The sequence below is a fragment of the Castor canadensis genome, chromosome 2, assembly GCF_047511655.1.
Source record: "Castor canadensis chromosome 2, mCasCan1.hap1v2, whole genome shotgun sequence".
NCBI classification, from domain to species: domain Eukaryota; kingdom Metazoa; phylum Chordata; class Mammalia; order Rodentia; family Castoridae; genus Castor; species Castor canadensis.
Genome location: NC_133387.1, coordinates 85915151 through 86203508, shown reverse-complemented (window position 1 = coordinate 86203508; position 288358 = coordinate 85915151). Strand labels below are relative to the sequence as shown.

General features: G+C 36.9%; 1 protein-coding gene, 1 non-coding gene and 1 pseudogene across 5 annotated transcripts; 2 read left to right on the top strand and 1 right to left on the bottom strand.

The window, feature by feature from the left end:
- Window positions 1–99715: 99715 nt before the first annotated feature.
- Skap2 (src kinase associated phosphoprotein 2) lies at window positions 99716–273274 on the top strand. Of its 4 annotated transcripts, XM_074065174.1 has the most exons (13): window positions 99716–100039; window positions 108906–109011; window positions 109638–109663; window positions 118442–118549; window positions 197351–197428; window positions 198395–198478; window positions 209372–209496; window positions 210380–210443; window positions 210753–210890; window positions 242181–242258; window positions 247635–247747; window positions 270468–270569; window positions 270993–273274. In XM_074065174.1, the coding sequence occupies exons 1-12, from the start codon at window positions 99973–99975 to the stop codon at window positions 270558–270560; spliced, it is 1080 nt and encodes a 359-aa protein (XP_073921275.1). In that variant the 5' UTR covers window positions 99716–99972; the 3' UTR covers window positions 270561–270569; window positions 270993–273274. The 4 variants fall into 4 exon arrangements, with proteins under 4 accessions (XP_073921275.1, XP_073921276.1, XP_073921278.1 ...); XM_074065175.1 differs by lacking the exons at window positions 99716–100039; window positions 108906–109011; window positions 109638–109663; window positions 118442–118549 and adding exons at window positions 145062–145151; window positions 145361–145409; XM_074065177.1 differs by lacking the exons at window positions 99716–100039; window positions 108906–109011; window positions 109638–109663; window positions 118442–118549 and adding an exon at window positions 145097–145151.
- On the bottom strand, window positions 130940–131047 carry LOC141421008 (U6 spliceosomal RNA). The gene has a single exon (XR_012445716.1). It is a non-coding gene; the product is annotated as a U6 spliceosomal RNA (small nuclear RNA).
- On the top strand, window positions 206370–206529 carry LOC141421064 (small nucleolar RNA SNORA73 family; annotated as a pseudogene).
- Window positions 273275–288358: the final 15084 nt, after the last annotated feature.

Here is a 288358-nt window from a genome sequence, read left to right as displayed (position 1 = left end):
GTGGGGGGGGTGGGAGATGGGGGTGAGTGAGGGGATGGTGGGGGTGGAGGATGGTAGGACTGGTGAAAGAGAGTGCTATGGGCAGTTCTATTCATTCCCCAACTTTGTGAACAAAGATTGAGCTCCTTCTTTCTATGGAGGAAAAGTGCACAGAGTCACCAAAAAAGTGATCCTCCCCCCTCCCTCCCTCACTCTCTGTCCTACACCCTCTCAATCTTTCTTTTAGCCAAAGGAACATATTCTAATCTCATTCCGGCCATGGTCTGATTCGTAGGGCAGACTTCAGGGGCCTGAACAGCTCTCCAGGAAAGGGCCACACTTCCTAGAGGGTGTTGGGCTTTTTTCTTTGTGTGGAAAACAAATTCTCCTGACATCTATTAGTGTTTATTGAGTATTTGGTGAACAGCTGGGGACATCAAAAGAAGAAAGAACTGATGCTGGTCTTTCAGGAGCTCACAGTCTCAGACTTACTTGCCCAGGGAGATAAAGATACAAACCAGGACTTGCAATGTATCCTAAAGTGCCCCACTATAGGTAAGGACAAAGGATTCCCCACATAGATATAAACAGTAATAATAATAATGATGATAATGACTGTTGTTATTTTGCAATACTTGTGATTGAACCCAGGGCCTTATACTTACTAGGCAGCAGGCTACCACTTGAGCTACGCTCCCGGCCCTTTTGTTTCTATTTTGTTTTTGAGATACAGTCTTGCTAACTCTGCCTGGGCTGGCTCAAACTTGTGGTCCTCCTGTTCCTGCCTCCCAAGTAGCTGGGATTTACAGGCATGTGCCACCACGCCCAACTAGATAGACATAATTAGTTTGTCAGCAAAGGAAACCTTTACAGAGGAGAGACAGCTGAGTTTATCTAAAAGAGTGTGGAGGAGCCCACGAGGGAGGAGAAAGCATTTCATGCAGAGTGAACAGAACAAACAGGTCACGTTGTGTTTGGGAAGTGCAAACAGCTTGGTGGGATTGCACTGTAGGGTTGGAAATAAAGTTTGTGGGATGCAGAGGAGGAATTGTAAGAGACAGGGGAAGACTGAACAAGGTTATGAGAAACCTTGTTTGGATTTGGATGTTTGTTTTGGGAAGCAGAGGGGGATCTATCAGAGGTTCTTAAAGTTGTTGAAAGAGAAAAATTTCTATTTATGTTTTAGAAAGATCACTTTGATAGAAGGATTGGCCAGAAAAGCGATCAGAAACAGAGAAGTTAGGAAGTTAGAGATAATGAAGGGCTGGCAGAGTGGCTCAAGTGGTAGAGCACTTGCCTAGCAGGCATGAAGCCCTGAGTTCAAACCCCAGTACCACACACACACACACACACACACACACACACACAATATGCCAGCTTTGTGTAAAACAGTGGTAGTAGGATTGATTAGAAGAAGGGCACATATTGGAGAGAGATTCGGAAAGTAGAATTAACTGTACTTGATGATAGATTGGATTTGGGATTTGAAGTAGGAAGTAGAGGAAATAATGAAGAATGACTTCAGAGCTACTCTTATTTTGGGAACTGATAGATGAGATAGAGATGGTGGTAGGAGGATTAGGAGGAGTGGAGAGAACCTGGCTTTTAGACAGGATCACCAGTGAGCAGGTGATGGCCAAATTGACTTGTGGGTCCTAGAACAGAGATTAAAGATGTATATTTGGCCACAATCATTATTTAAGGATAGAGGTCCCTAGAAATAAGAGAGCATCATTCAGACACAGCTTCTAGAGTGTGAAGAGAAAGCTCCAAGGAGGGAACCCTTGGGAATGCACAGGCAAGGTACAGGAAAGGAGGGCTAGAGTAGAGGTATATCCAGAAAGCCAGAGGTAGGTAGTTCCCAAGAGGGAGCAGCTGGCTGTGTGGCTTGGGGTAGACCAGTGGCCCCAAGTGCCTCTCTCCAATCTGCTCAGTGAAGGGGTAAAGGGGTGAGGGTGCTCTCTTGGAGGCTTGAGAAAGAGAACGACTTTTCTTCTGAGAAGATGCTTCCATTTCTCTCTCTCTTTCTCTCTCTCTTACTCTCTTCCACCACTTTACTCGTTTTTAGGGTTCCTTCTATTCCCTCAGAAATCCACAGTACTTGCATTGCTGATTCAAAACTAACAAGCACTGAAATGTGAGCTATGATCATTTCACTTTGAACACAGATTGTACTTTTTTCTACGTGGGCTGTTCAGACTCTTCCGCTCTTGAAACTTACTTTTAATAGCCATCCTCCCAAGCCCAGGTCTCACTGGGTGGGGTGTGTGTGCGTGTGTGTGTGTGTGTGTGTGTGTGTTACAGAGCCTGGAGCTGGGCTCAGGCTGGATGGAAGTCTGCTCTGCACCTTGGAGTCTCTGCCTCACTTCTGTATTGTTGTTTGGGAGGGAATCGAAGTGGAACAGTCTGATTTGGAGGAACCTGGCAGTTTTCTTTTTTAATTCCCTAAAACTTCCTGTTATGAAAATAGTTCTTTATCAGATCAATAAGAAACTCAATCATTTGAATTTAGGCAACCATGAAGGCCATCAGCCCTTGTGACCGAGCAACCACCTACTCTAGTATTGGGAAAATTTTCTAAGATCTCTGACCCATAGAAAATGAGTAATGAGGAAAAGGGACCAAACTATCAGATGAGGAAGAAAGTTAAAAAAAAGATACATAGGACAAAAGAATAAAGGAAGGAGAAGAAAGATACAGACATATTTTTCAAGATACTACCATGAGCCAGACACGTCCTATGTGTTTTACATGGTCTCACTCAATTCTTACAACTTTGAGTTTTCATTCTACTCATTTTACAGATGAGGAAGCTGAAGTTCAGAGATGTTAGATAAATTACCAAAATCACACAAGTATATGATGGCCTGAGATTCAAACCCTGATAGTTGCTCCAAGGCCTATGATTTCATAAACAAGAAAAGAAAATAGCAAAAAGAGAGAAAGAGCCAGGCATGGTAGTGCATGCCTGTAATCCTAGTACGAAGGAGGCTGGGGCACAAGGATTGTGAGTTTGACGCCAGTCTGGGCTGGGCTACTTAGCATGAGTCTGTCTCAAAAAATAAAACAAAACAAAATGGAGGGGGAGAGAGAGAGAGAGAGAGAGAGAGAGAGAGAGACTGAGAGAGAAAAGAGCAATATTTTTCACATTGTCAGCTTTGTTTCCTGCAGGTCCGGCTGCAAGACTTTCCATCTTTTTCTTTGTGTTTGTCAGCTACTAGAATGTTCTGTAAGAATCTCCACCAATCTGCCTTGTGACTTCTCCCACAATTCAGGCCAGCATTTACCTCTACCCGTGGTCTCCTTGTTCGTTTCTGAGCCTCTGACTTGGAGGACTATGCACACGGCTGAGAGAATTCCTCCAGGAAGAGAGCAGGGCACGCACGCCTTGGACACAAGGACACTCGGTCCTGCTGTTTGCACAGCTGTATTTGTTGCTCTTAAAGGCAGAGAAGAGAGGCCCCAAACACTTGGTTTTAGAAAACTTTTCATGGTCTAGCTAGAAGAAATTAAACTAAGGGCCAGAGGTTTCCCACTGCTTTTTCTAGAGGCCAAGATTCCTTTATTTTTGAATTCTGTCTCTTGTCAGTGAAGGAGCACTATCGCAGTGACTATGTAAATGTTGCCATTTAGTTTTGAGATTTGCCTGAGGGAGATTTCTTCCTAAAGAAATTATTTTTCTCTCTTTCTAAAAAATATGTAAGTTCTCTTTCTAAATGGAGTACTTGTGACTGTTCTTTGACCAGAACTGGTTCATTGTGTTCACTGACCACATCGGTCATCAAGGCTGAATCATCCTCTTCCTTCCGCCTCCCCCAACAACCCTGTGTCTGTTTTTCAACTTAAAGCAGCTGTTCATGGAAATCCCACCATGAAGGAAAATACTGTGAGTCAGTGCACTTTGGGCCAAGTCCAACTTTCAGATAACGAAGTCAGTAGTGCTTGCATGAGAAGGAATTTGCCCTGTGATAGAAATTAGTCTGTTATTTGTATGTCAAAACACAAATGACTAAATGGATTCCAAGGTCTTTTGTGAAATTAATTCAATGGGTTTCTCCAGGCATACATAAATAACTCAGTGACTGTTCATAGAACCACTTTTACTTAGAAGTAATTACTAGTGAATAGGGCTTTATTTAGATATTTAAATATATAAATACAGGGCCTCAGCAGTATTTCCTTGCGTTACTTGGGCATTTATACTGTTAGAGGCAAAAGCCGTTATATCACCTTATCTTAGGTAACTTAAGGGACAAGCTGAGTGATTAATAGTGAAAACATTGGACCATGTAATAAAGGGATGTTAATACAGCAGTGTGTAGAAAATTCTTGGTATCTTCATGAAATGTAACTGAAAAGGCTCTTTCAAGGCAGGTGCCCTGTTCATGTGCTGACTGTCTCCAAACTAAATGGATCCCAAATCAGATTCTAAGAAGTATAAACCACATTAAAAAATTATACTTGGACCAAAAGTCTCTTGTCCTTTCCACGGGAATTACAATTTTGATCAAATCAACGCTGAACAGTATTACTTTTCTTCCCTTGCTATGGTGTGTCTAGAAATGGTTTCTGACAGAAAGTCTTTTTATAGCTTTGCCTTCAACATACATTTATGTTTTAATGATACATTCTTCGCCTGTAAAAATGTAATTACCCCACACAGAAAATCAACACATTTTAAGCTTTCTGAGTATATGTAAGCTGTCAACAGTTGCCGCCTGACATACAGCATGAGTCTGCTTTTGCCTTTAATGGCCAGCTTGTTTTCTAAAGACAGTCTAATGATACAAGTCTCCTAAATCCTGTTGGACCATTTGAACTAAGAATGACCTGAGTGGACAGGGATGCTTTGGCCATCTGTCATTGATAGCTGTATTGATCTGGAGACAGTGGCTGAGGGCAGTGTGGACTGAGCGTTCTGCCGTTTGCTGAGTGTTGATAACCATCACCGATGCCTTTGAGATGGGCTTAGTTCTCATTGTAACTTAGCCAGTTCTGGAACCCTTGGGCAGTAAGTAACCTGGTTAAAAAAGTCCACTTCTAGGTCAAAAGGGTACATCAGTCCTCAGACATTATTCTCCTAGGTCACCCTGTAGCACGTCTAGGTAAAGGACAGAAAAAAGAGTCTTAAAAAAGATTTTATTTTGATAAATCTTGAGCATTAGGAAGTTGTACTCACCACCTAGATTCACCAGTTGTTGGTATTTTGCCTTAGTGTTTCTACTATCTGAATCATTTCAAAGTTGTAGATAGGACTGATACCTAAATACTTCAGCAGACACTTTCTAAAAATCAGGACATTTTCCACCAAAACATAATACCATTAGGACACCTAATTGGTAATGATAATTCCCAAATGTCATCTAATAACCTCCTCCTATTCAAATTTCTCTGTCTGCCCCCCCCCACATACTTACAATGTTTATTTATTTTCTTTACTCATTTTTTCAGTGGGACTAGGGTTTGAACTCAGGGCTTTGCACTTGCAAAACAGGCTTTCTACGGCTTGAGCCACACCTCCAGTCCTGTAGTGTTTCTTCTCAGATAAGGGTTCATTCATGGGTAATGTTTTATATCTGATTGCTACATCTCTTAAGTCAAAAGAGCCTCTTTTAAATGTTCAAAAGGCATGTGAAAACAAAGCAAGAAATATGGAGCTCAGATTCTATCTTAGGTACCAATAAATAAAGTGCTTTGTTCACACACACTCTCTACCCCCAAGACCTTAATCAGTTTAGATTGCAGTCAGTGACATTTTCACTAAAGTTTAGGTGTTGGAGTGGGGCCTTTATGACTACCCTTAGGGGAGAATGATTTTTCTTTTTTGGATAAACCTCTTTCCAATCTCTGCATGTTAATAAAAGTCAAACTCTTGGACTGGAGGTGTGGCTCAGGCAGTAGAGTACCTGCTTTGCAAGCATGAATCTCTGAGTTCAAACCCAAGTACCACAAAAAACAAAAGTCAAACTTTTAAAAGGCTGACTTAGGTGCTTACATATTATGAAGTAGGGAACACAGTCCAATGGGATAGCTCATGCATATAATCTCAGCTACTTGGCAAGCAGAGATCAGGAGGATTGCAGTTTGAGGCCAGCCTGGCCATAAACGCAAGAACCTATCTCAAAACTAAAGATTAAAAAAAGGACTTGGAGGAGTGGCTCAACTGGTAGAGTTCCTGCCTACTAAGTGCAAGGCTCTGAGTTCAAACCCCAGTTCCCCTGCCCCCAATCCCCAAAGAAGGAATATTTTGCCAGAGATATATGAAGAAGAGTATTCCAGGGAGGAGAAACAGAACGTACAGAGGCATGGGGACATGTTTTTTTCTGAAAAGGGAATCCTTAGTTGGTTCCAGTCACTTCTGGAGTTTGGGTCTATGCCATACAGAGGAGGTATGACTGTCACCAAACTCCTCTTCCCCACCGCGCTTGCAGTCCTTCCTCTCCACTTGTTTCTCTCAGGAGCAGACAGGGATCTTGTCATTTAGCCTCATGACATCCCTTCAGTTCAATCAATGTCAGTGGGATACTATTCAGATCCATCTTACTGTCTAGTGTCTTTGTACTCAAAACCACCACAGTCATTTTCTTGTATTATGAATGGGACAAAGAAGTAATCTAAACAACCTTCTCAACAATTTCCTATCTAGAACTCTCAAAAAGCAGACCCAGTAATATCACAGTTTTGGGGCTCTTACAAGTTACCACGTGTTATAGAGTTAAGAGCATTGATGGAACAGATTTTAGTTTGAAACTAGCTGTGTTACTTAGTGGATGTGTGATCTTGACTGGGAAACTTATTAAAACTCCCTGAGTCTCTATTTCAAGTTGAGCATTCAGTTTAGTGACTGGCACACTGTAAATATTCTCTTTCTCTCTTTAATGACTTTTTGTGGACTGATGTGTGTATGTGTGTATGTGTGTGTGTGTGTGTGGTACTAGGGTTTGAACTCAGGGCCTCAAGCCTGTTAGGCAGGTAAGGCACTCTGTCACTTGAGCCACTCTGCCAGCTCCTTGTGGACTATTTTTGATGGGGCCTGAGTGAGAGACTGAAGAAAGAGAAAAGCTGTGCAACAATGAGTTCATTTGCACTTGAGCTGCTGTGGAAGTGCTCTCTGAACATGTTTTCTGTGTCTTTTTTGAACTGGACTGTGAGCAGTTCAAAGTTAGGCGCCATTTTTCTTATTTCTCTTTCTCTACGAGAGTTAGGACTAACTGCACAAAGGGGCAACACACATAAAATCTCTTCCCTCCCTTCCTTCCTCCCTCCCCTTACCTTCCTTCCTTCCTTCTATCTGGGAATTGAATCCAGGCTTTGATATACATATATTTTTTATTGTTGTTTTATTATTCATATGTGCATACAAGGCTTGGGTCATTTCTCCCCCCTGCCCCCACACCCTCCCTTACTCCCCACTCTCCCCCCTCCCTCTCCCCTCCACCCCCTCAATACCCAGCAGAAACTATTTTGCCCTTATTTCTAATTTTGTTGAACAGAGAGTATAAGCAATAATAGGAAGGAACAAGGGTTTTTGCTAGTTGAGATAAGGATAGCTATACAGGGAGTTGACTCACATTGATTTCCTGTGTGTGTGTGTTACCTTCTAGGTTAATTCTTTTTGATCTAACCTTTTCTCTAGCTCCTGGTCCCCTTTTCCTATTGGCCTCAGTTGCTTTTAAGGTATCTGCTTTAGTTTCTCTGCGTTAAGGGCAACAAATGCTAACTAGTTTTTTAGGTGTCTTACCTATCCTCACCCCTCCCTTGTGTGCTCTCGCTTTTATCATGTGCTCAGAGTCCAGTCCCCTTGTTGTGTTTGCCCTTGATCTAATGTCCACATATGAGGGAGAACATACGATTTTTGGTCTTTTGGGCCAGGCCAACCTCACTCAGAATGATGTTCTCCAATTCCATCCATTTACCAGCGATTGATAACATTTCGTTCTTCCTCATGGCTGCATAAAATTCCATTGTGTATAGATACCATATTTTCTTAATCCATTCGTCAGTGCTGGGGCATTTTGGCTGTTTCCATAACTTGGCTATTGTGAATAGTGCCGCAATAAACATGGGTGTGCAAGTGCCTCTGGAGTAACCTGTGTCACAGTCTTTTGGGTATATCCCCAAGAGTGGTATTGCTGGATCAAATGGTAGATCGATGTCTAGCTTTTTAAGTAGCCTCCAAATATTTTTCCAGAGTGGTTGTACTAGTTTACAGTCCCACCAGCAGTGTAAGAGGGTTCCTTTTTCCCCACATCCTCGCCAACACCTGTTGTTGGTGGTGTTGCTGATGATGGCTATTCTAACAGGGGTGAGGTGGAATCTTAGCGTGGTTTTAATTTGCATTTCCTTTATTGCTAGAGATGGTGAGCATTTTTTCATGTGTTTTTTGGCCATTTGAATTTCTTCTTTTGAGAAAGTTCTGTTTAGTTCACTTGCCCATTTCTTTATTGGTTCACTAGTTTTGGGAGAATTTAGTTTTTTAAGTTCCCTATATATTCTGGTTATCAGTCCTTTTTCTGATATATAGTTGGCAAATATTTTCTCCCACTCTGTGGGTGTTCTCTTCAGTTTAGAGACCATTTCTTTTGATGAACAGAAGCTTTTTAGCTTTATGAGGTCCCATTTATCTATGCTATCTCTTAGTTGCTGTGCTGCTGGGGTTTCATTGAGAAAGTTCTTACCTATACCTACTAACTCCAGAGTATTTCCTACTCTTTCCTGTATCAACTTTAGAGTTTGGGGTCTGATATTTAGATCCTTGATCCATTTTGAGTCAATATTGGTATAGGGTGATATATGATATACATGTTTTTGATTAGCTGATTCAGTCCTGAATCTCCCAGAGCATTCTGGATGTGACTCTGACCTTTGCTTACCTGCTGGACAACCCTAGTCCAACCAAATTCTATGGCTGTAGCTGCCTTAGAATTCAAATGTGTGTTAAGTCCTGGGCCCTGGAGTGTGACAGCAGAATATGTGTGTATGTACATACACATATAGTTAGAATTTCCTATACGTGTATGGTGAGTTCAACAGTGGGTGTGGGTTAGGGAGAAAATGCTGAAATGCAGGTCTTTTACCTAAGCTACAGGGACAAAGAATTCTATCAGTTGAAATGGTGGGTTTTTTTTTTTTTTTCCTGTTTAACAAGATATCAAAGAAGTTCCACATTTATGTTTCTTACTCCACTATTAACTATTCCACTTACACTATTTTCTCAAAGTAAATGATTCCTTTATTGTTATAGGGTGTTGAAATTTAAAAATATCTTTTATCCCTCATCTGGCACAGGAGCAAATAGGCAGTAAATACACGCCCACGAGTCACTAGAACCATTGCTCCTCAAAGCAAACCTATAAGAGAGCAGAGCAGCTGCTAATTCTGAGTATCATAGTTCTATGTATGTCAAAACCGAGAGCTGAGAAATTCAACTGCCTTGCTTGCACTCACTCAACTAGTCGAGGCAGCCAGGAGTCAGCTTACTCCTTCAGTTCTCAGTCGGCACCCTGTCACTAGGATTCCTCCTTACAGACATTTGAAAACCTGCTGTTCCCAGTAAGAGAAGAACGTATCACTGCAATTCATTCTCCTGTCTTCATACCAGATAAGGGTGTTTGGTGCTTTTAGTTATGGTTTATTTAACTAAACTTAATCTTTTTTTTACAGTACTGGGGTTTGAACTCAGGGCCTTGTGCTTACTAGGCAAGTGCTCTACAACTTGACCCATGCTTCCGGCCCTTTTTGCTTTTTGTTTTGATGGAAGTGGCGTTTGAACTCAGGGCTTTACATTGCAAAGTAAGTGCTCTATCAGTTGAGCCACACTTCCAGCCTATTTTGCTCTGGTTATTTTGGGGATGGGATCTCACAAACTATTTTTCCCCGGCTGGCCTCAAACTGCAATCCTCCTGATCTCAGCCTCCCAAGTAGCTAGGATTGTAGGCATGAGCCACTGGAACTTGGCTCCAGTCCTTGTTTCGATTTAGTTATTTTTTGGATATTGTCTGAGTGTTGGCCCAGGGCAGGTCTCCTACTGAAGCCCTCCACTTAGCTGGGATTACAGGCGTATGCAACCACACCTGGTTTGTTTGCTAAAGTGGGATCTTGCTAACTTTTTGCCCAGGTTGACCTCATATTGCCGTTCAATCTCTACCTTCTAAGTAGCTGGAATTACAGATGTGAGCTACCATGCCGAACTTAAACTTAGTCCTAATTGTGAACTACTCATGCCCCAAGAAATATTGTAAGGATAGAACACAGATATTGATTAACTCCAATGCCTGCAAATCAATACATTCAGTCTGTATTAAATCTGTTATCTTAATGTGCATGCTGTGCTATCTTCTTAACTAACATCAGTCTCTCATGCTTCACTGAAATTAGCAGAGAAACTATGACTAATAAAATTGGTTTAGAACCAAAATTCAATAAAAGCAAAGTTAATTATGTGTTTGTAAGAGAATAAGCATACAATTGAATCAATATGCAAATTGTGACCTTCAATGGTCTTCTCTGTCTCCTTTTAAGCCCTTAGTCTTGCAAAGATTAACTAAATTACCTAGAACTTCATTTTACAAAGCCACTAGGACATAGATTACTGGATTTTTTGGGGTGTATGTATGTACGTGCACCTGTGGTGCTGGGATCCAACCCAGAGCCTTGTCCATAGTAGGCAAGCACCCTAACACTGAACTATCTCCCCAGGGTTTTGTTTATTCTTGAGCAATGCACCACTCAGTGGTGTGTTGTCATTAGTTCACAAGTATAGGTGCAGTCTAGACTACTAGATTTTTAACTGTTTACCTATCAATGATTCATGTGCGTACAGGCTTGTGTTGAAGTGGTTGAGACAAATAAGTGTATCTAGTCTCATGTAAGAAAAGAGCAGACCAATTTAGAAAGTTAAGTTCACATTAACATCTGGGCACCATACTTTGACATCATGTTTGATGCTGTGGAAAATAGAAATAAAGTAAGACATTTTTGGACCCTGAAAGAGTTTATGATCTAGTGGAAGAGATAATCGGCTTATACACTTAGAGTTTGTTCATTTGTTTTTAAACAGTGACCCAAACGAAAAGCAATAGAATGGTAAACAGATGACAGACTTAGTGCATCCTTGGAAAGGCATCCTGGGGAGATGGCCTTTGATCCAATTTCAGAGAACGTACAGATTTTTCATTGGAGGAAATAAGAGGGCAAGGCTACATGGAAGAAATAAAAAAAACAAAGGCACAGGACATGCTGCAGGTGTAACTGAGGAATGGGAGTGGCACCATCCATCATGCTATCTGACCTTCATATTATGACTTTGGACTGGCTGGCACAATGGCTAGAAGACATTTTTGAAAGTTGTTTTCACTTTGGGAATAGTTGGCAATAGCTGCTACATAGAAGTGGCTGCAAGCACAAAAGTACCCTGCTACAGCAGACCAAGTGCAGCACCAACAGTTAGTTCCCCTGTGGATCCCAAAGTATTTGTAGCCTCTCCAGCACTTGTCCACTTGAGAAGCAGCGTGGTGGAAGGAAAGTTAGAGTGGGAAAATCGGTGGTTGACTGAGTGACTTGATGGAGGGGAAGGACCTACTTCTACAAATTACAAAAATACAGAAGCACATAAACACCTCGCTGGAAGCTTAAGCCTTGTTCGTTTTCTGCTAAATCAGCTTGTGGTTGGCTGCCGATAGCCTCCTTTCAATAAATTCACGAGTGCGTTTTCCAGAGGTGCTCCTGAAACACGTGTTAGGAAATTCCAGCAGAATTCTCAAATGTCACTGAAGGCCTTAGAGCACACTTGATGTGGAGATGCCAAGGAGAGTCAGGTCTGACACAGGTGGTGAACTTTTAGCTCCCTGTTTGCACTGAGCTGTTGAAAGGTTCAATTGCAGCCATCGTAGATTAATTCTTATTGGACTACATAAAAAAAAAAAAAAGAACTGTTTCTGCTATTTCTATTGCTTTTTTTGTTCTCAGGCAATCACAAAAGTTAAAAAACAGCTTGTTTAATTCTCAGATAACTTGAGATTCTTTTTCTTGGCTCCCTTCTTTCGTTTGTTTTTCTCCATTATTTTCATTTTAAATAAAAGAAAACTTACATTTGTGAGATTAATATTCTGAGGTCATATTCTTTCCATGCCAATTAAGTAATCTTGAATAAAGAACTTCCGTCTTTAAGGGTATGGACTCACTGAGGCCCTTTGTGTATGGAGAAATGTTACATTTTCAAAGAGACAAATTGTTTTTGTGAACTTCCTGTTCACTGGCCAACACTGATTTCCCAAAAGCCTCCATTTAGGCCCCGTTGGCATGCAGAGTCTTTCTACCCTCTCTGTCTGTAGCCATCAAATGGCTTATGTTTCCTGTGCAGACATAAGTGATCTGGAGCAGTTACAGAGGGTCCTGTTTGGGGTGGAAAAAAGGAACCATAAAAAATTTCATTAATTTTGCCAGGTACCGGTGGCTAATGCCTGTAATTCTAGCTTCTTGAGAGGCTGAGATCGGGAGGATCACAATTCAAGGCCAGCCCAGGCAAATTGTTCTTGAGACCCTCCATCTCCAAAATAACCAGAGCAAAATGGGCTGGAGGTGTGGCTCAAGCAGGAGGGTGCCTGCTTTGCAAACATGAAGCCCTGAGTTCAAACCCCAGTCTCACACACACACAAAAATTCATTAATTTCATAAACATTTCAATGATCTTATTTGAGGCAGGTATTATAATTAGTTTCTGGAAACATGAATATGAAAACACATTCCCAGCCATCAAGAAGCTCAGAATCAGGCTTAGAGGGTAGCTCAATGGAAGTACGCATGCTTGGTGTATGTGATGCCCTGAATTCAATCCCAGGCACAAAGAAGGCAGGAGGGGAAGGGGTGGAGGGGGAGGAGAGGGAGGAGGAAAACTTCAACTCTAATAAAGAGATGCACACAGTATGGTAAAATCATTCCTATTGAGGAGAAAAGTGCAAAGCAAGTGGTTACTTGCTTGGCTTGGTGGAGATAGGGAAGGCTTCACTGTGGAGGTGTCATCAAAGATGGGTCTCAGGAATCCAGGGCATTTGTAACAAAAACGATAAGGAAGCCATTCTGAGCAGAAAGATTAATGTGCTGAGACCCTTTCTTGGGGAAGGGCTGGGGGGAGATCCCAGAATCTGAACCGTATGGTCTGATAAGAGCACGTGGTAGGTTTGGGGAAATGGCTGGAGATACAATTGGGAAGTTAGATTGAGGCCACATTACAGCTAAGAAGGTTTGACTTTATTCTGTCTGAAATAATGCCATATGAAAGGCAGAGCAAATGTAAATGTGAAGATTGTTTTTTAAAGATTCCTTTGTAGCTGGTCCAACTAAAATTTGGTTGCAAACATTATAGCCTGAATGGTCCTTTTGGACCACTCTAGTTCATGTTTTCAGATTAGCTACAATTATTACAGCACAAAGTTTATTGACCGGAGGCTTTTTAGATGTTAGATACAGAACACAACACCCTCTTGTATGGATCGTTGCAGTAACAAGGAGTAAGCTGGACAGTTTTTAAAAAGCAGGATGATATTTTTTAAAGAAAAAAATCCTCACCTCATGAGAATTTAAGTTCTGCATTAAATTAGGTAAACTTTGATGGATACAGTGAAATGATGTATTAGTTTAGACAAAATAAATGGTATGCTTTCTTTTAAGTCATAGACATATATTTTTAAGGAGGTACAAATTACCAATCTGGATTTTGAAACCCAGGCCTCTCAGCTGGGTGCTGGTGGCTCATGCCTGAAATCCTAGCTACGCAGAAGGCAGAGATCAGGAGGATCGTGGTTCAAAGCCACCCCAGGCAAATGTTCTCAAGACCCTATCTCAAAAAAAAACTGTCACAGAACATGGCTGGAGGAGTGACTCAAGTGGCAGAGCACCTGCCTAGCAAGCACCAGGCCCTGAGGTCAATCCCCCAGTGCTGCCAAAAACAAATAAAAAACAAAACAAAACAAAACACCCCCAATACCCAGGTCTTTTCTCCCAGTCTGCTAGTGAACATGCAACATTGAGAATAAACTAAGTAAAAGACACCAGAGAGTTCTTACAAAGTACTTGAAAAGGTAGGAGGGAAAGAGACTAGCAGCCTTTCTAAGCTCATGAAACTCTGTAGGATGTAAAACAAAAATGTCATTGCTTTTCTCTTATTTAAACAAGGTTAATAAACGTTTCTACTGAAGTTCACATTACTCTAAGCCTTTTGAAATAAACTTGCAAGATTTATAGTAGTCATTTCTTACCACAAGTCTTATTAGAGGTAAAGTATTTGTCTAAATAGTGTTCGCTGAGTGCTTACTTTCTGGGCACACTTGATGTGATGGAGGATTTTGCACGAATACTCAGATGAAAGATTAAATAGTATAAAACTCTGGAAAGCATATCTAAAGGTGATCTATGGTTATGTGCCAAAGGTGGGGTCACACGTAGGTGCTAGGATTCAGAAAATGTCTAACACATTTTACATACATGATACCATAGGGCATATGTCATCCTCTTATTTGTTTTTGATTCAGCAATATGTCTTAGAAGTCTTCCCATATTGGTGTCTAAAAGACAGATGTCATTCTAAAGTTGCATATTACTTCCCGGTATACAAAACCATCCTTCTATGTTGATTGACATTTCAAGGTCATTTATAAGTAAGTACATTGAGAGGTTTAGAATATCCAAAAAGTTGAAGTGAACTTTAGTTTTATCTGTTATGCTTAACTTATTTTTTTAATAAAGAGGATGCATTGATGTACTATTTGTATAATAAAGCATATACATTTAAAAATGCTTCCAACATTTTATTAATAACTTTATTGATAAAAAGTCATTTGAAATGATATAAAAATCACTGATGCTTCATTATGTTTTTTATCTTGGGGAACCTCTTAAATGAAATGCAGCCTCCTTTGGAAAATTCACCCAAAGCCCACAGTTTACACTGGGGCTCACTCTTGATGTGTGCATTCTATGGGTTTTGACAACTGTATCATGACGAGTGTTTACTATTACAGTATCAGACAGTGTTTCCACTGCCCTAAAAACCCTCTGTGCTGTGTCTGTCCCTCCCCCTCCTTCCCGACTCCTGGAGAGCTCTGATCTTTTCACTGTTTGCATTGTTTTGCTTTTCCAACATTTAGTAAAGTTTGAGGCCAGCTCAGGCTTCATAATGAAACCCTGTCTCAAAAAAATTTAAACGAGCCAGGCACCAGTGACTCACATTTGTAATCCTAGCTACTCAGGAGGCAGAGATCAGGAGGATCACAGTTCAAAGCAGCCCAGACAAATAGTTCTGCGATCTCAAAAAAACCCATCACAAAAAAAAGGCTGGTGGAGTGGCTCAAGGTGTAGGCCCTGAGTTCAAACCCCAGTACCTTGAAAAAAAAATTTATTTTTAAATTTTTTAAACTTTAAAGAATAACCTCTGTTCTTTGCTGTCTTGGATCATTCTGGAAATGGTTCAGTTAGCCAACAGTAGTGGTTGTTTGGGGGCAACCATTTAATGTGTGTCCTACTCCCATCACCTTTAGGTATGCTAACCTGCCCTACCTTGGAAGTGTATAGCCAACCACCCAGCTTTCCCCTGGCCACTGGTGTCACTTGGGATTGGAACATCCTTAAACCCCAGCTCATTTTGCAGAGGCTGTGTTTTCTTTGCCTCCTTGCTGTTGGCCTCTGTTGCTTCCAGTAAACAGAAGGTAACACATTTTTAAAATTCTCAATGTGCTTGATTTTCTAGTCAATCTTGATTTAATGCTGTCATGTGTTTAGATTGGGCTTTTTATCTCATAATTTTTTAATTAAAGAACAATTAAAGTAACTCTTGTTTGATAAATTTCAGTTCTCAACATACATTTCATCTTTGATGTGTTTCATTTAGAAAAATTTGGTCTTGCATTGTGTGTTGTGGTTCATGTCTATAATTGCAGCAATGAGGCAGAAGCAGGAGGCTTACAAGTGCAAGGCCATCCTGGTCTACATAGTGACACCCTGTCTCAAAAAAACCAAGGACTGGGGATGTAGCTCAATGGTAGAATGCTTGCCTAGTATCACAGGATCCTGACTGTTATCCAGCACTGAAAGAGAAAGAGAGAGAGAGAGAGAAGAAAAGAAAGGAAGAAGAAGAAAAAAGAAAATTTGGCTTTTGAAATATAATGTGAATTTTACTTGTTATGAGTCTAAATTTCTAGCACAATTAGGAAGGAACACAATCAACACTATCAACTCTAAATATCTTCATCCCTTGGTATCCAGGATTCTAGCACCCCTCAGGGTACCAAAATCTGAGGACCTGTAAGTCCCTTATATAAAATGATGTAGTGTTTGCAGACACTCTCCTGTATACTTTAAACCATCTCTAGGTTACTTAGTATATGTAATATAATGAAAATGCTATCAAATAGTTGTTATACTGTGTTGTTAAGGAGATGATGGCAAGGAAAAAGAACCTCTACATTTTCAGGATTTGTTTCCTGAATATTTTTAGTGTGTAGTTGGTCGAATCCAGGGACACAGAACCTGTGACATGGAGGCCTACTGTACACAGAGTTGCAGCTTAATCTTTTGGGCAAGTCTCTTTTTACATTGTGTGTTCAGTCATCCATTTTCCCATTAGGTAAAGATATGAAGAAACAAAAAGTAGCCATTTCAAGCAAATTAAGCAAAGATGTTTAAGATGCTTCAGAAAGCCAGGTCAGCCTACTGACATCCTGGTTAAAAAGAAACAGGTGCTAGTTCCTTTCATCTCAACTTCACCTTGGTAGACTACTCTTTTGTGAATTTTGAGATTCAGAAAAGTTGCTATTTTTTCCACAGAAAGATCAAATTATTGACCCCAATAAGTAGAAATTTTAGAACAAAACCACTTGAAATTGCTTTCATAGTATTTCTGAAAACTGAAACGTGGTAAAGATTTGTATATTTGAGGCAGGAGTCTAGCAGAAAAAATTTAAATAAAGTATTTTAGAGAGTTACCTCATCTTTTTTACTGTCTTGAGTTGTTCTGGAAAATGGTTATGTTAGTACAGTGACAGAGGTCAGTCTAAACTAATCCTGACTATTTACTCCACAGTTTTGCTTTCCAAAATGCTCTTTAAAACCTGTTTGATAGGCTGACGAAGTGACCCAAGTGGTAGAGCACCTGCCTAGCAAGTGTGAGGACCTGTGTTCAAACCCTAGTGACACCAAAAAACAAAACAAAACAAAAAATCTGTTTTTTTTTTTTTCCCCCAAACTAAGAGCATGTTGTGAAAGACTTTGAGACTTGAAAAATACCCCTTTCGGGGTTGGTGGAGTGACTCAAGTGATAGAGCACCTACCTAGCAAGTGTGAGGCCCTAAGTTCAAACCCCAGTACTGCCAAAAAAGAAAAAAAAAAAAATCCCTTCCAGTTCATGGCTGTGGAACTTGCAGAGAGTGTGTTTTTAACTTCATATTATTAGCAGAATAAATTTTATTCCTTACCTTCTCATTGCTGTGTTCATAGACAAAATGATAAGTAGGTGGAAAGGAGGGTACCCGTGATCACTAACCTAAACGAGGAATAACATGATCAGTAAATCCAAAGGCGGGGAGGATTCGATCTTTGGGCTCACCTATAATTTGTGCACCGTAAATGTAGAAGGAAGTCAGCAGGGACTTTCTAATGACAGTGCTGTCTATAACAGTATCATCAAGCAAGACATTGGCATAAATCATTGGCACTTTGCAAAGTGTCACTTCTGTCAACCTTCCAGTGATGTGATCTTTAGTCTTTCAAATCCATAGGCTGGCATTTGGGGCAGCTGAGCGTCTTACAGCCCGCCTTGCATATTAAGACTCTTTCAGCCGATATTGGGATGCTGAAGTGATGCATGTTCAAAACCCTTTTTAAGGGACCAACCTAACACTAAGCTTTACGCTCAGTGCCCTTTGCAGAATTTTCTGTTTGCAAATGCAAAGGAAACTGTTATTTATTTTAAGACATTTCCTTGGGGTGGGGGGAGGCGGAGGAGATAACGAAGCAGCAGTGAGTTTTGTGTCATTTCAAAGGACTTTATTAATAAAACTCTTATTTGGAGTTCGAGGGCAGCTTTACTTTGGGTTTAAGTTTAATTCAGGAAACAAACTATGATTGATTTTCACTGGCATGAATTTTATAAAACAAATAATGACATTGACAGACATAACCAATTGCTCTCGGCCGGATGAAATAAAATTAATCCACATATGTACATAATAAGATGGAAAGTCTGTGTGCTGGGCTCTAATTTAATTTGAATAATGCTTTCACTCAACAGGATTGCTGCTTCCATTCAGGAGCGAGAGTCCCTAGAACTTGCTGTGCCGTTCAGTGGTTCTGAGGCTAAACTTAAAGGTATCTTGAGAGTCAGAAAGCTGGTTTCATTCCTTCTTGTCAAGTTTCTATACTCTACTCCCTAAATTTTATGTTCTGAGTACAGTTTTTTAAATTTTTTCTTTATCCTTTCAGTGCTAAGGATCAAACCCAGGGCCTTGTACTTGCCGGACTTTGCCACTTGAGCCATGCCCCAGCCCTTTTTGCTTCAGGTTATTTTGTAGCTAGGGTCTCACATTTGACTGTGCACTTGGAATTACAGTGTGAGCCACTGCACCTGGCCTGGGTATGGTATTTGAGAAGACTAAATTTGGAATAACAGAGCTTTAGTTAAGGTAGGTCAGCATTATAGTTTGGAGTTGCAACACTGTTGCTAATTTCAGTGTTTTAAAATAAATACCTTTGTTTTAAAATTTTGGAGCAATTTTAGGTTCACAGCATAATTGAGAGGAAGGGATGGAGCGTTCCTGTGTGGCTCTTGCCTCCCCTGTGGCATCCCCCAGCAGAGTGGTGCATTTGTGACAGTTGATGACCCACCCTGACGCACTACTCACCTTTGTACTATGTCCCTTGTTGTGCTTTTTCAGAGCGTCACGTAGTGGGAGTTGCACAGTGTGGAGCCTTTTCAGATCGGCTTTTGTCATTTAGTAATAAGCACTTAAGTTTCCTCCCTGTCTTATCATGGCTTGCTAGGTCATTTCTTTTTAGTACTGACTAATATTCTATTGTCTAGCTGTGCCACAGTCTAACCATTCACCTCCTGAAGGATGTGGTGGATAAGTTTTGGTTATTAGGCACAGACCTACTACAAATCATCCATGTGCAGGTTTTTGGGTAGATCGTAAGTAGGTTTTTGTTCTTGTTTTTTGTGTGTGTGAGACTAGGATTTGAACTCAGGGCTTCACACTTGCTAAACAGGCACTCTACTGTTTGAGCTGCACCTCTAGTCCATTTTGTTCTGGTTACTTTGGAGATGGGGGGGGTGTCTCTCAAACTATTAGCTAGGACTGGCCTCAAACTGCAGCAGTCCTCCTAATCTCAGCCTCCCAAGTAGGTGGGAGCCATTGGCTCCCAGCTGATCATAAGTTTTTAACGCCTTTGGGAAAATACCAAGAAGCATGATTTCTGAATCATAATTTAAGATTATGTAAGAAGCTTTTATACGAAACTGCCCAACTGTGTTTAAACGGCCATACCATTTTATATTCTCACCAGTAACGAGTGAGAGTTCCTGATGTGCCATATCTTCATGAACTTTTGACTTTGGCATCTAAGATGTGTGTGGTATATTTCACTATCATTTCAATTGCAATATTCTGTGAAACTCTTTTTATTTGCTTGTGACATCTGTATGTCTTCATTAGTGAGGTACCTGTTAAGGTTTTCAGCCCATTTCAATTGGTTTTCTTAAAGTTGAATTTTTTGTTGTTATTGCTTTGTTTTGTTTTGAGATAGGGTCTCATTCCAGGCCCAGGCTGGTCTGCAACTTGCTGTGTAGCCTAAACTGGCCTCTAACTCATGATCCTCCTGCCTCAGCCTCCTGAATGCTGTGATTATGGGTGTACACCACCATGCCCAGCTCTTAAAGTTGAATCTTATCAGTTGAGTTAGTGGTATGTTTTAGAAAACAGTCCTTGATCATATGTCTTTTGGAATTTTTGTCTTATTTTCTTGACCGTGTCTTTCATGAAGAAGATTTTGTGGTTTGGTGTGTGTGTGTGTGTGATGGTGTCTCACTTTGTTGCCCAGTTCTAGGCTGGCCTCAAACTTTTGGCTTGAGTGAATCCTCTTGCCTCAGCCTTCCTAGTAGCTTGGACTATAGTCGCTCAGCACCATGCTCAGGTGGTATTGTGTCTTTAACGTCAAATTTTACTAGCTCAGTTCCGGTATATAGGAAAGTAATAGACTTTTGTATCATGGTGTCGTATCCTACCACATTCCTAGATTATTCACTGTTAATTTCAATTAAAACCCTTTCAGACACAGATACACGCAGAGGCAGCCAGAATCTGCGCACCCCCTCCCACACCCCTACACACCAGTACCCTTTGCACTTACTTATTGGCTTTGTCACTTACTCATATGTGTTTAAGTTACCCACTAGCACAAGTGTGCAGGGTTATGGTATTCCCTAGGCTCTACCCAATTTAGAGGGGACTTTTGATAATAGAAGTACCCATAAGCCAGGCATGGTGGAGTGCACCTATAATCCCAGCTACTTGTCAGGCTGAGGTAGGAGGATCACTTGAGGCTAGGAGTTCAAGGCCAGCCTGGAAAACACAGGGAAACCTTGTCTTAAAAAAACAAAATCCCAAAACAACAGAGCAAACAAAAACCAAACCAAGACAGTACCCTTGGAAATGCTACAAGAGTCCCCAAAAGATAAGACACATTCCCAAAAGATGCTAAATGTTTGTTTCTTTTTTCTCTCTGCTCACTTGTGGTGGTTTCCCATTTGAATCTTGGCCGTCTGCCTCCAATGAGACTGAATATTAACAGAAATGATAAAATGTTGGCTCCTCTGTATTTTTTTAAATTTTGCTTTCTTTGTTGGGATATGTGGATCTATAGCTTTGTCCAGAGCTGAGTTTGGCAGAGGAACAGTTTCATCAGAAAAGGGACAATGTTTCCAGTTTTAGTTTGCACTGTCAGTGACCCTAGGCAGAATTAAAATGGAGAAAAGGCAAAAGAACAGAAAAGAGTGCTGCAAATAAAACAGACTCGGTCTTTTCCTCAGCTCTGTGACTGACCCTTGAGAGAGCATGCAAATAGCTCTTTCTATTTCAAACCTCCAGTTATAAAAATAAGAATGAGCAACCACGTTTACTACAGAAGATGCTTATAAAAAAAGGTTTTGAAAATCTCAAATAAAAAGACCTCACCAGGCTGGGCTTGGTGGCTCACCTAGCTACTTGGGAGGCAGAGATTGGGAGGACCCCAGTTTGAAGCCAGCCCAGGCAAAAAGTTTGCAAGACCCCATCTTAACAGATAAACAAGCCGGGTGTGGTGGTGCATATTTGTCATCCCAGCTACCTGGGAATCATAAATAGGAGGATCAAGATCCAGGCTAGCCTGAGCATAAAATTCAAAAAATAACCAAAGTTAAAAGGGCTGGAAGAGTGGCTCAAATGGTAGAGTTCCTGCCTAGCAGGTATGAGGCCTTGAGTTCAAACCCCTGTACTACCTCCCCTGCCAAAAGAAAAGAACTCATCAATGTACTGGTTGTGCCCAGACCTAATATTTGTACAGCAGGCTGGAAATAATGCTCAAGTGGCAGCTTTGGATAGCCCCGATTGCCCTGCATCCATTCTCCACTGTTTCCCTGCTTGACCTGTGTTAAAGGAGGGCAGGCTTTCCTGGCTGCTGACTAAAGGACAGGAGGAAGAAAGAGGTCACTCATCTCTCACTCCCTAAGCCAGTGGCTCCTCTGAGCTCAGCTGTGGTTTTGGTGTCTCTGAAGAGACCCTGCTCCCTGTGCTCCAGTCATATAGTCTCCTCTCTAGGCCTTCCCACCTGGGGGAGGTACGGAGGCCGCACCCCCCCCCCTTTGCCTCTCCCAGGCTGCCTCAGTTTGCATTTGTTTTCTTCACTCAGTTATGTAACCCATTTCCTCTCTTTCAAATGTTAGTAGTGGCTTGTTTATGGAATTGAACACTTACTAATTCACATATTTGTAAATATTAACAAGTATTTTACCTTATTTCTTTCTAAGAGAGGATACAGAAGGAGAGAAGACATGGGAAGAAAGGAAGGAAAGAAGGAAGGGAGGAGGGAGGGAAAGAGAGAGAGAAGAAGGGGGGGAGGAAGGAAAGAGGGGAAGAGGGAAGATCCAGACCTAAAACCAGTCATTTCACCAAGGAGCCCTGGTTCCTTTTTATTAGAGAATGGAATTAGAACTCAAGATCTGGGCTCTAGGTTGTGTTTATTGCTACTTGACTGTCCCTACTTCCATACCATTTGTTATCAGAGTTAACCAACAATTCCTCAGCATGAGGCCCCAAGTTCCTTTTGCTTTGCAAATTCTTAATGCTAATTTGCATGGCACTAATGCTCAGAATGAAAGAGCAGAAAAAATAAGTGTGCAAATCTAGGTTAGAGCACTTTGGGGACTTTCATAAATTAAGAGATTGGATTAAATGATGTCAAAAGTGTCATGCAGTGCCAGTGTTCTATGATATGTTATTCTGATGACTTGATGTAGGATGGCGTCCACTCACTTTCCAGGTGACTTGAGCTAGATGGAAACAAGCATGGGTGTGGGTAGTATACCCACACGGCTGGAGGGGGAGTTTTTATAAGCAAGTGTTGAGAGACACAATTGGGAAAGAAGATTGGTACTGGGTATGAGACTGCCCGGCCTTGAATGCCAGGCTGCACTCTACAGGCTGTGAGGGCCATTTTATTTAAGAAACCAGGCCTACGTGTGTGCGTTTGGTAATACGTATAGAAGACAGGTTATTCAATGGGACGTTGGCTATACAGAGGCAGAGAAATAGAACTGATTTGCCAGGTTGGTAAGTTGTTGACTCCACTAGAGGTCAGGGCTGGGGGCACCAGCTCCCTTTCTGTTCCTTCACTGATACACATTACTCATTCTCTTTATTACCTAGCAGACATAGAGATTCAAGTAAATTATAGGAGTATTTTAAATACATTGTATAAAATTAAGTCTGAAGTGGATTGTACAGACTCATTTTCCTTCACAACATTCTGCTACTATTAGATTTCAAGCCATGCTGGGAAGCCCTAGAGGAAGCAGAAAAATGGTGGACATAACCTAATTGCCTCACTGGATGATTGTATATGTACACATAATCTCATTGTCTGTGGCTGGAAGATTGTAGGAGAGTGAGAACAATTTTAAAGCCCCAGGCAGGAAATATTAATAGAGCTTAGTCTTTAAACTGGCGTAATAAACATTATCCGTCTCACTTTTTCCTTCAGTGTTCATAATTTATTAATTCTCCCCTTGTACTCTGAACTTTGACATATTCTGTCCCCCTCCTCACCCCACTTCTGAGGTATCCTTCTGTGTCTGAGTTTGGGTAAGATAGCTAACCTACTTAATAAGTAATCACACTGCAAAAGGATAATAATTTATACAAAGGTAGTTACCTTGCCCCAAACGCTGAGTAGGGAACGCTAATCCTCACCTTTAAAGTTCTGTAGGATTTTTGTGACCTAATCTCTTGTTTTAGCTCTGTAGTTATCTTCATCAAAACTTTAATCAGAATAGTTGTAATTTTTCATCTGCAAGTGATAATTGTTCAGATAAGAAGAATCCATTATTTTCACTAAGAAGACCATGTCTTAGTTCCACTCTATAAATCTCTGGTTTGTTAAGATGTGGGTAGCAGGATTGGTGCCGCGGCTCAAGTGGTAGAGTGGCTGCTTAGCAAGCGTGAGTCTCTGAGTTCAAACCCAGGGTCTCACACACACACACAAGCACACACACCTATACATCCATACATATATATGTTTCTATACATATGTATTTAAGACTTAGATAGTTAGATGTTTCCCTCAATGTCATATAAAGGAAAAAATATTTGAACAAGAGTAGTTGCGAATATTTTAGGAGCATTTCACAGCGGGATTTAAAAAAACAACCCAAAACATCTCATTCCGACTCTGTTGTAGCCCCTGTAACAATCAGGTAGGCAGGGGAAAGAAGTTGAGCTCGGAACCCAAGCAGAGTACTGAGGAGCCTGGCACCAGAGCAACAGGAAGTTAGAGATGACTTTGGAGGGAGGAGAAAGGGATTTTAGAAGGGAAGCAATAAATGATTCTGACCCTCAGGAGGGTCAGACTCCTTCCTGCCTTTGCTGGAAAATATCACATGATTTTAACAAGTGAATGTGGATAGTTAAGGACAAAAGACTTTTGGAGGGGGGTCCCAAATGGTGGTGTTGGGGGAGAAAGTCCAGTCCATCAAGTCCAGTGATGAACTTAAACTGTGTCAGGTGAGGGAGAAGGAAGACACTCAAAGGTAATCAGTCACTCATTATTTCAAATTTCTTGACATAGATGCATATTTTATGCAAGTTTTATTTAATAACTATGACTACTTGGTTTTTTACACATGGAGAAAATGTGTCATTTAAGTTTTTACAGGTCACCTACTAGGAGAATAGCAAACAGGCTGATCCTTACATTACCTACTATGTCTAGTGTCTAGCCTGCCCTTGGTTTGATGGTCCCTCTGTCATTTTCACTATTGGTTCTAATCAACCCACAAACCATTGGGAAGATGGTGGGTTAAGTGGGTGGCTGATATGGCAGGAAAGAACTCTGTATTTCCATCACTTCCCACTGCCTAAGGATTACCATGTCTCCGCCAAATGCAAGAGGAAAGGAAGGGGCGCTGGGAACATTCTCCGGCTGGCCTCGGACAATGCTGACAGCCACCATCAGTCACTCATTACTTTTCCAAGTAGCGGCTAGTGCCCGGCTACTCAACTTTAACCCGGGAAGAGGAGGTCAGCTCAGGAAAGAGAGGCACGTCAGAGATTGTACTGGTGGCCTGCTGGAGAAGGCTGTCTTCTGAGATTTCCTTTAGCTCCATGTCAGCACCCTCTTTGGGGACAGAGATGCAAGTGCTTTTCTGTGGAGGAATAATCTGTAGGTGGATTCATCGGTGCAAGCTGAGAGAAAGAAGGTGGTTTTTATCTCAGACTATCAGAGGAAATCATAATAATAATGATTAACATTCTTGGGTCTTTGGTAGGTGTTAGGCAGGGAACTGAATGTCTTACATTAATTCTTTTTGTTGTTGGTGGTGGTGGTGGTACTGGGGTTTGAACTCAGGGCCTCAAGCTTGCTAGGCAGCCACTCTATCACTTGAGCCACTCCACCAGCCCTTGTTTAATTCTTAACCAGAACCCTTCATTTTTCTCTTAAGATTAGTTTCTTTTTTTAGTAGGCTTTGTGATTAAAATATCACTTAATTAAAATTATATCCTGGCTGTGACTTGCACTTTACAATAATTATGACATGTTATAAAACATTCTGTCTGGCCTTAGTTTTATTTAGGTTGAAATATGTTTTGTTTTTCTGCACATCGTCTTACGCTATCACTTATTGCCATGGACTAGGAAGACAGGAAGTGCTCGTTCCACGCTTTTCCCCTTGCACACCGAGAGCTGTGGTCTGTTCACATCACAGTTCTTCAGAGGCGCTCAGGAGCGAGAGGGAAATAGAGGGAGAAGGCCACATGATGACGACAGAAGCAGAGTTGGAGCAATGCACAGTGAAGTAAAGAAAGAGCTACAGCCAAGGAATACAGGCAGCTGCAAGATGCTGACAGAAAAGTGACAGATTCGCAGATTCCCCAGAAGGAACCAGTCCTGCTGATACCTTGCCTTTTGACCTATGATCTCTGGAACTATAAGAAAATAAATTTGGGTTGTTATCTTAGTTTGGGCTGCTATACTAAGAATATCATAGGCTGGATAAATGTTTATTTCTCATAGTTCTGGAGCTCAGAAAGTTCAAGATCAAGATGCCAGCAGATCCAGTGTCCTGTGAGGCCCCACTTCCTGGTGTGCAGATGGCTGTTTTCTTCTTGTGTCCTCATGTGGCAAAGAGCAAAGAGCCAGAAAGCTCTCTCTGTCTCTTACCTAATTACCTCCCAAAGACCCTGTCTCCTAATAGCTTTACATTGAAGATTGGGGTTTCAACATATGCATTGTAGGGGACACATTCAGTACATAGCAATTGTTTTAAGCCACTGAGAGTGGTAATTTGTTACAGCAGTGGTAGAAAACTTATACACACCTACAGCTAGTATAAAACTTAAGTCTTAAGAGGTGATAATGCAGAGACCTCAAACTGATGTACACACAGCATAAAACACAGCACATCACAATGTTAGGACATCCCGCTCTGCACTTTGAAGATTATTTGTTGCTCCCCAGTGTTGGACTGGCACTCTTCTACCTTCACAAATGCACACACAGGAACAAACCAGCATTTTCTGGGTGATTAGTTAGTAATGGGATGGAGTTACCAAAGGGAAATGGAAACGTAGATCACTTGGTTTGGCCTTCGTTACCTTAGCGTAGTAGAAGTTTTGTTTGTCCATCTCCTAGAGCGTTTCTATGAGCCAAACTTTGGTGTGCTTGATGTTCAATACTGTTCATAATCAGAGCTGCATAAAAGCTCTGATAAATCCTATCAGAGAAGAATCCAGGCATTGTGGTATAAGAAGAGTGATCATCTCAATGAGAACAGCATCTCAAAAAATACACTAAACTGAGAGTGGCAAAAGAGGATTTTTTTTTTTTTTTGCAGGAGGACAGTATGAGGTTTGAACTCAGAGCTTCACGCTTGTTAAGCAGGTACTTTACCACTTGAACCACTCTACCAGCCCTTTTTGTGTTGGTTATTTTTTGAGATAGGGTCTTGCTTTAGGCCCAGGCTGGCCTGGACCTCTTGCCTCTTATTTGTGCTTCCCCACACACTTGGGATAACAGGTACACACAACTGCACCCAGGTTTTGGTTGAGATGGGGTCTCTTGAACTTTTTGCCCTCACTGACCTTGAGTAGTTAGGATTGTAGACAGGAGCCACTGCACCTGGTTGAAAACAGGAATTTTAATGGAGTATCAGTTGTCAACCTTTTAGTACCAACATCAATTCTAACAGGCAGTTAGGAAATAGTGTTCTGTTAATTGAAGTATTTTGTGATTGAGAGTAACTCTGTATCAACAATCGACATTTCAAGAATATTATACATAAAAATTCACGTAATGCTGAAATTAAATTGCACATAATTTACGTGAACTCTGGTGATTTAGATTTTATACAGGATTATGCTATGTACTTAAAATATCACTGTTCTGTGGAGGTACAAAAGAAGAGAGTCTTTTTTACTTTCCTGCCCGTCAACACTAGTGGTAGCAAATTTAGTGCCTGATTAGTTTTGAACTTATAAATTTAAGTCAGTATGGTTACTTTTCTCTGAGAAGAGTGTATTGGACTTTTCAGTCTGTGTCTGACTTCTCACCCCTCCATCCTGCAAAGGATTAAAATAGAAAGGCTGAGCTAAGGAACAGGTTTGTAAGTTTTCAATAGCATCTTAATTTGAAATTGCATCTTGAGAGGAGGCATCCTCACACTGCTCTTAAGGAATGTTGTGCAGCCCTGTGCAGGCCAGATGACTTCACTGTGGCTATGCTCCTGGAAGTGCCATTGACTGTCATTGATTTCAAGAACAGTGTTGTAGCTCAGGTTAATCAGAGAAAGCCAAAAGAAATGGTAAAAGTACTCCTACTAATTGCAATAACCATTTCAGCGAAGCATGAAGACAGCAAATGGTGCATGTTCCCAAAGAAGGCAAGCTGTTCATTTTGTACAGCTATTCCTCCTGAAAGCATCATTTACAACCAGTCAGTCACCAGTGGCTGAGTCACTGAGTGTTAGAAACTGAAAATGAGTAGGTTTGAAATTGCAGTCTCTTCAGAAACTGTGAAACAGGAAGCATTAGAATATGCAGTGCATATTACAGACAGGAAATACTAGAAAGCAAACGAGATAAAATTCTCTGACACTTTTTATTTACCCTTCAATGGAAGTAAATATTTCTGGTACGCTATTCTATTGAAATTTTTTTTGATCTTCTTTACTTTTTGGTGCTTGGGGACAGATCTCACACTTGCTAGGCAGGCGCTCTACCACTCTTACTGTATCTCCAGCCCTTTCATTTTGTATTTTTGTTTTTGAGATAGGGTCTCCCTATCTTTGCCTGGGCTAGCTTCAAATTTGTAATCCTCCTGCCACCTGAGTAGCTGGGATTACAGCATGTACATCCGTGCCTAGCTTTGGTACTCCTAATTTTTTGAATAGCTTGATCTAGACATAAAAAAAAGACAGTGTCACTCATTATCATTGAATATTTTAAAGTGGCGATATAGTCAGTTACCTTGAAAATCCTGTCGATTCTGAAGCCTGTGTGTACAAAGAATGTCATCCATAGCAAGGTGACTAGTGGGGGTGTAGACCATTTGTAAACTCTAATACTGTACTTATTAAAAATATCTAAAGTCCAGCATGGTGGTCGGTAGTCCCAGTTCTTGGGAGGATGAAGCTCACCAAACCCAGAAGTTCCAGGCCAATCTGGGCAGCACAGCAAGATCTCCATGTCAGGAAAAAAAAAAGCCTGTTTTTGAGAGGTATTCATATAATAATGCTCATTTTTTGTCATACAAATGATGTTTCTAACGTTATAGAGGGGAAGTTATTTAGAGAACATCAACCAGTTAGGGTCAATTTTGATTCTTTTCATAAATGACTAATTCAAGTTTACTTTATGTGAGCACAATAATAATGTATAAAATAGCATGCATAAGCATAGACGCTTTATAATTTACTTGAACTTGTGATTTCAAATGCTGAAGTGCTAGGTCTCTTTATTGAATTGATTTAGCATTGTCTTTTGAGATGGTTTCATTGTGAATTGAGTCACCCTGTAGGAAGACAGGCACATTAAAAAATGTGATTTATGTCTCTATCTTTCAACTCATTGCTAATTTTTAGGATATACAGTAGTCTAATTTTACATATTATTTTTCAGCAGTATTAAGATGATCAAAGTAACAGCTGTTACTAAAAGTTTCTTTGGGGACTTGAGTGATTTAAAATAATGTGCCTAAAATACCAGTTTCCCCACTTAGTTTGCCTTCCTTACGATCCTCCAGGCAGACTCCACATCCATCTTTCAGAGAGAGAAAACGAGTCGATGTTTTTATGAATGCCTCTTTAGTTTTGACTGGCAATTACACTTCTATCTTAAGTAAGCTGATGAGAAAAATATTGTTCATGTTCACTATTGAGTTTTTAAGAAAACTTAAAATTAACGTCATGTTTTTCTCCCTGTTAAAACAAACCCCTGAGATTTCACCCTCCGGCTTTGACATTTAACAGTTAACAAGGGCTTGAAGAATGCTCTTACTACCATTTCCCCTTGAGAACTTTGTAAACTTTGCATGTAAATGCAAACAAAAATTTTAAGGCTTTTGATCTGGGGGATTTGATGAAATCTCCAAATCTCTAGCGCAAACTGAAGGATTACGGGCTACAAGTACACACATGAAAGCATACAAATTTAACAGTAAACACATGGTATTGATTCCAAACAGAAATATGATGGATTTGTGTTTTATGATGAGTTCTAGTCTGAGTTAGAAAAATAAAGAAAGAAAAGCCACTGTGGTGGGTAGGAGTGGAAAGTGGCAGAAGTCTATTGACTGCATTCATATTCATTTATATGCAAATGAAGGACACAGTTCACGCAAAGGTTTCATTTACTATAATCTTTTTTCTTTCTTTCTTTTTTTTTTTTTTTGAGCAGAGTGAAATTCAATTCCAGTCAGACCTGGGTCACCAGGGAGTTGATATCCCAAAAGCCTTTTTGTTTCCCTTGTGTCAAGATCTGAGTGAGCTGGTATTTAGCCGTGGAGCAGAGGAAGGCCTCTTGCTAAGCAGGACAATGACCAGGGTTTGTGGAATTACCATAACTCCACGTAGCAATTGTCATTCTGAGAGGTGATCTATGCATTCCTTCTCCCACTCGGTAGCAGTGGTAGCAAGTTGACCTGGTCATCCCAGGTTCAAGTGTCATTGATTGGCTGATGATGGACAAGGCAAGGCATGAATCTACTTGACATTTCACTCAACAAGCATCTTGGCTGTATTGTCTAAATCAGTCTTTTTTCCCCTTTACTTGGCTCACAGTTTCGCAACCATAGCGTGCAGGGGCAGATCACCTTGTTTGCATCTGGTAGGGACTAGGAAGAAAAAAAGGTTTCTCACAATCTTTTGTAGGCAGTTCACATTCCACAACTGTTAGAGAAGCTGACTGAACTATAGCAGGTGCTAAAATGATCAGAAATGATGCAGTTGGTTCTAAGGAAGTCCAGCAGAAAATGAACCTGATCCTGTTTCTCTTATACCAAGGACTAAACTGTTGCTTTCTTTGGTATGTTTTAAATGCTGACAAAAGTGGCATTTAATGATAGACAGTTTCTCTTTGGCACTCCCCATGAAAGTTATACAAATCTGCATATGTGGAAATTGAGAAATTAATTTCAACAAAAACCTTGGTAACAAGAAACATGTTTCTGTTTGTATCTTGGATATATACTTTTGTTGCCATCTATAAGCCTTGATAGTCTCTTTGAAATGAGGACTCAGACTCAATGACAGGTATAAAAATGATTAAAAGTTAGGCATGAGGGCTCTGTAATCACAGTGCTTGGGAGGCTGAGGCAGAAGGATCTTGAGTTCAAGACCAGCCTCGACTGCATACCATGGCCCTGTCTTAACAACAACAGATTAATGCCCTCACACAGCAAAACAGAGGCATACATAGATTCTCAATTTTCTAAAATGTGCACATGAAGTCTTATGGTGTTGATTTCCATTGTAGATAGTTTCTAAAAGAAAATTTCTTGTAAAAAATCCCATCCATAGTGTTCTACAGAGTATAATTTCACATATTAGATAAGAAAAAGGTTACTAAACAAAACTTTCCACGAAGAAGTTCTTGTTGTGAGTTGTTTTTTATTTAATTTTCTTTTTTCTTTTTTCTCTCTTTTTTTTTTAACCTTAGCGACCTAGTGCCAATAATTCTATCAATGTCATACTGAAAAGTTTTAGAGGACTCTATTATAAATATTGAAATTAGAGAATGAAGGTAGACAGATACTTAAGTTAGCAGTCAAAATTGAACACATGCATAGTTTATGGCTGGCTATTGAACCTCTTGTTCAGGCACTGTTTACAGGATGAGGTTTATTACTGAGATGTCATCCTAAGGGTTTAGGTCAAATTTAACCTCCCTTTATACATTCCAGTTATTGTGCAGGAACTTTTTCTGGGAAAGGAATTTCTCATGTCATTTTTCTTTGATACTGGCAGAATTAAAGTCACTCAGAAATCTGAAGCCCTTGGCTTTCTCTTCTACTGATGAAGACTCATGAATACTTACAAAATACTCAGACCACAGCCTAGGAATTGCAAAGGCATGATCAACCAATCAAACCAGGGAACAAGGTAAGGTACTACTTACCTTTATTATAAGTCTTAATTTTTAGCATATAGAAGCTCTCTGATAATGGCTCTTTCTAATTTAAGAAACTCAGTGAATTAAGGATGAATGAATGCCTTATAAACAAAGTTAGGCTACCAATTATTAGTAAAGAGTATCTGAACAATATCCTATCATAGCGGTAAACACACAGGGCAGACTGAAGTGTAGCTTACCTTCCCTCTGATCAATATCCCACAGTAGCTTCCCTGCTACCATTTCCTAGGTAGTTAGAAATTTCTTATTGTTCCAGGAGTATTTTGGAACAGACCTCACAGAGTTCAATATCTTATCAATGACAAAATACTAAGGAGTGTCAACTGTATCCAAAAGTCCTATGCTAGTATAGACCTGCATTTTCAGGGTTGCCTCCAAACTGGTTTGGGAGGAGTGGGCTACTCTTGCACAGGTGTTCTGTTAGGTGTAAGTCATTTAATGTCACCCAAATGCTTCCAGTGAAATTGTGTGCATCCTGCATTTGAGTCGAATAACCCGGATGCTGGATTTGATTTCCACATTCTATGTTCCTCTTACATTCCCAGTGTCATGGATCTGGGAGTCCCAGAGCCACCTGTGCCAGGGGAGAGCTACAAGGAAAGCAAGTTCATTTCAATCCAGACAATTTCCCCCAAAGCACCATGCCCTCACCTTTTTCTCTCCTCCAAGGCAAAGGTGCAGGGAAACAATTCTTGACTTGGTGTCTTTAACCTATAAATTCTGCGTTTCTGTGATTTCTAACTCGACAAGTACATTTAGACATCCAAACTCAAAGCTGGACTGGGAAGACAGCCAACTCTTTGCCCAGTGCACCTGGTCCCTTAAAAGACAATTTATATGCAAGGCAAAGAAAGCATTGGGAGTGTTCTTTCTAAAAGGTGAAAAATGCTTTTATCTTTTACAGATATAATCTAAAACAGCCAGCAGACAATTGGTATGTAGAATTCTCCAATTTGATGTGGCAGTTGAACTATTTTATCTGGCCTTTGCAACAACACAAAACACAGTCCTCTACAGCTCCGATCTAACTACATAAAGCTGAAATAGACTAATAGAGACAGATAAAATTGCATACTGCTCTCATAATGGTGATTTCAGAAGCCATTGCTACATCCATTAAGAACAGGGAGAGTGTGCAGCCTTCTTAGAAGAGACCATTATAGTCTAATTAGGGATGCAGGTAAATACACCTAGTCTTCTGATTTTTCAAATTTATTTTGTAAATGAATTCAAGGCACAATTTTAAAATACAGTTAGTGTTTAACTAAATAAATAGCATATTTCCCCACTCTTTAGCAAAATGGATGTAAGAGAGAATAGTTTATAACCATTTCCCTGGCTACAAAGCTATTTGCCACAAACTGATCATCATTTAGATGAAGAGTGTTAAAAATGAAAAATAGGAATACCGAGACAAGTCTGTTAGAGAATAAATTGCTAATTAATCCAGCTTTAAGTTGGTTTTCAAATATCAATATTTCAAATATCAATATAAATCCTTAAACAAAAGCCCTACGTAACATTCATATAAAATCTAGAATATTTAAAAACAGTGTGTCATGTTTGAATGACTTCGAAAGACAATACTTACTAAAAAAATTTGGGGATACTCAATTAAAACAATAGTTTCATTGTTATATTTATTTATAATTATATTTATAACTATGGTTGTAAAGTTTATAACTATAACTATAACATTGAAGTGTTCATTTTCCATTTGTTTATATTTTTTAGCTAGAACTCAGAAGTGTTTGCCTGTCTTGGATAACCTACTTAATAAGATAGCCTATTCTCACATTAGCGATCTTACTATATTATCTTCCGCAATATAAACACTCCTCCATTAGATATTTTAAGCAGTTTTAGGTGATCAAGTGAAGTGGTTAGTATTTAGATAAGTACTCAGTAATCATCTCAACAGAGCAGAATAAAGTAAAGGAATTCTGAGTACTTTAAAAATAATCAGCTTTAAAATATCCCTTCACTTTTACTTTCCCACTTAATGTTGGTAAGTGACACAAGATCTTTGTTTCTTAAACAGTTTAAAATTTTCAGAGCAGGTGTATTTATAATCATTATTTGAGAAACTTACCTAGCAAGGCATGCCAAACAATCAGAGGTCTAGGTGAGAATTTTTCTTTTGAGGCGTTAATATCAATCAATTTCAGCTTTTGCTTGTATCAAGGTTATACAGATACACAATTTAGAAAATTAAGTAGTTCACAAGCCTTCCTTGGATCCTGTCCTGTCTCTCCTCTTCCTCCGCCATAACCCCATTTCCCAGCCACTGCCTGGGGTTTGAACTCAGGGCCTCATACTGGCTGGACAGGCGCTCTACCACTTGAGCTACTCCTCCAGTCCCAGGAAACCACTTTTAACTCACTGTTTCTCTTGGCATTTGGTTCTACATCACTAAATCTTCTGATGCTGCTACTTCTTGACTTTTTATTTGTAGACACCATCTATTGGCTGTGGAATGTAAGAATTCAACTTTCTTGTACTCTTGTTACTACCAGTTTCTCATTACTGCTTTGAACATTTCTAGTTGTCTAATTTTCCTCACATAATTATAATTTTGTTTTGCTTAATATGCAATGCTTACATTACTTTGATTTCATAAATGCTACTCACAGCTGAACCGTGTAATAAACTATAATAAATTTTCTTCCTGTACCATTAAAAAAATAGTTCATTTGAGTAATACTCTTGTTTTTCATTTATCTAATTTTCTATGTGCTTCTAACAGATTTATTCTTAAGTACTTCCCAAGTTAAGCAGATCTCTGTTATTACATCCAAACACTTCAGGGATTCCATTAGTTATAATTCTCCTTGAGTTCTCTCTCCTGTGGCCTTTTGACTCCTAGTTTGGGTTCTAGGCTCTTTAGGCTCACTGCATAGCTGTGATTTCTGGGAGCTTTCTTCCCCATCCTCTAGGGTAAGTCAAACTACTCTGGGCCTCATAATCATATTTTAGTCTTTTCTAAAGGCTAAATGGTCTCAGTATACAAGCAGCCAGGGACAATATGTAAATGATGAATCTGTATTCTAGTAGAACTTGATTTATAGATACTGAAATTTGAATTTCACATAATTTATATATATTATAAGATATATGTCATAACATATGGCATATAAAAGTGCTGATGATTTTCAAAAACCACTTAAAATTGTGAAGACCACTCTTACTTCTTGGACCATACAGAAGCAAGTGTCAGGCTGAATTTTACCCTGGGGGCTTCAGTTTGTTGCCCTCTGCTTCTCTTCTCTTTTGTGTTGGTTCTGGCTTCCTGGCTATCATTGTCTTTCTTTTTTCTGCTTCACACTTGTCTTTTAATAGATCATATCGTCTAACATCTTCCTGAGATGTTTTTGATGTGTGAAATGACTTAAGTCCAGTATGTTACTTTCACATTTAATTTGTAAGATTTATAACTTTGAAGGCATTGCTCCAGTGTTTCCTGGCTTCCATTATTGTTACTCAGAAGTTTGATACCATTCTGATTCTCAAACTTGTGTGTGTATGTGTGTGTGTGTGTGTGTTTAATCCAAGATCTTTTAAAATCATTTCTTTGCTAATGTTCTGAAAGTTCATAATTTTTTTCTTTTTAAATGGAGGTATAGATCTATGTTTTAGCTATTGTATTGGGTACTCCATTGAGCTTGTCATTCTGGAAATCTATCTTCAAACGCTAAGATTTTAAATGCCCTGAATTGCTTTTCTTCCTTTTTCATCTTTTTCACTACTTTTTTTTTTTTGTTTCGATTTTTTGGTGCTAGGCAAACTCTTTACCTAAATTCTTAATTTTTGATTTCTAAGATCTATTTCTGAATTTTTTCCTTAAGGATCTTGTCCTTCTTCCATGAATGGAATAAGCTTTCATACTTTTAAAAGTATGGTAAGAGACAGATGTTTGTGTTTTGAAATTCTTCTTCTTTATGCAGAGTCTCTACTTCCTCCAAGTTGTTTTTTTTTTTTCTCTTCATTGTTTTGTCAGTTGACTTTCATGTTGGAGATTGTTTTCCTATGTCTTGGCTTTCTGTTTGTGATTAAGAATGATGAGGTTATAGATTTGGAGGTGAGGCTCAAGGTGAGCCCTGCTGCCTAGCAAGCACAAGGCCTTGAGTTCAAACCCCAGTACTACCAGAAAAAAAAAATTATAAGAATAACCAGATTAAACGGTGATGGAAACTCTGAGTTTGTGACTCAAGATAGTTGACTTTGAGCATTGCTATAGGTTGATCTCCGTGGGCTGTTGGCAGGGAACACATCAGTATCAGAATCTTTAGGTATGTTACCTTAGCCAGGTCATAGTTCCCAAAGAACCACACAACTCCTGCTTAGCACCTAGAAATCTTGCTTCAGTCCCATTATTTCTATTCTAGAGTGAATAGGGAAAGAGTGCTGGGGTTTTTTAAGTGCAGCATGCAAACTTGCACTTAATCTTCATATTGTTTAGTATGATACTTCTATCTAAATTGTGTCTGGGTTCCACAAGTCCCAAGTTCCTGAATTTTATCTTCTTTAGGAAATAAACTTCCTGTCTTCTACTGAGATTGGGAAGGGGCAGTCTAGCTGCATGGAATTGAGGGAAGAACAGCTCAATATTCACCTCTTCACTTTCAGAATGATTTGTAATGTCACTTCCTGGGCTATTTGGAAGTGTTTTGAAGCAAGTTGCTTGCTTCTCAGCCAACACCCCCCCAACACACACTCACTGCCAGTTTAGGAATTAACATTTTGGATTCTGATTGCTTCTTCATCTGTTTCCCAACTTCCAAAATTTCATGACTTCATTCCTTCAGTCATTTTGTCCTCTGTGGGTTTATGTTTTTAAAAGTCTCTGTCATTAATGGAGTTGGGGGAGAGAATGGAGATAAGTCAATGTCTTTAGTTTGCCATTTTAAACTGGATTAATTGTATGTGAGAATGTCTCCTCTTATGAAAACATGTTAATGTCTGTATCTATTTTAGTCAGAAACCATTTGGTTTAGAGACTAGGTCTCCATGTGAATCATGGGGAGTAATAGTAAGCTTGGTTTCATATATTTTTGATAGGTGTCTACAATTACATATCCTAAGGTCTTATTTATTTTAAATGTATAGTAGTGAGAATCCATAAGAGTTGCTCTCTCTTTATTTTTAGGAATCATTAATAATACAAGAGAATTTCATTGTGAAAACTTCATAGATGTACAGAGTATACTCTGAACAATTTTATCCCCTCCATTATATTCCCTTAATCTCCTTTTCCTCATTTTTCAAACAGTATTGGTGGCTTTCACTATGCTATGGTCATACATATCTATGTACTATACTTAGAACCTCTTTCCCTCCCTCTCCTGCTGATTCCCTCCCACAGTCCCCCTTTTACACTCATGTCACAGCCTCACCATCATCGCTTCAGACCTAGAGTCTGCATTTGAGTGAAAATGTATTATAGTTGGTTTTTTGAGCTTAACTTATTTTCATCAGTATGGTGATCTCCAGTTCAGTCCATTTTCCTGAAAATGACATAATTTCATTCTTTGTGGATGAATAATACTCCATTGTGTACATAACACATTTCCTTTATTGTAGGAATTGTTCTAAAGTACATTATGTGTTGTTTCATTATTATGATTGTCTGTATTTATTAGTGCTAAGTTTAGCCATCATGTTTTCATTTCAGCCAATCAGTAGAAGGAAGGGGGTGGAGGGGCCCCGCTCTTCTCTTTAAGAATACTTCGGAAATTGCATGCACTATTTTTAGTTACATTCCATCGGCCAGAAATTAGTCATATGACTGACTGTATCTAACTGCAAAGAGGACTGGAAAATGTAACCTTTTTTGCTTATAGCCCAACAAAAGGTTGTGTGTTCTTTTATAAGGAAGAGGGAGGAATGAATTTGGGGTACAAATATCAGCTTCTACCACAATATCTAAGATCTAGTATGTAGGGACTGGGTCTGATAAAGACAGAAGGTGCCTGGGAATAGAACGTGCTGAAGAACAAAGGGAGGATAAAGAAGGAGAAGAAAGTAGCTTTGAGGAGGGGCTGAAGAGAGGTCCTGGATAAGGGGAGGAGGGAAGCTGGGATGTGATGAAGAGTCCTGGACAGAAGGTCTATAAGACAGGTACCACTCCTGGTTCTGCAGTTATGTGCTGTTAGACAAAATCCCTTATCTCTTTGTTTTTATTTTTAATCAATACATTGAAGACCATTCAGTAGTGAATACAAGGACAGGAATTTCCTAGAAGGTGGGTTTACCCTATTCTATACATTTAAGATCTATGGGATCTAGTTAAATTTAAGAATGTGGGATAAACTCTCAATATTTCTTCTTATTTTGACTTAGCTTATAAGAAGTGAATAGTCTTGGCAACATTTCTTTATTGTTTAGTCTTACTTTACTTACCCACGAAATAAAACATTAGACGAAGCTCACTCACAATTATGGAGCTGTTCATCAATGCACCCCACAGGACTGCGATGACCTCACAGGGATGTTACGGAATATTGTGGATTTTCACGGAAAACAGAGTAATGCTTAAGTCTTTCTGACACCAGACAGAATGACCGCTTGAGATAGTTCACAAAATTAGCTCCTGATACAGTACTTGATGCCATCTCTTTGTAAAGCTGGTTTTTGACTGTAGCTATGATAAAAATCAAGTACTACATGAAAATCAGCATAGAACGAGAAAGGAAGATGGAAGTACTCAATTTGATTCCAAGGTTTGAGACATACAGTGTCAAACACGTGTATGTAATCTCATTAAGAGGTGTTTGTGGTTAAGAATTAAGAAAAAATATTATTTTCTTTTAATTTTTGTGTGTGAGTGTGTGTGTGTATGTAAAGTCAGCTCCTAAGTTGTTAGAACATACATATTTTTAAAGTATTAGGAGCCAACTACTTATTGCTTTTGGTCTAGGACTTCTGTGGAAAAAAAATGACTAAGACATTCACAGTGTTATTACTCAGGAAAGTGTGGGTGCCTCTGGGCTAGATAGTCTTAAAGATGTTCCCAAATTGCCTGATTCTTTGACAACTTCCAGCCCCAGAGCCATTCCTAAAATATGGCTAACAGACTGATGTCCTGAGACCTGAATGCTGTAGCAAAGAGAAAGCCAGGGTGACAGGGTGTGACCTAGAGGAACAGACAGGGCTGCTGTATACTCCTAAAAGTTCTAACGACTCTTACACAGAGCAGGAACAGTGTCCCTGGACCATCCTTGATCACAGTCTGGATCATTGTAGGGGAGCATGTGCTCCAAACATTTTCCTTTCTATCTTCAAATTTAGAGTTAGGTTTTGGCTGTTAAGAACAGCTGTCCCTTGCTGAGGGAACCATTGTGTTGGGTCATGAGATCGTCTCAGCCAAGGGGTTGAGCAGAGATTTGTTCCTGGTGAGCTAAACTGCAGCTTGGAACACATTTTCATATAGAACGATGAAATGAATATTTTATATAGCCCCAATAGTCCAATTTTTAGCACTTATCAAATGTGCAAGAGTATGTTTGTGATATTCAGATTTTTGGCTTCCTGTGGATAAAATAAATACCCAAGTGACTGAGCAAATTCTTTTTCTAGAAATGTTTGGCAAACAAACTCATTGCACTGTCACAAGCTTTCTTATAGCACCTTCCCCAAACTTTTTTAACTTCTTAAAACAGGCCAAATTCCTTAGAGCAAACAACCAATGAAAACTCTGGGAAAATCAAACAAGCTTTAATGTTCAGATATGCTGACTGATTAGAAAAGAAAGTTGTGTTTATATCCAGAAAGTTTAGAATGCTTTAATGAAAAGACGAACAAGAATGACTTGCTAAGTTGCTGCAAGTTTAAGAAGCATTTCCTTTGACTTGATTTCTCAGCCGTGCAGGAACTCATCCTCACTGCAAAAACTGCTCTTTTGTATACAGAACTTTAATCAAAGAGAAAACAAGACAATGTGGAGAAGTGCCATTTCTCCAGATAATTCAAATAATGCCCAACAGATTTGATGTGCAACCTCAAGTATACAAACGCAGGGCAAATACTTTCAAAGTACCATTTTGTTATTTTTCATTCTGAGTTTGGATTTTTCTTTTCTTTTTTTTGGTGGGACTGGGGTTTGAACTCAAGGCTTCAAGCTTGCAAAGCGGGCATTCCACCACTTGAGTCACGTCTCCAGTCCATTTTGCTCTGGTTATTTTGGAGGTGGGGGTCTCATGAACTATTTGCCTTGGCTGGCCTTGAACTGCAGTCCTCCTCATCTCAGCCTCCTAAGCAGCTAGGATTACAGGCCTGAGTCACTGGTGCCTGGGGAATTTGACAGGAGTCTTGATATGGTGTTCAGGCTGAGCTTGAACTTATGATCCTCTGACTGAGGCCTCTTCCAAGTAGCTGGGACTACCAGCTTGTGCCAGAGTGCTGGTAATAACTTTTATACATAAATAGGATTCAGATGACGAATGTTAGGTTTCTCAATTACAATTTTTTATGTCTATGTTTTTTCTGTGACTTCTAGTAAACCTGGTATTTTCTTCTACTGAGAGAATGGTATGAAAGTTTAATTGATACATCTACCAGCATCTTGTTTCCTGTGTAGCTATGATGTACCCAATGTTAAATCAACAACTTTTTAAAGGAGAAACATTGTATTGCAGTGGAAATATAAAAGCACTGGATTTAGAAGATATCTCTCTGTGTTCTACTCTGTTACAGAGTAGCTATGAACTTTGTCAAGTCATTGAACTTTCCTGTCTCTGTTTCCTCATCCATAAAACATTAAAAATGATACTGGCTGCCTATAGTCCATGCCCCATAACCAGGTCTCAGACTTCCATCTCCTTACTACTTAGAGGTTCATCTATTTTACCCTTTGGGTGCATGCCTCCTCAGCCCTTCTAAGTTTGTTTTTCTAGAAATTTCTTGTTAGATTTAGAATGAGATCTAGTTGTAGAGAGGCCATACACAGCCATGGCAGAGTTGGAGGAGATGAAATGCTTGACCAGGGTTAGCAGTCCTACGCACATTCTACACACTGCCTTGCATGTCACTGGTGTGCCTTTAATTAGAAGACGGAGTTTTCAGAATGGCAGAAGAAATTACTTCGTCAGCAATTTGCTTGAGTAAATGTTCTTCTGTCCCCCGACCCTTATGTTTCTCACTGCCTGTCACTACTGACCTTAATAATAACTTCATATCCTTGACAGTTTGGCAGCACAGAAGAATTACTGTTTCTGGAGGAAATCAGTAGATTCCAAAAGCAAAAAAATTTCCCAGGCACATTAAAAGCTGGAACCAGTTGTATGGAGATAGTGTTGCAGTATGAGCTGTAAAATCTACCCTAATCCTAGGTGTTGTCTAACCCAGAAAAAAATAGAGGCCCTGGCTTCCAGTAAACCAAAGAACACCCAAGCATGCATTACACTAAATGAAAGCACAGAGATAGATACCTGCTAAAGCTGAAAGTGATGTATAGAAACCAGTTTATTTGCTACAAATACTATTTATCGATTCTGCTAGTATCGGTGAAAACTCAGGTTACACATCCCAGGAGACCCAAACATGAGAGCTTCAGCTATCTTGGGATTAATCAGGATCACACTTTCAAATGTGCAGTCTTTTTGCTGTGTGTGTTTTTTCAGTGATTGGCCTTCTTGGCTCACTCACTGGGGCTTGCCTGTTTTTTCTCATTCTCTGCTGGGCCTTCAGACAGAGCTGTCTCTGACAGCAGGCTGGATAAGTCATCAATTGCATGCTGATGAGCTGGTTTGCCTTCTTTTGCCAGATTAAATCAGGACAGCCTTGGAAAATGACAGGGTGGTCTGTGCCATTACCTCCCACCTTCCTTCCCTTCCTTTTCTTTTGTTGGGGACTTTTTCCCAAACAAAATTCTCCTCTGGTTGTGTCCCCAGTTTAGGATGCTTCCTTTCCTTCATTTTATCTTCCAGGAACATAACTGCTTTATTGTCCCACTAATTTGTTTTCTTGCTTGCTTTTAGTCATCTTACTCTGTACCTTTTCACAAGTAAGTAAATACCTTGAAGGGTGTTCAAGTCAAGTAGAAAGTTAGTTACTCATTCACATTCTGAGATGAGAACCAATATTTACAAATTCAATTTTTCATTTAAGATGGCAGTAAGAAAAAAAAAGAGACCCATTTCCTAAATTTATCTCAAAAAATACATTCCAGAGCTTTCATGTTAGTAAATCTCCAAGAAGAGGATTGTAGCTGCATTTGCTAAACTTCAATGATGAACCCCTGTTTCCAAAAGATTTTCAGTAGTGTTCTCAGAAACACACTTTGGACATGTTATCATTTTCCATCTTCCTACAACTTATGTTTTAAATTGACTTTATATATAATTTGGTAATTAGTTATAATTTCAATGAACCATAGACTTCACATCTTTTTTTTGGGAGGGCAGTACTGAAGTTTGATTTCAGGACCTTGCACTTGCTAGGCAGGCACTCTACCTCTTGAGTCATGCCACCCCCAGCCCTATTTTGCTTTAGTTATTTTTCCGATAGGGTCTTGAGTTTTTATCTGGGGCTGGCCTCAGTCTTCAGTCCTCCTACTATGCCTCCTGCATAGCTGGGATCACAGGTGTGCACTACCGAGCCTGCCGTATCTTTTTGATAGTGACCTTTGTAGGGAATGTTGGCCTGAGAGTTAATAAGGATTTATTGCAATTTGAATAAGTTTAAAAAAATTCAATATCCTAGAGACTTTCAAATCTGTTTTGACAGGAAGCCATGTCACTTTAATTTTATCTTATCAGTTTTATCACATTTACCTTAAGAAAAAGTGTGGAAAGAAAAAGTTCAGGTTTTCCACCTAATCTGATTTATTTACTGTTTTATGTACAATGGGGAAAAGGAGCTGGAGCCATAGATACAAACACTGAATTTTATCTGCCAATATGAGTCTTGTGATTTGTCAATATTTCAGAGCATGGATCTTGGGCTGAGTATGTCACATTAGTATTCAATAAAGCCTCCTGTCTCTCCCAAAATATGTTCTGCATCATGCCTATGCCCCACTCAAGGCCCCAGTCATCAACTTTCAACCCACAAGGTCACCTGGTCATCTTGTGATTACAGCCACAGCTTTACTGCTGCTTGTAATTGTCCTACAGCTGTGGCAGGTCAATGGAAAAATGTTCTTTAAACACCATAAGCATCTGATTGTGCAATACCTAAATGAGTGTCATTGATTATTCAGACTGCTGGCTGGCCAAAGCTGGGGAAGTAATTAGGGCTTTTTGTGTGGATTATCCACTGAGAAAAGGTCAACTAACTACAAACAGTGCCAGCAGAGAGGAGTCACCAAGGACCCCAGCCTCCGTGATCAGTTAAGAAATGCTACAGCAAGGCTTAATAATGATGTGCTTATGCCAGGTCCTGCAGAATGTGGTCATTCTGTCATAGAAATCCAATGAAGCATAAGTGATGGCTACTTTTTCCCTGGAAGCTCAGCTTCTGCTCCCTGAAGCCCATCAAACAGGTTTGTCAGGAAAGCCAGAACTGAGAAGAATTTAAAGAGCAGGCCTTCCTCCAATCCCTTCTTTAAATCAAGAATAAAGGATTTGCCCTAGCAACCATTCTTTTAATCTCCTCTTTGGAAATATCGCAGCAATATTGTTTTCATATTTTTGATAAAATATCCAATCAAATGGCCTGTTGAAACCATTCATTTGGTTGGGAGATTGGAAAAAAAAAAAGCCTCTTTGAACCACAGTTCTATTTTTAGTAATGTAATGCTGAAAACATGTTTTCTTTTGTTGAAGGTCTTTCATATTTTCCATGTTTAAGGTGTTTTAAATCCACTTAGTAATACTTAGGACAAACCTCTACCTTCAATAGTGTCTGAAATTCTAAGGTTAAATCTTCTTTGTTTCCACTGGAATTAACTAGGCCTAGAGTTGTACTAGCATAGTAGGAAAAAGATACTGAATACTGACTGAGTGCAGCCTGTGAGGGCTCCAATCCTGCTTCTTTATTGTGATACCCAGGAAATCACTTGGATGCTCTCAGCTTTGGTACATGGTGGACAGAGTCTTTAAAAGGATCTTTTTAATCAGCAGCCAGTGAAATAGCAGCTAGTGTAAGAGGTACATAAACAGCTTTTTCTGGAAAGCACTGACTTCTTACTTGGGCCCACAACTTAACTAAAAAGAGGAGAAGCTTGGCATCCGGCCTCCATTTTGTATCTGTCTTTGCTCTAAGCCATTCTCTTTGCAGTCACTTTGTGATCACCTTGGATTCCAGAAACGACAAAACTGATAACATCTTTATTAAAAGGAACTGAAACTTCCCATAAGGAACAGTGAAGACTTGCAGGACAGACCACCCCTCCAAATTACCTATAATGATGAGGCTGCACCCTGCAGCAGGAGCAATCATCTCATGGGAACCAGATTGCTCCCCTCAAGTGATGACAGTGATAACATCTTCTCTGGAACCCCTCTTGGAACCCTCAGACTAAGATAATGGTCAAGCAGAACATACCTGGGACTGGGACTGTTCAACTATGCATACCCTTTGTCCCTTGCCCCTAGTTCTTTTGTCTACTTAAACCTGTAGCTCATGTCTGTACCCTGAAGACAGTTGAAGATGAGCTGAGTGCTCACTCTGCCTCTTCCTATAGCATGTTGCAAGTCATATAATAAACCTCCTTTCTCTGCCTTCACCATGCCTCTTTACTTGGCATTTGGGGGCAGATGGCTGGACCTGGCATATGGAATCTCAGGAGTTTGAGCCTTAGGTCCGAAGCTCCAGTTTCAGTAGGAGAGCCTGGCACCAGTGGCTCATGTCTGTAATCATAGCCATTCTGGAGACAGAGATCAAGAAGTTTGAGGCCAGCCAGGGCCAAAAAAGCAAGATCCTATCTCAAAAATACCCAATCCCAGAAAAGGCTGGTGGAGCTGCTCAAGTGATAGAGCACTTCCTCAGCAAGTATGAGGCCTTGAGTCCAAACCCCAGTGCCACAAAAAAAAAAGAAAAGAAAGGAAAGGATAGCAGGTAGGAAATGAACCCATAAAGAAAACAGGGACTCCAAACACCACCTCGTCCTCATGGAATGCACACTTGCCTGGGACTCCTAGGAAGCAGGAAATATGATCAATGAGCTTCGCATGGGGACAGCCTCATAGCCACACTGCTGGATGGGGCCTCTGACCTTGCTGTATATTCAGAATCTATGAGACTCAGTCATGTTCAAATGTGGCTAATGGAGAATCCACTTTCTAATGCCAGACAGAGGAGACTTCAAACCTAACAGTGGGATTTAATGGTGGAATTTCAGGCACATTAACAAACTAAAACAGGTGTTTAGAGGCAGCACCCAACTCAATTCCCCAATTGAGCATTGCTCCTTTCCTCCATCCTTGGTCCTTGTGGAGATTGGAAGTCTTCTGGCTGACAGAGAGAAATGTGCTGAAAATAAGATAACACACGTGCTGTTCAGCACAGGGCCTGCCCGTGGCAAGGCCCCTCAGCACACACGGGCATGCCAGAAGCCTAGGACAGGCAGGCAAGTTTGATTTGATTTGATTGATTTATTTATTTTTTAAATTGTTTTATTATTCATATGTGCATACAAGGCTTGGGTCATTTCTCCCCCCTGCCCCCACCCCTTCCCTTACCACCCACTCCACCCCTCCCTCTCCCCCCTACCCCCTCAATACCCAGCAGAAACTATTTTGCCGTTATTTCTAATTTTGTTGAACAGAGAGTATAAGCAATAATAGGAAGGAACAAGGGTTTTTGCTGGTTGAGATAAGGATAGCTATACAGGAAGTTGACTCACATTGATTTCCTGTGTGTGGGTGTTAACTTCTAGGTTAATTCTTTTTGATCTCATCTTTTCTCTAGTTCCTGTTCCCCTTTTCCTATTGGCCTCAGTTGCTTTAAGGTATCTGCTTTAGTTTCTCTGCATTAAGGGCAACATTTGTTGCCCTAACATTAGTTGCTAGCTAATTTTTTAGGTGTCTTACTTATCCTCACCCCCCCTTGTGTCCTCTCACTTTTATCATGTGCTCAAAGTCCAATCCCCTTGTTGTGTTTGCCTTGATCTAATGTCCACATATGAGGGAGAACATGATTTTTGGTCTTTTGGGCCAGGCTAACCTCACTCAGAATGATGTTCTCCAATTCCATCCATTTACCAGCGAATGATAACATTTCGTTCTTCTTCATGGCTGCATAAAATTCCATTGTGTATAGATACCACATTTTCTTAATCCACTCGTCAGTGGTGGGGCATCTTGGCTGTTTCCATAACCTGGCTATTGTGAATAGTGCCGCAATAAACATGGGTGTGCAGGAGCCTCTGGAGTAACCTGTGTCACAGTCTTTTGGGTATATCCCCAAGAGTGGTATTGCTGGATCAAATGGTAGATCGATGCCTAGCTTTTTAAGTAGCCTCCAAACTTTTTTCCAGAGTGGTTGTACTAGTTTACATTCCCACCAACAGTGTAAGAGGGTTCCTTTTTCCCTGCATCCTCGCCAACACCTGTTGTTGGTGGTGTTGCTGATGATGGCTATTCTAACAGGGGTGAGGTGGAATCTTAGTGTGGTTTTAATTTGCATTTCCTTTATTGCTAGAGATGGTGAGCATTTTTTCATGTGTGTTTTGGCCTTTTGAATTTCTTCTTTTGAGAAAGTTCTGTTTAGTTCACTTGCCCATTTCTTTATCGGTTCATTAGTTTTGGGAGAATTTAGTTTTTTAAGTTCCTTATATATTCTGGTTATCAGTCCTTTGTCTGATGTGTAGCTGGCAAATATTTTCTCCCACTCTGTAGGTGTTCTCTTTCGTTTAGAGACCATTTCTTTTGATGAACAGAAGCTTTTTAGTTTTATGAAGTCCCATTTATCTATGCTGTCTCTTAGTTGCTCTGCTGCTGGGGTTCCATTGAGAAAGTTCTTACCTATTCCTACTAATTCCAGAGTATTTCCTACTCTTTCCAGTATCAACTTTAGAGTTTGTGGTCTGATATTAAGATCCTTGATCCATTTTGAGTTAATATTGGTATAGGGTGATATACATGGATCTAGTTTCAGTTTTTTGCAGACTGCTAACCAGTTTTCCCAGCAGTTTTTGTTTGAAGAGGCTGCTATTTCTTCATCATATATTTTTAGCTTCTTTGTCAAAGACAAGTTGGTTATAGTTGTGTGGCTTCATATATGGGTCCTCTATTCTGTTCCACTGGTCTTCATGTCTGTTTTTGTGCCAGTACCATGCTGTTTTTATTGTTATTGCTTTGTAATATAGTTTGAAGTCAGGTATCGTGATATCTCCAGCGTTGTTCTTTTGACTGAGTATTGCCTTGGCTATTCGTGGCCTCTTGTGTTTCCATATAAATTTAACGGTAGATTTTTCAGTCTCTTTAATGAATGTCATTGGAATTTTGATGGGAATTGCATTAAACATGTAGATTACTTTTGGGAGTATAGACATTTTTACTATGTTGATTCTACCAATCCATGAGCATGGGAGATCGCTCCACTTTCTGTAGTCTTCCTCAATCTCTTTCTTCAGAAGTTTATAGTTTTCCTTGTAGAGGTCATTCACATCTTTTGTTAGGTTTACACCTAGGTATTTGATTTTTTTTTGAGACTATTGTAAATGGAATTGTTTTCATACATTCTTTTTCAGTTTGCTCATTGTTAGTGTATAGAAATGGTAATGATTTTTCTATGTTGATTTTATATCCTGCTACCTTGCTGTAGCTATTGATGATGTCTAGAAGCTTTGAGTAGAGTTTTTTGGGTCTTTAAGGTATAGGATCATGTTGTCTGCAAATAGGAATATTTTGACAGTTTCTTTACCTATTTGTATTCCTTTTATTCCTTCTTCTTGCCTAATTGCTCTGGCTAGGAATTCCAGTACTATGTTGAATAGGAGTAGAGATAGTGGGCATCCTTGTCTGGTTCCTGATTTTAGAGGGAATGGTTTCAGTTTTTCTCCGTTAAGTATAATGCTGGCTGTAGGTTTGTCACATATAGCTTTTATAATGTTGAGGAACTTTCCTTCTATTCCTAGTTTTCTTAGAGCTTTTATCATGAAATAGTGTTGGATCTTATCAAAGGCTTTTTCTGCATCTATTGAGATGATCAAGTGGTTTTTGTCTTTTCTTCTGTTAATGTGGTTTATTATGTTTATTGATTTTCGTATGTTGAACCACCCCTGCATCCCTGGGATGAAGCCTACTTGGTTGTGGTGAATAATCTTTTTGATGTGTTGTTGAATTCGGTTTGCCATTATTTTGTTGAGGATTTTTACATCAATGTTCATTAAGGAGATTGGCCTATAGTTCTCCTTTTTGGAGGTGTCTTTGCCTGGTTTTGGGATAAGTGTAATACTGGCTTCATAAAATGTGTTAGGCAGTTTTCCTTCCCTTTCTATTTCGTGGAACAGTTTAAGGAGGGTTGGTATCAGTTCTTCTTTAAAGGTCTGATTGAATTCAGCAGAGAACCCATCAGGTCCTGGACTTTTCTTTTTGGGGAGACTCTTGATTGCTGCTTCAATTTCATTTTGTTTATAGATCTATTCAGGTGATTAATTTCCTCTTGGTTCAGTTTTGGATGATCATATGTATCTAGAAATCTGTCCATTTCTTTAAGATTTTCAAATTTATTTGAATATAGGTTCTCAAAGTAGTCTCTGATGATTTCCTGGACTTCCATGGTGTTTGTTGTTATCTCCCCTTTTGCATTCCTTGTTCTACTATTTTGGGTTTTTTTTCTCCTCATTTTAGTCAGGTTTGCCAGAGGTCTATTGATCTTGTTTATTTTTTCAAAGAACCAACTTTTTGTTTCATTAATTCTTTGTATGGTTTTTTTGGTTTCTATTTCGTTGATTTCAGCTCTTATTTTTATTATTTCTCTCCTTCTATTTGTTTTGGGATTTGCTTGTTCTTGTTTTTCTAGGAGTTTGAGATGTATCATTAGGTCATTGATTTGGGATCTTTCAGTCTTTTTAATATATGAACTCATGGCTATAAACTTTCCTCTCAGGACTGCCTTAGCTGTGTCCCATAGGTTCCGGTAGGTTGTGTTTTCATTTTCATTGACTTCCAGGAACTTTTTAATTTCCTCTTTTATTTCATCCATGATCCATTGTTCATTAAGTAATGAGTTATTCATTTTCCAGCTGTTTGCATGTTTTTTGTCTTTACTTTTGTTGTTGAGTTCTACTTTTACTGCATTGTGATCAGATAGTATGCACGGTATTATTTCTATTTTCTTATATTTGCTGAGGCTTGCTTTGTGCCCTAGGATATGATCTATTTTGGAGAAGGTTCCATGGGATGCTGAGAAGAATGTATATTGTGTAGAAGTTGGATGAAATGTTCTGTAGACATCAAGTAGGTCCATTTGATGTATTATACATTTTAGATCTAGGATTTCTTTATTGATTTTTTGTTTGGATGACCTATCTATTGATGATAATGGGGTGGTAAAGTCTCCCACAACCACTGTGTTGGAGTTAATAGATGCTTTTAGGTCTTTCAGGGTATGTTTGATGAAACTGGGTGCGTTGACATTGGGTGCATACAGGTTGATGATTATTATTTCCTTTTGGTCTATTTCCCCTTTTATTAGCATGGAATGTCTTTCTTTATCTTGTTTGATCAATGTAGGTTTGAAGTCTACTTTGTCAGAGATAAGTATTGCTACTCCTGCCTGTTTTCGGGGGCCATTGGCTTGGTAAATCTTCTTCCAGCCTTTCATCCTAAGCCTGCGCTTATTTCTGTTGGTGAGATGGGTCTCCTGTAAGTAACAAATTGTTGGATCTTCCCTTTTAATCCATTTCGTCAAGCGGTGCCTTTTGATGGGTGAATTAAGTCCTTTAACATTAAGCGTTAGTACTGATCGGTATGTGGTGATTCCTGTCATTTAGTTGTCTTAGTTGTTTGAAGGTTTGATTGTGTGTACCTAAGTTGAGGTTACTCTCTACTTTCTTGCTTTTTCTTTTCCTGTAGTTTGGTACTGCCTGCCCTTTCATGGTTAAGTTGGGTTTCACTTTCTGTGTGCAGAATCCCTTGCAGAATCTTTTGTAGTGGTGGCTTTGTGGTCACATATTGTTTTAGTTTCTGCTTATCATGGAAGACTTTTATTGCTCCATTTTGAATGATTTGCTGGGTAGAGTATACTGGGGTTGAAGTTATTTTCATTCAGTGCCCGGAAGATCTCACCCCACGCTCTTCTTGCTTTTAATGTTTCTGTTGAGAAGTCTGCTGTGATTTTGATGGGTTTACCTTTGCATGTTATTTGTTTTTTCTCTCTTACAGCTTTCAATATTCTTTCCCTAGTTTCTGAACTTGTTGTTTTAATGATGATATGTCGTGGGGTAGTTCTATTTTGATCTGGTCTATTTGGTGTCCTGGAGGCCTCTTGCATCTGTATGGGAATATCTTTCTCTAGATTTGGGAAATTTTCTGTAATTATTTTGTTGAATATATTATGCATTCCCTTCGCTTGCACCTCTTCTCCTTCTTCGATGCCCATGATTCTCAAGTTTGGTCTTTTGATGGAGTCAGTGAGTTCTTGCATTTTCTTTTCACAGGTCTTGAGTTGTTTAATTAATAGTTCTTCGGTTTTTCCTTTAATTACCATTTCATCTTCAAGTTCTGAGATTCTGTCTTCTGTTTGTTCTATTCTGCTGGATTGGCCTTCCATTTTGTTTTGCAGTTCTGTTTCATTCTTTTTTCTGAGGTTTCCCATATCCTGGGTGGTTTCCTCTTTAATGTTGTCTATTTTTGTCCTGAGTTCTTGAAGTTTGATTTTAGAATATTGACCTATTTCTTGCCAGCTGCACACCTGGGATTACAGGCATCAATCACTTAGGAGGCTGAGATAGGAGGTTTTGAGGCCAGCCTGTGCTACACAGTGATACCCCATCTAGAATAAAAACAAAACAAAAAATTAGAAAAAAATTGATGAATCTCTGTTTCTGAAGGGTTATTATTATTCTACAAGTCGAAAGGATAGAGTTGTGAGAATTGTCTGCTATTCTGTGTGATTCCTTTTCACTTATTTAAATGAGGGGTGATCGTTTTCCCCCTTTAGACTGAGGATTAACGTTTGTAAGCAAAGTCAGAGTACACTGCAGTGCTGAAAGTCAGAATATGCAAGGAACACTGCAATAACATTTTCTATATTTTGTAAACAGGAACTTCTCATGCCCAGCAAAAACAGGAAAAGAAATGATAAATGATGTGACTTAAATGGCCAGAGAGTAAAAAACTGGTCATTGACATGGCTATTATTTTTCTTAACACTATATGGAACGTCAAATGAAATGATTTTTCTTTATTTTCATCATAAATGAGAGGAAAAGCTTTTGTATTTCCCGTTGCATTACTGTTATTTGTGAGGAGAATGCTGGCCTAGACAAAGCAGGGTGGCTTTTGCCTGACTTTCTGGGCCATGGTTGTGGGAGCTTGCTAAAGTGATTTTCTGCTTCTTCTCCACCTGTTGCAGTTTGGTGGGGGGAAGGGGAGGCTGATGGAGCAGGGAGAGTGCTTGGGGGCAGCAGAGACAGGGAAATGGAAAGGAGTTGTGGAGACTATTGAGTGAGGAAGTGAAAGATCCAAGTTTTATATCAGCCTCATTTCATATTCTAGTCCCAAAAGCATTATAGAGGAAGGTTTGAGGTTTTTCTATAACAACTTTTTTGGGATACAATTCATATACCATAAAATTCATGCTTTTAAAGTATACAACTAGTGGATTTTAGTATATTCATAGGGGTGTATAACTGTCACAACTTCTAGTTTCAGCACAGTTTTTGATATCCCCCAAATAATTTTGTGCCCATTAGCTATCCTCATTTTTCTTTCCCCTAGCCCTGACAAGAGCCCTAACTTACTTACTGTCTCTTATGGATTTGTCCATTTCTGGAAATTTCATATGAATGGAATGAATAGGACCATATAAGTTGTGGTCTTTTGTGTCTGACTTCCTTCCTTCATTCTTTTCCTCTCTTTCTTTCTTTCTTTTCTTTCTTTCTTTCTTTCTTTCTTTCTTTCTTTCTTTCTTTCTTTCTTTCTTTCTTTCTTTCTTTCTTTCTTCTTTCTTTCTTTCTTCTTTCTTTCTTTCTTTCTTTCTTTCTTTCTTTCTTTCTTTCTTTCTTTCTTTCTTTTTCTTTCTTTCTTTCTTTTCTTTCTCTGTGCTGGGGATTGAACCCAGGTATTTGAAGATACTAGGAAGTGCTCTACTTCTGAGTAACATCCTCAAGCCTTGATTTTTTGAGACAGGGTCTTGCTACATAGCTGCAATGGAGTCTAGGCTAATCTCAGATTTACTATCCCCCCTGCCTCTTTCTCCTAAGTGTGGGACTACAGGTACATGCCACCATGCTAGGTACCTGTGCATAATTTTTTTCAAGATTCTTCCATGTGGTACTATTTCAGTACTTCACATCCCTTTTTATTGCCAATAATATTCCATTTACAGATACATGACATCTTGTTTATGTATTAATCAGATGAGGGACATTTGCATTGTTTACACTTTTTGACAAGTATGAATAATGCTGTGATGAGTAATTGGGAATAAATTTTACATGGGTTGAAGAGTTGCTCTGGTTAGCATGCTGAGGGACTGCCAAGCCTTTGTTCAGAATGGCTGCACCATTTTACATTCCCACCAACAATGTATGAGAGTTCCAGTATCTTCTCTTCCTCATCCGCTCTTGTTGTGGGTCTTTTTAGGTTGTACCCATCCTAATGGGTATGAAGTATTTTCTCATTTTGGTCTTGATTTGCATTTCCCTGATAGCTAGTGAAGTTGACTGTCTTTTCATGTGTATATTGGCCATTCGGAGAAATGAAAGAGAAGGTTTATTTTCAGTATTCTATTTTTTTTTTAAAATCTCTTCTGCCCTTTTTAATGGTGTTTTAGTCTCTCTGAAGTCTCATTTTACCAAGGTGTATTTTAGGCACACTCAGCTGACATCTCAGCTTCAGTCTCCTGAGACTCACCTGCCTGAACCAGTAGGGAAAATGAAAAAAACAGAAGGTGAAAATAGATGGTGAGTGATAGAGCGATGTTCATTTCTTCCATTATGTCATTGGAAGAGGTAAGACAAGTAAACACAGTCTTAGGTAGATGTTAGTATCTAAGGTATTTGGTACAAGTAAACACAGTCTTAGGTAGATGTTAGTATCTAAGGTATTTGGTCTGGTGATTAGAATACAGTAGCAGAAATCTGTAGTTAGGGACAGTTCTCAAAGTCATTCATTCACTCATCCGCTCATTCAACAAATACTTACCAGGTAGTTGGTGTGAACAAACATAATCTGTTTAATTTGCTAGGGACACTCAGTGAAGGAGCAGCAAGTTCTCTGAGTTCCTAATGCTTAGGTTCTGGTGGAAGGTCAGCCTAATTTAGGATGAAAATTCAGTCTATGAGCTTAAAGAGATTAGAAAATGCTGGACAGTGAAAGAGGCCCACAATATGAATAGAATTCTTCTCCCAACAAGAGAGTTCAATATCATGTAAGAAAAGCACAGCAGAGGCTGATGGGTATCTGCTGGGATGAAGGCCAGGGAAGCACATGCAGGCAGGTGTGTGATTCTTACTTTGCTATAGGCAGCAAGATGAATTCCTCAATCTTCTTGCTGAGGAATTGTGGAATTATAATTGGATCAAGAGTGGTGCTAGGTAGACAGGAGGGGTCATTGGTGACTGCAGCAAATTGAGACCTAGGGAGAAGTAAAATGAGATTCCCTCCTCAGTCAGTGTAGTAATTTCTCTGGTGGTGCTATGACTAGTGAATGGTAGGGTTTTTGAGACTTCGGGAAGAGTATTCGGAAAGATTTTCAAACAGCATCCAGGGGAAAGGCATCAGAATAATGACAATTACCTCTTGTGACAACTGACATGGGAATAGGTATCAACTGCTAGGGTGGCAAGTAACACAGAAGAGACCTTGTATTTACAATTGGCTCATTCTCCCTTGCATAAAGAGCCCAAATAGTTATAAAACTTCAGCATGCATTTTGCATGGTAAATGTGACCATCAAAAATGATGGAGTGGTGGTCCCTTTATGTGTCTTTGAACTAAGTGCAGTAGGAGAGATGAGAGGCAAACAGGTATTCTATTTCACGTGTACCTTTCTGCCTCACTTGTGTTTCAGTTCATAAACCAGTTGAGTGTAAAATGCTTATTACAGGATGCAACTGCTTCTTTTTACATCAGAGTGCTGATCAATAGATTGGTTTTTGTGGTTCATTACTAGAACCTTTGTTCAAGTACAGTCAACTTTCTGATGGTTCAGGTAGAGGTGAGAAGTAGGCAGACAAAGCAATGTATCAGTCATTTGACTGCAAGAAACTGAAAATTCATCTGCACAGCTCTAAACATTCAGGGCTTCATATTTTTTATATAACATTAGTCTGGAGGAAAGAAGTCACCTGTGCTAGTTTAGTGATCTAACAACTTCAGGACTAAATCTTTTGTCTTTTTCCTAGACAGAATTTAGCTGCTGTGGCTCCAACCACATCATGCTCAGGATAGAAAGAGACTGGTGGAGACTTTTTCCTTGTACAGTCTGATCTTTTTTTGGAACTCAGGGCCTATACCTTGAGCCACTCCACCAGCCCTTTTTTTGTGATGGGATTTTTTGAGATAAGTCTCATGAACTATTTGCCTGGGCGGACTTCAATCCTCCTGAGCTCTGACTCCTGAGTAGGTAGGACTACAGGTGTGAGCCACTGGCACCTGGCCTTATCTCTTTATTAAGGAGAGCTTTCCTATTGAGTCACACGTTCATTCTTGAGACAATCCCTGAAGAAGGGGAAAGAGATTACTATGACTGATTTAGACCGGTGTCAACTCATTTCTTGTTGCTGAGGCAGGCACCTATGCTTCCTAAAATCAAAGGATCTCCACCAACAACCTGAACACAAGTTGGAGTTTTGTTAGTGGGACATTTTCTGGCTTTCTATTACTTAGGTTCTACTGGGAGATCAACCAATTTAGTGTTGCTTAGACAAGACACACTGTGCCAGTGGACCCAAAGATGGCTGCACACCCAGATTAGGGGCTAGGGAAATCCTGGAAACTCAGTACAACAGGATCCATAGAACCTCGCCACATTAAACGAGAAGGGTCTCTGGCCAATCCCATACTCTAGTGCCTACAGTGGAGACTATTATGTGGTTCTTTCCCTTTCTCACTGCAAACTAAAGATAAAGAATCCTTCAGGCAGGAAGGTAAAATAGATCCTGTCCCAGGGTGGGTGCCAGTGGGAGGGAGAAGGCAAAAGGTGAAGGAAGGCTGATATGGTGGGTGTATTTTGAATTTGTGTATGAAAATAGAACAATGAAACCTGTTGAAATTGTTCTAAGAAGTGGGGAAGGAGGATGAGAGAGGATGAGAGAGGGATGGGTTCAATTAAGATGTATCATAAGCACGTGTACAACGATTATATGCTAATTAAAATTTCCCTTCTCCTTCAGTCAGTGTACATCCGTTATCCTACTTCCCTGGGTGGTCTCCACGCTTTTTTTGTTCTTTCTGTCAGCTACCAGTAAGGCACCAGCTGCCCTTACTTTTCTGTAAGGGAAAATTAGCTAATATCTCTCAGGCTCTCTGTGAGGGGCACAGAGCACTTGGACACTATTAACGTCATCTTTATTTTACAGTTTAGAAACTGCAAGTTGACCTTTCCAGTCTTTGGTCACACACAAACTGTAAACTATTCCAATTCCCTGGCTGTGAGCTACCAACCCACCATGGTTTTTATTTCTAATAAGCTGTTTCTACATCCCTACCGGTCAACTGTGTAAGGTGACCAGAGTTACACAACTAGTAAGTGACAAGGCCAAGTCTTAGATTCAGAGTCTGGGATCTAAAGAAATGGATTTAGCCATCTAATCTCTCCAAATAGAAAGAGAGTAAAATGGAGATTGAGAGGTTGGACTGAACACCCAGCACACAGCATTAATCCTTACAGTCAGCACATGTATATTTAAAAGGGCTTTCTGAAGAATAATGCCCCGATTTAATGCTTATGGGAGGGTTTATATATTCTGAGGAATGCTTGTGGGGCAACTGTCTGGGGGACAAGCAGGTTCTTGTGACTTCCTCCAATAGAAGTCACAAGGAAAAAGCTCTCAAGGAAATGTTGGTGCTTACTGTGAATCATTTATTTCCCAAATATCTCCTTTGTTTGAGGCTCTTGAATTTATCAGATCAGAGTCTTTATACAGGAAGGAATGAAAATCCTCCTCACACAGGTGGTAGAAAGTGAAAACACGTTCATTTGAACATCTTCTTTTTTTGGTCCTCCTTTTGTTTCTTGGATTTTTTTTTGGTTGAAGTTGAAAAGGTTTTTCTGAACAGCAAGTGACCCTAACAAAAATGGGCTCTCCTGTGCAGAAGTTTCAAAGTTCTAGTGGCTGATGGATGCACCTGATTAATAGTTTTTCACACCCAATTCTCTGCTGCTTTTTTTAACTTGTGTAACTTGCTTGCTTTAGCTTGAGCTGACTTTCACTGCCAGTGGAGCATTCTGTAGTTTTTACGGCACCTTCATACAAAAGCGATTCATGGTATGGGGGAAGCCTAACGCTAGTGCACTGAAAAGTGAAAGGACTGCTGCTTATTCAAGACTGGACTGGAGGAAGATTCCAGGGCACCACTCCTCCGATGCCAAGCAATGAACAAGTCTCAACACTGCCATGATTATACCTAAACATATTTAATGAGTGCTCATATGGAGAGCTCCATAAAGAACATGGAAAAATTCAGGTTTCCTTTTTTCATGGAATATAACAGTATAAGTGGTTTTACCAGCTCAAATATGGTCTTGTTTTTGCTGGCTTATTGACTTAGAATAACCTGTTTGGGGAACTTTTTGATCTTTTAGTTGAAATGCAATCCTTATCCCATCCTGTTCCAGTACTGTAACAACTTCTTGCCGAGAGTGGGTTGGGAAGGGGCAGGGTGGGAAAAGGACAAAGCAGCAGGGCATGTATTTACCATTTCTATACAATCTCAAATCAAGTCTTTGTTCTCAAATTTTCTTGAGAGGAAGTAAATTTGAATTACCCACGTATATTTAAACAACTTTTACTCTATATGCAAAGTATAGCACATAACTTAGAATAAAAATTTTCATTTTGCATGCTTCTGCACCCAAGTATGCAAAGACTGGATTCAATAGCTAACAGAACAAACAATAAATGCCTTTTCAAAGAGCTCCCATTCAAGCTTCACTATTAAAAGAACTGTGTTTTACTGCCAAGAACCTACACTGGCCTAGATGTGCTACTAGCTACACTACAATACAACCAGTATTGGTTGAGAGGGGACATATATATTTTTTCATTGGAAGTAACCCACTTGAATAGTGAAATACACTCAGGGTTTGTTTGTTTGTTTGTTTTGTTTTGTTTTTGCAGTACTGGGGTTTGAACTCAGGGCCTTCACCTTGACCTACTCTGCCAGCCCTTTTTGTGATGGGTATTTTTGAGATTGGATCTTCCAAACTATTTGCCTGGGGCTGTCTTTGAATCTTATCCTCCTGATCTCTGCCTCCTGAGTAGCTAGGATTACAGATGTGAGCCACAGGGCCCAGCACACTCAGGTTTTAATCAGCCCCTTGGTGGACTGGTGGCTGGAGCCTTGCTTCTGGAAAGAAGCTTCAGATCATGTCTGGTCCAAGATCAGAGGTCTACTGAACTGGCAGTGTTTAGACCAGATGTTAAAAGCCTTTCATTGATGCCCTGAGAATCTTCTGCCATTGGTTTGTGGTGATAGTGACACAACTCCTATTATGCACAGGGGAGCATGTAAATCACCCATAGTATGGACTAATATCTGCTTCAGTTTCATGTCCAACAATTTCTTTGTGAGAGTTTGAATGAGAGAAGAGAGCATGTTTTCTCCCAAATATCTTCCAAGGTAGTTATAGACTATTTTTGAAGCTCTTACTTTGTCAAAATCTATTATAATGTTTTAGAATTATTTAACAAAAACGTGGTTAGCACAATATGGATTAGACATATTGAGAAGATCATCCCTCACATAGCACTTAAAAAAGTCCAAGACGTGTGTGGTATTTCACTCCCCTCATCCAGAAGTCATGTCCCTCTGTCTTGTTTCATCCAACCATTGTCCAAGACTCGTTACCCTACCCCCACCATCATCCATGCTCTCCCTCCCTTTTTGGCTCTCTCTCTTCAGCCAGCTTTTCCCCTAATGCTCAAGATGTCAAATATCCTTTGCTGCCTTCTCCTGCCTTTAACTCTTTGCTTGAGGGCTCTCTTCCTGTTGGTAAAATTTAAGGACATGTTACTCTTCAGGGCCACAGTATATGCATTTCATGAAAGGTCAGATAAAATGTTTGACCAAACTTTTCAGACCTCTTTTCAGTTTTGGTCTCAGTTTTTGAGCACGTATGACAAATTCATCCTCAAAACAACCACTCCTGATAAGTGGTTACAATGGTCATTCTCATCTTAGCCCTGGGGAAACTGAGATCTGGATTGATCATGTAACTTTCCCAAGGCCACACAAACTAAGAAGTAGCTAGGATCCAAGCCAATACACCAAGGCTGTATGCTACCTCTTCAGTAGTAACATGTATGGAATCCTTACCATAGGCCAGTGTTATGGTAAGTAATTTAATACAGTTCCTCATTTAATTGTCAAAACCGGCCAATAATATCACTACCAATACTTTTAATCAGTTTCTTTTTCTGTAAAATGAGGCTATGATACCAGTAGCCTGTATTGCCTGGTATTCCATTGTCTCTATGATACTCTAATGGTTGACATCTTCTTCCTCAACTAGAAAATAAACTCACTGAGGACTTGTTACTTACTCTTGTGTCTCTAGTATGACGTGTGATAGCACCTAGTAGGCATTCATAAAGTACTTAGGGAAGGAAGGAATGCAAGTTTTGTTCATATTGTCAATGAGACAGCATATGTGACAGTGCCATGAAAATTTAATTGTTCTACAAATGCAAGGTATGATTAATAACAGTCACCTATTGGACTCTGCTTTGTAGGAAGATATTTTCCTTTTCTGGGTGTGATGAGCACTTTCACAGTAGTTTCTTCAAGTGTTGTCCTTGCTGGTATTACCTAACCAGAGGCAGACTCCTTTATCAATACTTCCAGGGAAGTATTGATAGATCTTGAAGATCTGTACCTTATTTAAGAGATGAATCTAATCTAATTTTTAAAAATCTTATGCCTCCCAATTGCAAGTGCCAGTAATGTCTTTAACTATAGAATAAGTGTGATGAATAAGGCAACAGTACCTGTGCAGAGCCAGGAGAGCCTCAGATGACAGGCAAGTGGATCAGAACAAAGTGTTGTTAATGAGTGCTCTGGCTACTTTCAGGAGTGCAGAAGATCGATAGATCTACAGAACATTAATCCTTCTTCAAAGTGCAAGCATCCTAGATTTTATTAATTTAAGATGGATACAATTGAGTTATATTTTTGAGAATCTAATGGAAAATAATCCTATCATATTTCAGGAAAACAATTCTCTGAGCTGAACTGGCCAAGCTTCATCTGTTAATTCTTCCAACCAGCAAAACGGTATATTCTTGTGAAATTTCTAGAGGCAATTTGTCCCTTGTTAGGCCTGAACTTTTAACAGTTGAGAAAGAAAGGACAGTTCAACAACTCTTGCATAAAAATACTACAAACAAGTCTCATTTTAATAAAGCCCTAGGGCACAGTGTCACCTAGCAAGTAACAGGTACTCAATAAGTGCTCTTCAAATAAATGGATGAAAATCTAAATTTGTGAGCTAGATCAATAAAAAGGTGATCATTTACACTCCCTAAAGATTTAGCTGCTCATTTGCTTCAGTGCTGACTTTAAATATGGATCATTTACACCAGTATCAAGGAATAAGAATGTGAGATTTTTCTTTTGAAGTTACTTAGTCCTTTTCTCCTCTACTGGATTGTACCTACCACCTCAGCAGTTTGTCACCTTACCGCTCACATGTGTGATGAAAGAGAGGGCTTCTAGTTTCTGCATTTTCCTAAGTACCAATATCTAATTTTTTTAAAAAATAAAAACCTGCTGGACCACCGTGATTTATAGATTTAAAATGTGCTGTAATGCATTATGACTTCGCATACGTAGCTTTCTCTCCAACATCTGTATCCTGATTTGTAGTCTAATAAACCTTTCTGCTGCAGATGGCGTGTGCAGAGTTGTTCTGAGGTATAATACATCAACACAGCATTTCTAAACACAGAGCAATAATGTATTCAATTAAGGGAGGAAATAAAACATCGAGCCATTTCTTATAATAAATCTTTTACTAAGCTTCCCACATCACGTTTGCTGAGGAAATAATATGTGTCATTCAGACGAAAGGTTATTGTAGACTGCTGAGGGAAACATGAAATTCTGGAGGTTTCAGCAGTACTGTGAAACCCTGAAACATGGAAAGTGTACAAATTAGAAAAGGATGTAATGTGTGACTAATGATCCCTCCTGGGATACCTTTGGAAGCCATATTTACTGTTATGATCACTAGATTCATTTAAACTACAGGAGTTGAAAAGCAATACCCTTGTAAGTGAAAAACACCTCTGAGTTCATTAGATGTGGTTGTAATTTAAGCTCTAAAGGCTTTTTTCCTTGCTGTCATTCTTCATACTTCTGGAACTGTGGTACTTGAGCTCCTAATAAAAGTGGTCTACATCATGGCCATATAATCTACAGTTCCTGGAAAGCACATTTACACCTCCACATCTGTAGTGAACGCTGGGACCGAATCGAAACTTAATTCACCCCAGATGTCACCCAAAAGAAAGTTCTGGAGAAAGGCTGCCGTTCTTAGAATCTTCTAGCCACTGATTTTGGGCCAGGCAGTGGTACAAATATTCAAACCACTACCCTTCAAGCTCAAATGTTGGAAACTCTTTTGTGTACTATGCCAAGTACAAAATTAACTGAACCCCACAAAGTAAACTCCTATGCTCATCCCCCTACTTGTGGAGGGAAACAATGGCTATTTTGACATTGTTTAGCTAGATGATTCTGGGTCTTTCTGTCTTAAATATCTTAACAAAAAACAATGTTCTTCTGGCATGGTATGACATCACTCCATAATGCTTTAAAAAAGCTAACATGACAAATTCTTTGAAAAAATGTCTGCTAATCGCCAGAATATAGCTTTTGGTGGATTCACATAATCAGACAGTCTATTTGTTTCTAATGATACTCTTACATACATATATGTGTACGTATACACACACACACACACACACAAGCACATACTGGCAGTACTGGGGTTTGAACTCAGGGTTTTGCCCTTACTAGACAGGTACTCTACTATTTGAGCCACATTTCCAGACCTCTAGTGATACTGTTATCTGCAGCAATCCCCTTCCTTCCTTCCCTCTGCATTTCACTGGCTAGTTTTCTGTTTCTCAATGATGGACTACTTGCTATGGAATCAGTGTCCACATCCGCAGGTGACATGTCTGATTGGAAGGCCTTCATGAATGGAAAAAAAAATCAATGCATAAACCATAGGATTCTCCAGTGTGCAGAAATCAAGTAGGAGAAAACTTTGTTTGGTCTGACTCTAGCCTATTTACAGTTCCTAAATCTCAGTTGAGATTAGGACTGAGTTGTCTCAACCTCGTGCATTTCTTGGGGCCTTGCTAGAGTTATCTTCTTGACATTTGAGGCCCACCAGGTGGTGAGTTGATCAGTCTGCACAGTGTCACAGAAGGCCAAGCTGACACTGCAGCTTCTTAGTTACAGTTTAGGGAAGGCCTCTGCAGGCACATTATACTTTATCACTACTGGAGCATTCTCTAGAAGGAACCATTTCTTGTTATGTCAGGTCAGATACAGAAGCCAGATTACATGGGCTCAGTTAGTGTACCTACTCATAAAAATTACTGTTTAATAAGGATAGCTTCAAGATTTTTTAAGGGAACAATGAGAAAATGGTCAGATGCAAAATAGTTTTGCTTTTTTTTTTCAAAACTACTGTTAAAGACATTATTTATGGAATATTTAATAATCAGTCAGAGATCTATCTACCTGACAAATTCTTCCCCAAAACCTGATGTGTGTTTCTCTGTTGGGATATACACAATCCACTCAATATGTCTTCCAGTGCTTTGACTGCAAAGACTAGAGTTACGTTTCAGGCTTACTGATTTTACTCTAGTTTCTTAATGTACATTTCTTCCTTCCTTTGTGGTAGTCTGTAGAATACTGTTGGTGGTCTCTGACTTTGCAAAAGTGCATGTGCATGTAATGCATTTCTGAGGAAAGAGTTTTAAGTTTTCTTCAGATTTTCAAGGGCGTGTATTATTCAGAAAAAGTTAAGGATTCTAGTACTATGTAGTGCTTTAGATCTCTGACTCTAACTTTAACGGTTCTGTCTGTTTGACCATTTCGTTTAGTTTGTAAGTAATCCAAATCCTTTCTTGTAGAGGGAGAGGGAAGGAAAAGCTGGATGGCAGTAGGGACTGTATAAAGGTAAATTAAAAACAACAACAGCAAAAAGCAACAGCAAATATATCCCTTTAGGTTTGGGGTGTAGCTTAGTGGTAGCACACTTGCCTAGTATGCATAAGAGCCTGGGTTCCATCCTCAGCACTTCAAAAAAAAAAAAAAAATAGCACCATGAAGATAAATCCAATGGCACATTTTATTGTCAAGTATTCAGCCCGTTATTAGGACTGATTTTGGAAGACTTTTTATTTTTTTCCAGAACTAATGGGCTGAAAAGAATGACTAGCAATGGCATACACGTGTAAGAAAATGTAATGTGGTATCTTTTCTCTTTTTATTTTTCTCTTATGTTAAGAAAAAACAAACTATCTTGACAGGTCTATCTTGAGGTTCCTTATGTGAAGGGTTCTCCTGAATATTGTAGGGAGTTAATTGCCATAGAAAATTCTTTCACCATGTAACATTGATGTATACATTGACCTAGGGACTGAAAAACTACACTGTGATCTACATATTAATGTGAGATTTTTAAGACAACTCTACAGGACTTGCCTTGCTAATTTGGAAACTAGATAAGAAGTTTTCATTTCATTTTATTTCAATAAAATGAAAACTTCTTCGAGAAAAAACCTTGATGGGAAAAGATCTCAGGAGGTCAAATAGTAACACCAAGCCATTGGAGGACCAGATATATTTCTCCCCAGAACAAAGAACAAAGTATCTTCCATTTTGATTTTCCCAAAATAATTTTTATGAGCATATTGTGAATTATACAAGACACCAACCCTGCTGTTTTGGGAGCAAAAAGATAAAGCTGACAGATGTAGTTATTTGCCAGGAACAACCATGTGAATTTATAAATATTTTACAAGTGCAGCTTTCAGAAAAGTGACTTTTACTGCCATATTAATGCAACTTGCAAATTTATAGTCTGGGCATTTGTGGGTTATGAATGTCCAGTTTTTGAGGCTAGTGCCAAGAACATGGTTTATGTTTTGAAATTCTTTTTTTCTCTGATCACAGACTTCTTGGCTGTTAAGCTCTCCATTATAATTCAGCTGCACATGAAGTACAATGCTACATAATACATCAGTCCCACTCCCAATGGCTAGACTCATAAATATACTCATTACAACATACTCCATGTGACAGAATGACACATCAAGCATAAAAATATCCCTAAATAGAGAATCAGTAGTAGCAGAGGCAACAGTGGCGTGATTCCATGCCTCTGGCCAGACCCGTAACGTGACCTAAAATGATAATTACATGCTACAACATAAAGAAAACTGAAATCATGTTTAGGAAAATAGCATCTCAGAATATGCTACGTGGACACGCTCATATTGCTCATGTTGCTATGTGCATCGAGGCTGTACTACTGCAAAGATTTTAGTTACTGCACTTCTCTTTCAGCAGGGAGACTGTGGAGAAAGAAGCATGCTGCAACTCTTTTCTCATAAATTTGTAAATTGCTTTTCCCACTAGCCATATCCAAAGTAAAACAGTCTTTCTAGTGTTCCAAACTTTGAGGAAAGGGGAGCAGATTTCTCTGGGCTTGAGCAGCAAAGCCCAAGATTAGACTTTAGCAAGACCAGTCTTTGGCCATAGGTCAGAGGTGTTATGATCACCTTTCGAGGTGTTATGATCTAGGTAGGGCTGTTAATGAAAATCAGCACTGTTCAGTCTTTCTCCTTCCACTGAGTAGCTCTGTTATCTTGAACACATCGCTTTTTTTAGGTTTTTATCTCTTCTTTTGTAACATGTTCAAATTGTACTGTAGGACTGCAAAATCCTTTCGAGCTATGATGATTTTTTTTCTAATGCATGTGTGCCAACAGATGTAGATATTATAATTTATACACTAATTATATAATTAGTTTATATGTTAATTATAAATAATTACATAGTATATTATAATGCTGATATTATTTTATTTGTTAGTATGCACACTTTTCATTCCTTAAAAATCTCAGGGGTAGACTGGCAGTGTAGCTCAAGTGGTAGAGTGCTTGCCTAGCAAATGTGAGGTCCTGAGTTGAAACCCCAGGACTACCAAAAAAAAAAAAGTCTCAGGGTGCTGGAGGCATGGCTCAAGTGGTAGAGCACTTGCCTACTAAGGGTGAAGACCTGAGTTCAAACTGCAGAACCACCATCATCAAAAAAAAAAAAAAGAAAAAGAAAAAAGAAAAATCTCAGGGGGGAAAAATGGGTCTTTGCTTTACTCTCCGATGCCCAACATTTCAGACTCTGTATTTAGATTGCATGTTATTTCTGGAAGAAATCACTGGGAGTAGAATCTTAAATATTGGAGAATCTTGCGTGCTTACACAAAACTTATAAGTAATCCAGTGAGTAAAGAGCTCCTGAATTACTAAAGCTAAATAAATAAATAACTCAATAATCCCTGTTTATTCCAAGATCTAATCCTGCAGAGGCCCCCTACCTGATTCCTCATGCAGCAGCAACAAACCACCCTTATTAACTGACCTCACACACTTCAATGAGATGGACTATGCCCTGTGAAAAATGACACACCCGCCCCAAATTCCATGCGGTAATTACGTGAGAAAATGCTTTGTTAATGGTTCTAAAGACAACCTTTGCCTTAAGAATAAGATTCTGTCAAGAGTAAATCCTGCTTCGTTCATTTGCTTCTAACCTGAGGGATAGAAGTAGTCAAAGGCTTGTTATGGTTAGCCAGGAAAACCTCAGCCTTAACACTAATTGAATCAATTCCCTTTTTCTTATATCTTAGATCATAGCATTTTTAAAGAACCCAAGTAGAAAAACAACCATCCACAAGCCATATGGTCCTGTACATCCCTTGTTAGTTTGTTTTCATCTTTTCCCTTTTATCTCTATGGTGAAATTTCTTTTCTATTTTCCCATGAAGGTACAAATCTAAAGGGAAAATAATTAGCTATTCATACTGCTCTAACACACCACATATTCACACAATAGATGGAACTTTACCATACAAGATTGCTAAAATGGCAATCTTATTGCAGGCTCAATTTACTTAATTTTGTGTCTTTCAACTATTAAGTCAAGGGTCACTCATTCTGCAAAATTAATGGCTGATATAAATTTAGAATGAAAAAAAAAAGCCATAAGGAAAATGGTTCTTCACCCAATGTATGGCCAACCTGTGGAATTCACCACTGGGAAGTCATAGATTTAGTCAATGGGTAAATTAGAAAGGGCTAGATAATTTTGTGACCAGTCACCATCCTGTAGTTCTGAACAGTAAGAAAGGTAATAGAATCTCATGCTTCGGGGCACAAGCTGATCATCATTGGAGATTTGAAGGAGTTCCTCACTGAGCAAGTGGCTGGACTCACACTGAGGTTTTACCTGTTTTTGAAAGTATTGACTACTCGTGGGAACAGGATGCCACCATTTAGGTCGCATTGTTTTTTTTTGTTCTGTGGTTTTGGCAATGAAAACCACAATTGCTAATACAATACAATACAAAAAAAAAATCAATCCAATGAAAAAAGGCTCTGTTCTTTACTTCGAAGAATATTTAAAGAATATTTATTGAGGGCCTATCATCAGCCCATCGTGCTCTTGGTGTTTGGGATACAACCATGAGCAAAACAGAAAAATTTCCTTTCATGGAGCTCCTCTCCTGATTTTATCCTAACATCTCAGGGTCTCACCAGGATGTTATGATACAGAATTAGTCCAGATGTGGATGAAGCTCCCCAAAGCAGCTTCTCTTGAAGCTGCTGGACCTCAGGATCCGGGTAAAATAGTGGGACAAGGACAACTGCAACCCACAACGCCCTTCAAGAGCATGGGAGGCGTGTAGAAGTTCAATTCTCAAGTTTAAGTCCCTAAGAATTCTCCAGTCTAGCCACACCATGCTGCTAGTTCCTCTATTCAACAAGGAGGGAGTGTGTCTTGATTAGGCCCCGGCTCTTACAAGGATTCATCCCATCCATGGCTTATCCTCAAAGGAAAGAGGTTTCTTGCTCTCTGGGTAGTTTCCTCTGCCCTTTGAGACACTTCCTTTTTAATAAAAAAAAATAGCTCATGTTTGTAACTAGGTGGGTTTCTTAGCCTGCTTACTGCATGTAGAAAATTGCGGACTCAAAGAAATCTTTTCATTTTGAATTCATCGTGGTTTAGTTTAGGCTGGCAGGAATTTATCAGTACAACTTTTAGAAAGCATTGTAGACTTCTCTGAATCTGACTTGGGTCTACCTCATGACCTACAGACCACATCACTCTCTCACCTTTGGGCCGGATGTCACAATGCTGCGAACAGGGGTTCGGTGGCTTAAAAAAGGGTCTTTTAGCCATCCCTGACATGGATCTCTACTATGAAGTCATTTCTGAATTTGAGAATCTTTTGGCTAAAGAGGCCAGAAAAAAATGATTTGTTTTGTTTTTCCAGTTCTCAAGTCCTGGCTTCATGTTATGTTATGTAATTAATTAATTACCAGAGTTTGAATTTAGTGTCTCATTCCTGCTAGGCAGGCACTCTACCACTTGAACCACTGTCAGCCCTTTTTCGTGTTGGGTATATATATATTTTTAAACAGAATTGCTCACTTCTGATTGTGTGTGTGTGTTACGTATTTTGAGATAGGGTCTCAAGAACTATTTGCCTGAGGTGGCTTTGGACCTACATCCTCCTGATCCTCCCAAGTAGCTAGGATTACAGGCATGTGCCACTGGCGCCCAGCTTTCCAGCTCCTTTCTATTGCCTATGAATTCTGCAGGAAAATCATAGTTTTCTCTCTAGCTCAATTCTTTCTCTCTCTTTTTTTTGTTCCTTATCTTATGCAATAGTCTACTTCAAACAAATGGCCAATAAATACATGAAGAAATGCTCAACATTCCTAGCCATAAAGCAAATGCAAATGACACTGAAATTTCCCCTCATTCCAGTCAGCATGGCCATCATCAAAAAACACAAACAACAACAAATTCTTCCTAATATGAGGATGGAGAAAGGAACCCTTATCCACTGTTAGTGGGAATGTAAAATACCACTATGGAAATCAGTATGGAGGTTCCCCTAAAACTAAAAATAGACCTACCATGTGATCCAGTGGTACCACTCCTGGGCATATACCCATAAGAATGTGAGGATACAGTAGAGGCACCTGCACACCCATGTTTATTGCAGCACTATTCACAATAGTGAAGTTTTGGAAGCAGCCCAGATGTCCTGCCACTGATGAATGGATTAAAAAATGGGGTGTACACGCACCATGGAGTTTTATTTAGCTGTAAAGAAGAATGAAATTACTTGTTTGCAGGTAAATGGATGGAAATGGAGAACATCATGTTAAGTGAAGTAAGCCAGTTTCAGAAGGACAAAGGTCACATTTTACCTCATGTGTGGAAGCTAGACCTCAGAGATCTAAAATACATATATGATCTTATATATATGGGATGATTGTAATAGTGGGACTATCTGAGGGGACTGTGAGGAAGCAGGAGAGGAAGAGAGAATGACAGAGGGTGGATAATATCTGTATAGGAAGGTGGCATAACAAAATGCACCGATGGCTGTTGTGGAGCAGGGAGCAGGGGGAGAGAGAAAGAGTAAGTAATAGAGAGGTGAATGTGATTAAAGTACAATGTATGCACGTGTGAAATACCATCGTGACACCCCTTGAACTCCAGTTAACATGCACTTAAAAAATGAGGGACAAGGAGATGGAAGAGGTCCTGTCCAGGGGGCGGTTCAAGTGGGCAGAGGGAGGGTCAACAGCCAGCAGGTGAAGGAGGGCAAATATGGTTGATGGACTTTGATGAAAAGAGAACAAGGAAGGCTGTTGGAATTATCTTAAGAAGGGCAGGGGGGAGATGGAGAGTGAGGTGGCGAATCTGATGCAGGTGCACTGTAAATGATCCCCCCTTACAACTAACATATACTAATAAAAATGTAAAAAAAAGTCTACCTTTTCAAAATGTAGTCAGAAAATTTGCATAGCTGATTCTCTAAATTCACTAGGTAAGTTTTCCGCCTTCCAAATTATCGTAGCCAACAGTTTCGGCTTTGTTTTATTACCCCATAACCCAGTTGGCATTTTCGCAGGTACTAAAGTAGCTTCTCTAATTCACTGTTTCCCACTAGCAGTTCATTCACCATTTCCTCAATTTTGGCTAATAATTTTCCCGTCACATTTTTTTTTTTTTGAGGTACTGGGGTTTGAACTCAGAGCCTCACACTTGTTAGGCAGGTGCTCTACCCCTTGAGCCACTCCACCAGCCCTGTTTTGTGTTGGGTATTTTTCAGATAGGGGCTCTCCAACTATTTTGTCTGGGCTGGCCTTGAACTATGATCCTCCTGATCTGTGCCTCCTGAGGAGCTAGGAGTAACAGGTGTGAGCCAGCAGGCTGCTGTCAACTGCAGTGCTCCAGTCTGGGTGCCACTTTCCATAGCTGTTAGCTTTTGCTGCATAATAAACTGTCCAGAACGTTGTGACTTATGACAATAATTATTAATTCTCACAGCTTTGGGTTGACTGAGGATTTTTTCCTCATAAAAATTGGCTCAGCTGGGGCTAGATTTTCTAGGAAGTCTCCACGTGTGTCTGGTGTTGCTCTCTGTCTGGTGGACTGACAGCTGTCTGTCATAATTTGAGGGCTAACCCAGGCTCGTACATGCTGCAAAGTCTCAGTGTATAGGGCCCACATACAAGCATGTACCAGAATCCTTTTGGCTTCAGTTAATCTTTCCTTTTTCATTTTTATTGTACTGCTGAGGGCAATTGACTTTGCTAGCAGCTTGCTTGGTTGCCTTGCCTCTTAACAATTACTGGCTTTCTTTTTTTGGTAGGACTAGAATTTGAACTCAGGGCTTCGTGCTTATAAAGTAGGCTCTCTAGTACTTGAAACTCACTTCCAGCTCACTTTACTCTCGGTGTTTTGGAGCTGGGGGGTCTCCTGAACTGTTTGCCTGAACTGGCCTTGAACTGTGATTCTCCTGATCTCAGCATCCCAAGTAGCTAAGATTACAGGCATGAGCCACTGTGCCCAACTTATTGACTTTCTTATCATGCTACCTGATCAAGACTGTAAAAACTTACAAATACTATGCATTTGGCATAATAATTATACAATACCTCATTGAATCATGTTACCTTGGCTTTTCTGGGTGAGTTTAATTCTTCCTCTTTGCATGTGAGAATTCCACACTTGAAAACAGTGAGCTGTTACCACTCATTGTTAGAGTCTGATAGAGTGAGACCTCCACACTTTGGGGGGCATGGTTTACCACTCATCAGCTTTTACTTATCATTAGAGAACTGCCTTTTCCCAGAACTCTTTTTTATTGCTTATTCATTTACTTATATGTGTATGCATTGTTCGGGTTCCCATAACTCTTACTTTGCTCTTAAGATGAATGCTGCATACAATTATGAGTTTCTAAAACAACTGAATAGAGTTGTAGTAGGTCATACGAAACTTTCAAAAAGATTCTGTTTTCTCTGCACTGGGATTAGTGGCTGAGAAGGAGGGGTTTGAAGACAGGTCGGTTTGGGAGGGGAAATGGAATCAGGTTTTGAGGTACACATCTCCTTAAGGCTTCTGCATCTTAAATCCATCGAAGGAGTCATTGATTTCTCTCAGAAATCCGTAATGATGGCCCAGTCACACATAACGGTTTGTGATGTCCTTTGGTCAGCAAAGAGAAAAATGAAAGAAGTAAACAAGCACGCAAACCCCGCAATGTCCACCCAATATTTCTTAATAGCCCCAGAGATGGCAAGCCTCAATGATCTCTCACTGGAGACCGTGGTGATCCGTGAGAGGATGAGTTTCTAGTCTTATGTGGAGCTGAAATAATGAGACGATTTCCTCCGGCCTGCAGAGCCAGAATGCCAGCCTTCTGCACCCAAGCAACCTGTGAGAGAACAGCCAGTTAGAATCGTACCGCGCTCACATTAAAATGACTCAACGTGTTCATCCCCTAAAAACTCAAGCCAAAATCTGGATTTGTCTCACTGGACTTTCAAATTCCTATCTCGATCCAAGACAATTTTTCAGTTCCCCTCCCAAAACTAAAGAGTTTGTGCTAGAATAAATGAGTAAAACTTACTTAAAAGTTTCTGCTTTAAACCAAGATGTCTTTATATCCATGTTATCAAGAATGATATATATCGTGATATATTATATATATATATATATATATATATATATATAAAATCTACTTAACCGCCTGAAGGAAATCCTTGGCAAGGCTGTTACTGGAACTAATTTTCGTAAACACGCTACCATCGAGGGGACACTGCTCATTTTCCAGGAGCAGTTCATACGAGGCTTGTTTTTCTGACTTCATATTAGATACCTCAATACCACCACCATTACCTGAAGGCTTGATGCCTTTAGTCTACAATATTTAGTTCTTCCTAGCTTATCTTTCTTACTTCACTCTGACCCACCACCAAATCATTTTATGCATTGCAAACAAAATGATTCTCCTTAAGCTGTCATCCCTAGTTTAAAGTAGTGACTATTTCCTCCCAGCAGACAGAGTAAAACCCAAATTCCCTACCTGGCATCCAGGCTGTCTATGAATAAATATCACATCTATTTTTTACCTTATCTTAATATAATAATCCGAGAAGTGGCTGGGTGTGGTGGCTTACACCTGTAATTCCCAGGCAGAGATCTAGCCCAGTCCAGGTAAAAAGTTAGCAAACCTGGACAACTGTAATCCCAGCTATGTAGGAGGCATAAATAAGTAGGTGGTCTGAGACTGGCCCCAGGCAAAAATGCAATGTCCCCTCTGAAACATACCTAAAGCAAAAAAGGTCTGGGGTATAGCTCAAGTGGTAGGGTCTGCTCAGTAAGAGGCCCCGAGTTCAAATCCCAGTGTGGCTTTAAAAAAAACCAAAAAACAAAACTGAGACACGATGTTAACTCTAGCTCAGCCCTTTAGCTCAGCCTCAAGCATCTTGTCTTGTCTAGAGCTGACATTTTCATTGAAAAGCTGTCTTAATGAAAATTAAGAAATACATTTTAATTGAAGTACTGAGCATTTTACATATCATTAGGGAAAAATTGTCCCTTATTTTAAGTAGACAGAGGCCCCAAGGATTCTGTATAATTTTAATCTGGAAAGCCTAACACTGTTCCAGGCCTCTGTTGCAATTTGGACTCAACAAATATTTATTTGTCAGAAATTTTGTGTAGATGTTATTTTGTGATTCTCAGGATAGTATTGTTGGAGATTATCATAGCCAGTTTTCAGACAAGAAAAGTAGAGAAAAATATGGCCAATGCTTTATGACTGGTCGGAGTGAAGCCAGAATTTTAATAAAACTTTCCTGGGTTTGCAGCCTGTGTTCTTTCCCCTTTATCACACTTCTAGTATAAATTCCTTGTAGTGCTGTTTGGTCCAACCCAGAACTTCTTAGAGTTTGATGGTATTGGGGTTTGAACTCAGGGCCTCACGCTTGCTAGGCAGGCACTGAACCACTCTGTCAGCCCTCTTTTGTGTTGAGTATTTTTGAGATAGTGTCTTACAAACTATTTGTCTGGGCTGGCTTCAAACCATGATCCTCTCGATCTCTGCCTTCCAAGTAGCTAGGATTACAGGTGTGAGCCATGGTGCCAGGCTCTTATAGTTTTCTGAGGTGGCCTCTGCACCAGGGTGACTTTGGGAGGTGACCACCCAAAGCCAATTTCTTACAAGTACAGTGTCCAGAGATTGACTCTCCTAGAAGCTGGCTCTGAGCTGTGTCTTTCCCTTTGAGTCAGAACTACATGTCATGTGATGGTGGATCGGTGTTTTTTTCTTGACACTGTGCTCCATCTGTGTATTTAGAGCCTGACAGGGAACATGAAGATCAGTTTGCAATAAAACTAAGCATAACCAGTTTTCCAGGGTCAAGGTTCACAGTCTTTAATGCATCCAATGCTATTGTGAATGGTACAGAAAACAGGAATGAATAACAGGCCATTCCTGGTATTACGGTTTCAGGTAAGGATTTGTAAGGCAGATAAGAGATTCTATTGGTTTTTAGTTCTACAAGAATAATTGAAATATCCCTTGAAGACTTTCATTAATTATAAAGTGTCTATCTGGGTTGGTGGAGTGGCTCAAGTGGTAGAGTGCCTGCCTGGCAAGCATGAAGCCGTGAGTTCAGACTCCAGCACCACCAAAAGAAATTAAATAAAAATAAAGTGTCTCTTTTTCTGTTGTTTCCCAAGTGGTCAGACAGAGGATAAAATTCTTTTGAAGAGACCTGTAGAAGTGGAGAATATTCAACCATAAAAATGTTGAGCACTAATAAGGAACATGCAAGTACTCTATGTGCATTGCAAACATATTGAACACATTGAGGTCAAATTTTAAAATATTTTAATTCCACATTCCTAGACTGTGCCTGGCTTTGAATTCTGGATTCCCAAGCCGAAAAACAACAACAACAAAATGAGATGGAGGCATGGCTCAAACAGTAGAGTGCCTGCTTAGCAAGTGCAAGGCCCTGCGTTGAAATTCTAGTATTGCCAATAAATAAATAAATAAATGAACAGATAAATAAACCATTTTTAAAAATAGGAGACTCTTTTTAATCTAAATCCCCAAACGTTCTTTTACATACATATTTTGGGCAGGATAGTATGGGGTTTGAACTCACAGCCCTAAATTTGCTAGATAGGCACTCTACCACTTGAGCCATGCCCCAAGCCCTTTTTGCTGGTTATTTTTTGGATGGGTCTCACATTTATGCTCAAGTGGACTGGACTGCAATCCACTTATTTATGTCTCCCATGTAGCTGAGGAGACTGGTTGAGGTGCAGTCTTCCTAACTTTTTGCCCTGGATGGCCTTGAACTGAGATTCTCCTGATAATCACCTCCCAAGTAGCTAGGATTACAAGTGTGAGCCACCGCACCTAGCTCATATATATATATATATATATATATATATATATATATGATCAGGAGGATCTTGGTTCAAAGCCAGACTGGGCAAATAGTTTGTGAGACCCCCATCTTAAAAAAATCCATCACACACACACACACACAAAAGGGGCTGGTGTAGTGGCTCAAGGTGTAGGCCCTGAGTTCCAGTACTGAAAAAAAAAAGAATCAAGGACAGTATGAAATGCTATCTTATTTGTAGTTTAACAAGCTAGCTTGCCAGTCTTAAGGGTGTTTGCAGAAGACGTGATACTACTGGGTCAGAGATGAAGGACAGTTTATTACTCACAGTATTAACAGTAGTCAAAGAGAGCATCGCCATTGGTACTGGTTCCCGACCCTCACACCCAGGCAATGTGACTAGGAAAGGCAGTATTTGCACATGTAATGGAGAATATTACAAATGAGGAGCTCTGAATTTAGAGAACCCAATGAGACACCATAGTGTGTCTGCCTTTTGCTCCAGGAGACAATATCACTATATTCCAGGGCTGAGAGCTGGCATGTCATCTACAGCACAACACTATCTGTCTCTCTCATGGCTGTTTGCTATGTATACATTCTTCAGAAGATTGTCTGGAACAAAGACAATATTTGCTTTGCTCGTAGTATGTACAGAAATGTGAGTGATCCATATAATTGTGTTCCAACATCCAATTTCTGGAGTCCCAAGAAACTTTAGGGCACGCTAAAGTTTGATACATTGAGTACATTGAGGATTGAGATCCTTTCTCCCCACTCCCAATTTCACTACATATCTTGATTATTGTGCCAGTATAATTTACTTCTTTAATTAGTTCCTTGCCAAATTGCAAATACTGCTGGAATTAGTTCTACTTTATCCTTGCATCTGTTAAAGCCTGATATTATAAGAAAATATTCTGGACTTGTGGCCTGGTTCTGCCACTGTTTACACTGGCCCTCAATTTTTCTGTCTGTGAAATACTAAAAACTATAAAACTACAGAGAAATGCTATAAAAATTCTAAGAGAAAATGCTTACCAAAATAAAATTCTGACTATCTAAATGTAGGGGCAAAGTCTCAATAGAGTTACTGCCACTTCCATCGGTATAGGAGGATGTGATCCACTAAAAGGAAGAAGTATGTGCAGGGTGAGCCAGTACAGGCTCACGCTTATCATCTCAGTTATTTGGGGAGGATCACGATTTGAAGCCAACTAGGGCAAAAAGTTAGAGATATTTCATCTCTATCAGCATGTGGTTTGGTTGTGAACCCAGCTACTACAGAAGCACAGGTGGGCTGACTCCAGGCAAAAACATGAGACTACATCTGAAAAATAACTTTAAAAAATGCAAAAAGTGCTGGAGGCATGACTCAAGTGGTAGAGTGCTTGCTTAGCAAGTATAAGGCTTTGAGTTCAAACCCCAATACTGCCAAAAAAGAAGAAGAGACTGGAGATGTAACTCAGTGGTAGAGTGCTTGCCTAGCATGCATGAGGCCCTGGGTTTGATTCCCAGCATCACAAAAGAAGTATCATAAGAAGAGAAAGGCAAAGCACATAGAATGAAAAGATTAACGATCTAAACAAGAGAGGCAAAGGGAATTTCCAGGATGATGACACAGGGACGCCTCACAATGGTAGGTATGCAGCAACCTAGAAAATAATTTGTCCAAATTGTGCTAGGACAGAGGAGTCCACAGGGAAGTGTCCAAGAAACAAATTAAATTATATGAGGTGTTTTACTGCATTGGGAGAAGTTCCAATGAAGAGAATGAAGTGATGACAGGTATATTAGAAAGTCAAGCACAGTAAGGAGGAGGAGGAAGAGGAAGAAGAAGAAGAAGAAGAAGAAGAAGAAGAAGAAGAAGAAGAAGAAGAAGAAGAAGAAACTTATTTTATTTTTATTTTTTTACTTGTTTTTTGTTCATGTATTCACATGTGCATACATCGTTTGGGTCATTTCTCCACCCTCCCCCCATCCCCCACAGAAATAAACTCTTAAGTAATAAAATTGTATAAGAAATGTGACTATAAATACTCCATGATTGAGCTATAAACAATATTATTAATAATCGCATAAACTTTGTGACCTTAACTTAAACACACACTCTAATTATGTTGGAAAGATAGAGAAGAGGAAATAGGTGTGTGTTTTGGGGAGCATATGAAGGCCTATGTTAAGAGAGCTAATTCAGACTGACAGAGTGGCTCAAGTGGTAGAGCACCTGCCTAGTAAGTGTGCGGTCCTAAGTTCAAATTCCAGAACCACACACAAACAAGGGCTAATTTATTTTCAATAGAATGAAGTAAATAAATCATGTTTATAATTCAAAACTCAAGAAACAACAGCCTCAGTCCACTATTTAGAAAATGGATGTAAACACAAAAGAAATAGCTCAAAGAATTAAAAGCGGTTACCATAAGGAATCAGGAATGGTACTGGGAAGGCCTGGGCTAGGGAATTGCTTTTTGTCATGTTTTATTTCTGAAATTGTATCCATGTATTACTTTGATTGAAATAAAGAGCCACTTTAAAGCATACTGCATTCATTGGTCTATTGCCAGTTAAGTGCTTAGCAGAGATAAGGTGAAATCAGAAGGGGATGGAGCTTAGTGGGATAAAGGGAGCACACACCGGACAGCAGGGTGATGCTATTGGGAAAGGTGTGATTTATATTTCCAGCTCTTTTCCAGTTTTCCTAGCACTAACCTTGGCTACATTATAAACTATGTTAGGGCGTTAATCACATTTAGAAACTGTACTAACTTGTTTGGGGTTCACATGGCAAGTCACAAGTCCAGCACGCTAAATGCCGTCATCTCAGTCTGATATGAGTTAACACATCTTTGCTGAGTGCCTAACTCACTGTCCGGGGGTGCTTTGACTTGCTGGAGGAGTACTGCATTGCTTATTGAATACACGCAGAGGTGAGAGGGAGAGGAGAAGGCCATTGCCTTCTTTCCTCCTTATGTTTCTGGAGGCCTGTAGAATTTAAATTACAAGTCTCCTGGGTACAGATGATGTCCCATTCAACATTCTGAATTGCATCTAGCAATTGTTATTGCTCAATAAATATTATGGTAGTGATGCTTGGAGGGCTGGGATACTTACAGTTTAGACAAAACTGTCACCAGTTGTGAGAAAATGAGCTCAAACTGCTGTCATATTTCTAGTTGGCTCTCAAGTGTTAACGCCTGTGTTAGCCTGCTAACCACGTGGTGTTTCCACAGCTCCTCTGCTCAGGTCAGATCAGCTAACTTGGCCCTCTGAGCTGAGAGCCACAGCTGCTTCTGTGTGGATTATATAGCATTCGTAATCTGTATCAATAACCTGGGAAAGTGACTGTTAGGAGAGAAAGGAGTAATGTAAGAAAAGGAATCAGGGTTATCAGATTTCCACATCCTGTTTTCTATTTATTCATTAAAGAATCTGAGCAGCTCTTATGCACAAAACATAATACTAGACCCTCTGGGGCTACAGAGCTACAAAAATGTGTCTCCACATCCAGAAGAGTTTACAGTGTAGGCAGAGCTATGGATGTTACTAGGGCAGGCAGAATGCTCTACAAGAATGTGCTCTCTGGAGCCTCACTTCCTAGTTGCATGGTTGTAAATGAATTTGCTTAATATTGTAGAGGAGTCCACAAGATGGAATAATAGCGGGGATGATTGAATGAATTCATGTTTGCTCGGCAGGGTCTGGCACATAGTAAGATCTTAATATAGTTCAAGAATAATAAAAGCCAGACACCAGTGGCTCACACCTGTAATCCTAGCTACTCAGGAGGCAGAGATCAGGAGGATCACAGTTTGGAGCCAGCCTAGGCAAATAGTCTGTGAGACCCTATCTTGAAAAAAAAAAAAGCCATCACAAAAAAGGGCTAGTGGAATCGCTCAAGGTGTGGCCCTGAGTTCAAGCCCCAGTACTGCAAAAATAAAGAATAATAACATATTATTATTATTGGTAGAGAAAGTAGTGAAGAGTTCCAAACAAGGAGATCTTCCCAATAGGAATGCATGAGGTCAGCTATGGAAGTGACAACTGATGAAGGTGAACAGAATTTTCATCTTACTGAAGAAGGAAGAGTTTTTCACCGTTTTAGACTGGGAATGGTAAGAACAACAAGAAGGCAGGCATGTTTTTGAGTTATTTAGGGATTAGAATGTTTGGGAGGTTGTAGTGAGCTACAACACTGGAAAGTGAGATGAATTCAGGTGAGAATATGCATCAAATGCCACAGGAATTCAAATGTTACGCTGTTGTAAAGAGAAGAGCAAGGGACTTACTAGTTGTTACTGAGTTGAGAGCTGATGAGGGGAGCTCTCAGGAGCTCCAGCCCGAACACTGGGGATGTGGACAGTTGATACCATGAAGCAACTGGGGATATTGTGTTGTCCTTAACTAGTGTGGAACCTGAGAAGGTCTGATTACAAGGAAAACAATGACTTTTGTTTTAGTCTTCAAAATCATGAAATATTTTCTTTCAAGAAAAGAGTTCTTGAATCAATGGTTAGATGGAAGCTAGGTTTTGTGTCATTCAATTAGAAATAATATGACTTTTAAGTGGCTTCCTATGTGCCATGCAGGAAGTCATATAACACTTAATGACTTGGGTTATCAGGGTAATTAGGAATATTATCACGCCAGATGCTGTCTCCAGTGCTTTTACATTCACTTGTACCTTGGCAGGAATTGTGGCAGTGAAGGTCATGATTATTAATAATTTAGCAGGAGGAGTATCTCTTCACATTTGTGTTGATTTCTCTTTGCCTCTGCTTAAATGTCCTCCAGTGAGCATAAATGATTTGTACTGGCTTATTAATAAGGCATGATCAAGAGCCAATGTAGAATATTCACCTAAGGTTAAGTTTGGTTGACAAATCAGCAAATTCAATTTAAATAAGAGCTCCCTTTTGGGTGCCAGCATTTTTATTTTCCTCTCCTATAGAGACACCCAATATCCGTGAATATTGTACATGCCTCACACTAGAAGCAAGGGGAATGCCAAGTCACCTTATGACGCTTTGGACGTTCATACAGTTAAGATGATTTTTCTTAACATCATCAGCTATGACTTTGAACTTTAAAGGTCCTAGAAACAGGAGTTAGTCAAGAGTTTAGATGAAGGGGTTTAGTAGAGCTGAGTGGCAGGCATGAGTCTGCACCTTGAGTTAGTCCTTCAAGATTGGGTTGGTGGAGTGGCACCTGCCTGGCAAGCATAAGGCTCTGAGTTCAAGTCCCAGTACCACAAAATAGAAGATTGAATGATTATAGATAACAGTCAGATATTTTTCCCCTAGCTTGCAAAATATCTTACTCATCTTTCCACCACTTGGATATTTATTTCTAAAGTCAACAGAAAGCATCATAGACTTTTATCTGGTAATTGTCAAATAATTTTTATTATGTGATTTTCCTGTTAGGCACTTTCAAGTGGAGAGTTATCTCAAGTGTGGTTGTTCACTCATTCATTTCATCTTGTCTTCTTCCTGTGGGTCGGGCACTGGGGTGATAAGGGGCAGAATATGCCTATCTCTTGCCCTTTCCCTCGTCCCACTATCTGGAATACAGACATGGCAGAGAGTCATTTGAGACCGTTAGAAGAAGAGAAGTAGAATAAGAAGATAGGAGCTGGGGTTCCAATGCAGTAGAATCATGGTATCAGCTCTGCATGGCTTATCTCTGGACTGTAACACTAGACAGAACTAAGCTGCCATCTTGCTCAATTCACCAATATGTTGGTCTTACTAGGAGAGGAACCTATATGAAGACCAATGTAGGCTAAAATAGTACATGGGGTAGCAAAAAGATAGAAAGAAATTTTGAGAGAAGGAAAAAATAACCACCTGTGACCCTACCTTCTAACAATTCTCTTAAAACTTACGAATTATCTTCTGGGCCTCATCTATATGCACATTTTTACATAATTGTAATAAGTTTACATACCATTTGACATTTTCTTCTTTTAGATTTAACCTTATAAACTACATATTCTTCTGTTTTAACAAAGTTCATAGTATCTTCTTTCCAGAGTTTCCTGATGCATATATAAGCAAATACAAATGTAGATTTTTTTTTTTTCAGTACTGGGGTTTGAACTCAGGGCCTTTATGTTTGCTAGGCAGGTGCTCTACCACTTGAGCCACTCCACCAGCCCTAGAGTCTTTTTTTCTTTTTTCACATTCTTCTGTATGCTAAGAAGCATCCCTTTTGTTTGTTTGTTTGCTTGTTTGAGAAGGAGTCTAGGTTACCCAGATTGGTCTCAAACTCCCAGACTTAAGCAATCTTCCTGACTCAGTCTCCCAAGTAGCTGGAACTAAATCACATGGCACCATGGCCAGCTCAAGAAGTATCTTGAAGAAATAGATTTTTGATACATATAATTTAATAGATGATAGTAGTTTCTGGCAATATTATAGCTGTGATTAAATTTGAAGGGCATATTCAAAACCCAGAGCTTGGAATTATTTTCTTCTTTGAAAAGTCATTGAAATAACACCATAAAGGAAATTTCATGCAATAAACTTTGTACTGCTAAAAGCAAGACAAAATAACGAAAGAAGAGAGCTTGATGGCTGGAATACAGTTTAAAAATGTGTCATATTTCAAAGTCTAGAATTTCACAGTGTAGAATTTACATTCCAAGTGTCTAGTTGCTAGGACAAGAATATTGTGGCTGGAAGCCCTGTAAAAGATGTCACATTTCAGGTTTGCATTTTGTCATTTCTGAAGTCCGATAGCAATAGGTAAGATCTGAAGCCATTTATTTCAAGAGCATAGAGGACCAATGATATAATACAGTATGCTTTTGACTCGAACAGAAACCCCAACTTGAAGTGGCTTGAAAGAGAAGGAAATTTCTTGACTTGTATAATCTGAAGTTCTGTGGTAAACAAGTCTCTGGGTTGACTGACAGTTCATTTAGCTAAGGACCAGTGTTCTTTCTGTCTTTGCTACCAGTGGTGTCTACTTTATGTCCAAGTTGATTTTTCTCATGTCAGTAGGAAGACTTTAGGAGGAGTCTGGACTCTTCACTTTTCCAAGATGGAATGGTGTGGACCGGAAAAGACCATGATGGAATGCTGCCTGTCGAGAGATCCACCACAAGTGTGTCTGGTGAGTTTTACAGTAAATACAAAGAGCACTGTGCAAGTGTGTTTATTTAGAGACAAATGTATATTTGTTCAGGTCAGTAATTCTCAAATGAAACTGAGAACTGGAATCAGTGTTCTGATACCCAAGTCTAAATCCCAGAGATTCCCATTCATTTATTTATGCATTTGGACTTTTAACATACTTGTGGCTCAAGTGTTAGAGCAACTGCCTAGCAAGTATAAAGCCCTGATTTCAAAATCCAGTCCTAACAAAAAACATGGCTGCCATAGTGGTGCACACTTACAATCTCAGCTATGACGGAGGTATAGGTAGGAGGACTGAGGTCAGAGGCCAGTTCTGGGCAAAAGCACAAGAAGTTATCAGAAAAATAACTTTAAAAAGCAAAAAAAGAAAAACAAATAAACAAAAAACAAAACAAAGCTCCCAAGGGGATTCTGATGGGCAGCCAAGATTAAGAACCATCTTCTAGGAATTATATCAGTTCAGTATTTTCATTTTATTTATTTATTTTTTGTGGTACTGGGGATTGAACCTAGGACTTGCACATGCTAGCAAGTGTTCTACCATTGAGTTAAATTCCCAGCCCTATCCAATACTTTCAGGGAGACAACAGAGAAGTTAAGCTAACTTTAATTCCTAATGAAATAATATTGGCAGATGATAAAACCGTTCATCAAACATCTCACATTTATTAAACACTTAAGTTGACAGAAATCTAAAAACAACAGTGCATTATTCTAAAGAAAATAAAGGCAGAATCAGACAGAACACACATTTTTATGCTGACAACAAACCTAAGAAGCTAGAAATACCCACGATTTTATCCTCCCTTCATTATGAATTGGTGACATATTTGCAAACCTTCATTCATTCAGGTTCCTCACCTCTTGCATCCACACCTTCCCTTTTAACTCTGTTGCTCTTAGATTGGCATATCACAGTCTTTGACCGGTGCTGTGGTTTGGATATGAAGTTCTCTCCAAAGGGCTCATGTGTGGAAGACTTGGTCCCCAAGGTAATGTTCAGAGTGGGGCACTTGGGAAATGATTGGATCATGAAGACTCTACCTTCATCAATGGGTTACTCCACTGACGGATCAGTTAGCTGAATGGTTATTAGAAGATAGAGCTTGGTTGAAGGAAGTAGTGGTATATCTAAATGGTATATCTTGCTTGTCCCCTTCTTGTCTCTCTCTCTCTCTCTTTCCTGACCACTATGAGGTGAGCAGCTTTGCTTTGCCACACCCTTCCACCATGATGTTCTGTCTCACACAGGCCCAGAACAGATGGAACCAGCCTACTGTGGACTGCCTCCTCTGAAACCATGAGCCAAAAATAAAACCTTCCTCCCTTGAGTTGTTTATGTGAGGTATGTCACCAAGACAAAAGCCTGCTATCACTGTGCAGCCTCCTAACTGGATTTGGTATCTCTTCCCTGCAGTCTTTCTTTCATGAAGAAAAATTTCCAGAAAATTATAAAAATATTATCATATCATTCCAGTGCTCAAAAATCTCAAATTCTTTAGCCTGGCCTTTGAATGTCTCCACAGCCTGATTCAAATCTTCCTTTCTCTTTTATCTCAGTTTAGGCCTTCATTCACTTCATGCTTTGGGCAAACTGAACTACTAAATCATACATGTACTTTGTCCACTTACCCATCAATACCCTTCTTAAACTTACTCTTTCCTTAAAAGATTTTCTGGTAATTCAGTTGAAAGAGATTACTATTATTTTTTTTTGCCAAAGTGCCATAGACTTTAACTGGATTTTTCTTGGAGTATATATTCTACCTGGTGCAAATTACAAGGTAAAATAGAGTAGAATATATAGTATAGTGTTGTGTGTACATGACTCACCTCATAGTCTGACATCTTTGCACTCTTCTCTAGGCTCATGTTTGTTGAATGAATGAACGAACTTTCCTTCAGTTTCTTCTCTGTATGAACCCTGGACTGGTTCTGTATGTTTGTATCGTTCCAGTTGGCAGTTTAATAAGATTGGCCCATAATAAAAATATCTTATGTCAACCTGGAAGCTAGCGAATGCTTACTATAATATGACTAGTTCTAAATAACTACTGGCAAGTGCCAGACATAGAAACTTAATAAAAATTCCCACAATATCATCTCCACCTTTCTGATGAGGAAACTGATACTCATTGAGACAGAGTAAGTAACTTGCCCAACTCCCTTCATAAATTACTGCAACTGGAATTCCAAACCTGCTTTGTCAGGCACCAGAGCCATAGAGGATGGAGTTAAAATTGAAAATAGAAATGAGTGCTAGCTATAAGACCACTGATTTTTTTTTTCCAGTTCATCTAGACAAGGTCAGGTTCCCATTTGCTCATTTACACCTTCGTCTATTCTGACTTGATTTCCGGTTCTGCCAGCAAAGCTGCTTTTTGTCCAAAAGTACAATGAAACGAAGAAAAGCCAAATCTGGATGAGATACTTTGACTCTAGCTTAATGCAATCCTGCAGAAACCACTAGAATTAAATAACAGGTATTGTGAGGCATGAGAAAGAGAAAATACAAAGCTCTGAAAGAGAGATGAAATTTCATGGGGTAAACAAAATTGTTATGAAAACTCAACCTCTATACTCAGTTTCTTTCTTGACTTTTACATATTCATAGGACATGGAGAATATGCCTACCTGGTCTCAACTTTCAGTTTCAAAGTAAAATTTTCATTTTTTAAATTTACTTTTCATTTTATTTTTTTATTAGGATACATTCATTGTACAGAGGGATTCATTGTGATGATTCCAAATAGGCTTACACTGTACATTGGTTAGATCACCCCCACTATCTCTTCCCCTTGACCCTCCCCACCTTCAAAGTAAAATTTGTAGATTGTTATCTGGATATTCTCTAAATAACCAAATTTGTTTTTAGCCATGTATTTACCTAACATTTTTACTTTCATCCATTGACAACCTTACAGAAAACTATGAACATCAGCTGTATAAATACAATTCTGGTCCTGCAGGTTTAGACTCAGAGAATTAAATGTAATGAGAATTTGACAACTTGGTTCTATAGCTGTTACAAGAGCAGGGCTATTATTTATTTCAACAGAAATGAGAGCATCCATTTTTCTTACTCAGGGTGTTCCTGTACTACAAATTTCCACCCTGAGCCAGTCTCCTGAAGGCCAAGTGTGAACGTAAGAGGTAATAGCAGAAGGGAAGGAGCCTCTAGCCACGTAAGTGAGAATGACCCACACAATTTGACAAACTTTGGGACATTAGGAGAGACAGTTCAGGCCATCAGACTTTCATGGGAGAGCAGAGCTGTAACTTCAATCCTCACACAAGCTTTAGCAAGTATCTGGACACTCTGGAGAGTGGCTGTCACCAGCTGAGGTCAGGACTGAGCCTTTCAGAGTCATAACTATCTACCGTCTCTCCTAAGTAGTCACGCACAAGGGAGCTGAATGGCTAGCCACGTACCAAGAGAGTTTGTGACGAGATGTGAACGAAAAGATAACACAGTTCCCAGAATCTCAAAAATACAAGAATTGCATTAGTTCCCGTGTGCTGTGCCTTTTATTAGTGAATTATTTTATTAGTTTCATAGCTGTTGGCTCTTAAATCCTAATTGAGAAAGGATACCAAAGTGGTCATAAATTTTTTTTTATTCTATGTCGAGAACAAATTAGGTGACTAGAGAAGTAGCTGATATTTGATGCTCACAATTTCTCAATATTCAAATCTGACCTAATAACTTCCTGTGGGCTCCACTTTTTAAAAAAAAATTAATTAGCCTGAGTGTTCACTCAACATGTATACTAAGAATTGGAAATAATTGGCCTAAAAGTATAGGTCAGTAGTTAGCTAATGTTACCACAAGAGAGCAAGTTCAAGTTCAATTCCTAGCATTTAAAAGTCTCTCTTTTTGTTTTTAGGCTGAAAAAATTGGGAGATTAATGTCTTGAACTCATAGGAAAGTTGTAAAACTAAAAGATTAATTACCAATAAATATGGAAATGCGCTGAGCAAATGAATAACAATTTATTAAGAACATTTATTTATAACTATATGTAAGAACACAGGAATGTAGATTAGCAAAACCTTTTGGCGGGTCTTTTGGAAATACCTATTAAAATTTTCCAATATTAATATTGGGAAAGAGAAGGAGTATTTTACTTTTCACTTTATGTCATTTTAATTTTTTTTATTTTAGAATGTTTTATATTAGCATTTTAAATTAAATAATTAAAAATAAAGAACACTGTGAGTTGGGTGCTGGTGGTGCATGCCTGTAATTCTAGCTATTTCAGAGGCTAAGATTGGGAGGACTGAAGTTCAAGGCCAGCCTGGGCAACTAGTTTGCAAGACCCCATCTCCAAAATAACTAGAGCAAAATGGGCTGGAGGTGTGGCTCAAGTGGTAGAGCACCTGCTTTGTGAATTTGTGGGTTTTTTTATAAGTAGAAATGCTCTGCTGGGCTCCAGTGGCGTTCATGCCCATAATCCTAGCAACTTGGGAGGCAGAGATCAGGAGGATCATGAAACTGGGCCAGCCCAGGCACATAGTTCTGGAGACCGTCTCTCAAAAATACCCAACACAAGGGGGTGGGGGCAGGGGGGAGAAATAAACCAAGCCTTGTATGCACATATGAATAATAAAAGAAAAATGAAAAAAAAAAAAATACCCAACACAAAAAAGGGCTGCTGGAGTGGCTCCAGTTGTAGAGCACTTGCCTAGCAAGCCTGAGGCCCTGAGTTCACACTCCAGGACTGCTAAGAAAGTAAATGCTCCAAAGGGAAATAAGTCATTAATATTGGTCTTTATTCCACACAGCAATTGTAGACCACTCAGTTATACAGATCAGGTTTGATTTTTATTTTAGAATGGTAACTTTGGGCTGGGGGGCAGGTGTAGCTCAATGGTAGGGGGCTTGCCTAGCATATTGAAGCCCTGGATTCCATAGCCAGCACCGAAAAAAAAAAGACTATAATTGTAACATATTAATGGTTCAGTGAATCGTGCTGATAGTTTCAACATAGGCACGCATAGTCCGTATTTTGCATATAGGACATAATAGCTCAAATTAAAACTGGCCTGGCTAATTTAGAAGCTCTTTTAAGAAAATTCAAATGCTGTCTCTCCATCTCAGATTTCTTCATCAAGTTGCACTCCAACTGGTAATGCAGGGAGAGGAACATGAAGAACTAGAGCAAATCTCCCTTAAGTAGGTGGTAAGTAACTTTCCTAAAGCTTCTATTACACAGAATGCCAGAAAATCTTGAGAGAAGAGGAAAAATTGAAAAGCAGCCTAAGAAAGAACCAGCCTTAGAAATATGGCACCAATAAAATGTCTTAACTCTGTCCTCTAAAAATACTTTGCACTGGAAGATTCTGCTTTAATTTTGAGTTTACTGAGAGCCTAAGTCATCCTTCAGGAGTGGGCACTCGTTTACCTTTTCATATGAAAAACTTTATTGCTTTTCTATTTTAAAATAAGGTATTTTTGACAAACACTCTCATCCAATTATTTTCACAATAAATTCAAATGCAAAGAGATTCTATTAAGAATATGTGGATAACAACAGGTGTTGGCGAGGATGCAGGGAAAAAGGAACCCTCTTACACTGCTGGTAGGACTGTAAACTAGTACAACCACTCTGGAAAAAAATTTGGAGGCTACTTAAAATACTAAACATTGATCTACCATTTGATCCAGCAATACCACTCTTGGGGATATACCCAAAAGACTGTGACACAGGTTACTCCAGAGGCACCTGCACACCCATGTTTATTGCAGCGCTATTCATAATAGCCAAGTTATGGAAACAGCCAAGATGCCCCACCACTGACGAATGGATTAAGAAAATGTGGTATCTGTACCCAATGGAATTTTATGCAGCCATGAAGAAGAACAAAATGTTATCATTCGCTGGTAAATGGATGGAATTGGAGAACATCATTCTGAGTGAGGTTAGCCTGGCCCAAAAGACCAAAAATCGTATGTTCTCCCTCATATGTGGACATTAGATCAAGGGTAAACACAACAAGGGGATTGGACTTTGAGCACATGATAAAGCGAGAGCACACAAGGGAGGGGTGAGGATAGGTAAAACACCCAAAACACTAGATAGCAAATGTTGCCCTCAACACAGAGAAACTAATACAGATACTTTAAAGCAACTGAGGCCAATAGGAAAAGGGGACCAGGAACTAGAGAAAAGGTTAGATCAAAAAGAATTAACCTAGAAGGTAACACCCACGCACAGGAAATCAATGTGAGTCAATGCCCTGTATAGCTATCCTTATCTCAACCAGCAAAAACCCTTGTTCCTTCCTATTATTGCTTATACTCTCTCTACAACAAAATTAGAGATAAGGGCAAAATAGTTTCTGCTGGGTATCGAGGGGGTGGGGGGAAGAGGGAGGGGGAGGGGGGAGTAAGGAAGGGGGTGGGGGAAGGGGGAGAAATGACCCAAACATTGTATGAATAAAAAAAAAAAGAAAATGGTGTGTTGCATGATTCCATTTTTGTAAAGGAAAGGAAATTTAGAATAGAGTAAATTGTATGCCTTATTGTACAGTGTGGGCCTTGGGAAAAAAACAAAAGAATATGTGGAGGCTCAACTTAATCTCAGTTAAATTTAGACTACCACACTCTCTTTGGCAATTCAGTTGATCCTATAATCTGTGTTTTGGCTAGCAGAGTGGATTTTACACTTAAAGCCTTCTAAGACATTGCCACAGCAACAACAGGGTTCAGGAACTCCACCTCAAAATATAGCACCTTGGCATTTGAGAAAACTGCAAAGGTCTTTCTGTCTCTTGCCTTTCTCCCCCAAAACAGGCCATAAAAGAATTCTCTGAGATTCCTCTAAAGTGAGCCATGGACCCTCATTCCAGAGAGGTCTTTCTGATACCTACAGAAAAAGTATGAAGACACAGAGACACAGAGAAGAATCGGAACAAACAGGCCTCTCTTAATTGCCCTCGATGTCTGACCCTCAGACCATATGTTTGTCCTTTGATTAAACAGCTGTCCATAAAAATACACAGATTTCTCTATGTTTTTCGATCTTCTTTCCTGGAGGTGTCTTGTGTAACACAAAACTTACATTACTAATTTTGTGTGTTCTTCTCCTGCTGATCTGTCTTTTGTTGCAGGAGTCTTAGCCATCAGCCTTATGATGGATGAGGAAAAGATTATGTTTTCTCTCCTACAGTTACTATTTGCTTTCTTTCAAATATTGCAAATCCATTTCCGAGACTCTTGGCATGCAAGAACAAATAGATGTAAGTTAATTCTCCTGTTATATGGAGCTTGAAACAGATTGCTAATCTTCTAAATTGCTAAATGCCACAATTAAATTTGTGAAGAAAGGTTTTCATCAAATCCAAATACAGAAACAAGAAACAGACTTTGTAACACAAAAAACCAATCAACCAGTCACGGGGCGAGTGCTCTATGGTAAGCAGTAGATATTCCCTACAAGTTTGCTTTTATACAAATTCTCTCGGATTTGAGAGTTTAGTGCTGGCATAGCTCTATTTGTAGTTTTCTGTTACTCAGCAAGAAGAGGTCTGACATCTGTGGCAGACTGTGAGTCATTCCCCTTTTACCACACTAATGGAATTTTTAGCTGGGCATGAAACTTCCCGGACCCCTGTTCATAGGGGTGCCATGTGACTTACTTCTGGCTTATGAGATGTGAGTCTCATAGAAGGCTAGCACATGTCCCTTGTCCCTCTTCCTTGACATTCAGCCATCTTCCTGCCCATAGCACAGATGCTATCATCTTGGACTATGAAGCTGACAGCTCCCATTATGAAGGATCCAGAGAAAAGAGCCAGGATCTCTGCATGGGGCTGCACACCAGTCCTGGACTGCAAACTTGACCTCAAATGAGAGACGAATGAACAATTATCCTGCTTAAGCCACTTGTACTTGGCACTTCCTGTCATTCAGAGTCAAACCTAACTCTAATGCATATACTAGCTTTAAGATTCAGGGAGTCTGTGTTGGGAGAAATTCACTGTCTACTTAAAACTACACAGACTTTTTGTTATTGTTATTGTCGGCATACACACAGACAACAGACAAAAACACACATACATACAACGCCCCCCAGCAAAACAAATAAAAACAGACATTATAGTGAAAAACATTTTCTATAACAGTTAAAATACAAAGTGAAGCCTGAGTTCTTATCCTAGTGTGTTAATAGCCTCTATAATTCTATAATAAAAATAAATAAACTCTAACAGATTCAAATAAGCACATTTTTTCAGTGTGTAAAAAGTCATTTTGTTGTGTGACATCACAACAGCACAATTGCCTATTTACCATTCCAGATTTATTTAAACAATTTAATTGAGCCTAGCGCAAGGGTAGCTGAACAAGAAGGTGTTACTGCTATTAGACTAATTCTTATTGAAAAAAATTTTTTTGGTGGGACTGGAATTTGAACTCAGCGCTTCAGACTCACAAAGCAGGCACTCTACTGCTTGAGCTACACCTCCAGTCCATTTTGCTCTGGTTATTTGAGAGATGGGGGGTCTCATGAAGTATTCACTTGAGTGGGCCTTGAACTGTGACCCTCCCGATCTCAGCCTCCCAAGTAGCTAGGATTACAGATATGAGGCACTGGCACCCAGCTTTTATTAAAGATTTTTCAAAAGCAAATTTGGATTTTTTTCCTCTTTCCTACCTTCTTCCCCCCCCTTACACACTCAGTAAATTATCTCAACTCTACTTGTCAGAAAAGAAGAAACCTTCAGAAGGGAAAGCCTCTTACTTTTCTAATACCAAATCTCCAAACCCACCTCACCTCTACACACTGGCCTCCTTCCCCGTGCTATGAGAGAGGGGATGTCTCTCACAGTCACATTCTCCTCTTATGCTCTGATTCCTGCACTTCTCATGTTCTCAGGAAGCTATAGATTCTTCTTCTCTTTCCTATATCTTAAACATTTACATGTTCAGCTTCTAACCAAGCTTGGTTCACCTATTATAGAAGTTTACTGGACAATTATCTCTCCTTCTACACTGCCATTACTTGCCTGTATGAGATTTGAACTCAGGACCCTGTGCTTGCTAGACAGCTGCTCTACCACTTGAACCACACCCCTAGTCCTTTTTTCCCTTAGTTTACTTTTCAGTTCGGGTCTTGATACTACCTGGAGCCAGCCTCAGACTGGGATCTTTCTGTCTGTGCCTCCCCATAACTGGGATATGCCACCACACCAGGCTTGTTTTGTTGTGATAGGGTCCTACTAAGGTTTTGCCTAGACTGTCCTCAAATCTCTGTCCTTCCTATCTCTGATTCCCAAGTAGCTGTGATTACAGGTGTAAGGCACTGGTGCCTGGCAACCCCAGCATAATTTTTAAAAGCTTCCCAAACAAACACTGTAAAGTTCAGCTTTAAAAGTTACATACGTTTTTAGTGTGAAGTGCTTAGGAATTCCATCTAGAGAATTTTATTCTAACCATAAATAAGGGAAAGGTGAAAGTATTTTGGCATTTAGGAAGAACTGTAGAGATTTCTAGGGAAATTCATCAAAGCCAGACTGTCTGCCATGGTCGTTACTTGGTAAGTATGAGGTTGTTGGACTATATTCGTTAATTAGGCTAAAGTTTAGGGATGGTGGTACCTAGTTTTGTTGATGGAGTATATGTTTGATGTATGAACAAATCACTTACCAACTATATATAAATAAGTAAACTAATGTCATAGGCATTAATATATTTTCTGCAAATAGTCCTATTAACTAAGATGGCATTTAGTTGGTAGCATGATTACATCTGCTTGTTGTACTGATTGTTTGGAAATCTCGTTCAGTTTACAGATTTTGTAGGTGTATTACTTTCTTACTGCCGCTGTAACAAATTACCACAAACCTGTGGCTTAAAACAACATAGATTTATTTTCTGACAGTTTTGGAAGTCAGAAGGCCAAAATGGCTTTCACTGGGCTAAAAATTAATGTATATCAGGGCTCTAATTCCTTCTGGAAGTTCCAAGGAAGTATTCTTTCTTTTGCCATTTTTGTAATCTTTGGAGGTTATCCACATTCCTTGCCTTTGGGCCTCTTCATCAACCTTCAAAGCTATCAGCTCAGCCCCTTAAAGTCTCTGTGTCTCTGTTGTTACATCTCTTTCTCTTGCTCTGACCTTCTTGCCTCCTTTTCTTACAAGGACCCCCTAAGATTACATTCGGCCCCTGGATAGTGCAGGATAATCTTCCTTTCTCAAGATCTTCAACTTGATCACTTCTACAAGGCCCCTTTGCCCTTTACGATAAGATATGGGAATCCTTAGGGTCATTGTTCTGCCTACTGTGGTGTGGTAGACCAGAGGATTGTTCCAACTCCTCAGTCCCTACCCAAAATAGGGCTATTCATCCATATACTTGGCTGGAATTTTGCAGTGAGTACTCAGTGTAGTCAAAGAGTATTTTCCACCCTTTGCTCCGGGACTGACCACGTGATTTGCTGTGGCCTGGGAGATTTTAGGAGTTGTGATGCACTCAGAATCTTGGAAAGTATTTGCATGGCCAGTCCTGCTATCCGCACTTGCACTTGCACAAGAACATGCTCAAACAAGAGTCACGAGCAGAGCTGAGCCTGGCTTGCATCTCTTTGCTGACCTTTGATCAATCCACAGACCTCTGCAAGTTAATGATTGTTGTTTTGGGATCAGTGAATTTTGAGATAGTTGTTACGCATCATTTTGTAGCAATAGCTAAATGATACAGCAGAGTTCTTAGATTGTTTTCTTTCACGATCTTAACCTCCATTTATGGTCGCTGTACTGCTGGCTAGCATTTATTCATCACACACTCAACATTTATTTACTACTACCATGTAGTAGGCATGCACAAAGTTGTAGGCCCAAAGTCAGAAGCTAAACCTCCGGGATCCATTCACGTGGAGCTCATAGAAATTACCAAGGAGGGAGGGGAAGGGAATGTGGAATAGACAGAACCTGAGGTCATTCTGAGATTGATTTGATGGCAAAACTTTGATGGGCTTCATAACCAACCTACACTGATATGGCATCAATTGCACAAAGTTTTGAGTACCTCATTTGAGTGTGCTTATCACTAGCTATACCCAGAAGGAAATGCAGTGTTTGTTTTAGTATCTAGTATCCGAGTAGATATATTTAGCATATTATAGTTGCTTTATATAGTATATATAGTTTATTATATATAACGTATTCAGTATATTATAGTATAGAATATTTAGTATATTTTTGATCATAATGTAAAAAATGATAGTAGGCCAATGAAATCTTTCTGTTCTGTTCAGTTTGATTGTGTATTTGTAAAAGGCATTATAGCGCTGGTTAAAAAGACACAATTTAGTAGGAAAAAATTTAAAATATTGGCTTAAGTTTTGGTAGTGTATTGATTTTAGTTAATTATACTAGTGCTTCTCAAGCTATCCTTGATGAAGGACAATTTGTTAAACTCCTAATTTATGCCAACTGATACACTTATAAAGTGCAAGATACTGAGGCAGTGTCAAATTGCTACAAGTGTTTCTAAGTACCCTTGCTTTCACACTCATCTTTTTCACGGACTGGTAACAGTTTGTGGACTGGCACCTAGCCATAGTCTATTCTTTGAGTAGTACTGACACAGTCTCTTACTACAAATCAAGAATGTGAATACACAAAATTTTAAGTTTTTTTCAAATCAGTAATTCATGTGTTAGGTTTGTGGTTTTACATTAGCATTTTATTTTTAAAATTGAGAAACAACATATGAGACTAAAAATGGGAAATGCTTTCTGTTAACTCCTTTAGGCCTGTGTTCTTACCTTTACATGATTTCCTTCCTTCCTTCCTTCCTTCCTTCCTTCCTTCCTTCCTTCCTCCCTCCCTCCCTCCCTCCCTCCCACTGAGGTTTGAACTCAGGTCCCTGAGCATGCCAGGCAAGCACTCTAACACTGAGCCATTCTGTTAGCCCAACATCTTATATTTTGGACTGACAGACTACAAAACTAAAAATTTCAGTGACTGAAACTTTAAATAGTGAAAAATTATTTTCAATATATTTTCCTTTTCCTTTTTGACACAGTTTTGTTACGTAGTTCGGGATGTCCTCAAACTTGTAATCCTCTTGCCTCGGCCTCCTGGGTGCTGGGATTACAGCAGTGCACCACCACACTTGGCCTGGTTTTCATATATTTTCATTTAAGAAAACAAAAACAAAAACACTATTAGTTCAAAAGACTGAACCACAAAAAATATTTTGAAAAGCAGAGGATACTGCTCTGTTATCTGTCAGAGGAAATTATCAGCTAAGTTTGCTCCTTTTGTAGGTAATATTTTGAATAAGGAATAGTCTCTTCTAGCCCACAGCAGTGAAGAACAATAGGAAAAGCATGTTATTTGGGAGTGATTCTGAAAGTACTTTTTTGAGTTTCAACAAGTTTAAAATTTAAAAATTATAGATTTGACAGCACTGCATAAAAATATAAGACATTTTTTCTTTACCTTTTTGAAAAAAGTTAAGATGTTACTAAAAAAAAAGTAAAATCAAAAGCTCACAGAAATGTTTTTAAAAAGCTGTCAGGAGAGGAATCAGGTTTGTCAACCTTTTTCTCTTATCTATGGCTCTGGGCTCCAGAGGAACCACGTGAAGCCTTGGGGTCAAGGCAAGAAGTGAAACTAGAAGAAGCTATGTCCCAGAACAGCCACGAACTGTGTTTCTGCAGAATGATGAACAAATGGATTCGAGAGTAGAGAACTACACTGGCAAGGCAAAGTGCATAATAATTCTTAATGCTCCCTCTTTTTCTTTCTACTAGAGTTTGAACTGAGGGCCCCACACTTGCTAGATGAGTACTCTACCACTTTAATCATGCCTCTAGCCCATTTTGCTTTCAGTGTTTTTCAGATAGGGTCTCAAGTTTTTTGCCCCAATTGTCCTTGGACCTAGATCCTCCTAACTTTGCCTTCTTCATAACTACGATTACAGATGTAAATCATCATGCCTGGCTTACTTGTTGAGATGGGGTCTCACTAACTTTTGCCCAGGCTATCCTTGAACCACTATCCTTCTGTGTCTGCCTCCCAAGTAGCTGGAGTTACAGCATGAACCACCATGCCCAGACTTCTTAATGTTCTTTAAGGCACCACACACATGCCTGGGGCAGTTCACAAGTTGTACAGGTTGGGTGGGTGTCAACAGTACTGACTTTCATTGTTCACCAAAATTCAGACCATAAAACCACATTAACATAGTCATCCAACAAGAAAAAAAAATAAAATATTGATATTTAAGTAAAAGTGTCTTAAAATTCCCTCACACTGCTGGGAATGAGGGTGAAAAATTGTTTTATATCATGAAATGGGTTTGAAAACAGATTTGGTGGACAAAGAATAGGGAAATAATTTTAAAACTTGAATGGGGGCTGCCAGGTGTGTTCCTGCACACCTGTAATCCCAGCACTCAGGAGGCTGAGGTGGGAGGATTGTGAGTTTGAGGACAGCCTAGGCTACAAAGCAACATCCTGTCATAAGAAAAAAAAATTACATGGGGAGGAGTAGGGTGTGGAGGGGATGGAGAATGTCTGAGTATGGTACTGCACAATGCAAATCGCAGGCAAATATATCAGGCAGTGCTTAACATACTGTGAGAGTGTGTGTGTGTGGTTCTGCTTTCTCAGGAATGGGGTACTGTAGAAAAAAGAGGGAATTTGGATGAGCCTTTTGAATATTATTTAATTTTACCTTGTTGGTCTTAGAGCAATCATTTGTAAAACACTACTGTTTAATATTGACAACTTTGAAAGTCACTGAAAAAAATTAAATGGCAATTTAATGTTAACGGCTGCTTATGGTTATCAAATCCATCAAAGCCCTTCATGAATATATTAAGCACAAACCCACTAAATTACTGTTGCTGAGACAGCTTGGTATTTTAAAACTGCCTGGTGAGAAGAGGTGTACTGTAATGATAGGAAGGCCTCTGGCCACAATGTACTGTTTGTTTTTACATAGGGAAAGAAACTCAGGCCTGTTTTGAATTATTTAATGTCCTAGAACCTCTGCCAACCCAGCTATAAAGTGATTTTTAGCAATGAGTTAGAAAGTCTTGTTTTTATCTAAATTCGTGTTCTAACTGCTATAATAATAAAAGAAAAATAAAATGTGTGTATTCAGAGAATTCATGTGGGTGAAGAAAGTTTAGTAAGTAGTTCATATTGAGCCGATTATGACTGGAAGTTCAAATGTGAGTCTTCCAAAGTTTAACTAATAAATGTGTTTTCAGCTCTGTTCTTCCAGAGAACTATCTTTTCATAACACATCCATCGGGATGTTCTGGGACCAGTCATCCCAATGAGCAGGGCGCACCGCATTACATGTGCCCACAAACACCTCGCTTGCTTTACATGGCTCCTCCTGAAAGCATGTGTCGGAAGGCCCCTGCAGCTGGCTTCCCTCGGAATGTTTAAATGCTAAAATGTTGTCTCTCATCCAAAGCTGCAGTGTGTTTAATGCGGGAATTAGAAGATGTGGTCTTCAAAAGCAATCTAAAACCAAGCTCAAGGGCAAGTGACCTATTTTCTTTTGTCTCTACTTGGTAGAATTTCAGGGATGCAGGTCATGGTCACCTTTGGCAGTAGGGTGAACTGGAGAAGTTTAAGTTATCCAAGTGGCCTTGCATTTTGCCCTTTAGGTAAGCTGAAGAATAACTGTCCCTAACTCTGTTATGAGCCAAGAATAAAATGGAATTTTTAAGGTCCCTCATTGTGACTCTTTATCATATGAAAAGAATTAAAGGAAAAGCATTCAAAGTTCCTTTCTTTTTACATACTTGCTTGCAGTTCAAGGCAACCTCACCAAACCATAGAGGAGTAAAGCAGCTCACATGGGAAGGAGGGGCTGTGCATTAAAGTTTAGATAGTGGTGAGGCTCCATTACTCATTTCAGCACATTCTTAGTGAATGTACACCTTGGACACTAAGCCTAGTGAGTGATGGAAGGCAAGACAGGGATTTTGGTTCCTCTCTTCCTTGGAGATCTAGGTAGAATATAACACCAGCCTATAAACCAAGACTAAGAGTGAGGCAGAGCCATTGTTCAAGAAGGCTAGAAGTAAGCAAAATAAATATGTCCCTTTATTGAAAGTAGGCAAGGTAATGACTTGATCTCAGAGACCATGCAGGAGAAATTCAGTTACTAAAGTTACAAAAAAAGGTTAGTTATTCTTCTAACTGTCCTTTGGGACTGGGTTGGTCAGGGGAGATGTAGCTTGGTGGTAGAGCGCTTAGCATGCATGAGGCTGTAGGCTTTGTCAATAGTGAAGCTTCTAAGCATTGCTGAGAGTCTTGAAAGGGAAGTGCTAAGAGGACCACTACTGGGCAGGAACCAATCCTTTGACAGGTCTACAATGGGACAGACAGTACCTTTACCTTACTCTTAATTTACAGAATCCTAAAGACATATCACATCACCAGTAACTCAAACTCAGCTAGGTGCAGTGGCTCACATCTATAATCCAAGTGACTTGGGAGGCAGAGATCTGGAGGACATGGTTTGAAGCCAATCTGCGTGAAAAACCTAAGACCCTATCTGAAAAATAACTAAAAGCAAAAAAGGACAGAGGGTGTGACAGAAGTGATAAGAGTGCCTGCCTTGAACTCCAGGACAGCCAGGACAGCTAAGGGCCTGAGTGTGTCTACGTGTATGTAAATGAGATGGAGAACAAGAGAGCATAATTGTGTTTCTTATTTTGCTAGCTTAATAAGTTATACTAATAAGATTAGCTATGGCGTAGGCTGGGGATGTAGCACAGTGGCAGAGTTCTTCCCTACCATGTGTGGGGCCCTGGCACAATCTTCACCCCTCAAAATTTTTGACCTAAAAACTCAATCATGAGCTGCATCTATCAGAACCTTTTAGTTCTGGTTGGGTTCGATGTCACATCTTCTAAGGGTAAGCAGCTTCATATGAATTCCCATGAGAATACAATTTTTTTCTTATTGACTCCCATACAATATGAGATAAACTCATATCTAATAGTCCTACAAGACCCAAACAAAAAGAGGGATGCAAAGTTAGAAAATAAAAACATCTTCATTCCTAAAAACTCTTTAAGAGCTATTACTAGATGACTTGAAGGATAATAGGTTTTACATTTTTTTAATTGGATTATATTGCAAAATAAATGCAGTCTCATTTGCTTCTTTTCTGTAATCTACTTTTTACTTACAAGAAGACAAGTCTGTCTTGGTTGCCCTATCTGATGGGTCACTTGCTGTGGAAGAAGCCAGTTGCTGTATCATGAGGATGCTGAAGCATCCTGCCGAGAGGTCCACATTCTGAGGAGCTGATGTCTTTTTCCAACAACCAAATAGGAGTGGAAGACTCCAGCCAACAGTGCTGGGGGTGAGCTGTCGTCAACCAGATCCATGGTCCATGGTCAAGACCGCAGATGACTGCACTGAGCCTACCTCTTGACAGTGGCCTCGTGAGAGACTGAGCCAGAACCACTCAGCTAAGCTGCTCATGGATTCTTGACAATCAGGAACTGTGTGAGATACTAAGTGTTTAAGCTGCTAAATTTGTTATGCAGCAATACATAAGTAGTACAATGCCTATATAAATATAATCTTTCTTTTGTATGCCTATGAAAGCTAAACAAAAATGAAGATAAGAGAAGCAGAGAAAAGTAAATTATGTTTTCGCCCACTGTTTGCTTTTCTTAGTCTAGATTCTTTTAAACTGAGGCCTGTAGGCAAATTCTTATTCAGCACTCTAAGCTAATTTTGATGGTTATAAGGAAGGAGTTTAGCTCTAGTTATAAGGATATATATCTTCTTTGCACTGGAGGATCAACTTCTGAGAAGACAAATCATATTTTTCCAGTCTAGTTTCTTTTTTTAAAGAGAATGATAGGGAGGCCCCACCTCTCTCTGGTTGAGATTTAAAGTTTCATTTATCATTATTATTATTATTTTAACCTAATATTACTAGTTTAAATAATGTAAAGTATGATTTGATTTCCTTCTTAGTTTTTGTTTTGGAAGTAAGAGAAATAAGAAAATATTTCTTTTAGCCTCTCTTTATTTCTCTTTCCATCTTACAATCATTTTCAGTAACTTCAACAATAAACAGTAAAAATGATTGCATATACAAGGAGTTGCTTAAGTGAATCCATCATGTACCTGTGCCCAAGAATGGTTTCCTAAATAGAGGAAGTGTGTTTCATACAAAAAGTCCATTTTCTGATATTGCCTTTTTTATTTGGACTACTGGATGCTCTATATTTTAGGGCAATGTTAATAGTTTCCTGTCTCTCACTAACAAGAATGACTTGTCATAATGAGCAGTATAGACACTGCCTTGATCCACTCCAGAAAGCTGTCTACTTGGTACAAGAGTAAGTCACCTCAGATTCTTGGTCGAATGAATGGAGTATAAATAAACAAATGAGGCAAGAACTTAAAAAAAAGGTGGTCAGTTCTATCAGAAGACAGCAGAGGATTGGGACATTTAGAGGCCTGATTTAATAAAAGAAAATGTGACAAGACAAAGAATTATATGTGATAACTGTAAAGGGAGGAAGAATTCACTATAATAAAATGTTCATAAAATAGTTTCTTCTTTAGGAAAGTAGATAATTTTATAGATTAAGAATAATAGGGGTTGGGGACATTGCTCAAGTAGTAGTGTTTGCCTAGCAAGCATGAGGCCCTGGGTTCAAACTCCAGTACCACCAAAAAGAAAAACCAACCCCCCCCCCAAAAAAAAAACAGCAGTTAGCTTGGCACTGGTGGCTCATGTTTGTAACCCTAGGTTCTTGGGAGGCTGAGGTTGGGAGGATTGCAGATCAAGGACAGTCCAGTCAAATAGCTTTAGAGACCCCCATCTCCAAAATAACCAGAGCAAAATGGACTGGAGGTGTGGCTTCAGGAGGCTTGCAAGGTGAAGCCCTGAGTTCAAACCCCAACCTTCCCCAAAACTGTATTCTTTGAATTCATAACACCTACTTTGTAAAATAACCCTTTATTCACCTTTAACTCCACCAAAAAGAATTCTAATTTTCAGCTTTCTTTTCATAATTCATCACATTTTTACGTCTAGGTAGGAATTTCAGATTCCATTTTGGGATATGGGTTTGTTTTTGGGGAGGGGTGTGTCTTTCGTTATCATTTTGCATGTTTTACTTCAATTACAAAGTCTGTTTTGCAAGGTAAGACATGGACACCTTAATGTTCTAATTTTTCCTTTTTCAGTTAGTGTTTGGTATTATCTCTTAGGGAGTAACATAAAAATAGCATACTGCATTTGACCACTGTTTACTAGTACTGTTTAAAAAAATTTCTTTGTTTGGTGCTGGGGTTGAACCCAGAGCCTTGCACATGCTAAACGCATGCTCTGAGCTACATCCCGAGCCCCTGAACTTTTTTGTGAAATAATAGTCATTATTCTTTATTAGGCTTGGGGTTCCAGCTGGAGATACAAGATAACTTATTACAAAATTTGTGTTCTATAGGAGCTGGAAAGTAGCAGTAAAGTGAGTCTCAAAATGAAATCTCAGGACGGTTTGCATTCACTTACAGGGCTTGTTAAGAAGACCGAATTAGCGTCTCTGGGAGTAGAGCTTGAGAAGTCACAAGTAATAGGTTCTCTCTGTAATTCTAATGCTAAAGTGTAATAATTCTAATTCTAAAACTAAAATGTAAGGCCCATTGGTCTAGAGAAGGTTGGAGGGTATAGGAATAAACTGTATTTCCATCGGAGCCACCAAACAATGTTCAAAGCCCAGCAGCAATATCTAGGAAAGATAATAGATGATAGTCACTGTCCCTCCCAAGGGAATGTAGGCAAAATGACATTCCTGTGAGGTTTTGAACATGATGTGCCTTGCCAAGCAGAGATAGAGGCTACGGCTTGGGGCATTCCAGAGGCTACTGTTTCCAAGCATTTTTTAAAAATTGTACAAAATAATGGGTATCATCATGATATTTTCCAAGCATATTTTTATCAAGAGAAATACACAATGGACATTCACGAAATGCTTTGACCTAGCAGCTCCTAACTGAGTGCTTCTTCTGTTAGCCTCTATCCTGTGTTTTTCAGTGGTTCGGGTCTTCATTTTCCTTGCTGACAAATACGGTTACACACTAGGTTTTGAGTGATTTTAACGGTTAAGAGGCACTTGAAAATACGTATCTTCACTACACACACTTCCAAATTTTTAAAGGAGCCAGTACGACTCTTTTGGGGTTTTAGAAAACAATATGTAAGAAGGTTTACAGGTAGAAGACATTTAGTATTTGTTAACTAAACGATCAAATTGGAGGAAACAAATTTTATAATTTTATTCTATAATTTCAATCACCGCACTTTTTTAGGTGTAAAGGTGAAGGGTGGTACCTAATATCTTACTTAGCATTCCGTTTTTCACTCCGCTCTTTCTCCAAATTATAGCGCCTAGGACTCCCCATTCTTCTTCGTACTGGGGACGTAGGAGCCAATCAGAACGCTGGACTGCGGGGCGGGGCAGATGAGGGAGGACTGGCGGAAGATGTGACTTTTTTACCTTCATTCAATCGGACAAAGAAGGCCATAATAGTTCAGGGCGGTCGAAAATTCCCCGTGGGTTCCCAGGCGAAGTGTTAAACCTCGGTGAGGCTGACCATTAGTCAGAAGGGCACTTAATTACAAACCTTGTAGGCCCGGTGGAGACGTTATTTCCCAGGATCCTGGAGAAATGGCTAGAGGTTGTTATGCTGCCAGTACCTAAAATGGCAGCGCGGCGCTTCAGCCTCTAGATGAGGTGACGTAGCGCCAGTGCGCTCCCTTCTCACTAACGCCCTGCCTCTCGCTTTTCTACGTAGAGGTGGGCGTGGCTTGCCCGGAGGTCCTTTCTTCAGAAGCTGAACAAACCCAGGGATACCCGCGCCGCGGGGCCCCTCAGACCCTTCGCCCCGCCCATCGCCCCGCCCCATTTTCCCGGGCGGGGCTGGGCCAAGAGTCCAGCTGCTGCTGGCTGGAGATCCAGTGACTTCCTTGTTGTGAGTCCCGGCCTGGCAGTGTCCGCGCTCGTAGCCCTGCTGTCCTTATCCGGACCGCTAGCCCGAGTCTAGGTCACAGCCACAACCCCACTCGGTCGGTCACCCTTTTCCCCGCACGCCCTTCGCTCTCTGACATGCCCAACCCCAGCAGCACCTCCTCTCCCTGTCCCCTCCCTGAGGAAATTAGGAACCTGTTGGCAGGTAATGAGCGGGAAGGGGGCGGCTGAGGCTGCTGGGGCGGGGGCGGGGGGACAGCGAGCCGACGGGGACAGAAGCATTCAGAGTCCGTAGCCTTTCTTCCCGCGCCCCCTTCCCCCTGGTCTTCTGACGGGTTGGGGTCGGACGGAGAAGAGGGAAGAGGGTTTGGGCCGAGGACGGGAGGGGGCGAGGGTGCTGAAATTTGGTGCGGGGATGCTGGCAGAGCCCTTGAGGTTCTTTTCTAACGGGATTAGCACAATTCGGAGTGCATCGTGTGGAAGGAGGGGAGAGGAAGGAGGAGGGAGATGCTAATGAGTGCCTGTGTGAGCGCTGGGAAGGTAGCACAAGTCCAGAAGCAGTTCTTGGGTGGCCAGGTCAGTGAGATGTCAGAGCCACAGGTGTTATGGGTATGGGGTGGGAAGTGTGTGCCATTTCTAAAACCCCCATTTTCCTTGAACATTCAGTCTACTCATATTTAAGACCCTGAAAAGGGCCTGATTCTCAAATGGCGATTTGTCTTCAGCCTGGGTAGAAGAGCAAAAAAAGGAAGGATATGTTAAAAGTTGTATTTCCTGTGCCCCATGATGAAAGCACTTCATGTTTGCACTCTCATTTTCTCCCTTTCAGTTTTACATTCCCATTTAGAGGAACTGGTTTCAGGAAGTAAAAATGTGGTTCTTCAGTGCTGTTAGTTCAGTAACATGCTGGATATGGATGGAGGTGTGTCTTTTTACTAAGGACCAATGAAAAATTTAAAGTTCTGCAAAAGGTAGAAAAAACATCTTTTTAGGGTAGCACTTATCTTCCCTATCCTGATATTCTGGAATTCTTACCATCATTTACTTTGTCTTGTGGATGTCAGAATTCTGGAAATGGAATTTATTATTTTACTTTGGATCTCAAAGATATTTCAGTTGTCATCATGAATAACAGGATTAAAAGGATCTCTCTTAGATGCCTGTGTTGCAAGTTGCTTATGTTAACCTTTAAAAAAAAAAAGCCATCTAGAATGTGACATGGGAAATAGTAAATTACTGCAGTAGCAGTGTGGGAGCAAATGTCTCAGTGTATCCTTCTACTATTTTGGCTGTTAGCATCATGAATAGGATTGAAAAAAATAAAACCAAGTTTATGAATGCAGACTTAGGTTTGTATGAATGTGACACCGTGTGATGGATGCATTTGCAGTGGGATGGTACTCCCCCCTAAGAAGATGCTCCCTGTCAGTGATGGATACCGTGGAAGGAAACAGTGAAAGAACTGTAGAGCAACTGATTTAAGGCAGCTTTATTCCGTTACAGGAGAGGTTTACATTAGAACTAATTTTGTTTTACTACAGTTACCGTTTTTTGTTGTTACAATGCTGGAATTGCTTGTTTAGAATCGTATTTGAGTAACTTCATCAGAGGAGTGTTTATCTTTGTTCTAGAAATAGATGTCACCATTTTCGGGTTAGCTGGGTTGGTGTTTTTGAATGGAAGTAATAAAATACAGAGCTGTTTGCATGTTTTTAAAGTTGATAGTCCCCACCCCCCCATTAGGCAGCTGGCTGTTTGATCCATGGTCATACATTCCCAGTGTGCTATATGGGTTATGAGATCCTTTATTCTCTGATCCTCATAGATTATAAATATCTCATGTGTCCCTTATTTGTGTCATTTAACAGCATATTTATCTGCCAATCCTAACTTCCTATATATTTCTGCCATCTCTTTTAAATCAGGTAATATACTAACATAATGTCTAAAATTAGCTTTTTGTAAGTTATTTTGTTGACATATTCAGCATTTCATATTTTATTAAGTAAATCACATAAGGAATTAAAAATAAATATTAAAACTTGGGCAATCACAACTTGGATTGTAGAGTTATGGAGATGATTTGGGGATAGATACATACTTAAAGAAATAAAACAAGAAGTGCATAGGTGTTTTTTTATTGCTCCAAACATTTAAAAAAATGTATTCCAGAAAAGTTGTTAACATTTTATGTTTCACTGTAATTAAAATCTATGTTTGAGGTAGAGAAAACTTGAAGACTAGATGCTCTGAGCAGTTCTTTCATCCAAAAATGTTGTTGGGATGCATGATAATTTGCATAGTTCAAGTTTATTGGGTCTAATACATGGTTAGATTTAATTCTAAAATTATAGAGGAAGCATTTGTATTGATTTGAATTTTAGAACTTTGCTGGCTTATTTAGTATATATTTTCGACCCTAAAAAAGAGATATTGGTACTGCTGGTTGTAAGCAGTTGAGTGTTCTTAGAATGCATGACTTGATGCTGGTTAGATAAGAAACTAACCCTTTCACAAGTTGAAATCCTTTGCTTTAAGAAAAAAGAATATAATGCCAAAAAGATAATAGTTTTCAAAATAGTATTATTTAGACCTTTTCTTTTGTGTTTCATGTGCCTATTATCCAAATCATTGTATGTCATATATGTTAAGTATTTGACATTTAACTTAAATGCTTGATGTGGATAGGTGCTCAGATGTATTTTTGTAATCAATCATATTGATTCTTTTTCTTTGTCATTTTTTTCTAATTATGGTAGTTTTAGGCTACCCTTTCAATATTTGTCCCCCTCAGTCCTTTTCCTTTTAAAAAGATTGTATAGAAAACGAAAAAAATTTTAGAGATTATCATTCTAATTCACATTTAATGATATCTTTGAAAAGTGGCAATATAGTTTGACAGCTATATTTTCTGTAGAATTAGTATAGTACATTTTGAAGGCCTTTATTTCTTATAAGAATTCTTGAATTATTCTTTCAGCTGCATAAATAGAAAAGAGCTTATCAAATTTTGTTGTTAAAAAACAAATTTTGAACCACTGTGTACCCTACAGTCAACTTTTGATTCCCCCCTCCACAACAATGGAAGAACAGGTTGAACCTAGATAATTAAAATCAAAGGACAGCCCAAATCTCATCCATTTAATCTTCTCCCATATCCAAATATTTTGACTAGGACTACTCCAAGAATAATCTTGATTTATGTAAGTTTCTCCCTTCTGGCAGGCAAGAAAGTGAGAGGAACTAGCAGTACTATCTGCTACCCCCCCTCCCTTCATTTGTTTAATCACCCTTTAAATAGTCTTCTTAGTAGTTTGCAGTCAGATATTCTGATTCATTCTCATTCACGCTTTTTATTACAACAAACTTTAAAGGAGGCTGTTATCTACTTTTTAGTAAATTAGGAACTGAAGCCAATATTAAAAGAAGAAAATAGTTGTGAGTGCACTGAAAAATCAAAACCAGATGAAACAAACAATAAGCAAAGTGGTTGTATGGTTTCTGCAAAGTGACCTTGAGATTTTGTTCATGTGGCAGTTTTGATTAGAAATGTTGTGTTTTCCCCTATTGGGGATTTCCAGAACATTTTTTTTAACCTTCACACATTGTAATCAATAATCCCTTTAGGGATACTTGATAAGAATGCAGTTCTGTTGAAATAGAGGCAAAATTTTTTCAAAGACGAATATAGTATGGTTTGATTTCCACCTTTCCAAAGTGTTATTTAATTTGGTCAATATTTTGGCTTTATTCTTCGATAGGAATTATTGATGCTGTATATACTTCCTTCTGGGGCATTGGCTGAGTACTTAAAGGGAAGAGTGCCACCTACTGAGTCACCAATACTCACCTACAGCCTCCCACCTGCATTTTCCAACAGAGCAAGAATAAGCCTGCCTCATTTTGGCAGCAATAACTAATGAGCATAAGTTGCTATGAGAACATTTAATCTCAAAATGAAATCAGCCTATGACAAACAACTCTAAGATACTTTCTGGTCTAGTGACCAGAAGTGTATAGTGGTTTTTTTTAAAAATTATCTTAAGAATATAATATTCTACTTTTTTTGGAGGATGGGGTATTTTGGCATGCCTTTCCATTAAAAATATTTTTATCTCTGATTACTAAGTAAGGCCCTTGATGTTATGTATGATTTTTATAGTTACTTAATCCAAGTTATGACTGGTTTTCTTTAAAAAGAGAATTCTAAATATACTAAAAAATGAGCTGTATATGAAAAATTTCCAAGTGGGTTTATTTTTGCTGATATTAGTATTAAAGTATTGCTAGAAAGAAGGTAGAAACAACAGAGTAGGAAAAGCCTCTGGTGATTTGAAATACAGTTCAGTTGTCTCTCATAAATTTAAGATTAAGTGTCATATATGGGTGATAAAAGTGGCATAGGCTAGGTTTTATATACTCATTATTCACTTAGTTTGTCTTTTTCAATTAAAGCCAAGTCTATCTTTTTCATTCCACTGAGTTTACATTTCTTTTTCAATCACATTCTGAACATATTACAATAGATGCCGTCTAACATGAATATAGTATAAATCTCAGACTAATGTGTTATTCACTGTGGATTCTTGGAAAATGTGTGGTAAAAAGATTTTGATGATTGTAAAGTGCTATTTATCAAGAGTCATCTTTTAGAGGTTGAAAGATGGTCAACACTATTTTCAACAGCCTAGCTTTCTTTTTTTTTTTTGAGGCAAGGTCTTGCTTTATAGCCCAAGCAGGTCTCAGAGTTGTAATCCTCCTGCCTCAGCTTCCTGAATGCTAGGATTATAGGTGTGAACCACCATGCCCTGCAACAGCCTAGCTTTTTGTCAAAATAAATTATTTAGCCTGCAGAGCCAATTTTGAAAAAATCTGTAGGATGACTGGATTATAAGATTCAGATATGTTTTACCAATTGGACTAGGAGAACTGTACTTGTTCACATTCCTTTTTCCATGTTTGAAAAGTCCACAGTTCAACCATACCCTATTAAAGTACTAATAATCAAGGGAAGTCATTGATTAGAACAATCAATAACTTTTCAATTAGCCATTTTCCAACTTTGGGCATGGGCTGATTTTTATATTTTCACCAGTAGCTGTTTGGTTAGACCATTCTCTAACAGAGAAGTGGTTTTTGTTTGTTTGTTTTTTGTTCTGAAGGCAGCTTAGGCTCTGATCCTTAACACATTAAGTTTGGTGACAGCACATCTCAGAGAATAGAGTGACATCTGGCCTCAGTTCATAAAGAAGAAAGAGATGTGGAATTCAGTAGTAAAGTCATTTGGGGTGCCCTGCGATTGGTTTTTATACTTACTGTATTAATCTGGGGCTGAGCAAATGGTGGTAGATTCAGCCTAGTTCTTGCTCCCTCCTCTATACAACTCAGTCCATCATGGAGGCTGTGTGTGTGTGTGTGTGTTACACTTACACTTACACATTTGCTCCTCTGCTGGGAGGTATTGGGTAGTTGAGGGACCTGCCTTCAGATCCCATTTCAGGTTGTTTTGTGGTGGGGGATGTCTTGAGGTCAAGTCCCCTCTGTTGTCAAGTGTGGAAGCCTGTGCTGGGTACTTAACTTGGAGGAGCCCAGTTTCTTCTTGTCAAGAATACTGAAGCTGTTCTGACCTTGTGTGTTCTACCTTTTCTCTGTGTGATCTATATGGAAATTGGTAGAAAGCAATGTGAGTGTATGTGTTAGATACCTGTCCCCAATTACATGGGACACTACAGGAAGACAGGGTGGCAGTTTTTCTAAGGAGTGTGTATGTACCAAAAAAAAAAAAAAGACAGTAGGAATAACATTTAGTGAGTCGTGTGTTAAGTGTTTTGCCTGAAGAGGGGTCGAGATGGCTATTGAGAGGTTTCTAGCTGGCTAAGGACTGCTGAGCCTGAACAGTCATCTTTTAATTTTCTTTTCAGACCTTAACACTTATCTAACAGAGTAGCTGTAAATCTGATCTTTTCAGCGGCCTTCTCCCCCAGATCCTTACAGCTGTGTCTGGAGATAGGGTTTACTTTTGATAACACTAAGGCGTCACCGGAGCGAAAATCACCACCACGTTTACTTTGGCCAGGATAACTTTTTCCTAGTGATGCCTTGGTGAGGGGTAGGGGTCGGAGGGTGGGGAGGCATGCAGATGGGGCGACGCCAGTGCGGCTGGGGGCTGTCAGGCTTGGTGCTCTGCGGCACCCCCTTTCCTGTGCGCCGACTGGGGGTCTTCCAACTCCTCTCCCAGGATGGGCGCCCCTGGTAGTGACTGGAACCCCTCCCTCCCTCCTTCTTCCCTCCCTCCGAGTGCGAGGCAGGCTGATCTTTTCTTGGACTCGCATTACAGTCCGGTGTTAGTCAGTGAAATCTGCATGTGAGCCAGGGCACGACCCCTAAGAAAGGTAAAAGAGGCCGGGCAGGCTCCCTGCTTTGCGGGCCCGCTGGCTCATGGCTTACAGGGCTGTCAGCACAATGACCAGCCTCTCGTCTTCCTACCAGCCGGAGGAGCGCTGCATTTACCCAGGACTTTTATGGCTCCCCTTTGAAATATTACCCCGCCTTTGAGGTACAAAGCCACCGCTCCAGCCCCATTTGTGTGTGGCCAGGGCTCTGCCCCAACCTGGCTGTCCCAGCTCTCAGCTCAGTGGTCATGGCTGGTGGTGGGGAGCCCAGGGCAGGGCACCCCGGAAAACCGAACCCGGTGCGTCCTCCTCCCTGCGCGCCCGTCGGTGCCCTGGGCGATTTTAAGAAATGGCCTAGATTGCAAAAGCTTAAAAGCCAACCAAGTCCGGACAACCCACAAACTAAGAGTATTGCAGGAACTGCTTCTAGTTAAAGTTCCTATTTTTTACAAAAAGAAACAAAAAGCCCCTGCAAAACAGTTTCTATTCTATATCGCCTTTGAGAAATAATTACCCAAAAGGTCATTGTTTAATAAATCTTCTTAGTTGCCTTAAACCCGTTTTCTGGGAAGAGCTTGGCAATAAGTACATTCAATAAGACTACTCTAAAAGTGGAGATCTTTTCCCTTACCCCTTGAGACATAGCGATTCTCTCTGCAGCCCCACACTCTTTTCAACAAATATTAACTTATAAATACAAGCCCGGCTCAGCATTTTCAAAACATTTGGAAAGTTTTTTAGGAATGACCACATTGAACATTGCAGCCTTTTTGTTTTCTGAGTTTTTGTAGAGCTAATATGACTTTTTAAAGAAATTACTTTCGGACTGTAATTCATTCTGTTACTGCTTCCGAGATAGAAAATAGATCCTGTTTGTTTAAGCTTGGATTGTATAATGAAAATGTAAAATAGGCAATTAAATACCCGTGGAAGAGGGAATTAAAGACAAACATCGAGTGAAAGTAGCATTAAGCAGACTATTCACCATCATCGTGCCAGTGGTTCTCCTAAGCACAGAGTCGGGAGTCCGGGTGCAAAAAAACCCTCAGCAGTAGAGATCTGCCACTCTTCTCTACTTCCTCCATGGATCTCAGGGAAGACAATGGGCTTTTCTCTTACACCTAATGTCTGAAGGTCCAAAGTGGCTTGCTCCTCTGGTGCAAGCTCCTTCATGAGTTTTATTATTTTAAGCTCACTGAGAAGTGTGGGTTTGATTTTCAGTGGTTCTGGACTCTTTCCCCCTTCAAAATATAGGCAACTCAAGGAAAGAGAAGCTGGGACATTTTGCTTTCATTTCATTTTCATGCTTACTTTTAACATAATAGTTAATGGACTTCAAACTAGGAGCTATTTTAAAAAATTATTTCAAGATTTGATTTTAATTCTTTCCTTTGTCATGTTGACTCAGTGAAAAATTACCTTTATACATTTATTATGAAGGTTTAATCAATTAAACAATTATAACTTTCCTTATGTCATCACAATGCTTTTGTGATCAGGAATTTAAAATCAATTGTAAATATTCTATCCTATAGGTTAGGTTTTAAATATTTAATTGCAAATAATTGAGAGAATATTATTATACTACTTTTCATTAGTTACATGTAATATTACGTTTTGATAAATTTTTATCTGTATAACTCAAGAGATAAAGTAAAACATATATACCTAGTTTCAAGATGAAATATGATTTGTAGCGATGCCCACTTAAAATTTTTAATGGCATCCTGTATATTAGGTATTTCATAATGAACTTTGAAATTCTGAAAATAAAATTAAGTTGTACCATATTTCATGGGCAATAAGAATGCAACTATTACAAAAGTCAAACAGGCAAGGACTTCATGAAATTTCACATGAGAGAGAATCAGACAATATAATAACTTAGGAGTTTACTAAAATTTAAAAGAAGAGACTATGGGGGGATGTTATATGAGGACACAGAAATCTCATGTCTTAGATACTATGTTTTTGAATAGAGGAAGAATATTTTTCTACTACTTTGTTTAAAAAACTGTTTCAGGTGGTTAATAGCAAGGCAGATCTTGCAGAACCACAGGATAGTTACCTTTCTGGTTTGAGAGTGGCCAGAGTGGTTGGGACAGGTAGCACCCCAGAGTGGGGGAGGAGGGTGTGATTTGGGAGTCTTGGCTAGAAAAAAGGGATTTGTTTTTTGTTTTAAAACATTAAACATTATGTAAACCTGAAAATGGATTACACTAGGCGAAACAGACCCTTGCCAGAGACATTAGCTTATCTCGGTAAAATATTGTGAATGACTTGTTCATATAGAAACTTATAAAATACTATAAAATGTTAGTAACACATGCATGAAAGCTTGCTGCTTGCTTTTATATAGAGAATTTGTTTTATGGGGCACCACAGTTTATTAAAACTTGTGTGCTTCTTCCTAGTTTAATGATGCCAAACATCCAAACAGCATTTGCTGTGCTAAGCATAAGTAGAGCATACAAATTTTATTAGCTAAGTGGTGAACAGATTTGTCCAACTTAGTATTTGAAATATACTTTAGCTGTTATGCTTTGGATTGATAAATAACTATAACAGATTGTGCAGATATTAACACTTATGTGTAGAAACAATCATTGTCCTATTTGTCTTCACAAAAATGATTCTTTCCCATAATTTGTATTCTTTTTCTTATATTTCATGGTTTAGATGTTGAAACATTTGTAGCAGACATACTGAAGGGGGAAAATTTATCCAAGAAAGCAAAGGAAAAGAGAGAATACCTTATTAAGAAGATAAAAGATGTAAAGTCTATGTAAGTCACCTGCCTTTTATTACTAATTTCTTACTTAGAAGCAACTTTGTAATTAATATTGTATAAGGAATTGATTATCATGGAGTTAAATTTTTTATGTTCTAATTCGTTGGTGTTAAGTATTTTTAAGGGATAAAAATATATTTACACTACAATAGTTTTAAAATATAGACATGTTTATATTACCCTTTTTGTGTGCAGGTTTTTGATTATGCATTTTTCTAAGTGTTCTAACAAAATCTAAAAACTGTTTATTTTGATTATTGGAGGGCGTGTTTGGTCTAAATGATAACATATAGGTAGATTGAGGATTTGATATAAATATGGAAAATATCTCAGATACTGGAGAAGAAATATTTTTGTTATTGCATTAAGTGAATAACTGTAATAGTCATTATAGGGGTTAAAGACATAGTCTCATTTTACTACTGTAGTTAGATCTGTAAAAATAATCTTACTATAAAATTCCTGAGCCTTTCAGAATCCTCATTTCAGGACAGGAAATGTTTTTTTCTCTAGATGTATATTTGTAATACAGATTTTGGTTTTAAATTATGTCCACTAATTTGACCTCATTTTGGTTTTTTTCATCCTCATTTTAAAATGTAATATTCTTTATTTTGCAGCTATCTTCAGGAATTTCAAGACAAAGGTAAATTTCAAACTTGAAATTTTTTCTTCTTTGGAGATTTTGAATAGGATAAACTAACACATTCTAAAATTTAATAGCTGGAATCAAAATTTAAATTTCTATACTATATATTTAGACCTTCAAGATGAGAGTGCTAGCTCCCCCTGCTGAGAAAAAAATTAAAAAACATATCCAGAATGCACTTCTCAGTCTTCCGATGCAGAAATCTTTTGCATTCAGCATCCTCAGGTTTTGTGTTTCTTAGAGGTCATTACGGCAGAGATTTGGGAGGACAGGTATATAGCTGCAGCTATCCGTGGGATGATTGTGTAAAGCAGAGGTGAAGTATCACCCATGCTGTTTAACACGGCAGAGGCTTGCTCTGGTGAGTGGTGGGAGCAGGAGGGCCTGTGACTGTGTGCCCACACATCTTTTTTTTGTAGGATACTATAAAAGCAGTATCAAATTTTGTTTGTGAACAAGAGTAAAATCTTTTCCAAATCTTTTTACTTTCCTTATGGTTCTTCTGATTTGAATAAACATATACCTTAGAAATTTTTAGAGATGGGAGTTCAGTTTCACTGTTTTGAAATATGTGATTGTGCTGGTAAACTGATCGCCTTACTTTAGATTTGAGAGACTGCTCCTTAGCATTCTGAAAACCAGACCAGGAACAGCATAGGTACTGCTTCATGTCTTTAGTTCTGTGAGGAAAACTGCATTTGACCCTTATTTCCACAATGCTAATTTGTAGTTTGTGACCTCATACCTTGATGCTGGTATGAGGATTCCAGTAGGAGGGCAGTTAACCTACAGGGCTAGGTTGTGAGTTTGGGAAAGAAACAGTGTGGGCATCTTGTATCTGGGATTAGCAAGTCCCACATGGGAATTCATATTTGTGCCAGTGATCAGAGAGAGGATAATGACAGTTGCAGTAAACCCAGTATGTAACCAGACAAACCTAAAATCTGTTAAGAGAAAGTCACAGTTTCTTTTCATATTATCAAGAGTGAAGGAGATGAGATATTTTTTTTTCCATTTTAAGATTTTTTAAACACTATTAAAGATAAGAGCAGGAAAATGCCTCCTCCTCCCTCCAAGTACTCACTATTTTGTGCTCTACAATGAATTTTAAATTATGGGCCATTCCTGTTTTATTTTGCTTGGTTGAATATGGAAAGAAATTTATGCATTTTAATTATGATAGGTTTCATGTTTATGGATGAATGTTAGATATCAGATTCTCCCTCTTCTTAAAAGGCATATTTTGGTGCAGATATTATTTATTGAACTCTCATTGTGGCTTAGTTATTTGTACGTTAAAAATTTTAAGATAAGAAGGCATGGTAGTCATTGTATAATTGCATATGGTTTGGCAATAGTGTAGGAACTTTCCCTTTGGAATTCTGTTTTAGAACTTGTTCAGGTGTGTGGATATTAAAATTACATTACTGAGATACATTCTTTGTCTCCAAAGAGAATGGAAGTTTATATAGTATTTGATAGAAATTGAAAAATGAGCCTAGAATAAGAGTTCGAATAATGTGGAATTCAGAGATTCCCCATAATCATTTTCCTCTGAATAAGTCATTTGAAGTTCAGTACTGCTGTATTGAGTTAACTAATCACCAAGAGTGCCTGCTCGAAAGTAAGCCTGTGGATAAATTAGATATATACCTTGGAGAAATATGAGAAGCTAACTAATTTTATGCCTTTGTACACTCACAGTATATTGAGCTTTGTTCTAAAATGCCTTTTTATAGCTTGTTAGCAATAGTATGGAATAAAGACTTAAGAGTAATTATTCAGGATGTATTTTTTTTTTAAAAATGGGAATTTATTTTCAGATCTCTACTTGAGTGAATTCAGTCTAAGTATGAATTGATGGTGCTTTCCCCCTCTTACATTTTGCTGGAGGGGTTTTGAATTGTCCAGAGGGCTTGGAAGAATTCCTTTTGGCTGTTTTCCTGCCTCCCCTTCCAATATAGGGTCACAATGTAGAGCTATTTTTCTCCGTTTTTACTTTTATATCCCTGTTTGTTTTATGTACTTTATTTTGAAAATGACACTTAAATGCCATTTTAACACATTATTGGGAGAAAAAAGGATCACATGGAGAGTTCTTATATAAAATGAGTTAGTTTAGACTTCCTCATTTCTCATGTATGCAGAAGTCTGTCAGCCTCACAAACTTCACTCCTAACTTCTTCCCCTTAGGCCCTAGGAAATCTCCCATCCTGATTTAACAATACAGAATTTAGTTTGAGATATATCAGTTCTTAAAATTAGTTGAATTGATAATTGTTGAAACACTGAACTGTATGGATACTAGAAGACTTTATTTGTAGTTCTACTTTTTTTGGTGAGAGCAATTTATATTGATAGAAATTTGTTTTATTGTAATGGCTCCTAAGTATTTGAGCTTACTCACTAAGTTAATTTTCTACTTATTATTTATATTCATTTCCAAAGGAAGCTGTTATTTTAAAACTTCCCTGTTCATTTCTTTTTTTTCCCCACCCCTACCCTCAGTGGTACTGGGGTTTGAACTTAGGGACTTGCTAGGCAGGCGCACTGCCCCTTGTGCCATGCCCTAGCCCTTTTTGCTTTAGTTATTTTTCAGATACAGCCTCTCACTTTTTGCCTGGACTGGTGTGGGACCACAATCTTCCTATCTAAGCCTCCTGAGTAGTGAGTAACTGGGATTACAAATGGGAACTGCCATGCTCAGCTTATTTGTTGAGATGGGATCTTGGAACTCTTTGCCTGAGTTGGCCTCCAACCATGATACTCTTGATCTCCAAGTAACTGAGATTACAGGCATGCACCAATATGTCTGGCAGTCATTTCTTTTTCTTTTCTTTCTTTCTTTCTTTTTTTTGATAATACTGGTGTTTCAACTGAGGGCTTTGTACTTGCCAGGTAAATGCTATAATTGAGGTATGACCCCAGTCCTGAACCTCATCTCTTTAATTTATTAAGGGTCTCCTTTTATCTTCTTACATAATTTTGTCCAGATTCCCCACTGAAGATGTCTGACAAATTGGAATTTTAGAGTAATTATCAGTTGGTTTTCTGAATTCCTTAGTTTTACTTGTATTTTGGAAAGAATTATATCCAAACAAGCGGAACACATTTGTAGTCCCTATCACTCATTTGAAATGTTGCCTATTTTATCTAGAATAGAGAGTTCCTCCTTACATCCTTCAAAGTATTGTGCAAGACAGAATAGCTATCCAACTCCAGTTGTATATGGACCAGTACTATAAAGCGGCTGCCTGAAACAGGTTCCATGCTCTGGAGTCACGCTATGATATTAGGTTTAAAGTCGTTGTTGTCTGTTACAACAAGCCAGAGATCTCTTACATGTCACTTGAAATAATTATTTTGGCAACAAGCGTATATTACTACTTCAAGACCATTACAAAAAGAGCATTCACTAGAATTTTCTAATATATACTAGATACATGCTGAAAAAGTTTTACTTATACCATAGTTAAATCTTGACTTCATATTAGTGTTGTTTGACTCCAGTGATGACTTAGGTGTGATTACTTTCCTTCTGGACTAATTTATTAAAATAAGATAATATGAAACTACCTACTTATGACACATAGTAGAAGTTCAATAAACACTATCTTACTGCCTACTTCCCAATTCAGCTTCATTTGTTAAGACAGTTTAAGTTAATCTTCATTTGGAAATTCAACTTTCAAATAATTTTTAGGAAATTATAAATTATTAAAAGAAGGGCATGTATAATAAATGAGACGTTTCAATAAATGAGAGTGTTTTTCAAATTGAAATTTATAAGTATGTTGTTTTTTTTAATTAGCATACAGTAGTAGTACAGGGAGAGTTTGTTGTGATAATTCTATAGATGAGTGCAGTGTACTTTGAACTAGTTCAACTTTCTATTATATTATCTTAGCCTCCCTCCTTCCTCCTTCTTTTTCACAGAATATTTGTTGGGTTTCATTATGATATCTTCATACATTTTTCATAGATACACACGTATGTACATATTTATACACATTATATAATGATTCTTTTCATCTTTGCTTTTTTTTTTTGAGCAGCGTCTTAACATATAGTCCAGGCTAGTCTTGAATTCTCTCTGTAGCCCAAGCTGGCCTTAAACTCATGATCCTCCTACCTCAGCCTCCCGAGGGCTGAAATTACAGTGTGCACCACCACGCTGGGTTACATTTTTTTTTTAAAATGTGAATATATGATGTTTTATAGGCTACATCTACATTTTCTCCCTTAAAATCTCTTTTCCATTTCATTGTAAAAAAATTTAATAGATTTTTCCCTCAGGACTCCATTGATATTGTTAAATATATGTAGGTTTACTTTGAAAGCAATACTTTTGACCTCGTTCATATTCTTTCTTAAGTTTATAATGAACTAAATTACTTCTTTAAATAGCAGTACTCTTAGGTAAGAAGGGATACATTTCAGTTTGTCCTTATAGAATCTTAAGAAGAGAAGCCAGAGGTTTAGTTGATGTTTAACTTCCTTTCTTTTTTCTGTCCTTACATAGTATATTTCCAGCTGGAATTAGCTTCACAATGAAATCTGGGCAAATTAAATTCACAGATTTTTTCTTCTACCACCCAGTCCCACCTCTACCTTTGTATAAGTGTGCTAAGCACACTTGAGATTATGGGGCCTGTAGTGGTGGAAGTCTGTTTCCACTGCAGTGCTTGAGAGATGGTGTCCTTATTTTAAAGCTCTGCCTCGGTTTACTATTTGCCTGCTATAAATTAACATTAAATAAGTTAGAGTTATGAGGAGATTCTTCTTATTTATCAGTGACCTGTATCCTGAAGAATTAAACTTCCCTTAAGAAATTACAAGTTAAATGCTTAATTCTATATACTTAGCTGAATATTATTACTTGAGAAATTAGATTGGACAAGTGAACAGAGCAAAGAATTAGAAACTAATTTGTTTTCACTTGGAGTAATTTCCCCCAAGTTTGTCTTTGACGCTGTTTGAGGGAATGTTTTGCTTATTTTTTTCTATTCAATTAACAATAGTTGTATACATTTATGTGGGGGGCTGTGTAATATTTCAATGTGTATATAAAATGTGTTGTAAATTTTAGGGATGGTATTTAGTTGAGTGTTTATCTGATTGTGCCTAAATAGGATCAGACCCATTAGTTTTTTTTTTTTTTTGGTGGCACTGGGGTTTGAACTCAGGGCCTCACACTCTTACTGCTTGAGCCACTCCACCAGCCCAATCTGATTGTGCTTAAAATAGGATTGTATTTGAAAAAAGGAGCAGTGTATTGGATAATCACTTTCAGTCTGGGGAGAGATCATGGCTGCTCAATTGCTGTTGGGCTGCATCTCTAGGCATTGAGGAAAATGTTAATTGATGATGAACCATATCTAAAAAAAATGGCTAGAAGTGCTTTGAACTATTATAAATTGAAAATTAAAAAAGTTGCTGTGAGAGAAATTATGCTGCTGTGATACGAAAGCCTTGATTTTGCTGTGATATTTAAGTTGCCACTGAAATTACAGGAAGGGAGGACTTGGATCATTGTCGTTTAGACTGTTAACTTTGTATCGTTAATTAAACTTTTGAAAGTTGTGGGATAAATCAAATGCTTTTCTAGGGAAACAAGAAACAGTATTAATGAGTAACAACCCCATAATTATCCTTCTGAGTACATAACAGGGACACATTCATGTCTTTTCTTTGCGCAATAACTTTTACAAAGAAGTATTTTTAAACTGATCATTAATTTTATGGCCACCGAAATGAGATGCAAAATTTATGCTGTTGCCATTGGCACAGGCTCAAGGCCCACTGACATTATGTGTGATTGTAATGGAATGGCTGCCAACTAATGATTCTGTAGACATTTCATTTGAGCATGCTTTTCTTTTAGATGTCTGATTAGTCTGTAATGCTTTCAATTATGTCTGTAAATTGTATTGGATACGTTTACCTGATGCCCATTGTTGATTTGGAATTCGGTTTTTTATTACATTAACACAAGTTGAACATTTTCTTTTTAATTTATAGAAGTCTTTGCAGGTATAGCTACAAATACTTAGCCTCTGGGGAGGAAAATGCTTTGCACTACTCAACAGCGACCCCTGTGTTCAATTAAAGCTCCCTATAAGGCAACAGACTTTTTGCTTTATTGGGTTGAAAAACAAAATTAGGGAGGGGAAAAAGGGATGAATCATTACTGGAACAACAGTGTCATGAAGAAGATCATGCTGAAAAATGATATGTCCTTTCACCTTAATGCAGTTGGTAAAAAGGGACTATCCCTATGTAGATACCATATAGATTCTTTACTTTCTGAGTGAATTCCAAGGAAGCTGACAGGGTACAGGAGGTGAGGAGGGTCAGGAGAGAGGGGGGTGGGAGGAAGAAACCAGGCCAGTAACAGTACTTAATTTGTTTTGTCTTAGATAAATACAAATATCACATTGATTTCTTTAAAAAAGACAGTATTTTCACTTAGCTTTAGTTCTTATAATGGGAAAAATTGAAGACAATTTCACTGTAATATATAATTTGAAAAACATTTAAAAAAACCCTGAAAACCAGAGGTCTTCAACCTGTCAGTGACCAATTTGTGTAGAATAAGTATTATTGTATTAAGTATTATTGACTTTATAGCTTTAATAATGATCTTTCTTTTTGCTATGTATGTGTCTATCTATATATGATATATATCAAATGTTAGACTGGTGTGTGCTTTGTGTATATATATACATATGTACATATATACATGCATGCATACATAGACATAAAATTGTATAATGGATATTATCAAAGGATAATGAATTACTTCTGACTTTCCATACTTTTAAGTTTTAATTATTTGTTCATTTCCACAGAGTGTAAGACATTTGAGCCTGAGCATCTGAAGTTTTTTCAAACACTTTTCTGTATATTCTTTAGTTTTATTGTTTTTTTATAGTTATAATAGCATAATATGCTAAGTGCTAAATTCTGGCAATGTATTTGAAGTAACCATTTTTTATTCAACAAGATTTATTTTTTTAAATGTGTGATATGAAATATCTTTAGCAAATTTGTAACATACAAATTATTATTTCATTAAGAATATAAGGATTCTTTAGCTACTCAGAGTAACTGAGAATTTTGTGATCTTTACTACTACATAGTCCAGGTACCATCATAACATGGTCAATGATTTTTTTGGCAGCATTTGATCGATTCCTTCTTTATCTTTGAAACCAGAGCGTACTTCTTTTCATAAGAGAAATGTTGTAAGGAATCACTGAAGGTTCAGAAAAGTACTTTGAACATCTCCAAAGAAAGATAAGATCTGAAGAATTTGTAGTATTTATGTGCATTCCTTGGAATTTTAATTCTAGTAAAGAATTAATTGATGGAAAGAAAAATCACCATGTTTAGTGCATCTAGGGTGCAATGGCTAAGGATGACAAGATAGACATCTGTGTTCTGCTCTTCTCTTCATAAGAGAGGTTTTGACCTTTATTTTTTCAGGATAAGCATGACAATTTCTCATAAAATAACAAAATTATAAGGAAATAGAGATGGATATTTAATTTTTAAATTATTTTGACAGTGTTGTCTTGAAAGAGGCTATTTCCTCTACGAAAAATGTGCTGAAATATAGGATGGCAGCCAGCAAAAGGTGTCAGAGGATATAGATATCCCTTTGGAATGACTAGTGGCTTTAATCTGGATCTGCCCAGGAACTGTGGTGCAAAAGTAATATGGTAGGCACTGTAGGGTTCCTGTGGGGATTTTCACGTGCCTTTTGAGCAATCCCTGAGGGGCTGGTTTTTCTCTCAAATTGATAACAGGTAACTTGAATTATTTACAGTTAGACTTGATATAGTATTATGCATACATTTTTCTTTGTTGTTGAATCAGGGTAAAAAATGAAGTCTTGTATGTAACTGGTCTAGCAAGTAGCTGGTAAAGTGTTGTTTTAAAAAATATTTCTAATCAAAGTACATTGTATGCATGCATGAAAATATAAAAATGAAACCCATTAAATTGTTTTTAAAATGGGGAGGGAGGATAAAAATGATTTTAAAAATTTAATTGGGCTAGATGGAAAAAGCCCAAGCTACAAGATCTTATGGGGATTAAATGGCCTAAAACAAACAAACAAGCAAACAAACCCTAAACAAACCAGCCTGGGATTTGGAAATCGAATAGGAAACCGGCCAGTATATGAAAATAATAGTTACAAACCATTGAATCAGTGTTTGTGAATCACCTTGTTTGAATATAAAAGGATTATGTGAATTTTAAAGTAGTTTTTTCCCATAAAGGATTCCTTCTCTAGCAAATGCAACTGTTTTTAATAAATTCTAAAGTGATACTGTGACTTTTAATGAAAATAAAGTACTCATATGAGTTCAAATGGTCAATTTCTTATCATAATTTTTCAGATTATTAGAGTAGGTAAGTGGAGTTACTTGAAATATTTTTGTTGTACTTTGCATTTTTTGTTATTGATATTTTGATTCATTTGTTTTATCATCTTTTTATCTTTTGAGTTTCATGTAGAGACCATCATGATTTTACAGCTTTATCCTTTCCTACAATATGTAAGCAATTTTCTACTGGTCTTCAAAAACTTACTATATTTACATTATGATGGAAATAAACCAAAATAGGGCCTGCTTTTACCTAGTTCAAAAAACTTCTTTGTTTATCCATGACAGTGACTGCATTTCATGGTAAAACTTCTTTTGACAAAGTAACATTATTTTAAATGGCTAAACCATAAAAGACATTTCTCCAATTCTTTTGTAGGTGATGCAGAAGAAGGGGAAGAATATGATGACCCTTTTGCTGGACCTCCAGATACTATTTCATTAGCCTCAGAACGATATGATAAGGATGATGACGCTCCCTCTGATGGTATGCGATGTTTTCCTAGACATTATATGTCTTAGCACTTCTGTGTGGAAAGGGAGTGGTCTTACCAGAAAGCAGAAGGCAGGGGCCTTGGTTAACTCACCTTTACCGGACCCTTTTAAGGAACAGAACAGCTCTCTCTAGTGGTCCTAGTTGAGGTTTTCCTAAGGATATAGTTAACTTTTTTTTCTAGGAAATATTCTTTACTACTAGAATTTTTAGGAGCATGCTTACATGATTATGTGACTATTATTAGTAAGTTTGTTGGTTAATTTAATATTATCAGATTCTTGCTTAATTTTATTGTGCTTCTTAATGGCTTGTTGTATTATTTATTTTATGAATAATGAAAAAGATTTTTGATCTATTTTTTTCTGAAAACTTCATACAGAATGAGTTCATAAAATATTAAATTAATTATTCCTACATTGCTTTCTCATATCGAGACACGTTTTTATCAAATGTTTCTTTTAGTACGCATTTTCATTTTTTTGATTTTCACGTAAAATGCCCTATATTATGCAGTAATATTAGAGCGTTTTGTATTAATTGAATTAGTTATGAAGTTGGTTGTTTGTCTCTTAGTAATTTCTAAAAACTACTGAATGTTACCAAAGTTATGAAACTTGCTTTTAGTGTACAGATGTGCTTTCTCTGTTATAGCCAGTTTAGTGCACCTGCATCATAGAAACCTTGTAAGGGTGAGATATAGTTATAAATTAAGAATGTGTATAGATAAATTAGCCATGCATATTAATTTGTGGCACTCAGAGTTTCACACAGACATAGAAATGAATGATGCCTTCTGCCACTATATGATGATCAAACTGTGCAGTTCCATCTCTAAATACAATTGCTGAATGAAAATATGCTTCCTGCAACAGAGCACTCCACACTTTATGTGATCCAGATTATTCCCTTTGGAAACATAAATTGCTTTTATGAGGTATAAAATTACGTCTATTGCAGAACAGGGATAAGTCAAGTACATGCATAAGTGATAAGCATTCTAACCACTGATTCAGAACAAAACAATCTTTTCTTATACCCAGAACTTTGTACAATTTGTAGCAATAATAATCATATCCATTTTCTGTTGAGTTTTACATTTAATTTCTATTGTTAAAGGACGGAATTTTTTCTCTTCCATTTCCCCTCTATCTTTTATAAAGATGATGCACATTTCTCTTTGCTTACAGTTTGTTATCCTAAGCAGACATTGCCCTTTCTAATCTCAACTTCAGAAACATTTCTGTGAGAAAATGCCTTATAATTGATGAAATAATATTTTAGGCAAGATAATTATTATTTAAATTAACCCGTTTTTCAGAAACTTGTTTTGCTTTTCTGTAAAATGTTGGTAGATGTGAATGAGTATATATGTGTAACTATATATACATACAGACACTATTTATACTAAAAAAAAAAACATACACAGAATGTATTCATAGAATGGATATACTGAGTTTCTCAAAATAGTGTAATATTTTGATGTACAGGTGGTATTAGTTCAGGCTTAAAAAATTGCGGCCTAAAAAATCCAATTAAATCAGAGGCAGAAATCCTCTAGTGATATTTTAGAAAAAATGAATTGTTTTTAAATTATAGTATATTTATTTATTATAAGCCTTATCATTTATTGTGCACTAATAGTTGCATTTCTAAGCAGATGTTATTTTTTAAATCTATTTTTTATTGTTTATTCATTTTAAATTATAATATATTTATATGATTATTGTGTGTTCTTTTTTTTTTGTGGTACTGGGACTTGAACTCAGAGCCTTCGTTTTGAGCCACTCCACCAGCCCTATTTTTGTGAAGGGTTTTTTCAAGATAGGGTCTCACAAACTTTTTGCCTGGGCTGCCTTCAAAACACAGTCCTCCTGATCTCTGCCTTCTGAGTAACTAGGAGTACAGGTGTGAGCCACTGGCTATGTGTTCCTTTCTGAAGAGTAAATAGTTTTTTTCAGAATAAAATATGTAGGAAATACATTAATATCATGAAAAAGTTGTTAAAAGATTGCCTTATCAATACTTAAGTAATAATTAATGACACTCTTATGTATAATTTTTGTTAAATATCGTGTTAAATATCAGTGTACATATATTAGTGTTTAAGCAACTCTTAAGCAGATTGGAAATCTAACTTTTAGTATTATTCATTTTTGATATATAAGTAACACAGGTTTTATTAGTTTTATATTTTCTCCTAAGAATGTTATTGTGTGCTAATTTTCAAAATACCATTTAGACTTTTAATTTCTATTCTAGACTATCATCTTATCATATCAGTTTTTCACCCTGGAACTTTGGTTTTTGGCTGTGTTCTCTTTCTTTTGCTGAATAAAATTTCCTTTATTATGTGACCTCAGTCTAATGATGTATTAATTAGAAAAAAGATAACGCATTTAACAATAAGTATAACCAGTTTAGCACAGGTCACCAAAAGGCCTTTTGTCAAATCAGATTGTTGTTTTGTCCTTTTGACTTTTACCTTATGGTAGGCACTAACAAAGTAGCTGAACTTTGATGGATTATAAACTCTAAACATGATATGTATTTTTCATAATGCTAATGTAATTTTCAAGGTACTGAAAAGGTCAAACCTGTACATCTCTATGTGCATTCTAAGTCTGTCTTTCCCTTTAAATTTCTTTTTCTCTGTTCCTCTGGTTCAAAAGTTCACTCAGTTCCCAAATGGCCACCTAATTTTCCAGTTATTCCCTCAAGCCATATGTGTTTTGGTTTCTTTATGGTTTATTAGGTACTGTAGGAAAGTAGCATAAGTTATATCTTCTAATGAAATTCAAGCACACTTCAGTGATGCTTCGACTTGATTGCTGGTAGCAATTAAATCACAGCCAAGGAGAATAATGCATAATCTCACAAGGTCCAGACACCCTATAGAAATTGAATAGGGATGAAAACAGAAAACAAAAACAAAATCTCCAAACCCTGCCAGGCGTGCTGTTTCCAGCCTGCCTGCTTTTTTTTTTTTTTTTTTATTGGCCAACTGCCTGATTGATAGCAAAATCATAACTTGCTGCATGCTAACAGGCAGAGTTCACTTGTAGGTTATTGTGAGCTGATAAAGGGTTAGATGGAGTTTTGATTTTCGCATTGGACCTTGGTACACCAGATTAATGGAATTTCAATGAGAGACTAGAGTAGCCACAGCTTTGTCAGAGAAACAGATGGGGATTCTATAGTCATGTCTACTCATTAATACTAGTTCCCTGAAAGGTGTACTGCTTCTCTATACAAAAGAGTTGATATAATTGATTTTTGAGTGGTACATTGAAAAAAAAAGCACCTTATTGATGACTAGAATTGTAACATAAATAGTGACAGATTTTTGTGTAGCTGGTAACATAAAAATGTACTTTGTAATTTTTTTTTTTCTTTCTCTTTGGAAACAGTTTTTTTTTTTTTAAAGAGAAATATAGTTTGAGACCAATAGCAGAAAAAGGAGAAAATGTCATGCTAAATAATCTTTTAAGAAAAAACATTAGGAATCTGTATTTTATTTATAAATGATTGCATGATTGCTGTCAGAGTTTCATTTTGATATGATAATGTTTAGAAGAATGCATACTTAATAGAAGTTTCATTTTATTAGCTTTATGTTCTATATTTTTGGAAAATTAAAAACAAATTATGGTGGTTTCCAGAGTATCACTATTAGAAGTTTTATGTTTTTTGTGGCTGGAAATATATATACCAATAATCAGATAAAATTAGAGATAATGAAACTTAACACCTCATAGAAGAATAGCTCTTATTGTGCATGTGTTGCAATGCTTGGGCACTAAGGTGGTAGATGTAGGGTAGCTGTTTGACACTGTATAATGACTTGGGTTTCCATTTTTCTATTCCAAAATCATTTTTCATTTTTTCGTCATTTGTGAAAGAAAGCTCTAACCATATAGCATTGCAGAAAGTCCCTGAGGTAAGGTGAAAGGATTCCGTGAGCTAGAAGACATATATTGGTTCTGCTCGTCAATGATAGGTCGAAGGATCCCAGTGGACATTTGTTACAAATCGGATTCAGTCCTAGACCATAATCACTTTGTGGATAAGAATCTGGAACCTCTAGGGTATGAATATAGGAAGGCTAAAATGAAACTGAAGATATAGAAGAGTCATTTATTGTACTTGAATCTTCCTAGCTAAAAATTCCCAAATAAAATAGGTTACTGAGAGCTGTGGGCATTGGTAAAGATGTAGGTTTATATGAAATCATATTTATTTAGGAATGGAACAGTTTTTTTAAGGTTTGGGGATTAAGAAAAAGGTTAATCTATTCTGAAAAGAATTTTTAATATTAAATATATTTTTCTTTTTTGGTGTATCTTCATTTAAGAAACTCCAGTTATAAAAATTTGGATGTATAAAACATGTGAATCACTTATCCGAAAGATTGCATAAAAAAGGATTAGTTCTCAGATGCCTATAATGCGTCTAAAGCAGGTTTACACATATCCACACACATGAATTTAATGTATGAAACTTTTGAGGAAGATTTTCTTTTTGTGTGGAAAATTAGGTATAGTACTAATGAGTTCTGTAAAAGCCAAGCAATAGACATTTTTACTTTTCTGTGTCACTAGAATATGAAACCATATTTACAATTAGAAAAAAAAATTCTTTCAATAACTTGCAATTTAGGGTACATGTTTTTCTAGGACACTATCATGTGGCTTTTGATATTTAAAATTATAATTTTGTATTTTATTCTGAAAGTTTATTGAATTATTATTTACTATTATTTTTGTGGTGCTGGGGATTGAACTCAGGACTTTGAGCATGCTAGGTAGGTAGTCTACCATTGAGCTATAACACCATCCCCCTGAGAATTTAAATTAGTTTCTAACTTGAACATATTTTGTATATATAACTTATATTAATATTACACTTATGTTTTAAATTTTTTTGGTTATTGCACTATATAAATTTTTTTTGACGGGACTGGGGTTTGAACTCAGGACTTAGAAAAGGATTATTTTAGTCATTTCTTTCTCCTTTTTTTCTTTTTTCCTGAGATAGGGTCTCAATATCAATATGTAACCTAAGCTGGCCTTAAACTCAAGATCTTTCATTTTTTTTTTTTTTGGTACTTGTGGCGTTTGAACTCAGGGCTTTACACTTGCTGGGCAGGTGATCTACCACTTGAACCACTCTGCCAGCCCCTCAAGATCTTTCTGTCTCGGCCTCCCTTTTGCTAGGATTATAGGTGTGTATCACCATGCCTGATTTATTTTAGTCATTTCTGATATGTGTGTGTCACAATTTGAAGTACTGTGACAGAAGAGAGAGGAATTATAATTTTGGGAAAAGATAAAAAGTAGAGGACATATTTTTAACCTAATGATATATATGGTGTGATTGGAGATAGAAAGATGTGAAATATTTTATGGCATAAAGATACAAATGAGTATATAAAAACTCATAGCCATTAAGAATCATCTTTCTAAGTTTTTATGCTACCAAATTGGAAAATACATGAGAATAAAACAAAGCATGCAAATAAGACTAGAACAAAATAGGTTGGGTAAGAAAGATTACAAAGGTAATAAAACTCAACATTGTGAAAAATAGTGTATCTTTACTAAGTAAGCAGTTATTAACATAGTATGTAAGGAAGGAGCAAGATACCTGGATAGGGCAATGAGGGACTCAAAGGTGCATATGATAAAGTTATTATTTTCAAAAATATATAATTGAAATAGAAGAGAAGATAATCACCTAAAGTAATTATTAGATTCCAAAAATAATAAGCACTATGTTAATAATATTCATTGATTTGATCTCTACCAAGGCAAATAATTGGTTTCATTGATTTTACTCTCTTAACTTGTTAGCTGAATTAGTCCTGTATTTTTAGTATCATGGTAAATAATCCAAAGCATAAACTTTATTCCTAAATGATGAGCAGTGTAAATTATAGAGGGAGACCTTTTATTTAAATGAATTTTGTGTGGGTCTTAAAGCTTGTTGGAAAGAATGGGAAAAGATGCTGAAAAGAACATTTGGAATAGAAGTCCAGAAACCAGGTTTTCATATTCTGGTATTAATTTCATGGTCAAGGACAAGTCACTTAGCATTTCTAGATTTTTATTTTCTAGTTCGTGCAATGAAATGTTTGTGTCTAATCAACACATAGAAGTTCCTTAGAGCACTAAATGCTTTTGTTCATATTTCAAAATTTAATGGTAGCAGTAAGGTGATTTTCCTGGAGAAAACAGGCACATAGAATACCATGGATTGTAGATTTAATTATAGAGGGGGACCTTTAACTTGTCGAATGCCTTCACTGTCCATAATCCCATCGCTCAGGAGCAGAAGCAGGAGGATAATGAGAGTGAGGCCAGCCTGGGCTACATAGTGATTCTAGGCTATCCTGGGTTATATTGTGAGATATTGTCCCCCAAAGCAAAGAAAATAAGCTTTATTAGTAATAACCAGAAGTTAGGATCAATAAGAAGGAGTGGAGGGGCTCTCAGAGGTGAGTGATGGTTTACTTGTAGGAGCTTCATGCCAAGTTAAAGAGTTTACCTTTGATCTGGTCATCATTAAGAGATCTCCGAAGCAGTGTAATGAGTGCAAATTTGAGGACTATTGTCCTGGCAGTCAACTGTTGGTTGAATTAGCACAAAGAGACCATCTAGTGGAGTCAGCAAACTTAACTTTGCTACCTTATTTTTAATCTTGACACCATCTCTGTGAGGTAGATACTACTATTTGACAGTTGAGGAAATTTAGGTATGGAGAGATTATGTGATTTGCCCAAAGTTGTGTAGCTACTAAGTGCAGAACTAGAATTTGAATCCATGTCTGTCAGACTCCAAGGATCTTGTACTGCTCTTAGATCCATTCTATTTTTCCTCTTCCTCAGCTGGATTACTGTCACAGGGCACAGTAATAGAGAATGTACTGAAAGGGAAGGGATTTTCCCAGTTTCTTCTCACAGCACTCTCACAGCATCTGCTTGGCCTAGGAACTTGTTAGAAATGCTGAATTTCTGTTCCCATCTAGTACTTACTGATCCTGGATCAGTACTTTACAAAAGCCCTAGGAATCATTGAAGTTTAAAAACTCTGTTCTAGAGGAAATGATCATACTGGCCCTTATCACCGAAAAGAAGGGTGAGCTGGACCATGCAGTTGCATGTGTGCATGTGACCAGGTAAAAAGATACCCTCTTTTGGTCACCTTGGACCTTTATAAAGAAGTTCCAGCCTCCCTACCTATGCCTAGCCTCTTTCCTGAGGCGCTGTCTGTGGGTAGTTGTTCCATTTTTGAACCTCCTTCCAGAGTTTCTTCCTTCTCAAATCAGACTCTGAACTCTGCTAAGTATTTTGGAAAGGCTCTGATAATAATTCCTAGGAAATTATGTATGTTCATAGGAGCAGTAGTTTAGCCCAAGGGAATACAAGCCCACACATAGATCTTTAGGTATCAGTAGCAGCCCCATGGGAAATAGATTTTGTTTATTGTTGAGCACCAGCTCACAAAAGATGAAGGCTTGTCTTCTCTCTTTTTTTTCTTTTTAACTATGTCTATATGGCCCCATCCTTTGACTTTGGAGAAGTTATAATCAAGGCTTCCTGTCTTCAGTGTGCCTCCTTCTTCCAACTGAGCCACAGAATGAATATGGAGTATGAAAGTCAAATAGCAAAGGTTCTTCAAGATAGTGGAATGGCCAGTTTGGTCTTAGATGGAGGCGTGCTGTCCTGGTACACATAGGATCCAGAGAGAACTCCCTTTCTCTGAGAAAGGTAAGATGGAGGTGTGCTCACAGTGGTGTAGCATCTTCAAGGAAGGAGAATGGATTACACAATTTTAAATTAATGTTTATTGAGAAATAAGTCTGGCACTGTCTGCCAGATTCTTTCATTGACATTATTTCCTTTAATCTGCTCAAAACTGTCTCCCAAGAGAGACATTTCCCTTTTTTAAACTGCCAAAACAGACTGAGGAAGGTTTATTGACCAGGACTCTAATTCATGAGCAGCAAGCTTCAACTCTTTGATCTTTCTGCATCATGCTACTTATAAAATTAAGCTGGCTTTTGTTTTTTAAATTATAGCCAGACCTGTGGTTAAAAATAAAAACAAACAGAAGACTGTACAACCTTCTCTTTCTGCCTTACCCTCTCCCCAGGGCTGTCCCAGAGGCAGCCACTCCTGCTAGCCCTTCTGTAGTTGCCACAATAACTTCAGACATTATACATCTAGTTCTCATATGACCAGCTGTGCAACAGCTTCTTTTTTTTATTTTGGTGGTTCCGGGGTTTAAATTCAGGGCCTCACTCTTGCTAAGCAGGCACTCTTCTACTTAGTGCTTTAGTTACTTTTGGGATAGGGTCTCACATTTTTGCTACGGCTGGCCTGGATTGCCATCCTCTTATTTATGCTTCCCAGATGGCTGAGATGACAAGTTGCGTGCCACCATGCCCAGCTGTTGGTTGAACTGGATCTTGCTAACTTTTTGCCTGGGAAGTCCTTAAACCTCGGTCTTCCTGATCTCTCTCCTGAGTAGCTTTAGCCATTACAGCATCCTTTGAATCCCACTATGAGGGATGGTTCCTCAAACCTCCTTTCCCACTTCTGCCTTCCAACTTTTTGTTATTTTATTCTCTGTCCTTTTTGTGTTTGCTTTGCATTTAAATAACGTGTCATCCTCAAACAGTGCCTATTAACTGCTTGTTTTAAAATATGAAGAAAGTAGTGCACCTAGCTTTCTCCAAAGCTTGCCTAGAGACAACCTGCCAACGAAGTATTTTAGTGAAGACCAATTGCCAAAATAAGTAAGACATTCCCTGGGGAAGTAAAATACCTTTATTTCAGTTCTGGTTACAGGTTTTTGACTGTCCTTCGTTTTTTGGTGTTGGGATGGGAACATTCTAGAACTACCTAACACCCCGCTTACCTGTTCTTTGTGTTGGATGCCCTAGGGGAAATCTCCTAAGGGAGCTACTATACTTTGTTGAGAGAGTTAGCCCAAACACACTAAAGCCTTTACTGCCAAACTACTTTTGAGGATGGAGAGGTTTGGAGATGATTGACTAGAGTGTTATGTAAAAAATATGCCTTGGCTCTGGCTTCAGGTCTTGATTTAGACACCGAGTTATTCTGGTTAAGGCACTACCAAGAGAATTGCTTTCTACTGTTTTGAAAAGAATACCATTATTTTAGGAAAGGTAGAATTCAAGTTTAGGACTTTAAATGGTCAAGTAAGGAGTTGACTCTGTAAACTAACTGAGTATCCAATGACTTTCGACAAAGATAACATGATGAAAAATGGTATTGTAGATAGATGTATCTAGTTGTGGGATATAGATGGGTTGAGATAAGAGGCTATTCCACTAAACTGTAGGTATGGTGATCAGAGACTTGGCTAGGATAGGGACAATGAAACTGGAAAGGAAAGGATATATGTGAGGAAGAATGGACAGGACTAGGTAAGTGGATATGTGTAGAATTTAGAAAAGAATGGGAGTGGCCAAAGAGAATTACAAAATTCTAAATTTTAATGACTAGGAAAATTGACTGAATGTGAAAACTGGCAGAAGAACAGGTTTGGGGGAATATGAAAATGATGAGTTTAGGTTGGAAGAGTTGAATTGAGCTAACAGTGAATATCCAAACTGCCTAGTAACTAGCTAGAGCTATGAGAATGGAGCTTGATTGAACCTTAGCTTGCTTTTCTCTTTCTAGTTTCAGCCCTATTTGGGCAGATATGGAATGAGACCTACCTCAGTCACCCTAAAAGTAGAGCAGTGGTTGAGAACAGGTTCTAGAATCCTACTTCATTACTTATCTTGGTGACCTCCAGCAATTTGCCTATTTCTAAGTTTCCTCATTTATCATATAAGGATGATGGTACCCATATCTATGACTGTCATTAGGATTTAATAGGATAAAACATATAAAGAGCTTAAAATACCTCACAGTAAGGATATATTAGATGCAAGTCATTATTATTATTCAGTATATTTTAGAGATTGCCTTAGGGTTTTTTTTTTTTCCCTGCGTTTACACAGCTATGTACCTGAGGTAGTGTCCGTCTCCTGTAAATAAGTAGGTCATCTGCTTCACTGGCTAAGATGAATTTTGTATGATTTGTAGTTGGAAGTTTGAAGGATTTAAAATACATGATCATTTTTTAAATTGGGCATCTTTGTTGAAAACTGTTAGTGCTTAAATTTTCTGCAGCAAATGTGTTAGGCCTTTCCCCAGAAGCATTTACCTCTTTCTGTCTCGGCTTCTTCCTACTGAGTAAATAATCAGTATGTGAGAATGAATAAATTTAATAATTGGGAAAATATTGTGGGGAAGCTTCAAGAGTCCTATTTTATTTGTGACCTTGATAGCTGGTGACCAGAATTATGCACAATTTTGAGAGTGTTTGAATGAGTTTGGCCTATATTAATGATTGTCTCATAAGGCCATATATGAAAGAGTGGGAAGAAAGTAGCCTATAACTGTAGGAAACAAGGACACTAGTCAGTACTTCATTATTCTCCTTCAGGAGCTAAGTGGAATAAGTTAAAGACAATAACAAATCCAAACCTAATTTTCAGAGTGTACCCTCAACTAAAATGCAGGGGTAAAAGGAAAGTCAGTAGTAACAAACAAATGCTCTTAATAAATAAGCCCAGAAAGGATTAAGGCAAAATTTGTTTCATAGTTTTATAAAGGTTAAACATGTAATTCAGATTTTAATATCTGCTTACTAAAGTAATTTTCTCAAAACTCAATTGTTATCAGGGCTTTGCATCAATATTTGAGAAAAATGTGAGGATGCAATAGATTTTAAAATACTATGGATACTATAGTATAAAGAAGTATCACTACAAGGCATAAGAGTTTTTATACGTTTGTAGCACTTGCGTTACAGAATTGGGAATAAGACTAAAGCAACTTTAAAATTAAATCTAAAATTATGTTTTTTGAGAACATACTACTTACTGAGTTAAAAAAAGATAACTGCGTTTACAGAGTGTATCAGTAGTTTGGGCTAAGGTCTAGAATTCTAAGTCTTTTTTTTCGAAATATATTTAACATAACCAGAAAATTTACCTATTTAAAGTATGCAATTCATTTTTTTCATACAGTCACAGAGTTGTGCAAACATCATGCATTTTTGTCACCACAAAAAAGAAACTCCATACCATAGTGTCATTCATTCCCCATCTTTGCTGTCCCCTCCTCATGAGCCTAGTCAACCAAGAATCTACTTTCTGCCCTCTACATTTGCCTAACCTGAATAATTTCAAATAAATGGAAACATAGAATATGTGTGTGGCCTTTGTGTCTGAGTTTTCTTATTTAGCATAATATTTTCAAGGTTCAACTATGTTGGTTGTAGCATGTACCTGTTCTTCATTCCCTTATATATCATTTGTATATGCCACATTTTGCTTATTTATGTTGGTAGACATTTGAGTTGTTTCCTCTTTTTCACTATTGTGAATAATGTTTTTATGAACATTCATGTATAAGAATACATGTTTTTCATTTCTCGAGTGTATACCAAAGAGTGGAATTACTGGATCATGTGATATGTGGAGGTTTAACTTTTTGAGGAATTGCCAACCTTTTCCCAAATGACTGCACCATTTTATATTCCCATCACCAGTGTGTGAAGGTTCTGATTTCTCTATATACTCTTTAGCACTTTTCAAAAATTAAAAAAAATTCTTTTAGGCATCCTGTTAGATGTGAAGTGGTGTCTCATTGTGGTTTTGATTTGCCCTTCTCTAATGACTACTGATAATGATTATCTTTTTATTTACTTATTGGCCATTTCTATGCCCCCCCCCACCCCCGTACTGGGGCTTGAACTCAGGGCCTTGAGCTTAGTGAGCTACTCTACCAGCTATTTTTTTTGTGAAGGGTTTTTTTGAGATAGTGTCTCCTGAACTATTTGCTCTGGCTGACTTCAAACCACGATCCTCCTGATCTCTGCCTCCTGAGTAGCTAGGATTAAGCCACCAGCGCCTGGCTCATTTGTATGTCTTTGGAGAATGCCTGTTTTAAATCCTTTTTCCACTTTTAAATTGGGCTGGTTTTTTTATTGGAAAGTTGTAGGTTATTTATATAGTCTAGATACAGGTTCCTTATTAGATGTATGATGTGTAAATATTTTCTTCAAATTTTGTGTTGACTTTACACTTTCTTGACAGTATTCTTAAAACACAAAGTTTTAAATTTTGATGAAATTTATCTCTGTTTTCTGTTGTTATTTGTGCTTTTGGTGTCATGCCTAACCCTAACTGAAGATTCTTTTCTTTTTCCCCCTTGGGTGCTGGGGATCAAATCCAGGGCTTTGCATATGCAAACGCTCTTCAAATGAGCTTCACCCCAGACTTGAAGATTTCTTTTTTTTTTTAAATATGGAGCACTTCACAAGTTTGTGTGTCACCCTTATGTAGGGGCCATGCTAATCTTCTCTGTATTATTGCTGTTTTTTGTATATGTGCTGCCAAAGAGAGCACTAATTTTTTTTTTTTTTTGATAGTACTGGGGTTTGAACTCAGGGCCTCATGCTTGCTGCTAGTTAGGCACTCTACCACTTGAGCCACTCCACCAGCCCCTTTAAGGTTTTCTTAAGGCTAAGTGATTTCTCAAAATATTGAGCTCTTTGAAAAATTGGGAGATTAATATAATTAAAACAGGGACATATGTTGTATACCTTTAATATTATTATTGCTTAGTGCATGTTGTAAAATTGTGCACTAAGTGCACAATTCTAAAAAGCGTTTTTGTCGCTGTGCCTTTTTAGCTCAGGAAAATTCTGTGGCCTTTAACATCATTTAAAAGAAGAATTCTTTTTTTTTTAATTTTTTTATTTTATTATTCATATGTGCATACAAGGCTTGGGTCATTTCTCCCCCCTGCCCTCACCCCCTCCCTTACCACCTACTCCGCCCCCTCCCTCCCCCTCCACCCCCTCAATACCCAGCAGAAACTATTTTGCCTTTATTTCTAATTTTGTTGTAGAGAGAGTATAAGCCATGAAAGGAAGGAACAAGGGTTTTTGCTGGTTGAGATAAGGATAGCTATACAGGGAGTTGAGTCACGTTAATTCCTGTGCATGTGTGTTACCTTCTAGGTTAATTCTTTTTGATCTAACCTTTTCTCTAGTTCCTGGTCCCCTTTTCCTATTGGCCTCAGTTGCTTTTAATGTATCTGCTTTAGTTTCTCTGCGTTAAGGGCAACGAATGCTAGCTAATTTTTTAGGTGTCTTAACTATCCTCACCCCTCCCTTGTGTGCTCTCGCTTTTATCATGTGATCAAAGTCCAGTCCCCTTGTTGTGTTTGCCCTTGATCTAATGTCCACATATGAGGGAGAACATACGATTTTTGGTCTTTTGGGCCAGGCTAACCTCACTCAGAATAATGTTCTCCAATTCCATCTATTTACCAGTGAATGATAACATTTCGTTCTTCTTCATGGCTGCATAAAATTCCATTGTGTATAGATATTACATTTTCTTGATCCATTCGTCAGTGGTAGGGCATCTTGGCTGTTTCCATAACTTGGTTATTGTGAATATCGCTGCAATAAACGTGAGTGTGCAGGTGCCTCTGGAGTAACTTGTGTCACAGTCTAAAGGGAGAATTCTTGCTTTCTCATGTGCATATGGTATCACTACTCTCATTTCCTGCAATACCATTCCTGCCTTTGACATGTAAATGCAGTAATGTTTGCTATAGTACTGACATCAACGTGATCATGTGGCTCTTTCACATTTAGTTTACTTTAACAAAGTTTTTCTTGGAACAATAGTCCAAGTAGATTATTTTGTTATCTTTTTGGTTTTTCTGGGTTAGGCTTTGTGAGTGCATAGTTATAGTAGTCATATCTAAGGGGTACTGGAACCTTGGTTTTCAAAAAATGGTTATTGTCTTTAGTGTTCAAAAAGAAAGTAGTTTGTCTCTTTGCATTGGTCTCTTCTCCTTTGTATTCAAAGGACCTTTCCCCTACTGTGTGTCAGTCATTGAACTTAGCAAGCTTGCCAGATAAGGCAACCGAGACATAAAAAAGTCCTGTGAATTATCTAAGCAGCACTATTCAAGCAGTGGTCTGAAGACTGGGCCTGATCTATGATCTATTTGTTACTGGTCTGCATGAGACAACCTAAGTACAAAAGCTGAGAGGAAGTAGTGAGAAATATTTATAGCAGTTGGCATTTCTGCTTTGCCAACTATGTATTCATTTCTTCCTAGTAATTCATGTTTATTGCTTTTTAAAAGTGGGTTTCATTATGATTTTTTCATATCATACAATGTATTTCGAGCCCATGTTGTTTGTTTTGTTTTATGTTTGTTTTCCAAAAGCATTTCTTTGTGATGTCTTGAGATGGGTGGGGTGGATGAAATTGGCCCTTCTACCATACATAGAGGCATTGATCTCAGGCCAGAGAGAATTACTATGATAGTCCCACAACTATTATCTTATGATTTCTGTTTTTTTTTTTTTTTTGAGTCCTATAGCTTTCTCTGAGTCTTCCTCTGTAGTCATAATCATGTTGTAAATTAAATATTAGGTTTACCTTCACTATGGAGAAATCTTAGGGATTCTAATCCCACATTTCTTATCAAATATATTTTCAGGTTCCAATGTCATGATCAGATATTTACATTTTCATATGAAAGTCAAGTATGGGGCATCCTCAATGTTTTCATTTGGAATATCTAGAGAAAAGGGTGGTAGAATTTGTATGTCATCTAATTCTTTTTCATGTCTAAAAAGAAGCAGCAAATAATGCCATACTTAGACTGTCAGAAAAGTAATTTCATCTCAGAGGTGTGCTTCTGCATCATTTTGTGTAAATGGCTCCAAAAGCATCCCTCATGCTTCAGTACCACCTGTGAGCTGTGCTCATCACTTTCTTTAACACTAAAGGAGGTTAATAAAAATAAGATTTTCTTATCAAGAAATAGTAAAATGTCTTACTGTGGGGAAAAGAAATACACATATATTTCTTCCATTGACTAGGACTTGTGTTGGTATTGGTATCCTGGGATCTATGTCCTGGAATATATGTACACTATAAGCCTCTAATATGCTTAGAATAGGATTTCTTTGCTAAAAGAAAGCATTTCTTAGAGGAGGCGAGGAATTTTTTTTTTTTTAAATATAAGTAGTAAGAAGGGGTAACAGTGTTATATGTTTTAGACAGAGTGCTAGATGGAATAAAAGTTTAATTCAATAGATTTTACTATTATGTTAGATTGGGGAATAAAATAATAAGATAATAAAATAATAAGCTACAGTACTGCCTTTAGAGACTTTATTGATTGATAGATTAGGAGAGAGAGGTGTAAATATCAACTCTAATTTAAGGCAGATGAGTACAGTCACTGCAACAAGAAATATAGAAGGAGAAAGAAGACAATAATTGTGATTGGAATGAAGATAGACTGGATAGGAGAGGGAATTTGAGCCAGGTCTGGGGGAATAAGGTTTCTGATGTGTGGAATGTGAGGTGATTGTCTTTCAGATTTGGGAAACAGCCTGGTCACAGGATGTTTTGGTCAGGACTCTGAGTGCATGGGGTAAAACAACAACAAAAACAACCCAGCTCAAACTGGTTTGGGCAAAAAGCAGAAAGGGGAGAGGGGAGAGAAGGAAGGAGTTGGCATCTTGCTTCCTGCTTACCTACATGCAGGTAGGTGCTCAAACTGCAGTGAGTATTGACCTGCATCCTGAGGTTCAGCTTTCCCATAAGAGATTGTACACATAGGATTGCTGAGGCAAAGGTGGCCACCAGCAGCCACCCACAGCTTCTGGATTATTTTCTACCAGTTTAACAACCCCATGGAAAGACAGACCTCTTAATAGTTGCAGCAGCAGTTCTTGGCTTGGCTTATGTGCTTATTTCAAGTCAATCCCTAATGCATGTGGGGGGTATGCTTCTGTGTGTGTTGTCAAGTTGGTCAAGACTGGGTCAGTGCCTAAAAAGAGTGTGGGAGAGGGAGCAGTCAGCCCACCTGAACCATAGGGAGGTAGAGGGAAGTGCCATTTTTCTGAAAGAAAATTGAGATGCTCTTAAAGAAAGAAGCAGTGCGTTAGAACAGGCAGCAGCAGATCTATTGCAAGGTAGGGTATTTGAAGTATGATAAACTTATATGTACTGAGGTAGAGAGACTCTTAGATACACAGTCAGCAGTGGGCTTTTCAAATTCATCAGAGGAGAGTAAAACAAATGGGCTAAAACAATTATTAAACATGCTAAATTTTGAATTAATTTCTAGATAGGAGAGCTGGAAGCAAAAAAAAAAGTTGAGCCTAATTGTCTAGACTGATTAATTTTGCTTATTTATTTATTTACTTATTATTTTGGTGGTGCCAGGGATGGAAGCCAGGGCTTCCACACATAAGACAAATACTCAACCACTGAGTGACACTCCCAGCGTTTTATTAAGGGCTTCTTTTCAAGTTAGTGAAACTTGTTTTCTTTTTCCTTATTTAAATTGCTATTTGGTTGTCTTTTTAGCAGAGTAAATAGGTAAAACAAACCAATTATTTTTACTTTTTGGCACTGATATGAAAAGGTAAAATTGTATAGATTAGAGATAAATAAAAGTTAGATTTTAGATTGTTTGAATTTACTGTCTTGAATAAGTCAGCTTTTTCTTTTTATTATTTTTCTAATTTCTATTTTTTATAAAAATCAACTGAAGCAGCTTATAAAGATACATACATTATACCACAGCTAAAAAATGAATTTAGGAGTTGGGCACTTGCAATCCTAACTACTTGCAAGATTGAGATTGGGAGGATTGTGGTTTGAGGCCAGCCTGGGCAAAAAGTTTTAGAGACCCCCCCCATCTCAATCAATAGCTGGGTGTGGTGGTGTGTGCCTTTAGTCCTAAACTACATGAGATCAGAAGGATCACAGTTCCAGGCTAGCCTGGGCAAAAGAAAAGTTAGTGAGACCTCATCTCAACCCCCAAAAAGCTGGGTGTGGCAGCATGTGCCTGTCATCCCAGGTATAGGGGGAACATAAAATAGGAACATCTGGATCCAGGCCAAGTGAAGTCTTATCTCTAAAATAACCAGGTGTGGTTCAAGTGGTAGAGTGCCTGCAGATGTGAAACCTGAATTCAAACCCTAGTACCTGGGGGAAAAGTAATAAAGAAATCTAGGACAGGGAGAAGGAGAATAGCTAGGAAAGCTAAACTAAAGCTGAGATTAATATTTATATCTCATATGCATACCATGAACACTCTTGCATTTTGTTACAGATCAACTCCTTATTTGACTCTGAGCTTTCTATCAGCCTGTGCAAAGAGGGAGAAACCGATCAGGTGTAAGATTTATCGTGTTCTAAATATAAAAGTAAATCAGGTACTCAAGAGAAATAAAGCCCTTTAGTTCTTAGTAGTACTAGTGTTGGGTCTGGAGACCTAAGGCAGATGAGTGAGTATCCCATCCCCCATGGAGAGCAATATCATTCCTGCATCCTGAGGAGATGGAGGCCTGCATTCCTGCATCCTAAAGGAGAGATACAGATCTGCCACAGGGCTGATGAGCAAAATGCTCTCAAGATTGTTTCCCCTCCCCCAATAAAGGTGCAAACCAAATCAGTTCACCTGAGAAAGCCCACGAATCCATGGCCAATGAGAAAAATCCACCTAACCCAGAGTTAGGACGTCCATAAAACCCCAGCCTTCACCTGTGCAGCGAGCCACCAGCTTCCGGGCTCTGCTGCAGTACCTTAGCTGTAGCCTTTCCTTTCTCTCTAATAAATCCTACTTTATATACCAGCTTTGGCTCATCATTCAGCTGCCTCATGAGCCAGTTCTCTGGCCTGTGAAGGCAAGGACCCTCGACACCAGCACGTAACACTAATATCTAGTGAAAGTTCTTTAAAGGAGGCTCAAAAATATGTCTTGAGGGCTTTGTAGTAAATAAAACTCTTAAAGGTATATTTAACAATGTTTTTGAGTTCTTTCTTAAAAGAGACATTAACATAGATGTAGCATAAGGCTAAGACAGAGTTTAGGATGAGTCATTTTCTATGGGACAAAGTAACAGTCTAGATCAGGTGGTTGGTAATCTATGGACCATGGGGTAATCTGGCCTGCTGCTTTTTTTTTTTTTTTTTTTTTTTTGTGATACCTAGCAAAGCATGCCAAGTAATCAGAGGTCTATGTGAGAATTTTCCTTTTAAGGACTTAATACCAACTTTCACTTTTATTTATATCAAGAACTCAAGGCTTCACACTTGCTAGGCAAGTGTCCTACCACTTCAGCCCTGCTGCTATTTTTTTAAGATAATTTTTTTTTTATTGGTAACACAGCTATGCCCACTTGCTTATGAATTGTCTGGCTGCTTTTATGTTATAACAGCAGTAGTAAGTATAGTCATGCACTCACATAGTGATGTTTTGGTAAATGATGGGCCATATATGATGGCAGTCCTATAGGATTATATTGCCTCGTGATATTGTAGGTATATTTTATATGCATGATAAGTACATGCATGCATGTAAAGCGTAAGTACACCTTATGCTTGCAGAATAATTAAATTGCATAACTGTGCATTTTTCAAAATGTATCTATATCATTAAGTGATGCATAGCTGTAGTTGTGACAGACTATATGTCTCATAATGTCTAGAATATTCCCTATATGACCCTTTATTTTACTCCAGCACAGCCCCGAGAAGGACCCAGCTGGAGGTTCATTGATGAGTAGGGATAAGGGAGAGTAAGTTACCTAGAGGAACTCAGAGAAGGATCAATGATGGACTTATGACTGTGCTTAGGATGAACCCTGATTCTGCGGTTATTTTCTTGAGGAAGTGATACCATCTGTGAAGAAAGTGGGAAAGTAGAAAAGAGAGATCAAGTCTTGTTGAACTTGAAAGAATTTTAAGAAAACTAGTCAAAGCTATTTGAGAAGGAGTCTAAGATATGGGACACAGAGATAGAGAAGCACAGATTTATTTGCCTAAACATGTTGAATGTCATCAGAAAGATAAGACTTGCCAGAGATTGTAGAAGGAGATGGACTAAGATGTTCAGAATAGAGACCTCTGCCCCAACTTTTCTCACAGGTGAACCAGGAGAATTGCTGCTTTTGTTTCTAAACATATGATCCTAATTTACAGAATTTTAGAAGCCACTAATTACTTTCGCTTAGTATGATTATGTAGTCATAGGGATACATTTCATCCTGTAGCTTTTGGCATCCATTTGAATGCTGGTCTGATCTTAGGCTTTTCTCTTTGCTTTTATTGTCTAATTATTTTCTTCTTTGTAATTCAGGCATCATGGTACATTACTGTGCTTTGTCCTAGCAGTTTAAATAATATTAAGCAGTATTTAAGGTAGACTAGATATATGTCTAGGAATTGTATACTATATTTTCAAGGGTTTTTAAGAGTGTAAACTTTGTATGTCATGAGTTCCAGGAAAAATTGTACTGTTACAGTTAAGTACATATATTATTGTATCATAAATACCTTGGTTTAATCCTGGTTTGACTTTGGAAAATTAATTTCTCTATAAGCCTTAGTATCTTAATTTATAAAACTAGTGATAATTATAGTGTCTGCTAAGATTATAGTAAGGATAAGTGCCTGGCACATAGGACATGTCCAGTGTTAGTTGTTGGCTGTTATGATGTCACAGGATGACCAAAGGATTGAATATTTAACTTGACTTTAGTGTATATTTTCTCTGGAATTTTTGCCCATATTTGAACATGGGCAGTTAAAGTTACATTGGACAGTATTACGTTTAGTCACATCATAAGGTAAGTAACTAAAAGATGAGCTGATAATGCTACAGTTGTTTTTATAATTTAATATTGAACATTTTTTATTTTAAATATGGTAGACACTTCCATGTGGTAGTTCATACATGTCACATTAGTGTTAAATTTCAGAGATCTTTTTTATTTGGATGAATTATATTTAGCTTCCTGTGAGACTTAAGCCTGAGAGTCATTAACTGCTTTATTTTGTTAGAAAGATACCAATGGGATAATATTGTGGCAGATCTTGAAATTCATAATGGTTCCATTCTTTGGTGGCTGTTTCTATTCTTTGTTTCTATTCTTTATGACCAAAAACCAAGGCACATGGTGACTACGCAGTTATGTTGAGACAAGGTTTTATAAATCATGTTACATTTTAAATGTGCCAGGAGGTAACTTTTAAGAGAACTTGTTAGTTGATCCTTTTTTTTTTGTATTTTTTGTATTGGGGATTGTACTGCTTTCTAGGCAAATGTTCTATCTCTTGAGTTATGCCCCCAATCTTAATGAGTCCTGTTTTATTTTTTAAGTAAAAATAATAATAAAGTTTATTAGGAAAGAAATTTAGTATAACAAGATAAAAATAGGGAGAAGTGGGAAAAAAGAGAAACATTTCCTGCCCCCATGCAGGGAATGGGAGTAGAGACTCCTGGATCCTGTTTTATAAGAGTTATTTTTTGTGACAGTCAGTCCTTATTTTAAAAATCAAGTTCTTAAATATTTATTAATAGAAAGACACCTATCTTATGACTATACAATAATTGAATAAAATTAAAGTCTTCATGTTGTTGCCTTAATTTTATCAACTGGATTTCTAATACTGATATCTGAAAAGTTTTCCTTTGGGTGATAAACATGTATGAGAGATAAACATTTTTCTGTATATGCACAGTATTTGGGTTTTGTATAATAGTAACTCCTCTAGTTTATAATTTTTCTCCAATATATTTTTTCTTGCTATGTTTTGCTACTCATTGAGCTTTAATAAGATGGCTGTTGTCATGAATATTTCTTCCCTGTTGATACTACTTTTTTTTTGTGGTGCCAGGTATTGAACAAATGTTACTTTAAATCCTCTACACTTTCTCTTGTATCTGATTTTCATCCATGTTTTAATGTATTTTTATGAGTCTTTATGGATATAGAAACCTACTGAAGTACATGAATACACATATTTCTGTGAATAGCCTATATTCTTCTGAGACTATACAAACATTGCTAGTTTGTTATTTAGTCCAGAATATAAAGGTTGAACAGCTATTTATTCCAAAATTATGGAGGAATATATTTTAAGAAGTTGAAGGGCTGATGTCCTTTAAAATTTGTATTGTTTTTATGCAAACTAATTGAAGTGTACATATACAGTTTTGTCAGATAAGGAAAAGTTAGTTGGGGATGGGTTAGGTAATGCCTTCCTCTCTCAGATCAATTTTTCCATCAGTGTGGCTATCAGTACCGACAACAGGGATTCAGATAGAGCATTGAATAACTCATGTTAGAAATGCATGTCCTTTCCTTCTGTGTGTAACATGCTAAAAAATGTATTAAAGGTTTCAGTGTATATTGATCAAAATAGTGTATACCTGTGATTTGACTGATATTTTTCTAGAAGCCTTATAAATTCGGGTCTTGCTTTTGTACTTAAAAACTAATTAACCATAAAAAGTTTTTGCCTTATAAAATTTGTTTATTGATAAAACCTATTTTGATCTGTCACTGATTGGTCTTTGAAACAAAATCCAAAGGTCATCTGTCAATGTAATTACTAATATATTAAGTGCATCACCACACATTTATGTTGTAAAATTATATATTTTTAGGATTTAAAAAATGAGCAGTGTGAATTTTCTATCTTTAATATCTTAAAGTCTTAATTTTCTTATCTTAATATCTGACTACTAAAACTAGAGTAATGTAAAACAGCAGTATATATTTATAAGTGATAGTAGGCCAGGGAAGGTGGTAATAAAAGAAACAAAAAAATTTCCTCAGTCACTGCTGAAAATACAGCCATTTTACATTTCAAATGTGTGACTAAACCAGATACGAAATTTCTCATAATTGCATAAATTAACAATGTGTGCAATCTTTACCATAGATTTGACTTTGAACATGTCTTGAGATGCTTTCTTTAGTATTCTTTAGATATTTACAAAATTGGAAATGCTTTGTGAACAAAAACATGAATGAAGTACTTTTTTAAAAAAAGCATACAAGTCAATTATTTAGTCATGAGACTATCTTGTGTAACCTTTATCTAGCCATAATTCTCCTTTTGAAAAATATACAGCATTTAAACAAATGCTGTCATTGAATACAAAGCAAAAGGAAAATAAATAGACCCCCCCCCCACACACACCATAGCTTCCCCCACCCCCAACAGAGCTCTGCAAAAAATGCTTTAGTATTTGTTGCATGTGGATCTTATGTGGTTGGGTTAAGTTATCAATGTACTTTGCTAGGGACCATGATGAAAAACTGAGATTATGTTCTACTTTTTACTAAATATTATTTTGCCATTCCCAACTAATGTTGGGACTATTTAAAACTTGAAAAATTCACTGGCATGATATTTAGAATGTGTTATTAGGGTTTCATAGGAAGGATGTAGTGAGTTGGTGGTAATTGATTTATCCCCATCATACTGAACCTCCCGCTCTTCTTCCACTTTGTCCTCCCTTGGGCAATAATCACAGGGTCGAGCTGCCAATCTGTGGACTTAATTTTTTCCAGCAGTACCATCTGGCTCCTTGGCACCAGAAGTTATATTGGTTCTTTGTGGTTGCAACTGAATTTGTCATATTGTTAGATAGCTTATAGGATGTTCCTTGCTATTTGATCCTAATTCTCTTTCAACTAATTATCGATTATTTTTTAGAGAATCTTCTTTTGCCATTTCTGAGAGCATGACAGTATTTTATTGTGAAAAGAATAGAATGTACCTAAACAAATTTTGGTGTTAGCCATGAGATTCTGTTCCCTATATTGTATTCAGTCTAGTTCTTCATACAGCTCTCCTTTCAAGAGAGATTAATTTAAAGTTAATTGTGGAGGTTTTCTTTCATTGAAAGCCTGTATATTTGTTTTAAAGTTATTTGAATGTGTATTTAAAATCATATTAATGACTGCCATAGTGTCCTAATCATGAATATTTAGAAATCTCTATGAGTGGAACAGATAAACCTTCTAACATCCAGCTTTACTTTTAAAATGATCGTTTGTGTATTGTGTTTTATTTTGTAGATGAGGTGGTTTTACTGTCATGTCTAATAACATCCATAAATAATGTAAAAGAATAATTGTGAAAAGTTTGTCTAAGTTTCAGTAATTAAAAAGAACTGCTAAACATATATCTGCATGAACTTAAGCAATTTTTTCATATTATATAGGCATTTTTATGGAGGCAAAAGTTATTTGATCCATTTAATTAAACTCTTAAAAAAATCTGCATATAAAGCAGATAATTTTGACAAGTATTTATCATGTTTGATTGTGTTTATTTTTAGTAGAACAAGATACCCAGACATGTCTTTCAAAAAGTTTTTAGAGGTATTCATTCATATGAAAGTGTTTCTTCTGAGTTTAAAAATTTAATTAGATGCTATGTAATCTGTGTTGTCTTACAGTGACAGGAGACTGATGAGTTAGAAGCATTTACTTTGAATCCTTTTTGTTACTGTTATATGGATATTTGAAGTTCATAAACAGTGATTTAACTAGGATTATTTTAATGCCACTGTATTAGAAAATTACCAACTGCACACTGGAGCTTTCAGAGCATTTCAGAATGCTAGATAAAATATACAGCTAAAATGCTGTCGTTTGGTTGTGATGTGATGTTAAAATCCAATTGTTTATATATATTTTGGTTTTATGTATATAAAGAAAAGGAGCAATAAATGTCACTCTATAAGAAGAGCTAAATCAGGTGTCAGTGAAATGATTCATGTGCTAACTGGAATAGGATAGTTAACATGCATTTTATTCTATTTTCTAGCAGGAGGAGGTGGGCTATAGAAAAATGAATTCTTCACTAAATAATTCACAACAATTATATCAGATTTTAATAACTTGAGCTGAGAAGGCATAGTATAATTCATGTTCTCACAATCACCTACATTAGAGATTAATTGCACTTTCTTTAAGCAAAAATGCAGTCTTCTAAATGTTTTTAATTGGTAAACCATGGTTACTTTTGTATTTATAGAGTAGCATCATTTGATCAGTTTTTAGCTATAACTTATTGTGAAGTTTAAATATTACAGCTACTCTGTTGTCTCAAATGCCAGCTCATTAGAATTTGCCCCTAATATAAAAAAAATACCCTGAATTGTTTGTTGGCTTTATCTTAACTCAAATATGTAAAAGGGACAGTAGAGCATTTTTCTTTGGAATCACAGAGAGTTCAGTGACCTTTCTGTGGCAAATTATGTAGAAAGAAAATATTTATATTCATTTAAAATAACCTCGGTGAAGAAATAGTCTCATTACCCTGTTTGATCAATTTCTTGTAGCCTGAGCTGTAGCATGCTGCTGTTGCCATTGGTTGATGGAATACACTGAGTAGTGGCTAATGGTGATGGTGCTCATCAGGAAGGGTTCAGCCAGCGGTCAGCAACAAATAATTCAAGACTGTTTCTAAGTTTGTGGCTGGTGGAATTTGCTTCTTGCCCCAAGCCAGCGGCATTGCTGAGCTGGGCTATTTGATTAGAAGAGAGGCATATTTGCTTCTTAGCAACTGCACATTTGCACAACCCATAGTCCTCTACTGCCTCCAAAGGTTTTCCTTTTGTGATGGTAGAATAATACTTTATTGTTGATTGACAGACAAAAGACATTCTAATACAAGGCAAGCTTAAAACCATTTATGTAGTTGTTGGCTTAAAAAAAATTTAACTACATATACCATTTTCTGAAAAAATATCGATTAAATGTATGTATATATAATGTAAGCATGTTAACCTCAATGTATTTGAATTGAAATAAGCAAATTAGCAAGCAGTATTGCACAGCATGAATACAATTGAGTACAGTTACTTTTTTTTTTTTTTTTTTTGCCTTGCAGGTTCAATGATAGAAAATAAACTCTGACTCTAGTGTATGTACCTTCCAACTAGAATTAATGCTAGGGAAAATTTCATTAATCCCACTGAAAGAAAAAATCAATGTTGGTAGAGTTTCTGTTTGGCTTTTTCACGTTTAAGAACTAGTTTTTATGTAAGATCAGAAGTCACAGTTTGAATTCTGAATACATGTGGGTATAGACATTCGGAACATAGTTCTCAGGAATGAATATGCAGAGCAAAATATGTGCCTTAGTAGAAGACAAAGGTGGTATAACCCAACGGTTAAGAAACAACCAAGTAAAGGTAAATTTGGGAAGGACATTCTAAGGAGTTTTATGATCCTAGGAAACCGGGACTGGAAAGAAACAAAAAACAAACGAACAAAAAAAGAAACCAGTTTTGTTTTTTTAAACATGGTTTTATGGCTTTTCTCACTCAAGTTATGTAGTTAGGACTTGAGTTTGAAGATTTTTAAGGAAGGCGGTGGTATACAAAGTAATAGGACCAGAGATGATGTTAATTTTATCTTGCATTATTTTTTGATCATTGGTTTTTAGAAAAAATATACCTACTGTACTTTCAGGGAATAGTACAAAAACTAGTTGAGCCAGTATATTTTAATATACATAATTTAAATTCATTATTTTGTATAAATTATTGACATAATTAATGGTAAATAAACATGCATATGTAAGATGAGTATAAGTTAATATTTGATATTGTTCTATGATGTTATATGTAGAGCAGATGGTGCTTTTTTCATACTTAAGGGATGTTTGTTCTATTTTTGTCTCCTAAGATTTATGACAGATATGAGAGTTTTCATAGTTTGAAATAATCAACAGAAAAGTGCATTGGTGTGAGTTTTCTAGTTAGCAAATCTTGCAATGTGTTTTGGGACTTAGGGAAAGTTAAAGCAAGTGCAGACATTAATATAGACATGAAGTGTATATGGCAAATACTCTCATTTCCCAATAAAAGGACCTTAGGGTATATCAGGATGCATAATATGACCATCACTGTATTTACTCACTAATAAATAGCCACTTTAGTAGCAACCTAGTGTCCAAAAAAGGGAAGAGGAGTGAGGCTGAATGATTCAATATTGCAAGGCTGTAATAATGCTCATCGTATCAAGCAGCTGTCCCTTTGCAATTTCAGTTAACATATTTGAAATAGTTCCTTTAAAAATAAATTGGAGCTCTAGGAGCAAATGGAAATTACTTTTAAGAATGGTTTTAAATTGTTTAAAAATTAACATGCCTGCAAGTAAATTGCCAAAGTTAGGATGTGAGTTTGATATTATATAAATTAGGATTATAGCTTTTGCTAACATTTTATTTATAAGGTAGATTATAGTAACTTGATGTAATAAGGAAAATGTTCTTTAAATTACTAAACTCTTTTGCAAATAGTTGCAAAAATGGCATTTAAAAATCCTAATCTACTGCATTAAAATTACTTGTATTTGTTTATATCATTACTTGGCATTTATTGTTAAGTGCCCTTTCCTCCTTTTTAAATAGCCTCACAAATTCTTATTTTGGGGTACATAGCAAAAGGCAGTGTTTTTTTGTTTGTTTTTTTAAAGTGGGACATTATAACAGTTGTCACTGGTAGGTAGAACAATCCACTTTATTATTAACTAGGTTTCTTCCCTCCAGCAGAAGAAATGTACAAAGTGATGTCCTTTTGGACTTAAGTTTTTACATCTAGGTCCATTTGGTGGGGAGAAAAGAGGAACAGGAACAAATAGAGGTTTGTCATGCTTTCTTTCTAGGTAAGGAGAATATAAGAATAGGGAGGGAGCAAGGTGGTGGAGTTGCAGGGGTGGGATTTTGTTACCTGCTCACCTGAAATTTCAGTGCACAGGTGGTTTCCTTAGGCTTGTAAGGTAAAACCAATAGATAAATAAATCAGAATACATTTCAGTGGCATGCATAGTGAATTATTGTTTTATTTTTCAGAAGCCAAAGCCACACAGTGAATAAGTGAGGCGGTGAGGTAGACATTTAGGTATGTTTTTTTTCTCCAAGGTCTATTATTTTTCTCTTATAGAATAATAATACCTTATCTTGCAGACTTGTAGTATTTGGGATCATGTGTTTGGGAAACTAACAAACAGGAGATGAAATCTTTGATACTAGCTTTGTGACATAGCCAATTTCCTGGCTGCTGCTGCTCTTATTTTTTAGTTAAAAATTTTAACTGAGGAGTGAAGAGTGTATATATTTATGGTATACAACATGGTGTTTCCATATATGTTTACATTGGAGAATGGCTAAATCAAGCTATTTAACATATGTATTAACTTCCATACTTTTTTTTTTGTGGTGAAAACACTAAAAATCTATTCTTTTAGCAATTTTCTTTTTTTTCTCTCTTGGCAGTTTTCAAGCATACAATGTAGTAACTAGCCACCATGATGTATAATAGGTCTCAAACTTATTCTTCCTGTCTAACTGAAATTTTGTGTCCTTTTATCAACATCTCCTTGGTCTCCTTTATCCCTCAGCTTCTGGTAACCACCATTTTACTGTTTCTATAAGTTCAACTTTTTAGCACTGCATATATAAGTGAGATCATACAGTATTTCTCTTTCTGTGCCTGACTTATTTAATTTAATAATATCCTCTAGGTTCATTGTATTGTTGCAAATGACAGGATTTCTTCTTTTTTAAGGTTGAGTAGTATTCAATTGTGTATATATACCACATTTTATTTATCCATTCATCTGTTGATGGACACTTAAGTGATTCCATATCTTAGCTACTGTGAATAGTGCTGCAATAAACACAGGAGTGCAGATTTCTTTTTAGCATGCTGATTTTATAACTTTGGATAAATACCCAGTAGTGGTATTCTTGGGCATATGGTAGTTTTATTTTTAATTTTTTTTGAGACAGGGTCTTGCCATGTTGCCTCAGGTTGGCCTTGAACTTGCTTTGTAACCCAGACTGGCCTCAAACTCTTGATACTCTTGATACTTAGGAAGCTAAGGCCTCCTGAGTGCTGTATTTACAAGTGTGTGCCACCACACCTGGCTCAGTTTTCCATGCTACCTGTACAAACTTAACATTCCCACCAACAGTGTGCCAGGATTCTGTCTTCTCCACATCCTTGCCAATACTTGTTATCTTTCATCTTTTTGATAATAGCCATCCTAAGAGGTTTGAGGGATGTTTCCTTGTGATTTTAATTTGCATTTCTCTGATGATTAGCGATGTTGAACATTTTTTCATATGCTTGTTGGCCATTTAAATGTCTTCTTTTGGGAAATGTCAATTTAGGTCTTTTACCTAGATTTTAGTCTGGTTATTGTGTTCTTATTGATTTGTCTGAGTTCCTTATATAGTTTGAATATTAACCCCTTATCAGCTCTATGGTTTGCACATATTTTCTCCCATTTTATAGGCTTCTCTTTTTTTTTCTTTTTGCCAGTGCTGGGGTTTGAACTCAGGGTCTCATGTTTGCTAGGCAGGCACTCTATCACATGAGCCACTCTACCAGCCCCTATAGGATTCTCTTTACTGTTATTTTTTCCTTTGCTGCACAAAAGCCTTTTAATTTGATGAAGCCCCATTTGTGTATTTTTGATTTTGTTGCCTATACTTTTGAAGTCCTATTGAAAAAATCTTTCCCTAGACCAATGTCTTGAAGCATTTTCCTATGTCTTCTTTTAGTAGTTTTACAGTTACAGGTCTTATGTTTAATTCTTTAATCCATTTCAGTTGATTTTTGTGTATGGTGTGAGATGAGGGTTTCATTTCATTCTTTTGCATGTAGATACTCAGTTTTCCCAGCATCATTTATTGAAGAGATTGTCCTTTACCCATGTGTCTTCTTGGCAACTTTGTCAAAAATCAATTGACTATAAATGTATGGCTGAGATCTCTGTGCTATTGCATTGATCTCTGTTTTCATGTCAAAACCTTGCTGTTTTGATTACTGTAGCTTTATAGTAGATTTTCATATCAGGTAGTGTGATGTTTCTGGGTGTTCTTTTTTCACAGGATTGCTTTGGGTATTTAGGGTCTTTTGTGGTTCCATATGAATTTTAAGAGGTTTTTTTGTTTCTATGAAAAAAATTTCATAGAATTTTGATAAGAATATCATTGAATCTGTAGAAAACTTCAGATAGTATGGACATTTTGAAATATTAATTCTTTTATCACATGTGACCAGGATATTTTTCCATTTATTTGTGTCTTCCTTCTTCTGTGAATGTTTTAAATGGTTAAACTTATTCCTGTTTTTTTTTTTTTTTTAATATCTATTGTAAATGGGATTGTTTTCCTGATTGTGTGTGTGTGTGGGGATAGTTCATTGTTAGTGTATAGAAATGCTACTGATTTTTCTCTTTCAACTTTACTGATTTTTTTTTGTTAGTCTTAACAGTTTTTTAGTGTTGTCCTTTAGGGTTGTCATATATAACATCAGTCATCTGGAAATAGTTTAACTTCTTCCTTTCCAATTTGGATGTCTTTAATTTCTTTCTCTTGCCTAATTGTTCTGGCTAGGACTTCCACTACTATGTTGACTGGAAGTGGTGAGAATGGGTATCCTTGTCTTATTCTTCATCCTACAGGAAATGCTTTAGACTTTTTCGAGATTGAATATCTTGTTACTACAAGCTTGTTGTTCATAAATGGCTTTTACTGTGTTGAGGTACACAGTACTTCTTCTATACCTAGTTTGTTGAACTACTTGGCTTCTTTAAAGTTCATTTCCTTGTTAGATTGATATAAGGACAATCATACCTATAACATGAGTTATTTGAAATCCAAATGAGATGATCTATCCAATTTTTCTTGGTGAATCTGGAAAATACTTTACAATAAGGAATTGGTTTTTTTTTTTTTTTAATTTAATAGGTGGTAGACTAAGGTCTAGATAGTTTGAAGAAGTCGAATTCATGTTTCTTGATATCTAACCATGGGTATGATAATTGTCTTTTTTAGTTCCATAAAGGACTTAGTCATTTAGTAGGACACTTCGTCATCTTATAGGTGAACACTTCAGCCATAGAATAGTTAAGTGGCTTCTCAAGGTCATGTATCTAATTAATGTTATTACCATTTCTAGTACCATTTTTGGACTTTAATCTACCAGGTACCAAGCTAGGTATTTCTTGTGTATTATCACTAATCCATAACATCCTGATATAGAAAGTATTCTATAATTTTGTTGATTAAGAATCTGCGATTTAGGGTTTTCACACAGCTAGGAAATGTGAAGGCTAGAATTCAAACCAGAGTCTTGACTCTTATTTCTATGACAGAGTAGTGTGCTTCCCTAACACTACATCCTAAACTTCAGCTTTCTGATTCCAGTTAGTAAAGGGTGATTGCCTCATACCACATCTTTATTTTCTTTAAAGACTATGAGAAAGTCCTAAGATGATTGGACTCTCATGTTGTTGTTTTTTTTTTGTAAGCATAGCTATGAGGATGTATAACTTGGTGTAGATATTAGTGAAATGAACTTATTATAAAGCTATAATCACTCAGTTATTGTTGTACTTAAAGGAGGGAAATCATGGTAACCTGTATGATGGAGCATTCCAAAACTAGTAGTGTCTGCTTTTGAAGTAGACGATTTTTATTTTTCTCATGGAAGATTTCTTAATATAATTTTGCTTGGATTAGTAGAGAAATCAGTTTGTACTCCAAAAGTACAAGATGCCTGGGGAACAGGTGGTGGCAACCTCATGACATTCTGTGTAGTATAACTTACAACAAATGAGTAAGATAATAAGCACTTATTGTTGTGTTGTTTACTTTTCTAACATGGCACTTTATTTTTGCCTCAAAAATACTAAAGTGAAAGGTTGTGCTATTGTGTGTTCAGGGGCCTGCGGCAGATATCTTGTAAGGATGTTCTTTTGTCATTGCAGTAACTAATTCTTTTTCTAATGTCTAGCATTGTTCACATTCCAATTAATTATAATTTATAGCTAGTAGTGTTTAATAAGGGTAGAATACTATATGATTGATATATAAAATAGTGCTTTTGTAATAGACATTTTGTTTTAGTACAATTTTTTTTTTAGCAGTTGGAGTTTGAACTCAGGGCTTCACACTTACTAGGCAGGCGCTGCACTGCTTGAAACACGCCTCTAGCCCTTTTTGCTCTGGTTATTTTGGAGTTGGGGTCTCGCTTTTTGCCCAGGCTGGCCTGGACTGCGATTCTCCTATTTTATTCTTCCCACTGTTGCTGAGACTAATTGTTTTCCATTGAGATGAGTCTTATAAATGTTTTTGTGGGGCTGGCCTTGAACTGTGGAACTGTTATCCTTCTGTTCTCAGTGTTCCAAGTAGATAGGAATATAGGCGTGAGTCACTGGCACCTGTTTAATATAATTTTTTGTGTGTGTGTGGTGCTAGGGTTTGAACTCAGGGTTTCATACTTGTTAGGCAGGTGCTCTACCGCTTGAGCCATTCTGCTAGTCCTTTTGGTGCTGGATATTTTTGAGGTAGGGTCTCATGAACTATTTACCCAGGCTGGCTTTGAACTACAAACCTGATTTCTGCCTGCTGAGTAGCTAGGATTACAGGCATGAGCCACCAGTGCCTGGCAATATAATTTTTTTTTAAAGTAACAGAAATTTCAGGTAAATTAAGAGAAATATTAAGGAAAGCTAGAATGGACATCTTGAGGAAAATGCTCCCAAGAAGGTAAGGATACTGAGAAGAATTAATGATTATCCTGTTAAGGAAACATAAAATAAGCATGGTTCCTTTCTGTGGCTTTGTATATTAAAAATGGCAGAATGAAAGCTAATGGGGGCCACACAGGAGGCATAGATAGGAGGACTGGGATCTGAGGCAGACCCCAAAAAAAGTGAGAGACCCTATCCGAAGCAAAAATAAGAGTTGGGGACTTGGCTCAAGTGGTAGAGCACCTGCCTCACAATTGCAAGGCCATGAGTTCAAATCCAAGAACCAGAAAAATAATAGCTAATGAATATGTAATATAAACTATAATACATAGAGAGATAGTGCCTAACAACTCAATTATCTAGTTTCTGTTTTCAATGCCATTTTAAATGAAAAATACAGATAAACTCATATAAATTCATCTTAGAAACTCCTTCTTGAGTCTCATTGGGAATCTATAAATTTGGCATAGTAGTTTTCATGTTGAGAGTATAATTTTGGCATTTATTAATTCAACAAATATTTAGTGCATACTTGCTGTGTTCAGGTATTCTCACTATAAGTGCTGGAGACACAACTTTGAAAGGATAAATAAAACTACTGAAATTATAAGGATATTAGGAAGAATTATTAGGTCATGGGAAAGGTAGTTAAAATGTTAGCAAGGTATCCATATAATGATGTCTGTGTTAATGTTGCAACTGTGGTATGAAGAAAGAGGATGAGAAGGCATATGTAGAGATATAAATGTGGCAACATGTGTATAGAATGTGAGGTTATCCTGTGAACTCACTGAGGAAATGGGAAGAAAAGAAGGGATCTTTGTTAAGTGAGAGAAGAAAAGAAAAAGCTTCAAAAGAGGTAAGGGTGATTACAGGGAGAATTAGGGTGGCGTCATGTCATAGAGAAGAAAGAAAGTAATAGAAACAACAGAGGTATTGTTGAATATTCAAACTAGAATGATAGATTTGACAAGGAAGACATTATTGCTGATCCTAAAGTGATATAAATTATTTTTAAACCATAATAATAATAATGGTTAATAGTAATTATTGGTTAACTGTTTATTGGATAATTAAAATTATAATGCCTAATAAACTGAGTCCATACTTAATTCAGATTTCCTTAGTTTATAACCTGATGTCCTTCTTCTGCTATGGGACGCCACAGTACGTTTACTTATCATGTCTCCTTAGGCCCCTCTTTGCTGCAACATGTCCTCAGATTTTCTTGGTTCTTGATGACTTTGACAGTTTTGAGGAGTAATAGTCAATCTCTCAATTGGGATTTGTCTGATGTTTTTCTTATGATTTGACTAGGGTTATAGGTTTTTGGGAAGATGATAGAAGTTAGTTTCATCATTCAAATGACGGAAGTCATTTTCATCATTCATATGACAGTGTACACTGTCAGAATACTTAACCACTTTGTTTTTTTCTTGAGATAGGGTTTTTGCTCTGTAGTCCAGGCTGGCCTCACACTTGTGATCCTTCTGGCTCTGCCTCCTGAGTGCTGGGATTACAGGTGCACACTACCATGCCTAACTATGATTTATCTCTTTCAATGTTAACCTTAAGGTCAAAGGATTTTTTTTTTTTGGTGGCATTGGGGTCTGAACTCAAGGCCTCACACTTGCTAGGCAGGTGTTCTACCACTTGAGCCACTCTGCCAGCCCTCGATGTTAACCAGGATCACCTATCTGAGATAGTGCGTGTCTAGTCCACTGTAAAATTATTCTTTTTTATTTTATTTTCTTTTTACTTTGACATGATTTGCATGCAAGAATAGTTCAAGGATTTTCATATGGCCTTTACTCCAATTCCCCAAGTGTTTATCTTTCTAATCATATACATATTTATGTGTACATACATATGCATATTTCTTTTTTTCTGAACTATTTGAGAACAAGTTGGAGATGCTGTGTCCCTTTAAAAGCAAATGGGAGGCTGGGCATGGTGGCATCTGCAATCCCAGCTATTCAGGAGGCAAATATCAGGGAGGATCAAGGTTTGAGGCCAGCCCTGGCAAAAAGTTAACAAGACCCTATGTTCACAAATAAGCCAATATTGGTGGTGTATTTCTGTAATCCCAGCTATGTGGAAGACATAGGTAGGAGGATTGCAGTCCTTGGCTGATCCTGGGCCAAAACATGAGAACCTATCTGAAAAATAACTAAAGCAAAAAGGACTTGGGGGATAGATCAAGTGATAGAGTGCCTGCCTAGCAACCATGAGGACCTGAGTTCAAGAGGTTCCAGTGTCACCTTGTTAGCATGTAGTTTGATGAGTTCTGAAAAAATGCATGTTTTCATGTAACCTACTTCCATTACCCTGGAGTATTTGCTCATACCTTTTTCCAGTGCCCAGCCTGCTCAGATGGCTCCAAGATGGTGTTGAATATTGTTAGGAGGCTTCCATCTTTCTTCAAAGGGGCCTTTATACTGTCTACATGAGTGTTTTACTGATATAGTGACTGGTTCCTTCTATGAGTGATCCAAGAAGAAGCCATGTGGAAGCTATTTCCATTTTATGACCTAGACTTAGATGTCATGTAACATCACTTCAGCCATTTTCTGCTGCAAAAGAACAAGTCCTAAAGTTGACCCACATTCAAGGAAAAAGGGATTAGTCTCCATTTTTTGAGGGGAGGGGTACCAAGGAATTTGAAAAATTTTTAAAATTACAACAACTGAGCAGCATAGTCAAAATAAGCCTGTGGTAACAGGATAACAACTCCTAAAATTATTGTACATTTCTGTCTAGAGTTATTTACTGTATATACATGACCTCATAGTCTATATGCTGCTTTATAGTCTGATTTTTGAAATAACCTTTGTTAGAACTGTGTTATTTATCTGCCTAGAGATATTTTGTATGCATACCTAACCTCATATTCTATGTATGCCATTTCATAATCTAATGTTTTGTTGGAAACATCTTTCCAAGATACTAAATGTTCTTCTCTATATAACAGTTGTAATTTTTTCAAGTATTTGCCCAAAATGGTATTTCATTGTTGTTTTAATTTGCATTTTAAATATTAATGATGGTGATTTTTTCATATTTTATTCTGTTATTTTATTTTTAATTCATTGTCTTTATTTTTTAAATTGCCTTTTAATGTATTTTCTCATGTAAGAAATTGATGTTCTTTTTCTTTATTAAACATTTATATGTGTTAAGAATTGTAAGACATTATTACATAGGTTATAAATTCTTGTTTCTCATTTGTGTTATTGATTTAAAAAGAAGTTGCAGAATTTTAGTGTTAGAAAGGTTAATGAAGGGAATCCAATCCAACACTTTTGATTGCCTCCTTCAGACTTCTCTACTTTTCTCCCAAGTCTTAACATGTCTTACTCATTTGCCCAGATATTTTGTGCTCTGCTAATGGCAAAGAAGTAAAGGATATGATTGATATGTTACCATTTGCATTTAACAAAGAGCCATTCCTTAATAGCCTTGATCAATTAAGCACTCATGACACATTAGATGTGAGCCACCAGATAGTAGGAGAGGTTTTGATTTTTGTTTTTTAAAGAGTTAAGCAACATTGCTAGGTTTCTCAAATGGTACTCTAGTAGGTGACTGCTTCTCCATTCTGTTTATAAGACTGTATCTTAGTCATGAGGTTCTTGCCCAGTTCTAAACGTAGGGATTTAACTGATGTACTGTTGTTTATACTGCATTTCTTTCAAAATGGATTCGAGGTGGCTAAAATTCTGTTATTTCACTTACAGTGCTGAGAATTGCACCTTTCTAATAAATGTTGACTAAATTAAATTCACTTCTAAGGCTATCATAATGAAATATTTATTAAGAAGAAAAATTTAAAAATTCACTTATGAGTTTATCCATCTTTTGATATAAGGTTAAAATGCATAATACTTAGATAATTTAATCTTATTAAAAAACTTGGAGTTTTCTTGTGGGAAAAAGTTATATGATTTCATATTAGCATATTTATTAAAAGGAATAAATTATTTACTAGTAAGGACTAACATCTGAATCTTTCACATTCTTCCTCCTTGGTTGTATATCATTACTGAAGTGTATCTATCATAAGTGATAAGGAACTTGGTCTGAGTTTCAAAGGTGGAAGAATTTGATTGTATGAACTAAAGCAAATACCGGGTAGCAAGATTATTATTGAATTTCCATGGCTCTTATCTTAAGGACCTTTAGGACTTTCTCTGTTTATGTAGTAAAACCTCTTGAATCGCCACACAAACATTTATGCACTTGTGGTCAACCTTATTTTGCCTTCTTCTTTACTCACTTTTCCCTACTTTTAATATTATTGAAGCAAGTTATTACAGCTGAAATATATTAGCTCAGTAACTTCTAGCAGTGAAGTTAATTTTACTAATATCCCACATTAAAAATATAAAAGAACATGAATTATGCCATTTAAAAAAAATGAACAAACAAATGAGAAAATCCAAACTGTTCAACTTTTAAAGAAGTGGGCCCCTGCTTGGGATGATGTATTAATTGATTATAGAACTAGAACTTTGAAGGTTTTTCATCTTTGCTTTTAATTTGTTCTGACTATTTCCAAATAGAAGGCCTAGATGAAGTGACTTCAGTTAATATATTAAAAATTTTCAGAGATTTTACCAATCTCTTACCTGGGTATGGGTTTCTTTTGATCTATAATTTTGTAAGACAATCATGTTTCTTGACAGCCAGGCTAATGAATTGTTTTTAAAGCCTGAATCTTGTTGCTTTAAAGGCTGTGTCATAGTAGCAAGTATAAAACTTGACTCGTTTGGTAGTAGCTTTCTATTTTGTTTGTTTTAAAAAATGAATTTTTTTCTTTGATCTATGGGAGTTGGTCTCAGAGATTATTTTTCAGATGAGGAAAAGTAAAGTATTGATGTGTTAAGTGACTTGTACAAGGTCGCAAGACCTGTTGGTGGCAGAAATGCTTCTGTAACTTAGATTATATGCATATTATATAGGGCTAAGACTTTCTATCTCTTCCCTTTACTGGTCTAGTTTCTATTCCAAAGGTGACACAAAATAGCAGTTAGTGTGTATGTTGTTTAATAGGAAACCCTAACTCAGAATTAGGAAGAAACTTTTCCTGAAGAATTTGGTTTAATCTTCTGTTTGATTTGAGTCCTCAGTCTTCCTCCAAACTATGGTGGCATGGTAATTTCTCTCGTTTGTATACTGAGATGTGAGGAATTTTTATGTATGGATGGTCCAGTTAAGACTTCAGGTTTGGATTCTAGGCATACAGTTAAAACAAGAGGCCTATGAAGGATTGATTCCCGAAATTTTTCTCATCCTGGAGAATTAACAGTTTAATTTCTGGTCAGCCTAGTTTAGTTGAGGATAGTTGGCAATTATACTTTTACTTATTTCACACGCAGAAGTTCAAAGTCAGATAAAAGTAGGCCTATTGGACATGAGAGGGGTTATCCTAGAAATAGCAGATAGGGAAAGAAGTTTAGCATTTCAGAAATAAGGCCCTAATTTCTAGCAAAGTGTGTGTCACTGCTAGTCTGGAGTAGTCTTAATGGACATTAGGAAAGAATTGGTTTCTTAAAAAGTCATGGAGAAAACTTAAGAACTCTATTACATTCTTTTAATGAAATTATTTCTGCAACGTATTGATTAATATCTAACCTTAAGAATTTTATGTAGGCATTTCACCATTATACTTTTGAAATATGGAAAGTCTTTGCAAACATTCTTGGATTGCCTTCTGTCTGTCTGCCCTGTAAACGATCCTTTTAGTTAAATGGACCATCCTCCTTAAATGATGTCATTAGCTCCGATTGAAAAGACATTGCCTGCAGGGAAATCATTTAATTGAACATAAGTGCCTTATTTCTGTAGATCTTGGAGCAGTTCAGCCACTCTTATCTTCAGGTTTGATAATTTATATCAGATAATTTTTTTCAACCCTACAAATGATAAAATGTTAAGAAAAGTAATCTTGCTTTTAAGGTATTTTGGTGTTTCGTCATTTTCCATTTGTATTAGAGTTAGAATTGATGGGTCTTAAAATGTAGGCTAAAGTCTTATTTTTCAGATGAAGAGTTTTAATTTGTGAGACTAATTATTAACGTATTTGGGTATATAGATTAGTGGCTCCAAAATAAATATTTGTGACTTATGTAGAAATGAGCCAGTTATTTTTGCTCTTGAGATATTTTTCTCTTGCCTTTTTTCTTTTAAGTAAGGTTTATTGAAGTGTCCTTTACAGGCAGTAAAATTCATCCTCTCAAATTTGACATGTTTTGATAGATGTATGCATCTGGGTAACAACTACCACAATAATAAGATGAAGAATATTTCCATCACTCCAGAAAGTTCCTTCAGGCTCCTTTGCAGTCAGTCCCCTGTGGTCATTTCCATCCGCTGCCAACCAGTGACCTAATTTCTGCTTCTATAGTTTTGCCTTTTTTGAAGATCATACAAATGGAATAAAGTATGTAGCCAGAGCACCTGGCTTCTTACACATATCATGGCACTTTTAAGATTTATTCAAGTTGTTAGATGCATCAGTAGTTTGTTCCTTTTTATTGTTGAGTAGTTTTCCATTGCATGGATGTACCACAACTTGTTATTCCACTCACTAATGATGGATATTTGTATTATTTACAGTTTTCACTACTATGAATAAAACTATTGTAAATATTTGTGTACAGTTTTTTGAGGGCTTATTCTGGGATTTCTGTTTCATATAGTATGTATATGTTTAACTTTATAAGAAACTCACAAACTGTTGTCCACAGTAGTTGTATCATTTTACTTTCACACCAGATGCTTTGCATCCTCACCAGCATTTGGTACTCTCCATCTTTTCATTATAGTCCTTCTTCGTAGGTGTTTTAATGATTGTGTTGCCTTTTCATTCTACTATTTATTTTAATCCTTGAATCCTAGAAATTTTAAAATAAAAAACCCAAAATATAGCATCTATGTGCTTATTAAGTGAGTCTCTTTTAAGTATATTGGCTTGTTTTGGTTCGTGGTTCTAGACCGATTATAATCATACTAGTTAACATTTTTTTTTTTTGTATTGAACTTAGTGCATTCCAGTTACTTTGGGGATTATAGTAATAATGACCACTATTAAATATTTTGGTCATGTTCCTAAAACATGCTACATGATAATGTTAGTTGAAGCAACACATGACTCCTCACCTGTTGGAGTTTGTTCTGTAAAATTATTGGGCTGGAAATGTGGTTCAAGTGGTAGAGTGTCTGCTTACCAAGCATGAGCCCTGAGTTCAAGCTCCAGTACTGCCAAAAAAAAGATGATATTAATTTTTAAAGTCTCAGGGTAATGTTTAAGAGTTATACCATTATACGACTTCTATAGGTATTTCTGAAAGGAAGACATTTTACCATATTTGATTATTAAAATCATGGTAGTTCTTTACTTTGAAGTCCTCTGGCATCTTAGCACAGTAGAAAGTGTTACTATGTGAGACTATATGATGTGACCATTTAGTAATACTTTTAAGACGCTGCGATAATGTGGTTTCTGCTTTTCTGCTTAGATTAGCACTGTTTTGAAAGGAGGAAAGTTATTTTACATAAAAATTAAGGGTGAGTGAATGCTGTTCAGAGATTTCTTTATGTTCTCTGAAGCCTTAATTAACTTTTATCCAGGATACTTAAAAAATCTTAGACATGCTAGGATATTAATTTTAAAAGTAGATATGAAATATAAAATGTTTTATCAAAATAACCAATATATGAATGCTTTTATTAGGTAGAAAGTAGTACCAAATAGAGCAGTGTATTAAATCACATCAATAATTGAATTATAACTGGAGAAACCTTGTCATGGTATTTCTTCTGAAAGCTGGTTGGGTAACAGTATCTCATAGTTCCCTGTATTCTTATGTTTCTTAACTCAGATTGTAAAATTCACATGAAGGTTTCTAAAATCTCATGTTATTAAATATAGATGATTTCATGGTATATAGCTCTTCTATCATTTATTTGATGTGAACCTCACCAAAATCACACTCAACAATGTCCAATTTTCTCCTAGGCTCTAGTTCATTGCTAGGTCAGCAAACTTTTATGGAGAAGAGGATGAAAGGGCAGACTGGTCTGATACAGGTAATAGGCAGCTTTTTGTATCCAGGTGAGAAGGTTCCTTGCTTCCAGACCTAAGTAATTCAGGGTGGGGTAAGAATCCTCTGATAATTCAGCCAATAAAGGTGTTTAATGATAGAATGAACAGTTAGAGGTGATGATTAATTAGCCTGGGCACTTTGGGCTGGACAGTGTGCATGCAGTAGTACATACTGGCCATCAGCTGGTAGGCATGCAGTCTTGTAAAGGGCTTTCTGCTCTGACACTGGTCATATATCATTGCAGCTGTGCCCTTTGATTACTGGGAGGGCTTGCAGAGTGATTAATAGCCAGGATCAATGTTTCTGCCCAGCACATGACATTTGGTCACAGAGCAACCATATACTTATTCCCCTTTGGCACAGCGCTTAGGAGGAATGAAGGATGAGACCTGCCAATTTATAGCTGAGGAGCTTCCAGTTTATAAAATGAGTCAACTTTGACTGTACAAAATTATTCCCCATTGAAATAATTAGTGCAGCATTAAACACAATTAGAACTAAAACTACAGGCGCATGCTTGCTGAATTCAAGCCAGTTGACAGATGGTTAAGGCCTGATATTTGGCTGCCTATGATGACCAAGAGTTATTTTTTTGCTAAGAAAATAAAAAAGCTTGGAAGTAAACAGTGGCTACTTTAAAAAATTAGGTAATCTGATATATTTAAAATGCATTGGAATGTTAGAATATTCAGTGTGGCAATGCTGTGCATTCTCCATGTGAATAATGCTTAATATTGATACAGCATCCACCCACTTAAAGCAAGTATTATTTAAAACAAAATTAGTTATATGAGGGCCACTTTAATATGATAAGGTCTTCTTTAATGACATATGTTGGTCCTCAACTCAGTTTTAGTGGTACTTAACCATGTTAGAATAAAAGGTTTGTGGAACTCAGATACTAAGAACTTAACTGCATAATAAAAATGTTTGGATAAAAAATGTTTTAAAACCTACAATCTTTACCTTGACATCATTAGGAATATAAATTAAGTATCCGTTTGTTAATTATTTTGGCATATATTGCTGTAATGGGAAAAAAAAGACTTTTTTTAACTTTCCAAATTAAAGTTTTCACAAATTGAAAGTCTGTATTCTAGTAGGGTAGAACATATCCATTGTGGTCTTTGGTTTCCATAGTAATTTTTAATAGCAGTCACATGGCATTTGAAATGCTGTTTGTTTGTTTTTTTATGGCATTTAGTTCACAGAGATTTCACTGTTTGTCTTTACAGGTGCTAGATGTGCTTCTTAGTGCTGAATTGTCTTACTTTCTGTTAGTAGTTACTCCAAAGATGCTATAGAGAAAAAATTGTCAAGGTGTTGAGTATACCATTTGACTTTAAAATTATTTCCAAAATGTGTGTGAATATGTATGTATATATGATATTGAATATATAGTTTAAGGGAATGAGAATTTTGGATTAGATGGAAGTACAAAAAATTTACGAATAGAATTTCAGTTTTCAAACTTACATATATGATTAGATTTGTGTTTTATGCTCTGGTTTGAGAAGTCAATTTTCTTCCCCAATTTTTCTTCCAAATTATTAAAAAGAGCTCTAAGATTAATATACTGTTGGATATTTGTATGGTCCTGTATTTGGAGTTAGAAATAGGGTCAATTTAAATTCTGGCAGTTTTGGGTTAATCACTTAATTTATGACATAGTTACATTCTTAATTTGTAATGTAAGAAAATATGCTCTAATTACTAGATTATATTATCTGGATTTATATACTAGCTTTTTTCTCCCTTAAGAATTCTAGGTACTTTCTGATTTCTTCTGTGACTTCTTTTTCTTTTTTCTCTTAGCCACTGAGAAGATAAGGCATAGAAAAATTCTTTGCTTATTCAAGATCACAGCCAGTGACATAGTTGCTATAAGAAGCCAGGACTTATTCCTAATTATCTATTAACTGTTCTGGTAGTGCAACTTTGTAACATGATCATAGTTATCTTTCATGAGCTATGATAAGACATCTTTAATAATATTTTATAAATATTCAGACCTATTTTCTCTTCGATTCCTAGAAGCTATGGTAATTCTGTTCTTATGTATCCACACATTTCTTAATACCTTCCTTTGTAAATTTGTAAGTTGATGGGAATCTGAGAAGTTGTCGAAAGTCATTTATAATTGTGAATTAGAACAAATTCTGAGAACCATTTAGGAAAGGATCTTGGCTTCATCCTTACTTACCTGTGTTCTATCTGACATGGATAGCTGGGCACAGTATACATGAAAACTAAAAATGAGCTTAACTGATTACTTCCAGGCCTTGGATTTCTACTCTTACTTCATTTCCAGTCCCATGTGGATATGTAAGTGTTCAAATGATTAAAAATTTATTAGTTATGGGGAAGAGATGCAATGCATTGAGTTGATCACAAATTAGATAATTATTCTCTAAAGTAGAATGAAAGAAGAAAGAGAAGCTTTTCCTAACCTTAAAGAAAAAACAACTGGACAACTCTTTAATAGAACAATGTCAAAGAATGATGCTGAGTATAAAGAAGTTTTAGAACTGTCATTTTGTGGGGAAAGTATTTGTTTAGATATAGACTGAGATAACTTACTACAAGGGCTGTGACTCTGCTCTAGCAAGGGCATATATGTATTGTAATTAAGAACCTTTTTGCCTGTTACTATGCCTGGAGTTTTCTTCCCCACTCCCTCTCACCATCTTATATCTTGACTTGACCCACTGTTTTATGTCCTTCAGTTCAGTTCTCTGGTCATCTCTTCAGAGAGATCTTCCAAAACCACCATTTCTAAAGTACTCTCCCAACCTCTGTCATCATTTTCCACCCAAGTAGCCTATTTTATACTCTTCATTATTGGAAATTATCCTGTATGGCTTTTAAAGTTTGTTTTTTCTCCCTCAAATGTAATTTCTGCTAGGTTGGAAATCTTATTTGTCTTGTTCAGTGCTATCCCTAGTTCTAGAATGGTGGGTCTTTAGTAAGTATTAATTGAATAAATGGATTTAACTTTTTTACATTAAATTTTAATCTTAGTTAAAAAAAAATCCCCCCCGCCCCTCCCCTCCCCCCGTCCGGGCCTTGATGGTTTTCTGTCATGATTGTCAAACAGTTTGTATAGCATATGGTCAGTATAGCCCTTAAGCCCAGGTGAGAGGGCCCTATGCCTTGGGCCCTGATTGGGCTCTTCTACAGTTATATCCTGACCCATAGAGTCCTTGGGGTCAAGGGGCAGTGCCCAGCTCACATCTGCATCTTAATTCACCTTATCTCACTTCATCTTTTAGAGCATGTTCTGGGATCCCAGTGTTCCAAGATGGTCCTAAGCTTGCTCCTACAGTGTATGTGAGCATCTTCCAGGGGTCTGTTGTCTAGAGGTGAGCCATATTACTGGTGTGTACATTCATAGATATAGGAGGTAGCTATGGATTCTGTACAGGGGAGTGTGGACAGAACATGAGTAGGTGAGCATGTGTATAAAGCTCCTTGGAGTTTGGGATGGAGCCAAAGGTTGGGAGAAAAGAGATGTGGAGTCTACTCTAAGGTTGAACTTCATCTTCCACATTATTATAATGGTGTGTATTTGTCAAATTTGGAGATTAGACCATGTTTTAGTTGACTTCATTTGTATTATTGTTCCAGAGCTACAGATGCCTGGGGAAGGTTTGAGTGTTATATTTAAAACTTAGCTTCCTCAGAATTCTAAAAGCATGGTCCTTTTTCTGTAACTTGGACATATTGAAAGATTGTAGCAGGTTGTTATTGAAAGTGGAAACTATTGACATATTTCATGAGCCAAATAACGACATTTCAGTTTTGCTCCAACATTTTATTATGAAATATATCAGACATACTATAAGGAAATGGAAGAATTTTATAATGAGTAGCTACATATTCAACATTTCCATATTTTTACTATTCATATTTTCCTGTCTTTGCTTTATTGCATATCAGGTTCCTATCCTTTCATTCATTGGCTCTTCTTATTTTTTTGATGCATTCAAAGTAAACCATTTATATTAGTATACTTTCCCCTAAATACTTAGATGTAGGAATTCACTTTTAATAGGAGAGGAAGAACCTTACTTTATTTATTTTATTTTTATTTTTTGTGGAACTGGGATTTGAATTCAGAAAGACCTTACTTTAAATGCTTAATGTTTTAAAAGTAATTTCACAAACTTTAGGATGTTCATTCTTTAGCACTGACTTTGAACTTCCACCAGAAGTTAGTTTTCTTCAGAAGATGCCTATGTTGATATTTCTTGTTACTTGATGTAGCACATGGTGATTCATATCTAATTTTGTTCAGGTAAATAGGAGTTTGCAAATATAAAGATATACAAATGGTTAGTTTCCTTCATAAACAAGTTATAGCTGCGGGGAGTGGGGTCACTGACAGCAACATAGAGAATTACAATGCAGAGTTATAAGCAGTGGTATGCTGATAAATGTTTCATCACTGTGTCTTATGGTGGAAGAAGTACTGACTAGTAGAATTTGCTGATTTCTCTTGTTAAACATTGTCACTATGGAAGAAAAACTTTCCCTCTACTAGTTAGATCTGAATGATTGGGCCCTGCATATTAATTGATGATAAACAGGAGAAATGACATGGTTTCTTTACACATGTGTGGGATCGCTCAGTAAAGGGTATGTTTCTGAAGATCCAGGGGTAACGGTTTACATACTATCTTAAAAGAAGGGTGTTTAGGGCTTCAAAGGTTAAAATGAGGCTTGTTTATGCAATTTTTTTTTTGTGTGTGTGTGTGTTAGGTATTTTCTTTTATTCATATGTGCATACAATGTTTGGGTCATTTCTGTCCCCCCCCCCCCACCGTCCGCTCCCTTACCTACCCCACCTCCTTCCTCCCCCCACCACCGACTCGTGCAATTGGTTTTGGACTGTCCCAGTGTTCAAGGTTAGTGCCTCCCTGATTGGAAACCTAGCTAGCTGACTCTTGTAAAGCTCTGCTTTCATCAGGTAGGAGAAGTTCAGATAAGATTTCTTTCTGCTGTTAGGGTATTGGTTCATTCAGCAACCAGTACTAAATGTGATATCATTGCAGAATTGGGAAGAGGTGCTAACAATTGGCTTGTGGTCAACCCAGGTGGCCTCTGGAAGTGTTTAATAAAGGTCAGCTCATGGAAGGGAGGAGTCCTAGGAGAGATGGTGCTTAAACTGACTCTTGAAAGAGGGGTCTGAGTTAAATAATACAGGGTAAGAGAGTGAGGTAGTTAACCCTGTATTGTAACAGGTGTGTTTAGATCCTGGTGTCTTACATATATTGTTAAGAAGTTTAGAGGTAATCAGAGAAATATTGGTGGGGAAATATCTAGTGAAGTCACGTTTTCGTCCCCAAATCAACCTAATAACAGTGTGGATGGGAGGAAGACCAGAAGAAAGGAAGGCAGGAGGGAAGGCGGAAAGGACATACAAAGTTTTTTTAGGAACATAAGTAGATAGCCCTTGGTGGAGAGGAGAGAATTAGTCATAACTCCTAGGTGTCTGTCTTAGGCAAACGACTGGGGAAAGCTTATTTAGCAAGGGTAATATAAGAAAGAGGAATGATTTGGGGAGATTTAAAAATGTTAAGTTGGAACTGGTTTGGGGATCTACAGGTGGCAGTGTTGGCAGTTAGATACTCAGGTCTGGAACTCAGGAGAATGGGCTAGGATAGTCATGTGTTTCAAGAAAGGCAGAAAGAATTTGGCACATTCTGGTGTTCTCTTTGTGCATCTGTCTTAGTCTGCTAGGGGTTGTTATAATAAAATGCCTTAGGTTGGGTAATTTGTAAACAACAGAAATTCCTTGCTTATAATTCTAGAAGCTGAAAAGTGTAAGATCAAGGCACCAACAGATTTGGTATTTCTGGTGAGGGCCTGTTCCTCATAGATGGAACCTTCTATGATATGTCCTGACATGGCAGAAGGATAAGACAGCTCTCTGGGACCTGTTTTATAGGTCCTCTAATCCTATTCATGAGGACTCCACATTCAAGATCTAGTTATCTCCCCAGAAGATCCCACTTAATTCTATTACCTTGGGGATTAGATTTCAACGTCTGAATTTTGGGGGGACACATTCATACTATAGTATCATGTATCTAAAATTTATTATTTCTTAAAAAATTTTTGTTAACTTTTTTGCAAAAAAGACAATTGTAGTCAATCTTTTTAGAAGGTGCTTAATTTGAAGTAACATATGGTGGTTTATGTCTGATTTTGTTCCAGTAAATCAGACTTTATGATTTATAATAATTATCATTAAATAACTACCAGATAATTCTTCATTGCCAAGAAAAAAATTGTAGAATCTTATAGTATATTTAGGAGCCAATAAAATGATCGAATTCTACAAAGTATCTAGACGTCGTCAACCCTGCTGCCTCAAAGCTTAAAGTCTATTGGAGAAAATTAGACATCAATCATATAAGCACAGAGACAAATAAAACCAATATTATCTATAAGTTCTGGTTAGCACATCCTACAAAGAAGAAAAGTATCATACCAACAGGGGGATGTGGCCTGGTCAGGGAAGGCTTCCCTGAGGAAGACACAGTTGGGCTGAGGAAGGAATGACTAGAGCAGGAAGAGCATTGATTGTATGTTGCTGAGGGATAATCTTCAGTCCTAGCCTTAGTCTTCCTTGATTTCAAGTACTCTTTGCAGAGATTTAGTGAAGCTGGATAAATGTCTTCTTTTGTTGTGCTAACGACAAGAAGAGAGGTCAGAGTAGATATGCTACTGAGAGACTGTTTCAGAAGTTTGGGGAAGAGATGACAGTAGTTTGGTTTGGAGGTGCTGACCAAGGCAGAAGGAATGCACATCCTTGGGAGGTCAGATCCTAGATGAGAGAGAGAGAGAGGAAGAGAAACAGAGAGAGGGAAGGAGTGAGAGAGAGAGAGAGAGAGAGATGTCAGAAGTTCATTCTTAGCTTTTAATTTAATGTCGTCTGTTTTACTAAGTTGTCACTGATTCAATATTTGAGTGAAATTAAAATGGCAGCTTCACCTAGCCTAGGGATAATACCTAGTTTCCTTTTAACAGTTCCCCATCAATAAGTCTGCATTGAAGCTAAGAATTTGTTGCAAAATTCATTCATTGACTATTGTAGTAGCAGGTAAATGTGCAAATACCTTGCCATGGAGCAGCACCCAGGTTGCCATTTGTCCTTCATCTTCTTTTGGCAAGTATATGGAATTTTACCAATATAAATTGAAGTTATATGCAAAGTGAGCAACTATGCACCCTCCTCCCGCTTCCTAGAAGACTTTGTCTTTTTTGAGTAGGGGGGTAAACCCCCACAAAACTTCATTTTCCCATTGGATCTTAGGTACTTAGCTTTGCTCAAAGGCTAAAGTTACGTATTACACACGGTTTTATACAGTGTAAGAGCATTACATTTCTATTGATTGTGCATTATTCAGCAATCAGCTTCCATCTTAGTCTCCTTTTATTACAAATACTCTTTTGGCAGGGATTTAATGACTGTGTTAGTGACAAATGGGCCAAAGCTCTAGTTATCTTATAAAATAAGCATTAGTAAATAAAGTTAATGGCATAATAGTAATTTTTGTTATAGTCATCTCTGTAAGCTTTCAATTGTATAAGCACACCCTTAATGCACTAAGACCCAAATGACAGTATAATAGTCTTTTGTACTATTTTAGCTATTTTTTTTTTTAAAGTTGGACTACAGAATGTTGGGAGAAAATTGAGCTCACAAGTTAACTGTTATTTCTTATATGAAAATAAATTTCACCATTTGGACATTTAGAAGTTTGGGAAGCTGCTTAAATTCTTTTTGGTTTGATAGGTGGAGAAATTATGACTGAAAGAATTTTGTGTTTGTAAGTGTCTAGATTGGCAGACTGTGGTCAGCCATCTGATTTTGTACAATAAACAGTGGTTTTTACATTTTTAAAATGATTGATAAAAAATAAAAAAAAATTTTCATAGCACATGAATATAAAAACGAAATTCAAATTTTTGTGCTCATAAACTTTTATTGAAATACAGCTGTACTCATTCATTGATATATTGTCTTATGACTGCTTCTGCTTCAGAGGCAATACTGAATAGTGACAGAATCTGTTTGGCCAGTAAAACTGACCATATTTACTCCCCATGCCTGGTCTAGATAGCCCCTATGCAAGAATGGATATTACTTAGGTATTCAAAACCAGTGGAATGATACGGACAGAGGGATTACAGAATATGAATTGAACTAAGCAGAAAAAAAAATCTCTACTGTAATAACAATAACAGAGGCTAATAGTTATTGAGCACTTTCTGTGTGCCAAATCCTATTCAAGATACTTTAAACGTTGACTCTTTTAATCCGGAGGACTCTATAGTTTATCCAGTTTTACAGGAACCAGCACAGAGAGGTTAAACAACTTATCTAAAGTCAGTCAGAGCTGAAAACAGGGTACTTGAGCTAACTTTGAAGCTTTCTCAATGATTTTCTCCCAAGTACATATCTTGTAAGTACCTTCCAGGGAATGTATTATGTTTCTTGAGTAAGAGATAAGGGTACAGGTTGACATCTTAATTTGAAAATCTCACATCCAAAACACTACATACTCTGAAACTTTTAAAGTGGTGACATGACACAACAAGTGGAAAATTCCATGTCATGAAACTTGCACGAAATTAGTAAAAATACTGTACAAAATTACCCTCAGGCTATGTGGGTAAGGTATATATGAAACATAAATGAATTTCATGTTTAGACCTGGGTCCCATCCCTAAGATATTCCATTATGTCTGTGCAGATGTTCTAGAATCTAAATCACTTCTGGTCCCAAGCGTTTTGGATAATGGATATTCAACCTGTATTTTTCTTTGGTTGAAGGGTCAACCAAACTGAGAACTCAGTTAGGGCATTCCTAGGTTGTATTATGTTTGTACTTGTAACAGCATAACCAGTACAAGTTATCCATCTTCAAATTAAAATTATTTTAACCTGCTTCTTTTAAAATTCAAATCATTTTATTTTTTTTCACAAAATCAAGAATGTTTTTTTCCAAAGGTACATTTAATTTGTTTTAGTCAACATTCACAGTGTTTTCCTAAATATTTAATGTCTCAAAGAAATATTATTGAAGCTTTCTGAGAAATTTGGCAAATAAAGTAACTTTTCCATTTTAATATCATTATTGTTTTAATATTGAAATAAACAGAGGGAAAGTTGTAATTTTTGCTTTTTCTGCACATAGCTTTCAAATGAATGTGATTTATAAGATTTAGGGAAATATCTCCAAATTTCTTTTTTTTAATTTAAAAAATATTGTACATTTATTTTAAAAGTTTTTATTAGCATGTTGTTGTATTGGAGGTACATTTTGACATTTACAAAAGTGCTTATAACATAGTGAGATTCACCCCTTCCATCATTCTCCTTTATCCCTTTTCTCCTCCTTCTTAGAAAAGTTTCAACAGGTCTCATTTTTCCATTTTCATACACGAGTACATGGTGTTTGCACCATATTTGCTCTCCTTCACCATTTCCTTTTTTCCTCCCCCCTCCCACTGGTATCAACCCCCAGATAGGACCTGTTTTACCTTCCTAGCCTTAATTTTTGAAAAAAAAGATGTTTTTGTTTGTTTAAGATAGCAATACAGGGATCAACCTGCTTTTAATGATGACTTTAGTCTATTGGATATTGTATAATAGGTTTTCCAGTCTTAAAACACAAATTACTTGTTTTTTAAAAAGTAGACTTCCAGTGTATTTTCTGTTATTTGTATCTAATTTATGACCCATCCACTATTTTTTCCCTCTAATTTTGCAAACTTCCCTGATCAAAATCTTCCAATAGTTTCCCATTGCCCTAAAGTCAGGTTCCAGGTTCTTTTAAGGCTGACAATCTTGCACATTCCAGGTGTGCCATGCTCTCCAGTCTCATCCAGTGCCATGCTTCCATTCCCTTGCTGTGATCTTACTACATTGGTCTCATTTAAGTTTCTTTTTAAAAACATGAATGTATGCATGTATGTATATATGTATGTATGTATTGCTTAAGTTTCTTGAATAAACTGAACCTTTTCCTGCTTTTACACTAGCTGTTCTTTGTGCTACAAAAAAATTCTTCCTCTTACCATTTGTTCTGTCTCATGGTGTAGCTCTCAGCCTCAGTACCTGTCATCTATCCAGAGGCTTCCTGGAGCCTCCTTCCTAAAATGATGTCCCGCACATCATTCCCTGTCCTGTTTATTTTCTTCATTGTATTTATCACGATTTGTAATGATTTAGTTTTGTTTGTCCATCTTTCTCACTATCTTGTAAGCTCCACAAGCGAAGGGACCGTGAGTCTTGTTTACCTTTGTGATCCCTGTGCTTAGCACAGTGACCAGTGTGTAACGGGCTTTCAGTAAATGCCTGTGTAATGAGTGAATGAAAGCCATATACATTCAGTGCTACTGTTTAGTCTGAGACCTCATCACAGTGAAATACTGTGCTGCTTCCTAAACTAAAAGCCCTCTCAAATTCCTTTTATGATCTTAATTCTATCCTGCCAGATTGATTTTCATGAAATATTACATTGATAGAATCATTTGCTTCCTCAGGATCTTATAGCAGTGGCAGATTGCCTACTGAATCAAGTCCAAATTTCTTGGCTTGTGTTTTAAAGCTCTCCTAATCATAATCTTCTACTTCTTTTCAACATAACTCTTTATTTTTATAGGCTGGCCTCTTTCACAAGCAATCAGTATTTATTCTAAATGCTTGCTATCTTCTGACACTAGTAAGAAGGCCTATAGCTTTTCATGCCTTCTCAAATAAATCCAACCTCTCATTCCTTGATTTCCCATTGCAACTGTTGCCTGACCCACACTCAGAACTTAGATTTCATGATAGGCTTAACAGATTTGCCAATATAAGTCTTGTTTGAACAACCATGTGGAATACCCATTGTGAAAGTTTTGCCTCAGAATCTCTCAATGAGAAGTGAATCTCAAATTAAATAGCATATTTTATAGAATGATGTGAGTAGAAGTGTTTTATCATATGGTTATCAGTTTGGGGGTTAGAGAATATTAGCTGGGATATTTGAGAACAGTGAACAAAGCTGCATTTTTGTTAAATTTCATTGGGTATAGATAGGCTTCAGGTTTTTCTAATCTATGACCTAGAGAAGTATTTACAAAATTAGTGTTACTCATTCCGTTAACTCAATGTTTGTGGTAAATGGCAGGAGGTTGTATTCTTTCTGCAAGAAAAAACAAGATTTATTCACTGGGTAAAAAAGGTTGTAAAGGAAACATCTTATTGGAATCATTCTTGTACTTTATAAAAAGGCATTTAACGGTCAATTGTAATTAGTTACTAAGTTTTTAAAAGATAACCCCACACCCACCAGACCTTTATTTGGATTTGTTTTGTTTTTTTCAGTACTAGAGATAGAACCCAGGGCCTCATTAGGCAAACACTCTACCACTGATCTGTACCCCCAGACCTTGGATATTTGAATTCATGTTTCTATTTATAAACAAATTAAGAATACTTATCACTGTGATTTATATATATTTTAAAAAATCAAATCTTGTCACCGTTCAAATTTACTGTTGCCTAGTTCATTTCACTCACTTCCTAAGTCCTTTGAAACTCTAGACTTCAGTTTAGAATGCATTGGTTACTAAGGCAGACATTACACAGTCTGGAAAAATGATCTTTTTAAGCTGCTCTTGATGTTAACAATGCAGATCACTGCAGTTCATTTATTTACTTTGGTATTTTTGTTGTATCAAATACTTGAAGGAAAGCAGGTAAATTTATTTTTGCTCTACATTTATTTTATATGTGTGTATATACTATATGCGTAGAATTTATATATACAGTACTTAAATTATATTAACATTACTTAACCACAAAATATATTCCTTTTAGAAACATATTGCTTATAAAAACCCTTGTTCCTTCCGATTATTGCTTATACTCTCTGTACAACAAAATTAGAAATAAGGGCAAAATAGTTTCTGCTGGTTATTGAGGGGGTGGGGGGGAGGGGGAGGGGGAGGGGGCGGAGTGGGTGGTAAGGGAAGGGGTTGGGGCAGGGGGGAGAAATGACCCAAGCCTTGTATGCACATATGAATAATAAAAGAAAAAAAAAAAAGAGTCATCCAAAAAGAAACATTGCTTGGCATAAGGTGTTATCTGCTTCCTCAGGTAGGAGACTTGCCTGAGGCTGTTTACTAGTGAGTAGTAGTACACTGTTACTTTTCTCAGCCTGTCAGGGAAAGCCAGGCCTGTCTGACACTGAGACCGTGATTGTGGTCAGTATGCATTTCTCTTCACAATTACAGTGCTGAAATGAATGAATGAATGAATGCAGCAGTAGAAATATATCCATTGATTCAAAGGTCTTTGTTGTTCTTAATACCCTTTTAAAAATAAATTTAAAAGTATGAGTATGTGTGTTGCTCTGAATATTAGCAGAATCATAGAACATGGAACTAGAAGTGGCTGGGAAATGGTCAAATATTGTTGTAAGTGCTTTAATAAATTATTTAATTTAATTTTCAAAACAATCTATAAAGTTGGTGTTCTTAATTATCCACTTCTGCAGCCTAGGAAACTGAGGCTCAATGGGAGTTAGATAGCTTATTTTCTCAAGGGAACCTCTGTTAAGCCTTATTCCTTCAAGAACTATGAATTGTCTTCCTGAAACGTGTTCTTCCCCAGTTCTTAAAAGTAAGGACTTTTTAATTTAACACCAATGATTTTCCTGTAACAAATAACTTTAGACTTGTCATTACAGTTCACATAGTATGGTATGGCAATGTTCTGACTTAAGTCTATACAGTGAGAAATCAACTCAGAATCATCAAAAGGAGTCTGTATGTATATAAAATATAATTAATGGATTACTGTGTCAAAACTTTTATAAAGTTACATATTCCCAGTATTTTATTAAATACAGATCAATTCATTTATTGATGGTGAGTTGAAAACAGTGGGTACATAGCACTTTACCAAGAACTTAGGGTGTTTTCCATTTTTACCTCAAAATACTATTCATACCTCTCTTTGACATGTTTTTTATTACTCTTCTCTACAAGTGTCTTGTTGGTTATTTGGCAGGACACTCTGAAATTTCATGATATCCCATTACCTTCAGTGTTTATTATTCCTAGGTTTAAGTGTGTACAAAAAGGAGCAGCTACTTTCCTTAGGCATTTTGAGTACTTAGTTATATTCCCAAAGTGTGACCTTATTTTGAAACACACTACTACCTTATGGACCAGCAGAATATACTCCTTGGGGGTGTGGACTGATTAGACTATTATCAGTGCTTAAAGGAATAATAGGAATAATGAAGATTAAAACCCATCATTGAGAATCTTGCCCATCTGAGAAAATAATGTCATGCATTCAAAGAATATTAATATATCTACTATTTAATATTTAGCAAGTTGTATTTCCTTTTTCCTGTCATCATTTAGTTTTTTAGGGAGAAAATGATCTCAGTATCTATGAGAATCTATAATTTAGACTTCATTTTGAGTTATATTCACATGCCTAGAAGATTATATTAACCACTTCATTTCTTTTTCTGGTCTGTTGAGGAGTGTATTGGAATTTCATACTCCACAGTTGAAGGAACCACATGATTACTATCTCCAGATAAGATAAATTTTATGTCAAATGTTTAAGTTATTTCTTTATGTTAAATTTAGAATATTTTCAAACATTTAGCATTTCTTTGATTTAGTATTCAGACACTAAATCAGATAGTGATTCCAATTCTTTTGATCCCTTAGAATTCTCACCTACCATTTTGGTTCTTTCATTTGGAGACCTGAATCCCTGGTTTCTGATACAGAACATTTGGGAACTATAAGTACTTTGGGATAATGACAACATAGGATGCAGATGTACAAAAAGTGAGAGAAGATGGAGAGGTAGACAAGGGATAGATTTTGAAGGGTCCTATATGTCATGTTAAAAAATTAGGCTCTATTCATGCAGTCAACAGGGAACCATTGTAAGATCTTAATGCAGAAATGACATCAGATTTATGTGTAGGTAAGAGAATGTTGGCAGATATTACAGAAAGAACAGAAGTAGGGACAAACTATGGTGCCGATCCAAGGGTAATGAGAAATGACGAGAGCTTAAACTAAATAAATAGTGATCAGGAGTAAGGAGCGGAGAAACTCAAGAAGTAATGTAGTAATAGTTAATGGGACTTAGTGATTGATTAGATGTGGAAGGTAAAGGTAAAGGAGCAGAGATGAATCTCACATTTTGAGATACTACACAAATAACAGAATCACTCATAGAGAGAGAGATTGTAGGAAGGAAAGGAGATGGTTGGAATTCGTTCAAAGTAAGGAGAAAGGGAGTAATTAGTTCAATTTTGGACACATTAAATTTAGAAAGTAAAACATTTTGTCATATGGATTTGAAGTTTAGGAGAAATATCTTGGCTGGCATTTTCAGCATATAAAAGGGAGTGGAAGGTAGAAGCATGAAATTACACTGGAGGGTGTGAACAGTTTTTGAGAAGTGAAAACACTAAAGATAGGATGCTGGCAGGTTATCACTATTAAGTACTGGGATAAAGAAGGTAAGAGTCTACAAAAGTAGACTTGACAACAAACTATGTAAGAGGACCAGGAAAGAATAGTTTGACTAGAAGCCCAAGGAGAAGAAAATTTTAGGGAAGGGATGAGTAATGTCAGTTGCTTCAGAAAAAACTGAGAAAGATAAATATGAAGAATTGTTTCATTAGGAAATTGTGCATGGAATATGAAAATTATGTTTTAAAATTTGATTTTATGAGGTATCTGTGGAGCAATATGAATAGAACCAAATTGCAGTGGATTGAGGAATGAGAGGTAGAGAAGCAAACTACTCTTAAAGAATTAGGTCGTAACAAACTGTGATACACATGCTTGGACTAACACTTAGCAATAAACAGAAATGAACTATTGACACATGTGATGGCTGAGTTAAAAAAAGCCAACCCTTAAAAGTCACATACTGACTGCGCACTGGTGTCTTACACTTACAGTGCTAGCTACTTGGGAGGAAGAGATCAGGAGGATAGTGGTTGGAGACCAGCCTGGGCAAAATAGTTCAGGAAACCCTATTTCAAAAGGATCCAACACAAAAAAGGGCTGGTGAAATGGCTCAAATGGTAGAGTACAAGCATGAGGCCCTGAGTTCAAATCCCAGTACTACTAAAAAATGTTATATACTGTATGGTTCCATATATATGACATTCTTTTTTTTTTTAATTTTTATTTTATTCATATGTGCATACAATGTTTGGGTCATTTCTCCTCCCTTCCCCCCGCCCCCTCCTTTACCCCCTCTTACCCCTCGCTACCCGGCAGAAACCATTCTGCCCTTATCTCTAATTTTGTTGAAGAGAGAGTATAAGCAATAATAGGAAGGACCAAGGGTTTTTGCTAGTTGAGATAAGGATAGCTATACAGAGAGTTGAGTCACATTGATTTCCTGTACATGAGTGTTACCTTCTAAATTAATTCTTCTTGAACTAACCTTTTCTCTAGTTCCTGGTCCCCTTCTCCTATTGGCCTCAGTTGCTTTTAAGGTATCTGCTTTAGTTTCTCTGTGTGAGGGCAACAAATGCTATCTAGTTTTTTAGGTGTCTTACCTATCCTCATATCTCCCTTGTGTACTCTCGCTTTATCATGTGATCAAAATCCAATCCCCTTCTTGTGTTTGCCCTTGATCTAATGTCCGCATATGAGGGAGAACATATGATTTTTGGTCTTTTGGGCCAGGCTAACCTCACTCAGAATGATGTTCTCCAATTCCATCCATATACCAGCGAATGATAACATTTCATTCTTCTTCATGGCTGCATAAAATTCCATTGTGTATAAATACCACATTTTCTTAATCCATTCGTCAGTGGTGGGGCATCTTGGCTGTTTCCATAACCTGGCTATTGTGAATAATGCTGCAATAAACATGGTTGTGCAGGTTCCTCTGGAGTAACCTGTGTCACAGTCTTTTGGGTATATCCCCAAGAGTGGTATTGCTGGATCATATGGTAGATCAATGTTTAGTTTTTTAAGTAGCCTTCAAATTCTTTTCCAGAGTGGTTGTACTAGTTTACATTCCCACCAGCAGTGTAAGAGGGTTCCTTTTTCCCTACATCCTCGCCAACACCTGTTGTTGGTGGTGGTGTTAATGATGGCTATTCTAACCGGTGAGGTGGAATCTTAATGTTGTTTTAATTTGCATTTCCTTTATTGCTAGGGATGGTGAGCATTTTCTCATGTGTTTTTTGGCCATCTGAATTTCCTCTTTTGAGAAAGTTCTGTTTAGTTCACGTGCCTGTTTCTTTATTGGTTCATTAATTTTGGGAGAATTTAGTTTTTAAAGTTCCCTATATATTCTGGTTATCAGTCCTGTGTCTGATGTGTAGCTGGCAAATATTTTCTCCCACTCTGAGGGTGTTCTCTTCAGTTTAGAGACCATTTCTTTTTTTGAGCAGAAGCTTTTTAGTTTTATGAAGTCCCATTTATCTATGCTATTTCTTAGTTGCTGTGCTGCTGGGGTTCCATTGAGAAAGTTGTTGCCTATACCTATTAGTTCTAAAGTATTTCCTACTCTTTCCTGTACAAACTTTAGAGTTTGGGGTCTGATATTAAGATCCTTGATCCCTTTTGAGTTGATATTGGTATAGGGTGATATACATGGGTCTAGTTTCAGTTTTTTGCAGAGTGCTAACCAGTTTTTCCCAGCAGTTTTTGTTGAAGAGGCTGCTTTTTCTCCATCGTATATTTTTAGTGCCTTTGTCAAAGACAAGTTGGTTATAGTTGTGTGGCTTCATACCTGGGTCCTCTATTCTTTTCCACTGGTCTTCATGTCTGTTTTTGTGCCAGTACCATGCTGTTTTTATTGTTATTGCTTTGAAATAAAGTTTGAAGTCAGGTATCGTGATACCTCCAGCGTTGTTCTTTTGACTGAGTATTGCCTTGGCTATTCGTGGCCTCCTGTGTTTCCATATAAATTTAATGGTAGATTTTTCAATCTCTTTAATAAATGTCATCAGAATTTAGATGGGAATTGCATTAAACATGTAGATTACTTTTGGGAGTATAGACATTTTTACTATGTTGATTCTACCAATCCATGAGCATGGGAGATCTCTCCACTTTCTATAGTCTTCCTCAATCTCTTTCTTCAGAAGTTTATAGTTTTCCTTATAGAGGTCATTCACATACTTTGTTAGGTTTACACCTAGGTATTTGATTTTTTTTGAGGCTATTGTAAATGGAATTGTTTTCATATATTCTTTCTCAGTTTGTTCATTATTAGTGTATAGAAATGCTAATGATTTTTCTATGTTGATTTTATATCCTGCTACCTTGCTTTAGCTGTTGATGGTGTCTAGGAGCTTTTGAGTAGAGTTTTTTGGGTTTTTAAGGTATAGGATCATATCGTCTGCCAATAGGGATATTTTGACAGTTTCTTTACCTGTTTGTATTCCTTTTATTCCTTCTTCTTGCCTAATTGCTCTGGCTAGGAATTCCAGTAGTATGTTGAATAGGAGTGGAGATAGTGAGCATCCTTGTCTAGTTCCTGATTTTAGAGGGAATGGTTTCAGTTTTTCTCCGTTAAGTATAATGCTGGCTGTAGGCTTGTCATATATAGCTTTTATAATGTTGAGGTACTTTCCTTCTATTCCTAGTTTTCTTAGTGCTTTTATCATGAAATGGTGTTGGATCTTATCAAAGGCTTTTTCTGCATGTATTGAGATGATCAGGTGTTTTATGTCTTTGCTTCTGTTAATGTGGTTTATTACATTTATTGATATTTGTATGTTGAACCACCCCTGCATTCTTGGGATGAAGCCTACTTGGTCGTGGTGAATGATCTTTTTGATGTATTGTTGAATTTGGTTTGCCATTATTTTATTGATGATTTTTGCATCAATGCTCATTAGGAGATTGGCCTTTAGTTCTCGTTTTTGGAGGTATCTTTGCCTGGTTTTGGGATAAGTGTAATACTGGCTTCATAAAATGTGTTAGGCAGTTTTCCTTCCCTTTCTATTTCGTGGAACAGTTTAAGGAGGGTTGGTATCAGTTCTTCTTTAAAGGTCTGATTGAATTCAGCAGACAATCCATCAGGTCCTGGACTTTTCTTTTTGGGGAGACTCTTGATTGCTGTTTCAATTTCATTTTGTGTTATAGATCTATTCAGGTGATTAATATCCTCTTGGTTCAGTTTTGGATGATCATCTGTATCTAGAAATCTGTCCATTTCTTTAAGATTTTCAAATTTATTTGAATATAGGTTCTCTAAGTAGTCTCTGATGATTTCCTGGACTTCCATGGTGTTTGTTGTTATCTCCCCTTTTGCATTCCTTGTTCTACTAATTTGGGTTTTTTTTCTCCTCATTTTAGTCAGGTTTGCCAGGGGTCTGTCGATCTTGTTTATTTTTTCAAAGAACCAACTTTTTGTTTCATTCATTCTTTGTATGGTTTTTTTGGTTTCTATTTCATTGATTTCAGCTCTTATTTTTATTATTTCTCTCCTATTTATTTTTGGATTTGCTTGTTCTTGTTTGAGATGTATCATTAGATTGTTGATTTGGGATCTTTCAGTCTTTTTAATATATGCACTCATAGCTATAAACTTTCCTCTCAGGACTGCCTTTGCTGTGTTCCATAGGTTCCGGTAGGTTGTGTTTTCATTTTCATTGACTTCCAGGAACTTTTTAATTTCCTCTTTTATTTCATCAATGACCCATTGTTCATTAAGCAATGAGTTATTCATTTTCCAGCTGTTTGCATGTTTTTTGTCTTTATTTTTGTTGTTGAGTTCTAGTTTTATTGCATTGTGATCAGATAGAATGCATGGTATAATTTTATTTTCTTGTATTTGCTGAGGCTTGCTTATGACATTCTTGAAATGACAAAATTATAGAAATGGAAGTGGCTGTCAGAATTTAGGGAAGGGAGGGGAGGGGTAGAAGGGAGGTAAGTTGTAAAAGGGGATCATTGTGGTGTTAGAGCTGTCCAGTGTCTTGACTGTGGTATATACATTAACCTACACAGGTGATAAAATTGTATAGAACTCATACATGTGTAGAAAAATGAGAACAAGCAAAACTAGGAAAACTGAATAACATTGATGGATTGTATCAATCTTAGGATCCTGATATGCTATTATACTACTGTTATGAAATGTTACTATGATAGTTAATCTTTGATTGTCAACTTGATCGAATTGAGAAGCACCTGGGCAGTTGGTAAAACACACCTCTGGTGTGTCTGGAGTGCATATCCAGAGAGGATTAACTAAGGGGAAAAGACCCGTCCTGAATGAGGCCAGCATTGTCCTGTAGGCAGGGGAGCTAGATGGAATCAAATGCCTATTAGTACAGGCATTTTCTGTTTCTCTGCTTCCTGGCTGCCATTAGGAGAGCTGCTCCACCATGCCCTCCCTGCCATGATGAACTGAAAGCTCAAACTGTGAGCCCAAATAAATGTTTTCTCCCTTAATTTTTTTTGCCTCAGGTATTTTGTCATGGGGATGAAAAACTGGCTAACATAGTTACCACTGGGCAAAATGGGACAAAGTTTACAAGGGACTACATGTGAATTGATAATTATCTCAGTAGCAATTTCAGAGTCTAGCATGGTTCTTGATATAGGCTAAGTTCATAGTGTTTATTGTTTATTAAATGACAGTCATGCTTTGTTGATGTAGGATAAAGACTGTGTGAAAAATATTGTATTTTATTTTGAAATAATGTTCTCAGGAATTGAAGTTATTAGGTTTAGATTCCAGTTGCAGACTCACTTTATTAAAGTTGTATTTGTTGATGCTTCTTTGGAAACATATTGGCTAGAAGCTGCAGAACATGTAACTGAGAATAGCCTGCAGTATGCCAAGAAATACTGAAGGAGAAGGCTAACTTATTACAAATTATCTTGCATCCTCATGAGGGTAATAAATCTTAATTCCAATTACCCAAGTGGAAAAAGAAGAGTTTGCACCTTTCTTTCCTTGGTATCGAGGCAGGAAGGGAGAAAATGTAAAAGGGCATCTCATTCTATTCTTCTGGTGTCCTCAGCCAGTCTGTAACTTCCATTGTAAGTGGGCAAAGGTAATGATTGTGAACCCACATAGTGACATACTAAGATTGGCCCACTTGCTTGAGGAATTTAATGTCTATTTAAACTCCAAATTGTGCAGAATGCTGTTTCTGGAGAAAGTTACCTTTTTCCCACATAAGCATGTGTCTTCTAGATGACAGAATAGATCATGAAGACCATCAGTGGATTTAATCTAATAAAACCATATAGGTTGGATAGACATGCTATGCAACATCACTGATATTAACAATAAAAAATTTCCCAGTAGTGTGAAAATTTTATTGATTAAATATTCTAGACTGTATGTACAACTGAATGAACATGTAGTATAACTATAAAGTGATATTTTATGTCTGTCACCAATTAAAGTTATATGCCATTAAAAATACGTGGCTCCCACAAAACAAACACCCACATGGATTGAGTTTCACTTGGAATTTCCTCTGACTGGCTGTTTGAATGTTTGCCAAGTGCTTTGTAAAGTGCTCTATACAAAAAATTCAATAGTGTTTGGTTTTTCTGATATTTACCTAGTGCTTATTGACTTAAGTGAGAATTTTATTTACTTCTGAGGACATAACTTGAATTTATGGCCCACCAATGCTATTATAATTTAACATAAGAAGTAAAATTAAGCTTTTGGTATAAAGAAAGATCCCTATACATCTTTATCTAACAAACTTTATTTATGCGACATGCATTTATTGAATAATTATGTTCTAGGTAATGGGAATGGTGAATAAGATTTGAGCATTTCTGCCCTCAAGTAGCTTATGCCTGAATCTGCATCTTTCTAAACTTGCTTGTTACCAGATACAGCTTTCTCTTCGCTAGTTTTCTGGTGTTATCTTGTAGCTACATATTCAAAGAATGACTTGCCTAAAAATACTTCATGTTTTTCTTTGATAATTTAAATTACATTATATAAAAATACTGATTTGTTTGCTTTATATACAGTTCTTATCATTATTTTCAGAATCTACTAAATGTGTGATACTCATGTCAGTTTGTATACTTACTGAAAAACAGCTAGTAAATTCCCATTTTCTTGGTGAAGAAAGTAAATATTAAGTATCAAACATAAAGATGGTCCTGTATTTATTCTATTTGAATAAATATGTAAATATTCCATAGGTATTCGTACAGTTTTCTACTCACTACACACACAGCTTGCCTATTCCTCTGTATTCTAAACAAAATGTGATATGCACAACTGGCTCCAACCTAGATTTTATACCTGTCCACTGGTATTACATGTTCACTATGATTTAGTAACTATCAGTTACAGTACCTACTTATCACTAGATGTCCAGTAGGTATATTTTTTATCTTGAATTGTTCTTGTTAATTTCCTTCCCTTCTTAGTAACTATCAAGACTAACTTTGACAAGAGGTCAGATTTGCTTTCTCTGTCAAGTCTGGGAGAAGAGCTTCAGAAATCAGGCTTTGCTTAGAATAGGCTATTTACCTTTTACTATTTACCTTTTACTCCTTGGGGCCCAGACTGATTATCATCTGAAAACACTGTTGTCACTAACTGTACCAAGGAGTAAGTTGGTATATTAATAAGTTATAACATATGTTTTACAGAAACCATACTTTCTTTGCTTTTGTTACATGAAATTTATATAATCTAGTATAAACAACAGAATAAAATGACTGTTGTGTTATAAATCATTACCAAGAGGTTTTTGAGAGGACTTAGGAGTTTTATTTCCTATGAAATATTATTAGTAGGCCTTGCCTAAACAATTATTTCACTGTTTTAGGTATAATTATTAGTTTTAGTGTATTCTCCCCCACCCTAGACATATATAAAACATATGTGATAAAGATAAGATTTTTAAAAACATCTTTGCAGAACCAACATATTTTAGAATGTAGAACAGGAGAGATGGAAAGAAGTTTTACAAATTGTCCAGTCTATGCCTCTCTCATCTTATTTTTTGTGTTACTGGGGGATTGAACTCAGAGAATGCTAGACAAGCGCTCTACCACTTGAGCCATACCCCCAGCCCTATGCTTCTCATTTTATAAGTGAAGTCTAGAAATACTGAATCATCTAGGAACCTGTAATGACTTTTAGAGGTTAATAGGCGTAACCTTCTGATTCTTGATTTTTCTTCTATTGAGAATGACTATGCAGTTGCTATTTTTATTGCACAATTATTCTTTTTTCAGAGATGTTTTAATTTTTAAATTTTAATTATTTATTTTTGGCAGTACTGGAGTTTGAACTCAGGGCCTTCTGCTTGCTAGGCAAGCATTCTCTATTACTCGAACCATGCTCCCAGCCTTTGCACAATTATTCTTGATGTATACATTGTAAGGTACTATACCTGGTTGCTAAATGGTTACAAACACATTAACACACTGGTAGTGTGTGTGATTAGCATGTGTGAGGCCTTGGGTTCACTTCCTACACCAAGAGAAAAAAAGAAAAAGGAAAAAAAGGCTGCAAACATAACCATTTATGATCATGATGGAAATAATTAATTCAAGCAAGAATCAATGAATTCTAAACCTATGAATGTCAAAGCTTTTGGGAGAAAGTTTGAGGGAGAATAGGATATTCATGTAATCTTGAAGGATCTCCCTATAAGATACTTATTTTCTATAAAGTGAAAAATAGTAATGTGACAATGGAGAAATGTGGCCAGTACTGCCTTATACAGATCATGAAAATTATCCTCAGTGATGGGACAGATCAACATCACGTGCCTCGTGATATGGTGGTCTGAGCCATAATAATGGAATGAGTTTCATAAAAAGATTTTTTGGCCTTTGTATTTTTGGAATTTCTTAGAATAAAGAAATTCCAGATTGTGTCTTTTATGTCTGAGTCTACAAAGAAATTTATGGTGTTGATCATTTTCAATGTGACCATTTACTTTCTTTTTTTTGAGAGTTTTCTTATATGGAAAATCTTGATGATTTTGATTTTATTAATGAACAGAAAACACAAAAAAATCTTTATTGACATGCTTTGGTATTATTAAAATATAAATGAAAATATTTTTAAAAATCAAGGTTTCAGAATTAAAGCTAACATTTTCTTCAGAACAATTGGCTAATGACACTGTTTCTGTATTATATCCTAAAGAAGCTAATGCCTAACTAGCAAGTTAGTTCAGTTAAAATATATTGTTAGTGGGAGAACTTCTGTGTTATTTTGTTTTCTAACTGTGCATCCAACACTGGCAAATTGGTTGCAAGTTTATGATTTTTGTTACTTTGGTGTCTTATGTAAGAGTACGAAAGAGGTTATAAATTGTTTTCCTCTGCAATATTTAATATATCTTTACTTAAAAATAATGTACTGAAGTGATGGAGTGCCTGCCTAGCAAGTGTGAGACCCTGAGTTTAAACCCCAGTACCAAAAAAAAAGAAAAAAAAGAAGTACTGTTTCCAAGTAAGTTACATATAAAAACATAAGCTGTTTATGGGATGTCACTGTGATTTAAAAAATAGACTTATTTTAGACATCTTATTCTAGACATTAGCTTCTCTAGAATATATTGGACAGGATTATGTGTGTGCATGCATTATACACACATACACACATTTTACATATGTATGTATTTGAGAGAAAACATTAATCATATGTCTAGAGTTTTAAGGAATTTCATTAGGAGGTTCAAAGACAACTCACAGTATACGTAAAAGATTTTGCTATGAGTAATAATATAGTTTGTACAGCGATCTGTTTTTTTAAAAAGTTATGTATAAATTGAACTTTGCAATATCCTAATTTTTTTTGAGACAAGGTCTTACTATATTGTCCCGGCTGACCTTGAACTCTCCTCTCTCAGCATTTCAGTAGCTAGAATTATAGGCTTGTGCCCAACTCACAAAAATCATAATTTAAATGTACCAGGGATGCTACTATTTCAAGATGGTATGAAATAGCATTGATAACTGTAGCCTCTAAGTGATTTTTATGATTCAAAGGGTTTTGAAATGTATTTTTTTTAGCTGCTTGCAGACTTCACTTCTTACTTAATGTTCTACATATTTTCGACATGGACAGATCACCTATAATATTGAACTAGTATTGCTGTCTTTTCATTCACTTTGTGCATTAGCTTCCTTCAGTGAGGTTAATTAGAGCCAGTTGTCTTGTAGGATTTGGTGTTATATATAATTCTTTTTTTACAGAAAATTCAACTGACTAGCAAATTATTTTGCTTAATATCTGAAAAAGCTATTAGAATTTAAGACTGCATTCTTAAAACATGCAACATACCATCTAAGACACTTTTGCATTACATTGGAGCTATCACCCTAAATTTTCAAATGCTAGTGATCATTCTAACTTACTATCATTCATTTTAGCATTACATATGAATTTATTATTACTAAATAAGATTAAAGTCATTAGATTTAAAAATTGCATTATTGGCTTTTAGTTATTTTGAAAACCCAAGTGTTATATTAGAGTGCAATTTGTTATGAAATAGGGAATATTGCTACAAATATTAAATTAGAGAGTAAACTAGAAATGCTTTCCTTTCTGGCTATTGTTCCCTCCTCTCCCCTTTACTACTGACTTTTTTTTTTTAAGGCCACTTATCTTTTTCCACTTTTCCAAAGTGGTTCCACTTTGTCCGATTTCATTCCTTAATTGCTATAGGGTGACTTCTGTCCACAGCACCTCTTCCCTGATATTTTAGCAAGATTACTATAACCTCCTAATTACATATTCAGTAAACCATTTCTAGAGCATCTCTTTGTTGGCCTTTTGAAGCAAAGGATACTACTGATTATTGACTCATTTCTCTTCTAAAATTCTATATGCACTTGACTTTTGATTGCATGTTTTTTCTTGATCCTCTTATATAAGCCTTCTCAGCCTTTCTGGGGTATCCTTATCCTCTCAGGAGGAATGAAAAAACACAAGACTTTATAACTTGGTTGATATTCCACCTAAATTAGACACGACTAATTAGAAGTTTATATATATATATATATAAAGTTTTTATATATACATACATAAATATACACACACGTATATATTTATATACACATATATATATACGTGTGTGTATATATGTATATACATATAAAGGAGTTGTTTATGTTTTCTTTTTAAAAAATTAATTTCATTCAACATCTGGGACTAGAAAATAATTTTTATCTAGGTATCTTCTTTACTCTTAATTTTACATGGGTTTGAGTTTTCTTTTTCTTTAAGTGCCTTAAGTGAGGATGCATGGAATGTCTGAATCACAGTAATTCTGTTAAGGAAGTTTATGTTGGGCCTTTAAGTAAAATTTAATATTTTCCTAAAGAAGGAGGTCTGTTGAATCATCTAATTGCTAGGGTTAACTAAACTTTTTAATGTTATAACTATAATATTGTTTCTGTCAGCACAGAGTACTTTATTTATAATATTGTTAGGTTTTTTTTGTGTGAAAATAGTCCTTTTTTTTTTTTTCCATTCAAAACTTTGTTGTAAACATTAAGATGCTCTTTTTTGAGATTTTTCTTCCAGTGTGGAAATTTGCATTGGCTAAGATTGTTACTTTTACTTCATACCCAAGAATTCTCCAAATGGTTCTCTGCATATGAGTCTCAGCTTGGCTAGCAAGCTTCTATTTGGCTTTGTTTTAAAGTTAAGAAACAATGCTTTATAAATAAGCATTCTAGAATCAGCCAGAAGACTTGTTCAAAAGTAGGGATCCATTTCCCAAGGAGAGTGAGCTCAATAAATCAGGTGACTGGAGTTGGGAAGGGATAGAGTGGTGAGCCTGTTTGTAAACTTTGGGCTTCAGAATGTTAATTTCAAGTTTCCTTTTTAAAAGGCCAATGTTTATAGAGCTTATCCTGTCAGCAGTGTCCTGTGTCAATTGTCAGGTCATGTTTGGCATGTGGAGATGTATTAATCTGCTATGGCTGGCACTGTAAGGAGCTGGGATAAATAGAGGGCTCAAATAGATGAAGAGGGATTAATTGTGTGGATTGAGCAAACTCTTCAATCACTGAATGAGTGATTTTACAAAGGATTAGTTACTGCTTTTACCAATATTGATTACTGATTTCCTACTCAGAATGGAGATGACATAACTTGTGCGGTTGCTCTGTAGTACACTGTGTGAAGTGTACATCATTCATATTAATGGATTTGTCATAGGCATTATAGAGACTGACAGATTTATTAGTAGCAGTTGCTAGAACTGTTATGGTTAAGGTTGTGTCAGCATATCTATTAAAACTTCAGGATTTTAGAAGTTTATGGCATAGATATAAAATTCATTTCCCAGGTGGAATTTGGAATACCAGTCATACCCTGGCACAATTTTATGCATATTTTTACATCAGTTTGAAGGCATTTAAGTTGAAATAGAGAAAAAAAAAACCCACATCATTTTGCTATTTCCATGATACAGGTTGAGTACCTTAAAAGGTAAATGCTTGGGACCTGAAATGTTTCTGATTTTGATTTTCTTTTTAGATTTTGAAATATTTGCTTATACATAATGAGGTACCTTGGGGATGGGACCCAGAGCTAAACATGAAATTTATTTATGCTTTATAAACGCCTTCTATACACAGCCTAAAAGTAATTTTCTACAATATTTTTACTGCACCTGTGTTTTGAGGTCAGGTATGGGATGTTATACTTGTGGTATCTTAGCATTCAAGAAGTTTTGGATTATGGAGCATTTCAAATGTCAGACTTTGAGGTTAGGAGCACTTAACTTAGGTCAATAAATTTAAATCCATTTCACTTGGAAAAAAATTTAAAATAACACTAAAATCAGTAGTAACCTTTTTAAGAAATCAGGTTTTTTGCAGCTATTTTCATTGTCACAATCTAAGGGCTTTTCAGAGAGTTGAGTTGTAAGTGAGCTGGAGGCTTTCTAGCAATTCTAGTGCTGAGAGGTGGACACCTGGAGAAAAGTGAAGTAGCACATTCCAGGTGGAGTGAGAACTTGCAAAGATGTATGAAGGTTGGCCTACCTGAGGAATAGTTGGGTATGTGAGCATTCCAGTGTAGTGCCTTTATACGAGCTGGGCAGATGGCTTTCAAGTTGTCTTATTGCACTGTAAAATTATGCTCACAAGAATTCTCCTATGAACCTAACAGTCACAGTGAGGATTAAGCTCATGGTATGCTTTTATTGTCAGCTTCTAGAAAAACACTGTTAGATATTGACTGTTCTAGTACTGAAGGTTTAGTGTGTATTTTTTCTTAAATCTTTATTTTTTTAATGATTGTAAAGCTTAGTAGGAAAGGAATACACTTTCAATAGACTTAAAGAGGGTCATCTCTAGGGAGAGAATAAGAATGATTAAGTAGTATACATTCTTTAATAAGTTTCTGTTTTATAGATAACAGTGCTTTGTAATTCAGCTACTTCATCATGCTGAAGAGTAGACTTGAGCATTTTATAATTCTCAGTAACATGTTCTGTGCATTTGTTCATATAAAGGACAAATATGCCTTAAGTTTTTATTGGCTAGAATTGCACTGGCTCTGAATTAAAGGTTTATAGGTCAATTGCTGATTTGTTTTGTATTAAGGGAATCTTCCAGGCATTTGTCCCCACAAAGATATTAAACTTCATAAATTTAAATGTGAATTTACTAGTGAGAGTGTATTAACTTTACCTCTGCCGTGGCTGCTATTTAAAGTAAGTGGCTTTTGACATAGCAGCAAGATAAAAGAGCTGTACTAGTTTGCAGGGAACATAGCTTCTGCTTGGGATTTATTATTTACCAAAAGTTTGATCAAGGCAAACAGTATTTGAAAAGCATTGTTTGAAAATGTGTGGCATTCTGTAACCTTGTCCTTGAGTTTAAGAAAGTTGTATGGAAGTTACATACTTGGGCTGCCTTGTTTTGTTCTCTATGGAATTTGTTCCTGAGTTTTGTTTTGGCAATAGGCTGGTAGCTGAGTAGGAGTGATGTTAGACAAAATAACCTATAAAACTTTTGTTTCATATACTGTAAAATGTTATTGAGGACTGTGAAAACACGTGGGAGAAAATCCTGTCTCATTTCAGTACCAGGAATAGTTATGTATTCTTCCGTAAGCAATGACCTGTATTCATGTTATGGACAATGGTTCACATACTTGAGTACATTTTGGCTTATGTTGGTGGTTATAAAGCTTATAAATGAATTTTGGCCTGCTCCTAGTAAGTATAAATGACTTTGTAGTTCCAGTTTGTTTTGTGTTCTACCCTAATTCCTAGTTTTGCCTTGATTTTTAAAAAATAAAATAGTGTAATTTACAGAAAAGTTACAAGAATAGTACAAAGAATTCACATATAGGGCTGGGGGTGTAGTTTAAGTGGTAGAGTGCTTGCTGCAACTATAAGACCCTGAGTTCAAGCCCCAGTACTACAAAAATAAACAAATAAATAGATAAACAAATAGAATTCCCATATACTATTTCCCCAGACTTCTATAACCTTAACACTTTTCTTTGCAGGTATTTGCTTTGTCATTCTTCTCTCTCCCTCTGTCCACTGATATCTCCTATTTGCTTTTTGTTTTTTTTTAATTTTTATTTTATTCACATGTACATACAATGTTTGGGTCCTATTTGCTTTTAATTTTCCTTACCAAATATATCTGTACAAATGCCTTGTTGGGGGATGAGATGATATGTTAACTGAGTTAATAATAATAGGTAAGATTGTATGAATTTCATATTTATATTAAAGAGAATTATAATTATGTAAAGACCTCTTGTTCTAGGGAAAGAAGATGTATTGTGTGTATATGAAAGAGAGAGTAGAAAAAGCATTCAGCTTGCTAGCTTGTTTTTAAGATACTTACAATGCTTCAAACTAGAATAGTTACTTTGAATGACCAGAGAAGGGAAATGCCAATGACTTTTTTTTGATTTGAATAAAAATTAAAGAGTTATCTTCCTAAACAGAAGTTGGTAATGAACAGACCATGAAGATGATTGGGAATGTATTTGCTTTAATAATTTAAAGGCCAGTTAAGTAATCAAAGAATCAGGTAGGACTGTGAATTGAGAGAGCCTTAATTCAGCTATTCACATTTTATTATTAGTTAGTTATAAAATGATTTCACGTCACTACACATTTTTCACTTATTTTTAATCACTCCTGAGGAGTAAGGTTCCTTGGGATATAAGAATAGGATAACAATTGTTGGTGTGCCTATTTCCTTTCTTCAAGACAAAAACAAAAACACAAGCTTTGTTATACCATATAGTGTAGAAGGTGTTATAACTCCATAGATTCCTGTTTCAGAAATGTTATTAGTGACTCAAAACTTTATGTGTACAGAATAGGAAAAATAAATGAATAAAAATGAATTGGAAGAATATTACAAATTATAAAAGTTGTTCATATTCTTAAATAATTTTTAAAATTTATGGCTTAAAGCACAACATAAAACAGCTGCAAAAATAAATGTATTGCCCTATAGCCTATATGAAAATAAAGCATAACTGAGTGGAAAGATGCTAAAAATTCAGCCTAAATTATATCAATTTCTTTTCTTTTTATTTTGGTGGACTGGGGTTTGAACTCAGGGCTTCATACTTGCTAGGCAGGTGCTCTACCACTTGAGCCACTCTGTCACCCCTCCATTTCTTATTTCTAAGTGTTAGCTAGAGCAATCTGCATACAAAAGGGCCTCCTTTTCTATCTACAAGTATCAGTTTTCCCAGTACTAATTTGTTCCATGTTTGTGTATGTTTTAAAAACAAAATGGAGCAAAATTGACCTAAAGTCTTATAGAAGATGAAACATATTCTTGAATTATAAATGCTTGGTATTTTAAAACATATTCTTCTGTAAAGGAATTAATTTTAAAATCTTTATTACTTTAATTCCACAAAATAATAATTCAGTAATGTTGTCTTATATGACTTCTTTATGTAGCAGTCATTTATTGCATCAGTGTAAGACATAGTGTTTTAGAAATTGGACTTTCCAGGCAGACAGACTTGAGTCCTGGATGCACTTACTGAGTGTGACCTTGATTTTCCATTGATAGGGTAGAGCTGAAACAGTGGGTTGTGTGGAAAGAAATGAGATGACACCACTGTCAGGCTTAGTGTCTGGTAAGTGTCACCTGTTGCAGTTACTACTTCATTGTACCGTGCTGGTATCTGCAATCATGTTATTGGTAGTACTTTAAGAAAAGATATTTAAAGCTTGTAGTGTGGGACAATGATAAAGGTTGTGTTTGATATAGAGATAGAATGGGGAAGGAAGAAAGTAGTAGAACCAATTAATGTTAGTCTTTAAATTTTATAATTATTAGACTTTTATTTTAAAATACCTTCAGCAGAATTTCAATTAAGTTGAATTTCCTAGTTGCCTGCTTTAGATTATATTTAGAAAAGGACCAGGCATGTAATAGATACTAGTAAATAATTTACTTAGTAAATGAATTGAGTGTTCCTTTTCATTTATACTAACCGTTACTACATACAGCATCATCAAGTATTTTACATGCATTAGATTTTTGGGGGCTAAATATATGTAGGTGGAAAGGAAAAAAATTGTATTGTCAGAAAGTATTTAACTTAAAAGCTGGTTGTCATGGGACATGCCTATAATTCTAGCATTCAGGAGGCTGAAGTAAGAGGACTAAGAGTTTGAGGGCATTTTGGGCTACATATTGAAACCCTGTTTCAAAATAAATAAGTGTTTAACTTTCATGTTTTTATTTTAAGTGGTTTAACTTTTCACCTTTCTTATTGTTTTCTTATGTGTAGAATGATGGATTTGTAGCAAATTTACCATTTAAAAATAGTAGTAATAGTAAGAACTAGCATTTCTTAAAGGATTATACTAAATGCCATCTTTCTAAATCCTCATAATAATTCTCCATAGTATGCCCTCATATTATCTATATTCAAAGATTTTAAATCTAAAACTTGATAAAATCAAGTAACTTGCTAAGTCACAGAACTAGTGGCTAAGTTGCAATTTGAATAGAAGAGCCAGTATTTTAACCACAGTTCTAAGATGCAATCTCAGATTTGGGGCACCTTGATTATGGTAAAGATAAACCCTAAATTAAAGTCAGCTAATAATTGTACATATTGAATTTTATAATATTTAGAGTCTGTGCAAATTTTGATATATTTTTAATTATATTTAACTTGAGAAATGTGTATTCCATTTCAAGCTAATATCTCATTTTCTCAAAGTGTTTTTTGCAAACAGGCTTTTAAAAAAGGCTGTCTTCTTCTGAATTCAATTTGTTTTTCTTGGACAGAGCAGATATGATTAAGGTGTAGGAAAATAAAAAGTAGCTGAGAAGTTCTGTAGAAGAGAAAATTTGATTGAGATTTTTTCTCTGAAATTTAAAGATCTATTATTAAAAAGTAGCTTTTATTAAAATCAGAAAAAATGGATTCCTGTTTTATTAATATGCTAACGGTAGTCTTACCTCTAAAGTGAAATTTCTCATATTGAGTCTTATTTTCATATGATTGATTCAGTATATTGATGTACTATCATCCCTGGAAATATTTGAGTGATTTTTGCTGAATTCCCCACCAATTAATAACTCTGGAATTTTTAGATAAAAATATATTTTTAAATTCTATAAGGAACAAGTTTAATACATTATAAAAGATGATACCCAATGGTCTGTCATTAGACTAAAGAACCAGAAATCTTAAATCTAATTATGAGAGAGAGAGAGGCATGTCTCATGTAAAGATTTGTCTGAAAAGCAATCTTTAAATATGTAATGTAGTAAGATAGTTGAAGTTGTGGTCACACACGTTAGCACACTCTAAAGTAAACACAGCAGTTTTAAGTGAATGGAGAAGGACAGTGGAATTCTATGGTTAACACAATTCATACAGTTTTGGTCCATGACTTTTTTTTTTCCTTTTTTTGTGAGATTGGGGTTTGAGCAATCCATTACTTTTGACTACTATTTTATTGCATATTGATGAACGCATTTTATTTCAGATTTTTTCCTAATCATTCTGGACTCCTGCCATTTAAATTATATGTTTTTTGGTATATTTCCATGAAAATTAGTACCAGTCACAAATGAATAAGCAACCAACTATTTGATATATAATAGAAGTTTTTATCTGGACTCTGAACAAATGCTGACTCTTTTAGGACATAGTTATGAACATTTTTACATGCTTATAGCTATAGTATTGATAGCTATTGGTGTCTTTTTTGGTTCCAGATAGACTGATTGCAGACATATTGGAATTCTCATGAGGCTATTGGAATTTCCCTTTCATGAAGTAGAGTAATCAAGGCAAACTTGAATCATCCTAATGATTCAAGTTTTTGTTCTGTAGCTTTCAAAGTGACTGCCATTTCACAGAGAAGGGAGGAGACTAACAGATGGTAAACCTGTGATTTCAACCTCTGCTTTTGCCCAGGGTCATCACATAGGCTGCTATCTCAGTCTTTACAGCCTTGTCTGGAGGCTTAACCCTCCTGAGGATACTGTGGTTCTGCTAATTGGAAGTTGCCCCTCTTTGTGTCTAAGCATGGCGTTAACCTTTTTTTAAAGGAGATATCATGGTAGCCTTAATGATGACCAGTACTACTATTCTAACTGGTTAATCGCTCCTGAAGAAAGAAATAGTGGTGAGAAAACAAGCTCTACAAAGGGACTGTGCAAAAGCAACACCATTAATTATCTCTCAGAGTTACTACAGTTACTGTTTTCTTAAAGGTTATTGTTTGATATGCCTATTAAATATGGAATAGCTCTCTTTTGCCACTAAAAATTGATAGAAGTATTTGAAATTCTAAATTTCCCCTGTAGAGGACAGAATTATTAGAGTATGAAAAATATTTAATTTATACATTTCTTTTCTTTTTTTTTTTTTTTTTTAGTACTGGGGCTTGAACTCAGGGCCTTTATCTTGAGCCACCCCACCAGACCTATTTTTTTGTGAAGGGGTTTTTTTGAGATAGGGTCTTGTGAACTATTTCCCCAGGCTGGCTTCAAACTGCGGTTCTCCTGATCTCTGCCTCCTGAGTATCTAGGATTATAGGCATGAGCCCCCGGCACCTGACTTTACATTTATTGTCTTTAATAGACATGCCCGGCAAGATTCCAGGTAGAAATTAAACCTTTGAAATGACACAAAACAGTTCTATGCTAGATAAAAGAAGTTACCAATTACTCTACAGAAAATGTTTCCGCATTGATATTGAAAGCTGAATCCATTTTGGACTGAGGCATTTGTTAAAGCATAAGAATAATATTGGTGTCAATAAATTACATGGAGTCCTAGAACTGAGAGAATCTTAGAGTTGAATTAACCTAAGTTTTTCATGTTTTAGATGTGGAAAATGAGTCCTAGAGAGACCAACTGACCTGTTTAAGGTTACATATTTGTAGAACTGGGATTACATCATAGGCTTTAAACTCATACTGTGGATTTTAAAGTCAGTATCAGTATAAAGCTAAACTTCTGGGTATCTGCTATACTGTTAAACATCTTAAGTGAAGAGGGATTTTTAGTGGTGAGAAAGTTATATTATTTGAAAGTATTCATGTTGAAGTCTTTATAAATGCCAATTAATAAAGGGGAAAAAAATTGAAGCCAGTAAAAACCTAAAAGGGAATTTTATACAGTCTAGATTAAACAATCATAAAAGTGTGCACATCTCAATGCAGTGAAGTCCATAATGTAATAAAAACCTATAATGATAAAGTAGTAGCAATAAGGTTTTAAATTCCTCAGAAGTCTGTCTTTTAAGTTGGTTACCAGAGCTGCTTATCAAAAAATTAAAACAGTAAAAATAATGAAAAACAGATGTCTGTTTTGAAAATCTGAGTCACTCACATCCTTTGATACCTATTTACACATGAATAACAAAGCAGGTAGAAAAAAAACTGAGTAAAAGGTTAGTTCTACAACTATCTTTCATTTAAAAATTGCAATGATCCAGGATGGGTTTAAAAAAATTTTTTTTTTGTGCTGGGCAGGGGTACATGTGATGTTTACAAATGCTCTTATAATATATGAAATATATCATACTTGAATTTATCCCCTCCACCATTCTCCTTTATTTCCTTATCCCCCCATTCCTGAAATAGATTCAACAGGTAGATCATGTTGAAGGTACCACGGACGTAGTACTGAAAAGCAGTGATCTGCTCCTCCAGCAAGTTTGTTCCATTATCAGTTACTCACTGGATTTGAAGGTTTTTTCACTCCTTATCCCAAAGTCGGAAGGAGACACATCCCTTGCTTAATTACTTTTGCAGGGTGTTAGTTCTAACATCTGATATTTTGAACTACTTTAGAAAAGTGAGACTGTCATGTAAATACATGCTCATTGTATGAAACAAAACTAGTCTTCCTTCTTTCCTCAGGGTACTGAAAATTTATGGCTACTTAGCAAACCCATGCAGTAATTTTCTGCAGTATAGATTGGCCTAGAATACAAGTTAATTTTTTCTTTGCCCTTCATCAGTATATAATTTCTTCATTAACTGCTTTCACTTTATCAAAAGGAAATCTATTAGCTGATTTGAAAATAAATAAAATGGTTAACTTTTTAAAAAAATTTTTTATTTTATTCATATGTGCATACAATGTTTGGGTCATTTCTACCCCCTTCCCCCCTCCCCCTCCTTAACCCCCCTTTACCCCTCACTATCAGGCAGAAAAAAACCTATTCTGCCCTTATCTCTAATTTTGTTGAAGAGAGAGTATAAGCAATAATAGGAAGGACCAAGGGTTTTTGCTAGTTGAGATAAGGATAGCTATACAGGGAGTTGACTCGCATTGGTTTCCTGTACATGTGTGTTATCTTCTAAGTTAATTCTTCTCGAACTAACCTTTTCTCTAGTTTCTGGTCCCCTTCTCCTATTGGTCTCAGTTGCTTTAAAGTATCTGCTTTAGTTTCTCTGTGTGAGGGCAACAAATGCTATCTATTTTTTTGGGTGTCTTACCTATCCTTATAACTGCCTTGTGTGCTCTTGCTTTATCATGTGATCAAAGTCCAATTACCCTGTTGTGTTTGCCCTTGGTCTAATGTCCACATATGAGGGAGAACATACGATTTTTGGTCTTTTGGGCCAGGCTAACCTCACTCAGAATAATGTTCTCCAATTCCATCCATTTACCTGCGAATGATAACATTTCATTCTTCTTCATGGCTGCATAAAATTCCATTGTGTATAAATACCACAGTTTCTTAATCCATTCATCAGTGGTGGGGCATCTTGGCTGTTTCCATAAGTTGGCTATTGTGAATAGTGCCGCAATAAACATGGGTGTGCAAGTGCCTCTGGAGTAACCTGTGTCACATTCTTTTGGGTATATCCCCAAGAGTGGTATTGCTGGATCATATGGTAGATCAATGTTTAGCTTTTTAAGTAGCCTCCAAATTTTTTTCCAGAGTGGTTGTACTAGTTTACATTCCCACCAACAGTGTAAGAGGGTTCCTTCCCTCCCCCCAATCCTCCCCAACACCTGTTGTTAGTAGTGTTGCTAATGATGGTTATTTTAACAGGGGTGAGGTGGAATCTTAGTGTGATTTTAATTTTATTTCCTTTATTGCTAGGGATGGTGAGCATTTTTTCATGTGTTTTTTTGGCCATCTGAATTTCTTCTTTTGAGAAAGTTCTGTTTAGTTCACGTGCCTGTTTCTTTATTGGTTCATTAATTTTGGGAGAATTTAGTTTTTAAAGTTCCCTATATATTCTGGTTATCAGTCCTGTGTCTGATGTGTAGCTGGCAAATATTTTCTCTCATTCTGTGGGTGGTCTCTTCAGTTTAGAGACCATTTCTTTTGATGAACAGAAGCTTTTTAGTTTTATGAAGTACCATTTATCTATGCTATCTCTTAGTTGCTGTGCTGCTGGGGTTCCATTGAGAAAGTTCTTGCCTATACCTATTAATTCCAGAGTTAAAATGGTTAACTTTTGCAGTTATCAAATTGTGCTTTTTTTTTTTTTTTTGATGAACATTCTGTAGGTAGCATACTCTTACATTTGCATTAGCAGTCATTCAACTAATAGTTACAGTTATGCTAATACATAATAGTTAAGATAATTAAAAATTAACATGTATTGAATGCCTACTATATGCTAAAGGGTAAGGGTTGGATCAGAACTTTTAAGACAAAGGTGTGAATTTTGATAGTGCAACAGATCTAATCATATAATTGTGAATTCACTGGAATGTTGAGTGTTTTTGCATAGTTTCTTATAGTTAGAAAATATAACTGAGGTGTTTGGTAAATGTTTGTCAGCTCTTTGTTGGTGCCTGCTAGGTAGATTTGTGCTAGCCTTAATTTCTTTTTCATGATGCATTATTATATCCACATTTGTAGAATCTTAATTCTTTGGTAACATACTATTGATCATTGTAGGTATGGTGTATAGGGACTAAATGATGTGAGAATCATGTTTTTAAAAAGGAACTTATTATTTTTTATATCTTACAACAAATTTTATATCTTATAACCACTTTCTATTCTTAAAAAGTATGTTATTTATTATATTTATGGTGCTTTATAAACCAAATGACTCTTCTGAGGACTTAAAAAATAAAGTATTTTAAGAGATTATATTGATGCACTTTCATTTAAAAAAATTCACATAGCTATGAAACAGCACACAGGGGTACTAGACATACAGTAATAATGGTTTAGAAAATTGAAATTTCAGTTTAAAACTTGCTTATTCTCACTCTAGAAGTGAAATAAAATATTTTACATTAGAAACATGAATTTAGAATTGAGAATAATTTACTTATACATAAAATTTTATTGTGATCCATCAGGTGGAAATTTAATCACTATTTTTCTTAAAGCAAGAAGCTCAGGTTATATATATATTTTCACCCTATAAGTTCTGATTTCCTTCTTTCTTTTCCCCTTCTCCCCTGCTTCCCCTTCCTTTCTTTTCCCTCTCTTCCTTTTTTGATCAGTAACTTTTTTAAGTTTGAAAGCTATGCTAAAGTTATTAATTTCTCTTCATAACAATTTATTTTCTTCTCAAGATTTAGAGAGCATATGCTCTGTATGTTAAGATAAATTATTTTACCTAATGGAACTACAAAGATTGTGAGACTACTCCTCAATGACTGAATCATACCACAATTACCCTTGCTAGTTTAATGGTTGACTAGGACTTGTTCACATAGATAAGATTTCTGTATGTGATTATTATTTCATGGACAAAAATATTATAGTAAATATTTATATCTTTATATGATCAAGTTTTTTTCTGAAAAAATGAGTACATTTATTGAATAGCTATTCAAATATATTAGCCTTCCCTAAAATTTTATATAAAATTTAAAAATCAATGCTATATTTTAAATATATTTTAATTATATTGATTAGTCCTTACTGAGTGAAATTGATCAACCAGCAAACTGAAGTTAGTTCTGCAACTTTAATTTTTAAAATTAAGTCATAGAAGTAACTATGATTTTATAACTACAGTACTGTAATCGCCATGATATTAAAAAAACTGGTAAAATTCTGTGATGAATTTGTATGTCATAAACTTATAATCAAACATGTTTTCTATCATATGCTAAATTGAAACTATTTCTGTTAGATTGTTCCACAGAAACTTTTATTAGATAGGATGTTTTCACTTGTTAGGATTCTGGTAAAATGCTGGGGGTAACTACTGTATTTATAATGAAGTTTATACAAATAGTGAACACTTGTAAAATTATTGAGTAACCTGTCACTCATGACCATGAATATATAGTTCTGATTCACTTAACTTTAATTTAATCTTGAGATTTTTTTGTAGGGATCCAATATTTGCTTCTGAGAGTTCTAGCAGATCAATCTAGTTTTAGACTCTTAAATGCTCTAGCAAAACTTAAAGCATGCTCACTCGTTGGTTGTAAGATTTGTCTGTGAATATAACCAGGAAGAGAGGATGTTTGATAGGGACTTAGAGAAACAAACTTTATTTATTTATTTATTTTGAATTTTAACCATTTTATTTATTTATTTATTATTATTCATATGTGCATACAAGGCTTGGGTCATTTCTCCCCCCTGCTCCCACCCCCTTCCTTACGACCCACTCCGCCCCCTCCCTCTCCCCCCTACCCCTTTAATACCCAGCAGAAACTATTTTGCCCTTATTTCTAATTTTGTTGTAGAGAGAGTATAAGCCATAATAGGAAGGAACAAGGGTTTTTGCTGGTTGAGATAAGGATAGCTATACAGGGAGTTGACTCACATTAATTTCCTGTGCATGTGTGTTTCCTTCTAGGTTAATTCTTTTTGATCTAACCTTTTCTCTAGTACCTGTTCCCCTTTTCCTATTGGCCTCAGTTGCTTTTAAGGTATCCGCTTTAGTTTCTCTGCGTTAAGGGCAACAAATGCTAACTAATTTCTTAGGTGTCTTACCTATCCTCATATCTCCTTTGTGTGCTCTCGCTTTATCATGTGCTCAAAGTCCAATCCCCTTGTTGTGTTTACCCTTGATCTAATGTACACATATGAGGGAGAACATATGATTTTTGGTCTTTTGGGCCAGGCTAACCTCACTCAGAATGATGTTCTCCAATTCCATCCATTTACCAGCGAATGATAACATTTCGTTCTTCTTCATGGCTGCATAAAATTCCATTGTGTATAGATACCACATTTTCTTAATCCATTCATCAGTGGTGGGGCATCTTGGCTGAGAGAAACAAACTTTAGCATTTGATTTTGGGGAAAATCATTTTACGTTTTACTTGGTAGGAATAAGGATTTGCACGTAAGTGTCAATAGGCATTGACATTCTCGAAGAGTCAATCCAATAGAAATGTAAAGAAGTTTATATGGTTTGCTTAAAATTCCTAATCTATCAGAAATTTATTGTGCTTATTCATGATAGTTTCTAAATTCTGTCCATATATAGATTGGGAAATATTTCCCTTTTGAGATCATTCAGTTGCAGAATATTATTATATTTTGGGACAGTAATATATTAAGATATAGGAGCACAGAATAGTTTTTGCTCTTGAGATTTACAAGAGGAGGAGAGAGACTAGTCTATGGAATTAATCTGAAAAAGAGCTAATAGGTCTGGATTTAAGCAATTTTAGTAATTAAAAGTACACTGAATCTAATGAGATCTGGCACTTGATTTTTCTGAAATGAATTACCTACTCTTTTCTGCACTTTCCACAGGAAATCAGTTTCCTCCCATTGCAGCACAGGACCTTCCTTTTGTTCTAAAGGCTGGCTATCTTGAAAAACGCAGAAAAGGTAAGCTATAGATTTTAATGAAAAAGCTAACAGTGGTTTTGTCCTTTGCTAAAACATGTTTGCAGGATATATGTGGCACCAATGTAACTTTAAATAATTTTAATAACACAATATTAGGTCAGGTTTTTAGTTGCCAGACTGGTCTATTTTTAAATAATTCAGGAACAGTGTCCTACATCTTCTACAAAAGTGATGGGCCATGACTGTGTTCTCAAGGATGGGATTGCTCACCATTATCCCACCCTGCTGAGCAGCAAGCTATCTTGCACCCAACCTGGTGTATACCAGGTCTGCTATGGTTCAAATCAAGCCTGGGACCTTGTCTGCCATTGTCTATTATTTATTCGAGTGTTCCTCTCCATTGGTCATGATAATTAAGAGTTGACCAGATGGTCTCCCTCTTTTAACACCAAAATTTAATGGAAATGAAATATGGAGGTGGTGTTATGATACGAGAAATGAAAGCACAAAATCCTTCACTACTGTTCTACTTATCTCTCAGGTCACCCATCTGGGCTCTTCTATTTATATTCTGTTTGCTTTTCTTAGCTTTCTTAGCTGAATTTTAAAGCTGAAGGAGATAATAGAAATAATCTAGGTCAGTTCCTTTCCCCTCCCTTTAATAACAGCTAGTACATGGCAGATCAATTACCTCAGGACTGTGTAGTCAGATGCCTCTTTTGAAGCTATCTCTGTCAGGAAAGTTTGGTGTTCAGGAAAGTTGGTCCCATAAGTGTGGCAGCCATCTCTGCTGTACTTTATGCCTTTGACTTTGTTGGTTTTTTTATTTTGTTTTATTTTTCTCTTGGAGTAGAAGATATGGAAGATACAAATTAGTCACAGAATTAGAGCTAAAAGGAAACAGACTTTGCATTAACTAACTTTTCCTTTTACAATAAGTAAATGGGCTTATATTTATATGTCATGTAAATTATCTAAACTGTTCTTCCCCCTGCTTTATTGCAGATCACAGCTTTCTCGGATTTGAATGGCAGAAACGATGGTGTGCCCTCAGTAAAACAGTGTTCTATTATTATGGAAGTGACAAAGGTAGTGTTGATATTCAATTATATAAACTTCTGTTGCATGAGAGTTTGATGATCATTTTTCTGCCTCCTTCCCTAATTTTTGGGTACAGAATAAACTGAAGACAAATTGAGAAATTTAAGAATATTTATTTTTAATTAATTTTGAATTAGTAGTATACATTAATAATATGGGAATTTCATTGTGGTAATCTCTTATACGTGCACAGTGTACTTTGAGTAAGTTCACCCCTCCATTATATTCCCATTCCTCCCTCCATCCTCCCCCTTTTTTTTGAATACTGCGTTTGGTTGGTTTTGTGCGCCGTCTTTGAATTGAACATACGCATGTAGTGTATTTTAGGTACTCTTTCCCCCTCTTAGTGTCCTTTCCTTCTTCCCTCTCCAGCTAAGAATTTTTAACAATTATGGTCTAAGACGCTTTTATAATTCTATTACATTGCTTGACAAATGCTTTGAATTCAAGAATGCCCTAAAAGTTAATGCAATTATATTTTATTGAATTAGAAAAGAGAGTATAAGTTAACTTTTTATCCATGTAACCTTTCATCTTAGGAAATATGTATCATCCAGACTACAGTTGTAGAATTTTGTGAAATGCAAAGACTATAGAGATGTTAGAATATTGGAGACAGGAAAAGAAAGTATTTTTTTTTTAAATTTCACATAAAATGTGTACGAAAACCTTTCTGGACCCCTTTTACAGATGTCAATAATAATGGCAAACATCTATGTAGAGTTTTTTATATTCTAGCCCTGAATGTTTGGTATCTATCTGTCTGAGTGTTTGGTATCTATCTATGCAAGTCAGCCATATTAATGTAACTCACAACAGCCCTGTGAAGTTAGTACTATTATCAGCCCACTTATTTTACTGTTAGGAAAACTGAGGGCTCAGAGGCTATTTTGTTCAAAGTCACCAAGCTAGTACATGGCAGATCTGGAATTTATCTACCACCTAAGCAGTATGTTTATTGTTCAGGTTCCTAATTACTTTTGTCACTGTATTAATTTATAAACAATAAGATACACTTTACAGCTTCATTTATTAATTAATAAACATTTTAGTCATCGTTCACATGATTTTACATTTCTTATCTAAATAAAGTCACAAAATAATGAAATTTAAAGAATTTAAACTCTTAGTTTTGCTTTCTTCTAGAGAAAGCAGACCAGAAGCTGAATATTATGAAATAAGGGTCATAAAGAAGTAGGTAACATTCACTTCCAGAAAGGGCACTTTAAGGAGAATAAGAAGACAAAAAAGCCCAGTACCACAGAATGTAAAATTTCCCATGGAATTATGAGTGTTGTTTGGAAATTTATGTTTTATTTGATATTATTTGCAATTTTTCCTTACTCTAAAAGCATGCAGATGAGATTATTGTATTTCAGAAAAATTTGAGATACTTACATTATGCTAGAAGTTGGTCTCACCCTTTGGCTAATAGGATTTAAAAATTAAGAATTCACTGGCTAGTTTGTGTTCCATCATTAGTTGGTGCAGCCTTCTTTCTTCTGCTCTATGCAAGTAGGTAACTGTGTCAGAAAATTTAGAGTCCAAGTTCAGTTATGGTTATCATAAATCATAAACTTGTATTTCTGTCACAGAAATACAATTTTTGGTAATATTATGAATTGCAAGATTATACTTTTCTGCAAAAAAAAATTCTCTTTTTTCACTAGAGTAGGTGAAGGAGGTTTCAAATCCTTATGACTTTGGTTCAATTAGGCTTCTCCTAATTTCTCTAAGAATCAGTGAATTTCTGCCATTCCTGAGTAGTGTACACCAACAAAGGTCAAAGGTCAGCAAATCTTCCTAAAACCCAAGGAGTGTTTATATTTATTTCAGAAGCTAGTATTCTAAAAGAAATTCTACTTAGAATTTTTTGTATATCAGTTAAGTTCCCATTCCTATTCTTATGTTTTGAGACCTCATGGGATAACATTCTTAATGATTTTCATTTTGACTGCTTTGTGATCCATTGGCTCCCTGAAGACTTCTGCTTTTTATAAATTCGCATTCTAATATTCCCTTTTCTTGTTGGTATTTGGAGATCTGTCTTGTAGTTCCTTAAATTCTTCCTATTTACTACTATGAAGCCTTCTGTTTCTAGCGTGATTTCAGGTTGTCTTTAGAGGTTCTTTCTCCTCAGGCTGCTTCCTTTGGAATTCTCAGTATCTCTCCTTTTAGAGACTCTGAAAAAAATTCTACCTTTACACATTTTTTACTTAGTTTTTTGGTGTGATATTGATTTCCTTTCTCTAGACCTTTTCTTTCCAGAAGAATGTGTCAAGTAGTATTTTATTTCCTTTTGTGAAATCAGGTAGCTGAGTTGTATAGCCTTACTTTTATGTGTGAACTATTACCTAAACTTTGGAAAGAACTGTTTAGATATATGAGAACTATAATCCTCCAACTAATAGGATTTAGATAAATGAATTATAGAGGTACAAGAAGGAGTTGATACCACTTACTGGGTTAAACTATATTTTGTTACTGTTTGACAGATGCTTAGCTCACATTTCTTTCTTACTGTGTGTGCCAAAAAACATATTGACCTATCAAGTCAGTAATGGCTTAGAAAAAGTAGGTCTATTCTCTAGAGTATATAATACACTTACCTTTGTATCCATAAATATTGTCTGTATTTATTATTCATAGCCATTTGGGGCCCTTAAGTATCACTTTATGAAATCCCATCCGTCCCCTTTCTCTCCTTCCTTTTCTTGTGATGGTCATGAATCTCATTCATAGATTTCCACCATCCTAGATGTTCAGATTTCCATCAACACATTCATTCATTCATTCATTACTCATTTATTTACATTTTTACTTGGTAAACATTTGTTGACACTTGGTAGATAAACACTGGAGATCCAAAGATTCTTAGAGGTGCTTACAGTTTGGGTTGTGCGGTGTCTGAGAGGAAGAGGGGATACCATGGGATCAGAGATAGGGGTTAGTCAGCTAGACATAATTTCAATGCAATGAAGAAAGTAAACAAAATATCTTTGGAACATGAAAGAAGGAATGCTAATGCCTAGAGGAATTAGGGAAGACTTCCTGGGGAAAAGGATATTTTATCTTGCCTTGAAGAATGAGTAGGAGTTTGCTGGTGATATAGTTTGAATATCTCTGTCTCAAAATTTATATGTTGGAATTTAATTTCTAAGGAGATGGTGTTAAGGGGTGGGGCTTTTAGGAGGTGATTAGGCCATAAAGGCTTGACCCTCATGAATGATATGTCATGAGGACTTATGAATATAAGTCTTTGCTATGGATTAAGGAAGAATAAGGCTTTACTAAGGCTTTCATTTTAAGTATAGCATTTAGCAGAGGGCTATATGGTCAGAGTCGGTTTTTAAGAAGTAATCGTTATAGTATTGTGGAGGTTGGACTGGAATGGATAGAACCTGGTTCAGTAGGACCATTTAAGAGGACACTGAACACAGTTCAGTGAACTAGTGAAGCAAGAGAGTTTAACACAGGACTGCTGAGAGGCAGAGCAGAGATTAAATACAGATCTCTGGCTCCAAAGTTGTACTTTCCCCGTAACCTTGTGATTAATTATCACTATTCCAGGGTGCCCATAAAAGATGGTTCAGTTAGGAACCTGTTTCAAGCTCATGGGTTTTGTTTTTGTTTTTCCTTTTTCTGCTTCCTTTACATATGATCTTGAATTGGCATTGTGATATGAACTTATCCTTCCCCTCTTTTGAGGAGGAGTCGGATTGGCAGCTTATACTACCTACTTTTTCAGGGCTTACCCTGCTCTCCCCCACCCTCATCTCCCAATTAAACAGTATCTCAGTACCATCTGGTAAGTGGCAGCTGCAAGTATCCTTGGTCCTACCAAGTCATCCTAAATGTATGTCAAAGGTTATTTATTACATCATGTGGTTGTAATTTTTTTCATTATATTTTCAACATATAATAAAAGCTAGTCAAAAATTAGGCTTAATACAGACAATGCAGTATAACAAAATTTTCAGGACTTGGCAGAAAAATAAAATTTTTCATTGAAATTGACCTCCCTGCTCTTATTTCTCCTGCAACTTCATCATTGATAGGAAAAAAGAGAACATGTCTGTTCAGTTTGAAAGTTATTCCTGGGTTAGGACATCAGTATTTTATAATTATGTCATCATGACATGTGAAATATACAAGTGAATTCTAGTATGTTTAAGAATTGTATTGCAAGTTTGTTTTCATTTAGTATGTGAAGGATAATACTATCCTTAAGATGTAGGAACCATTAATTCTCCCTTTTATCAGAAATGATTACAGTTTTATAGACGTTGGGTCTTCAATCTGCAAATGTTAACCTTTAAGCTTATCACAGTAAGCCTTAAGTAAAAATAAGTCTTTATTTTCTGCCTTTATTTAGTTAAGAGATCTTGTAACAGTATAGGGAAATTAAGATGTACGTGTGTTTGTTAATGGGATTTCTTCAACAGGGAGAAATAGATACAAAATTAGTCTTGCTAAGGGTCTGATGACCATGAATGTTATTGTTTTGTAATAAAGCAGGACAGTGTTTGATTTAATATATATCTACACAGATTGAATGAATATATGGATTGAAGTTACATATATTTTAAATCACACCACACTGCCATATTACATATCTACTTATGTAGATATATAGCTGTTGCTATAGCTATATGTGTTTATAGATAAATACACGTATATATTTAGATATATAATTGTAGTGACATCTATACCTATAGATATTCTTTAAGCATCTATGTGTCATGTGCCATTATTGCAAAGCATTATAATACACTGACTCAGAGCTAAGAGCACAGAGAGCCTATAAAACAGTATGGTGTATACAGCCAGCTCATTGGGGCAGTGGGTAAGTGAGGGCTGCTGAGCCAGAAGAGATTGGGTTAAATCATGAAGGTTGACCTGCCCTAGGCAGGAGTTTGGACTTTCCTGTCAAAGGGACAGATAATGTTTTCCAAGCACTGAAGGTAAGCAAATAGCATGACAAGCTCTGATTGGATGTTGAAAAGACCTCATTGTCAGTGAAAAGAAGAGTTGAAGGAGGAAAGACTGGAGATGTGGTGCATTCTGAAGTTGAGAATGATTGAGACTGAGCAAAGGCAGAGATTGTTTCCTGCTGCAGTACATAGAAGAACTGCCAGTTATTGTAGGCCTGTTTAACTATTCTCATGTTACACAAGTAGCTGCAGCATCTTTTATTCTCTAATTATTAATGGAGGCTATACAGAGCCATATATTCATATACAAACATATACGGAAACACATACATACATGATCTTAAAATATTTCTTGTGTAATGATTATCTTAATAGTTGTTTGTATTGCTGGTCTAACAAACCTTAATTATTATCTGAATTTCAATTTTAGAGGAAGACCCTAGAAATAGCCAAAAAAGTAGAAACAAAGGCTTTAATTTCCCTTGTGAAAAATTACTATTTATTCTTCCTTCACAAGTACTTCATACTACGTTGTTTTAAAATCAAGTTCATACCTGTGATTGAAAATGTGTGGCTATATTCAGACATCACATAGTAAATACGTACATTTTTTATGTATCTGTTGAAAATTAATTTAATTAAAAAATAAGTGTTTGCGTATTTATAAAAGAAAATGTGTGGCTGTGCTAGCTAGCTTTCCATTACTAAAATAAAATACCTGAGATAACCAGCATTAAAGATAAAAGGTTTATTTTGGCTCAGTTTTGGAAGTTTCAGCCCATGGTCAGTTGTCCCATTGCTTTGGGGCCTATGGTGAGGCAGTACGTTATGGTGGGAGCTTGTGGCAGAGGAAGCTGCTCATCTCACGCTGGCAGGGAAACAAAGAGGAATTGGCTGGGTGGGGTATTACCCTCTTCAAAGACACACCTCCAATGAGTAACTTCCTTCTATCAGGCCCGGCCTCCTAAAGGTTCTGCCACAGGCTGGTGACATGGGTGGGCCTTTAAGACATGGGCCTTTGGGGACTGTTGCAGATCTAAACTATAGCAATGGCTGTATACAAAAGCCACTTGATTGTTATGCTTACAATGCACTGTTATTCTAAAGAGAGGAAGGAAAAAAAGGTTTTTGAATTTGCCTAGAATTTCCTATCAGACCATATTAGCCAAACTTCTAATTTTAACTAAAATGCCTCCCTTTGGACCCGTAAATGTTTTATTATTCATAACCATTTGGGACCTCATAGTTAACAAATATGTATAGCTTATATTATTTTTCACTTAAAATAGTAATTACTTGATATCTCTTTATAGTAGAACTCACAACACCATAAAGTGTATTTCAAGCACGGCCACCTGTATTTCTGTAAGTTAAGTAGACAAGAGGGAGATGCAGAGGTTCTAGAACTGAGGTCCTAGTACAACTTACTAATCAGTTTTGATAAAGTTTAGTATCGAGAGGCATATTTTCCTCTTCCCTCCAAGTGATTATTAGAACTTACCAAAATATCATGAATTGTTCACTGAGGGGAAAAGGCCTTCTTAAATATAAATAGCAACATTATCAAACATTGCTGAATACATTACGTATCTTTCCATTTGCTAGCTGTTTGTACCAAGTTAGCATTCTTGGTGCAAACAACACAAACCAACTTTAACTGTGCTGAAGAAGATGTTATTGGGAGAATGTTAGCTGTCAGACAGAACCGATAGGAAGACTGAACAACCCAGCTCAGAGTGTGGGTAAGCTCTTACCCCAGGGGCAAGAACTTCCCTCCCATTCATAGAGAGTTTGATTGGGGCGCACTGCTGGATTTGGCCTTACTGTGCCAGAACATGTGATGTTGTCACTGTGCACTCCCACCAGTTTTGTGAATGCCACTGAGTGAGTTCCAGACCCTTTTCCTGGTTCTTTTGTTAGTCTTTTCAGAGGGAAGCTAGGTCATCCACTTGCCTGAACTGAATGAAAATCTTCCTCCAGCCCCTATGGTGAGAAGCCCCATCCCTAACAATCTAAGGCCAAAAAACAGAGCAAATGCTTGGTTGCTAGGGATCCCCAATTGATTGACAGTTTATAAAGGTGCAAAAAGATGTGGAATTATTTAATTGCTATATTAAAATGAGAGTGGTTGATGTTTTAAGCATATTTTCTGAGAACCAATGAATAAGAAAAAAAGCAAGTATATTTTCTTTGTAAGAAAAATTGAAGAACTGATGGATTTTGGTAGGTGGCTATGGGAGAAAAGAAGAATGGCACTCAGTTTTCTGGTGGGGGTTAATAGATAAGCTGTTTTTTGAAATGGGGCCACATTAAGAAGTACCACAGGTGTGTGATCATAAGTTTGGGCATAAGGAAATGATCTCCATTCTGAAAATGTTCTATTCCATGTGTCTGTGAGACATGCAAGAGATGAAACATGTATAATGAGCAGGTGAAGATTTGGATATACGGTTTTTAAGCTAGACTAAAAATAGAGAATTATGAGCCCAACATTATCAATAGGAATTCAATCCCCAGCATCAAATTTGATTGTGCAGGGAGATCTGCACAAAAGAGCAGGATTTAACACATCATGACTGTTCAAGAGATAGGCAAAGGTAGAGGAGTACATAAAGTTTGCTGAGAAAGTTTGACCCAAGTTATGAGAGGAAATGCAAGGTAATGTTTATCTTCTCTGTCTGACTTCATAAATTACATGTTCTTTCTAGGACAGTAGTTTTTCAAAGATAAGTATGTATCAGAATCATGTAGGAGGCCTGGCATGGTGATTTAAGCCTGTAATTCTAGCTACTTCAGAGGTAGAGATTAGGAGGATCACAGTTTGAGGCCAGCCCTGACAAAATGTCCAAAAGACCCCATTTTAGCCAATGACTGAGCACAGTGATTCATGCAGGTCATCCTAGGTTTGCACAAATAGGAGGTTTGCAGTTCAGGCTGGTCCAGACATAAAGTGAGACCCTATCTCAAAAATAACACAGCTCTGCCCCAAGATGTACAATCCCTTTCCAGACTTAAGCTGGGCCTTGAGTCTGCACCTGCATATTCCTATGACTTCTCAGAGTCCTATGGACAATACTGAGGAGACAAACCATGCAGGAAACATTCCTGTAAAGAAAAAAAAAACCAAAACAAAAAATAATAACACAAAGAGGGCTGGTGGAGTGGCTCAAGTGGTAGAGCACCTGCCTACCAAGTGCATGGCCCCAAGTTCAACTCCCAGCACTGCCAAAGAGTGGGTAAAAGTCACCTGCTAAAAATTTGATTTCCTGGATCTTCCCCCAAAAGATTACTGTATAGCAAGTGCACAATTATTTCTGCATTTTTAGCAGATATCCAGAATAGATGACTCTTGAAATACACTTTGAGAAATACCCTTCAAAGAAACAGTATGAAATTGTTGAAAAAGCAAGGCTTTCCAATCATACTTACTCAAGGGTCCTGTCTTTTTACTCCTTGCTGTTTGTGTGACTGTGAGTAAGTTGGTTAATTTAAGGTTTGTTTTTCCATCATTTTTGGGGATATAATATAATCTTTCACTTAGAATTATTACAAATATATATAAGCTATACTGTATTAAGTTCCTGACATATAGAAGGAGCTCAGTAAATATGCGTTGTCTTTTGGCAGTTTAAAAAAATAAAAAACCCCTAGAATACAGCAGTAAATGTAAAAGCCAGTGAAAAAGTAGATGGAACGAGCTGTCATTAGCCTAATGTATTGTGTTTTGTAGGAGCTCAGAGCCAACTGCTTTTTACCTTGAACACACTGAATTAGAATTGTGTGAAATTAAGTTACTGACTTAATGGATTTCATTATCTAGTTCTCCTGGCAGCCCTCAGTTCTGTAGACATTAAACTAGAGCAGCAGGATGGAGACAAGGTTAAAGTGTGAAATAGAAACTGAGGGAAATTTAATAGAAAGACAAACACCTCAAAAATCCTGAGGGCATCAGTGTGTTATAACATAATACAAAGACTAATACTCAAAACTGCTAGATTGTCAAGAAAATGTTAAATTATGTTTAAAAGACATTGTGAAGTTAGGAATATGTCTTAGAAAAATTTCCATCACAGTGACTGATATATTTTTTTAAAGTTTTGGTACTTAAAGGAACAAGCTATCGTTATATATGAAGTTCTCATAGATAATAATATTTTATTAGTTTTTCACAGTTCTGGGTTGCATGACCTCTTTCCTTGATTGGCATTTTACTGTTTTTAACAATCTGTGTCAAGTCAATGGGTGTTCTTGAAACTATCCCAAAAAGCACTATGGAACTAACTTTCATATAAATTATAATGAATAACTAAATAATGCTGATGTTTTCTCTGTCCAAATGAGAAGCTGATGTAAGTGGAGAAAGTTTTATTGTAGTCATGTCTGCCCATTTCACATCTTGAACTTTCTGTCTCATATAAGCTACTTTGATGGTTATGGTTTTGCAAAAGCTGAGAAAGTTAAGAATTTCCTTCTATTCTTTTCAACCTTTCTGGTCCCACACTCTTACCCCACTTGATGTTCATATGATTCTTAATCCTTATATGTAAACAGCCAACTGAATAGGTCTTGGGTCATTGGCAGAATGAAGTTTTCTTTTGTTATGTCTTGATTATTGGCACTGTTTTGTTACTTATCTTTTAGAACACTCATTAAAAATTTTTTTTTTTAAGTTTTAGCAAGGATTTATTTTTAATTTAACCAGATAAAGTAGGGAGAAATGGGGGAAAGAAAGGGAGAAACATTTTCTATTTCCCAGGAAGTGGGAGTAAAAACTCCTAAAAAATTTAAATTAAGACTTTCTTTCCCTCCCTCGCTCCCTCCCTCTTTCCTTTCCCTCTTCCTCTCCCCTCCCCTCCTTTCTCTCTTTCTTTCTTTTTCTTTCCCCTCCTCCCCCTCCCTCTCTCAAATATAATTAGACAAAATATAATTAGATTGTCAAGATTTAAGTCAAGAATTTCTAATTCATTTTTTTCTTATTTGACACTTTGAACAAGATATGTTCTTCATGATCTTTTAAAAATGTATGCTACTTTAAGTGTTAAATTAGTGTATCTTAAAAAAAGGAGGTATATATTTTATTGATGCACTAAACCGAGAGAGCACTTCACCCCACATTGTGGAAGTATGTAGCTTTTCTATTAAAATAGAACAACTGAGTGAAGTAGGAAAGCTGACTGGTTTTATTCTCAGTTTTAGAGTATTAAATCCTTTATTACATTTCTACTTTATTAGTCTTCAAAATAATATCTGACCAAAGCTCAAACTGTCTTTTCTTTTGATTGTGTGCCATGAGATTCAATTGTACTTCACTAGCTTAACTGTTCACTCACTGGTTAAGAAACCTACTTATTGTTTGCTTGCTTGTTTGTAATTCATTCTCTTCTATTTGCTTTTCTAGGCTCTTCCAAGCATGTCCTTTGTTTTCCCTTCACATCATTTCTGTAATACTAGTTTTGCTTTGTTGCCTTTTTTTTTTTTTTTCAAGCAAAGTTTTGTTTTAGAGGCGTTTTTCACCCTGGTTGTTTGTGGAGTGGCTGGGGAAAGGAGATAATTGTGAATAAAGCCCAGAAAGTTTCAACTACATAAGTTTTACTACAGACTTCCTAAATTTGAAATAACCATAGGTTTGTAGTAAATTTGTCTAGCAAGTTCTAAGTTCTACTTTGTCAGTTTTTTTTTTTTTCTTACATACAGGGTCTTATTTCCATACTTCCTTCTGAATAAGACCAGCATCATTAGACTAATTCTTCTGGTTGCCTAAGATATCCCAAATACTTTCATATTTTAGAATTAAAAATGGCACTTGAAAAAATTTAAAGCATTATATGACTAAAAAAAAATAGTCTTTCTAGGAGCTGACAAAGAAAATCTAAATAAAAGATAATTGACCAAGCATTTCTATTCACTACAGTAGATGAAATTCTGACTCTGATTTTATCTTCAACAGACAAACAACAGAAAGGTGGATTTGCAATAGATGGCTACGATGTCAGAATGAATAACACCCTTAGGAAGGATGCAAAGAAAGATTGCTGTTTTGAAATCTGTGCTCCTGATAAACGTGTCTATCAGGTTGGAGTTTTTATGCTACCTTGAAATTAAGTTGATAAGATGTTCTGATTTTGTTTATAGAGATATTAACATTTTGTTTAAACAGCTTTCCCTGACATGTTAATAATAATAAAAATACTGGTTTTTGTACATTGAACATTCATATAAAGAGGAAATACATTTTTAAAAATTTCAGATTAGTTCAAGCAATATGTTCTTGAAAAAGATAAGTAACTGTAATATATCAATTACTTCATATGTAGCTTTTTATATCTATTTTAATAGAACTGTGTGATTTCCTAAAAGAATTACATAGCAGAAAGAGTAAAATTATCAAAGGAAAAATATTAGAGTGTTAATGCATATTGTATTGCTTAAGGGGTGCGGGAGAAAATGAAGATAAAGACGTGTATCAGCTCTGCAATTCAAGAGCTATCAGCTAGGCATCAATATGGAATGTATGTTTAATAAGTTTTAAATATCTGAGATTGCAGTTGAAAGCCAGTTAATTAAGTTGTCAGGTAGTGTGTTGGAATCTGACAAGAACATTTTTAAGAAAACTGTACCCAGCAGTCTAAAGAAATTCATGGATGTCTTCTAATTGTCAAGGGCAAATTTTGTTCATCAGTTCTGTCTTTGACATTGATGAAGAGAAGCAGCTTTTTTTCCTGCACAGCTGCCAGCTGCTGATCAGAGTTTCAAATCCATCATCCTCTGCTTCAATTACGTAAATTTGTCAAAATTAACTGTACATTATAAGAAGCATCCTTGCAAGAAAAGTACCACTAGACATGAAAAGAATTACTAATGGTCTTAAAGAAATGATAAGAATGCGACATACCTTTTTCATTTCTACTGTGGTGATTTTGGTTCTTATTGTTTCTTTATTGTTATTGTTTATTAGTTTACAGCAGCTTCTCCCAAAGATGCGGAGGAATGGGTACAGCAGCTGAAATTTGTATTGCAAGGTAAGAGCATCAATTACCACAGTTTTTAAATACTAAATAACTGAGCAATTTTGGTTTTTGTATACAAAGGGAACATGGCTGGTATTAATACAGATCATTCAGATTTATAAAAGCTTCTTTCTCGTGAGTACTAGTCGGCAACTTTAAAATTCACATATTTATAAAACAATTTTTAAAATGTTCTAAATTAAGAGTTTAGTGCATAACAATGTTATTGTTACTTTGTAAGACTGTATTTGTTTAGGAAATGTAGTTTAAAAAGTGTCTTTTCATTCTTTTAAAATTTACTTCATAAAATGTGTTTTGTAGATATGGGATCTGATATTATTCCTGAGGATGACGATGAAAGAGGAGGATTATATGATGACGTTGATCATCCTCTACCAGTCATCAATCTACCAGCAAGTAGTCAGCCAATAGATGATGAGATTTATGAGGAACTTCCAGGTATTTATTTAAAGATATTAGGGCTCTTTTTGTGCATGTGTGTGTGTGTACCTGTGGGACTTGTTATCAAGTTGACAACCTGAGAGAAAATGGTAAGCTATTTAGAACAAGAACAAAGAACATCTTCAAATCTCTCTTAAAAAAGAGTTCTGCTTCAGGTAATTCAAGTGAGTGGATATACATACACATTATGAAAAGTGAATGGAACATTAAAATGAAGCAGATACAGTCCTAATCTCTTGGGACTTTTGGCTCATTAGCATTGTTTATGCTACATAATTTTTTAATTAAAAAATTGACTTGCCTTACAGTTTTTTCCACCAACTCACACATCATTTTTTATTTATATATCTTGGAAGTTCTATTAACCAGAAGCTCCACGCATACCCCATATGTCATCTACTTCTGCCTCAAACATCCCTCCTTGATGTAGGGTTTCCACCGTCTTGGAGGAATGTTGTTGAACAAAGGCCTTTTGAGGGTTGAAGTTTTTTTTAATGATATTTCAGCATCAATTTGAAATAAAAAGGCTTCTTTATTGTAAATTTTGAGGCCCTTTTAGTGTTTATTTGCCTCACTATATCTATTAACTATCTATTGGTTACTTGACTTGTAGTTTTGAGAATCGACCTGAAACAGGAAGATAGACATATGAAATTTAGGATTGTTAGGAAATAACAACATTCATGGAATTGCATTATTGACAGTCCAAGTTGAAATGAGCCTTCTCATGAATATTGAAAAAATTAACAGAGAAGAAAAAGGATTATAAACAATATAAGTGAGATTTAACCAACATATCATGTAGAGAGGCTACTTTTCTCTGGCTACAGCAATTTAATAATGTAATATAAACCCTTAAAATTTATTTCAGCAATACTTAAGATGTTCTAAATTGAAGTACAAAATGTCATTTTTAACATAGTAAAACATAATAACTACACTTATGTGTAGTTATATAATAATAATAATAGTCCATAATAACTGGACTTTCAAGTAAAAAAATCTAAATTCCGGGCTGTATTTTTTATTAGTGCTATAACCTTATAAACTAATTTCTTTGTCTATAAAATGGTGATAATGTCATTGGGAGGGGCAAATGAGGTAATGCTTGAATCATCCAAGCCCACAATAAATTGTAATATCATTATTATTTTCATTATCACAGCTGGTGAATTCTTTCAAATGCTTGTATGATGGTACAATAATGTTTTTTTTCTGACCAAGTGATAACTAATAATTATAACTATATAAATTCAAGATATAAAAACTACCTTTGTATCTATGAATTATCTCTTACTACCCTAGAAAGATAATGAATACCAAATATGTGTGTGTGTGTGTGTGTGTGTGTGTGTGTGTGTGTAATAGCAATCTGTATATTTCTGTTATTTAGTGAGCTGTGTGTTTATAGGAGCTAATTTTCCGGTTTATCCTAAAAGCTCTGCCACAGTATCAGTTACTCTCACATAGAGAAGAATATTATTTGGCTGCTTTTTAGTCACACCATATCATTAATGCAGCTATTCTAGTTTTTAAAATATTTGGCAGAACTCGTAAGAACATACACTGATATAAAATGGAAGAGTATGTACCTTTAAACATGATATTATTGTCATATCTGTTTAGGACCCTACAGTGAATATATTATGTTACAATTGTAGAATTCACTGTTAAGGTCTGTGTTTCTTCAACCTGACTATTCTCTCCCCCAACCCAAAGAAAAAGTTGAGTAAGGATAAAGATCAAATATTTATAGTTACTTCCATAACAAAGTCCAAGGAAGATCTCTTATAAGTAGCTTGAAATCTTAAAAATATGAAACATCTTTTATTTTCTCTCACTACAGATATTGTTCTTCATTCTTTTTTTTTTGGCTTGAGGCCACATAATTGTTGGAAATAACTGGTAACTCTTTAAGTAGTGTTACTTCTTGCTGTGGTATTGGGAGAAATTTAAGCTGCTCTGGGATTTCTCTGCCTCTGTTTGGGATCCCCAGTTGCTGTATGAAGTGATTGAGCTTGATAGAGCCTGCAACTGTGCCCCTGGGAAGGGAGCTGTTGTAGGCAGCTGTGGAATGTCTACTGCTTCTTTCTTCCCCAGTGTAACTGAGAGCTGCTTCAACATCTGCATAGTTCGGCAAGTTTGTCAAGTTTGAGCCCGCAGCTACTGAGGGGATTTTTCTTAGTGAAGGCCCTAAAGTTATCTCAGAATTAGAAGTTTTGTTTATTTAAATACCTAAAGCTAGGGAGGTAACTTTTTAATTTAAATAACGATAAGAATGAAGCTTATTTCTTTCATTTTTGTGAAGTTGGAATGTAATTTTGAGATGGAGGGGATGAGAACAGTGGAAAAGCTGGAGCACATTTACAAACTGTTGGTATTTTTCCAGTTCTGTACAAAGAACTATGTATCTCTGAAATCTGACTGGTTAAGTTCCCAGTATTAAATAATGGTACCATTTCAACACCATTTTCTGTCAGTTTTATATTATTGAAAATTAATCTGCTTAGTTGAAAGATGAGGCATACAGATGTATTTGAAGACAAATCTAAGTATTCAACATGCTGCTTTAAATGACAAAGCTTTTTTTCTGAGAAAGTCAAACTCTTTCTCATTTTAAAGAACCTTACGTGTTTAAGTCTCAAGAGTAAGAAGAAGAAAACATTTTTTAAAAAAGTGTATTGAAAAATATCCCTTGAAAAATGTTTATAATTCTATGGGAATATAGCTTCATTGTAATTGTTTCTTCAGTTACAATATTCTAACTTTATTACAGTACCTTCTCTTTAATTTCTTGCTCATTAATTTTTAACTAACTTCATAAGAGAACAAATTTCTATATTTCATTGTGTTTAGGAGATTTATACATATGGGCAGAAGAATTGAGGGAATGATATTCTGAGGTATGATAGGTATTTGGCTTTTCTTCAAATACCCTAATGCTTTGACATCTTTTATGTTTTACTACTTATTAGCAGAGACCAGTTAGGTTTGCATATATTGTGATATACCATGGCATATTTTTGTTTGCACAGTTAATATTTTGGTAGAAGTGTGCTAAACTGTTTTGTAACAGTAATGAGTCCATTTGGCTTAGCACAGATTTCAGAATTTATTGCTCATTTTTTTCATTACAAGTCGGAGGAGAATTTTCATCTAATTTTGAATCCTGAAGGTGAGAAACAATACTTGGGGAATGGCTGCAGAAATCAACCTCATTTACACTTCTCTTCTAGTTACTGTGTCACTTGGTTTTTTCCCCTTTTAATGGCAGCAATTTTGCAGAAACAATAACAACAAAAAGATTTTTCTAGATACAGACTGAGTAAAATCAGCTGGGTAACAAGAGTGGTAACTGCCCATTAGTCTATTAAATCTGCTGCTTTCGGGGGAATTGCACTTGAAATGTCTTCTGGCAGTGGACTGGAGGAGAGAGGGCAATGTAAAGCAGGAAGACAAATTTCTATTCCATTAACCTATTTTTGTGTGTGTGTGAATTCATTTTTTATTGCAATGACAGATTGAGCTATTCTGAGCCAGGAAAGGATGTTTTTATCCTTTGGTCATTCAATTACACCTTAAATTTATTCAGTCCAACTATCTGCATCAAAAATGGAATATAAAGTAAAATGCAGCTATAAATTTTTTCAATGAAACTATTATGTATACATAAAAAAGAACAGTGTTTGGATACTTAAATTTGAAGTAGTTTCCAGTAAGTGGACACAAATAAAAATTTAATCAATAAGTAGTTACAATCCCCCAAAATATATTTTAGCTTTGTTTTCTTTCTGCATAGTTATTATTAATAATACCAAGTTGATATCAAGGTCATGGGGACCCTGTAGTCTCTGTTAACATTGCTATAAGTGATGATATGTACTGACTTCCCCAACCAATTTTTTTATTCTTTCTGTGGAGTGCGATGGAAAGACGTAAGTTAACTTTCACAGCAGTACATATATCCACATTCTAATGTTGTTAGTTCAGGCATCCTGCTAGTATTCTTTTTTCTTCAACTATGGCATTGCATTTTAAAATTATTTAAGTGTGGTGATATGTTGTAATATATAGTTTGATAGATATTTTTCCCTGATTGATAACTAATTAGATAGAGTCAAAATTTTAGATGCCTTCAAGCTCCAAACCCTACTGTGAAGATCTTCTGAAATTATAAAAAAATAAGAAAAGCAATCACAAATTAAGGTCACTGTACACATGTAATGTTTGTTTGCATACACGCATACTCACACACATGCATTCCTACATATAAGCACATAGAAATGTATATATATATGTGTATATATATATATGTGTGTGTGTGTGTGTACATATGTATATACAGCCACTCCAGGGCCTTGTGCATGTTAGCGAGAGATTGACCACTGAGCCCTGTTTGTTTATATTGTTGTTTTTGTTAAATGTAGATGTGCTTTTAGTGTCCTTTATGTAACCTGTTTCATAATATAGTGTAAAGTTTTGGCATGCAGTTCTGCCTGTTGTAGCTTTTTCTACTTTGCTATTGACATTAGAAGCAAATTTTTTTCGTTATAAGAGATGGTTTAATACATATTAAGGCCCAAATACCTGTGCATATGCAAAACATTTATTTTCATTGGTAGAGAAATAAATGACCCATTTTTGCAAACTGAAACTACATCAGTGATTCTCAGTTAGGGGAGATTTTGTTTCCCAGGATACATTTTGCAATGCTTGGAGACACTTTTGGAGACAACTGGGGTGTGTGTGTGTGTGTGTGTGTGTGTGTGTGTGTGTGTATGCTACAGACATATAATAGATAGAAGTCAAGGGTGGTGCTAAACATCCTACAGTGCATAGGACTGTCCCCATAACAAAGAATTACCTGGCCCAAAATGTCAATAATGCTGAGGTTGTGGAAACCCTGGCCACCAGGGTGTAACAGCTTTTGGGTTATCACCATTAATCTGTATCTCTTGCTTTATAAAGATTCATAACCTAAGCTCCATATAAGAGTTTGTTCATTTTTAGGGACACATGAAATTTTCTTATATACATAAAATGAAGCTTACATAGGATGTTCCAAAGTCATCAGATATCAGCTGGACTTATCATCACTATTTTCTTCAAGAGACAGTATCTATCTGTCTTAGGGAGAAGTGAAACAGACCCAGGTGACCACAAATTTCTCTGTTCTCACAAGATACTTTTGAAGAAAGAGGCTTTTTTTTTTTTTTTGACATGGTAGATGTGTGGATACTTGGTGTATCTGCTTCTAATAGGGTTGCTCTTTTGAGTCCAAAGGGGAAAAAGTCCTGCAGATGAGGGAGGACCTGGCCTTCTCTAAAGGAGGTTGTATCCTGGAGATGCAGGCTGAGCAGCTCCATGGCCACCTGGAGTTTGATAAGTAGCTTTAGGAGGTGTGGAGCTCCTTACAGGACTTCTCTAAATGACTAGCAGGCTTGATATGGTCTCTGCCCATGGAGGTGGATGGAGAGTCATGGTGGCAGCCTCTAAGCAGATCATCAAAGAGGGACTCACCTGAAGGTACTTCACACTCCCTACTGGGCACTCACTATTCTTTGTTCATTTCATGTTAAGTCTTAATTTTTTAAAATATTTATAGCCAGTACCTCCTAAATTATTTCTGGGTAGACATTAAAGAAAAAAGTGGAAGTCACACCCACTCTAAGTAAAAGACAAAGATTCATACTGTTAACAATGTTTAAGTAAACAATGTTTTCTTTTGCCTATTAAAAATATTTAAATAGAAATTTTAAAACAAAAATGAGATCCTCCTTCTGTTCTTTTATTTCCTTTGTTCCTTTGGTTTCCTTCTTACTTTCTTAATACTTTGCTTTTTATGTTTCTTTTATTTTCCTCTTTGCCTTTCTCTCATTCCATGCCCATCCTTCTTTTCTTGCTCACTTTCATTTCCTTTGGTCTATATTGGGTACCTACTATGTCCCAGGCATTGGATCTACCTCACCGCCATCCTTCTATAGGCTTCAAAGGGATGCAGCTGCCCTGCGCTTCTGGTCCAAGTCTTGATTTACTGCTACACCTTGTGACTAGTGAATTGCTGTGGTCCAGAGTAAGGGCTTTGGAGGGAAGCATCCATCTCTTTGAATTCCAGCTGTGTGTTTTAGCCAGAAGGATGAACACAGAGGAAAGGAGGAGAACACAAGAGCAGTAGTAAACATAGAAATAGGTAAAATGTGTCAGTAACTTTACCTACTGATTATTTTAAAGTAAGTCTTATTTTTTTTTTAATTTTAAAAAGAGGTAAAACTAAGTTTAGTCAACTATTGAAAAGTTATCTGGGGCAAGATGGAAGTGTAGACTAGGGAAAGCAATGCTAAGTGCAATTCTGTTCACGAGGAAGAAGAGTAGTAGGAAATGCATGCCAAAATTTCAGAATAAGTAAAAAACTAAAACTAGAAATTCAAATCTTAAGTTTCCCAAAGTGGTAAAAGGGAAATAAAAGGTGGCCACATTAAAAAACAAAACAAAACAAAACAAAAAACCCAAAAGAAGACAGGAAATGAGAAAAAGGAGCAAAAAGAAAATATGGTAAAAATAAGACTGCCAACAAAAGTAATTATAGTAAATGTAATGATTAAATTAATATTTTAAAAATGATCACATTGTATATTTTTAGAAATCCAGCAGGATTCTTAGAAGCAAAACCACATAGAAAGTTCCAAAATATGGAAATGGAAATACATATTCCAGTAATCCTATCCAAGAAGCTAGCTACTATAGCAATGTTGATATGAAACAACACAGATTTAAGACATAAAGCAGTGACAGGATTGCAGTGACACAACATAATAATAAAAGAAGGTAGAGCTTAAATATATCTAACTAAGTAACCTTTAAATTAGTATTAGAAAAACTTAAAGAACAAATTTGACAAGTCCTTAGTCATTGTGGGAGATTTTTAACACTACTTTTAGAAACTGGTAGACCAAAAAGGCAAAAAATTAATAAGGATTTGGAAGATTTGAACACAAAATTAGTAAAAAGATATAAACCAGCATTGCAAATAGTTAAGAATGTGTTCTCTCAGTACACATAGAAAAATCATGGAAATTAACTGTATAAATTCACAGTTAAACTCTCAATAAATTTCAATGGTCTGTATTATGTTCTTTCCAATGAAATTCATTAGGAGTCAGCACTTGTATTAGGATAATTAAAAGTACCCCAGCAATTCTATGATTGGACGCTGATAAATAAAACTTCTAAATATCTCACGAGTTAAAAGAAAAAAAATCACAATGGAAATGTTGAAGTGTATATTTCTGAAAGAGAATGAAAATAGTACAGATAAAAACTTTTGGCATAGTGCTTTAAATCATATTTAGAGGGATAAAGTGATGAATAAGACATATGGGAGAATTTATCACCCAAGAACTGGAGATGAGAGAACAATCTGAAAAAAGACTGTAAAATAAAATGTAGTTAGACTAAGTGAGGAGACAAAAGAAAGAATAGAAACTTTAAGAAAAAAGGGCCCTATAAACAACAGATTTTTTAAAAAAATCACCTAATAAGAAGTACCAGTGGTTATTGATGATTTGGATATTTAGCCACTGAATTCTTAATTTCCAGACTCACATATTTATGTTTGCATCACTGAAAGAGCCAATAGAATACATATTAAAAATTCTGAACTGGAAGGTAAGCAATTGTCAACTTCTCCAATCAGACAAAAATGTTGATGTTTATAAAACAAGAAGAAAATTACGCTAATGGTGCTGGGCTATTAAGATTTTTCTGGCCGGACAAGGTGGACATGCCTGTAATTCTCTGCAGAGGCAGGAGGATCTAAGTTTCAGGTCAGCCCTGGCAAAGATAATGAGATCCTGTCTCAAAAACAAAACACCAAATAAAGGGCTGGGGGCATGGCTCAAGTAGTAGAGCATCAGCACAAAGACCTAGGATCGATCCTCAGTACTAGGAAGAAAAAAGAAAAGATGAAGAATCCTAGCAGTGTGCCAGAAGGTCAAATATTTACACAGGCTTTGTGTCTGTACACAACTGAGCACTTTTTCACTTATCACCAAGATATATTAACAATTAACTTAAAGGCATAGCTACTAACTACCTTCATATCAGACTTTTTAACTGGATCTTCATTCAGATATGATTTACCTCCCGTAAATCATAAGTAGAATATAAACATATCATACTTAGCTTTTGTTTTTAATTCCTTCATGTTTCCAGAAGACAGAATATGATAAAGTTTATAGTAGCTCCACAGAAATTTGCCTTTTTAGGTCCCAGAAACACAAACACATGCACACACACACACCTACCTGCATGAACACATACATCTGTAGAGACATTCTGCAGCAGAAGAGTATCAGGCTTCACTATTTTTGCAGATAGGTCAGTTGGGAATATCAGCTTCCTAAGAGTACTCATTGCTTACTTTAAAGCAATGATTAATAAGAATGGACAAGTTCAACAAAATGTCAGTGATAGAAGCACTCTTCATATCTGGCCTCAGCAAGTACTGCAGTTAAGTAGTGCAATGCTTTCAACACATTGGGAAAAAATCCAATTAATTTAATTAAGCTTAGGTGAAATTTTACCTTGATTTTGTTTCAAAGGAAATGTTCATTTGTAGATTGTTCTTCTTTATTAGAATTCTTACTAAAAAATAACAGTTCCTTATAAGTACTTATCTATTGGCCCCTTTGTTCCTTATTACAGAAGTTGACATGGAACAGAAAATGTTTCTGATAGAAGCACAAGGAAATTCAGTATCAGAGGCCTGGTGGCAATTTTGAGCTGTTTTTGGAACCATATCCCAAGTCTGCTGCCCTCTTGTCTAGCGTCTTTCCACATTCCTAGTCCAGGTTCACAGAACTGCAGCTTCACTCTGCTTTCTTTAGAATACGCATTCTTGGGAGAGCTCCCTCTGTTCCCTGTGTCCATGACTCTTCTTTTACTTCCTCAGTCCTAAACCTGAGGTTTGGTTTTCTGTCCTTTCCCTTAAGTAAAATGACTTCTTCAGAGTTACCAGTGCTTTCCTACTCATCAGTCTTAGTGTTCACATTATAGGTCTGGAAATTTGATTCACTGGCTACCCCTTTTGTCTTGAAACTGTCGTCTCTTTTGCCCTTCTCCATTTTTTGTTCTTAGTACCTACAATATTTATAGATAAGCATCTCAGCACTCCTTTAGATTTCCTTATGCTTTCTGGTTCCCATTATTTCAAATTGTTTTCTACTTTATCCTTTATTTATTTAATAATGAAGCATTGTGTTTCTGTTTTGTCTTACCTTTTCATCATACATTCTTCTTATTATGCATCTCATTCACTCAACAAACCTTTATTAAAAGGTCACTGCATGCGACATTCTGTTCTAGGTGCTAGGAATTTAGGCATGAAAAAGGAGGACTTGTTCTCTCTTCAGATAGCTACAGATCTTAGTAAGTGCCAGGAAAGAAGATGTGAGGAATAGCTATATTCTACAGTCAAAGAAGAGGTGACATTTAAACTGAAACCTCTCAGATAAACCTGGCAAATGCAAAAGTATTAGCAAAGTTCCACTCAGGTCCAGAGAATGCCAACACAAAGACTATGAGTCTGGACAATGCCGGGCATTCAGGAACCAGAGAGGTGGGAACCAAGTAGAGAGGTTATAAAGAGTGGGAGAGAAGCAAGAACCACCAGGTCAAGCAGGGTCTTTGTAGAATAGAATCACACCCCTATGAATAAATGACAGCATCTAAAAATGTTCAATTTCTAAAGTGAAGCTCAAATGTATAATTGTATGAGATTGCTCATTTATATCAAATGCTGTTTATTGTGATGTGTAATGTGATCAGATATTTCAAATTGGGAAGCTTTTCCTCTCTAAACACTCTGCACTTTTCTCCAGTTCCATTGAAGAGTAGAAATAAGCAATAATAAGAAAGATATAGCATTTTTGCTAGTTGAGATAAGGATAGCTATACAGAGAGATTCCTAGCATTGCTTTCATGTACAAATGTGTTACAACCCAGGTTGATTCATCTCTAACTGATCTTTACACTGGTTCCTGATCCCCTTCTCATGTTGACCTCTGTGGCTTTAAGGTTTCTGTATTAATTCCTCTGGAGTAGGGACATCAAATGCTTTCATGTTTTGGGTTTTCTATCTAACCTCGTACCTCCCGTATATGTTCTCCCCTTGTCATGTAACCCAAGTCCTACAACATTGCTGTATTTGCTCTAGATCTAAAGACAGCATATGAAGGAGAACATACGATTTTTGGTCTTCTGAGTCTGGCTAACCACGTTCAGAATATGGTATTTATACACAATGGAATTTTACTCAACCATGAAGAAAAAAAAATGAAATCTTATCATTTGCAAGTAAATGGATAGAACTGAAGAACTCATATACCCTTGACGGAAGAGCAGTTCTCCTCTGTTGGGGATGGTTGTCATCTTCATCTGAGTATGCAGCTTCAGGAGGGACACACATGGAGCAGTGAGGGAGGAAGGGGACACCTGCCTAGCAGCCAGATCAGCTGAATCAATCCTGGCAATCAATGGGGTGACAGATATCGCAGCTAGATCACCCTCACATCCTATTTCAGCATTTTGTTTTTTTTTTTTGGAGGTTCAAATTCCACCTTTATTTTTTTTTTTCATTTTTCTTTTATTATTCATATGTGCATACAAGGCTTGGTTCATTTCTCCCCCCTGCCCCCACCCCCTCCCTTACCACCCACTCCGCCCCCTCCCTCTCCCCCGCTCAATACCCAGCAGAAACTATTTTGCCCTTATTTCTAATTTTGTTGTAGAGAGAGTATAAGCAATAATAGGAAGGAACAAGGGTTTTTGCTGGTTGAGATAAGGATAGCTATACAGGGCATTGACTCACATTGATTTCCTGTGCGTGGGTGTTACCTTCTAGGTTAATTCTTTTTGATCTAACCTTTTCTCTAGTACCTGTTCCCCTTTTCCTATTGGCCTCAGTTGCTTTAAGGTATCTGCTTTAGTTTCTCTGCGTTAAGGGCAACAAATGCTAGCTAGCTCTGTTGGGGATGGTTGTCATCTTCATCCGAGTATGCAGCTTCAGGAGGGACACACATGGAGCAGTGACGGAGGAAGGGGACACCCGCCTAGCAGCCAGATCAGCTGAATCAATCCTGGCAATCAATGGGGTGACAGATATTGCAGCTAGATCACCCTCACATCCTATTTCAGCATTTTGGACATATCCAGACATCTTTTTGCTAGGAGACAATACATAAAAGAATCCAAAACCTCTCTTGTATACCATTGAATAACTTTTCATTTAATAGGGAAAATATTCTCAAGAAAAAGGGAATCCAGAAATTTCTTAAGCCATATCTTTCTGCTACTCCAAAATGTGGAATGATTCTCCATTGCCCACAGGATAAAGTGTATACTTGTTACCTTGACATTCAAAGGGCTTCTCCCGTCTTACGGAAATTTCATTCTAGCCCAATTCCTGTTATAATGCAACACCTCTCCAATTTTCCCGTGTCATTTGCCTATAGACATCCCATCATTTACCAACCTTGCATTTTCATTCAAACATTCCTATATGCATGGAAAGATCTTTTTGTTTAGTTTCTAACAAATCTTCCTCACTTTCCAGGCCCAGATCAAATCCCATCTCCCCAGAAAAGCCTCTTTTGCTGATCCCAGCATGAAATGACTGCTGCTTCTCTGAACTTCCATAGCACCATTCATTTGAAAACATAACACTTTGTGTTATGTTTTTTTTTTATGATCTTTTTTTTTATTGCTATCTACTGCTCTCTAAGTCTTGTTTTTTCATTTTTCATGTGATTATTTGGCAAACAAGCAAATGAATGGATCATTACAACTTACCTTTATTATATTTACAAGCTCCTCAAGGGTAGAAATCAAACATCTTATTTCTTGGCACATTCCTTAGATAAGTGACTTCCTCCTAAGAATTCAATAAATAATACCTCAGCATTATTTATTGTGCAGAGTCTTTAACTAGAGGACCCAGTAGTTAAAATAAAAGAAACTTTCTCTCTGTATGATGATTCTTTCCCTAGTAACATCAATTATTGCAGAGTCCTAAAAGAGTGATCACAAAACAGGATACTATCAGTGGTAAATTGAAGTATGGCTGACGCCCCCAAAACTTCATTAAAATCTAACATTACCATTCCAGTGAACATAATCTCAAATAAATAAAGTTATGAAATATAGTACATTGAGTGATGAAAAGCCCTAATATCATCAATCTTTTCTCCCATTAAAAATAGATCATCTACATTGAGCAACAGAATCAACTTGAATTACCAGTTGCCTGTGGTGGACTAGTCATCGCAAGTGAGACATTTCCTAGGAAATGACATTCTCCTTTGCTCCCACTCATTCATTAAAGACCGTAGATAAAATAAATCTGAAGAACACAGGATCATAACTGAGTTTTAAGAGCTTACATCTTCAACAACAGATACCAAAAGACTTAACTAGTAAGCAAATGATGATTTTTGTATTTTAAAAACAAACTTGGCAATGAAAAGTTGCACAGGCAGCTTGAAGGATGGTGAAAGAAGGTTAATAGTTAATAGTTAGACAAGTTAATAGTTAAACATTATCTCTCAAGCTACCACTTTGATTCAGTGGACATATAGGAGTCATTAGAGGGCCTAGAAAAGAGGACTGGTCAAGATTCAGTTTACTTACTCCTAGTACCAGCCACAACATACTTTAATCCTTGTGTTCTTTCTCTATTTCATACTCTTCCCCTCAATTAAACGAGCTCCTTTCAACAGCCCACTGCTTGCTTATAAGTCCCACTCCTGATTTCACTTTGCTTATTACACTTTCTTATTCACCAGATAACCTCATTGCATTTCCTTGATCAGCCTGTGTTTTTTCCAAAATTACCTTACATCTCAGTTCTTCCTGGAACCTAACCTGATTAGGTGGGTCAAGAGGAAGGTAATCTGTACCCATAATAAAATATCATATATTCCTATGTTGCTTAAAACTTGTGTAAAAGACATTAACCCCCAAATATGTAGATATACACATGAGTTTTGAACATGGTTATTTATTTAATATTTCCTAAGAGTTCAGCATTCATTTAAAGGCATTATGACAAAATAAACCAAAATTCTAATAAGTGAACTGAAAAGGAAGGCTTTGAAAAATGCATCATGAGCCGGGTGCCTGTGGCTCACGCCTGTGATCCTAGCTACTCAGGAGGCAGAGATCAGGAGGCTCGAGGTTCAAAGCCAGACTGGGCAAATAGCATGCAAGACCCTATCTCAAAAAAGCCCATCACAAAAAAAGGTCTGATGGAGTGGCTCAAGGTATAGGCCCTGAGTTCAAACCCCAGTACCACAAAAAAAGAATCATGAAATGGGAAGAGCAGCAAAAAAAAAAAAAAAAACCCAGATTTTTATGCAAACAATTCAGTTATTCATGCAACAAATATTTATTGAACAGTTATTATATGTCAAGAGTCTGTACTAGACACTGAGGGTACACTATTAACCAATATTAACTCAGAGTTTGTTAACTAGAAATAAATGTAACAAACAAAAAGAAATGGTTATGAAAAAATAATCAGAAGCCAGAAAGAAAATAACAAAGTTCTAAGCCAAGTCTGTGGTAATAGATGAGATATCTGAAAGGCCCTATTTATTCAGTGTGACTCATACACAGTGAGCAGTAGGTGGTTCTGAACACCACCTATAAAGCATTCTGAAGATGAAAGTAAGATGATTAAGGTGAAGGAGCTTATTAAAGCAGAGACTCCTTTAAAAAATGTTTAGATGGGGGCAATTATTAGAAGAGGCCTGAGAGGCATATTGAGTGTAATAGGGAAAGGGGAATTTCTATTCATGAAAGAGAGTTAATAAGAAAGAACAAAACTTTTAAAACTAACCATGAAATCACCTCAACATTTAAACCTTCTCGTGTTTTTGCCTCTCCTGCCCACCCCCTCAAAAGATCTTTCCAAAGGAAGTGGTAGAAGAAACCCCATTGCTTAAAACATTAAAAACCAGATGGTCCAAAGCCTCAGAAGATATTCACATGGGATTCATCCTTCACTGGGTGAAAGCAGAGGGACTAGACTAATGTAGTGTATGTTTTTTGTCTCTAGCTTGCAACGGTATGAAAATAAAGATTTACATTTCTTGGACTTTCCTTAATCTCTTAACTCTTGTCTGCGCTCCTGAAGCATTCTGTATTGACTTCTGTTTACTTGGCTGTTCTGCTAGCTCCAGGTACTGTGAGTTTATCAGATTTTCTCCTTATCCTAGAGGGTGCTGTGTACTCTGAGTTCTCCTAAATGATGGTTCTGCATTTGTTTTTGCCACAACTTTAAAGAGTTTCATGATTTTTATGTTAAGCTTCTTGGCTTGGGAATACTATACTTGAGGATAGTATAACTTTGGACCTCATATTGTACACACATGTGTTTTGATTGCTGACAAAAGCCCCACCATCACCACCTTCCAGAGCCCTGAAAAGACAAAACGCTTCCTTCCTATGGTTTCCCTGTGGAGGTGGTAGGTCTGCTTCTCACAGGCCTAAAGCCTTATCATCTGTATCTATGATGATACTCAAACTCTAGCCTCTACCCCATCTTGTAAATAGTCAGTATGACCCTTTGAGTAGATGGAAGAAGACAGATTTGTTTCAGCATGGGCATTGGCCATTTTGCTCGAGGTTGAGTTCTTAGCCAGTAATCAATTAATGTAAAGACATTGCAATAGAGGCTTAATTATGAGTGTTTGATTTATTAACTTTAATTCACATCAAATAAACAGAATTTTGAATATGTACTATATGTACAGCTCCATGCTAGGTATTTCATATTCTTTCTCCTGAGTTCTGATGGGCTTCATATTCTTAATATTAATTACTTCTTGACAGGAAGAAATTTTTGTGAATTTATGAAAAGAGAGATCTTAAATGGCTGCCAAAGTTAAAAAATAAGTTGTCCTAAATGGTTGCTCAATACTATTTAGGGTAAAAAAAAAATGGCATTTATATATAAAAAGAATCACTTAAACCTTGTATCAAGGTAGAAATACATTCAGATTCAAATGTAGATTTTGTTTTTATAAGCTAAGAATAATACATATTTGCATTTTGAAGTCATGTTGAATCAGGTTAATGTGGAGACTTTAGAATATGTCTTAAAGATGGAGTTGACATTCCAATCAATTCAAGTCCTTCTAATTTAAATAACTTATTTTATTTCCTATGCCAATCAATCATTTTCTCCCTTAGAAAGTCAAACTATTTTTTGCACTATTCATTTGCAGAACTTACATGACATAAACATTATGTGACAGAAGTTGTTATTAAGAGAGAAAATGTCTTCTCAAAGAAACTTGTCATGTGGAAATAGAAAAAAAATCACACAAAGTAATTTTACTTGTGTCATGGCTTCTTCATTCTCGGCTACATTTGTGACAGCCGATTTCCTATTAAATATTAACAATATTTTATTTATGCTTGATTGTGCTACAGTAGGATATAGATTTTACTCAGAATATGCCAGTTGGGAAGAAGACCACTCAGTTAAATGATACACTTAAGGGCCAGTTATAAAGAACATAGAAATTATGTGCCTAGGAAAATTAGGCTTATCGATTCAGTGTCCAAATTTGGTGTCAAAATTTTCACTTTATTCTTAAATCTTATAAATTATTGTTTTTGGAGGTCAAAATGGTAAAACAGTCACAATTTTATTTGATTCAAACTCATAGAAATGCTTGTTAGCAACAGGTACAGATGTTCGGAAGTCATGGGTGATAATATAAATAGTACGACTGTAACGAATGAGGTGTGGAGACAGTTAATCTATTTTCTGGAAAGAGTTATTACTGAACTTTTGATATAGGTAATAAAATTACAGGGTGTTTCTCATTTTTAAGAACTAGTATATAAAGACATTGGTTTGAGTTTCTTGTGATAGTATAACAATTCTTGTTTGTAAATTTTAATTTAATTTTGATGACATGTACTTTAAAGAAATCTGTCTGCATTGTGTTGACTCTTTGGTTTGTGAAGTGTGTATGTGTGTGTCTATGACTTGTTTCGATTTTACTTTTCAATATATGAAAATATCCACGAGACAGGCTCCTCTGAATTTTTGGTCACTATGTCATCAGCACTGTGAGTGCACATTGTCAGTTGTTTAAACATTGTTGATTCCACTGTGGGTTGGCAAGAAGCATCTGGGAGCCAGACTTTTCCTGTGGACACATGCCAAGTAGTGTATTGTATTTCCTTACTGCACTGGGCTATATTGAGATAATCTTTTTGAGTTTTTTTAATCCAGAAATTGTTTTCCAAAGCAAAGTTAAGGACAATATGATAAAATAATTTACAATAAAGCTACCTGGATTCTGAACTACTGGTTGATAACTACTTTTCTTTAGCTCAAGTAGATGTTAAAAACAAACAAACAAACAAAAAAAACTACATTCAGGTAGTTAACTCTTCTAAGAAAACTTTGTATTGTTATTTCATGTATTGTCTTTAAATCAATGATTTATTCTAAGCAAGAACAGCAAACCTTGAATGTCCCTTAAATACTGTAGTTGGGCATGTCATTAAATTTACATGTTTGATTACATTATTTAATTATATGGAAATAAAACCCCAAATTGTACTTTAGTATAATGTACATAGTTATTGCATAACATTTATCTTAACTAAGATTTCCAGGAACAGTTTATTAAATGTCATGTTTATACTTAAAAAATAATACAAAAATCAAATCTGAACAGTTGTGGCTTGTGGGATGGGAACAGAAGAATATGTTGCCATACTTGAAAACAGGCGAGGGTTAGTAGTTTTGGAGTCTCGAAACTGCCTAGACCCACCTCTACTGTGGCAGGAATTTGTCCTCTCAGGGTGGGTAAGTTTACTCCATTTCCTACCTTGGGACACTGTGAATGAGACCTTGAAAAAGTAAGATCAGGTTTGCCTGTCATGTATATTAAAAATTACCTTGGCTCTTTTACATAAGAGCAGACATTTTGTTTATGTTGGCTTTATTTCTGGAATTCAATAGGAGAAACTTTCAAATGAGAGTTTAGCCTATCCCTTTAGGCTGCTAAAAGTGAGTGTGGTGTTTTTTAACTTCATATTTTTATTCTTATGTATTTTGAAGAACATCAAATACTGTTTTGCGGGAATGAATACCAAGACCTCCATCAGATGAGTTTTGTATGCCTAGCCTCCCTTTGTTCCCTCTGAAGTTTATACCTTACTTCTTTTGGCAGCCCCTTTCTACAGAAATATCCTACTTCTAGAAGATCTTTTCTTTCCCAGGCATTATAACATTTTATCATAAGTTTGTGTGTCAAGAAAATATCTCTTACCATAGAAATGAAAACACCTTAAAAATGTAATTCTAAAAGTCTATGCACAGCCCTTATAGATACATGGAAATTTGTATTTTGTGAGTGCTATTTTTTTGGTATTATGCAAAGTGCTTTAATTCACTTCATTTTTCATGTCTTAGTACACTCAAATCTGATGTGGAACTATAGCTATCTTATTTAGGATCAATCAATCTCCTAGGCTCCTGGCTAGGATGGAAGCTCCTCTCAGCTCTGCTTGCTTCAGGGCTTGGCCTTCCTCTGTTTTTTCATCATATTGAGTATCTGGGAGGGAGGTGATAGGAGATGATTTTTCCATTTGCAAGCTGCCTTCCAACTGAAAGAAAAATGAAAGGGCAAATGCCAAGCTTTTCACTTTCTTTGGCTATTACAAACATGCCTCTTCTCCTGTTTTTCAGCAATATATACAGTTTTTCAAAGGAGCTATTTTTTTCTAGATTGTCAGAGTTAGCCAAGTTATTTTGTCATTGAAGAGTGTTAAAAATAAGAATATATGTCAATATGACATTATGAGATTAACTTTCTCATAAGTTGCATGTTATGGCAATAGGTTAATGTGCTATTTTAATTAATTAACACATACAGGAACAAGTGATATATGTAACATTCTTATGCCAACAGAGGAGAACAAGCATAGTGCTTTAGAACTTGGGCTGTGGAAGCAAGTTTTTAGTTTCAAATCCTAGCACTACTTCTTACAGCCGTGTTATTGAAGTACATTGTTAATGTTTCTGTGCCTCAGTTTCTTTATCTGGAAAATGGGAGTCACAGCATACATTGTTCACAGGGCTTTGAGGATTGAATGATATTTATGTACAAAGTGCCTAGTAGTGCAGCAAATACTCAGGTTGTTGTCACAAATCTGCTGTTTGCAGTGGGCATTGTGATAGTCACTTCACCTCCTTTTTCCCCAAAATAATTCCCTAAGGCAGATTTTTATATTTGTGTTTTCCAGATGAAAAAATTGAGGTTCAAAGTGTTTAATTTCTCCAGATTTGTATAGTTAGCGGAAAAGGGTAATGTGAACTTCTGGAACACAAATTTTATTTGTATTTATATAGTTTCATTGTATCTTTTGAGAGTGTATGTGGGAGTAATGACTGATTTACTGATTATGTTATAGTTAATTTTACTTTGGCACTATTTGGTGAGGTATATCAATATTTTGAAACTTAAAAGGCAAATCACATTTGAAGCTACAATGTTCTAGTTAACTCGCATTTAAATAATGACAACCTTTAGAAACGTTGTGTAAGAATATATGGCTGTAAGTCATTGGTTCTCAGAGTGTTGTTCCTGGATCAGTAGCGTGGACTGGGAACTTGCTAGAAATGCACATTCTTAGAGACTCACCCCAAATCCAGTGAAACAGAATTATTATGGGTGGGTCCCAGCATTCTGAGTTCTAGTAAGACCTTCAGGTGATTCTGATACTTGCTAAAGTTTGAGAACCTGTGCCCTTGGTGAGCGACACATCTGGGTGACATACCAGGATATAATATGGCTCATGTTATCTAGTCCCAAACTGGAAGTTACCTGTCCCAGACAGAGAAGGCATGTGATGGTAATAGAAAAATACAAGCAGGATTGCTATTTGGCAAATGCCCTTCAAATAAATATTAAATATTCAATACTGTGTGCTTGATCCCTTCCACTTCTTGCATGTAAGCCTTCCTTAGCAGATGGTAGTTATTATAGTTGGGCACAGCCAAATAAGCACAAAGAACTGGGACTGAGAGTGACTCTCTCTCCTGCATTAGGATGGTTAACTTTTCTGTTATTTAGCAACTAGGTATCTTCAACTAAGAGGAACTGACATATGAAGAATAAAAGAGGAAGAGAAAGCAATAGGCAGTCATTACCAGTGTGTCTTCATCTTTCTTCAGATATAGTTTAAATGTAGAAGTAGCATATTGAAAAATGAGTGAGGCTGAAAGATACAAGAAATAAGTAGGGAAGCTGCTGTTATATCCAGATTTAATTATGGAAAGAAAGGATGAACGCAGTTGTCTTCTTAGAATTCATAATAGCTAGTGTGGAAAAGTTAGGTCATCCAACCGGACATACTTGCCTAGACTTTAGGAAGGCAGATTTTAAAACATTCAGAGAAAGAATAGGTATAAACATATGGTAAGTATTAAAGCCAATGTATTTTAAAATGCCATTTGGATTTTAAGTATAGATGATCCCAATGAAGAAAACAGGGAAAAAGCTAAAATATGTCAATGTCCTTGTGTTAGAAGCTGTTCAGTGAACACAACCTTGGAAGGGATCATGTTGGAAGGGACCGGGCATCAACAGTTGATGTGGCCAAACAACCAAAGAAAGTATGAAAATAGCTAAAGTAGTAATTATTATTTACACAACAAAAAGTATACAATAACTCTTTTTGTTCTCAAAATGTATTAGGAGTGATAGCTCAGAGAAAACAGCTCCATTTCTATTCTATTTTCTCATTTTCTGTCAGAATTGTCTTCCAACTGGTAAGATTGGTAAGAGGTAACAGAAAGCTCAGGATTGTCAAAGACATTCAAATAGAATATCTAGCTGGCCAACTCCATATAGTTTTAATTCAATAAACACACTAAGAAAACTGTTTTTGTTCCAACTGCTATGTTAGGCTGTGGTAACAAATAAGCCCTTGGGGAGCCCATACCTGGAGGAGAAGTAGACTAATAGACAAGTGTTTGGGGGTATCCTATGAGCCCACCACTTTGGAGGCCTTCTTGAGTCAGAGCACACAGGAGCTTGAGAAAAGCCCCTAGATGGGAGATTGAACTATATCTTAAAACCAATAGGCTTATATTTGGCCTCTGGCCCAGATAAAACTACATCACAGGAGAACTTGTATGTGAAGTCACTGAACTGCTGTCACTTATTTTGAGGGAAATATGAAAGATGAGAGCGATATTAAAAGTATGGAATCTAGCAATAAAATTTTGAACTTTTCAAAAAGAGAAGAATTTATAATATCTGAAGTTGGGTTTCCTGAGACAGGCTTGCTAAGAGTTGTATGTGGCAGGTTTGCTGGTGAGTGATCCTGGGATGAAAGTGAGGAAGAAGGACCAGGCTGGGCTGACTACCTCAGGACTGGACCACACCGAGGCAAAAGGGTCTGCCCTTTGTATCCTCGTTGGCCCCAGGCTAACCTCTAAGAGTGTGTGACCTTGAGTGAGGCAATTCCTTGGAGTTGAGAGCGGTTTCTAGTGGAGGACACAGCTGTAAGATAGCCCTAGTTTCCACTACAGGTGGATTCTGAATATTCTAGATAGTTTAAGGACTTTGAAATGGACTCCGGGGAAGCTACTAACATAAGGTGTCACAGGGAGTCTTTATGCCTTCTGGGAGATAAAACATTGATTGCTAGAGCTCAATGTGGCTTCAGGGACATGGTAGACATTTAGCTGGACTTCAGCAAGGCTCCTGGCCAGGACACGCACAAAATCTTTATAGATAAAGAGTCTTTGGGATAACTGACACTGTAGATGTGTCCACAGGGTACTAAATGATTGATTTCTGTTAATTCCTTAGGGCTTTACTCTCAATGTTATCATATTCAACATATTGATCATTGCCTAGGAGGAAGATATGCGTGTTTGCTCTCAATAGACTGTAATAATGGGTCAAATCTAACGAGATGAAATATGATAGGATAGCTCACTTGTTCCAAAAGTGTAGTTGCGCAATTATAAGAAAGGAAAGACTTGCTTTGCAGCAAAGGGGAAAAACATAGGGATTTTGGTCAACAGCTCAATATGAGTCAACAGTATAATATGAGTCAATCCTGAGACTGTGTGATTTGGGAATATTAAATAATTATCAGAGATTGTTTTGGGTTAGCAAGCTATTAATTCTTTTCATATGGTAAATCCACACTGTTTAGATATTTCACTAAAACTACTCTGCAAGTACAGGGCAGCTGTCCTCAAACTTTTTGGTCTCGGGATCCCTTTATAGTCTTAAAAATTATCAAGGACTACCAAAAGCCTATGTTTATGTGGCTTATGCTTCTCAGTATTTAACTGTCTTAGAAATTAAGACTGAAGAGTTTTTTTGGTATTGTTTTTGGTTTGCAGTACTGGAGATTGAACTCTGTGCCTTGCACTTGAGCCACACCCCAGTCCAAAACTAAAAAACAGTTTTTTGTTTTGTTTTGGTGGTACTGGAGATTTGAACTCGGGGGACTTGTGCTTGTGAGGCAGGCATTCTACTGCTTGAGTCACACCTCCAGCCCTGTTTTACTCAGGCTATTTTGGAGATAAGGGTATCACTTTTTACCCAGGCAAGCCTGGACTGTGATCATCCTATTTTATGCTTCTTGCCTTAGCTGGGATGACAGGTGTGAACCACTGCACCCAACTTTTTTCTATTAAGATGGGGGGTCTCATGAACTTTTTTGCCCTGGCTGGGCTGGAAACCCAATTCTCCCAATCTCAGCCCCTCAAGTAGCTAGATTACAGGCATAAGCCACTGGCATATGGCTCTAAAAAATGTTTTTAAATTAATTTAAAAATCACGATAATAAACCTATTACATATGCATGTAAGTTATTGTTTTAAAAAGTATATTTTCTCCCAAAATTAATGAGAGGAGTATGTTCTTATTTGCATCTTTGCAGCTCTCTTGAATGTCTATACTGACAGAAGGCATTTAGATTTTCATATCTGCTTCTACATTCAATTTGTTGTGATGTTTTGTTTGAGTATAGTCAGCATAGGAAGAAAAATCCATCCTCATGCAGATTTGTGGTCAAAGAGAAAGGTGCTTTAATAGTTCTTGCAGGTAAGTCTAGATATTCTTCTTTCATACTATTCCCAGACTCCCAGGTAGTAGCTAAAGATTGGTTGCAAGATAGAATCTGAAACCATATCAGTGAGTTTCTCCATACTCTTTTACATTAATGCTCATGGATCTGTGTTGCACTTTGAACAATGTTTTACCCACGCATGATTTTGTAACATCATGCATTGGTCAGTTGCAATATATTGGTTCACTGCATTATTCAGTATTTCCAGATACCACATTTTATTGATATTACCTCCTTTCTCATCAGAAAAGTCTTTAAATGCTGGGAAGCTGTTTAGGTTTACAATGCTGGATATTAATTTATAAAATTCTAATGTTTGCTTGAAAGCTCAAATGGTATCCTTGTCAATAAATACTGTCAGTCGTGTTCCTTGAAATGCCAAGCTCACTGTATTTTTGAGACAATGTCTGCCAGATTCCTGAGTCTGGATAACTATAGTTATCAAGTCATTCAAGTAAGAGTGGTGTTCCATGAAAAAAAGCAGCTCATTCAGCCCACCACACCTCATTCTCCTGCATTCCTGGTGATGCAGCAGAAGTACTTTATGCATTCTTCTGATTTCATCTCTTGGAATATTAAAAAATGTATAGTCAGGGTTGCTATTAGGTGAAAATAATTTTTATTGCATCATCAAAGACATTCTTTAGTGAAACTGCTTTCTCTTTCTCTTGCTGCTAGTGTAAGACAGTGAAGAATGCGATGACAATTTGGTGCCACTGTGTTGATTTATGCTAAGGTGTCAGCAGTTTCACCCATTACTGCTTCACAACATCAGTGCAAATGTTAACACAATGAAAAAGGCACATGATGTCTTAGTGTTATATGCAAATATTTTGGCTTTACAAGTTTTCACCCCTTGAAATCGTCTCAGAAACCTCTGTGCGTAAAAGGGATATGGAGCCAGTAAATCTAATTGTGATGGTTCCTCATATGGGACTGTGATTTTTCCTTCTTGAAACTGAGGTTCAGGTGCACTGTGATAAGGAAGGTTGCATTTGCATAGGCAAGCAGAGGAAACAGAGCCCAAGCTGTAGCAAATGTGTTCTGCATCCTATATGTATTTTTGTTTTTTTTTCCTGGAGGTTATGGTAGGCAGTTGAAGATCCTTATGAAATAGCTACATTAAATAATATTGTCACCAACCTAATTATCATTAGGTAGTATTTTTAATCTAATGAAAGTATAAAAATCTAAGTTGATGATTTTCTGTAAGAGGATTCAAAACAGTTCATAAATGTGTATACATGTGGGATAAGAACTATATGGGGGACCAGCAAGGTGCCTCACATCTGCAATCCCAGCTACTTGAAAGGCAAAGATTGAGAGGATTATGGTTACATGCCAGCCCGGGGTAGGGGTGATGGGGGTGGGGTAGGGGTGGAAGTTAGTGAGACCTCATCTTAATAAACTGGATGTGGTGGTGTGTGCTTGTGATCCTAGCTACGTGGGAGGCCTTTGGTAGGAGGATTGCAGCCTGAGGCCAGCTCCAAAGAAAAACTCAAGTCCCTACCTATGAAATCACTAAAGCAAAACAAGGGCTGGCTTATGTGTTAGAGTACCTACCTAGCAAGTGTGAGGCCCTCAGTTCAAACCCCAGTACTGAAAAAGAAAGTATATGAGGATAACAATGAAATACATTGCATTTGGGGTATTCTTATTAAAAAGTAGAATCATGAAAAAAATCAGTAACTGAATAAAGGTGCCTAGAAGGAGGTATTAATTAATCAATCAGGGATTTAAATTTTCTTCTTTTTTGTTTATCGTCATTTTTCAGATTTTTCAGTAGTGAGTAGAAACTGCTCTTGTAATCAGAATAATAAGAAAAGGGTTCCTTTCTTTCTTTTTTTTTTTTTTTAAGGCAGTGTCTTACTGTGTAGCCCAGGCTGGCCTTGAACTCATCATCCTCCTGCCTCAGCCTCCCAAGTGCTGGGGTTACAGGCATGTACCACCACACCCATCTTGAAAAAGATTAATTTAAATGAAAAAAAAAAAAAAGGAACTGTAATTGTACCAGCAATGCAGAACCATATAAAAGTTCCTATAACTGAGAAATAATTAATATTTTCTTGGGTTAAAATAAGTTTAGCATTGCAGAAATTGTTATAAATTTATAGGAAAGCAAAGAGACTTTTATACTATAGCATAAAGTGACTAGCACACTGAGACCAGAAGCCATGTTTCATAATTTCCCTATTTAACACTCACTTCTGACTGACAGGATCTGGCCTATTAAAATTTTATTTTTAACCTATATGCATTCCTCATCTGCCCTAATTGTCTGTGGTGGCCAAGTGTGCATAAGACTTCTTCTGAAACAGAGAAGTGCTTCTGGAGCCACAGATGATGGGTGTTCTCATAAATATCTATAGTGCAAGCTGCATGGAAGGTGGTGGTGTTCAGCATCCCCAGTTCACTTCCCCTTTTATAAAGGGGGGCTGTTGAACAAGATATCTAAGTCATCTTTCTTTTGAAGATTTTTTTTTCTTCCTGATTTTTGTCAAATAAGACCTTTGTTTGAGTTTGAGGGTTTTTTTCTTAATATCCCAACCATGATGTTAACACATCATGTCTGTATGGAAAATCATTATTTTCACATTTTCAGATTGTGCTTAAATTATTAATTTTAATACTGTAGTACAGTAATGTACTACAATCCATGGCATTTCCTTTTTTCATTTTAAGTACAATGATAACCTTTTTATATTAAGCCTTATAAAAATAGAATGTCTAAGTTAACAATTTTTAGCTAATTTGATTGATTTAACAACTACTGCTTATTTTGTTGCCTTTTGTATCATGTTGACCTTTGTTGCTAAATTCATAAATTGTTGACAAATACCTTACTCCTAAGGTAATAAACTTCATATTAATACTAATTGTGCTTTTTTTCCCCCTGAGAAGTCTGGCTATCTCCTTGTCCCCTCCATATTCTTGTTTGAAGACCTATCAGATAGACATTTTTCTTTATTCTTTGAAGTACTGCAGAAATGACAGAGAATTAGAAAATGTCAAGGTTACATAGACCCCACTTTGTCTAGTTTCCAAGAGAGCAAACTTGACTCTTTGCCATTTCAGTCCTCTTTATCTTGTTGTTCATTTTGAAGTTTATATTAGGATAAAACTTAGACACATGCTTATATCTTGACAAAAATACTTATTTTAAGGCCTTGAAATATATGACAATCTGTAAATAGATAGAAAAATCCTTCAGAAATGTCACATTTATATTATCAATAGTTCTGGATTTGTAGGCCCTCACAGACCTCTCTTGCCCTCATTGTTATAACTTTGAATCTCTTGCCTATATCCTTTTGATTGTACTCTTCAGCTTTTCCAACCTTTGCTCCAGCCTTTGTAGCTTACCACAAGTCTTTGGAGAAAAGAGGGGGCTAGGGAAACCTTGCGCTTTTCTTTCACATTATACCACTAGGACTACCATCTGTTCCATCCTTGTTAGGGCATCTTGTTTGCAGTATCCTGGAACCTGAGCCCTTAATGAAATGTGCGGGGTAGTCCATTGCTTCAAAGTGTAGGTGAATTTCTTTCAGATGTTTGTGTGTAGAAGGACTCACCATTACCATTTCCATTTAAACATGTTTTCCCCACAGAAATTGAGAAAGAAAATAAGCTGGCTGGCCTGGAAATAAATCTGTTTTCAATTATGAATTGTATTAGAAATCTTTGCAAATTATTGAATACTGTGTGCTGGTGTTAGGGACAGTCAAGTGTGTAAAAAACTAGAGGTGAAGAAAGAGCTGGGAGAATAGAAAGGACAAGGTGTCATGTTTTTGGCATTCCAAGTTGCAATTCTGTTTCTAGAACAGCACTAAAAATGATCGCTTCAGTTACAATGCTTTATAATGTAGAACCTGCTCACCTATGTGAAAATGTTTTCTAAGACCTTAAAAGGCCAGTATTTAAAATTTTAGGTAACGATCCACCTATAAACCAAAGAGCCAGGTGTGTGTGTGTGTGTGTGTGTGTGTGTGTGTGTGTGTGTGTGTGTGTGTGTGTGTAAGAGAGAGAGAGAGAGAGATGCTGGAGAATTGAACACAGGACCTCATTATACCCCCATCTCTTAAAATGAAGATGTTAATGAAAATCAAGGAAAAGACCCTATAGCTTAGATCTAGGGCTTAGTAGCTCATGCCTGACATTAAATACCAGCTCACATATATTTTAACTAGATGTGTAAACCTGGACAAGTTTTAAGTTCCATAAATTTCATTTTTGCACTCATAAAATGAGGATACAAGTGCCTATTATTATTTCATTGAATTGTTATGAGGATTTATATAATGATGTAAGTGCAGGTAGTATGAACATTTGAGCAATAAATATTAATTATTCTAGAGAAAAATTCATGATCACATAATCAAGTAAAGCCTGGGCAGGTAGTGAACGAAACTCAAACTTCATTTTAGAACATAAGTTTTGATTCTGTGTTTTATATCTTTTAAAGTACATTTAATTCAGTAAGGCTGTTTTCTGAAGATGTTTCATGAGAAAGGTAACCATTTGTGAACCAAAGATTTTCTTAGCTGCCTTCCTGTCCCTGGAAGAGATGATAAAGTTAGTCCTCAGCCCAACCCTCATTGAATATCACACACCCTGGCTGGGTGCTAACAAAGTGTCTTTAGCTTTCTCAAGCTGTGTCAGCTAAACATGCCATTTGCTTATCACTCTTCTTTTAGGTTATTTATTCTAAAAATAAGAACATTAATAAGCCAGAAACAGCAATCTTATAAAAGCCTCATAGCTAGACAGATTTGTGGTCCTTATTAGAGTAATAATCCATCTGTTATAGAATTGGATCAATTTGTAAATTAAATTGATTAATCTAAAACTACAAAAAAAAGGTGTTGACTTTTTCCAAATTAAGTATTCCTCATGTGGATTTTCCTAAAAAGATTTGGGATAACTAGATTATCTATTCTTCCCTTTTCTGGATCCAGAAAGGAGGCTAAATATCTATTAAAAAGAGAGGTAAGTTTATTTCTGCATTGAGATTCTAAAGGCCTGATTTCTCCAAGTTTCATATTTTGACTAGGCTTAAAAGGTTAAAACCTTTTGATGCCTGCTGGAACATTTCTAATACCCATTGATTAGTAAATTTGTGATTATGTTTGGATTATCTTCTGTACCTAGTTCATTTTACTGTTATTTTAATCTTGGCTGATCACACACACACAAAAAATCTCCTGACAATTCTTTTAACAATGTGTGATTGGAATAATAACTTCACATGTTGAAGAGTTTTGTGCTGCAGCTGAGAGGCATGTAAATACAAGCTGCTTATTTGCAAGAAGCTTCCAGATTTGCAATATGATTGCTATGGAAACCACATAATGAAAACCTTATAACCATCTGTGTGGTTTGATGGATTTTACTGCATAGCTGAGCTGTTTTTGTTTACTGTTATTAAAATGCTGAATGGAGTATATTAACTCACAAACATTGACTATTTGAGGTATTAATTAGTATTGTATAGTGACATTGTACCTCATTGCCAAAATAAAATATGTTTAATAATAAGCCCAAATAAATAGCATGTGAGTGCATATATTTCTAATATGCTGTGAAGGTGATTATTGCCTAGAATTTTGGTTACTTGTTCTTATATATATATATATATATATATATATATTTTTTTTTTTTTAGTAATGGGAAGAGGTTTGCACTATTAATAAAAGAATATGTTTGAATTTATTTTCATGATTTTTGGATCCATGTCTTCACTCAAACATCTCCTTTGTGCCAGATTCTAATTAAGATTCAGTCTGAATATTTTCCCTCTTAAGATTTAAAAATACACACCAAATTTGATTTTGTTGTTTTTTACATAGAAGCTTTTTGTATTGTTAGCCCAAGATAAAAATTAGTTGAATATTATTAAGAAAAATCGATGTATGAAATGTATAAGGCTTTTGACTAAAATATCAGTTTGAAATGGTAAAAGGAAGAGGTGTTTTTCCTTTTCTTGGGGCGGGTGGCAACACTGGGGTTTGAACTCAGGGCCTCATTCTTGTTAGGCAGGCACTCTTAACACTTGACTTGCTCCATCAGTCCTTTTTTTTTGTGATAGGTGTTTTTGAGGTTGGGTCTCGAGAACTATTTGTCCGAGCTGGGTTCGAACCACGATCCTCCTGATGTCTGCCTCCTACGTAGCTAGGATTGCAGGCATGAGCCACTGGCACCCAACAGAAAGTGTTTTAAATGAACACCTCATGTTCTAAAACACTGCATATTAAGTAGCAGCTCATGTAAATGCAGTAAGTGTTAATTCCTAGGTATTTTTAATGTCATTATTCTGATAATTTAAGAATATGCTTCTTAAAGACAAAGCTTTCTAACACCAACACAATTCTCAGCACACATTATAGGCACTTAAGTTTTAATAAAATAAAAATAATAAATTTGTAGTATTAAATTCTTCTAAATTCATTAACTTTGTCATGGAGCAGAATTTTTCCTTTTAATTATTAAAAATAATTTTTATATTTTGGTGCTGGTGAGTCTAAATCCCAGCCTCTTCTCCAAAGCAAAGAATAATATTTATTACATACATGTAGTTATGGCTTTTGACTGAGGACATGTGTCCTTAACTATTTCTTAATTTGTCCCTTACTCTTGGATTTTGTGATCAGATTAAAAAGGGAGTGGGTGCTAGGGAAAGAAAAATTGGAAAAGTGAGGGAAACTTTCTCCTTCACTTTAAAAAAAATTAATCTATAAGCTGAGTAGGTTGGGTTAACAATTGTAAATTGTAAAGATTTCTATGAAACCACCCTATAAACAACCTGTTTATGACAACTAGCCCTCGAGATTTGGCAGAAGTGAAATAACTGTTGTTAAACAGAAATGTGCCATTTGAATTGCCAAGATTAGTTGCAACAATATGTAAAAAGCATCAACTATTTCCAGCTGTTCCTTATTTTGGAGCTTTTACTATTCTGTTTGCATTTAATTATAAAAACTCAAAAACAGTAATGTTTGTCTTGTAAGCACAGTAATTCCCACGCTTAATGTAAATGTTGATTTTGATTAATCACCTTAAAAGGTGCGCAGGAGACTCCTAAATGTACATCTGCAGTCCTGACTTCTATACATACTTTACCCTGTGACACTTTCTTTGGGTGATCCACCAGTGCATTAAATCCCTAATGTTGAAAACACAACTCCTTATGTTCCTGAGCAACACAGATTATCTTGGCTATACTTTAAATAATGATATACCCATTTCTCAGTAACAAGCTCAAAACCTGAGTTGTCCTTGGTTGTTTCTTTTCCCTCTCCTCTACCTCCAGACCGGCAGACCAGCTGACAGGCAGATAGGCACAAAGCTTATCAATTCTGGTTCCTTTACCTCTTACAACCACCTCCTTTCCATTTCCTCTGCTCCTCAGGACTTCCTTCCTCTTTATCTAGACTCTGTCCACTCCTCACCCAGGCTGTCTAAGACAATGGGATCAAATGGTCATTCCTGAAGCAGCATTTAAGGTCTGTCTGGTTTCTGCTCGAAAACCTTCTAGGGCTTTTTGCCACCATACCAAAGTATGAAGTTCATAACAGGATATGTCCACGGACCCTTGGAGACTGGCCACGCTACTAGTGTTGTCTCCATGTTTAGTCCCAATGACTGTGACTGTGCCTTGTTCTTTTAAAGTTCAGGACTTTCTCTCAGTCTGGAAACAGCCCTCTTTCCTTCTCATTTATGCTCTCTCTATCCTGTAGTACCTGTTCTTGGTATTCCCCAGGTGGGAGGTTTCTCCCCTATACTCCTTCAGTGCTTCGTGCCTTTTGCAGGCTTAGGTCTCTCTAGCTCATTTTCCTCTAGATCTTGTCTTCTGTCTCCCCTAGGCTGTCAACTTCCATTGGGCAGAAGCTCTCTATTACACTTGCCTGTTTGGCAAATTCCCTCTCTTATATGTAGGTAGTACTCAATGAAAATTGATTGACCAACTGATTTGATTTGACTATATTTATATATCTTGCATGTAAGTTTTAGATTTTTTGTGAAGTTATTATTCTTTTGTTTGTTTTTTGAGACAGGGTCTCACTATGTAGACTTGTCTTGAACTCATTATCTTCCTTCTTCAGCCTCCCAAGTGCTAGGATTACAGCTGTGTACCACCATACAGCATTATGACTTTTTGAATCCAGCAGTTTTTCTTTGGTGTGCCATATTTTTATGTCCTTCTGTAACTATTTCTCAATTATATATCAGTCCTTAGGTGAAATGATAATGTAATACATATATTTTTAGTACAAGAGAATTAAATAGTTGATTAGATTTTAAACTCTTTAATTTTCTCCTATTTCTTCTTATAAGTTGGGGAGAGAATGAGGGGAGAAAGTTAAAAGCATAGCACTGACCATAGGGAAGATTAAGAGCACGGACTTTATGACACACTTGAATTTGATTAGCATATTTTGGAAGTTACTTCACCCTGTCTCAATTTACTCATCTATAAAATGAGGATTTGAAAATTATCCACAAAATCTTATCTCTCATAGTGTGTGACACAAAGTATCCTCAATATAATTTTGGCAGCATTACCTTGAAGGGTAAGGATCCTTCTAGTAGCCTCCTATGAAGATTAAGTATGAAAACATGTCTGATACTCAATAGCTGACTTATAGGTTAACTGTATATCACACATTTTCTCCTTACTGTATTGATGTTTTAGGAACCATGATTTTATCTGTAATATTCCTGCCACACAGTGTAATATAATATGCTGGTATAATGCTTGGTGTTATTTTTCTGGATTCAAGGGTTCTAGTGGATTTAAGATTGCTCCAGATGAGTTTCTATAAGTATTTAAAGCAAAATATGCAATGCATTAGTACATATCTTAAATTTTATCAAGCCAACTCAATAAGCCTTGGGTTACTATTTGGAAATACTAGTTGCTTATTTGTTCTTTATGTTAGATTATTGACAAAGGAATATGAATCTTGGGTAGTTTCATTCTTTTAAAAATAATATTTATGTGCTATAAACCTTAAATTTTGCTCTTAAGATGGGGTAAGTATTGTATTATTCTCCCCAGGAGCCCCTTCAGTCAGTGTACAACTGACACTGTTTTTTTTTTTTTTTCAGAAGAAGAAGAGGACAATGCTTCAGTGAAAATGGAAGAACAAGGGAAGATGAGTCAGGACAGCCTGCATCACACCTCAGGTAATGACTGTATGACTTCCAGGCAAAGCCAGTTTTGGTTTTTGCTTTAGCCACTTTCTTACTGCTCTAAAGATGTTCACACAGCTCCCAGGAGTTGACCTGTTTGGTCTGGATAGCTTAAAGCTGAGAAGCTACTTAGTCCCATTTAGAATGCATGAAAACCACTTGAGAAGGATTTATAAAGTAAGCCAATTTATACAAGGTATTCCTTCCTGAATTACTTTGTAATGACTCAATTAGCTTTCATTTCTGCACAAAGGAGATTTAGTTGCATAAATTAGCTTATCATCATTGAGGAAGTGTCACTGCTAAAGGACAGTTTATAGATACAACATGCAGTTGCTGTCAAACCTATAAGAATGTAATATAGACATCTGTGTATACTTTGTGCTTGAGCAGAACAGACTTCTGCCATTCAGAGACTAACAGGGGACAACAAGTTGCCCAGGGGACTGGCAATGTAGACATCTCTGAAAAGGTCAACTTGACACAGGCTCTGACAATCGACCCACAGCTCTGTCTTCTTTGATAAAAATCAGATAAACTTAAGACCGCTAATTGATCTGCAGCCTGTTTAAATGTTGGCCATGCATATCTTCATCGCATATGATTAACACAGAAAGCAAATGAATTGGGTAAGAAATGCCAGAGTCCAGTGACAGCAGCTTAAAAATTGGAAAAGGATACTGGTAGCCTAGAAGACTAGGAAGGATGTTCCCCTTATCCATTTCCACTTGGCACATGGCCCCAAGTACTAATTGTAACCGAGACTGGAAAAATAACTGCACACGCTAGGTACAAAAACCACATGATACAGACAACTTTTCTTGCTTGTTGTTATTTCCAAATAGCAAGAGATAAACCATATCTGTAATGCAAGCATGAGGTTAGTTTTGATAAACCAGCAATTATTTCACACGGAAAGAAGAGAAGGACTGCCTTCTTATCAGGACTTTACACCTCTTCACAGCCACATGTCAGCTGGGGCGAGGTCTGCCCTATCATCCTCAGGTCCTGCAAAGAGCTGGAGCTGGGGTGACCTTCCCCTCTTTGATACGTCCATACATCACTCTTTCAAGCTGTCAGAAGTAGGGTGGACAAGCAGTGTGTGTTCAGGAAGTAGCTTTCCAGAGGCCTTCCTACTGTGACATGTGGAAAGGAAACAGCAACCCGATTCCGGACCTGGACAGGAAAGCAGGAGCAGGTTGCTGCAAAAGGTTTTGGTTTGCTTTTTTCAGAAAGGGAAGTGAGGATGGAGTCATCAGATGTTAGCACTTTCATCCTGTAAAATACAGCTATAAAACACGGCAGCTCAGTAAAACCTTGAGGACTATGTTCGATAGTAATTTGAGTATATATGTTTTAGGTTATCTGTCATGAAGCTTCTGCCAAAAGCATGTAGTTTTCTTTTCCTTTTTAATTTCTGTGCAGGTATAGAAGGTAGATATAAGAATATAAATATTCTTTCCGCAGATACAAATATTTTGACTTAAAGCAGTGTAGTTTTCAAAAATGCAGTATTTTGAAAATAAAAAAGAAAACTTTTTAAAGTAACCATGTCTCAAACTTTTGCCTTTGAGAATAGAAAAAAGACCCCAGTTTTCCTCAAAGGAATGCAAAGTAGATGGAGCTTCTCATGCCATAGTTATAAAGCACTGCAGTAATTCTTATCTTTAGTGACATGAGATTCTTTCCAAGCAACAGTTTTAATGCTTTTGCATAGCAGTGGCCTTTGCTCATTCCTAGGCTGTCAAAGACTAGAAGCTAGTTTGCCACGCAAGGCAGTTGGTTGACAAGGGTATTACTGTCTTGCCGAGTATCACGTGACGTGAACTTCTAACCTTACTCAAGAATGTTATATATTTTTCACATTGACTGATTTTACTTAAAAAAAAAAATCAGACTTTCTGATGTAAAATATATAAGCATAAACAAAATTAATCTGTTTCTCCAACTTCTTCATGTTCAAGTTTATATATCTTGAACATATATACATATATATGTATACATATATACATATATATGTGTCTGTATATGAATGTATGTGTATTTTTTTTAACACTGTAAAATATACTTTTGAATAATAGTTTTCAAATCTCTGACACCCACAGAGAGATTCTCCATTATGTTATATATATTTCCTTGGTTGTCATCATGTTTTTAAAATCGTATTGCCTTTGCAAAAATATTTCCAGTGTTTCCATGTTTAGTTCATACTTTGGCAACCATTTGGTTACCTTTGCCCATAGATCTGTTTTTGTTTGTTTTAATCCTTCACAGGCTGTCTGATTTCCAATTTCCTTTTTCTTCCTTACTTTCTTTTTCCTAATCATTCATGCGTCTCAAGACATGGATCATAATAAGGTGACTTTTTCCTGTGATTTTGAAAATATAGATCATGATGTGAATAAAATCGAAAGACTAATCCATGTGGTAAAGATAACTAAGCAGAATTAACTTGTATTCAGAGTGTATGCTTGCCACATTATGCTCCATCCTATAGAAATCCCTATCTCACATGGATTAGTTTTCATTGTATTGGGGAACAGTGTTAACTTTTGTGAACTTACCATGCTTTTGAGGCTGTGCTTAATATTTTGTGTGTATGTTTAGGCACACACAAAAATTTAAAAGTAAACTAAAGGAGCCTCCTATAGTTCCTAATTTTTATGTACAGATTTCATGTCAAGATTTAAACATTAACATTCCTGGGGAGACTGATGCAAACAAGCATACACTGCCACGTTTTCTCTTAGTTGTGATATTTCTTGTTTATAACTAGACTTACATGCTGAAATAGACAGACTAGTAAATTGTGCGTACATGGAGCTGTGTGATATAAACAAATTATTCTTTAACAGAGCTCACACATGGGACACAGAAGCGAGGTTGGTCATCAAGATTATAGAAAGCACAGTTGAAAACACATCTCTCTCCCAGCATTGTCAAATCACTGGCTCCATTGCCTCTTTACCACAGTGAGGTTTAATGAAATGCTCATGATGCACATCTAGGGAGAGATGCATCTTGCACACAGTGGGGGTCTCTTCCCCTCGCCTGCTCCTGTAACTCCCATTAGTGTTAATGGGAGTTTCTCCAAGTGCATCGAGGGAAAGAGATCCCCAAAGTGATAAGGATTATGGGTTAGAAATCACCATATACTTTTCCTTTCCTTCTTTCTTCCCCACCCCCTCTTGAAAAACCATTAAATAAAAAACTATCGTGAGAGAATCTGAAAAAGGAAAGAGCAGCCTGGACAGCTGGGGAACCCATTGGGATGCCATGGCTAAGCCAAAAACCTCTCCTCTAGTTTTCAGCCCAAGTTTTGTTTCTTCTGCCTTTTTGGGCCAAGCCTAAGACTGAGCAGTATTAGGACCACATAAGAGCTTTGACTAGAAAAACCAACTATTTAGACCTTTTACCCCCTGGCTGGGTGCTGGCGGCCAGGGTCTCGCGTGTGGAATGATGTCATCCCCCCTTTGCTCTAATTCCTTGACTTTTAAGCTGACACTGACAGACTGCATGGGGCACAACATTTGACCCATTTAGCAGTTGATTTAATCTGACTAGAATGTTTCAACTTCCAAATCTCTATTTGTCTAAATAAGTGGTTTTTAAAAGAAATCAGTCACTTTATTATCAAGTGATTTTTTTTTTTTCTAAAAATAAAGAAATTGACCATGTTGGGAGCAATCTGGCCAGCTGGAGTGCCCTCTAGTGTCCATTTATAGAATTTATGTAATATGGCTTGGGCTGGGGGGGGTGCGGTGTAATGAAGGGTGGCCACAAGCATTGTTAGTTCTTGGTTGGATTCCCAGGCTTGTATACATCCCTGCTGGTATCAGTGATGAACGCTCAAGTGCTGGTGTGAAGAAGTCAATACAGTGTCTGTATCTCTGTCTGCCTCTTCCTTCTCCCCATCCTGTCCTCCTCTCTCTCATTGTCCCTCTCTTTCTCTGATCTTTAGAAAACAAGAAAAAATTTTAATAGGATTTTGTTAAGCTGTGTATTTTCTAGTCCTTATTTTCTTCAAATATAACTGAAATGTAGCATCCTATAAATATTTAGACTCCATGTTAATTAAGTTCTCTTTGACTCTAAAAATGTTTTTTAAGATATTAAAGAGGATTTAAAATTTTTCTAATGAACTTCACAGTGTATAAATCACAAAGTATGACTGTGAACACCCTAATGGTGTGCAAATGTGACTACTGTAGTCGTGTTGGAACTGCCAAGAAGCCTGCTGTTTCAGAGTCATATAACAAAAGTAAGATGACAACGCTGATCCAGCACGGGCCTTCAGTTATCTCCTCAGCATTCAAAGATGACATTCCAGTGATGGAAGTTGTCAGCGCGTGTGTCTTCTGCCTGACTAGCAAATACACGGACATCTTATTGATATTACTTGCATTCTTTTTACGTTAACTCATCAAAACTCAATTATCATGAAATTAAAAACAGGAAACAGTTCTCAGTGAAACAAAAGCACCCAGTGTATTTAACTCTGTGCTGTATTTCAGGAGACCCACATTGTATAAGTGACAAAGTATTTATTACCCAGTTTATTGTGGTATTACAGAGCGGAGAGCGCTAAATAATCAATCAGTTAATGGTCTGTATGGCAGTTTGAACACATCACATCCATTGTGCTTATGCTGATAGAAGGATGAGCTGATAACTCTAGTGTAAGTTGCATGTTTATTCAGAGCCTAATGTCCTAAACTGGGGCTGACAAAAATCTGGTGAAAAATGCAGCTTCAGCAATGGCAATTTCAAATTCCTAAAATAGTTTAGATTCAACTTTGAGAGGCTTTGGGTACAAATGTCCTCAAAGAACAGAGCTGCAATTGCCCTTTAAATTATTGTCACTTTTTGCTTTCCCTTTAGCCAGGTTTAGACTTTAGGATTTAAAAAAATGATTCCCTAGTTTTGGTCTCATATTAGCGCATTAGTTCTTTTATTACTCTTGTTATTTTCATGAGGTATCCCAAATTCTGTGAGATGATTACTCCACAATGTGTTGGTCCCATCCCATAGACACTGCTCATGATGTAATGTGGCAGACTCCTCTTCATACGGGGTTAGGTGTGTTACAGAAAATAAAGGGGAAGCAACTTTTAGTGCTTCTTCATGAGAATGTGTGCTGCGACTACAGGTTCTAGATGAAAAGCAGGAAAAGAAAAAGAGACTTTAAAAACCAGGTCTTTCTGAAAATGATCTTTGTTAGATGATAGTAAGAAGTAGGATTCTTGTGTGAATGTACTAAAATGTTTATTTGAGACAGAATTTTTTTTTTTTAGCCTATTTCGGTAGTCTGGGGTGATCCTTTAATTTCTATTGGTTCGAGCTCTAACTCATACTTTTTCTTTTTCCTAGGAGATAAAAGCACTGATTATGCTAATTTTTACCAGGGTTTATGGGACTGTACAGGATCGCTTTCTGATGAGTTGTCATTTAAGCGTGGTGATGTGATTTACATTCTTAGCAAGGTAAGGAGGAACCCCAAAATGACAAGTGTAAAGGGGAAATACACAACTCAGTTTTTATGCATTTGGATTTACGACACTGGGGAAAAATGCCAATTGGAATTCTTCTAGGTTCTTGTTAACAATTGGGAGTTCACGATAATTAATTATTTTGTCAAGTGAAATATAATCAAATTTTAAACACAATCAGATAACAGGATTCAACTTACCAGTGTGTTTACCTATCACTTCAGCCCTTGGCTCACATCCACCCTCTGTCTTCTCCAGAAACAATATACTTATGTGAAAGTTAACATTGTAAGGTATTAGGTTATTTATTATGTTTTTCTTTCCTCTTCCTTTTTATTCTTCTGTGTGCTTATTCTGATTTTGTCTGCCATTCACTACTGGAAACACTGTTTATAGAACAAGTTTTTCATCTTTATGTAAATAGGTTGGGTGTTCCGGCAATTTAAAAGCAATGCTTTTCTATTCAGACAGGTTTAGCTAATTTTTTTAAAGTTTAACCCACTATATTTGTAAACATAGTGGCAAAGTGTATTGCTGTAAACTCATTGTTTTATATATAAAAATCTTTGTGTCTGCTTTTTAAGAAACTGAATTATTCAGAATCTGCCATATCTAAAAGTCATGTTATACTTCTGGTCACTTGTGTGAGCTCTCTTAATTTTCATATTCTAATTTTTACTACTCTAATGTGGGGATTAAAAAATCTCCCTCTGTCTACTTAGTGAGATTATTTCGCAATTAAAATTTAAATATTTTACAATGTAAATATACGTACACTGTTTAAATATACAATTTTATAAATATACAATTAAAATTTAAATATTTTACAATATTAATATATTTTACAGTTTAAGGAAATGTTAAGATATATCATAAGTCTAAGAACTTAATATGTTTTTTTGATTAGAGAAACATTTTGGTCTTTTCAGAGGGATAATATGACTGTTAAATAGGAAGAGAATTTGGAAATAAGGTCACATGTTGAATTTTTTTCTTGGAGTTAGGGAATTTTGAACTCAGAACCTTGTGCTTGCTAGGCAAGCAGTCTTGCTACTTGAGCCATACCTCCAGCTGTACATGTTGAATTTTAACACTAGATGGCTGGTGCATAAAATCATAACTTAAACAATCCTAGAACATTAGAGTGAATGTCTTAATAAAGATCAACTATTCTTGGTTTTACAAATAAGAGAACTTTGGTCAAGAAAGTGCTAGAGCAAGTATTTAAGCTGTGTGTCTTGAGGATTTTTGTTTCCTGTTTTGTAGTTCTGGGGCTCGAACTCAGGGCCTCAGTCATGCTAAACAAGCACTCTACCACTGAGCTAAACCCCAGTCAAGATGTGTGTCTTGATTTCCAGACTAGTGTTTTTCCTTCTGTTTTCTTCCCCTCCCCTTCCCTCTCTTCCTTCTTCCTTTTAATTTGAAACCATGGTAAGGTACCTACAATGTGCCAGGACCCATTCTATGCACCAAGAGGAAGAAGATACAAGCACTTGTAGGTTAGTGGGGAAAGAAATACTTAGTAATACATAAATACAGACAGCTGTAATAACCACTAGTCAAGGTCCCCAAAGCTAAGGCTTCTCACTTATATCTCTCAATTTTCTGCTTAGAGGTATAGCTTTTTTGTTGTTGTTATTTCAGTTCTAGGAGCTGAAACTGAGCTGCTTTCAGTTCTAGGAAACTATAGATAGCCATTTCCACATAACAACTCTCTCTTTTTTTTTTTTTTTAAACATTTCTGGGGCTTGAACCCAGGGGCCTTTCATATACTAGGCAAGCACTATCCCAGCTACACCCCCAGCCCATTTAAAATTTTGAGACAGGGTCTCTCTAACTTGCCTAGGCTAGCCTTAAGCTTGTGATCATTCCTACCTCAGCCTCTCCAATAGCTGGGATGACAGACATGTATAATATCGCACCTAGCTCCACATGACAGCTCTAGATTAAGCCTGTTGTTGAGCATCTAACTGTCCTGAGTTAAGACAACAGCTTTTTTAAGTTAATAACTCACTATAGAAATAATAGTTATTAGTTTCACTTCTTGTCAAAAAACTTTCTTGGAATCATTCCCAAATTTACTTGGCTCACAGTTTCTTTAACCGATTTGGCTGCCAATGTGTATAAAATTAAAAGGTTGACTAGCTTCCATTTAGAATTTCAGATTATAGACTAAATGGCACATAGCCATTATACTCCTTCTGCAAATATGAAACATAAAGCCTATGTGGGTCTGTTCTTAAAACCTTCTTTGTGAGTCAGATTGTCTGTCGCCGAAAGCCTCAGTGCAGCCCCCACCTCTAGATAAACAAGCAGAGTTCCCATAGGTTTGTCTTATTTTTGCCATTGCTACGGAAAACGATTTTCTGTTAACCTGAAGTTAAAAGTATAACCATTGTATACCATACTTCTAGGAAGCCGGGGATTGTAGTTCCTGTTCTCTCGAAGCTGTTTTGTGGAGATTGTAGTTGTGTAAAGCCTGATTAGGAGCACAGGTTAGAGCTGGCCAATTTATGAGCAGCATTTACTCCCACCTAAAATATGTACAGATCAGGGGTTGCACTCAGGGCCTCACACTTGCTAGGCAGGTGCTCTACTACTAGAGGTACTGCACCAGCCCTTTTTGCATTGGCTATTTTTTTAGATAGGGTCTTGCTTTATGCCTAGGCAGGCCTGGACCATGACACTCGTCTTTGTGCTTCCCCATAGCTGGATGACAGGCATGTGCTACTGTGCTCAGCTTTTATTGATTGGGATGGAGTCTTGGCAAAATTTTTTTGCCTTGGCTGTCCTTAAACTGCCATTCTCCTGATCTCCACCTCCCAAGTAGCTAGAATTATAGGCTCGAGCCACCCCACCCAGCCCATCTAAAATTTTAAACACTATTATTTGTGAGTGAGCCAATCAAAATTACTTTCTCTATCAGACTATCACAGGGCTTGAAGTTCCACCACCACTATCATCATTTCATTGGGGGCTTTCTAAAGATGGCTATTTGAGCTGGAGTTCATTTTGGTTTTTGAAAAAGCCAAGAAGGAAGACCTCTAGCCACATTACCACTATGGGCTGAATAATTGAATGCCCATAGTCTTCAGCTGTGGTGACAAGACTCAGTGAAGGTAGAAAGAATAGATACTTAGCTGTTCCTGATGGGATTTTAACACATCCCAGCTGTGTGTCTGTCCCGTTTCCCACCCCCCCAGCTCCTCCTCCCTCCCCCTCCATGTGTGTGTTGACTTTTGATAGTCTGGTTGCTTTGGAGTTGAGCATTTTATAAAGACTAAATTCCCCCACCTTGCTTTGGGCAAATTCAGATAGGAATCTCTGGAGAATCTCTAACAATCTCTTACTGGTGGTGTGTCCTTCCAGTTTTATCAGAACTTTGGCAAACACAGATCATAAGTTAATACCATAAATTTATTTAATATGTGATGACTGCAGCTTTGAGTGGTTTGTGGTACAAATTAAGAACTCAAGGCTTTAGTAGAAGGGAGTAGTAAATTACTCAAAAAGACTTGTTTCTAGATCAAAGTCGGGCCAGTGTTGTGTAGTTTGAAAAGTGCAATCAGTATAGAAATCATTAATGTTATTACAGGCCTAGAAATTGTTTAATCTTTCTTAGACATATTTAGATTTCCTGATAATGGGATGAAATTTTACCATTTTAATTTATTTTTTTACACCATCTAGTGGCTCAGAATGAATGGTGCAGGTAATTGCTGTTAATGTGCACAATCAAAATGGTGTCATTAATTCAACTTTAAATCTAGCTATGGGTTATTACTTTCCCATCTCATGTCAGTAACGTATTAGCATTAATCATGAAAAATTTTGTTTATCATTTTTGAATTAAGTATAGAAATTGAATACAAAAGGAAGATGACATTTTAGGGAATCTAGCATAGTATTTCTGAAGACATAGAAAATGTGTACTTTGGAAAGAAATTAATGCCATGGTTTTCTAATAAATAAAACTACTTAAAAGATTTTAAAGAAATGCAACTTGCTCTTACTAATGAACTGATTTTTAATTTGAAATATTAAATTATCACTGATTTGACTTAGCTTCTACAAGTTTGTCAATTCTGAACATATTTTAAAAGGCAACACAAAATAGTTTAAGATGCATTCTTTCAATGTAAATAAACATTTAGACATCAAGAAATAAAATAACATGCATTACAATGGAGAGTATTTTAATTTTGTAAATTTAATGGTAGGAAAACATTTATTTAACTGGTTTGGGGATTAGGCTATCTCCATTAAAAATCACAATGGAAATACAGTGTTATTTTAAACTTCTGTCTTCTTTTTCTGCTTTGTAAGTAATCCTTGATGGAGTGCTAGCTGTGCCCAGTCAGCCCTGGTAATATTTATTTATTTTAAGACTTTTTAGCGAGTTATACAAATTTTAGCCTTTTTTTCCTCTTCAGTGAAAAATCAAATGTTGCAATAAAGAAAGAAGTGCAGGCAGACACCCTGCCCTTCCCCCGTCCCTTTTTAACATTTTCCAATTAGCAGCTGTCATGTGAGCCCTGGCTGAACTGGCCCCTCCTTCAAAGTGTCTGGCATTTTCTTAGTTTTAACCTTTGAACCTCACTAATAATAAATCTAAATACTGCTTGCCTAAAAGGCAGACGGTAACTTTTTTGCTCTACAGTTCTTTTCCTATAGGGTTGGTGCTGTACTTTTTTGGTTTGGTTTTGCTTTTTATGTGTTAAAATAAATGCTTCCGAAGTTCAGTGGAGATTTAGAAATCTTTTTTATCTTTTTTATCTCCTTAAAGCAAAAAGCACATTTTCAGGGATGGATGAAAGTGGAATTTATGATTTTAATCTCAGCAACATTGTTAGTAAATTAACTCTGAAATGGTTTCAGATTTATTTGGTGGCGGGGAAAGTTATATTGGAGGTAGAAAACCTTTTAATTTTAAATTTTTTAAATTAATTCCCCCCCCCCCAAGAATCAGCTTTCTTAAAACCATGCTAAATTATTTTACTAGTTTGCATCTCAACTTTACCCTTAAGCCATGGACACAATATTACAATTAGTAGGTATCTTTCTAGAGCCATGTTTGTGAAGGTTTGAAATTTCAGTAGCAGGATCCAGATCATATAGCAGCAGACTTATTCTGTATGGCACATTCTTTTTTTGCCTGTGTTTTTCTGTCTTGCTGTTCTGGATTTACATCCTCTGGTAGTTTATCTTTCTATCTGTACTCATTGATAAATTGCTACCCATATTCTTATCCTTGCTTTCAAAGCAGTAAATTATTTTTAGAGACTTAATCTCAGATAAGCAATACTTCAACAGGAAAGAGGTATGTTACTTTGATATTAAAAGAAAAATAAGAGAATATAGATTCTGGAATATTTTATCTAATCTGGGAAATACATGACTTTAGCTTTGTAGCCTTTTGAGAAATATTTTATGAGGTCAAAAATGGGAAATATATGGTAAGACAGTGGTCACTAATTTGTCATAAAAGACATTTTTAGGGTGTATTGGTTGGAGTTTCTAGCAGTACTTCCTCTTACATCTGTTCGGTTGACTTTTTCCAGTGATTGGTGAATTGTGACTATCATTGACCATTTGCTTCTCATTATGAGAATAAGAAAATTCAGTTACTATGGCTTTTTTTTTTTTTTTTTTTTTTTTGCTTCAGCCTTATGAAAATAAACGAAACCAAAGTCTTGCTAGACTCTGCTGGCAGAGGGAAAGCCCAGGTTTCTTTTTAGTGATCTTAGTTTTTTCAGTCTTGACCCTGTGACCTAGCATGGTCAACTGCTGAAGAGTAAGTAGGCTATCTCAATATGGGACATGCATGGTTGACATTGAGCTATCCCCAGTGTTAGAATTTTATAGCCTTTTGGGAAGGAGGAAGAATACCTGTTCTGTGGTTGCATTTAGTTTTTATGTTGTCACTATTACTGTTGGGGTCTAGGTTACAGTGGAAGCATTAACTAAGTGACCTCCTACTTACTATTCACCTTTCTCTAGCAGTGAAAAGCAGTTTGTGGATATAGCACCCTGTCAGAACATGTTCTAGTTCCACTCATCAGCCTCCTTATGCTGTCTGTTTACAAACAACATACTGAAGTACTTCCTTGTTTTCTCTTAATAAAATGGAAGAAGCATTCCAGAACAAGGCTGGCAGGTGAAAGGGGATGGTACTAATAAGGCAGGCTGACTGGCTCAGCCCCTGCAATGGCTTAAGAGGTAGGGAATGAGCCAGAAGACAATGTCAGAGGGACCATGTGAGCAGAGGTGGTGTAGGGACTGATTTGAGGAAGAGTCAGCCTGCAGAACCTATGTGGTTTTAATTTAGCATGGAATAATCAAGTGTTTGCCAGAAGCAATACAGAACCTTAAGAGAAAAGCACCCCATTGATACATATTTTTAGAATCCTAAACTGGATGGTCTATAATTTATTATGCCCTCTCCACCCTATCCCCACCTGAAAAATCAGGAGCTCCCTCAATGTGTGTATATTATACTTTGCTTTCACTCTTTTGAGATGTCTCCCTCCTTATCCCTGTAGAATAGAAAGCTAGACATTCCGGGGAACTTATTAAGTATGAGAAAGTAGAGACAGACAGACTAGTGACTAAGAAAAGTTTTAAATATTTAATATAGAACTGACAAGTGACACATGTTCATCATTGGATGTTTAGCTATGAAAAAATAACCAGAAAAATTCTAAGAAAATGATATATTCCTCAAGTACTTGTTCTCTTTGTATTGATCAGATTCATTTTCAGAGACCAGGGTGTAGAGACTTGCTCATAACAATCAGATTGTTTGATAACCCATTCCAAAGTACTCTCTTTTTTCTGTTGTCTTGGTATTTTGCTATACCAATTAGTAGGCAAGAAGAAGGGAGGGAAGGAAAAATATTTATTGAGTACCTACAATGTTCTGTTCTGGGCTTCACTATGTTTTCATTCATCTAGTTCATATAGTAACCCTGTGAAGTATATCTGTGGTGTTTATGTCTTACAGATTAGGAAACTGATGCTCAGTAAAGTTATTATGGAAATGAAATTGCCCAAGGATACCCAGCTAGTAAGCACCTTCTCCAGGAATCAACATGGGTCTGACTTTAAAGCCTTGTCTTTCTGCCTTACTGCACATATGTGGGCCTAATTAGGACTTTAATATTTTTTTTCCGTGTCAGGTTAATTGTAATAATCACATCCTACTTCTAGACACACGGTTTCTACCTTTGCAGGAGTCTGTCTTAACCAGTTCAGTGTTCACAAATAATTCAACTGGACTCATTTCTTCTGAGAACTGAAATTACTTGGTCCCAGTTTCAAAGGGGACAGACACCTTTCTGATCTCTGCCTCCTGAGTAGCTAGGATTATAGGCATGAGCCACCAGCCCCCAGCTAGGTCCATCCATTTTCCTGTATATGACATAATTTGATTCTTCCTTATGGCTAAATAATACTCCATTGTATATCTATACCACATTTTCTTTATCTGTTCATCCATTAATAGGCACCTAGACTGAGTCCATATTTTGGCTGTTGTGAACAGTGCTGCAATGAAATGAGTGTACAGGTATCTCCATTGTATGCTGACTTACATTTCTTCAGATATGTGCGCAGGAGTGTTATACCAGGATCATATGGTAGTTCTGTTTTTAGTTTATTTGAGGAACCTCCATACTGATTTCCATAGTGGCTTCCCTAATTTACATTCCCACCAACAGGGTATAAGGAAGCCTTTTTCTGTTCTTGCCAACATTTGTTTTTTTCCTGATGATTGCCATTCTGACTGGGATGAGGTGAAATCTCATGTAATTTTGATTTGCATTTCTTTCATGTATTTGCCTTTGGTACTTCTGTTCAGGTCATTTGTTTATTAGTTGGATTCTTTGTTCTTTTGAGTTTTAATTTTTGTGCATTTTATATATTCTAGATATTGTTTATCTAGTCAATAACTGGCAAATATTTTCTCCTTTTATGTAGGTTTTGATTCTGGTAAAATTGTTGCCTTTGCTCTGCAGAAGCTTTTTTAGTTTCATGCAATCCCATTTGTTATTCTTGTTCATATTTCCTGAATAATTGGAGTTCTATTCAGAAAGCCTATCTTGAAGTGTTTTCTCTATGATACCTTTATCATTACTCTTTTTGTTCAGAATTGCTTTGCTTAGTCGGGGTCTTTTGTGCTTCCAGGATTGATTTTTCTATTTCTGTGAAAAATGATGTTGGAATTTTGATAGGGATTACATTGAATCTGTAGATTGCTTTTGGTAGTATGTCTATTTTCACAATATTAATTCTGCTGAACCACAAACATGGGAAGTTTTTCTATCTTTAGTGTCTTTTAGGTATAGGATCAAATCATCTACAAATAGGGATAAGTTGACTTCTTCCTTTACTGTTTGTATCTGTTTTATTTCTTTCTCTTGCCTTATTTCTCTGGCTAAGTATTCCAGCACTGTATTAAATAAGAGCAGAGAAAGTAGACACCCTTATCTTGCTCCTGACTTTAGTGGAAATGATTTCAGATTTCTCCCCATTTAGGAAGAGGTTGGCTATAGGTTTATCTTATATAGTTTTTATTATGTTGAGGTGTATTCCTTCTATTTCTAGCTTCTTCAAGGTTTTTATCATGAAGGGATGTTGAATTTTGTCAAAGGCTTTTTTCTGTATCTAATGAGACGATCATGTGATTTTTGTCCTTTATTCTGTTTGTCTTTGATTTACAAATGTTGAACCATTCTTATATCCCTGGAATGAAACTAACTTGATCATGGTGTATGATCTTCTTAATGTGTTGTTGAACTTGATTTGCAGGTTTTATTGGGAATTTTTACATTTATATTCATCAGGGAAATTTGTCTGTAATTTTCCTTTTTTGTTGTGTCCTCATCTGCTTTTGGGATCAAAGTAGTACTGGTTTCATAGAATGAGTTTTATAGTGTTTATTCCCTTTCTATTTTATGGAATGGTTTGAGGAACATTGGCATTAGTTCTTTAAAGATCTGATCAAATTTAGCAGTAAATCTATACAGGCCTGGAGTTTTCTTTGTTTAGAGACTTCTTATTACTACTTCAGTTACATTGCTGTTATAGATCTGTTCTGGTGATTTATATCCTCATGGTTCAATTTTTGCATCTATAAATTTATTCATTTCCTTTAGATTTTCCAGTCTATCAGAATATAGACTGGAAATATTGAAATATTCCCTAATGATCTTTGGATTTCATTGGTATTTGTTGTGATATCACCCTTCTTATCTCTTAATTCTATTAATTTGGATCTTTTCCTTTTTTTTAAATTCATATGTGCATACAACGTTTGGGTCATTTCTTCCCCCTTTCCCCCCGCCCCCTCCTTACCTACCCTGCCCCCTCCCTCTTCCTCCCCACCCCCTCACTACCAGGCAGAAACTATTTTGCCCTTATCTCTAATTTTGTTGTAGAGAGAGTATAAGCAATAATAGGAAGGAACAAGGGTTTTTGCTGGTTGAGATAAGGATAGCTATACAGGGCATTGACTCACATTGATTTCCTGTACATGTGTGTTACCCTTTAAATGAATTCTTCTTGAACTAACCTTTTCTCTAATTCCTGGTCCCCTTTTCCTATTGGCCTCTGTCACTTTAAAGTATCTGCATTAGTTTCTCTGCATTGAGAGCAACAAATGCTATCTACTTTTTTGGGTATCTTACCTATCCTCACCCCTCCCTTGTGTGCTGTCACTTTATCATGTGATCAAAGTCCAATCCCCTTAGATCAAATGTTTACCCTTGATTTAATGTCCACATATGAGGGAGAACATATGATTTTTGGTCTTTTGGGCCAGGCTAACCTTGCTCAGAATGATGTTCTCCAGTTCCATCCATTTAATTGTGAATGATAAGATTTCATTCTTCTTCATGGCTGCATAAAATTCCATTGTGTATAAATACCACATTTTCTTATCCATTTTTCAATAGTGTGGCATCTTGGCTGTTTCCATAACTTGGCTATTGTGACTAGTGCAGCAATAAACATAAGTGTGCAGGTGCCTCTGTAATAACCTGTGTCACATTCTTTTGGGTATATCCCCAAGAGTGGTATTGCTGGATCATATGGTAGATCAATGTTTAGATTTTTAAGAAGCATCCAAATTTTTTTCCAGAGTGGTTGTACTAGTTTACATTCCCACCAGCAGTGTAAGAGGGTTCCTTTTTCCCCACATCCTTGCCAACACCTGTTGTTAGTGGTGTTGCTAATGATGGCTATTCTAACAGGGGTGAGGTAGAATCTTAATGTGGTTTTAATTTGCATTTCCTTTATTGCTAGAGATGGTGAGCATTTTTTCATGTGTTTTTTGGCCATTTGAATTTCTTCTTTTGAGAAAGTTCTGTTTAGTTCACCTGCCCATTTCTTTATTGGTTCATTAATTTTGGGAGAATTTAGTTTTTTAAGTTCCCTATACATTCTGGTTATCAGTCCTTTGTCTGATGTGTAGCTGGCAAATATTTTCTCCCACTCTGTGGGTGTTCTCTTCAGTTTAGAGACCATTTCTTTTGTTGAGCAGAAGCTTTTTAGTTTTATGAGGTCCCATTTATCTATGCTATGTCTTAGTTGCTGAGCTGCTGGGGTTCCACTGAGAAATTCCTTACCTATACCTATTATTTCCAAAGTATTTCCTACTCTTTCCTGTACAAACTGTAGAGTTTGGAGTTTGATATTAAGATCATTGACCCATTTTGAGTTAATATTGGTATAGGGTGATAAACATGGATCTAGTTTCAGTTTTTTGCAGACTGCTAACCAGTTTTCCCAGCAGTTTTTGTTGAAGAGGCTGTCTTTTCTCCATTGTATATTTTTAGCATCTTTGTCAAAGATAAGTTGGTTATAGTTCTGTGGCTTCATATGTGGGTCCCTGTTCCACTGGTCTTCATGTCTGTTTTTGTGCTAGTACCATGCTGTTTTTATTGTTATTGCTTTGTAATATAGTTTGAAGTCAGGTATTGTGATACCTCCAGCGTTGTTCTTTTGACTGAGTATTGCCTTGGCTATTCATGGCCTCTTGTGTTTCCAAATACATTTAATGGTTGATTTTTCAATCTCTTTGATGAATGTCATTGGGATTTTGATGGGAATTGCATTAAACATGTAGATTGCTTTTGGGAGTATAGACATTTTTACTATATTGATTCTACCAATCCATGAGCATGGGAGATCTCTCCACTTTCAATAGCCTTCCTCAATCTCTTTCTTCAGAAGTTTATAGTTTTCCTTGTAGAGGTCGTTCATATCCTTTGTTAAGTTTACAATTAGGTATTTGATTTTTTTTTGAGCTATTGTAAATGGAATTGTTTTCATATATTCTTTCTCAGTTTGTTCATTATTACTGTATAGAATGCTAATGATTTTTCTATGTTAATTTTATATCCTGCTACCTTGCTATAGCTGTTGATGGTGTCTAGGAGCTTTTGAGTCTTTAAGAGTTTTTTGGGTCTTTAAGGTATAGGATCATATCATCTGCAAATAGGGATATTTTGACAGTTTCTTTACCTATTTGTATTCCTTTTATTCCTTCTTCTTGCCTAATTGCTCTGATTAGGAATTCCAGTACTATGTTAAATAGGAGTGGAGATAGTGGGCATCCTTGTCTGGTTCCTGTTTTTAGAGGGAATGGTTTCAGTTTTTCACCATTAAGGATAATGCTGGCTGTAGGTTTGTCATACATAGCTTTTATAATGTTGAGGTACTTTCCTTCTATTCCTAGTTTTCTTAAAGCTTTTATCATGAAATGGTGTTGGATCTTATCAAAGGCTTTTTCTGTATCTATTGAGATGATCAAGTGGTTTTTGTCTTTGCTTCTGTTAATGTAGTTTATTACATTCATTAATTTGCGAATGTTGAACCACCCCTGCATCCCTGGGATGAAGCCTATTTAGTTGTGGTGAATGATCTCTTTGATGTGTTGTTGAATTCAGTTTGCCATTATTTTATTGATGATTTTTGCATCAATGTTCATTAAGGAGATTGTCCTATAGTTCTCGTTTTTGGAGGTGTCTTTGCCTGGTTTTGGGACAAGTGTAATACTGGCTTCATAAAATGTGTTAGGCAGTTTTCCTTCTCTTTCTATTTCGTGAAACAGTTTAAGGAGGGTTGGTATCAGTTCTTTGAAGGTCTGATAGAATTCAGCAGAGAATCCATCAGGTCCTGGACTTTTCTTTTTTGGGAGACTCTTGGTTGCTACTTCAATTTCATTTTGTGTTATAGATCTATTCAGGTGCTTAATGTTCTCTTGGTTCAGTTTTGGATGATCATAGGTATCTAGAAATCTGTCCATTTCTTCAAGATTTTCAAATTTATTTGAATATAAGTTCTCTAAGTAGTCTCTGATGATTTCCTGGACTTCCATGGTGTTTGTTGTTATCTCCCCTTTGCATTTCTGATTTTACTGATTTGGGTTTTTTCTCTCCTCATTTTAGTCAGGTTTGCCAGGGATCTATTGATCTTGTTTATTTTTCAAAGTACCAGCTTTTTGTTTCATTAATTCTTTGTATAGTTTTTTTGGCTTCTATTTCATTGATTTCAGCTCTTATTTTTATTATTTCTCTCCTATTTGTTTTGGGATTTGCTTATTCTTGTTTTTCTAGGAGTTTGAGATGTATCATTAGGTCATTGATTTGAGATTGTTCAGTCTTTTTAATATATGCACTCATGGCTATAAACTTTCCTCTCAGGACTGCCTTTGCTGTGTCCCATAAGTTCTGGTACGTTGTGTTTTCATTTTCATTGACTTCCAGGAACTTTTTAATTTCCTCTTTTATTTCATCAATGACCCATTGTTCATTAAGCAATGAGTTATTCAGTTTCCAGCTGTTTGCATGTTTTTTGTCTTTATTTTTGTTGTTGAGTTCTAGTTTTATTGCATTGTGATCAGATAGAATGCATGTTATAATTTTTATTTTCTTATATTTGCTGAGGCATGCTTTGTGCCCTAGGATATGATCTCTTTTGGAGAAGGTTCCGTGGGCTGCTGAGAAGAATGTATATTGTGTAGAAGTTGGATGAAATGTTCTGTAGACATCAACTAGGTCCATTTGATCTATGGTATGTTTTACATCTAGGATTTCTTTTTTTTGTTTGGATGACCTATCTATGATGATAGTGGGATGTTAAGGTCTCCCACATCCACTGTGTTGGAGTTAATATATGCTTTTATGCCCTTCACGGTATGTTTGATGTAATTGGGTGCATTGACATTGGGTGCATATAGGTTGATAATTGTTATTTCCTTTTGGTCCTTTTCTCATTTTATTAGTATGGAATGTCCTTCGTTATCTCGTTTGATCAATGTAGGTTTGAAGTCTACTTTGTCCGAGATAAGTATTGCTACTCTCGCCTGTTTTCAGGGGCCATTGGCTTGGTAAATCTTCTTCCAGCCTTTCATCCTAAGCCTATGCTAATTTCTTCGATGAGATGGGTCTCCTATAAGCACCAAATTGTTGGATTGTCCTTTTTAATCCAGTTTGTCAGACGGTGCCTTTTGATGGGGGAATTAAGTCTGTTAACATTAAGTGTTAGTACTGATAGGTATGTGGTGATTCCTGTCATTTAGTTGTCTTAGTTGTTTGAAAGTTTGATTGTGTGTACCTAAATGAATGTTACTCTCTACTTTCTTGTTTTTTCTTTTCCTGTAGTTTGGTACTGCCTGCCCTTTCATGGTAGTGTTGGGTTTCACTTTCTGTGTGCAGAATCCCTTGAAGAATCTTTTGTAGTAGTGGCTTTGTGGTCATATATTGTTTTAGTTTCTGCTTATCATGGAAGACTTTTATTGCTCCATCTATTTTGAATGATAGTTTTGCTGGGTAGAATATTCTACGGTTGAAGTTATTTTCATTCAGTGCCCAGAAGACCTCACCCCAAGCTCTTCTTCCTTTTAATGTTTCTGTTGAGAAGTCTGCTGTGATTTTGATGGGCTTACCTTTGTATGTTATTTGTTTTTTCTCTTTTATAGCCTTCAATATTCTTTCTTTAGTCTTTGTACTTACTGTTTTAATGATAATATGTCATGGGGTAGTTCTGTTTTGGTCAGGTCTGTTTGGTGTTCTGGAGGCTTCCTGTACCTGTATGGGCATAGTTTTCTCTAGATTTGGGAAATTTTCTGTTATTATTTTGTTGAATATATTACACATTCCTTTTGCTTGTACCTCTTCTCCTTCTTCAATGCCCATGATTCTCAGGTTTGGTCTTTTGATGGAGTCGGTGAGTTCTTGCATTTTCTTTTCACAGGTCTTGAGTTGTTTAATAGTTCTTTGGGTTTTCCTTTAATTACCATTTCATCTTCGAGTTCTGAGATTCTGTCTTGTGCTTGTTCTGTTCTGCTGGATTGGCCTTCCATTTTGTTTTGCATTTCTGTTTCATTCTTTTTTCTGAGGTTTTCCATATCCTGAGTCTCTTCCTTTTTAATATTGTCTTTTTTCGACCTGAATTTATTTATCTCTTTATTCATTGTGTTCTTTGTTTCACTTTGGTGTTTATACAGTGCTTCTATAGTTTCTTTTATTTGTTTTTATGCTTTCTCAATTCTCTATTTTTGTTGTCTTGGAATTTTTTGAGTGTCTCCTGCACATTTTGGTTGACCATATCCAGTATCCTCTCTATAAAATTCTCATTGATTACTTGCATTATTTCTTCTTTCAGGTGTTCTTGTGGGCTACATTGGGTTCTTTGGCATAGTTTTTCTTTGTTTTGTTGGAGTCTGGATCTGAGTATCTGTTTTCTTCATTTCCCTCTGGTTCCTGTACTAATTTATTATTGGGGGGAAAGTGGTTTCCCTCTTTTTTCCATCTTCCCATCATTGCCCTTGCTATTGTTACTGTCCCAGTACTGTGTGTAATTCATTATTGTCTAGTTTGTAATAATAACAATGGTAATATCTAGAGTGGAAGGGTGAGAGAAGAGGGAAAGCAAAGAAGGTAAAGAAAAAGGGATTAAAAACCAAACAAATGAACACACATACACACACACACACACACACACACACACACACACACACACACACACACACACACACACACACACACAAATATCCCAGAGCCAAAGAAATAAACAGGGAGAGATAGTGTACTAATCTATGGTGAGTTAAACAGGCATTAGAGAGACACAGAGAGGGTAATAATAAATAAATAAATAAAATAAAACAAAATCCCCAAGTTCAAATGCAATACAGTTTCAGTTAGTCCTTCAGCATCCAGTCCTAGTTCTGTCATTGTCTCATCAAAGGACGAGAAAAACAAAGAGTCTGCAGACAGCTTTGTGAATGTCTATCTCAGGCTGTGGCTCACCTGCCACCTACTGTCAGCCAGCTGCTATTGCAGCTTTATTTATGCAGGAGTGAGCTTTACACTCAACCTAGCCCCGCAGGCTTTTTTTATTTAGAGTTCTCCTGGACGCATGCCCCTTTTGTTTTCTCCAGCATACAGCCCTACCCGCCTGTTGCAATTGCAGTCTTTTTTTATGCTCTCCAGTGGAGCATTCCACACTTTAGCTGCCGTTGGAAGCCTTCCCCTCTCCAAGCGCACTGTGGGGGGGGGGGCTGGCTTGTTTATTTACAGTTCACATGGGGGTGCCCCTCCCCCATTGTCCTGTGGAGCATGCCACACTTCAGCTGCTGTTACAAGCCTTCCCATCTCCACTCCAAGTGCACTGGGGGAGGTGGTGCCACACCCACCTTCTCTGGCTGGCTTGTTTATTTACAGTTCCATGAGGGAGTGCTCTCCCCCACTCTCTGGAGCTCAGGGTGCCCCACTCTCTTTGCTAAGTGTCTTTTTTTTCAGCTGCTTGTTTATTATTCAGTTTGGTTTTTTTCTCTTTTTTTCCCTGGGTGGGGTTGGTCTGTCCAGGGAGCTATGCTGATCTGGCCCAGGGTTGTCTGGGGGAGTACTGCATGCCGCTTAGCTCACCTGGTGGTCTGCTTCTCCCAAGCAGGATAGGTGCTGGCGTTTGGCGGCGCGAGAGCCCTCCTGGTTTCTCCATTTGATGTGGAGTGGGGATGATACGTGCAGGCTGGGGATGTGGAGGTGTCAGAGTTTTGCCTCTTCTTGGTGGTTTTTCCTGCAAGGTGTATCTCCAGCATCTCTCCAAGATTTTACTTTAGGAAGCACACTTTCTGTTTCCTCCCTCTAGTCACCATCTTGGAATCTGGATCTTTTCCTTTTTTGGCTGGTTTGGCTAGAAGTTTATCTTTTCAAAGAACCAACTTTTTGTTTCATTGATTCTTTATATTGTTCTTTTAATCTCATTTTGTTAATTTATCCTGATCTTCATGATTTCTTTCCATCTACTGCTTTTGGGTTTGGTTTGTTCTTGTTTTTCTAAGCACTTGAGATGCATTCTTAGTTTATTATATTGAAATCTCTCTGATTTATAGCTATGAACTTTCCTCTTAGCACTGCCTTTATTTTGTCCTAAAGGTTTGGATAAGTTATGTTTTCATTTGATTCTTGGAATTTTTTTATTTCCTACCTTATTTCTTCAGTGACTTACTGATCATTCTAAAGTGAATTATTCAGTCTCTATGTGCTATAATATTTTCTGTAGTTTCTCTTTTTATTGATTTCCAGTTTTATGTCATTGTGGTCTTATAAAATACAGGAAGTTATTTCAGTTTTCTTGTGTTTGTTAAGACTTACTTTATGCCCTAAAATATGATTGATTTTAGAGAAAGTTCCATGAGCTGCTGAGAAGAATATGAAATTATGTGACTGTTGAATGGACTATTCTGTAGATGTCTATTAAGTCTATTTGATCTATATTGTTGATTAGTGTTCTGAACATTAATTCTGACATATCTATCTTTCTGCATGTGAAATTTAAGTTCTTTAGACAAGGTATATCATGTAGTACATTGGAAAACACAGTGGTCAAAAGTCCGCATGAGTAAGAATCATATACCTCAGATTGCACAGGTAAGCTTGCATGTATAACATGTTTCAGAACAAATGTTTGGCAGTTAATTCTTTAAATAAGTCTAATAGAAAAGGTATTTCTATTGGAAATTACATTTCCTAAACAAATTATATGGCCAACTGGTACACCATCCAAAATGAAGATGGAGTCTACTTTATCATCCAGTGCTTATTTATTGAGCACCTTTCATACATCCAGCTCTGTGGGGCATGCAGATTAAGAGCAGGGCCTTCCTCAGATTTTGGTGAGTTTGTATTTCATGTTAGTCAAAGGAATAAAATGAATATAATCCATTGAGGAATAAAGGCTCGTCTTGAAATGAGAGATGTTAGTGTGAATTCAGTAATTTGGGGAAAAGTTTCTGACAACTGAGTAACTCCAGTCAGGTCTAAATCACTGGACAGGATTTGGTTGAGGGAGGGAGACTTCCCTGAGAAAGGAGCACCAGCATGGAGGCAGAAATGGGTATAGGTGGCTGGTGGAACTGTGCTGACCAGAACAGTTACAGAAGAATGTTGCTAGCAAGGTGCAAACAAGCCAAGCATCAGGCTTTGTAGATACTGCAGTGTTACTGAGCAGACTGATAAACTGGTGAGCACAGTTTCTGGGATGATTAAAGAGGCAGAGGTAAGAGTGCAGTCATCTAGGGTGAGGTTATGAAGGCCTGAAGTGGAGTGGCAGCAGTTGAAATAGGGTCGAGTGGGTGAACACAAGATCAGTAAGAGTCATGGATTGGTGGGTGAAGTACACTGAGTACCAAAACCACCGTCTACTGAGCAGAACTTGATCTTTCCTTGTCTAACTTTATCTATGAATCATCACTCTGAATATCTATTTTTACTGTTCAGTATTATAACTACTGACTGTAGAAATTTGAATAAAATGTGTCTTGACTCTGGGATATTTACTGTGAGGATAAATATCCCACAAGTAATTAAGTACTGTATACTTTCTTACTTGTCCTGTGTCTCTCTGGCTTTGAAAATGGAGTGCACAGTGCAAGGAGAAAAATAGGAATTCTTTGAATCAGAGAAACTCAAAGTTACACCTGCATAGTCAATAACAAAGTAATGAAGTTGCTGTCCACAGCCACTAGGAAACTCAATGTCTTCAAGCACGTTCCTGAATACTGGTGTTCAGATATCATGAAGGACCTTGGGGTTTGTGTCTGTTTTCTCATTTAACAGGATAGGAAACTAAAAGACAAGTGGTTAATGGGTAGACGGTTAAAGTTAAACACTAAGGGTGTCAAAAGAACTTTTTTAAATGATAAGAAATAAAACGGTCCTTACAAAGTTTCTAAACAGATAATAAAAAGGAAGAGATAGCCTTGAAGGAAGTAGTTATACATTTAAAATACCTGTCTAGTTGTCATAATACTACAGGGTTCATGAATAATTATCACAGTGGAAAATAATGGTTGCATCCACTGGTTCTTAAACTTACTATACTTCATATTTTGTGAATAACATTACTTTCATTTCCCAAAGGGCTAGTACGTTTTCAGCACAGATATTTGTTCAGGAAAAGGTCACACAGACTTTTAAGATTTCAAACACCTGTTGCTTTCAAACATATCACTAATTTCTGAAAGGGCTTGTTCATCCCCAAACCTTAACAGTGTTTCAGATTTCTGTTAAGGCAGCATTCTTTCACCGTGTGGTTTGCAGAAAGTGGATTAACATATTTGAGACAGGAGAATCTCATGCTGAAAAGAATTTAAGTGAATGTTGGAGCCTTATTTTAAGTGTAAAATAGTACACCAGCAGAGAGAAAAGACGGAGTTAATGAGTAAACATGAAAAGACGGAGTTAATGAGTTTACTATTGTGTTGGAGAAAGTCTCTGTTTCACTTTATCAAAACTAGTCTTTTTTATCTACCTTATTACAGAATCACTTTATTACTCAATAAATATTAAGTGGAGCCTAAAATTTTAACTATCAAATAAAACAAGTCAAGTGATTTTAATGGCATGAAAATTGAAACCACAGGAGCTACATTGCCAGCATTCATTGCCACCTTACTATTATTTTCTCAGATTATTGGGCAAATTTGGCTTTTTTGCTTCTTTGACTGCCACGTTACATTTTGCCTCCAAGCCATCCATTTTGCAGATATTGAATTTCTTTTGAGTGCTATTTTTATACAATAAGAATCACTACACCTCTGGATCTTGATAGCATTACTGCGGGAGGAGAAAGCAGCTTTGTGTTAGTAATTACCTAACATTGTCAGAAGCTGACTGCAGGCCTCTTTCTAGTGATAACAGAATAACCGCATAATGTAGCTTTATAGCACATGATTAATAGAAAATAATTACACGTCCTACAAAGGGATGCAATATTTCTTATAAATTGACTAGAATGGTTTCCTGTAGATTAAAGGACTCTTCATTATTTTATCAGTCCTCCTGAAGTACAGTCACTTGCCTGTGTTAACATTTCAGTTGATGTTAAGAGCCGAATAGGGTGAAGGATACCAGATGGCAGACTTGCTTGTACCTGAGATCTTGGGTGCTGTAAAGATGATATGATGCTTCCTAACCTGTCAAGATTTAGTTGGCAGCCTAGTATGCATCCTGTCTTTCTCTCTCGCTCCCTGCCTCTTATTCTTCCCTCCCTCTCTCAACACAATAAGATTTGAGAACAGTTTTTTTTTTTTAATGATCCACTATGACTTTAGAGAACAATGCCATAATTGGTATGTGATGTGGACCATACAGCAACATTGGCATTGTTTTCCACTGTAAGTTATAGATCACTCATAACCACATTTGTTAGGGGGCAAGAAAGAGGAAAGGCTTGGAAGGAAGCCTTGTGTGTTGTTGAATCTTGCCACTGAAGTTTAGAACACCATACTCCAAGAAGCATTTTTATTCCAATTTATAGGCTGCAAATGGTTTAATTGGGATTCATGTTGTTCAGGAGGCTTATCCAGAGGGTGGTAATGATGAAAGAAAAGCTCCTGTATTTGCAGCTTCGTTGATGTGCTCTAATGACTGCAGTGCAGATCCCTAAATTTGTCTCCTAGGTTTTTGCTTCGTTATATTTTATCTTACCTCTTAATTCCACACAGGAGTATTAGATGGAATTTTTTTTACAATTGTAAAGTGATAAATATTGTGGTTTTTATTTTTACCCTTTTCCGATTTAAATATGTGATGTTTTAGAGTCCTTTTATGAGTGTTGTATTTCATACATTTTTCAATAATTTTAAAATTAAGTGAAGCATTTAAGATGATTTTAAAGTAAAACTTTTTTTAAAAAGTAACATTCTGCAGAATGTTACTTTTAAGGAATTTGTTTACAGCTGAATAAACTCCTCCCTGCTGTTTACTACTGTGCTTTCTGTGTAATGACCCTTACTGTCTCCCATAGCACAGAATTCTCTTAAGTGTGAAGTCTGTCATCTGTCCTTGGCTGGTGTGATTTGTTGGAAGTCAGTCTTAAATTTGGATGTGTGTGAGCTTTTTGAGAATGATAATATGCCTTTAGTGGACACTATAGATTATAACCAAAGTAGAATGTTCGTAAAGTCATGTGAACTTTCTGGCTTGTGTTTGGAATATGAACATTGTCTCTCAAACGGAGGGCCTTTCTCTGGAGGCAAGTTTGGGTCAATAGTCTTCCCTCTCCCTGAATGTTTTCTGTGTGTACCACTGGCAGACTGGTTTCTTTACTCTTTCCACAAAATTAATTTGAAAAGTCTGAGACTAGCATTGAGTAAGAGCTTTCACACTTAGACTTACCCTGTTCACAGTCCATTTTCACATCTTACAATGTAGGCCTTTGGTCTGTAGAAGGCAAAGTACATTTGTTTTGTTAAGCATTAGGCTCTAATTATATTCATTGCCTTAACAATTGAAAGGGGAAGTTTTACTAGGTACCTATTAGGATATAATGGTTGCTAAGCAGAGCTTTCATTAAGTTGGTATTTTCTTCTGATAAATATGTCCTATTTAGATTATAGTCATCATCAGTGAGTTCTGGACCCAGAGTATTCTCACTGGCTCATTTTGTCCACTAGTATCCTATGTCCATAGACTTTTAAACTTAAGATCTTAAACTGCCTCATGAGGAGCACTGTGCCCTCATTAGAATAAGTACAGCCTGGCATAGTAGTACGTGCCTATAATCCCAGCACTCCAGAGGCTGAGGCAGGAAGATGGTGAGTTTGAGGCCAGCCTGGGCTACATAGTGAGAACCTGTCTCATAAAACAAAACACAACAAAACAAAAACCAATAAGTGGAGGGTTAGTCTGTTCTCTCCCCTTCTCTCTACTTTTTTCCTCCAGAAAGCCTAGTTCTGATACTGTTTTAAAAAGCACCTATAGATTTTATCCTACAATTGAGCCTCTGTTGATAGGCTGTACATCAATATATACATGCTAATGTCATTACATTTGTACTGAAGAATTGCATAATTTTCCTTTCTGATGGCCAGCAGCATGCTAATCAATACAAATGCTAAGTCTGCACTGGTTTTAACCTTGCCCCCCCCACCCCACACAACTCAGTGTGCATATGCACACTTATCTATGACTCAGATGCTGGAAAATCATGACCTATTGAATTACTTTTGGGATTGATTTTAAAAATTTATCTTGTATGAAAAATTAAATTTGGGTCCTCCAAAGCTTATGCAGAGTATTGCTTTTGGAAGACATTATTCTTGAAACTCGTAATTCATTTTACTTTGTTTGTATCTCACTAAACATAAATAAATTTGAGATAAAAATACATTAGTCAATGTGGCAGACATATGAGTCCAGTTATGGCATGTTCACCATGCCTAGAGCAGTGCTGTGTCTGTCAGTGGGGGATAAAAGAGAGAAGAAGAGGCCCAGGTTGTTTATCTCACATTGCAAAGCAAATGCAGAAGTGCCTCATCAATCACTCTTTTTTTACAGCTAGGTTAATATTTTGCCTTTAAAACTTGAGATACTTTTATTTTCTATTGATCTTCTACTATAAGGGTGAGTCTAACACCACCTTTAAATTCCTTCCACCTAGTCTTTCTGAGGTGGTTTATGATCAATGGAAGATGCAGTAAATGCCTTCAGGATACTATTTTAAAGAAATGCCTTTGTAAATGATTTTGTATTTGTGTTTTGGTATTTTTTTTTGTTTCAGTGTTTTCTTATTCTTTTATCTGTTTAAAATTAGTGTATTAGATTTTCTTAAGAAGGGTTACAACTCTGAATTCTAAATAATTCTAGGTCATATAAGTTTAATTAGGAATTAAGTCATTTGAAGTTTAAAAAAAAGTACTTTTATTTACTAGATAATAAGCTTCTTGAAGGCAAATACACTATATCTTTGTGATCTTGGCTGTAGCCTTAAAGCCTCAAGCACTGCAATTGCACATAAACTGGGTCCCCAGCTGTGTGGAGAGAGGGAGAGAGGAAGTGAGAGAGAGTTGGAGAGGGTAAGGGAGAGGGAGAAGGGAAGGAGAGGGACAAGAGAGGGAAAGGAAGAGGGAGAGGGAAAAGGAGACCCAGATACCCAGCTTCCTGATGCACTTTTATGTTCTTACTGTGAGTGACTGCTTCTCCCGTTTTCACACAGTAATAAACAGGCTTTGTGTTATACTATAATTTAAATCTTTCCTAACAGCATTTTTTAAAGTGTCCAGAAACAAGAAAGATGAAAATGTTTCCTTTTGTAGCTCAAGCTCTTGTAACTTATAAAAAGAAATAACATTTCTAAGAAGTTGCATGCAAACAACATTGTACTTACACTAGTCTAAAGGTTAATATTGCATATTGTTTTCAATTAGGAATACAATAGATATGGCTGGTGGGTAGGAGAAATGAAAGGAGCCATTGGCTTGGTGCCTAAAGCCTACATAATGGAGATGTATGATATTTGAGAGTCCTGGGTAAGTACATTTTAATCCAATATTCTATAATAGCTCATATGTTCTCTTGGTTTCTTCCTTATGAGTCTTTGCCTTGTTAAAAGTCTTTATAGTTTTCTGGTAACACAAAGATGGTGCCCCCAAATCATTTTTTGTTTTGTTTGATCTTTAATTTTTAAAAATAACTTCAAGGATTTTACTTTAGAAATGAATAAATGAATTTAGAGAAAGTTCCTTTGATAATAGCCAGCTGTTTTCCCAAACCTACTCCTTTCTTTATAAACTGCCTCTTTGATGGCCTTTCTGAGGAGCTGAATTGAAAGATGTTGAGTAAACATTCATTTTGTTTGGCTGAATGTGTAAATTTTTTTCTAACAAGGAAAAAAAATCAACATTTCTACCAAAGAAAACAATTAAAATGCAGCTTTCCCTTTCTTCCTGCAGGGAAGGAAGATTCCTCTGCCTACCTGCAAGTGCTTTGGCTCTGGAAACCTCTGAGAGCCCGAGGGACAGCTCAGAGCCCATCTTTGTTTTGTTAACATCCTCATCTTTCACTGTTATTTTATACAGTCATTCATTAAAATATTCCTCTGATGTGAAATTAAATGAGGGGTATTGACTAAATTAGATACAAACAATAATCCTATACCTGTCGCTATTTTGCAAAGACGTAATTATAGTTTTTATTTACCCACTTGATTTGTGTGAAGAATTCATTGCTATTGTACATTGATCATGTAGTCACTGTGACTTCTGGTGTGAGTTGTCATTTCTCTTAATCACTGGATATCAGTTAGAGTCTAACATATAATTTCATAGAATTTTTAATTGAATGTATCATGCAAGTTTTTGGTAAATGCTAAAGAATGTGACATAATAGTAACATGGACTCATGAAATAAGTTTTAAAGATTGGCAAATTTACTTCTTGCTGAATGTAGTTAGGAAAAAGGAAAAAAAAACTAGAATTACAAATGACAGTGTTCCAGCATTGCAGTGTGCAGACCAGAACCCTGTCTGTGCAAAGCACTTCCCAAGTAACACACTTCCTGGTTTGATCATGGGCTTTCCAATGTTTCCTACTATAGTTTTATTTAAATCCAGTGGAATAAAAGGTTTGCAATAAATAAACCCTATACTAACATTAATATAATGCTATAATCAATCTCAGTGTAACCTCAGTGTTAAAAGGGTGTTACCAAGTCCTCTTATCCTTCCTCAGCATTGCTGTGGTACCAATGTCCCACTGTAAAGCAGCAACACTCCAGAGTTGTCTCCCTTGTGCGTCAAAAAAAGAAAGGAAGGATAGGAGAGGACGTAGGAATCAGAGTGGTGACACGTACCAACAGGTGGACTACAGGGCAGTGTTCACCTGATACCCGAATTACACACTGTGCTGTTTGAGCAAGATTTGCAGAATACTGTCTACCTTTTCATGTTTATTTGAAATCAAAGGTATTGTAACTGTCCGAGAGGCACCAGTATAGCCGTAATATGTATCAAAATACATTGGTGACTGGGTAATTATTTGGAATAGACATAATATCCTAATATTGAGTCATTACTCAACAGGTACTACCTTTGTTGAATTTTTCAGATCTTTAATTTATAAAGGTAAGAGTCTAACCATGCAGATGAGCTGATAATATTTTAAAACCTCTTTATTATTTACATAAAATATAAACAATATTAAACAGTATTTATTTTACCACTAAACGCTATCAATACCCATGATCATTCAATTGCAAATATAAAAAAACCTTAATTTTAGAGATTATGAGTAAACTCAAGTTTATATGTATAGACATAGTCAAAGTTTTCAGAAATTACATTTGTGCTGTTATCCTTGTCCTATTATAGTGCCATTGAAATAGATTGAAACCATCTTGGCAACAGTTAGACAGCTGGAGATGAACTTGATTGGCTTTCAAAGCCTGGGTGGTTGAAAAGCAAAAGCAGCTGTTTGTACTAGCCTTGTTGTGGGTGCAGGTTTTGTGTCTCTGACTTAAGTAGCCAGTAGATGGCAGCAGCTTGTCAGTGCATACAGCACCACTTGAAAACCCCTCCCCCACGCAGGCACAAAGTCCCCCAGAATGTGAGCCGGTGGAGATTTCTGCCTCCTTTTACAGTTAATCCAGGAGAGGGAGTCCTTTGCCAACTGATGACCAAACAATTCCAAGCCAGACAGGCTCTCTGTGAATGGTGACAATACAGAAATACAGTATTACTTCTGTCCAGAGCTCTTCTGGCCTTTGTTCTTCTTGAACTTAAATATAGGTGGGAAATGTGAGAAAGGAAACAAAATACTTAAATTTCCAGTGACAAGAAAAGGATAACTATTACTTTTGATTCATGAGCACTTTATTTTCGTTTGATGATATCATTTATATACTATCAGGGAGAAAGTTTTCTTTACACCCTTGATAATATATCACATACTCTTCAAGATCATAATAATATCATTAATGTGAATTTAAACAACATGGCTTGTTAGAAAATATGCTAACTGTTATGTTCTCATTATGTTTGCTTAGCTTTTATTTGTTTTTCTATGAACAGTTAGAGAGCTAATTTTTTCAAAGGTGATTGTAAGTCATATTTTATATAGCATTTTGCTTGATTATTTGCTCTGTACTGAATTTGTACTCCATTGCCATTAGATCTTACAATAATGTTCCACTCTGCAAATTTTTAAGGTTCAAATAAAGTTTAATTGTTTGCAAACTGTTATGATGCTAATAATTCAACGGCCTGCTGTGTTACTAATGAAATTACTTTGTTATGATTAATTTGGAAAATAGCGTGTTGATTGTAGTAATTAAGCACAACAAGGTGAAGTAAATGACTCTGATGCCATCTGGCCTCAGACTGAATGAAGAAGTGAAACAGGGCCGTCATCTGAATTTATTCAGAGAAGTAAGGGTAGTGCAGATGACTTCCATTGCTACAGGATTTACACTTAACCACAGCTCACTCCATTCTGCTTTTGCCACTTTGCTGCATATGATACTTTCCTTTATGAAAAAGAATGTTGTTTAGTCCAGCATTGTTCTGAATACTTTAAGGTGATGATTTTTTTTACCGTAATTTAATTACAGATAATTACATAAAGTATAAGATTATAGAAAAATAACTTTTCAACCATCTGTTGATACAATCTATGTACATGTAGGGTTTTGATTTGGGTATTTTTTTTTGCTATCAACATATAAACACGTTGAATATAGCCTTTCACAAGCAGTACAGCTTCCCTTCAATCATTTCTAAAATGTTTGTGGTCAAGGCTTTCTGATGATTCTTGTGATTTCTATTTTTCCTATAATTAATCTATCGCTATGCAATTCATAGATTCTGGTACCAATTGGACTCACTATTAAATAGAACTGAGTCACATACTACAGATTCAGATTTGCAGTTCAGTCACTAGAAGAAATCAACCTTCGTATAGATGTACTTTAAAAGCTTAAACTTCATCAATGAGATTGAGTGGAGAATTGTAAGAATTTTTTAAATCAAATAAAGTTCTTCTAAATTTCAGATAAGTCAATTGTTTATATTTCAGTTGTTGAGTAGAATGAATAATAGATCACTTTTACATCTCGAGGGCAATAAGTTGCAGAATATTAAAAGGCAGACCATGTAATAAGAAGAAAGTGGATAGAGATTAAAACATAATCAAGCCATAAATAATACAGCTTCACCCTGAGGTTAAAGGGGTATAATTATATATATGTGTATACATATGCATATAAATGTATGTAAGTACACATATAAATGTATATAAATATATTTATATACATTAGATATATTTGTTAAACATGGCCTAGTCTGTCAGTCACATCCTGGGTATTCAAAAATACAGAGAAATGTAACTCATATATTGCTTAAGTATCTTCCTACAAATTTAATCTGTACTCAGATGCGTAACAGTTTGTCCTCTGGATTGGGAACAGGGTGTTTCTAATCATCCTCAGCTGTAGCCCACTCATCACACGCTACTTACTGCCTCACAGTTGAGCTCTTCCGGAATACCTGTTAGGATCTCCGATAGCCTAGCATTTTTTCAATGATGAGATACATACTTCTAAGACGATGTGATTCCGGGAGCACAATGACATTTCACTAATGCTATGTTTGAGGGCCTTTTTCTTGTTTTTATAAGTAGATTCTGCTCTTAGACATGCCATGAGATTTAGGGCTGACACAAAGCATATGGAATGCATCCAGTAAATACATGTTCACTGGTTTAACACCCTACAGTATTCAAGACATGAGATCTAGAAAAAAGGAGTTTGACCTGGGTACTTGGTAGAAAAAAAATGCCATTATTATAAAGTTAGTAATCTGCTTTCTGACTAAAAATGTTCTCTTAGTCAAAAAATCAGTCCCTTTCACTGAATGTTTGGAAACAGGTCCCCATAACACCATCAACAAGTGCATTGGATCTGTTAGAAACAGAATCTCATCAGAATGTGGGTAACTAGGAAATCGAGCTGTGGCTGATAGTCTTAGACACAGTTTCCTTTCCAGTGTTCAGCGTTGTGACCCAAATGAGGGACATATGAGGCATAAGCAGCTTGGGGCAAGAGGTCCAGCTTTACTTTCCAGAACATTCTGAGTCACTGTTGCCCACGTTCCCCTGGGGAAATGACAGATGAGCTTCTGTTCCTGGCTTCTACCTCTAAGGCAAGCATTCTAGCCCTTTGTCTTGGGTGGATCAGAAAGGAATTCCTGAGCAAGCGTGGTCGTACACATCTATAATCCTAGCTAAGGGAGGAGGATCCCAAGTTCCAAGCCAGCCTGGGCTACCTAGTAAGACCCTGTCTCAAAAAAAGAGTCTGAAAGGTAGATGTTTCACATTTGTTGCCAAACCAACCACAATAACAAATTTTGTACTTTTTAAAAACCTTGGGCTGGAACCTAGTAGAGGTTCAAGCAAGCATGAGGCCCTGTGTTCAAACCCCAGTACCACCAAAAAAACCCCACTTTACTCTCTAGTGCTTTAAATTGTGTGACTGTTAACTTGAATGTTTTATGTCCCCAAGAGAAAAGGAGCCACCAATGCAGAAGATGGCGTGAGTCGTGCCCCGCTGAGCTTCGGTGTGAGCGCTGGTTGGGGAAAGAGCTGCAAGACACACAGTGTCATGACACCTGTGAACCTGAGTGAAGCTTTGAAGAAGAACTTGCTCCCAGAATCCACCCCAAAGTGCCTTCTTATCACTGGGGCTTTGGAAGGTGCTTCCCCCGGTTTCTCTCTTCTCCATCTTTGTGGTTTTCCTTTTTTATTATCCATTACTCAGAGAGGCAATATAGTGCAGCACTTGTCTGTTTTCTGTTTATTGGCCTCAACTTTGTAATATAAAAATATCACTCCTGCTAGAGTAAAGCAGGTGCTGTATGAAGCTTGAACAGTGGCAATTTACCTCTCGTTTGAGAAAAGTGTCACACAGGTTCTCTCAGAGGAGGAAATTAATGACACCAATGTTTGCTGTTGACAATGGCTGCCTTAGAGGAGGACAGAGTTCCCACAAATAGCCATATGCTGCCTGCCCCTTCACAGCCCTCCCCCCACAGGGTAGGCTTATGGAAAAGGACCCCATGGGCCTGGTATCCTCTCTCAACTCTGCCACTCTCTGGTTACTTCTTCCTGTTTCCAACTGAGCTGGAAGTTTCCTGACAGAAGTGACTTGTGCAAGAAACTTGGATTCTTTAACTCCCAAGTCAAATGTGAGGATAACAGCATAACTAGGAATAATAATAGCTAACATTTACTGACTGTTTACTGCTGGTCATGCTGTGTGCTTTTCATTCGATCTTCATAACAACCCCACGAGGTAAGTTCTGTTATTTATTCCCATTTTCCTGATTGGGATACTGAAGGTAAGTAATTTGCCTCATGGTCCTAAGGTAGTAAGTTACCTAGCTGAGAGCCTTACATCCTGTGTCCCTCCCCTAATTCAGCACCATGGTGCCATGATGAATTCAAGCCAAATGCTTAATTCTATCCTTTGCACATAAGAGGCACTTGACGATGACTTCTTAACCACTGAGGATGACACCAGGCGTGATGATACCAGACTGTGTGGTGTAGTAGTATGGAACACGGGCAACTGGACAATTGAATTCAGCTTATTTCGTGGTTAAAGTGGATCATGGTGACCATATCAAACCCAAAGCAGCCGATGGGCCCTGCAGAGCGAGCTTCCATGCAGGTAGGCTTTTTATCTGTGAACTCCAGCTGAAAGTAGGAAGTCAACCAAGATGGCAGTCGAGAGAGAATACTAGGACAACGGGGATCCTTCTCTAAAAGTCTGTCCCAAGTAAACCGAGGAGCCCAAGAAGCTGGGTAGAGGGCCACAAGGCTAGCTGCTTCTATCTCAAATGCTTGCTTTGAGGATCTGGATTTTAATAGGGTTTTATTAAAATTAGTTTAAAGATTATTACCAAGCTGTTTGGCCCTTAAAATGAATGAGCAAAGTTCACTATAAAATGTATAAATTTGGACCCAAGTGATGGCATTGTCTGACAAACGACTTTTAGTTATTGAGCTATGAATTTGTCTAAGAAGAATCTATTAAACTGGTACTTACATACTGGATATTAAATGAGCACGAGGTCTTCTTCCTTGCACACCCTCCTGGTACCTTGTACGAAGCTCCACAAGTAAAGTCTCCTGTGGGGTTTTTTGAACAAAAGGTTTTGTTCATGAAAGCCATTTTGTGTGCCTGAGTGATTAGAGGCTGGTGGGGTGGAGAGTGAGCAGATCAATAATGGAAGGACCAGTGCCCACTCAGGCTCTGCACTTCAGCCAGAACAGGTAAAATTGAGTCTTCTCATGGTCTAAAATGCACACCAAAGTACTGGCTGTCCTAATGCCCAAGAGAAACAGAGGTACTGACATTCAGTTTCCATGGGCCGTTTCCTTCTGACTAGATCTCTGAAATGTGCCCAGCCTGGTTCCCACAACATCCTGGTTCACAGGACGGATGAATGACTTGGCGTTGTCCCCGTCTCTAACTGCGCACTGAGCAGACCTGCTTAGTGTAGAATAACTGTCCTATGTAGCTGGCTGCCCTGCTTATTCTTCATTCCCAGGTCAAGTGTTTGTGACCTGTAATGTGCCTGTCACTCCCTACCCTCATCTCCTGGATCTACTTTCATTCCTGTCAGGCTTTCTTGAGGAGCTGAGTCACACAAGGCGTGAGATACGACAGTTTTTATCACTCTGCAGTTACCAGTCTCACGTGTGCTCCCGGTTCCTTATGAACCCAGCCAAAGCAGGGTAGAGAACTGTGAGTTTGTCCTGCTACCTGTGCCCCGAATTAAAGAACTGAAATGTGGCCATCAGCCAGCTGTGAGTGGGTACTGTTGTCTGTCTGTTGCTTTACTTCAGTTGGTCAGCACATTTGCTTTATTCTCTATCATCATTTTCTGACTTGCTATTTCTCTTCCTATCTAATTAAATGATTCCATTTTGAATAATTACATTTAAGTGCCAACACTCCACAAAGAGCATTTTGAACCTAGAATTCGACAATCTTTCCCAAGTGCATTCATAGGCTAAATACTATAGAAAGGAAAAAATACAGGGAAGACAAAACAGCCTAGATAGCCTTACCTTGGTGCTGATGTTAGCAGGTTAAGCCACCAGCGGTCCCAAGACAAAAGAGCAGGTAATCTGATCTTGTTAAAACTGAACCTGGGACATTATTTAGGAAAGAAAAGGAATTTTTTTCTCATGTTATATATTTTAAATCTACATGGAGAGAGCTGCCAGGGCTCAAGGTTGGTTCAGATGAGAAAGTTGATTTTTAATAAACATTTCCAGAATGCTTGTAGCTACTGAAATTAAGCAAGGGTTGAAGAACCACGTGTGAATAACAACATTTTACATAGTTGCTGCTAAGTATGGTGAACCAAATTCTGGAGGCTGAGAGTGTCTCTTGCCCGGTTAGGAATGAGGACTCTTCCCTTTAGTCAGCTGAGATTGAGGAGTAAGAGGAGCGGACTTACCCCAAATCTCAGTTTCCTTCTCAAATGTGTTCAGCCCTGGCCTAAGTCCCCAGGCCTGAGTGCCAGCAAAACCTGCTGCTCCTGCATGGTTTCAGTGAGGCTCAAAGGAGGTCAGATGTGGAGGGATGGGAGAAGTCCACTGCAGTGGCAAACAGGACCTTCCTGCATTGGAAGATAGAACTGAAATGAACCAATGGTCAAAATCAAACTTCCTCCTTACATCAGAGGCAAGAAGCTTTGGCTGCAGTACTTCCTAGAGTAATGCCGTCGGTATTTTATAGGGAGAAGTGATACCAATCATCCTAGAGGAGGTTCTCTTATAATCTTAAATGCATTTTTGAATCAAGCCATTGGCTTCCAAGCTATGGTCAATTTCATGAAGATTTCAATAACAGATGTTACCTCTGTCTATAAAGTTTCTAAATAAACTGATTTAAAACCACGAATCCATGCATAATAAGTCATTAGGTATATGCTGTTTGTAGCTGACTGGACTTAGCAGAGCATTTAAAAAAATTTTTAACATACTCTTAGGAAAATTTTCATACTAGTTTCCTTTCCCCAATATCCCTTGGTGAAATTTCCTTCCAGATGGGTATCTGCTACTGTGTGAACACATACCTCATTAAGCGTTTTCTTCAGGTGCATTGTAGGAATACAGACAATTTTATTTGATCGAAGTGGACTTGTAACCCAGCACTAATCTTGGTTTGTAGTTTGTGAAAATATGGGACTAAAATAGGGCAAAACCAGAACCTCATTACATGTAACCTTAATGCTTTAATGTTATAACTTTAGGCAAAGCTAATAAAAAATGCAAAGGACTCCTACATAATTTAAATTATCTAAAAAATTGAGCATATTCCTTCAAATAATAATGGCTTTCATGATCTGATTTTTTTAAAAATTCATTTCTCATGTCTTGAGTTACTTAGAAGTATAGATATCAAAGTAAGTTTGAGTTTATTTAAGATTATTAAATGTATTTATTATCACACAGAGTCACATAGATTCCATTTTTAACCTGGAAGCTGTAATCTATAGTGTTATGCAGTACATAATTCTGGGAACATGTCTGCTAATGTCACTTTAGTATAGAGTTCATTTTTAGCACATCTCTTTAAAATAATGTTCTACAATTTGATTCCTTAATTATTGTAAACCATTCATCAATTCCAGCAACTTAAAAAGTCTTTTGGTTATTTGTTCTTTTTTTTTCTTAAATTTTGCTTTCTAAAATAAAGCTCCTCTGAACCATTTTAGCCGTATCAGTTTAAACTGTGAAACTGTTACCTGCATCGTGTATTTTCATTACTATCTTTACATAACCTTTGGTAAGGGAAAATAGTGGGATTGCAGTGAGTGGCACTGTGATTAAAGTAAAGACCCGTATGTTTGTAAAACTTTTCTTCCTCTTCCTGAATGATGGCAGAGGAGAATTTTGTGTTCTAAACACAACATCTTTTGCTTCTCCGGTGCTCTAGTCTGTAGCAATAAATACTCCATATTGATTATGACTTAATTCTAGTGGAAGTACACTGAGGCTGAGAAAATATTATAGCTTAGCGTTTAGTACCTTAATTTTTAAACAGTTTCTAAATTTTAAATATTGATATAATTGCCCTGAATATGCTTCTGTTATTGGATGCATTTTATACTATAAAATTATTCTCATTTTCTGTCTTTCCTAAAGATGATTTTGCTCACAGTGTATTTTCCCCCTAGCATTTCATTGCAATTTTTGCATAACTGAAAATCTGTCATTTCCATTTTAGCTTAGTTTGGAAACACAGAAACCGTATCAGAGCAGCACATTCAAGATCAGTATAGAAACACACACATGAAAATGACTGGAGGAGAGTAATTGTGGAGATTTTAAATTTAGTCAAATTGCTCAGTTGTGCAATTTTAACCCATTAATCTGGTTTGAGGCAGCTTAAGAAAAATAGTCCTTTCTAAATGAGGTTTTTCTCTTTCAAAACATGTTGAGAAGTCTTGTCTAAAACAAGTACTGTGGAGTTTTCTTTTTTGTTATTTTTGTTCTTGAAGAAAAGAATAAAGCAAGAGCTGCCCTAATACTCAGCTGTAATTTATTCTTAGTCAAAAACAGCTTTGCCATTTACACACTGGGTATTAAAAGCCAGTTATAGTCATTAGAGGTGGTCTTTCTAATACCATGTATTAAGATATTCAACACAAGATTTATTTCCAAGCTATTTCATGGCCACGAGGGAAGTTGTTTTCCTTGTAAAGGAAATCCTGTATTTTGCTTTATTATTTGTAGCTTTTTTTTTTTAAAAATATAAAACAGAGAAGTAGAGACAGGGAGCTGCTGTTCTTTGAATCCTAATATAGTATGTCTTCTTAATGAACCTGCCGCAGTGCCCAGAAAACAGCTCCCCGCAAATAAACATGCTCCAAGTGATTTAGCCACAATGTCCAGACTGTGTAAACATCTAATTATTACAATAAAATTGTCAATAAATTTACATTACTGCTCCCTTTTCAAACGTTAACCAACTTTTTCTTTGCTTGATAAAAGGGCATAAATTGTATTTTTATGTGCTGGTGTTTTGTTTTCATTACACTTCTTGCTGCACTCTAGACAAAAGAGCTCAAGCCTTAATGCTCTGAGTTATTCCTGGATCAGAAAACTCCTACAGTTGTTTATGAACGCAGTGGGCTGCATTTCCTTTCACAGTGAGATGGATGCAGAGCTGTCACCATCTGATCTTTAGTCACGGCATTTTTGCAAAAAAGCCATAAAGCCAGTATTGTAGTCCCTGCAGCTTTAAGAGAGACTCAAAGCATTAAGGGCCCTTATAGTCCACTATTAGAATGGGAATTCAAGTTACATCAGAAGCAAAAGATAAAATGACAAAATGCAATGATTTTCTTTAACAAGGATAACGTCCAGTTTTTGGAATTAGGATACCATATTGAACGTAATTGTAGACTAACCCCTCCCCCACCCCCACGCGTATTTCTTGTATAACCTCTACATTAACATTAGAAACGCCAAGCAATATTGAATTCTAATGAGGTCTGGCCTATATGCTCTGCTAGAAGAATGGGGAAGTCATTTGTATTCTGCAAAGCGCTCTGAAATCCACGCGCATCCCTGTGGCTCAGCCTGCGGTGTTGCTCATCTGGTCCTCCTTGGAGAGGCGTCATGGCTCTGATCTGCCTCTGAACTGGGGACACAGCTATCACTTTCCTGCGAGCTCTTGTTTCCTAATGGCCGTTTAATACAGTTGCTCTATGTCCGCTAGCTTTACCTGTTTTCTTCAAGGATCTTAGAAATCATGGAGCCTCTGTAAGAGCCAAACAAAGAACGGGGAGGGAGGAGGGTGAATTCCAGGAGTGTAAAGGTGATTTCACCATCTTCAGTAAACATGTGGCTTTTAAGTAAACAATGAGATGATGGTGAGGTATTTGTTCATTAAAAAAAAAAACTTGAAAAATGCTCCCTTTGATCTGATATTGGTGATTCAGAAAAAAAAACCAAAAAACTGTTCATTTGTGAGTCTTGCTGACATTCTGAGAAAACAGCCCATTTTGGAAAGTTATATTTAGCAAAACCAAGGAATGAAAGATTTTAGCAAATTGCCACGTAAAATGAGCTGCACAAAAAGGCATTGGGGAAGTGAGCTAAGGCCTGTGCCAAACAGATGGCACCCCCTGCTGTGTTTTTGATTGAAAAAGAAAGGTAACATTTGCAGCCACGTCAAAGAGACAGTGATCAGCTAAACAAATTGGTCTCTGAAGTACCCCATCGCTGGAGCAAACCCCGCTGCAGGGTACAGGCAGGGCTGTATTTCAAAATAATGCTATGTTTGCGTCTTTCATAAGTGAGGGGTTATATCCCCTTCTCATACGGCATAGGGAAGATGAGGTCTTTGTTGAAGTCGGCTGTAGTATTATCTGCAGAATAAGCAATAGAACTCAGTAAGTAGCACAAGTGCCCATTTTCTCTGATCACCACCAAATGCTGACAAATAATGTTTGAGAAGACCCCGTACTTCTGATGTGTCGTTCACGTTCCTGTCTAAGTCTCCAGAGTTTATGGAGAAGGAATTAGTTATGCGGCTTCCTAACAAACAAATACAACACAACACCAAATCATCACAGGGACACAGTCGGAGGAAGAGGAGGAGGAGAAGGAGAGGGAGGAGGTGACTGGGGAGAACTCTCTTTGCACTTGAATTCAGTTCCAAAACACAAACATCAAAAACAGGCAGAGTGTGGCAGTGTGCACGCGCATGCATGCACGTGTGTGTGTGCGCGTGTGCGCGCGCGTGCGTTGGGGGGAGCGCTCATCTCAGCTGGCAGCCTTATTCCGCTTCAGTAAAGACAAGGTACAGAAATGTCCTTTGGGTGACATTCAAAACTCGATATAAATCCTCTGCTTTATGAGACTGCAGTGCAATAAATTACTTAGCCTAATTGTAGATGTAATGAATTACCATAATTAGTCATGGGCTACATTAAATTAATCAGCATGGTACATTATTTTGCTAAATTACATCTTTGCCTTCCAAAGCCACCAGTGCAGCAATCAGTGTTTTTTGCGAGAGGGGAATGATGCTATAATGAGAAGCCTTTCTGCTCCTAGAACAGTGATGGGATATGAATTTTGATGGGAGGCAGGATGGTTTGGAAACACTGAGTTTCAACTTGTGCCTGAAGTGTCTTTGGTTGTTAATGATACCCTAGTCCTCCTGCAGGGGAGCAGTGGGCTGTGTCTTGTGAAGGTTGTGGAAGATTCCCCTCACAGGGGAAGAAAAACACTTAGATGGTGCTTTAAGGCAAATAATACAGCTGATCCAACAAGTCACAAAGCAGTGGGGTGGCAGAAAGATAATGTCTTTGAAAATATTAATAGATTTAGAATGTCCTTTTATATTGGCTGATGAGATTTATAGTTACCAGGTATTTTTTTATGATGATTATTATTATTCACACCGTTTGGATCCAAGATAGAGCCTGTAGCTATTCTTGTTTTTTACTTAAACCTCCAGCTGTTCAAAATCTTGCTTCTGCTTCACAGTGGGTGATCTGGAGGCAACCCACATATGATCTAAATATTATTCACTATTTAGGAGAATTTCGGGCATTCTCAGAGTTCATAGACCCTTATTTCTGGGGGTATCGGTGCCTGCATTTTTAGGTTGCTCTCCTCTCCTCTCTTCCCCCTCATCTCTCTCTCTCTCTATCTCTTTCTCTCTGGCTCTCTCTCCCTCCTTCTCTCCCTCCTCCTACCTTCCTTCCTTCCCTCCCTCCCCAGTGGGGACACATTCAGACAGGCCCATAGGAAATTAGAGGGACTTCACCAGTGTTAACTCTTTGCAGGAAATATCTTTGTAAGCTCCACTCTTTGGAAAAGCAATGCTTATTATCAGCATGTCTTGTGTGATACAATGAAAGAGAGTTTCTACAATTACATTATCTTGATTCCAGAACAAGTTCTTTTGGGCTTTTAGAACAGTTTCCAGAGTCTTGATTTATTTTAAGAGAACGGTAAACCTGCTCATCTGCGTAATGGAAATTGAAGGAGGGCTCTCAGGATATTGTTGGAGTTTTTGTTTGTGCACTTGCCCGAGTATACCAGAGGACCAGTTCTCAAGCAATTTGGAAGCAGTATTACAGAGGCACGATATGGAGAATGACCGTGATATGGACATAGCCTTTAAATAGTGGAGGTGAATTAAAACCTAATAGCCAAAGGAAGTGTACAAATAAAGCTTGGTCACAGCTGTAGAAAAATGCATAGGGATGCAAAAAAGCCCTGTATTGTAATTTGTGTTTTTGTCCTGGTGGGAACCCATTTAATTAGCGCAAGAAGGTATTGAATTTTAGCTTATCATGCATATTGTTTTCCAGCTGTACTGAAGATTGCCAAGTTTCTAATGGCCTGACCCTGTTCTGTAAATCAGCAGTAAATTGCGGCATTTACACTGAGCAAAGGCAAAGGGCTCATTCTGTTGGGTTTGTGCTGTCACAAGAACCTGGGCTAAGGGATTAATGGGCTGATGTTAAACATCTGTCCCCTGTCTTTGGGGGGACGTAAACACACAAAGAGGGAATCTAATGCCATCTACTAAAAGATCTTCAATGAGAGGAAGCCCTTGCTAACATTTCCATCCAGTGACACCTTGGACACATTGCCTCTTTATGCTAAAACCCCACAGCACTAAGGGCCCTATAAATAGTCTCCATGTGACAGCTCGGAGAAGAAGAGAGGTTTCCTCCAGACATTAGTTGTGCTAAAAGATTCATCATTACCTGCAGTCATGAAATAAATCTTTGATACTTACAACTATAATATCCATGCTCTACGTTTTATTGCAGATATAGGTAGACAGTCATTATTTCTGACACTTTCTCAGCATTACAAGGAGTACTCTAGGGGAAAAACTAGTGTACGGTGTTACAGAAATAGATTGATACAACCACATGGAAACCAGTTACTTTACTGAGCCATTGTAACCAATACAATATTCCCTTAATGATATTAAACAGTCACATAGATTCCAAATTCAGTGCAAGACTTCTATCTAAAAACAACCTCAGTTATCTACAAATTAAGTTGCCACGAGGGAGATTTATTTTTTTTTACATCATTCAGTAGTTTACAAGAAATATATTCCTGAATGAGAATAGATTTTTTTTTACCATTAAAGTTTATTATTATTTAGGGGACATTAAAGCAAGACAATGGTCAACAGCAATCACTTTATAGCACTTGTGGGACACTGGAAATTGGTACGTTCAGACTCCTGTTAAGAGGACTCACAGTGGTTACTGTACCGTCTTCATCAGTGTCATGGAAATTGCAGAGCGTGACTTATCTCACAGAAGAGGCGTTAGCCCTGTCTTTGCGAACTATTTAAGAGGGGTGACTTGCATGTGGTTATTGAGCCCAACAGAGAGTTACAGAATTCTGTAAGATTCCCACCTTGTCTGGAAGTCTCTCTTTCAACAGTGGTGGCTTCCTTATCTAAATCCCTGCAATGGTAACATTAGCCCATTAATCCCTTTTTAGGTTCTCACTGTCTCTTAGTTCTCTCACTTGTGCTGGACGTGTTAGGAGGCCATACGCTAAAATGATGGGTGTCATCCCTGTGGGGAGAGGACTGCTTAGTTCAAGAATGCTGTGTTCGAGGTGGTCTGATTAGAAAGAGCTCTGTGATTCCCTGCTGTGGCAAGCGTTTCAGAGAACTCTCCCATTCCTGACCCAATAGCAAGTGTTTTATTGCAGCAACTTTGCAGGGCCATCTGGTATACCTGGGAACCACCTGGTGTCATGGACTGAGCCCTGGATCACCAAATTCAGCTAGTAGGAGCCACTTCTGAAAAGAGTCATCAATTCAAAATGAATCTTTGTGTTTGCATGTTTAAAGCCAAGATAATTATTGGTAGTCTCTGCATAACAAATGTAATTTCAGTTATACTCTTTTTCTAAATTAAAAACTATTGCTTGTGTGTAATGAGTATTCTTATTTCTTAAAGTACATTTTTAATGTTTTTATTCTAGGCATATTAAGAGCATTGAACAAAAGTTTGTCCAATTACTGTATAATGTTCACAAACATGTCGAAGCCTTCATTTCTGTGGGAGCAAGAGGAGCAGGTAACGCAGGACTATGGAAACTCATTGCCACGGAGACTTCCAGCACCCAAGTAGGTGCGACAGGATTTGAAATTGTGTGATTACAGAATAGCTGTTTTTTAAGTTTTCAAGAAAATTTGCAAGGGCTTGTTCAAACGCTTCTCCATAACATTCAATAATTCTGTGTTCCTTGTGTTGGAATACAATAACATAGTATTGAATCTTCTATCATAGTTACACTACTGAAAAAAGTTAAAACATGCTATTGCCTTCTGAGGGCATAGTAAAAGATTGATGGCACAGAAAAACATTTGTCACGGCCCACGGGATCATTTTATTGCTCTCAGGAGGATTTGAGATTTGAGATTTGGAACTAAATTGGAAAATCATACCTGAGATCCCTCTTTCCTTCTGTTGCTAACTTCTTTCCAAATGGGGCTGTCTTTGGCATCTATTAAGAGTTTATTTTTGTTTTTTGCCAGCATCGTGTCTGAAAGAGCTTAGGAACAGTGACTATCTGTATGCATTATCCCTCTCTGACATAGTGCTGCCACGCTCAGGCCTCACCATAGTGTTGCTTCTTTTTATCTGTAGAGAAGCAATTAAATCACTAGTTAAAAATGAATCTTGGGTGTTTGTTTCCTGTTTTCCAAAAGCAGGTTGACTATTTTGCCCTTGAGCCTTAAGAAATGTTGCTGATTGGCTGTTTGTTATTTTTTAATAATATATGGCATGTATCCAAGTAAGCATTCCGATGACCTCGACAATAAAATGTGATTCTTGGCTGCAAGGTCTGTGGGAGGATGGCAGGCTGCCAGCCACTCATACATCATTTACAGGTGGCTGTTTCTGACAGGGCAGTGTTAGTTATTGTAAATGAGTGACAGTCCCTATAACTCACCTGTAAGCCTGACCCTGCTGGCCCAGGGCTCCAGAGATCCCTACCCCCTTTGCATGTGCTCGTCCCTCTTGAAGACCAAATGCACAGCCCCTCACGTGCGTGCTGCCTGCCCGGGCTGGCTCATCAGTACAGGGAGCCACCTTGTATGTGATTGACGATAATTAGTTTTCAACTACCCTCTGATGCACAAATACACACCATTTCAGCATGGCCAATTCGGCTCCAGCAGTCTTGCTCTGAAAGAGTATTGATTCACTCCTTCACATTTTTAAAAGGTCATGGCAATAATTCCATCTGAACTGTGCTAAGTGAAAATAGTTTGTAGAAATAATATGGTTACTTCTTAGTTTCACTGTAATTGAAAGCCAACAATGGCTTGTTTTTTTAGTATATTTTAATTACATGTGTCAGTTTGCTCCATCTTACCCTGATGAAGTGTGTGGAAAGTCACAAGTCAATGTGTTAATGTCTCTGTGTTAATGTCTTTTGACTTTTGGGCAAAGAGGACTTTTTTGTTTTCCTACTGTGTCAGGAGAAGCCTAACTTAACACTTGGCCTCACTGTCTTACTAATTTCAGAATTAAAGAGAGAAGACTTGAACCTTTTCCCTGCATCTGTCATCCACTTGCCTTTTCTCATAAGATTGGAATATGTGGCTTTGGTGAACAGGATGCTAAATTTGCTTGCTTTCTGCAAAATTTCATTGTAGTTAAACAAACAGCTTTTTCTGAGTTGACTGGAAAATATCATTCTCAGTAGTTATCAGAGCATAAAAAAACAAGTTATTTTGAGAGAACATAGCTCCTGTAGTGTAATCGTCCTAGCAAGTGACAGGAAACTAAGAATGACATAGCATAAAATAAATGACCAGATGGCAGGTTGGGCTTTCCCCTACATCTTCAGCTCTCCGAAGGCAGAGGAGTTTCGAATGTTTGAATGCATGTTTTAGAAAAGTGGTAATCAGACTTTATGCTCTAAGCCCCCCGGTGTCTCGCTCCCCCTGTGGGGTGGGAGGGGGAGGATAGCCTCAGCTGTTTCTGGTTTCAGAAATGAGCCAGTCATTGTACTTGCAAACTAAGGGGCATATTCTCACCCAGGCACGCGGATTTACGCACATAATTACCGTTAATGTTAACGCCATTTATGTCCGCACAGCCCCACACATCAGGATGAGAATATATTTCCCCGTCTTCACGCTGTGAAAGTCCATTTAATATCATTCATTTTACAGCTTATTTTTTAAGATGACGTCCATACTCTGTCATGCCATATCGCTGGACTCAGAT

Coding starts and splice junctions, on each gene's coding strand:
- Skap2 (XM_074065174.1), top strand. CDS start 99,973: ATGCCCAACCCCAGCAGCACCTCCTCTCCCTGTCCCCTCCCTGAGGAA. Junction 100,040..108,905: donor AATTAGGAACCTGTTGGCAG/GTAATGAGCGGG, acceptor TTCATGGTTTAG/ATGTTGAAACATTTGTAGCA. Junction 247,748..270,467: donor TGATTTACATTCTTAGCAAG/GTAAGGAGGAAC, acceptor GTTTTCAATTAG/GAATACAATAGATATGGCTG.